The 243,793-nt window shown below is 53.9% G+C and overlaps 1 protein-coding gene across 3 annotated transcripts; it reads right to left on the bottom strand.

Moving 5' to 3' along the window:
- Nucleotides 1–102,671: 102,671 nt before the first annotated feature.
- LOC144945190 (kinase suppressor of Ras 1-like) lies at nt 102,672–235,038 on the bottom strand. Of its 3 annotated transcripts, none has more exons than XM_078873482.1 (21): nt 233,986–235,038; nt 200,707–200,847; nt 192,118–192,289; nt 190,057–190,215; nt 185,616–186,078; nt 178,710–178,894; nt 172,556–172,625; nt 167,398–167,484; nt 165,080–165,141; nt 164,802–164,950; nt 163,119–163,278; nt 154,638–154,707; nt 153,472–153,580; nt 152,317–152,463; nt 151,212–151,459; nt 150,647–150,743; nt 144,909–145,042; nt 142,751–142,882; nt 140,576–140,705; nt 140,064–140,209; nt 102,672–109,750 (listed from the first exon to the last, which is right to left on the bottom strand). In XM_078873482.1, exons 1-20 carry the CDS (start codon nt 234,133–234,135, stop codon nt 140,069–140,071), a joined length of 3,006 nt encoding a protein of 1,001 aa, XP_078729608.1. In that variant the 5' UTR covers nt 234,136–235,038; the 3' UTR covers nt 102,672–109,750; nt 140,064–140,068. The 3 variants fall into 3 exon arrangements, with proteins under 3 accessions (XP_078729608.1, XP_078729607.1, XP_078729606.1); XM_078873481.1 differs by having other exon boundaries at nt 140,073–140,209; nt 233,986–234,732; XM_078873480.1 differs by lacking the exon at nt 102,672–109,750 and adding an exon at nt 128,932–130,087 and having other exon boundaries at nt 140,073–140,209.
- Nucleotides 235,039–243,793: the final 8,755 nt, after the last annotated feature.

The raw sequence follows: 243,793 nt of genomic DNA on the forward strand, positions 1-243,793 counted from the left end.
GGAGGAGGTGGTGAGTGGACAAGGTGAGGAGGTGGTGGTGAGTGGACAGGGTGAGGAGGTGGTGTTGAGTGGACAGGGAGTGGAGGAGGAGGTGAGTAGACAGAGTGAGGAGGAGGTGAGTGGACAAGGTGAGGAGGTGGTGGTGAGTAGACAGGGTGAGGAGGAGGTGGTGAGTGGACAGGGAGTGGAGGAGGAGGTGAGTGGACAGGGTGAGGAGGAGAAGGTGAATGGGCAGGGTGAGGAGGAAGAGGTGAGTGGACAGGGTGAGGAGGAGGTGAGTGGACAGGGTGAGGTGGTGGTGGTGAGTGGACAGGGTGAGGAGGTGGTGGTGAGTGGAAAGGGTGAGGAGGTGGTGATGAGTGGACAGGGAGTGGAGGAGGTGGTGAGTGGACAGGGTGAGGAGGTGGTGAGTGGGCAGGGTGAGGAGGTGGTGGTGAGTGGACAGGGAGTGGAGGAGAAGGTGAATGGACAGGGTGAGGAGGAGGTGGTGAGTGGACAGGGTGAGGAGGAAGTGAGTGGACAGGGTGAGGAGGTGGTGGTGAGTAGACAGGGTGAGGAAGTGGTGATGAGTGGACAGGGAGTGGAGGAGGTGGTGAGTGGACAGGGTGAAGAGGAGGTGAGTGGACAGGGTGAGGAGGTGGTGAGTGGACAGGGTGAGGAGGAGGTGAGTGGACAGGGTGAGGAGGTGGTGAGTGGGCAGGGTGAGGAGGTGGTTGTGAGTGGACAGGGTGAGGAGGAGGTGGTGAGTGGACAGGGTGAGGAGGAGGTGAGTGGAGAGGGTGAGGAGGAGGAGATGAGTGGAGAGGGTGAAGAGGAGATGGTGAGTGGACAGGGTGAGGAGGTGGTGAGTGGACAGGGTGAGGAGGTGGTGAGTGGACAGGGTGAGGAAGTGGTGTTGAGTGGACAGGGAGTGGAGGAGGTGGTGATTAGACAGGGTGAGGGGTGGTAGTGAGTGGACAGGGTGAGGAGGTGGTGGTGAGTGGAGAGGGTGAGGAGGAAGAGGTGAGTGGACAGGGTGAGGAGGAGGTGAGTGGACAGGGTGAGGAGGTGGTGGTGAGTGGACAGGGTGAGGAGGTGGTGGTGAGTGGAAAGGGTGAGGAGGTGGTGATGAGTGGACAGGGAGTGGAGGAGGTGGTGAGTGGACAGGGTGAGGAGGTGGTGAGTGGGCAGAGTGAGGAGGTGGTGGTGAGTGGACAGGGAGTGGAGGAGAAGGTGAATGGACAGGGTGAGGAGGAGGTGGTGAGTGGACAGGGTGAGGAGGAGGTGAGTGGACAGGGTGAGGAGGTGGTGGTGAGTGGACAGGGTGAGGAAGTGGTGATGAGTGGACAGGGAGTGGAGGAGGTGGTGAGTGGACAGGGTGAAGAGGAGGTGAGTGGACAGGGTGAGGAGGTGGTGAGTGGACAGGGTGAGGAGGTGGTGGTGAGTGGACAGGGAGTGGAGGAGGTTGTGAGTGGACAAGATGAGGAGGAGGTTGTGAGTGGACAGGGTGAGTAGGAACTGGTTAGTGGACAGGGTGAGGAGGTGGTGAGTGGACAGGGTGAGGAGGAGGAGGTGAGTGGACAGGGTGAGGAGGAGGTGAGTGGACAGGGTGAGGAGGTGGTGGTGAGTGGACAGGGTGAGGAGGAGGTGAGTGGACAGGGTGAGGAGGAGGAGATGAGTGGAGAGGGTGAGGAGGAGGTGGTGAGTAGACAGGGTGAGGAGGAGGAGGTGAGTGGACAGGGTGAGGAGGAGGAGGTGAGTGGAGAGGGTGAGGAGGAGGTTGTGAGTGGACAGGGTGAGAAGGAGGTGGTGAGTGGACAGGGTGAGGAGGAGGTGGTGAGTGGACAGGGTGAGGAGGAGGTGAGTGGACAGAGTGAGGAGGAGGAGATGGATGAGTGGAGAGGGTGAGGAGGAGGTGGTGAGTAGACAGGGTGAGGAGGAAGTGGTGAGTGGACAGGGTGAGGAGGAGGTGGTGAGTGGACAGGGTGAGGAGGTGGTGAGTGGACAGGGTGAGAAGGTGGTGAGTGGACAGGTTGAGGAGGTGGTGGTGAGTGGACAGGGAGTGGAGGAGGTGGTGAGTGGACAAGGTGAGGAGGTGGTGGTGAGTGGACAGGGTGAGGAGGTGGTGGTGAGTGGACAGGGTGAAAAGGAGGTGAGTGGACAGGGAGAGGAGGAGGAGGTGAGTGGACAGGGTGAGGAGGAGGTGAGTGGACAGGATGAGGAGGTGGTGGTGAGTGGACAGGGTGAGGAGGTGGTGGTGAGTGGAGAGGGTGAGGAGGAGGTGGTGAGTGGACAAGGCGAGGAGGAGGAGGTGAGTGGACAGGGTGAGGAGGGGGTGAGTGGACAGGGTGAGGATGTGGTGGTGAGTGGACAGGGTGAGGAGGTGGTGATGAGTGGACAGGGAGTGGAGGAGGTGGTGAGTGGACAAGGTGAGGAGGTGGTGGTGAGTGGACAGGGTGAGGAGGTGGTGTTGAGTGGACAGGGTGAGGAGGAGGTGGTGAGTGGACAGGGAGTGGAGGAGGAGGTGAGTAGACAGAGTGAGGAGGAGGTGAGTGGACAAGGTGAGGAGGTGGTGGTGAGTGGACAGGGTGAGGAGGAGGTGGTGAATGGACAGGGAGTGGAGGAGGAGGTGAGTGGACAGGGTGAGGAGGAGAAGGTGAATGGACAGGGTGAGGAGGAGGTGGTGAGTGGACAGGGTGAAGAGGAGGTGAGTGGACAGAGTGAGGAGGTGGTGAGTGGACAGGGTCAGGAGGTGGTGGTGAGTGGACAGGGAGTGGAGGAGGTGGTGAGTGGACAAGATGAGGAGGAGGTGGTGAGTGGACAGGGTGAGGAGGAAGTGGTTAGTGGACAGGGTGAGGAGGTGGTGAGTGGACAGGGTTAGGAGGAGAAGGTGAGTGGACAGGGTGAGGAGGTGGTGGTGAGTGGACAGGGTGAGGAGGAGGTGAGTGGACAGGGTGAGGAGGAGGAGATGAGTGGAGAGGGTGAGGAGGAGGTGGTGAGTAGACAGGGTGAGGAGGAGGTGGTGAGTGGACAGGGTGAGGAGGAGGTGGTGAGTAGACAGGGTGAGGAGGAGGAGGTGAGTGGACAGGGAGAGGAGGAGGTGGTGAGTGGACAGGGTGAGGAGGAGGTGAGTGGACAGGGTGAGGAGGAGGAGGTGAGTGGAGAGGGTGAGGAGGAGGTTGTGAGTGGACAGGGTGAGAAGGAGGTGGTGAGTTGACAGGGTGAGGAGGAGGTGGTGAGTGGACAGGGTGAGGAGGAGGTGAGTGGACAGAGTGAGGAGGAGTAGATGGATGAGTGGAGAGGGTGAGGAGGAGGTGGCGAGTAGACAGGGTGAGGAGGAAGTGGTGAGTGGACAGGGTGAGGAGGAGGTGGTGAGTGGACAGGGTGAGGAGGTGGTGAGTGGACAGGGTGAGGAGGTGGTGAGTGGACAGGTTGAGGAGGTGGCGGTGAGTGGACAGGGAGTGGAGGAGGTGGTGAGTGGACAAGGTGAGGAGGTGGTGGTGAGTGGACAGGGTGAGGAGGTGGTGGTGAATTGACAGGGTGAAAAGGAGGTGAGTGGACAGGGAGAGGAGGAGGAGGTGAGTGGACAGGGTGAGGAGGAGGTGAGTGGACAGGATGAGGAGGTGGTGGTGAGTGGACAGGGTGAGGAGGTGGTGGTGAGTGGAGAGGGTGAGGAGGAGGTGGTGAGTGGACAAGGCGAGGAGGAGGAGGTGAGTGGACAGGGTGAGGAGGGGGTGAGTGGACAGGGTGAGGAGGTGGTGATGAGTGGACAGGGAGTGGAGGAGGTGGTGAGTGGACAAGGTGAGGAGGTGGTGGTGAGTGGACAGGGTGAGGAGGTGGTGTTGAGTGGACAGGGAGTGGAGGAGGAGGTGAGTAGACAGAGTGAGGAGGAGGTGAGTGGACAAGGTGAGGAGGTGGTGGTGAGTAGACAGGGTGAGGAGGAGGTGGTGAGTGGACAGGGAGTGGAGGAGGAGGTGAGTGGACAGGGTGAGGAGGAGAAGGTGAATGGGCAGGGTGAGGAGGAGGTGGTGAGTGGACAGGGTGAAAAGGAGGTGAGTGGACAGAGTGAGGAGGTGGTGAGTGGACAGGGTCAGGAGGTGGTGGTGAGTGGACAGGGAGTGGAGGAGGTGGTGAGTGGACAAGATGAGGAGGAGGTGGTGAGTGGACAGGGTGAGGAGGAAGTGGTTAGTGGACAGGGTGAGGAGGTGGTGAGTGGACAGGGTGAGGAGGAGAAGGTGAGTGGACATGGTGAGGAGGAGGTGAGTGGACAGGGTGAGGAGGAGGAGATGAGTGGAGAGGGTGAGGAGGAGGTGGTGAGTAGACAGGGTGAGGAGGAGGTGAGTGGACAGGGTGAGGCGGAGGTGGTGAGTGGACAGGGTGAGGAGGAGGTGAGTGGACAGGGTGAGGAGGAGGAGGTGAGTGGAGAGGGTGAAGAGGAGGTGGTGAGTGGACAGGGTGAGGATGTGGTGGTGAGTGGACAGGGTGAGGAGGTGGTGATGAGTGGACAGGGAGTGGAGGAGGTGGTGAGTGGACAAGGTGAGGAGGTGGTGGTGAGTGGACAGGGTGAGGAGGAGGTGGTGAGTGGACAGGGAGTGGAGGAGGAGGTGAGTGGACAGGGTGAGGAGGAGGTGAGTGGACAAGGTGAGGAGGTGGTGGTGAGTGGACAGGGTGAGGAGGAGGTGGTGAGTGGACAGGGAGTGGAGGAGGAGGTGAGTGGACAGGGTGAAGAGGAGAAGGTGAATGGACAGGGTGAGGAGGAGGTGGTGAGTTGACAGGGTGAAGAGGAGGTAAGTGGACAGAGTGAGGAGGTGGTGAGTGGACAGGGTGAGGAGGTGGTGGTGAGTGGACAGGGAGTGGAGGAGGTGGTGAGTGGACAAGATGAGGAGGAGGTGGTGAGTGGACAGGGTGAGGAGGAAGTGGTTAGTGGACAGGGTGAGGAGGTGGTGAGTGGACAGGGTGAGGAGGAGAAGGTGAGTGGACAGGGTGAGGAGGAGGTGAGTGGACAGGGTGAGGAGGAGGTGGTGAGTAGACAGGGTGAGGAGGGGGTGGTGAGAGGACAGCATGAAGAGGTGGTGGTGAGTGGACAGGGTGAGGAGGAGGTGGTGAGTGGACAGGGTGAGGAGGAGGTGGTGAGTGGACAGGGTGAGGAGGAGGTGGTGAGTGGACAGGGTGAGGAGGAGGTGGTGAGTGGACAGGGTGAGGAGGAGGTGAGTGGACAGGGTGAGGAGGAGGAGGTGAGTGGAGAGGGTGAGGAGGAGGTGGTGAGTGGACAGGGTGAGGAGGAGGTGGTGAGTGGACAGGGTGAGGAGGAGGTGAGTGGACAGGGTGAGGAGGAGGAGATGGATGAGTGGAGAGGGTGAGGAGGAGGTGGTGAGTGGACAGGGTGAGGAGGAAGAGGTGAGTGGACAGTGTGAGGAGGAGGTGAGTGGACAGGGTGAGGAGGTGGTGGTGAGTGGACAGGGTGAGGAGGTGGTGGTGAGTGGAAAGGGTGAGGAGGTGATGATTAGTGAACAGGGAGTGGAGGAGGTGGTGAGTGGACAGGGTGAGGAGGAGGTGAGTGGACAGGGTGAGGAGGTGGTGAGTGGGCAGGGTGAGGAGGTGGTGGTGATTGGACAGGGTGAGGAGGTGGTAGTGAGTGGACAGGGTGAGGGGGAGGTGGTGAGTGGACAGGGTGAGGAGGAGGTGAGTGGACAGGGTGAGGAGGTGGTGGTGAGTGGACAGGATGAGGAGGTGGTGATGAGTGGACAGGGTGAGGAGGAGGTGGTGAGTGGACAGGGTGAGGAGGAGGTGAGTGGACAGGGTGAGGAGGTGGTGGTGAGTGGACAGGGTGAGGAGGTGGTGATGAGTGGACAGGGAGTGGAGGAGGTGGTGAGTGGACAGGGTGAAGAGGAGGTGAGTGGACAGGGTGAGGAGGTGGTAAGTGGACAGGGTGAGGAGGTGGTGGTGAGTGGACAGGGAGTGGAGGAGGTGGTGAGTGGACAAGATGAGGAGGAGGTTGTGAGTAGACAGGGTGAGTAGGAACTGGTTAGTGGACAGGGTGAGGAGGTGGTGAGTGGACAAGGTGAGGAGGAGGAGGTGAGTGGACAGGGTGAGGAGGAGGTGAGTGGACAGGGTGAGGAGGTGGTGGTGAGTGGACAGGGTGAGGAGGTGGTGGTGAGTGGACAGGGTGAGGAGGTGGTGATGAGTGGATAGGGAGTGGAGGAGGTGGTGAGTGGACAGGGTGAGGAGGAGGTGAGTGGACAGGGTGAGGAGGAGGAGATGAGTGGAGAGGGTGAAGATGAGATGGTGAGTGGACAGGGTGAGGAGGTGGTGAGTGGACAGGGTGAGAAGATGGTGAGTGGACAGGGTGAGGAAGTGGTGTTGAGTGGACAGGGAGTGGAGGAGGTGGTGAATGGACAGGGTGAGGGGTGGTAGTGAGTGGACAGGGTGAGGAGGTGGTGGTGAGTGGAGAGGGTGAGGAGGAAGACGTGAGTGGACAGGGTGAGGAGGAGGTGAGTGGACAGGGTGAGGAGGTGGTGGTGAGTGGACAGGGTGAGGAGGTGGTGAGTGGGCAGGGTGAGGAGGTGGTGGTGAGTGGACAGGGAGTGGAGGGGAAGGTGAATGGACAGGGTGAGGAGGAGGTGGTGAGTGGACAGGGTGAGGAGGAGGTGAGTGGACAGGGTGAGGAGGTGGTGGTGAGTGGACAGGGTGAGGAGGTGGTGATGAGTGGACAGGGAGTGGAGGAGGTGGTGAGTGGACAGGGTGAAGAGGAGGTGAGTGGACAGGGTGAGGAGGTGGTGAGTGGATAGGGTGAGGAGGTGGTGGTGAGTGGACAGAGAGTGGAGGAGGTGGTGAGTGGACAAGATGAGGAGGAGGTTGTGAGTGGACAGGGTGAGGAGGTGGTGAGTGAACAGGGTGAGGAGGAAGAGGTGAGTGGACAGGGTGAGGAGGAAGAGGTGAGTGGACAGAGTGAGGAGGTGGTGAGTGGACAGGGTGAGGAGGTGGTGGTGAGTGGACAGGGAGTGGAGGAGGTGGTGAGTGGACAAGATGAGGAGGAGGTGGTGAGTGGACAGGGTGAGGAGGAAGTGGTTAGTGGACAGGGTGAGGAGGTGGTGAGTGGACAGGGTGAGGAGGAGAAGGTGAGTGGACAGGGTGAGGAGGAGGTGAGTGGACAGGGTGAAAAGGAGGTGGTGGTGAGTGGACAGGGTGAGGAGGAGGTGAGTGGACAGGGTGAGGAGGAGGAGATGAGTGGAGAGGGTGAAGAGGAGATGGTGAGTGGACAGGGTGAGGAGGTGGTGAGTGGACAGGGTGAGGAGATGGTGAGTGGACAGGGTGAGGAAGTGGTGTTGAGTGGACAGGGAGTGGAGGAGGTGGTGAATGGACAGGGTGAGGGGTGGTAGTGAGTGGACAGGGTGAGGAGGTGGTGGTGAGTGGAGAGGGTGAGGAGGAAGAGGTGAGAGGACAGGGTGAGGAGGAGGTGAGTGGACAGGGTGAGGAGGTGGTGGTGAGTGGACAGGGTGAGGAGGTGGTGAGTGGGCAAGGTGAGGAGGTGGTGGTGAGTGGACAGGGAGTGGAGGGGAAGGTGAATGGACAGGGTGAGGAGGAGGTGGTGAGTGGACAGGGTGAGGAGGAGGTGAGTGGACAGGGTGAGGAGGTGGTGGTGAGTGGACAGGGTGAGGAGGTGGTGATGAGTGGACAGGGAGTGGAGGAGGTGGTGAGTGGACAGGGTGAAGAGGAGGTGAGTGGACAGGGTGAGGAGGTGGTGAGTGGACAGGGTGAGGAGGTGGTGGTGAGTGGACAGGGAGTGGAGGAGGTGGTGAGTGGACAAGATGAGGAGGAGGTTGTGAGTGGACAGGGTGAGGAGGTGGTGAGTGGACAGGGTGAGGAGGAGGAGGTGAGTGGACAGGGTGAGGAGGAAGAGGTGAGTGGACAGAGTGAGGAGGTGGTGGGTGGACAGGGTGAGGAGGTGGTGGTGAGTGGACAGGGAGTGGAGGAGGTGGTGAGTGGACAAGATGAGGAGGAGGTGGTGAGTGGACAGGGTGAGGAGGAAGTGGTTAGTGGACAGGGTGAGGAGGTGGTGAGTGGACAGGGTGAGGAGGAGAAGGTGAGTGGACAGGGTGAGGAGGAGGTGAGTGGACAGGGTGAAAAGGAGGTGGTGGTGAGTGGACAGGGTGAGGAGGAGGTGAGTGGACAGGGTGAGGAGGAGGAGATGAGTGGAGAGGGTGAAGAGGAGATGGTGAGTGGACAGGGTGAGGAGGTGGTGAGTGGACAGGGTGAGGAGATGGTGAGTGGACAGGGTGAGGAAGTGGTGTTGAGTGGACAGGGAGTGGAGGAGGTGGTGAATGGACAGGGTGAGGGGTGGTAGTGAGTGGACAGGGTGAGGAGGTGGTGGTGAGTGGAGAGGGTGAGGAGGAAGAGGTGAGAGGACAGGGTGAGGAGGAGGTGAGTGGACAGGGTGAGGAGGTGGTGGTGAGTGGACAGGGTGAGGAGGTGGTGAGTGGGCAAGGTGAGGAGGTGGTGGTGAGTGGACAGGGAGTGGAGGGGAAGGTGAATGGACAGGGTGAGGAGGAGGTGGTGAGTGGACAGGGTGAGGAGGAGGTGAGTGGACAGGGTGAGGAGGTGGTGGTGAGTGGACAGGGTGAGGAGGTGGTGATGAGTGGACAGGGAGTGGAGGAGGTGGTGAGTGGACAGGGTGAAGAGGAGGTGAGTGGACAGGGTGAGGAGGTGGTGAGTGGACAGGGTGAGGAGGTGGTGGTGAGTGGACAGGGAGTGGAGGAGGTGGTGAGTGGACAAGATGAGGAGGAGGTTGTGAGTGGACAGGGTGAGGAGGTGGTGAGTGGACAGGGTGAGGAGGAGGAGGTGAGTGGACAGGGTGAGGAGGAAGAGGTGAGTGGACAGAGTGAGGAGGTGGTGGGTGGACAGGGTGAGGAGGTGGTGGTGAGTGGACAGGGAGTGGAGGAGGTGGTGAGTGGACAAGATGAGGAGGAGGTGGTGAGTGGACAGGGTGAGGAGGAAGTGGTTAGTGGACAGGGTGAGGAGGTGGTGAGTGGACAGGGTGAGGAGGAGAAGGTGAGTGGACAGGGTGAGGAGGAGGTGAGTGGACAGGGTGAGGAGGTGGTGGTGAGTGGACAGGGTGAGGAGGAGGTGAGTGGACAGGGTGAGGAGGAGGAGATGATTGGAGAGGGTGAGGAGGAGGTGGTGAGTAGACAGGGTGAGGAGGAGGTGGTGAGTGGACAGGGTTAGGAGGAGGTGGTGAGTAGACAGGGTGAGGAGGAGGAGGTGAGTGGACAGGGTGAGGAGGAGGTGGTGAGTGGACAGGGTGAGGAGGAGGTGAGTGGACAGGGTGAGGAGGAGGAGGTGAGTGGAGAGGGTGAGGAGGAGGTGGTGAGCGGACAGGGTGAGGAGGAGATGGTGAGTGGACAGGGTGAGGAGGAGGTGAGTGGACAGGGTGAGGAGGAGGAGATGGATGAATGGAGAGGGTGAGGAGGAGGTGGTGAGTGGACAGGGTGAGGAGGAAGAGGTGAGTGGACAGTGTGAGGAGGAGGTGAGTGGACAGGGTGAGGAGGTGGTGGTGAGTGGACAGGGTGAGGAGGTGGTGGTGAGTGGAAAGGGTGAGGAGGTGATGATTAGTGAACAGGGAGTGGAGGAGGTGGTGTGTGGACAAGATGAGGAGGAGGTTGTGAGTGGACAGGGTGAGGAGGTGGTGAGTGGACAGGGTGAGGAGGAGGAGGTGAGTGGACAGGGTGAGGAGGAAGAGGTGAGTGGACAGAGTGAGGAGGTGGTGGGTGGACAGGGTGAGGAGGTGGTGGTGAGTGGACAGGGAGTGGAGGAGGTGGTGAGTGGACAAGATGAGGAGGAGGTGGTGAGTGGACAGGTTGAGGAGGAAGTGGTTAGTGGACAGGGTGAGGAGGTGGTGAGTGGACAGGGTGAGGAGGAGAAGGTGAGTGGACAGGGTGAGGAGGAGGTGAGTGGACAGGGTGAGGAGGTGGTGGTGAGTGGACAGGGTGAGGAGGAGGTGAGTGGACAGGGTGAGGAGGAGGAGATGATTGGAGAGGGTGAGGAGGAGGTGGTGAGTAGACAGGGTGAGGAGGAGGTGGTGAGTGGACAGGGTTAGGAGGAGGTGGTGAGTAGACAGGGTGAGGAGGAGGAGGTGAGTGGACAGGGTGAGGAGGAGGTGGTGAGTGGACAGGGTGAGGAGGAGGTGAGTGGACAGGGTGAGGAGGAGGAGGTGAGTGGAGAGGGTGAGGAGGAGGTGGTGAGCGGACAGGGTGAGGAGGAGATGGTGAGTGGACAGGGTGAGGAGGAGGTGAGTGGACAGGGTGAGGAGGAGGAGATGGATGAATGGAGAGGGTGAGGAGGAGGTGGTGAGTGGACAGGGTGAGGAGGAAGAGGTGAGTGGACAGTGTGAGGAGGAGGTGAGTGGACAGGGTGAGGAGGTGGTGGTGAGTGGACAGGGTGAGGAGGTGGTGGTGAGTGGAAAGGGTGAGGAGGTGATGATTAGTGAACAGGGAGTGGAGGAGGTGGTGTGTGGACAGGGTGAGGAGGACGTGAGTGGACAGGGTGAGGAGGTGGTGAGTGGGCAGGGTGAGGAGGTGGTGGTGAGTGGACAGGGTGAGGAGGTGGTAGTGAGTGGACAGGGTGAGGAGGAGGTGGTGAGTGGACAGGGTGAGGAGGAGGTGAGTGGACAGGGTGAGGAGGTGGTGGTGAGTGGACAGGGTGAGGAGGTGGTGATGAGTGGACAGGGTGAGGAGGTGGTGGTGAGTGGACAGGGTGAGGAGGTGGTGATGAGTGGACAGGGAGTGGAGGAGGTGGTGAGTGGACAGGGTGAAGAGGAGGTGAGTGGACAGGGTGAGGAGGTGGTAAGTGGACAGGGTGAGGAGGTGGTGGTGAGTGGACAGGGTGAGGAGGTGGTGGTGAGTGGACAGGGTGAGGAGGTGGTGATGAGTGGATAAGGAGTGGAGGAGTTGGTGAGTGGACAGGGTGAGGAGGAGGTGAGTGGACAGGGTGAGGAGGTGGTGAGTGGGCAGTGTGAGGAGGTGGTTGTGAGTGGACAGGGTGAGGAGGAGGTGGTGAGTGGTCAGGGTGAGGAGGAGGTGAGTGGAGAGGGTGAGGAGGAGGAGATGAGTGGAGAGGGTGAAGAGGAGATGGTGAGTGGACAGGGTGAGGAGGTGATGAGTGGACAGGGTGAGGAGGTGGTGAATGGACAGGGTGAGGAAGTGGTGTTGAGTGGACAGGGAGTGGAGGAGGTGGTGAATGGACAGGGTGAGGGGTGGTAGTGAGTGGACAGGGTGAGGAGGTGGTGGTGAGTGGAGAGGGTGAGGAGGTGGTGGTGAGTGGACAGGGTGAGGAGGTGGTAGTGAGTGGACAGGGTGAGGAGGAGGTGGTGAGTGGACAGGGTGAGGAGGAGGTGAGTGGACAGGGTGAGGAGGTGGTGGTGAGTGGACAGGGTGAGGAGGTGGTGATGAGTGGACAGGGTGAGGAGGTGGTGGTGAGTGGACAGGGTGAGGAGGTGGTGATGAGTGGACAGGGAATGGAGGAGGTGGTGAGTGGACAGGGTGAAGAGGAGGTGAGTGGACAGGGTGAGGAGGTGGTAAGTGGACAGGGTGAGGAGGTGGTGGTGAGTGGACAGGGTGAGGAGGTGGTGGTGAGTGGACAGGGTGAGGAGGTGGTGATGAGTGGATAGGGAGTGGAGTAGGTGGTGAGTGGACAGGGTGAGGAGGAGGTGAGTGGACAGGGTGAGGAGGTAGTGAGTGGGCAGTGTGAGGAGGTGGTTGTGAGTGGACAGGGTGAGGAGGAGGTGGTGAGTGGTCAGGGTGAGGAGGAGGTGAGTGGAGAGGGTGAGGAGGAGGAGATGAGTGGAGAGGGTGAAGAGGAGATGGTGAGTGGACAGGGTGAGGAGGTGGTGAGTGGACAGGGTGAGGAGGTGGTAAGTGGACAGGGTGAGGAAGTGGTGTTGAGTGGACAGGGAGTGGAGGAGGTGGTGAATGGACAGGGTGAGGGGTGGTAGTGAGTAGACAGGGTGAGGAGGTGGTGGTGAGTGGAGAGGGTGAAGAGGAAGAGGTGAGTGGACAGGGTGAGGAGGAGGTGAGTGGACAGGGTGAGGAGGTGGTGGTGAGTGGACAGGGTGAGGAGGTGGTGGTGAGTGGAAAGGGTGAGGAGGTGGTGATGAGTGGACAGGGAGTGGAGGAGGTGGTGAGTGGACAGGGTGAGGAGGAAGTGGTTAGTGGACAGGGTGAGGAGGTGGTGAGTGGACAGGGTGAGGAGGAGAAGGTGAGTGGACAGGGTGAGGAGGAGGTGAGTAGACAGGGTGAGGAGGTGGTTGTGAGTGGACAGGGTGTGGAGGAGGTGAGTGGACAGGGTGAGGAGGAGGAGATGAGTGGACAGGGTGAGGAGGAAGAGGTGAGTGGACAGGGTGAGGAGGAGGTGAGTGGACAGGGTGAGGAGGTGGTGGTGAGTGGACAGGGTGAGGAGGTGGTGATGAGTGGACAGGGAGTGGAGGAGGTGGTGAGTGGACAGGGTGAAGAGGAGGTGAGTGGACAGGGTGAGGAGGTGGTAAGTGGGCAGGGTGAGGAGGTGGTGGTGAGTGGACAGGGAGTGGAGGAGGTGGTGAGTGGACAAGAAGAGGAGGAGGTTGTGAGTGGACAGGGTGAGTAGGAACTGGTTAGTGGACAGGGTGAGGAGGTGGTGAGTGGACAGGGTGAGGAGGAGGAGGTGAGTGGACAGGGTGAGGAGGAGGTGAGTGGACAGGGTGAGGAGGTGGTGGTGAGTGGACAGGGTGAGGAGGTGGTGGTGAGTGGACAGGGTGAGGAGGTGGTGATGAGTGGATAGGGAGTGGAGGAGGTGGTGAGTGGACAGGGTGAGGAGGAGGTGAGTGGACAGGGTGAGGAGGTGGTGAGTGGGCAGGGTGAGGAGGTGGTGGTGAGTGGACAGGGTGAGGAGGAGGTGAGTGGACAGGGTGAGGAGGAGGAGATGATTGGAGAGGGTGAGGAGGAGGTGGTGAGTAGACAGGGTGAGGAGGAGGAGGTGAGTGGACAGGGTGAGGAGGAGGTGGTGAGTGGACAGGGTGAGGAGGAGGTGAGTGGACAGGGTGAGGAGGAGGAGGTGAGTGGAGAGGGTGAGGAGGAGGTGGTGAGCGGACAGGGTGAGGAGGAGATGGTGAGTGGACAGGGTGAGGAGGAGGTGAGTGGACAGGGTGAGGAGGAGGAGATGGATGAATGGAGAGGGTGAGGAGGAGGTGGTGAGTGGACAGGGTGAGGAGGAAGAGGTGAGTGGACAGTGTGAGGAGGAGGTGAGTGGACAGGGTGAGGAGGTGGTGGTGAGTGGACAGGGTGAGGAGGTGGTGGTGAGTGGAAAGGGTGAGGAGGTGATGATTAGTGAACAGGGAGTGGAGGAGGTGGTGTGTGGACAGGGTGAGGAGGACGTGAGTGGACAGGGTGAGGAGGTGGTGAGTGGGCAGGGTGAGGAGGTGGTGGTGAGTGGACAGGGTGAGGAGGTGGTAGTGAGTGGACAGGGTGAGGAGGAGGTGGTGAGTGGACAGGGTGAGGAGGAGGTGAGTGGACAGGGTGAGGAGGTGGTGGTGAGTGGACAGGGTGAGGAGGTGGTGATGAGTGGACAGGGTGAGGAGGTGGTGGTGAGTGGACAGGGTGAGGAGGTGGTGATGAGTGGACAGGGAGTGGAGGAGGTGGTGAGTGGACAGGGTGAAGAGGAGGTGAGTGGACAGGGTGAGGAGGTGGTAAGTGGACAGGGTGAGGAGGTGGTGGTGAGTGGACAGGGTGAGGAGGTGGTGGTGAGTGGACAGGGTGAGGAGGTGGTGATGAGTGGATAAGGAGTGGAGGAGTTGGTGAGTGGACAGGGTGAGGAGGAGGTGAGTGGACAGGGTGAGGAGGTGGTGAGTGGGCAGTGTGAGGAGGTGGTTGTGAGTGGACAGGGTGAGGAGGAGGTGGTGAGTGGTCAGGGTGAGGAGGAGGTGAGTGGAGAGGGTGAGGAGGAGGAGATGAGTGGAGAGGGTGAAGAGGAGATGGTGAGTGGACAGGGTGAGGAGGTGATGAGTGGACAGGGTGAGGAGGTGGTGAATGGACAGGGTGAGGAAGTGGTGTTGAGTGGACAGGGAGTGGAGGAGGTGGTGAATGGACAGGGTGAGGGGTGGTAGTGAGTGGACAGGGTGAGGAGGTTGTGGTGAGTGGAGAGGGTGAGGAGGTGGTGGTGAGTGGACAGGGTGAGGAGGTGGTAGTGAGTGGACAGGGTGAGGAGGAGGTGGTGAGTGGACAGGGTGAGGAGGAGGTGAGTGGACAGGGTGAGGAGGTGGTGGTGAGTGGACAGGGTGAGGAGGTGGTGATGAGTGGACAGGGTGAGGAGGTGGTGGTGAGTGGACAGGGTGAGGAGGTGGTGATGAGTGGACAGGGAGTGGAGGAGGTGGTGAGTGGACAGGGTGAAGAGGAGGTGAGTGGACAGGGTGAGGAGGTGGTAAGTGGACAGGGTGAGGAGGTGGTGGTGAGTGGACAGGGTGAGGAGGTGGTGGTGAGTGGACAGGGTGAGGAGGTGGTGATGAGTGGATAGGGAGTGGAGTAGGTGGTGAGTGGACAGGGTGAGGAGGAGGTGAGTGGACAGGGTGAGGAGGTAGTGAGTGGGCAGTGTGAGGAGGTGGTTGTGAGTGGACAGGGTGAGGAGGAGGTGGTGAGTGGTCAGGGTGAGGAGGAGGTGAGTGGAGAGGGTGAGGAGGAGGAGATGAGTGGAGAGGGTGAAGAGGAGATGGTGAGTGGACAGGGTGAGGAGGTGGTGAGTGGACAGGGTGAGGAGGTGGTGAGTGGACAGGGTGAGGAAGTGGTGTTGAGTCGACAGGGAGTGGAGGAGGTGGTGAATGGACAGGGTGAGGGGTGGTAGTGAGTAGACAGGGTGAGGAGGTGGTGGTGAGTGGAGAGGGTGAAGAGGAAGAGGTGAGTGGACAGGGTGAGGAGGAGGTGAGTGGACAGGGTGAGGAGGTGGTGGTGAGTGGACAGGGTGAGGAGGTGGTGGTGAGTGGAAAGGGTGAGGAGGTGGTGATGAGTGGACAGGGAGTGGAGGAGGTGGTGAGTGGACAGGGTGAGGAGGAAGTGGTTAGTGGACAGGGTGAGGAGGTGGTGAGTGGACAGGGTGAGGAGGAGAAGGTGAGTGGACAGGGTGAGGAGGAGGTGAGTAGACAGGGTGAGGAGGTGGTTGTGAGTGGACAGGGTGTGGAGGAGGTGAGTGGACAGGGTGAGGAGGAGGAGATGAGTGGAGAGGGTGAGGAGGAGGTGGTGAGTAGACAGGGTGAGGAGGAGGTGGTGAGTGGACAGGGTGAGGAGGAGGTGGTGAGTAGACAGTGTGAGGAGGAGGAGGTGAGTGGACAGGGTGAGGAGGAGGTGGTGAGTGGACAGGGTGAGGAGGAGGTGAGTGGACAGGGTGAGGAGGAGGAGGTGAGTAGAGAGGGTGAGGAGGAGGTGGTGAGTGGACAGGGTGAGGAGGAAGTGGTGAGTGGACAGGGTGAGGAGGAGGTGAGTGGACAGGGTGAGGAGGAGGAGAGGGATGAGTGGAGAGGGTGAGGAGGAGGTGGTGAGTGGACAGGGTGAGGAGGAAGAGGTGAGTGGACAGGGTGAGGAGGAGGTGAGTGGACAGGGTGAGGAGGTGGTGGTGAGTGGACAGGGTGAGGAGGTGGTGATGAGTGGACAGGGAGTGGAGGAGGTGGTGAGTGGACAGGGTGAAGAGGAGGTGAGTGGACAGGGTGAGGAGGTGGTAAGTGGGCAGGGTGAGGAGGTGGTGGTGAGTGGACAGGGAGTGGAGGAGGTGGTGAGTGGACAAGATGAGGAGGAGGTTGTGAGTGGACAGGGTGAGTAGGAACTGGTTAGTGGACAGGGTGAGGAGGTGGTGAGTGGACAGGGTGAGGAGGAGGAGGTGAGTGGACAGGGTGAGGAGGAGGTGAGTGGACAGGGTGAGGAGGTGGTGGTGAGTGGACAGGGTGAGGAGGTGGTGGTGAGTGGACAGGGTGAGGAGGTGGTGATGAGTGGATAGGGAGTGGAGGAGGTGGTGAGTGGACAGGGTGAGGAGGAGGTGAGTGGACAGGGTGAGGAGGTGGTGAGTGGGCAGGGTGAGGAGGTGGTTGTGAGTGGACAGGGTGAGGAGGAGGTGGTGAGTGGACAGGGTGAGGAGGAGGTGAGTGGAGAGGGTGAAGAGGAGGAGATGAGTGGAGAGGGTGAAGAGGAGATGGTGAGTGGACAGGGCGAGGAGGTGGTGAGTGGACAGGGTGAGGAGGTGGTGAGTGGACAGGGTGAGGAAGTGGTGTTGAGTGGACAGGGAGTGGAGGAGGTGGTGAATGGACAGGGTGAGGGGTGGTAGTGAGTGGACAGGGTGAGGAGGTGGTGGTGAGTGGAGAGGGTGAGTAGGAAGAGGTGAGTGGACAGGGTGAGGAGGAGGTGAGTGGACAGGGTGAGGAGGTGGTGGTGAGTGGACAGGGTGAGGAGGTGGTGGTGAGTGGAAAGGGTGAGGAGGTGGTGATGAGTGGACAGGGAGTGGAGGAGGTGGTGAGTGGACAGGGTGAGGAGGAAGTGGTTAGTGGACAGGGTGAGGAGGTGGTGAGTGGACAGGGTGAGGAGGAGAAGGTGAGTGGACAGGGTGAGGAGGAGGTGAGTAGACAGGGTGAGGAGGTGGTGGTGAGTGGACAGGGTGAGGAGGAGGTGAGTGGACAGGGTGAGGAGGAGGAGATGAGTGGAGAGGGTGAGGAGGAGGTGGTGAGAAGACAGGGTGAGGAGGAGGTGGTGAGTGGACAGGGTGAGGAGGAGGTGGTGAGTAGACAGGGTGAGGAGGAGGAGGTGAGTGGACAGGGTGAGAAGGAGGTGGTGAGTGGACAGGGTGAGGAGGAGGTGAGTGGACAGGGTGAGGAGGAGGAGGTGAGTAGAGAGGGTGAGGAGGAGGTGGTGAGTGGACAGGGTGAGGAGGAGGTGGTGAGTGGACAGGGTGAGGAGGAGGTGAGTGGACAGGGTGAGGAGGAGGAGATGGATGAGTGGAGAGGGTGAGGAGGAGGTGGTGAGTGGACAGGGTGAGGAGGAAGAGGTGAGTGGACAGTGTGAGGAGGAGGTGAGTGGACAGGGTGAGGAGGTGGTGGTGAGTGGACAGGGTGAGGAGGTGGTGGTGAGTGGAAAGGGTGAGGAGGTGATGATTAGTGAACAGGGAGTGGAGGAGGTGGTGAGTGGACAGGGTGAGGAGGAGGTGAGTGGACAGGGTGAGGAGGTGGTGAGTGGGCAGGGTGAGGAGGTGGTGGTGAGTGGACAGGGTGAGGAGGTGGTAGTGAGTGGACAGGGTGAGGAGGAGGTGGTGATTGGACAGGGTGAGGAGGAGGTGAGTGGACAGGGTGAGGAGGTGGTGGTGAGTGGACAGGGTGAGGAGGTGGTGATGAGTGGACAGGGTGAGGAGGAGGTGGTGAGTGGACAGGGTGAGGAGGAGGTGAGTAGACAGGGTGAGGAGGTGGTGGTGAGTGGACAGGGTGAGGAGGTGGTGATGAGTGGACAGGGAGTGGAGGAGGTGGTGAGTGGACAGGGTGAAGAGGAGGTGAGTGGACAGGGTGAGGAGGTGGTAAGTGGACAGGGTGAGGAGGTGGTGGTGAGTGGACAGGGAGTGGAGGAGGTGGTGAGTGGACAAGATGAGGAGGAGGTTGTGAGTGGACAGGGTGAGTAGGAACTGGTTAGTGGACAGGGTGAGGAGGAGGTGAGTGGACAGGGTGAGGAGGTGGTGGTGAGTGGACAGGGTGAGGAGGTGGTGGTGAGTGGACAGGGTGAGGAGGTGGTGATGAGTGGATAGGGAGTGGAGGAGGTGGTGAGTGGACAGGGTGAGGAGGAGGTGAGTGGATAGGGTGAGGAGGTGGTGAGTGGGCAGGGTGAGGAGGTGGTTGTGAGTGGACAGGGTGAGGAGGAGGTGGTGAGTGGACAGGGTGAGGAGGAGGTGAGTGGAGAGGGTGAGGAGGAGGAGATGAGTGGAGAGGGTGAAGAGGAGATGGTGAGTGGACAGGGTGAGGAGGTGGTGAGTGGACAGGGTGAGGAAGTGGTGTTGAGTGGACAGGGAGTGGAGGAGGTGGTGAATGGACAGGGTGAGGGGTGGTAGTGAGTGGACAGGGTGAGGAGGTGGTGGTGAGTGGAGAGGGAGAGGAGAAAGAGGTGAGTGGACAAGGTGAGGAGGAGGTGAGTGGACAGGGTGAGGAGGTGGTGGTGATTGGACAGGGTGAAGAAGTGGTGGTGAGTGGAAAAGGTGAGGAGGTGGTGATGAGTGGACAGGGAGTGGAGGAGGTGGTGAGTGGACAGGGTGAGGAGGTGGTGAGTGGGCAGGGTGAGGAGGTGGTGGTGAGTGGACAGGGAGTGGAGGGGAAGGTGAATGGACAGGGTGAGGAGGAGGTGGTGAGTGGACAGGGTGAGGAGGTGGTGGTGAGTGGACAGGGTGAGGAGGTGGTGGTGAGTGGAAAGGGTGAGGAGGTGGTGATGAGTGGACAGGGAGTGGAGGAGGTGGTGAGTGGACAGGGTGAGGAGGAAGTGGTTAGTGGACAGGGTGAGGAGGTGGTGAGTGGACAGGGTGAGGAGGAGAAGGTGAGTGGACAGGGTGAGGAGGAGGTGAGTAGACAGGGTGAGGAGGTGGTGGTGAGTGGACAGGGTGAGGAGGAGGTGAGTGGACAGGGTGAGGAGGAGGAGATGAGTGGAGAGGGTGAGGAGGAGGTGGTGAGTAGACAGGGTGAGGAGGAGGTGGTGAGTGGACAGGGTGAGGAGGAGGTGGTGAGTAGACAGGGTGAGGAGGAGGAGGTGAGTGGACAGGGTGAGAAGGAGGTGGTGAGTGGACAGGGTGAGGAGGAGGTGAGTGGACAGGGTGAGGAGGAGGAGGTGAGTAGAGAGGGTGAGGAGGAGGTGGTGAGTGGACAGGGTGAGGAGGAGGTGGTGAGTGGACAGGGTGAGGAGGAGGTGAGTGGACAGGGTGAGGAGGAGGAGATGGATGAGTGGAGAGAGTGAGGAGGAGGTGGTGATTGGACAGGGTGAGGAGGAAGAGGTGAGTGGACAGTGTGAGGAGGAGGTGAGTGGACAGGGTGAGGAGGTGGTGGTGAGTGGACAGGGTGAGGAGGTGGTGGTGAGTGGAAAGGGTGAGGAGGTGATGATTAGTGAACAGGGAGTGGAGGAGGTGGTGAGTGGACAGGGTGAGGAGGAGGTGAGTGGACAGGGTGAGGAGGTGGTGAGTGGGCAGGGTGAGGAGGTGGTGGTGAGTGGACAGGGTGAGGAGGTGGTAGTGAGTGGACAGGGTGAGGAGGAGGTGGTGAGTGGACAGGGTGAGGAGGAGGTGAGTGGACAGGGTGAGGAGGTGGTGGTGAGTGGACAGGGTGAGGAGGTGGTGATGAGTGGACAGGGTGAGGAGGAGGTGGTGAGTGGACAGGGTGAGGAGGAGGTGAGTAGACAGGGTGAGGAGGTGGTGGTGAGTGGACAGGGTGAGGAGGTGGTGATGAGTGGACAGGGAGTGGAGGAGGTGGTGAGTGGACAGGGTGAAGAGGAGGTGAGTGGACAGGGTGAGGAGGTGGTAAGTGGACAGGGTGAGGAGGTGGTGGTGAGTGGACAGGGAGTGGAGGAGGTGGTGAGTGGACAAGATGAGGAGGAGGTTGTGAGTGGACAGGGTGAGTAGGAACTGGTTTGTGGACAGGGTGAGGAGGAGGTGAGTGGACAGGGTGAGGAGGTGGTGGTGAGTGGACAGGGTGAGGAGGTGGTGGTGAGTGGACAGGGTGAGGAGGTGGTGATGAGTGGATAGGGAGTGGAGGAGGTGGTGAGTGGACAGGGTGAGGAGGAGGTGAGTGGACAGGGTGAGGAGGTGGTGAGTGGGCAGGGTGAGGAGGTGGTTGTGAGTGGACAGGGTGAGGAGGAGGTGGTGAGTGGACAGGGTGAGGAGGAGGTGAGTGGAGAGGGTGAGGAGGAGGAGATGAGTGGAGAGGGTGAAGAGGAGATGGTGAGTGGACAGGGTGAGGAGGTGGGGAGTGGACAGGGTGAGAAAGTGGTGTTGAGTGGACAGGGAGTGGAGGAGGTGGTGAATGGACAGGGTGAGGGGTGGTAGTGAGTGGACAGGGTGAGGAGGTGGTGGTGAGTGGAGAGGGTGAGGAGAAAGAGGTGAGTGGACAAGGTGAGGAGGAGGTGAGTGGACAGGGTGAGGAGGTGGTGGTGATTGGACAGGGTGAGGAGGTGGTGGTGAGTGGAAAAGGTGAGGAGGTGGTGATGAGTGGACAGGGAGTGGAGGAGGTGGTGAGTGGACAGGGTGAGGAGGTGGTGAGTGGGCAGGGTAAGGAGGTGGTGGTGAGTGGACAGGGAGTGGAGGGGAAGGTGAATGGACAGGGTGAGGAGGAGGTGGTGAGTGGACAGGGTGAGGAGGAGGTGAGTGGACAGGGTGAGGAGGTGGTGGTGAGTGGACAGGGTGAGGAGGTGGTGATGAGTGGACAGGGAGTGGAGGTGGTGATGAGTGGACAGGGTGAAGAGGAGGTGAGTGGACAGGGTGAGGAGGTGGTGAGTGGACAGGGTGAGGAGGTGGTGGTGAGTGGACAGGGAGTGGAGGAGGTGGTGAGTGGACAAGATGAGGAGGAGGTTGTGAGTGGACAGGGTTAGTAGGAACTGGTTAGTGGACAGGGTGAGGAGGAGGTGAGTGGACAGGGTGAGGAGGTGGTGGTGAGTGGACAGGGTGAGGAGGTGGTGGTGAGTGGACAGGGTGAGGTGGTGGTGATGAGTGGATAGGGAGTGGAGGAGGTGGTGAGTGGACAGGGTGAGGAGGAGGTGAGTGGACAGGGTGAGGAGGAGGTGGTGAGTGGACAGGGTGAGGAGGAGGTGAGTGGACAGGGTGAGGAGGTGGTGGTGAGTGGACAGGGTGAGGAGGTGGTGATGAGTGGACAGGGTGAGGAGGAGGTGGTGAGTGGACAGGGTGAGGAGGAGGTGAGTAGACAGGGTGAGGAGGTGGTGGTGAGTGGACAGGGTGAGGAGGTGGTGATGAGTGGACAGGGAGTGGAGGAGGTGGTGAGTGGACAGGGTGAAGAGGAGGTGAGTGGACAGGGTGAGGAGGTGGTAAGTGGACAGGGTGAGGAGGTGGTGGTGAGTGGACAGGGAGTGGAGGGGAAGGTGAATGGACAGGGTGAGGAGGAGGTGGTGAGTGGACAGGGTGAGGAGGAGGTGAGTGGACAGGGTGAGGAGGTGGTGGTGAGTGGACAGGGTGAGGAGGTGGTGATGAGTGGACAGGGAGTGGAGGTGGTGATGAGTGGACAGGGTGAAGAGGAGGTGAGTGGACAGGGTGAGGAGGTGGTGAGTGGACAGGGTGAGGAGGTGGTGGTGAGTGGACAGGGAGTGGAGGAGGTGGTGAGTGGACAAGATGAGGAGGAGGTTGTGAGTGGACAGGGTTAGTAGGAACTGGTTAGTGGACAGGGTGAGGAGGAGGTGAGTGGACAGGGTGAGGAGGTGGTGGTGAGTGGACAGGGTGAGGAGGTGGTGGTGAGTGGACAGGGTGAGGTGGTGGTGATGAGTGGATAGGGAGTGGAGGAGGTGGTGAGTGGACAGGGTGAGGAGGAGGTGAGTGGACAGGGTGAGGAGGAGGTGGTGAGTGGACAGGGTGAGGAGGAGGTGAGTGGACAGGGTGAGGAGGTGGTGGTGAGTGGACAGGGTGAGGAGGTGGTGATGAGTGGACAGGGTGAGGAGGAGGTGGTGAGTGGACAGGGTGAGGAGGAGGTGAGTAGACAGGGTGAGGAGGTGGTGGTGAGTGGACAGGGTGAGGAGGTGGTGATGAGTGGACAGGGAGTGGAGGAGGTGGTGAGTGGACAGGGTGAAGAGGAGGTGAGTGGACAGGGTGAGGAGGTGGTAAGTGGACAGGGTGAGGAGGTGGTGGTGAGTGGACAGGGAGTGGAGGAGGTGGTGAGTGGACAAGATGAGGAGGAGGTTGTGAGTGGACAGGGTGAGTAGGAACTGGTTAGTGGACAGGGTGAGGAGGAGGTGAGTGGACAGGGTGAGGAGGTGGTGGTGAGTGGACAGGGTGAGGAGGTGGTGGTGAGTGGACAGGGTGAGGAGGTGGTGATGAGTGGATAGGGAGTGGAGGAGGTGGTGAGTGGACAGGGTGAGGAGGAGGTGAGTGGACAGGGTGAGGAGGTGGTGAGGGCGCAGGGTGAGGAGGTGGTTGTGAGTGGACAGGGTGAGGAGGAGGTGGTGAGTGGACAGGGTGAGGAGGAGGTGAGTGGAGAGGGTGAGGAGGAGGAGATGAGTGGAGAGGGTGAAGAGGAGATGGTGAGTGGACAGGGTGAGGAGGTGGTGAGTGGACAGGGTGAGGAGGAGGTGAGTGGACAGGGTGAGGAGGTGGTGAGTGGGCAGGGTGAGGAGGTGGTGGTGAGTGGACAGGGTGAGGAGGTGGTAGTGAGTGGACAGGGTGAGGAGGAGGTGGTGAGTGGACAGGGTGAGGAGGAGGTGAGTGGACAGGGTGAGGAGGTGGTGGTGAGTGGACAGGGTGAGGAGGTGGTGATGAGTGGACAGGGTGAGGAGGAGGTGGTGAGTGGACAGGGTGAGGAGGAGGTGAGTAGACAGGGTGAGGAGGTGGTGGTGAGTGGACAGGGTGAGGAGGTGGTGATGAGTGGACAGGGAGTGGAGGAGGTGGTGAGTGGACAGGGTGAAGAGGAGGTGAGTGGACAGGGTGAGGAGGTGGTAAGTGGACAGGGTGAGGAGGTGGTGGTGAGTGGACAGGGAGTGGAGGAGGTGGTGAGTGGACAAGATGAGGAGGAGGTTGTGAGTGGACAGGGTGAGTAGGAACTGGTTTGTGGACAGGGTGAGGAGGAGGTGAGTGGACAGGGTGAGGAGGTGGTGGTGAGTGGACAGGGTGAGGAGGTGGTGGTGAGTGGACAGGGTGAGGAGGTGGTGATGAGTGGATAGGGAGTGGAGGAGGTGGTGAGTGGACAGGGTGAGGAGGAGGTGAGTGGACAGGGTGAGGAGGTGGTGAGTGGGCAGGGTGAGGAGGTGGTTGTGAGTGGACAGGGTGAGGAGGAGGTGGTGAGTGGACAGGGTGAGGAGGAGGTGAGTGGAGAGGGTGAGGAGGAGGAGATGAGTGGAGAGGGTGAAGAGGAGATGGTGAGTGGACAGGGTGAGGAGGTGGGGAGTGGACAGGGTGAGAAAGTGGTGTTGAGTGGACAGGGAGTGGAGGAGGTGGTGAATGGACAGGGTGAGGGGTGGTAGTGAGTGGACAGGGTGAGGAGGTGGTGGTGAGTGGAGAGGGTGAGGAGAAAGAGGTGAGTGGACAAGGTGAGGAGGAGGTGAGTGGACAGGGTGAGGAGGTGGTGGTGATTGGACAGGGTGAGGAGGTGGTGGTGAGTGGAAAAGGTGAGGAGGTGGTGATGAGTGGACAGGGAGTGGAGGAGGTGGTGAGTGGACAGGGTGAGGAGGTGGTGAGTGGGCAGGGTAAGGAGGTGGTGGTGAGTGGACAGGGAGTGGAGGGGAAGGTGAATGGACAGGGTGAGGAGGAGGTGGCGAGTGGACAGGGTGAGGAGGAGGTGAGTGGACAGGGTGAGGAGGTGGTGGTGAGTGGACAGGGTGAGGAGGTGGTGATGAGTGGACAGGGAGTGGAGGTGGTGATGAGTGGACAGGGTGAAGAGGAGGTGAGTGGACAGGGTGAGGAGGTGGTGAGTGGACAGGGTGAGGAGGTGGTGGTGAGTGGACAGGGAGTGGAGGAGGTGGTGAGTGGACAAGATGAGGAGGAGGTTGTGAGTGGACAGGGTTAGTAGGAACTGGTTAGTGGACAGGGTGAGGAGGAGGTGAGTGGACAGGGTGAGGAGGTGGTGGTGAGTGGACAGGGTGAGGAGGTGGTGGTGAGTGGACAGGGTGAGGAGGTGGTGATGAGTGGATAGGGAGTGGAGGAGGTGGTGAGTGGACAGGGTGAGGAGGAGGTGAGTGGACAGGGTGAGGAGGAGGTGGTGAGTGGACAGGGTGAGGAGGAGGTGAGTGGACAGGGTGAGGAGGTGGTGGTGAGTGGACAGGGTGAGGAGGTGGTGATGAGTGGACAGGGTGAGGAGGAGGTGGTGAGTGGACAGGGTGAGGAGGAGGTGAGTAGACAGGGTGAGGAGGTGGTGGTGAGTGGACAGGGTGAGGAGGTGGTGATGAGTGGACAGGGAGTGGAGGAGGTGGTGAGTGGACAGGGTGAAGAGGAGGTGAGTGGACATGGTGAGGAGGTGGTAAGTGGACAGGGTGAGGAGGTGGTGGTGAGTGGACAGGGAGTGGAGGAGGTGGTGAGTGGACAAGATGAGGAGGAGGTTGTGAGTGGACAGGGTGAGTAGGAACTGGTTAGTGGACAGGGTGAGGAGGAGGTGAGTGGACAGGGTGAGGAGGTGGTGGTGAGTGGACAGGGTGAGGAGGTGGTGGTGAGTGGACAGGGTGAGGAGGTGGTGATGAGTGGATAGGGAGTGGAGGAGGTGGTGAGTGGACAGGGTGAGGAGGAGGTGAGTGGACAGGGTGAGGAGGTGGTGAGGGCGCAGGGTGAGGAGGTGGTTGTGAGTGGACAGGGTGAGGAGGAGGTGGTGAGTGGACAGGGTGAGGAGGAGGTGAGTGGAGAGGGTGAGGAGGAGGAGATGAGTGGAGAGGGTGAAGAGGAGATGGTGAGTGGACAGGGTGAGGAGGTGGTGAGTGGACAGGGTGAGAAAGTGGTGTTGAGTGGACAGGGAGTGGAGGAGGTGGTGAATGGACAGGGTGAGGGGTGGTAGTGAGTGGTCAGGGTGAGGAGGTGGTGGTGAGTGGAGAGGGTGAGGAGAAAGAGGTGAGTGGACAAGGTGAGGAGGAGGTGAGTGGACAGGGTGAGGAGGTGGTGGTGATTGGACAGGGTGAGGAGGTGGTGGTGAGGGGAAAAGGTGAGGAGGTGGTGATGAGTGGACAGGGAGTGGAGGAGATGGTGAGTGGACAGGGTGAGGAGGTGGTGAGTGGGCAGGGTGAGGAGGTGGTGGTGAGTGGACAGGGAGTGGAGGGGAAGGTGAATGGACAGGGTGAGGAGGAGGTGGTGAGTGGACAGGGTGAGGAGGAGGTGAGTGGACAGGGTGAGGAGGTGGTGGTGAGTGGACAGGGTGAGGAGGTGGTGATGAGTGGACAGGGAGTGGAGGTGGTGATGAGTGGACAGGGTGAAGAGGAGGTGAGTGGACAGGGTGAGGAGGTGGTGAGTGGACAGGGTGAGGAGGTGGTGGTGAGTGGACAGGGAGTGGAGGAGGTGGTGAGTGGACAAGATGAGGAGGAGGTTGTGAGTGGACAGGGTGAGTAGGAACTGGTTAGTGGACAGGGTGAGGAGGAGGTGAGTGGACAGGGTAAGGAGGTGGTGGTGAGTGGACAGGGTGAGGAGGTGGTGGTGAGTGGACAGGGTGAGGTGGTGGTGATGAGTGGATAGGGAGTGGAGGAGGTGGTGAGTGGACAGGGTGAGGAGGAGGTGAGTGGACAGGGTGAGGAGGTGGTGAGTGGGCAAGGTGAGGAGGTGGTTGTGAGTGGACAGGGTGAGGAGGAGGTGGTGAGTGGACAGGGTGAGGAGGAGGTGAGTGGAGAGGGTGAGGAGGAGGAGATGAGTGGAGAGGGTGAAGAGGAGATGGGGAGTGGACAGGGTGAGGAGGTGGTGAGTGGACAGGGTGAGGAAGTGGTGTTGAGTGGACAGGGAGTGGAGGAGGTGGTGAATGGACAGGGTGAGGGGTGGTAGTGAGTGGACAGGGTGAGGAGGTGGTGGTGAGTGGAGAGGGTGAGGAGAAAGAGGTGAGTGGACAAGGTGAGGAGGAGGTGAGTGGACACGGTGAGGAGGTGGTGGTGATTGGACAGGGTGAGGAGGTGGTGGTGAGTGGAAAGGGTGAGGAGGTGGTGATGAGTGGACAGGGAGTGGAGGAGGTGGTGAGTGGACAAGGTGAGGAGGTGGTGAGTGGGCAGGGTGAGGAGGTGGTGGTGAGTGGACAGGGAGTGGAGGGGAAGGTGAATGGACAGGGTGAGGAGGAGGTGGTGAGTGGACAGGGTGAGGAGGAGGTGAGTGGACAGGGTGAGGAGGTGGTGGTGAGTGGACAGGGTGAGGAGGTGGTGATGAGTGGACAGGGAGTGGAGGAGGTGGTGAGTGGACAGGGTGAAGAGGAGGTGAGTGGACATGGTGAGGAGGTGGTGAGTGGACTGGGTGAGGAAGTGGTGGTGAGTGGACAGGGAGTGGAGGAGGTGGTGAGTGGACAAGATGAGGAGGAGGTTGTGAGTGGACAGGGTGAGTAGGAACTGGTTAGTGGACAGGGTGAGGAGGTGGTGAGTTGACAGGGTGAGGAGGAGGAGGTGAGTGGACAGGGTGAGGAGGAGGTGAGTGGACAGGGTGAGGAGGTGGTGGTGAGTGGACAGGGTGAGGAGGAAGTGAGTGGACAGGGTGAGGAGGAGGAGATGAGTGGAGAGGGTGAGGAGGAGGAGGTGGTGAGTAGACAGGGTGAGGAGGAGGTTGTGAGTGGACAGGGTGAGGAGGAGGTGGTGAGTAGACAGGGTGAGGAGGATGAGGTGAGTGGACAGGGAGAGGAGGAGGTGGTGAGTGGACAGGTTGAGGTGGAGGTGAGTGGACAGGGTGAGGAGGAGGATGTGAGTGGAGAGGGTGAGGAGGAGGTTGTGAGTGGACAGGGTGAGAAGGAGGTGGTGAGTGGACAGGGTGAGGAGGAGGTGGTGAGAGGACAGGGTGAGGAGGAGGTGAGTGGACAGAGTGAGGAGGAGGAGATGGATGAGTGGAGAGGGTGAGGAGGAGGTGGTGAGTGGACAGTGTGAGGAGGAGGTGAGTGGACAGGGTGAGGAGGTGGTGGTGAGTGGACAGGGTGAGGAGGTGGTGGTGAGTGGAAAGGGTGAGGAGGTGATGATTAGTGAACAGGGAGTGGAGGAGGTGGTGAGTGGACAGGGTGAGGAGGAGGTGAGTGGACAGGGTGAGGAGGTGGTGAGTGGGCAGGGTGAGGAGGTGGTGGTGAGTGGACAGGGTGAGGAGGTGGTAGTGAGTGTACAGGGTGAGGAGGAGGTGGTGAGTGGACAGGGTGAGGAGGAGGTGAGTGGACAGGGTGAGGAGGTGGTGGTGAGTGGACAGGGTGAGGAGGTGGTGATGAGTGGACAGGGTGAGGAGGAGGTGGTGAGTGGACAGGGTGAGGAGAAGGTGAGTAGACAGGGTGAGGAGGTGGTGGTGAGTGGACAGGGTGAGGAGGTGGTGATGAGTGGACAGGGAGTGGAGGAGGTGGTGAGTGGACAGGGTGAAGAGGAGGTGAGTGGACAGGGTGAGGAGGTGGTAAGTGGACAGGGTGAGGAGGTGGTGGTGAGTGGACAGGGAGTGGAGGAGGTGGTGAGTGGACAAATGAGGAGGAGGTTGTGAGTGGACAGGGTGAGTAGGAACTGGTTAGTGGACAGGGTGAGGAGGAGGTGAGTGGACAGGGTGAGGAGGTGGTGGTGAGTGGACAGGGTGAGGAGGTGGTGGTGAGTGGACAGGGTGAGGAGGTGGTGATGAGTGGATAGGGAGTGGAGGAGGTGGTGAGTGGACAGGGTGAGGAGGAGGTGAGTGGACAGGGTGAGGAGGTGGTGAGTGGGCTTGGTGAGGAGGTGGTTGTGAGTGGACAGGGTGAGGAGGAGGTGGTGAGTGGACAGGGTGAGGAGGAGGTGAGTGGAAAGGGTGAGGAGGAGGAGATGAGTGGAGAGGGTGAAGAGGAAATGGTGAGTGGACAGGGTGAGGAGGTGGTGAGTCGACAGGGTGAGAAAGTGGTGTTGAGTGGACAGGGAGTGGAGGAGGTGGTGAATGGACAGGGTGAGGGGTGGTAGTGAGTGGACAGGGTGAGGAGGTGGTGGTGAGTGGAGAGGGTGAGGAGAAAGAGGTGAGTGGACAAGGTGAGGAGGAGGTGAGTGGACAGGGTGAGGAGGTGGTGGTGATTGGACAGGGTGAGGAGGTGGTGGTGAGTGGAAAAGGTGAGGAGGTGGTGATGAGTGGACAGGGAGTGGAGGAGGTGGTGAGTGGACAGGGTGAGGAGGTGGTGAGTGGGCAGGGTGAGGAGGTGGTGGTGAGTGGACAGGGAGTGGAGGGGAAGGTGAATGGACAGGGTGAGGAGGAGGTGGTGAGTGGACAGGGTGAGGAGGAGGTGAGTGGACAGGGTGAGGAGGTGGTGGTGAGTGGACAGGGTGAGGAGGTGGTTGTGAGTGGACAGGGTGAGGAGGAGGTGGTGAGTGGACAGGGTGAGGAGGAGGTGAGTGGAGAGGGTGAGGAGGAGGAGATGAGTGGAGAGGGTGAAGAGGAGATGGTGAGTGGACAGGGTGAGGAGGTGGTGAGTGGACAGGGTGAGAAAGTGGTGTTGAGTGGACAGGGAGTGGAGGAGGTGGTGAATGGACAGGGTGAGGGGTGGTAGTGAGTGGACAGGGTGAGGAGGTGGTGGTGAGTGGAGAGGGTGAGGAGAAAGAGGTGAGTGGACAAGGTGAGGAGGAGGTGAGTGGACAGGGTGAGGAGGTGGTGGTGATTGGACAGGGTGAGGAGGTGGTGGTGAGTGGAAAAGGTGAGGAGGTGGTGATGAGTGGACAGGGAGTGGAGGAGGTGGTGAGTGGACAGGGTGAGGAGGTGGTGAGTGGGCAGGGTGAGGAGGTGGTGGTGAGTGGACAGGGAGTGGAGGGGAAGGTGAATGGACAGGGTGAGGAGGAGGTGGTGAGTGGACAGGGTGAGGAGGAGGTGAGTGGACAGGGTGAGGAGGTGGTGGTGAGTGGACAGGGTGAGGAGGTGATGATGAGTGGACAGGGAGTGGAGGAGGTGGTGAGTGGACAGGGTGAAGAGGAGGTGAGTGGACAGGGTGAGGAGGTGGTGAGTGGACAGGGTGAGGAGGTGGTGGTGAGTGGACAGGGAGTGGAGGAGGTGGTGAGTGGACAAGATGAGGAGGAGGTTGTGAGTGGACAGGGTGAGTAGGAAATGGTTAGTGGACAGGGTGAGGAGGAGGTGAGTGGACAGGGTGAGGAGGTGGTGGTGATGGACAGGGTGAGGAGGTGGTGGTGAGTGGACAGGGAGTGGAGGGGAAGGTGAATGGACAGGGTGAGGAGGAGGTGGTGAGTGGACAGGGTGAGGAGGAGGTGAGTGGACAGGGTGAGGAGGTGGTGGTGAGTGGACAGGGTGAGGAGGTGGTGATGAGTGGACAGGGAGTGGAGGAGGTGGTGAGTGGACAGGGTGAAGAGGAGGTGAGTGGACAGGGTGAGGAGGTGGTGAGTGGACAGGGTGAGGAGGTGGTGGTGAGTGGACAGGGTGAGTAGGAAATGGTTAGTGGACAGGGTGAGGAGGAGGTGAGTGGACAGGGTGAGGAGGTGGTGGTGAGTGGACAGGGTGAGGAGGTGGTGGTGAGTGGACAGGGTGAGGAGGTGGTGATGAGTGGATAGGGAGTGGAGGAGGTGGTGAGTGGACAGGGTGAGGAGGAGGTGAGTGGACAGGGTGAGGAGGTGGTGAGTGGGCAAGGTGAGGAGGTGGTTGTGAGTGGACAGGGTGAGGAGGAGGTGGTGAGTGGACAGGGTGAGGAGGAGGTGAGTGGAGAGGGTGAGGAGGAGGAGATGAGTGGAGAGGGTGAAGAGGAGATGGTGAGTGGACAGGGTGAGGAGGTGGTGAGTGGACAGGGTGAGGAAGTGGTGTTGAGTGGACAGGGAGTGGAGGAGGTGGTGAATGGACAGGGTGAGGGGTGGTAGTGAGTGGACAGGGTGAGGAGGTGGTGGTGAGTGGACAGGGTGAGGAGAAAGAGGTGAGTGGACAAGGTGAGGAGGAGGTGAGTGGACACGGTGAGGAGGTGGTGGTGATTGGACAGGGTGAGGAGGTGGTGGTGAGTGGAAAGGGTGAGGAGGTGGTGATGAGTGGACAGGGAGTGGAGGAGGTGGTGAGTGGACAGGGTGAGGAGGTGGTGAGTGGGCAGGGTGAGGAGGTGGTGGTGAGTGGACAGGGAGTGGAGGGGAAGGTGAATGGACAGGGTGAGGAGGAGGTGGTGAGAGGACAGGGTGAGGAGGAGGTGAGTGGACAGGGTGAGGAGGTGGTGGTGAGTGGACAGGGTGAGGAGGTGGTGATGAGTGGATAGGGAGTGGAGGAGGTGGTGAGTGGACAGGGTGAAGAGGAGGTGAGTGGACAGGGTGAGGAGGTGGTGAGTGGACAGGGTGAGGAAGTGGTGGTGAGTGGACAGGGAGTGGAGGAGGTGGTGAGTGGACAAGATGAGGAGGAGGTTGTGAGTGGACAGGGTGAGTAGGAACTGGTTAGTGGACAGGGTGAGGAGGAGGAGGTGAGTGGACAGGGTGAGGAGGAGGTGAGTGGACAGGGTGAGGAGGTGGTGGTGAGAGGACAGGGTGAGGAGGAGGTGGTGAGTGGACAGGGTGAGGAGGAGGAGGTGAGAGGACAGGGTGAGGAGGAGGTGAGTGGACAGAGTGAGGAGGAGGAGATGGATGAGTGGAGAGGGTGAGGAGGAGGTGGTGAGTAAACAGGGTGAGGAGGAAGTGGTGAGTGGACAGCGTGAGGAGGAGGTGGTGAGTGGACAGGGTGAGGAGGTGGTGAGTGGACAGGGTGAGGAGGTGGTGAGTGGACAGGTTGAGGAGGTGGTGGTGAGTGGACAGGGAGTGGAGAAGGTGGTGAGTGGACACGGTGAGGAGGTGGTGGTAAGTGGACAGGGTGAGGAGGTGGTGGTGAGTGGACAGGGTTAGAAGGAGGTGAGTGGACAGGGTGAGGAGGAGGAGGTGAGTGGACAGGGTGAGGAGGAGGTGAGTGGACAGGATGAGGAGGTGGTGGTGAGTGGACATGGTGAGGAGGTGGTGGTGAGTGGAGAGGGTGAGGAGGAGGTGGTGAGTGGACAGGGTGAGGAGGTGGTGAGTGGACAGGTTGAGGAGGTGGTGGTGAGTGGACAGGGAGTGGAGGAGGTGGTGAGTGGACAAGGTGAGGAGGTGGTGGGGAGTGGACAGGGTGAGGAGGTGGTGGTGAGTGGACAGGGTGAGAAGGAGGTGAGTGGACAGGGTGAGGAGGAGGAGGTGAGTGGACAGGGTGAGGAGGAGGTGAGTGGACAGGATGAGGAGGTGGTGGTGAGTGGACAGGGTGAGGAGGGGGTGAGTGGACAGGGTGAGGATGTGGTGGTGAGTGGACAGGGTGAGGAGGTGGTGATGAGTGGACAGGGAGTGGAGGAGGGGGTGAGTGGACAAGGTGAGGAGGTGGTGGTGAGTGGACAGGGTGAGGAGGTGGTGGTGAGTGGACTGGGTGAGAAGGAGGTGAGTGGTCAGGGTGAGGAGGAGGAGGTGAGTGGACATGGTGAAGAGGAGGTGAGTGACAGGATGAGGAGGTGGTGGTGAGTGGACAGGGTCAGGAGGAGGTGGTGAGTGGACAGGGCAAGGAAGAGGAGGTGAGTGGACAGGGTGAGGAGGAGGTGAGTGGAGAGGATGAGGAGGTGGTGGTGAGTGGACAGGGTGAGGAGGTGGTGGTGAGTGGAGAGGGTGAGGAGGAGGTGGTGAGTGGACAGGGTGAGGAGGAGGAGGTGAGAGGACAGGGTGAGGAGGAGGTGAGTGGACAGAGTGAGGAGGAGGAGATGGATGAGTGGAGAGGGTGAGGAGGAGGTGGTGAGTAAACAGGGTGAGGAGGAAGTGGTGAGTGGACAGCGTGAGGAGGAGGTGGTGAGTGGACAGGGTGAGGAGGTGGTGAGTGGACAGGGTGAGGAGGTGGTGAGTGGACAGGTTGAGGAGGTGGTTGTGAGTGGACAGGGAGTGGAGAAGGTGGTGAGTGGACACGGTGAGGAGGTGGTGGTAAGTGGACAGGGTGAGGAGGTGGTGGTGAGTGGACAGGGTTAGAAGGAGGTGAGTGGACAGGGTGAGGAGGAGGAGGTGAGTGGACAGGGTGGAGAGGAGGTGAGTGGACAGGATGAGGAGGTGGTGGTGAGTGGACATGGTGAGGAGGTGGTGGTGAGTGGAGAGGGTGAGGAGGAGGTGGTGAGTGGACAGGGTGAGGAGGTGGTGAGTGGACAGGTTGAGGAGGTGGTGGTGAGTGGACAGGGAGTGGAGGAGGTGGTGAGTGGACAAGGTGAGGAGGTGGTGGGGAGTGGACAGGGTGAGGAGGTGGTGGTGAGTGGACAGGGTGAGAAGGAGGTGAGTGGACAGGGTGAGGAGGAGGAGGTGAGTGGACAGGGTGAGGAGGAGGTGAGTGGACAGGATGAGGAGGTGGTGGTGAGTGGACAGGGTGAGGAGGGGGTGAGTGGACAGGGTGAGGATGTGGTGGTGAGTGGACAGGGTGAGGAGGTGGTGATGAGTGGACAGGGAGTGGAGGAGGGGGTGAGTGGACAAGGTGAGGAGGTGGTGGTGAGTGGACAGGGTGAGGAGGTGGTGGTGAGTGGACTGGGTGAGAAGGAGGTGAGTGGTCAGGGTGAGGAGGAGGAGGTGAGTGGACATGGTGAAGAGGAGGTGAGTGACAGGATGAGGAGGTGGTGGTGAGTGGACAGGGTCAGGAGGAGGTGGTGAGTGGACAGGGCGAGGAAGAGGAGGTGAGTGGACAGGGTGAGGAGGAGGTGAGTGGAGAGGATGAGGAGGTGGTGGTGAGTGGACAGGGTGAGGAGGTGGTGGTGAGTGGAGAGGGTGAGGAGGAGGTGGTGAGTGGACATGGCAAGGAGGAGGAGGTGAGTGGACAGGGTGAGGAGGAGGTGAGTGGACAGGGTGAGGATGTGGTGGTGAGTGGACAGGGTGAGGAGGTGGTGGTGAGTGGACAGGGTGAGGAGGTGGTGATGAGTGGATAGGGAGTGGAGGAGGTGGTGAGTGGACAGGGTGAGGAGGAGGTGAGTGGACAGGGTGAGGAGGTGGTGAGTGGGCAGGGTGAGGAGGTGGTTGTGAGTGGACAGGGTGAGGAGGAGGTGGTGAGTGGTCAGGGTGAGGAGGAGGTGAGTGGAGAGGGTGAGGAGGAGGAGATGAGTGGAGAGGGTGAAGAGGAGATGGTGAGTGGACAGGGTGAGGAGGTGGTGAGTGGACAGGGTGAGGAGGTGGTGAGTGGACAGGGTGAGGAAGTGGTGTTGAGTGGACAGGGAGTGGAGGAGGTGGTGAATAGACAGGGTGAGGGGTGGTAGTGAGTGGACAGGGTGAGGAGGTGGTGGTGAGTGGAGAGGGTGAGGAGGAAGAGGTGAGTGGACAGGGTGAGGAGGAGGTGAGTGGACAGGGTGAGGAGGTGGTGGTGAGTGGACAGGGTGAGGAGGTGGTGGTGAGTGGAAAGGGTGAGGAGGTGGTGATGAGTGGACAGGGAGTGGAGGAGGTGGTGAGTGAACAGGGTGAGGAGGAAGTGGTTAGTGGACAGGGTGAGGAGGTGGTGAGTGGACAGGGTGAGGAGGAGAAGGTGAGTAGACAGGGTGAGGAGGAGGTGAGTAGACAGGGTGAGGAGGAGGAGGTGAGTGGACAGGGTGAGGAGGAGGTGAGTGGACAGGATGAGGAGGTGGTGGTGAGTGGACAGGGTGAGGAGGGGGTGAGTGGACAGGGTGAGGATGTGGTGGTGAGTGGACAGGGTGAGGAGGTGGTGATGAGTGGACAGGGAGTGGAGGAGGGGGTGAGTGGACAAGGTGAAGAGGTGGTGGTGAGTGGACAGGGTGAGGAGGTGGTGGTGAGTGGACTGGGTGAGAAGGAGGTGAGTGGTCAGGGTGAGGAGGAGGAGGTGAGTGGACATGGTGAAGAGGAGGTGAGTGACAGGATGAGGAGGTGGTGGTGAGTGGACAGGGTCAGGAGGAGGTGGTGAGTGGACAGGGCGAGGAAGAGGAGGTGAGTGGACAGGGTGAGGAGGAGGTGAGTGGAGAGGATGAGGAGGTGGTGGTGAGTGGACAGGGTGAGGAGGTGGTGGTGAGTGGAGAGGGTGAGGAGGAGGTGGTGAGTGGACAGGGCGAGGAGGAGGAGGTGAGTGGACAGGGTGAGGAGGAGGTGAGTGGACAGGGTGAGGATGTGGTAGTGAGTGGACAGGGTGAGGAGGTGGTGGTGAGTGGACAGGGTGAGGAGGTGGTGATGAGTGGATAGGGAGTGGAGGAGGTGGTGAGTGGACAGGGTGAGGAGGAGGTGAGTGGACAGGGTGAGGAGGTGGTGAGTGGGCAGGGTGAGGAGGTGGTTGTGAGTGGACAGGGTGAGGAGGAGGTGGTGAGTGGTCAGGGTGAGGAGGAGGTGAGTGGAGAGGGTGAGGAGGAGGAGATGAGTGGAGAGGGTGAAGAGGAGATGGTGAGTGGACAGGGTGAGGAGGTGGTGAGTGGACAGGGTGAGGAGGTGGTGAGTGGACAGGGTGAGGAAGTGGTGTTGAGTGGACAGGGAGTGGAGGAGGTGGTGAATGGACAGGGTGAGGGGTGGTAGTGAGTGGACAGGGTGAGGAGGTGGTGGTGAGTGGAGAGGGTGAGGAGGAAGAGGTGAGTGGACAGGGTGAGGAGGAGGTGAGTGGACAGGGTGAGGAGGTGGTGGTGAGTGGACAGGGTGAGGAGGTGGTGGTGAGTGGAAAGGGTGAGGAGGTGGTGATGAGTGGACAGGGAGTGGAGGAGGTGGTGAGTGAACAGGGTGAGGAGGAAGTGGTTAGTGGACAGGGTGAGGAGGTGGTGAGTGGACAGGGTGAGGAGGAGAAGGTGAGTAGACAGGGTGAGGAGGAGGTGAGTAGACAGGGTGATGAGGTGGTGGTGAGTGGACAGGGTGAGGAGGAGGTGAGTGGACAGGGTGAGGAGGAGGAGATGAGTGGAGAGGGTGAGGAGGAGGTGGTGAGTAGACAGGGTGAGGAGGAGGTGGTGAGTGGACAGGGTGAGGAGGAGGTGGTGAGTAGACAGGGTGAGGAGGAGGAGGTGAGTGGACAGGGTGAGGAGGAGGTGGTGAGTGGACAGGGTGAGGAGGAGGTGAGTGGACAGGCTGAGGAGGAGGAGGTGAGTAGAGAGGGTGAGGAGGAGGTGGTGAGTGGACAGGGTGAGGAGGAGGTGGTGAGTGGACAGGGTGAGGAGGAGGTGAGTGGACAGGGTGAGGAGGAGGAGATGGATGAGTGGAGAGGGTGAGGAGGAGGTGGTGAGTGGACAGGGTGAGGAGGAAGAGGTGAGTGGACAGGGTGAGGAGGAGGTGAGTGGACAGGGTGAGGAGGTGGTGGTGAGTGGACAGGGTGAGGAGGTGGTGATGAGTGGACAGGGAGTGGAGGAGGTGGTGAGTGGACAGGGTGAAGAGGAGGTGAGTGGACCGGGTGAGGAGGTGGTAAGTGGACAGGGTGAGGAGGTGGTGGTGAGTGGACAGGGAGTGGAGGAGGTGGTGAGTGGACAAGATGAGGAGGAGGTTGTGAGTGGACAGGGTGAGGAGGTGGTGAGTGGACAGGGTGAGGAGGAGGAGGTGAGTCGACAGGGTGAGGAGGAGGTGAGTGGACAGGGTGAGGAGGTGGTGGTGAGTGGACAGGGTGAGCAGGTGGTGGTGAGTGGACAGGGTGAGGAGGTGGTGATGAGTGGATAGGGAGTGGAGGAGGTGGTGAGTGGACAGGGTGAGGAGGAGGTGAGTGGACAGGGTGAGGAGGTGGTGAGTGGGCAGGGTGAGGAGGTGGTTGTGAGTGGACAGGGTGAGGAGGAGGTGGTGAGTGGACAGGGTGAGGAGGAGGTGAGTGGAGAGGGTGAGGAGGAGGAGATGAGTGGAGAGGGTGAAGAGGAGATGGTGAGTGGACAGGGTGAGGAGGTGGTGAGTGGACAGGGTGAGGAGGTGGTGAGTGGACAGGGTGAGGAAGTGGTGTTGAGTGGACAGGGAGTGGAGGAGGTGGTGAATGGACAGGGTGAGGGGTGGTAGTGAGTAGACAGGGTGAGGAGGTGGTGGTGAGTGGAGAGGGTGAGGAGGAAGAGGTGAGTGGACAGGGTGAGGAGGTGGTGGTGAGTGGACAGGGTGAGGAAGAGGAGGTGAGTGGACTGGGTGAGGAGGAGGTGAGTGGACAGGATGAGGAGGTGGTGGTGAGTGGACAGGGCGAGGAAGAGGAGGTGAGTGGACTGGGTGAGGAGGAGGTGAGTGGACAGGATGAGGAGGTGGTGGTGAGTGGACAGGGTGAGGAGGTGGTGGTGAGTGGAGAGGGTGAGGAGGAGGTGGTGAGTGGACAGGGCGAGGAGGAGGAGGTGAGTAGACAGGGTGAGGAGGAGGTGAGTGGACAGGGTGAGGATGTGGTGGTGAGTGGACAGGGTGAGGAGGTGGTGGTGAGTGGACAGGGTGAGGAGGTGGTGATGAGTGGATAGGGAGTGGAGGAGGTGGTGAGTGGACAGGGTGAGGAGGAGGTGAGTGGACAGGGTGAGGAGGTGGTGAGTGGGCAGGGTGAGGAGGTGGTTGTGAGTGGACAGGGTGAGGAGGAGGTGGTGAGTGGTCAGGGTGAGGAGGAGGTGAGTTGAGAGGGTGAGGAGGAGGAGATGAGTGGAGAGGGTGAAGAGGAGATGGTGAGTGGACAGGGTGAGGAGGTGGTGAGTGGACAGGGTGAGGAGGTGGTGAGTGGACAGGGTGAGGAAGTGGTGTTGAGTGGACAGGGAGTGTAGGAGGTGGTGAATGGACAGGGTGAGGGGTGGTAGTGAGTGGACAGGGTGAGGAGGTGGTGGTGAGTGGAGAGGGTGAGGAGGAATAGGTGAGTGGACAGGGTGAGGAGGAGGTGAGTGGACAGGGTGAGGAGGTGGTGGTGAGTGGACAGGGTGAGGAGGTGGTGGTGAGTGGAAAGGGTGAGGAGGTGGTGATGAGTGGACAGGGAGTGGAGGAGGTGGTGAGTGGACAGGCTGAGGAGGAAGTGGTTAGTGGACAGGGTGAGGAGGTGGTGAGTGGACAGGGTGAGGAGGAGAAGGTGAGTGGACAGGGTGAGGAGGAGGTGAGTAGACAGGGTGAGGAGGTGGTGGTGAGTGGACAGGGTGAGGAGGAGGTGAGTGGACAGGGTGAGGAGGAGGAGATGAGTGGAGAGGGTGAGGAGGAGGTGGTGAGTAGACAGAATGAGGAGGAGGTGGTGAGTGGACAAGGTGAGGAGGAGGTGGTGAGTAGACAGGGTGAGGAGGAGGAGGTGAGTGGACAGGGTGAGGAGGAGGTGGTGAGTGGACAGGGTGAGGAGGAGGTGAGTGGACATGGTGAGGAGGAGGAGGTGAGTAGAGAGGGTGAGGAGGAGGTGGTGAGTGGACAGGGTGAGGAGGAGGTGGTGAGTGGACAGGGTGAGGAGGAGGTGAGTGGACAGGGTGAGGAGGAGGAGATGGATGAGTGGAGAGGGTGAAGAGGAGGTGGTGAGTGGACAGGGTGAGGAGGAAGAGGTGAGTGGACAGGGTGAGGAGGAGGTGAGTGGACAGGGTGAGGAGGTGGTGGTGAGTGGACAGGGTGAGGAGGTGGTGATGAGTGGACAGGGAGTGGAGGAGGTGGTGAGTGGACAGGGTGAAGAGGAGGTGAGTGGACAAGGGGAGGAGGTGGTAAGTGGGCAGGGTGAGGAGGTGGTGGTTAGTGGACAGGGAGTGGAGGAGGTGGTGAGTGGACAAGATGAGGAGGAGGTTGTGAGTGGACAGGGTGAGTAGGAACTGGTTAGTGGACAGGGTGAGGAGGTGGTGAGTGGACAGGGTGAGGAGGAGGAGGTGAGTGGACAGGGTGAGGAGGGGGTGAGTGGACATGGTGAGGAGGTGGTGGTGAGTGGACAGGGTGAGCAGGTGGTGGTGAGTGGACAGGGTGAGGAGGTGGTGATGAGTGGATAGGGAGTGGAGGAGGTGGTGAGTGGACAGGGTGAGGAGGAGGTGAGTGGACAGGGTGAGGAGGTGGTGAGTGGGCAGGGTGAGGAGGTGGTTGTGAGTGGACAGGATGAGGAGGAGGTGGTGAGTGGACAGGGTGAGGAGGAGGTGAGTGGAGAGGGTGAGGAGGAGGAGATGAGTGGAGAGGGTGAAGAGGAGATGGTGAGTGGACAGGGTGAGGAGGTGGTGAGTGGACAGGGTGAGGAGGTGGTGAGTGGACAGGGTGAGGAAGTGGTGTTGAGTGGACAGGGAGTGGAGGAGGTGGTGAATGGACAGGGTGAGGGGTGGCAGTGAGTGGACAGGGTGAGGAGGTGGTGGTGAGTGGAGAGGGTGAGGAGGAATAGGTGAGTGGACAGGGTGAGGAGGAGGTGAGTGGACAGGGTGAGGAGGTGGTGGTGAGTGGACAGGGTGAGGAGGAGGTGGTGAGTGGACAGGGCGAGGAAGAGGAGGTGAGTGGACAGGGTGAGGAGGAGGTGAGTGGACAGGATGAGGAGGTGGTGGTGAGTGGACAGGGTGAGGAGGTGGTGAGTGGAGAGGGTGAGGAGGAGGTGGTGAGTGGACAGGGCGAGGAGGAGGAGGTGAGTGGACAGGGTGAGGAGGAGGTGAGTGGACAGGGTGAGGATGTGGTGGTGAGTGGACAGGGTGAGGAGGTGGTGGTGAGTGGACAGGGTGAGGAGGTGGTGATGAGTGGATAGGGAGTGGAGGAGCTGGTAAGTGGACAGGGTGAGGAGGAGGTGAGTGGACAGGGTGAGGAGGTGGTGAGTGGGCAGGGTGAGGAGGTGGTTGTGAGTGGACAGGGTGAGGAGGAGGTGGTGAGTGGTCAGGGTGAGGAGGAGGTGAGTTGAGAGGGTGAGGAGGAGGAGATGAGTGGAGAGGGTGAAGAGGAGATGGTGAGTGGACAGGGTGAGGAGGTGGTGAGTGGACAGGGTGAGGAGGTGGTGAGTGGACAGGGTGAGGAAGTGGTGTTGAGTGGACAGGGAGTGGAGGAGGTGGTGAATGGACAGGGTGAGGGGTGGCAGTGAGTGGACAGGGTGAGGAGGTGGTGGTGAGTGGAGAGGGTGAGGAGGAAGAGGTGAGTGGACAGGGTGAGGAGGAGGTGAGTGGACAGGGTGAGGAGGTGGTGGTGAGTGGACAGGGTGAGGAGGAGGTGGTGAGTGGACAGGGCGAGGAAGAGGAGGTGAGTGGACAGGGTGAGGAGGAGGTGAGTGGACAGGATGAGGAGGTGGTGGTGAGTGGACAGGGTGAGGAGGTGGTGAGTGGAGAGGGTGAGGAGGAGGTGGTGAGTGGACAGGGCGAGGAGGAGGAGGTGAGTGGACAGGGTGAGGAGGAGGTGAGTGGACAGGGTGAGGATGTGGTGGTGAGTGGACAGGGTGAGGAGGTGGTGGTGAGTGGACAGAGTGAGGAGGTGGTGATGAGTGGATAGGGAGTGGAGGAGGTGGTGAGTGGACAGGGTGAGGAGGAGGTGAGTGGACAGGGTGAGGAGGTGGTGAGTGGGCAGGGTGAGGAGGTGGTTGTGAGTGGACAGGGTGAGGAGGAGGTGGTGAGTGGTCAGGGTGAGGAGGAGGTGAGTTGAGAGGGTGAGGAGGAGGAGATGAGTGGAGAGGGTGAAGAGGAGATGGTGAGTGGACAGGGTGAGGAGGTGGTGAGTGGACAGGGTGAGAAGGTGGTGAGTGGACAGGGTGAGGAAGTGGTGTTGAGTGGACAGGGAGTGGAGGAGGTGGTGAATGGACAGGGTGAGGGGTGGTAGTGAGTGGAAAGGGTGAGGAGGTGGTGGTGAGTGTAGAGGGTGAGGAGGAAGAGGTGAGTGGACAGGGTGAGGAGGAGGTGAGTGGACAGGGTGAGGAGGTGGTGGTGAGTGGACAGGGTGAGGAGGTGGTGGTGAGTGGAAAGGGTGAGGAGGTGGTGATGAGTGGACAGGGAGTGGAGGAGGTGGTGAGTGGACAGGGTGAGGAGGAAGTGGTTAGTGGACAGGGTGAGGAGGTGGTGAGTGGACAGGGTGAGGAGGAGAAGGTGAGTGGACAGGGTGAGGAGGAGGTGAGTAGACAGGGTGAGGAGGTGGTGGTGAGTGGACAGGGTGAGGAGGAGGTGAGTGGATAGGGTGAGGAGGAGGAGATGAGTGGAGAGGGTGAGGAGGAGGTGGTGAGTAGACAGGGTGAGGAGGAGGTGGTGAGTGGACAGGGTGAGGAGGAGGTGGTGAGTAGACAGGGTGAGGAGGAGGAGGTGAGTGGACAGGGTGAGGAGGAGGTGGTGAGTAGACAGGGTGAGGAGGAGGAGGTGAGTGGACAGGGTGACGAGGAGGTGAGTGGACAGGATGAGGAGGTGGTGGTGAGTGGACAGGGTGAGGAGGTGGTGAGTGGAGAGGGTGAGGAGGAGGTGGTGAGTGGACAGGGCGAGGAGGAGGAGGTGAGTGGACAGGGTGAGGAGGAGGTGAGTGGACAGGGTGAGGATGTGGTGGTGAGTGGACAGGTTGAGGAGGTGGTGGTGAGTGGACAGGGTGAGGAGGTGGTGATGAGTGGATAGGGAGTGGAGGAGGTGGTGAGTGGACAGGGTGAGGAGGAGGTGAGTGGACAGGGTGAGGAGGTGGTGAGTGGGCAGGGTGAGGAGGTGGTTGTGAGTGGACAGGGTGAGGAGGAGGTGGTGAGTGGTCAGGGTGAGGAGGAGGTGAGTTGAGAGGGTGAGGAGGAGGAGATGAGTGGAGAGGGTGAAGAGGAGATGGTGAGTGGACAGGGTGAGGAGGTGGTGAGTGGACAGGGTGAGGAGGTGGTGAGTGGACAGGGTGAGGAAGTGGTGTTGAGTGGACAGGGAGTGGAGGAGGTGGTGAATGGACAGGGTGAGGGGTGGTAGTGAGTGGAAAGGGTGAGGAGGTGGTGGTGAGTGTAGAGGGTGAGGAGGAAGAGGTGAGTGGACAGGGTGAGGAGGAGGTGAGTGGACAGGGTGAGGAGGTGGTGGTGAGTGGACAGGGTGAGGAGGTGGTGGTGAGTGGAAAGGGTGAGGAGGTGGTGATGAGTGGACAGGGAGTGGAGGAGGTGGTGAGTGGACAGGGTGAGGAGGAAGTGGTTAGTGGACAGGGTGAGGAGGTGGTGAGTGGACAGGGTGAGGAGGAGAAGGTGAGTGGACAGGGTGAGGAGGAGGTGAGTAGACAGGGTGAGGAGGTGGTGGTGAGTGGACAGGGTGAGGAGGAGGTGAGTGGATAGGGTGAGGAGGAGGAGATGAGTGGAGAGGGTGAGGAGGAGGTGGTGAGTAGACAGGGTGAGGAGGTGGTGGTGAGTGGACAGGGTGAGGAGGAGGTGATGAGTAGACAGGGTGAGGAGGAGGAGGTGAGTGGACAGGGTGAGGAGGAGGTGGTGAGTAGACAGGGTGAGGAGGAGGAGGTGAGTGGACAGGGTGAGGAGGTGGTGAGTGGGCAGGGTGAGGAGGTGGTTGTGAGTGGACAGGGTGAGGAGGAGGTGGTGAGTGGACAGGGTGAGGAGGAGGTGAGTGGAGAGGGTGAGGAGGAGGAGATGAGTGGAGAGGGTGAAGAGGAGATGGTGAGTGGACAGGGTGAGGAGGTGGTGAGTGGACAGGGTGAGGAAGTGGTGTTGAGTGGACAGGGAGTGGAGGAGGTGGTGAATGGACAGGGTGAGGGGTGGTAGTGAGTGGACAGGGTGAGGAGGTGGTGGTGAGTGGAGAGGGAGAGGAGAAAGAGGTGAGTGGACAAGGTGAGGAGGAGGTGAGTGGACAGGGTGAGGAGGTGGTGGTGATTGGACAGGGTGAGGAGGTGGTGGTGAGTGGAAAAGGTGAGGAGGTGGTGATGAGTGGACAGGGAGTGGAGGAGGTGGTGAGTGGACAGGGTGAGGAGGTGGTGAGTGGGCAGGGTGAGGAGGTGGTGGTGAGTGGACAGGGAGTGGAGGGGAAGGTGAATGGACAGGGTGAGGAGGAGGTGGTGAGTGGACAGGGTGAGGAGGTGGTGGTGAGTGGACAGGGTGAGGAGGTGGTGGTGAGTGGAAAGGGTGAGGAGGTGGTGATGAGTGGACAGGGAGTGGAGGAGGTGGTGAGTGGACAGGGTGAGGAGGAAGTGGTTAGTGGACAGGGTGAGGAGGTGGTGAGTGGACAGGGTGAGGAGGAGAAGGTGAGTGGACAGGGTGAGGAGGAGGTGAGTAGACAGGGTGAGGAGGTGGTGGTGAGTGGACAGGGTGAGGAGGAGGTGAGTGGACAGGGTGAGGAGGAGGAGATGAGTGGAGAGGGTGAGGAGGAGGTGGTGAGTAGACAGGGTGAGGAGGAGGTGGTGAGTGGACAGGGTGAGGAGGAGGTGGTGAGTAGACAGGGTGAGGAGGAGGAGGTGAGTGGACAGGGTGAGAAGGAGGTGGTGAGTGGACAGGGTGAGGAGGAGGTGAGTGGACAGGGTGAGGAGGAGGAGGTGAGTAGAGAGGGTGAGGAGGAGGTGGTGAGTGGACAGGGTGAGGAGGAGGTGGTGAGTGGACAGGGTGAGGAGGAGGTGAGTGGACAGGGTGAGGAGGAGGAGATGGATGAGTGGAGAGAGTGAGGAGGAGGTGGTGATTGGACAGGGTGAGGAGGAAGAGGTGAGTGGACAGTGTGAGGAGGAGGTGAGTGGACAGGGTGAGGAGGTGGTGGTGAGTGGACAGGGTGAGGAGGTGGTGGTGAGTGGAAGGGTGAGGAGGTGATGATTAGTGAACAGGGAGTGGAGGAGGTGGTGAGTGGACAGGGTGAGGAGGAGGTGAGTGGACAGGGTGAGGAGGTGGTGAGTGGGCAGGGTGAGGAGGTGGTGGTGAGTGGACAGGGTGAGGAGGTGGTAGTGAGTGGACAGGGTGAGGAGCAGGTGGTGAGTGGACAGGGTGAGGAGGAGGTGAGTGGACAGGGTGAGGAGGTGGTGGTGAGTGGACAGGGTGAGGAGGTGGTGATGAGTGGACAGGGTGAGGAGGAGGTGGTGAGTGGACAGGGTGAGGAGGAGGTGAGTAGACAGGGTGAGGAGGTGGTGGTGAGTGGACAGGGTGAGGAGGTGGTGATGAGTGGACAGGGAGTGGAGGAGGTGGTGAGTGGACAGGGTGAAGAGGAGGTGAGTGGACAGGGTGAGGAGGTGGTAAGTGGACAGGGTGAGGAAGTGGTGGTGAGTGGACAGGGAGTGGAGGAGTTGGTGAGTGGACAAGATGAGGAGGAGGTTGTGAGTGGACAGGGTGAGTAGGAACTGGTTAGTGGACAGGGTGAGGAGGAGGTGAGTGGACAGGGTGAGGAGGTGGTGGTGAGTGGACAGGGTGAGGAGGTGGTGGTGAGTGGACAGGGTGAGGAGGTGGTGATGAGTGGATAGGGAGTGGAGGAGGTGGTGAGTGGACAGGGTGAGGAGGAGGTGAGTGGACAGGGTGAGGAGGTGGTGAGTGGGCAGGGTGAGGAGGTGGTTGTGAGTGGACAGGGTGAGGAGGAGGTGGTGAGTGGACAGGGTGAGGAGGAGGTGAGTGGAGAGGGTGAGGAGGAAGAGATGAGTGGAGAGGGTGAAGAGGAGATGGTGAGTGGACAGGGTGAGGAGGTGGTGAGTGGACAGGGTGAGAAAGTGGTGTTGAGTGGACAGGGAGTGGAGGAGGTGGTGAATGGACAGGGTGAGGGGTGGTAGTGAGTGGACAGGGTGAGGAGGTGGTGGTGAGTGGAGAGGGTGAGGAGAAAGAGGTGAGTGGACAAGGTGAGGAGGAGGTGAGTGGACAGGGTGAGGAGGTGGTGGTGATTGGACAGGGTGAGGAGGTGGTGGTGAGTGGAAAAGGTGAGGAGGTGGTGATGAGTGGACAGGGAGTGGAGGAGGTGGTGAGTGGACAGGGTGAGGAGGTGGTGAGTGGGCAGGGTGAGGAGGTGGTGGTGAGTGGACAGGGAGTGGAGGGGAAGGTGAATGGACAGGGTGAGGAGGAGGTGATGAGTGGACAGGGTGAGGAGGAGGTGAGTGGACAGGGTGAGGAGGTGGTGGTGAGTGGACAGGGTGAGGAGGTGGTGATGAGTGGACAGGGAGTGGAGGTGGTGATGAGTGGACAGGGTGAAGAGGAGGTGAGTGGACAGGGTGAGGAGGTGGTGAGTGGACAGGGTGAGGAGGTGGTGGTGAGTGGACAGGGAGTGGAGGAGGTGGTGAGTGGACAAGATGAGGAGGAGGTTGTGTGGACAGGGTTAGTAGGAACTGGTTAGTGGACAGGGTGAGGAGGAGGTGAGTGGACAGGGTGAGGAGGTGGTGGTGAGTGGACAGGGTGAGGAGGTGGTGGTGAGTGGACAGGGTGAGGTGGTGGTGATGAGTGGATAGGGAGTGGAGGAGGTGGTGAGTGGACAGGGTGAGGAGGAGGTGAGTGGACAGGGTGAGGAGGAGGTGGTGAGTGGACAGGGTGAGGAGGAGGTGAGTGGACAGGGTGAGGAGGTGGTGGTGAGTGGACAGGGTGAGGAGGTGGTGATGAGTGGACAGGGTGAGGAGGAGGTTGTGAGTGGACAGGGTGAGGAGGAGGTGAGTAGACAGGGTGAGGAGGTGGTGATGAGTGGACAGGGAGTGGAGGAGGTGGTGAGTGGACAGGGTGAAGAGGAGGTGAGTAGACAGGGTGAGGAGGTGGTAAGTGGACAGGGTGAGGAGGTGGTGGTGAGTGGACAGGGAGTGGAGGAGGTGGTGAGTGGACAAGATGATGAGGAGGTTGTGAGTGGACAGGGTGAGTAGGAACTGGTTAGTGGACAGGGTGAGGAGGAGGTGAGTGGACAGGGTGAGGAGGTGGTGGTGAGTGGACAGGGTGAGGAGGTGGTGGTGAGTGGACAGGGTGAGGAGGTGGTGATGAGTGGATAGGGAGTGGAGGAGGTGGTGAGTGGACAGGGTGAGGAGGAGGTGGTGAGTGGACAGGGTGAGGAGGAGGAGGTGAGTGGACAGGGTGAGGAGGAGGTGGTGAGTGGACAGGGTGAGGAGGTTGTGGTGAGTGGACAGGGTGAGGAGGAGGTGGTGAGTGGACAGGGTGAGGAGGAGGTGAGTGGACAGGGTGAGGAGGAGGTATTGAGTTGACAGGGTGAGGAGATGGTGAGTGGGCGGGTGAGGAGGTGGTGGTGAGTGGACAGGGTGAGAAGGTGGTGGTGGTGAGTGTACAGGGTGAGGAGGAGGTGGTGAGTGGACAGAGTGAGGAAGTGGTGGTGAGTGGACAGGGTGAGGAGGAGGTGGTGAGTGGACAGGGTGAGGAGGAGGTGGTGAGTGGACAGGGTGAGGAGGAGGAGTTGAGTGGACAGGGTGAGGAGGAGGTGGTGAGTGGACAGGGTGAGGAGGTGGTGGTGAGTGGACAGGGTGAGGAGGAGGTGGTGAGTGGACAGGGTGAGGAGGAGGTGGTGAGTGGACAAGGTGAGGAGGAGGTGGTGAGTGGACAGGGTGAGGAGGAGCTGGTGAGTGGACAGGGTGAGGAGGAGGTGGTGAGTGGACAGGGTGAGGAGGAGGTGGTGAGTGGACAGGGTGAGGAGGAGCTTGTGAGTGGACAGGGTGAGGAGGAGGTGGTGAGTGGACAGGGTGAGGAGGAGGTGGTGAGTGGACAGGGTGAGGAGGAGGTGGTGAGTGGACAGGGTGAGGAGGTGGTGGTGAGTGGACAGGGTGAGGAGGAGGTGGTGAGTGGACAGAGTGAAAAGGTGGTGGTGAGTGGACAGGGTGAGGAGGAGGTGGTGAGTGGACAGGGTGAGGAGGAGGTGGTGAGTGGACAGGGTGAGGAGGAGGTGGTGTGTGGACAGGGTGAGGAGGAGGAGGTGAGTGGACAGGTGAGGAGGAGGAGGTGAGTGGACAGAGTGAGGAGGTGGTGGTGAGTGGACAGGGTGAGGAGGAGGTGGTGAGTGGACAGGGTGAGGAGGAGGTGGTGAGTGGACAGGGTGAGGAGGAGGAGGTGAGTGGACAGGGTGAGGAAGAGGTATTGAGTTGACAGGGTGAGGAGATGGTGAGTGGGCGGGGTGAGGAGGTGGTGGTGAGTGGACAGGGTGAGGAGGAGTTGGTGAGTGGACAGGGTGAGGAGGTGGTGGTGAGTGGACAGGATGAGGAGGAGGTATTGAGTTGACAGGGTGAGGAGATGGTGAGTGGGCGGGGTGAGGAGGAGGTGGTGTGTGGACAGGGTGATTAGGAGGAGGTGAGTGGACAGGGTGAGGAGGAGGAGGTGAGTGGACAGGGTGAGGAGGAGGTGGTGAGTGGACAGGGTAAGGAGGAGTTGGTGAGTGGACAGGGTGATTAGGAGGAGGTGAGTGGACAGGGTGAGGAGGAGGTGGTGAGTGGACAGGGTGAGGAGGAGGTGGTGAGTGGACAGGGTGAGGAGGTGGTGGTGAGTGAACAGGGTGAGGAGGAGGTGGTGAGTGGACAGGGTGAGGAGGAGGAGGTGAGTGGACAGGGTGAGGAGGTGGTGGTGAGTAGACAGGGTGAGGAGGAGGTGGTGAGTGGACAGGGTGAGGAGGAGGTGAGTAGACAGGGTGAGGAGGAGGTGAGTGAACAGGGTCAGGAGGAGGTGTTGAGTGGACAGGGTGAGGAGGAGGTGGTGAGTGGACAGGGTGAGGAGGAGGTGGTGAGTGGACAGGGTGAGGAGATGGTGAGTGGTCGGGGTGAGGAGGTGGTGGTGAGTGGACAGGGTGAGGAGGAGTTGGTGAGTGGACAGGGTGAGGAGGAGGAGGTGAGTTGACAGGATGAAGAGGAGTTGGTGAGTGGACAGGGTGAGGAGGTGGTGGTGAGTGGACAGGGTGAGGAGGAGGTGGTGAGTGGACAGGGTGATGAGGAGGAGGTGAGTGGACAGGGTGAGGAGGTGGTATTGAGTTGAAAGGGTGAGGAGATGGTGAGTGGGCGGAGTGAGGAGGTGGTGGTGAGTGGACAGGGTGAGGAGGTGGTGGTGGTGAGTGTACAGGGTGAGGAGGAGGTGGTTAGTGGACAGAGTGAGGAAGTGGTGGTGAGTGGACAGGGTGAGGAGGAGGTGGTGAGTGGTCAGGGTGAGGAGGAGGTGGTGAGTGGACAGGGTGAGGAGGAGGAGGAGGTGAGTGGACAGGGTGAGGAAGAGGTTGTGAGTGGACAGGGTGAGGAGGTGGTGGTGAGTGGACAGGGTGAGGAGGAGGTGGGGAGTGGACAGGGTGAGGAAGAGGAGGTGAGTGGACAGGGTGACGAGGAGGTATTGAGTTGACAGGGTGAGGAGATGGTGAGTGGGCGGGGTGAGGAGGTGGTGGTGAGTGGACAGGGTGAGGAGGTGGTGGTGGTGGTGAGTGGACAGGGTGAGGAGGAGCTGGTAAGTGGACAGGGTGAGGAGGAGGTGGTGAGTGGACAGGGTGAGGAGGAGGTGGTGAGTGGACAGGGTGAGGAGGTGGTGGTGAGTGGACAGGGTGAGGAGGAGATGGTGAGTGGACAGTGTGAAGAGGTGGTGGTGAGTGGACAGGGTGAGGAGGAGGTGGTGAGTGGACAGGGTGAGGAGGAGGTGGTGAGTGGACAGGGTGAGGAGGTGGTGGTGAGTGGACAGGGTGAGGAGGAGGTGGTGAGTGGACAGAGTGAAGAGGTGGTGGTGAGTGGACAGGGTGAGGAGGAGGTGGTGAGTGGACAGGGTGAGGAGGAGGTGGTGAGTGGACAGGGTGAGGAGGAGGTGGTGAGTGGACAGGGTGAGGAGGAGGAGGTGAGTGGACAGGGTGAGGAGGAGGTGGTGAGTGGACAGGGTGAGGAGGTTGTGGTGAGTGGACAGTGTGAGGAGGAGGTGGTGAGTGGACAGGGTGAGGAGGAGATGAGTGGACAGGGTGAGGAGGAGGTATTGAGTTGACAGGGTGAGGAGATGGTGAGTGGGCGGGTGAGGAGGTGGTGGTGAGTGGACAGGGTGAGAAGGTGGTGGTGGTGAGTGTACAGGGTGAGGAGGAGGTGGTGAGTGGACAGAGTGAGGAAGTGGTGGTGAGTGGACAGGGTGAGGAGGGAGGTGGTGAGTGGACAGGGTGAGGAGGAGGTGGTGAGTGGACAGGGTGAGGAGGAGGAGTTGAGTGGACAGGGTGAGGAGGAGGTGGTGAGTGGACAGGGTGAGGAGGTGGTGGTGAGTGGACAGGGTGAGGAGGAGGTGGTGAGTGGACAGGGTGAGGAGGAGGTGGTGAGTGGACAAGGTGAGGAGGAGGTGGTGAGTGGACAGGGTGAGGAGGAGCTGGTGAGTGGACAGGGTGAGGAGGAGGTGGTGAGTGGACAGGGTGAGGAGGAGGTGGTGAGTGGACAGGGTGAGGAGGAGCTGGTGAGTGGACAGGGTGAGGAGGAGGTGGTGAGTGGACAGGGTGAGGAGGAGGTGGTGAGTGGACAGGGTGAGGAGGAGGTGGTGAGTGGACAGGGTGAGGAGGTGGTGGTGAGTGGACAGGGTGAGGAGGAGGTGGTGAGTGGACAGAGTGAAAAGGTGGTGGTGAGTGGACAGGGTGAGGAGGAGGTGGTGAGTGGACAGGGTGAGGAGGAGGTGGTGAGTGGACAGGGTGAGGAGGAGGTGGTGTGTGGACAGGGTGAGGAGGAGGAGGTGAGTGGACAGGTGAGGAGGAGGAGGTGAGTGGACAGAGTGAGGAGGTGGTGGTGAGTGGACAGGGTGAGGAGGAGGTGGTGAGTGGACAGGGTGAGGAGGAGGTGGTGAGTGGACAGGGTGAGGAGGAGGAGGTGAGTGGACAGGGTGAGGAAGAGGTATTGAGTTGACAGGGTGAGGAGATGGTGAGTGGGCGGGGTGAGGAGGTGGTGGTGAGTGGACAGGGTGAGGAGGAGTTGGTGAGTGGACAGGGTGAGGAGGTGGTGGTGAGTGGACAGGATGAGGAGGAGGTATTGAGTTGACAGGGTGAGGAGATGGTGAGTGGGCGGGGTGAGGAGGAGGTGGTGTGTGGACAGGGTGATTAGGAGGAGGTGAGTGGACAGGGTGAGGAGGAGGAGGTGAGTGGACAGGGTGAGGAGGAGGTGGTGAGTGGACAGGGTAAGGAGGAGTTGGTGAGTGGACAGGGTGATTAGGAGGAGGTGAGTGGACAGGGTGAGGAGGAGGTGGTGAGTGGACAGGGTGAGGAGGAGGTGGTGAGTGGACAGGGTGAGGAGGTGGTGGTGAGTGAACAGGGTGAGGAGGAGGTGGTGAGTGGACAGGGTGAGGAGGAGGAGGTGAGTGGACAGGGTGAGGAGGTGGTGGTGAGTAGACAGGGTGAGGAGAAGGTGGTGAGTGGACAGGGTGAGGAGGAGGTGAGTAGACAGGGTGAGGAGGAGGTGAGTGAACAGGGTCAGGAGGAGGTGTTGAGTGGACAGGGTGAGGAGGAGGTGGTGAGTGGACAGGGTGAGGAGGAGGTGGTGAGTGGACAGGGTGAGGAGATGGTGAGTGGTCGGGGTGAGGAGGTGGTGGTGAGTGGACAGGGTGAGGAGGAGTTGGTGAGTGGACAGGGTGAGGAGGAGGAGGTGAGTTGACAGGATGAAGAGGAGTTGGTGAGTGGACAGGGTGAGGAGGTGGTGGTGAGTGGACAGGGTGAGGAGGAGGTGGTGAGTGGACAGGGTGAGGAGGAGGAGGTGAGTGGACAGGGTGAGGAGGTGGTGGTGAGTAGACAGGGTGAGGAGGAGGTGGTGAGTGGACAGGGTGAGGAGGAGGTGAATGGACAGGGTGAGGAGGAGGTGAGTGAACAGGGTCAGGAGGAGGTGTTGAGTGGACAGGGTGAGGAGGAGGTGGTGAGTGGACAGGGTGAGGAGGAGGTGGTGAGTGGACAGGGTAAGGAGGAGGTGGTGAGTTGACAGGGTGAGGAGGAGGAGGTGAGTGGACAGGGTGAGGAGGAGGTGGTGAGTGGACAGGGTGAGGAGGAGGAGGTGAGTGGACAGGGTGAGGAGGAGGTTGTGAGTGGACAGGGTGAGGAGGAGGTGGTGAGTGGACAGGGTGAGGAGGAGGTGGTGAGTGGACAGGGTGAGGAGGAGGAGGTTAGTGGACAGGGTGAGGAGGAGGTTGTGAGTGGACAGGGTGAGGAGGAGGTTGTGAGTGGACAGGGTGAGGAGGAGGTGGTGAGTGGACAGGGTGAGGAGGAGGTTGTGAGTGGACAGGGTGAGGAGGAGGAGGTGAGTGGACAGGGTGAGGAGGAGGTTGTGAATGGACAGGGTGAGGAGGAGGTGGTGAGTGGACAGGGTGAGGAGGAGGAGGTGAGTGGACAGGGTGAGGAGGAGGTTGTGAGTGGACAGGGTGAGGAGGAGGTGGTGAGTGGACAGGGTGAGGAGGAGGAGGTGAGTGGACAGGGTGAGGAGGAGGTTGTGAGTGGACAGGGTGAGGAGGAGGAGGTTAGTGGACAGGGTGAAGAGGAGGTTGTGAGTGGACAGGGTGAGGAGGAGGTGGTGAGTGGACAGGGTGAGGAGGAGGTGGTGAGTGGACAGGGTGAGGAGGAGGAGGTGAGTGGACAGAGTGAGGAGGAGGTGGTGAGTGGACAGGGTGAGGAGGAGGTGGTGAGTGGACAGGGTGTGGAGGAGCTGGTGAGTGGACAGGGTGAGGAGGAGATGGTGAGTGGACAGGGTGAGGAGGAGGTGGTGAGTGGACATGGTGAGGAGGAGGTGGTGAGTGGACAGGGTGAGGAGGTGGTGGTGAGTGGACAGGGTGAGGAGGAGGTGGTGAGTGGACAGAGTGAAGAGGTGGTGGTGAGTGGACAGGGTGAGGAGGAGGTGGTGAGTGGACAGGGTGAGGAGGAGGTGGTGAGTGGACAGGGTGAGGAGGAGGTGGTGAGTGGACAGGGTGAGGAGGAGGAGGTGAGTGGACAGGTGAGGAGGAGGAGGTGAGTGGACAGAGTGAGGAGGTGGTGGTGAGTGGACAGGGTGAGGAGGAGGTGGTGAGTGGACAGGGTGAGGAGGAGGATGTGAGTGGACTGGGTGAAGAGGAGGTTGTGAGTGGACAGGGTGAGGAGGAGGTGGTGAGTGGACAGGGTGAGGAGGAGGTGGTGAGTGGACAGGGTGAGGAGGAGGAGGTGAGTGGACAGAGTGAGGAGGAGGTGGTGAGTGGACAGGGTGAGGAGCAGGATGTGAGTGGACAGGGTGAGGAGGAGGAGGTGAGTTGACAGGATGAGGAGGAGTTGGTGAGTGGACAGGGTGAGGAGGTGGTGGTGAGTGGACAGGATGAGGAGGAGGTATTGAGTTGACAGGGTGAGGAGATGGTGAGTGGGCGGGGTGAGGAGGAGGTGGTGTGTGGACAGGGTGATTAGGATGAGGTGAGTGGACAGGGTGCGGAGGAGGAGGTGAGTGGACAGGGTGAGGAGGAGGTGGTGAGTGGACAGGGTAAGGAGGAGTTGGTGAGTGGACAGGGTGATTAGGAGGAGGTGAGTGGACAGGGTGAGGAGGAGGTGGTGAGTGGACAGGGTGAGGAGGAGGTGGTGAGTGGACAGGGTGAGGAGGTGGTGGTGAGTGAACAGGGTGAGGAGGAGGTGGTGAGTGGACAGGGTGAGGAGGAGGAGGTGAGTGGACAGGGTGAGGAGGTGGTGGTGAGTAGACAGGGTGAGGAGGAGGTGGTGAGTGGACAGGGTGAGGAGGAGGTGAGTGGACAGGGTGAGGAGGAGGTGAGTGAACAGGGTCAGGAGGAGGTGTTGAGTGGACAGGGTGAGGAGGAGGTGGTGAGTGGACAGGGTGAGGAGGAGGTGGTGAGTGGACAGGGTGAGGAGATGGTGAGTGGTCGGGGTGAGGAGGTGGTGGTGAGTGGACAGGGTGAGGAGGAGTTGGTGAGTGGACAGGGTGAGGAGGAGGAGGTGAGTTGACAGGATGAGGAGGAGTTGGTGAGTGGACAGGGTGAGGAGGTGGTGGTGAGTGGACAGGGTGAGGAGGAGGTGGTGAGTGGACAGGGTGAGGAGGAGGAGGTGAGTGGACAGGGTGAGGAGGTGGTGGTGAGTAGACAGGGTGAGGAGGAGGTGGTGAGTGGACAGGGTGAGGAGGAGGTGAGTGGACAGGGTGAGGAGGAGGTGAGTGAACAGGGTCAGGAGGAGGTGTTGAGTGGACAGGGTGAGGAGGAGGTGGTGAGTGGACAGGGTGAGGAGGAGGTGGTGAGTTGACAGGGTGAGGAGGAGGAGGTGAGTGGACAGGGTGAGGAGGAGGTGGTGAGTGGACAGGGTGAGGAGGAGGAGGTGAGTGGACAGGGTGAGGAGGAGGTTGTGAGTGGACAGGGTGAGGAGGAGGTGGTGAGTGGACAGGGTGAGGAGGAGGTGGTGTGTGGACAGGGTGAGGAGGAGGAGGTTAGTGGACAGGGTGAGGAGGAGGTTGTGAGTGGACAGGGTGAGGAGGAGGTTGTGAGTGGACAGGGTGAGGAGGAGGTGGTGAGTGGACAGGGTGAGGAGGAGGAGGTGAGTGGACAGGGTGAGGAGGAGGTTGTGAGTGGACAGGGTGAGGAGGAGGTGGTGAGTGGACAGGGTGAGGAGGAGGTGGTGAGTGGACATGGTGAGGAGGAGGTTGTGAGTGGACAGGGTGAGGAGGAGGAGGTGAGTGGACAGGGTGAGGAGGAGGTGGTGAGTGGACAGAGTGAAGAGGTGGTGGTGAGTGGACAGGGTGAGGAGGAGGTGGTGAGTGGACAGGGTGAGGAGGAGGTGGTGAGTGGACAGGGTGAGGAGGAGGTGGTGAGTGGACAGGGTGAGGAGGAGGAGGTGAGTGGACAGGTGAGGAGGAGGAGGTGAGTGGACAGAGTGAGGAGGTGGTGGTGAGTGGACAGGGTGAGGAGGAGGTGGTGAGTGGACAGGGTGAGGATGAGGATGTGAGTGGACAGGGTGAGGAGGAGGTGGTGAGTGGACAGGGTGAGGAGGAGGAGGTGAGTGGACAGAGTGAGGAGGAGGTGGTGAGTGGACAGGGTGAGGAGGAGGTGGTGAGTGGACAGGGTGTGGAGGAGCTGGTGAGTGGACAGGGTGAGGAGGAGGTGGTGAGTGGACAGGGTGAGGAGGAGGTGGTGAGTGGACATGGTGAGGAGGAGGTGGTGAGTGGACAGGGTGAGGAGGTGGTGGTGAGTGGACAGGGTGAGGAGGAGGTGGTGAGTGGACAGAGTGAAGAGGTGGTGGTGAGTGGACAGGGTGAGGAGGAGGTGGTGAGTCGACAGGGTGAGGAGGAGGTGGTGAGTGGACAGGGTGAGGAGGAGGTGGTGAGTGGACAGGGTGAGGAGGAGGAGGTGAGTGGACAGATGAGGAGGAGGAGGTGAGTGGACAGAGTGAGGAGGTGGTGGTGAGTGGACAGGGTGAGGAGGAGGTGGTGAGTGGACAGGGTGAGGAGGAGGATGTGAGTGGGCGGGGTGAGGAGGTGGTGGTGAGTGGACAGGGTGAGGAGGAGTTGGTGAGTGGACAGGGTGAGGAGGAGGATGTGAGTGGACAGGGTGAGGAGGAGGAGGTGAGTTGACAGGATGAGGAGGAGTTGGCGAGTGGACAGGGTGAGGAGTAGGAGGTTAGTGGACTGGGTGAAGAGGAGGTTGTGAGTGGACAGGGTGAGGAGGAGGTGGTGAGTGGACAGGGTGAGGAGGAGGTGGTGAGTGGACAGGGTGAGGAGGAGGAGGTGAGTGGACAGAGTGAGGAGGAGGTGGTGAGTGGACAGGGTGAGGAGGAGGATGTGAGTGGACAGGGTGAGGAGGAGGAGGTGAGTTGACAGGATGAGGAGGAGTTGGTGAGTGGACAGGGTGAGGAGTAGCAGGTGAGTGGACTGGGTGAAGAGGAGGTTGTGAGTGGACAGGGTGAGGAGGAGGTGGTGAGTGGACAGGGTGAGGAGGAGGTGGTGAGTGGACAGGGTGAGGAGGAGGAGGTGAGTGGACAGAGTGAGGAGGAGGTGGTGAGTGGACAGGGTGAGGAGGAGGTGGTGAGTGGACAGGGTGTGGAGGAGCTGGTGAGTGGACAGGGTGAGGAGGAGGTGGTGAGTGGACAGGGTGAGGAGGAGGTGGTGAGTGGACATGGTGAGGAGGAGGTGGTGAGTGGACAGGGTGAGGAGGTGGTGGTGAGTGGACAGGGTGAGGAGGGGGTGGTGAGAGGACAGCATGAAGAGGTGGTGGTGAGTGGACAGGGTGAGGAGGAGGTGGTGAGTGGACAGGGTGAGGAGGAGGTGGTGAGTGGACAGGGTGAGGAGGAGGTGGTGAGTGGACAGGGTGAGGAGGAGGTGGTGAGTGGACAGGGTGAGGAGGAGGAGGTTAGTGGACAGGGTGAGGAGGAGGAGGAAAGTGGACAGAGTGAGGAGGTGGTGGTGAGTGGACAGGATGAGGAGGAGGTGGTGAGTGGACAGGGTGAGGAGGAGGAGGTGAGTGGACAGGGTGAGGAGGTGGTGGTGAGTGGACAGGGTGAGGAGGAGGAGGTGAGTGGACAGGTGAGGAGGAGGAGGTAAGTGGACAGAGTGAGGAGGAGGTGGTGAGTGGACAGGGTGAGGAGGAGGTGGTGAGTGGACGGGGTGAGGAGGAGGAGGTGAGTGGACAGGTGAGGAGGAGGAGGTAAGTGGACAGAGTGAGGAGGTGGTGGTGAGTGGACAGGGTGAGGAGGAGGTGGTGAGTTGACAGGGTGAGGAGGAGGAGGTTAGTGGACAGGGTGAGGAGGAGGTTGTGAGTGGACAGGGTGAGGAGGTGGTGGTGAGTGGACAGGGTGAGGAGGAGGTGGTGAGTGGACAGGGTGAGGAGGAGGAGGTGAGTGGACAGGGTGAGGAGGAGGTATTGAGTTGACAGGGTGAGGAGATGGTGAGTGGGCGGGGTGAGGAGGTGGTGGTGAGTGGACAGGGTGAGGAAAAGGAGGTGAGTTGACAGGGTGAGGAGGAGTTGGTGAGTGGACAGGGTGAGGAGGAGGAGGTGAGTTGACAGGATGAGGAGGAGTTGGTGAGTGGACAGGGTGAGGAGGAGGATGTGAGTGGACAGGGTGAGGAGGAGGAGGTGAGTTGACAGGATGAGGAGGAGTTGGTGAGTGGACAGGGTGAGGAGTAGGAGGTTATTGGACTGGGTGAAGAGGAGGTTGTGAGTGGACAGGGTGAGGAGGAGGTGGTGAGTGGACAGGGTGAGGAGGAGGTGGTGAGTGGACAGGGTGAGGAGGTGAGTGGACAGAGTGAGGAGGAGGTGGTGAGTGGACAGGGTGAGGAGGAGGTGGTGAGTGGACAGGGTGTGGAGGAGCTGGTGAGTGGACAGGGTGAGGAGGAGGTGGTGAGTGGACAGGGTGAGGAGGAGGTGGTGAGTGGACATGGTGAGGAGGAGGTGGTGAGTGGACAGGGTGAGGAGGTGGTGGTGAGTGGACAGGGTTAGGAGGGGGTGGTGAGAGGACAGCATGAAGAGGTGGTGGTGAGTGGACAGGGTGAGGAGGAGGTGGTGAGTGGACAGGGTGAGGAGGAGGAGGTGAGTGGACAGGTGAGGAGGAGGAGGTAAGTGGACAGAGTGAGGAGGTGGTGGTGAGTGGACAGGGTGAGGAGGAGGTGGTGAGTGGACAGGGTGAGGAGGAGGTGGTGAGTGGACAGGGTGAGGAGGAGGAGGTTAGTGGACAGGGTGAGGAGGAGGTGGTGAGTGGACAGGGTGAGGAGGAGGAGGTTAGTGGACAGGGTGAGGAGGAGGTGGTGAGTGGACAGGGTGAGGAGGAGGAGGTGAGTGGACAGGGTGAGGAGGAGGTATTGAGTTGACAGGGTGAGGAGATGGTGAGTGGGCGGGGTGAGGAGGTGGTGGTGAGTGGACAGGGTGAGGAGGAGTTGGTGAGTGGACAGGGTGAGGAGGAGGAGGTGAGTTGACAGGATGAGGAGGAGTCGGTGAGTGGACAGGGTGAGGAGGAGGATGTGAGTGGACAGGGTGAGGAGGAGGAGGTGAGTTGACAGGATGAGGAGGAGGAGGTTAGTGGACAGGGTCAAGAGGAGGTTGTGAGTGGACAGGGTGAGGAGGAGGAGGTTAGTGGACAGGGTGAAAAGGAGGTTGTGAGTGGACAGGGTGAGGAGGAGGAGGTTAGTGGACAGGGTGAAGAGGAGGTTGTGAGTGGACAGGGTGAGGAGGAGGTGGTGAGTGGACAGGGTGAGGAGGAGGTGGTGAGTGGACATGGTGAGGAGGAGGTGGTGAGTGGACAGGGTGTGGAGGAGCTGGTGAGTGGACAGGGTGAGGAGGAGGTGGTGAGTGGACAGGGTGAGGAGGAGGTGGTGAGTGGACATGGTGAGGAGGAGGTGGTGAGTGGACAGGGTGAGGAGGTGGTGGTGAGTGGACAGGGTGAGGAGGAGGTGGTGAGTGGACAGAGTGAAGAGGTGGTGGTGAGTGGACAGGGTGAGGAGGAGGTGGTGAGTGGACAGGGTGAGGAGGAGGAGGTGAGTGGACAGGTGAGGAGGAGGAGGTGAGTGGACAGAGTGAGGAGGTGGTGGTGAGTGGACAGGGTGATGAGGAGGTGGTGAGTGGACAGGGTGAGGAGGAGGTGGTGAGTGGACAGGGTGAGGAGGAGGAGGTTAGTGGACAGGGTGAGGAGGAGGTTGTGAGTGGACAGGGTGAGGAGGTGGTGGTGAGTGGACAGGGTGAGGAGGAGGTGGTGAGTGGACAGGGTGAGGAGGAGGAGGTGAGTGGACAGGGTGAGGAGGAGGTATTGAGTTGACAGGGTGAGGAAATGGTGAGTGGGCGGGTGAGGAGGTGGTGGTGAGTGGACAGGGTGAGGAGGAGTTGGTGAGTGGACAGGGTGAGGAGGAGGAGGTGAGTTGACAGGATGAGGAGGAGTTGGTGAGTGGACAGGGTGAGGAGGAGGATGTGAGTGGACAGGGTGAGGAGGAGGAGGTGAGTTGACAGGATGAGGAGGAGTTGGTGAGTGGACAGGGTGAGGAGGAGGATGTGAGTGGACAGGGTGAGGAGGAGGAGGTGAGTTGACAGGATGAGGAGGAGTTGGTGAGTGGACAGGGTAAGGAGGAGTTGGTGAGTGGACAGGGTGAGGAGGAGGTGGTGAGTGGACAGGGTGAGGAGGAGGTGGTGAGTGGACAGGGTGAGGAGGTGGTGGTGAGTGGACAGGGTGAGGAGGAGGTGGTGAGTGGACAGAGTGAAGAGGTGGTGGTGAGTGGACAGGGTGAGGAGGAGGTGGTGAGTGGACAGGGTGAGGAGGATGTGGTGAGTGGACAGGGTGAGGAGGAGGTGGTGAGTGGACAGGGTGAGGAGGAGGAGGTGAGTGGTCAGGGTGAGGAGGAGGTGGTGAGTGGACAGGGTGAGGAGGAGGTGGTGAGTGGACAGGGTGAGGAGGAGGTGGTGAGTGGACAGGGTGAGGGTGAGGAGGAGGTGGTGAGTGGACAGGGTGAGGAGGAGGTGGTGAGTGGACAGGGTGAGGAGGAGGTGGTGAGTGGACAGGGTGAGGAGGTGGTGGTGAGTGGACAGGGTGAGGAGGAGGTGGTGAGTGGACAGGGTGAGGAGGAGGAGGTGAGTGGACAGGGTGACGAGGAGGTATTGAGTTGACAGGGTGAGGAGATGGTGAGTGGGCGGGGTGAGGAGGTGGTGGTGAGTGGACAGGGTGAGGAGGTGGTGGTGGTGAGTGTACAGGGTGAGGAGGAGGTGGTGAGTGGACAGGGTGAGGAGGAGGTGGTGAGTGGACAGGGTGAGGAGGAGGTGGTGAGTGGACAGGGTGAGGAGGAGGTGGTGAGTGGACAGGGTGAGGAGGTGGTGGTGAGTGTACAGGGTGAGGAGGAGGTGGTGAGTGGACAGGGTGAGGAGGAGGTGGTGAGTGGACAGGGTGAGGAGGAGGTGGTGAGTGGACAGGGTGAGGAGGTGGTGAGTGAACAGGGTGAGGAGGAGCTGGTGAGTGGACAGGGTGAGGAGAAGGTGGTGAGTGGACAGGGTGAGGAGGAGGTGGTGAGTGGACAGGGTGAGGAGGAGGTGGTGAGTGGACAGGGTGAGGAGGTGGTGGTGAGTGGACAGGGTGAGGAAGAGGTGGTGAGTGGACAGGGTGAAGAGGTGGTGGTGAGTGGACAGGGTGAGGAGGAGGTGGTGAGTGGACAGGGTGAGGAGGAGGTGGTGAGTGGACAGGGTGAGGAGGAGGTGGTGAGTGGACAGGGTGAAGAGGAGGAGGTGAGTGGTCAGGGTGAGGAGGAGGTGGTGAGTGGACAGGGTGAGGAGGAGGTGGTGAGTGGACAGGGTGAGGAGGAGGTGGTGAGTGGACAGGGTGAGGAGGAGGTGGTGAGTGGTCAGGGTGAGGAGGAGATAAGTGGACAGAGTGAGGAGGTGGTGGTGAGTGGACAGGGTGAGGAGGAGGTGGTGAGTGGACAGGGTGAGGAGGAGAAGGTGAGTGGACAGGGTGAGGAGGAGGTGGTGAGTAGAAGGAGTGGAGGAGATGGTGGTGAGTGGACAGGGTGAGGAGGAGGTGGTGAGTGGACAGGATGAGGAGGTGGTGGTGAGTGGACAGGGTGAGGAGGTGGTGGTGAGTGGACAGGGTGAGGAGGAGGTGGTGAGTGGACAGGGTGAGGAGGAGGTGAGTTTCCAGGGTGAGGAGGTGGTGGTGAGTGGGCAGGGTGAGGAGGAGGTGGTGAGTAGAAGGAGTGGAGGAGGTGGTGGTGTGTGGACAGGGTGAGGAGCAGGTGGTGAGTGGACAGGATGAGGAGGTGGTGGTGAGTGGACAGGGTGAGGAGGTGGTGGTGAGTGGACAGGGTGAGGAGGAGGTGGTGAGTGGACAGGGTGAGGAGGAGGTGGTGAGTTTCCAGGGTGAGGAGGTGGTGGTGAGTGGACAGGGTGAGGAGGAGGTGGTGAGTGGACAGGGTGAGGAGGTGGTGGTGTTGAGTGGACAGGGTGAGGAGGTGGTGGTGAGTGGACAGGGTGAGGAGGTGGTGGTGTTGAGTGGACAGGGTGAGGAGGTGGTGGTGTTGAGTGGACAGGGTGAGGAGGAGGAGGTGAGTGGACAGAGTGAGGAGGAGGTGGTGAGTAGACGGAGTGGAGGAGGTGGAAAGTGTTTCGGTAGTTTTGGCTCCGTCCCATCTGGAGCCAATCATCGATTGGGCGCAGCGCCCCAAGGCCCGCAGGAACCACAGGCGCGGAGCTCTCCTAGTCGACGCCTGTGCCTGGGGCAGCCCCAACAAAGCAAAGAGCGGCAGCATCCCCGGGGGGCACGGAGGGTGGCGATGGGGGATGGGGGGGGGGTGAATCGGGGGTCACCTCCCCCCTCGCCAGGGGCAGCTTCTCGATCCACCTTTCAACAAAATCAGATAAGATGCCTCATTAGCATATTGGCAGCGCAGCAGCATTAGTTCCAGCTAATTGTATACGCAGCCTCTCACGACCAATGTGATTCGCAATGGGTTTCTTTTGGTTACGTCGTGTGATAATGTTCAATGTTGATTTGTCATTTCATTGAGGGGCTGTGCGTTCTCCTGGTGTGGTCTGGAACTGTTCTATTATTTTTGCTGCCATGCCCAAACCGGATTAATCAGATTTACATAATATTTAACACGTTGGCTTTCGATACCAATATCATCCATAAGTTTTTGGATTAGATCGCGTAAATATATAAATGTGTCGTTAAAACCCGCCACTACAGCCAACTAGTAAGGGTTGTCACGTAAACAGAACGTGGTCAATTCGTCACTAGTACAGCAACACCAGTGTGTTGGAGAACCAAGCCACAACATTTACAATCTGTATTCTTGGTTCTTTCGGTAAAGTCACGTAGATAGAAAATACAATTAAAATAACCCACGACGTTTCGATCGCAACACAAGCGGTCTTCTCCGCCTGATGAAGACCGCTTGTGTTGCGATCGAAACGTCGTGGGTTTTTAGCTTTTATTTTTTTTATTTTACTTTTCTATCTACTTGACTTTAGCAAAAGAATCAAGAACATGAATTCCTTCAGTCACGAAAGTTTTAAGTCAAAATTTACAATCTGATGAAGCTAGTTGTAATTACTGGCGAAACGTCGTACTCAGACTGTAAATGTTGTGGCGTGGCTCTCCATCACACCGGTGTGCTGTGCAAGTGACGAATTGGCATCTTCTGTTTACGTGACAACCCTTACTAGTTCATTGTCGGGTGGTGGCGGGTTTTAACGACACATTTATATATTTACGCGATCTAACCCAAAAACCTCTATTATGGATTACAATTTTTTTTTTTCATCGCTTGCTTACCTATTGTATATTTTGCACTCGTATCGTGTTTTTCTATTGCTTGCTGTTGTAACTTGCTGACCCGCCCAAACTGGACATCTGTGAAAAAGAGGTCCATAGCTCATCGGATTCCTCCTGCAGTCTAAATCAAGATTCGGATTCAGAATACATTTTGTGGCACACTGAATTAATAAAATTGTCACGTGATAAAAGTGTCACGTGTCAAATGTTTTCCTGCTGGAAGCGCACTACCAGTTTTGTTGCAGATTAATCTCACAACATTTACATGTGTCAAGAAGATTCTTGGAAACATGATTTTTTAAGGGAGTTGAGCTTTATTTCTTCGAAGTATATACAGTTTGAGCATAACGACTGCTACACTGATTATGGCTATGGCTATCTTAAGCACCGGTGGTTTCCACTATATTGAGTCTCGAACAATCAACCCCGTTGGTTTCCACGATGTTGAGTCTTGAACAGTCCACCCCGTTGGTTTCCACGATGTCGATTTAGAACAGTTGGCCCCAATGTCATCCACCTCTGGTCGTCGATTAGACCCCGAGCAAGCGCGCCGAGCGCGAGCCTCGCTCCCCCTTATATACTCGCTCGGCCCCGCCCCCCATCAGACAGTGAGCCCCCCACTTAATTATAACGTGACAGTTCCTTCCAGCCATCTGTTTTCAACCATCTCAACTCGCCCTTCCTGAACCTTCTCTTGTACAGCTCCCTACATCACCCACCCCCCACCCCAGTCGAAAAACATAACTGTTCTGGCTACAACTTAATTTTTGCAATAGGGAACTGAACACAAGTGAACTATGGGATCTCACAAGGGAATTTTTCCTCGGGAGGAGGAGGTGGTGAGTGGACAGGGTGAGGAGAAGGTGAGTGGACAGGGTGAGGAGGAGGAGATGAGTGGAGAGGGCGAGGAGGAGGTGGTGAGTAGACAGGGTGAGGAGGAGGTGGTGAGTGGACAGGGTGAGGAGGAGGTGGTGAGTGGACAGGCTGAGGAGGTGAGCGGACAGGGTGAGGAGGTGGTGAGTTGGCAGGGTGAGGAGATGGTGGTGAGTGGACAGGGTGAGGAGGTGGTAAGTGGACAGGGTGAGGAGGTGGTGAGTGGACAGGGTGAGGAGGTGGTGGTGAGTGGACCTGGAGTGGAGGAGGTGGTGAGTGGACAGGGTGAGGAGGTGGTGGTGAGTGGACAGGGTGAGGAGGTGGTGGTGAGTGGACAGGGTGAGGAGGAGGTGAGTGGACAGGGTGAGGAGGAGGAGGTGAGTGGACAGGGTGAGGAGGAGGTGAGTAGATAGGGTGAGGAGGTGGTGGTGAGTGGACAGGGTGACGAGGTGGTGGTGAGTGGACAGGGAGTGGAGGAGGTGGTGAGTGGACAGGGTGAGGAGGAGGTAGTGAGTGGACAGGGTGAGGAGGAGGTGAGTGGACAGGGTGAGGAAGAGGTGGTGAGTGGACAGAGTGAGGAGGAGGAGGAGGTGAGTGGACAGGGTGAGGAGATGGTGAGTGGACAGGGTGAGGAGGTGGTGAGTGGACAGGGAGTGGAGTTGGTGGTGAGTGGACAGGGTGAGGAGGAGATGAGTAGACAGGGTGAGGAGGAGGAGGTTAATGGACAAGGTGAGGAGTAGGTGGTGAGTGGACAGGGTGAGGAGGAGGAGGTGAGTGGACAGGGTGAGGAGGAGGTGAGTGGACAGGGTGAGGAGGTGGTGAGTGGGCAGGGTGAGGAGGTGGTGGTGAGTGGACAGGGAGTGGAGGAGGTGGTGAGTGGACAGGGTGAGGAGGAGGTAGTGAGTGGACAGGGTGAGGAGGAGGAGGTGAGTGGACAGGGTGAGGAGGAGGTGAGTGGACAGGGTGAGGAGGTGGTGAGTGGGCAGGGTGAGGAGGTGGTGGTGAGTGGACAGGGAGTGGAGGAGGTGGTGAGTGGACAGGGTGAGGAGGAGGTAGTGAGTGGACAGGGTGAGGAGGAGGTGAGTGGACAGGGTGAGGAAGAGGTGGTGAGTGGACAGAGTGAGGAGGAGGAGGAGGTGAGTGGACAGGGTGAGGAGATGGTGAGTGGACAGGGTGAGGAGGTGGTGAGTGGACAGGGAGTGGAGTTGGTGGTGAGTGGACAGGGTGAGGAGGAGATGAGTAGACAGGGTGAGGAGGAGGAGGTTAATGGACAGGGTGAGGAGTAGGTGGTGAGTGGACAGGGTGAGGAGGTGGTGAGTGGACAGGGAGTGAAGGAGGTGGTGAGTGGATAGGGTGAGGAGGTGGTGAGTGGACAGGGTGAGGAGGAGGAGGTGAGTGGACAGGGTGAGGAAGAGGTGGTGAGTGGACAGGGTGAGGAGGAGGAAGTGAGTGGACAGGGTGAGGAGGAGGTGGTGAGTGGACAGGGTGAGGAGGTGGTGAGTGGACAGGGTGAGGAGGAGTAGGTGAATGGACAGAATGAGGAGGAGGAGGTTAATGGACAGGGTGAGGAGTAGGTGGTGAGTGGGCAGGGTGAGGAGGTGGTGAGTGGACAGGGAGTGAAGGAGGTGGTGAGTGGATAGGGTGAGGAGGTGGTGAGTGGACAGGGTGAGGAGGAGGAGGTGAGTGGACAGGGTGAGGAGGTGATGAGTGGACAGGGTAAGGAGGTGGTGTTGAGTAGACAGGGTGAGGAGGTGGTGAGTGGACAGGGTGAGGAGGAGGTGAGTGGACAGGGTGAGGAGGTGGTGAGTGGGCAGGGTGAGGAGGTGGTGGTGAGTGGACAGGGAGTGGAGGAGGTGGTGAGTGGACAGGGTGAGGAGGAGGTAGTGAGTGGACAGGGTGAGGAGGAGGTGAGTGGACAGGGTGAGGAAGAGGTGGTGAGTGGACAGGGTGAGGAGGAGGAGGAGGTGAGTGGACAGGGTGAGGAGATGGTGAGTGGACAGGGTGAGGAGGTGGTGAGTGGACAGGGAGTGGAGTTGGTGGTGAGTGGACAGGGTGAGGAGGAGATGAGTAGACAGGGTGAGGAGGAGGAGGTTAATGGACAGGGTGAGGAGTAGGTGGTGAGTGGACAGGGTGAGGAGGTGGTGAGTGGACAGGGAGTGAAGAAGGTGGTGAGTGGATAGGGTGAGGAGGTGGTGATTGGACAGGGTGAGGAGGAGGAGGTGAGTGGACAGGGTGAGGAAGAGGTGGTGAGTGGACAGGGTGAGGAGGAGGAGGTGAGTGGACAGGGTGAGGAGGTGGTGAGTGGACAGGGTGAGGAGGTGGTGAGTGGACAGGGTGAGGAGGAGTAGGTGAATGGACAGGATGAGGAGGAGGAGGTTAATGGACAGGGTGAGGAGTAGGTGGTGAGTGGGCAGGGTGAGGAGGTGGTGAGTGGACAGGGAGTGAAGGAGGTGGTGAGTGGATAGGGTGAGGAGGTGGTGAGTGGACAGGGTGAGGAGGAGGAGGTGAGTGGACAGGGTGAGGAGGTGATGAGTGGACAGGGTAAGGAGGTGGTGTTGAGTAGACAGGGTGAGGAGGTGGTGAGTGGACAGGGTGAGGAGGTGGTGAGTGGATAGGGTGAGGAGGAGGAGGTGAGTGGACAGGGTGAGGAGGGGGTGGTGAGTAGACAGGGTGAGGAGGTGGTGAGTGGACAGGGAGTGGAGGAGGTGGTGAGTGGACAGGGTGAGGAGGAGATGAGTGGACAGGGTGAGGAGGAGGAGGTGAATGGACAGGGTGAGGAGTAGGTGGTGAGTGGACAGGGTGAGGAGGTGGTGAGTGGACAGGGAGTGAAGGAGGTGGTGAGTGGATAGGGTGAGGAGGTGGTGAGTGGACAGGGTGAGGAGGAGGAGGTGAGTGGACAGGGTGAGGAAGAGGTGGTGAGTGGACAGGGTGAGGAGGTGGTGAGTGGACAGGGTGAGGAGGACGAGGTGAGTGGACAGGGTGAGGAGGTGATGAGTGGACAGGGTAAGGAGGTGGTGTTGAGTAGACAGGGTGAGGAGGTGGTGAGTGGACAGGGTGAGGAGGAGGTGAGTGGACAGGGTGAGGAGGTGGTGAGTGGGCAGGGTGAGGAGGTGGTGGTGAGTGGACAGGGAGTGGAGGAGGTGGTGAGTGGACAGGGTGAGGAGGAGGTTGTGAGTGGACAGGGTGAGGAGGAGGTGAGTGGACAGGGTGAGGAAGAGGTGGTGAGTGGACAGGGTGAGGAGGAGGAGGAGGTGAGTGGACAGGGTGAGGAGATGGTGAGTGGACAGGGTGAGGAGGTGGTGAGTGGACAGGGAGTGGAGTTGGTGGTGAGTGGACAGGGTGAGGAGGAGATGAGTAGACAGGGTGAGGAGGAGGAGGTTAATGGACAGGGTGAGGAGTAGGTGGTGAGTGGACAGGGTGAGGAGGTGGTGAGTGGACAGGGAGTGAAGGAGGTGGTGAGTGGATAGGGTGAGGAGGTGGTGAGTGGACAGGGTGAGGAGGAGGAGGTGAGTGGACAGGGTGAGGAAGAGGTGGTGAGTGGACAGGGTGAGGAGGAGGAGGTGAGTGGACAGGGTGAGGAGGAGGTGGTGAGTGGACAGGGTGAGGAGGTGGTGAGTGGACAGGGTGAGGAGGAGTAGGTGAATGGACAGGATGAGGAGGAGGAGGTTAATGGACAGGGTGAGGAGTAGGTGGTGAGTGGGCAGGGTGAGGAGGTGGTGAGTGGACAGGGAGTGAAGGAGGTGGTGAGTGGATAGGGTGAGGAGGTGGTGAGTGGACAGGGTGAGGAGGAGGAGGTGAGTGGACAGGGTGAGGAGGTGATGAGTGGACAGGGTAAGGAGGTGGTGTTGAGTAGACAGGGTGAGGAGGTGGTGAGTGGACAGGGTGAGGAGGTGGTGAGTGGATAGGGTGAGGAGGAGGAGGTGAGTGGACAGGGTGAGGAGGGGGTGCTGAGTAGACAGGGTGAGGAGGTGGTGAGTGGACAGGGAGTGGAGGAGGTGGTGAGTGGACAGGGTGAGGAGGAGGAGGTGAATGGACAGGGTGAGGAGTATGTGGTGAGTGGACAGGGTGAGGAGGTGGTGAGTGGACAGGGAGTGAAGGAGGTGGTGAGTGGATAGGGTGAGGAGGTGGTGAGTGGACAGGGTGAGGAGGAGGAGGTGAGTGGACAGGGTGAGGAAGAGGTGGTGAGTGGACAGGGTGAGGAGGTGGTGAGTGGACAGGGTGAGGAGGACGAGGTGAGTGGACAGGGTGAGGAGGTGATGAGTGGACAGGGTAAGGAGGTGGTGTTGAGTGGACAGGGTGAGGAGGAGGTGGTGAGTGGACAGGGTGAGGAGGAGGTGGTGAGTGGACAGGGTGAGGAGGAAGAGGTGAGTGGACAGGGTGAGGAGGAGGTGGTGAGTGGACAGGGCGAGGAGGAGGTGATGAGTGGACAGGGTGAGGAGGAGGTGGTGAGTGGACAGGGTGAGGAGGTGGTGAGTGGACAGTGTGAGGAGGTGGTGGTGAGTGGACAGGGTGAGGAGGTGGTGGTGAGTGGACAGGGTGACGAGGAGGTGGTGAGTGGACAGGGTGAGGAGGAGGAGGTGAGTGGACAGGGTGAGGAGGAGGTGGTGAGTAGAAGGAGTGGAGGAGGTGGTGGTGAGTGGACAGGGTGAGGAGGAGGTGGTGAGTGGACAGGATGAGGAGGTGGTGGTGAGTGGACAGGGTGAGCAGGTGGTGGTGAGTGGACAGGGTGAGGAGGAGGTGGTGAGTGGACAGGGTGAGGAGGAGGTGGTCAGTTTCCAGGGTGAGGAGGTGGTGGTGAGTGGGCAGGGTGAGGAGGAGGTGGTGAGTAGAAGGAGTGGAGGAGGTGGTGGTGTGTGGACAGGGTGAGGAGCAGGTGGTGAGTGGACAGGATGAGGAGGTGGTGGTGAGTGGACAGGGTGAGGAGGAGGTGGTGAGTGGACAGGGTGAGGAGGAGGTGGTGAGTGGACAGGGTGAGGAGGAGGTGGTGAGTAGAAGGAGTGTAGGAGGTGGTGGTGAGTGGACAGGGTGAGGAGGTGGTGGTGAGTGGACAGGGTGAGGAGGTGGTGGTGTTGAGTGGACAGGGTGAGGAGGTGGTGGTGTTGAGTGGACAGGGTGAGGAGGAGGAGGTGAGTGGACAGAGTGAGGAGGAGGTGGTGAGTAGACGGAGTGGAGGAGGTGGAAAGTGTTTCGGTAGTTTTGGCTCCGTCCCATCTGGAGCCAATCATAAATCATCGATTGGGCGCAGCGCCCCAAGGCCCGCAGGAACCACAGGCGCGGAGCTCTCCTAGTCGACGCCTGTGCCTTGGGCAGCCCCAACAAAGCAAAGAGCGGCAGCATCCCCGGGGGGCACGGAGGGTGGCGATGGGGGATGGGGGGGGGGTGAATCGGGGGTCACCTCCCCACTCGCCAGGGGCAGCTTCTCGATCCACCTTTCAACAAAATCAGATAAGATGCCTCATTAGCATATTGGCAGCGCAGCAGCATTCGTTCCAGCTAATTGTATACGCAGCCTCTCACGACCAATGTGATTCGCAATGGGTTTCTTTTGGTTACGTCGTGTGATGTTCAATGTTGATTTGTCATTTCATTGAGGGGCTGTGCGTTCTCCTGGTGTGGTCTGGAACTGTTCTATTATTTTTGCTGCCATGCCCAAACCGGATTAATCAGATTTACATAATATTTAACACGTTGGCTTTCGATACCAATATCATCCATAATAGAAGTTTTTGGATTAGATCGCGTAAATATATAAATGTGTCGTTAAAACCCGCCACTACAGCCAACTAGTAAGGGTTGTTACGTAAACAGAACGTGGTCAATTCGTCACTAGTACAGCAACACCAGTGTGTTGGAGAACCAAGTCACAACATTTACAATCTGTATTCTTGGTTCTTTCGGTAAAGTCATGTAGATAGAAAATACAATTAAAATAACCCACGACGTTTCGATCGCAACACAAGCGGTCTTCTCCGCCTGATGAAGACCGCTTGTGTTGCGATCGAAACGTCGTGGGTTTTTAGCTTTTATTTTTTTATTTTACTTTTCTATCTACGTGACTTTAGCAAAAGAATCAAGAACATGAATTCCTTCAGTCACGAAAGTTTTAAGTCAAAATTTACAATCTGATGAAGCTAGTTGTAATTACTGGCGAAACGTCGTACTCAGACTGTAAATGTTGTGGCGTGGCTCTCCATCACACCGGTGTGCTGTACAAGTGACGAATTGGCATCTTCTGTTTACGTGACAACCCTTACTAGTTCATTGTCGGGTGGTGGCGGGTTTTAACGACACATTTATATATTTACGCGATCTAACCCAAAAACCTCTATTATGGATTACAATTTTTTTTTTCATCGCTTGCTTACCTATTGTATATTTTGCACTCGTATCGTGTTTTTCTATTGCTTGCTGTTGTAACTTGCTGACCCGCCCAAACTGGACATCTGTGAAAAAGAGGTCCATAGCTCATCGGATTCCTCCTGCAGTCTAAATCAAGATTCGGATTCAGAATACATTTTGTGGCACACTGAATTAATACAATTGTCACGTGATAAAAGTGTCACGTGTCAAATGTTTTCCTGCTGGAAGCGCACTACCAGTTTTGTTGCAGATTAATCTCACAACATTTACATGTGTCAAGAAGATTCTTGGAAACATGATTTTTTAAGGGAGTTGAACTTTATTTCTTCGAAGTATATACAGTTTGAGCATAACGACTGCTACACTGATTATGGCTATGGCTATCTTAAGCACCGGTGGTTTCCACTATATTGAGTCTCGAACAATCAACCCCGTTGGTTTCCACGATGTTGAGTCTTGAACAGTCCACCCCGTTGGTTTCCACGATGTCGATTTAGAACAGTTGGCCCCAATGTCATCCACCTCTGGTCGTCGATTAGACCCCGAGCAAGCGCGCCGAGCGCGAGCCTCGCTCCCCCTTATATACTCGCTCGGCCCCGCCCCCCATCAGACAGTGAGCCCCCCACTTAATTATAACGTGACAGTTCCTTCCGGCCATCTGTTTTCAACCATCTCAACTCGCCCTTCCTGAACCTTCTCTTGTACAGCCCCCTACATCACCCACCCCCCACCCCAGTCGAAAAACATAACTGTTCTGGCTACAACTTAATTTTTGCAATAGGGAACTGAACACAAGTGAACTATTGGATCTCACAAGGGAATTTTTCCTGGGGAGGAGGAGGTGGTGAGTGGACAGGGTGAGGAAAAGGTGAGTGGACAGGGTGAGGAGGAGGAGATGAGTGGAGAGGGCGAGGAGGAGGTGGTGAGTAGACAGGGTGAGGAGGAGGTGGTGAGTGGACAGGGTGAGGAGGAGGTGGTGAGTGGACAGGCTGAGGAGGAGGTGAGTGGACAGGGTGAGGAGGTGGTGAGTTGGCAGGGTGAGGAGATGGTGGTGAGTGGACAGGGTGAGGAGGTGGTAAGTAGACAGGGTGAGGAGGTGGTGAGTGGACAGGGTGAGGAGGTGGTGGTGAGTGGACCTGGAGTGGAGGAGGTGGTGAGTGGACAGGGTGAGGAGGTGGTGGTGAGTGGACAGGGTGAGGAGGTGGTGGTGAGTGGACAGGGTGATGAGGTGGTGGTGAGTGGAGAGGGTGAGGAGGAGGTGGTGAGTGGACAGGGTGAGGAGGAGGAGGTGAGTGGACAGGGTGAGGAGGAGGTGAGTGGACAGGGTGAGGAGGTGGTGAGTGGGCAGGGTGAGGAGGTGGTGGTGAGTGGACAGGGAGTGGAGGAGGTGGTGAGTGGACAGGGTGAGGAGGAGGTAGTGAGTGGACAGGGTGAGGAGGAGGTGAGTGGACAGGGTGAGGAAGAGGTGGTGAGTGGACAGGGTGAGGAGATGGTGAGTGGACAGGGTGAGGAGAGGTTAATGGACAGGGTGAGGAGTAGGTGGTGAGTGGACAGGGTGAGGAGGTGGTGAGTGGACAGGGAGTGAAGGAGGTGGTGAGTGGACAGGGTGAGGAGGAGGTGAGTGGACAGGGTGAGGAGGAGGAGGTGAGTGGACAGGGTGAGGAAGAGGTGGTGAGTGGACAGGGTGAGGAGGAGGAGGTGAGTGGACAGGGTGAGGAGGTGGTGAGTGGACAGGGTGAGGAGGAGGTGGTGAGTGGACAGGGTGAGGAGGAGGAGGTGAATGGACAGGGTGAGGAGGAGGTGGTGAGTGGACAGGGTGAGGAGGAGGAGGTGAGTGGACAGGGTGAGGAGGTGGTGAGTGGACAGGGTGAGGAGGAGGTGGTGAGTGGACAGGGTGAGGAGGAGGAGGTGAGTGGACAGGGTGAGGAGGAGGTGGTGAGTGGACAGGGTGAGGAGGAAGAGGTGAGTGGACAGGGTGAGGAGGAGGTGGTGAGTTGACAGGGTGAGGAGGTGGTGAGTGGACAGGGTGAGGAGGAGGAGGTGAGTGGACAGGGTGAGGAGGAGGAGGTTAATGGACAGGGTGAGGAGTAGGTGGTGAGTGGGCAGGGTGAGGAGGTGGTGAGTGGACAGGGAGTGAAGGAGGTGGTGAGTGGATAGGGTGAGGAGGTGGTGAGTGGACAGGGTGAGGAGGAGGAGGTGAGTGGACAGGGTGAGGAGGTGGTGAGTGGACAGGGTAAGGAGGTGGTGTTGAGTAGACAGGGTGAGGAGGTGGTGAGTGGACAGGGTGAGGAGGTGGTGAGTGGACAGGGTGAGGAGGAGGAGGTGAGTGGACAGGGTGAGGAGGGGGTGGTGAGTAGACAGGGTGAGGAGGTGGTGAGTGGACAGGGAGTGGAGGAGGTGGTGAGTGGACAGGGTGAGGAGGAGATGAGTGGACTGGGTGAGGAGGAGGAGGTGAATGGACAGGGTGAGGAGTAGGTGGTGAGTGGACAGGGTGAGGAGGTGGTGAGTGGACAGGGAGTGAAGGAGGTGGTGAGTGGATAGGGTGAGGAGGTGGTGAGTGGACAGGGTGAGGAGGAGGAGGTGAGTGGACAGGGTGAGGAAGAGGTGGTGAGTGGACAGGGTGAGGAGGTGGTGAGTGGACAGGGTGAGGAGGACGAGGTGAGTGGACAGGGTGAGGAGGTGATGAGTGGACAGGGTAAGGAGGTGGTGTTGAGTGGACAGGGTGAGGAGGAGGTGGTGAGTGGACAGGGTGAGGAGGAGGTGGTGAGTGGACAGGGTGAGGAGGAGGAGGTGAGTGGACAGGGTGAGGAGGAGGTGGTGAGTGGACAGGGTGAGGAGGAGGAGGTGAGTGGACAGGGTGAGGAGGAGGAGGTGAGTGGACAGGGTGAGGAGGAGGTGGTGAGTGGACAGGGTGAGGAGGTGGTGGTGAGTGGACAGGGTGAGGAGGAGGAGGTGAGTGGACAGGGTGAGGAGGAGGAGGTGAGTGGACAGGGTGAGGAGGAGGAGGTGAGTGGACAGGGTGAGGAGGAGGAGGTGAGTGGACAGGGTGAGGAGGAGGTGGTGAGTGGACAGGGTGAGGAGGTGGTGGTGAGTGGACAGGGTGAGGAGGAGGAGGTGAGTGGACAGGGTGAGGAGGAGGAGATGAGTGGACAGGGTGAGGAGGAGGAGGTGAGTGGACAGGGTGAGGAGGAGGTGGTGAGTGGACAGGGTGAGGAGGAGGTGGTGAGTGGACAGGGTGAGGAGGTGGTGGTGAGTGGACAGGGTGAGGAGGAGGAGGTGAGTGGACAGGGTGAGGAGGAGGAGGTGAGTGGACAGGGTGAGGAGGAGGAGGTGAGTGGACAGGGTGAGGAGGAGGTGGTGAGTGGACAGGGTGAGGAGGAGGTGGTGAGTGGACAGGGTGAGGAGGAGGAGGTGAGTGGACAGGGTGAGGAGGAGGAGATGAGTGGACAGGGTGAGGAGGAGGTGGTGAGTGGACAGGGTGAGGAGGAGGTGGTGAGTGGACAGGGTGAGGAGGAGGAGGTGAGTGGACAGGGTGAGGAGGAGGAGGTGAGTGGACAGGGTGAGGAGGAGGTGGTGAGTGGACAGGGTGAGGAGGTGGTGAGTGGACAGGGTGAGGAGGAGGAGGTGAGTGGACAGAGTGAGGAGGAGGAGGTTAATGGACAGGGTGAGGAGTAGGTGGTGAGTGGGCAGGGTGAGGAGGTGGTGAGTGGACAGGGAGTGAAGGAGGTGGTGAGTGGATAGGGTGAGGAGGTGGTGAGTGGACAGGGTGAGGAGGAGGAGGTGAGTGGACAGGGTGAGGAGGTGGTGAGTGGACAGGGTAAGGAGGTGGTGTTGAGTAGACAGGGTGAGGAGGTGGTGAGTGGACAGGGTGAGGAGGTGGTGAGTGGACAGGGTAAGGAGGTGGTGTTGAGTAGACAGGGTGAGGAGGTGGTGAGTGGACAGGGTGAGGAGGTGGTGAGTGGACAGGGAGTGGAGGAGGAGGTGAGTGGACAGGGTGAGGAGGGGGTGGTGAGTAGACAGGGTGAGGAGGTGGTGAGTGGACAGGGAGTGGAGGAGGTGGTGAGTGGACAGGGTGAGGAGGAGATGAGTGGACAGGGTGAGGAGGAGGAGGTGAATGGACAGGGTGAGGAGTAGGTGGTGAGTGGACAGGGTGAGGAGGTGGTGAGTGGTCAGGGAGTGAAGGAGGTGGTGAGTGGATAGGGTGAGGAGGTGGTGAGTGGACAGGGTGAGGAGGAGGAGGTGAGTGGACAGGGTGAGGAGGTGGTGAGTGGACAGGGAGTGAAGGAGGTGGTGAGTGGATAGGGTGAGGAGGTGGTGAGTGGACAGGGTGAGGAAGAGGTGGTGAGTGGACAGGGTGAGGAGGTGGTGAGTGGACAGGGTGAGGAGGACGAGGTGAGTGGACAGGGTGAGGAGGTGATGAGTGGACAGGGTAAGGAGGTGGTGTTGAGTGGACAGGGTGAGGAGGAGGTGGTGAGTGGACAGGGTGAGGAGGAGGTGGTGAGTGGACAGGGTGAGGAGGAGGAGGTGAGTGGACAGGGTGAGGAGGAGGTGGTGAGTGGACAGGGTGAGGAGGAGGTGGTGAGTGGACAGGGTGAGGAGGAGGTGGTGAGTGGACAGGGTGAGGAGGAGGTGAGTGGACAGGGTGAGGAGGAGGAGGTGAGTGGACAGGGTGAGGAGGAGGTGGTGAGTGGACAGGGTGAGGAGGTGGTGAGTGGACAGGGTGAGGAGGAGGAGGTGAGTGGACAGGGTGAGGAGGAGGAGGTTAATGGACAGGGTGAGGAGTAGGTGGTGAGTGGGCAGGGTGAGGAGGTGGTGAGTGGACAGGGAGTGAAGGAGGTGGTGAGTGGATAGGGTGAGGAGGTGGTGAGTGGACAGGGTGAGGAGGAGGAGGTGAGTGGACAGGCTGAGGAGGTGGTGAGTGGACAGGGTAAGGAGGTGGTGTTGAGTAGACAGGGTGAGGAGGTGGTGAGTGGACAGGGTGAGGAGGTGGTGAGTGGACAGGGTGAGGAGGAGGAGGTGAGTGGACAGGGTGAGGAGGGGGTGGTGAGTAGACAGGGTGAGGAGGTGGTGAGTGGACAGGGAGTGGAGGAGGTGGTGAGTGGACAGGGTGAGGAGGAGATGAGTGGACAGGGTGAGGAGGAGGAGGTGAATGGACAGGGTGAGGAGTAGGTGGTGAGTGGACAGGGTGAGGAGGTGGTGAGTGGACAGCGAGTGAAGGAGGTGGTGAGTGGTTAGGGTGAGGAGGTGGTGAGTGGACAGGGTGAGGAGGAGGAGGTGAGTGGACAGGGTGAGGAAGAGGTGGTGAGTGGACAGGGTGAGGAGGTGGTGAGTGGACAGGGTGAGGAGGACGAGGTGAGTGGACAGGGTGAGGAGGTGATGAGTGGACAGGGTAAGGAGGTTGTGTTGAGTGGACAGGGTGAGGAGGAGGTGGTGAGTGGACAGGGTGAGGAGGAGGTGGTGAGTGGACAGGGTGAGGAGGAGGAGGTGAGTGGACAGGGTGAGGAGGAGGTGGTGAGTGGACAGGGTGAGGAGGAGGTGGTGAGTGGACAGGGTGAGGAGGAGGTGGTGAGTGGACAGGGTGAGGAGGTGGTGAGTGGACAGTGTGAGGAGGTGGTGGTGAGTGGACAGGGTGAGGAGGTGGTGGTGAGTGGACAGGGTGACGAGGAGGTGGTGAGTGGACAGGGTGAGGAGGAGGAGGTGAGTGGACAGGGTGAGGAGGAGGTGGTGAGTAGAAGGAGTGGAGGAGGTGGTGGTGAGTGGACAGGGTGAGGAGGAGGTGGTGAGTGGACAGGATGAGGTGGTGGTGAGTGGACAGGGTGAGGAGGTGGTGGTGAGTGGACAGGGTGAGGAGGAGGTGGTGAGTGGACAGGGTGAGGAGGAGGTGGTGAGTTTCCAGGGTGAGGAGGTGGTGGTGAGTGGGCAGGGTGAGGAGGTGGTGAGTAGAAGGAGTGGAGGAGGTGGTGGTGTGTGGACAGGGTGAGGAGCAGGTGGTGAGTGGACAGGATGAGGAGGTGGTGGTGAGTGGACAGGGAGTGAAGGAGGTGGTGAGTGGATAGGGTGAGGAGGTGGTGAGTGGACAGGGTGAGGAGGAGGAGGTGAGTGGACAGGGTGAGGAGGTGGTGAGTGGACAGGGAGTGAAGGAGGTGGTGAGTGGATAGGGTGAGGAGGTGGTGAGTGGACAGGGTGAGGAAGAGGTGGTGAGTGGACAGGGTGAGGAGGTGGTGAGTGGACAGGGTGAGGAGGACGAGGTGAGTGGACAGGGTGAGGAGGTGATGAGTGGACAGGGTAAGGAGGTGGTGTTGAGTGGACAGGGTGAGGAGGAGGTGGTGAGTGGACAGGGTGAGGAGGAGGTGGTGAGTGGACAGGGTGAGGAGGAGGAGGTGAGTGGACAGGGTGAGGAGGAGGTGGTGAGTGGACAGGGTGAGGAGGAGGTGGTGAGTGGACAGGGTGAGGAGGAGGTGGTGAGTGGACAGGGTGAGGAGGAGGTGAGTGGACAGGGTGAGGAGGAGGAGGTGAGTGGACAGGGTGAGGAGGAGGTGGTGAGTGGACAGGGTGAGGAGGTGGTGAGTGGACAGGGTGAGGAGGAGGAGGTGAGTGGACAGGGTGAGGAGGAGGAGGTTAATGGACAGGGTGAGGAGTAGGTGGTGAGTGGGCAGGGTGAGGAGGTGGTGAGTGGACAGGGAGTGAAGGAGGTGGTGAGTGGATAGGGTGAGGAGGTGGTGAGTGGACAGGGTGAGGAGGAGGAGGTGAGTGGACAGGGTGAGGAGGTGGTGAGTGGACAGGGTAAGGAGGTGGTGTTGAGTAGACAGGGTGAGGAGGTGGTGAGTGGACAGGGTGAGGAGGTGGTGAGTGGACAGGGTGAGGAGGGGTTGGTGAGTAGACAGGGTGAGGAGGTGGTGAGTGGACAGGGAGTGGAGGAGGTGGTGAGTGGACAGGGTGAGGAGGAGATGAGTGGACAGGGTGAGGAGGTGAATGGACAGGGTGAGGAGTAGGTGGTGAGTGGACAGGGTGAGGAGGTGGTGAGTGGACAGGGAGTGAAGGAGGTGGTGAGTGGATAGGGTGAGGAGGTGGTGAGTGGACAGGGTGAGGAGGAGGAGGTGAGTGGACAGGGTGAGGAAGAGGTGGTGAGTGGACAGGGTGAGGAGGTGGTGAGTGGACAGGGTGAGGAGGACGAGGTGAGTGGACAGGGTGAGGAGGTGATGAGTGGACAGGGTAAGGAGGTGGTGTTGAGTGGACAGGGTGAGGAGGAGGTGGTGAGTGGACAGGGTGAGGAGGAGGTGGTGAGTGGACAGGGTGAGGAGGAGGAGGTGAGTGGACAGGGTGAGGAGGAGGTGGTGAGTGGACAGGGTGAGGAGAAGGTGGTGAGTGGACAGGGTGAGGAGGAGGTGGTGAGTGGACAGGGTGAGGAGGTGGTGAGTGGACAGTGTGAGGAGGTGGTGGTGAGTGGACAGGGTGAGGAGGTGGTGGTGAGTGGACAGGGTGACGAGGAGGTGGTGAGTGGACAGGGTGAGGAGGAGGAGGTGAGTGGACAGGGTGAGGAGGAGGTGGTGAGTAGAAGGAGTGGAGGAGGTGGTGGTGAGTGGACAGGGTGAGGAGGAGGTGGTGAGTGGACAGGATGAGGTGGTGGTGAGTGGACAGGGTGAGGAGGTGGTGGTGAGTGGACAGGGTGAGGAGGAGGTGGTGAGTGGACAGGGTGAGGAGGAAGTGGTGAGTTTCCAGGGTGAGGAGGTGGTGGTGAGTGGGCAGGGTGAGGAGGAGGTGGTGAGTAGAAGGAGTGGAGGAGGTGGTGGTGTGTGGACAGGGTGAGGAGCAGGTGGTGAGTGGACAGGATGAGGAGGTGGTGGTGAGTGGACAGGGAGTGAAGGAGGTGGTGAGTGGATAGGGTGAGGAGGTGGTGAGTGGACAGGGTGAGGAGGAGGAGGTGAGTGGACAGGGTGAGGAGGTGGTGAGTGGACAGGGAGTGAAGGAGGTGGTGAGTGGATAGGGTGAGGAGGTGGTGAGTGGACAGGGTGAGGAAGAGGTGGTGAGTGGACAGGGTGAGGAGGTGGTGAGTGGACAGGGTGAGGAGGACGAGGTGAGTGGACAGGGTGAGGAGGTGATGAGTGGACAGGGTAAGGAGGTGGTGTTGAGTGGACAGGGTGAGGAGGAGGTGGTGAGTGGACAGGGTGAGGAGGAGGTGGTGAGTGGACAGGGTGAGCAGGAGGAGGTGAGTGGACAGGGTGAGGAGGAGGTGGTGAGTGGACAGGGTGAGGAGGAGGTGGTGAGTGGACAGGGTGAGGAGGAGGTGGTGAGTGGACAGGGTGAGGAGGAGGTGAGTGGACAGGGTGAGGAGGAGGAGGTGAGTGGACAGGGTGAGGAGGAGGTGGTGAGTGGACAGGGTGAGGAGGTGGTGAGTGGACAGGGTGAGGAGGAGGAGGTGAGTGGACAGGGTGAGGAGGAGGAGGTTAATGGACAGGGTGAGGAGTAGGTGGTGAGTGGGCAGGGTGAGGAGGTGGTGAGTGGACAGGGAGTGAAGGAGGTGGTGAGTGGATAGGGTGAGGAGGTGGTGAGTGGACAGGGTGAGGAGGAGGAGGTGAGTGGACAGGGTGAGGAGGTGGTGAGTGGACAGGGTAAGGAGGTGGTGTTGAGTAGACAGGGTGAGGAGGTGGTGAGTGGACAGGGAGTGGAGGAGGTGGTGAGTGGACAGGGGAGGAGGAGATGAGTGGACAGGGTGAGGAGGAGGAGGTGAATGGACAGGGTGAGGAGTAGGTGGTGAGTGGACAGGGTGAGGAGGTGGTGAGTGGACAGGGAGTGAAGGAGGTGGTGAGTGGATAGGGTGAGGAGGTGGTGAGTGGACAGGGTGAGGAGGAGGAGGTGAGTGGACAGGGTGAGGAAGAGGTGGTGAGTGGACAGGGTGAGGAGGTGGTGAGTGGACAGGGTGAGGAGGACGAGGTGAGTGGACAGGGTGAGGAGGTGATGAGTGGACAGGGTAAGGAGGTGGTGTTGAGTGGACAGGGTGAGGAGGAGGTGGTGAGTGGACAGGGTGAGGAGGAGGTGGTGAGTGAACAGGGTGAGGAGGAGGAGGTGAGTGGACAGGGTGAGGAGGAGGTGGTGAGTGGACAGGGTGAGGAGGAGGTGGTGAGTGGACAGGGTGAGGAGGAGGTGGTGAGTGGACAGGGTGAGGAGGTGGTGAGTGGACAGTGTGAGGAGGTGGTGGTGAGTGGACAGGGTGAGGAGGTGGTGGTGAGTGGACAGGGTGACGAGGAGGTGGTGAGTGGACAGGGTGAGGAGGAGGAGGTGAGTGGACAGGGTGAGGAGGAGGTGGTGAGTAGAAGGAGTGGAGGAGGTGGTGGTGAGTGGACAGGGTGAGGAGGAGGTGGTGAGTGGACAGGATGAGGTGGTGGTGAGTGGACAGGGTGAGGAGGTGGTGGTGAGTGGACAGGGTGAGGAGGAGGTGGTGAGTGGACAGGGTGAGGAGGAGGTGGTGAGTTTCCAGGGTGAGGAGGTGGTGGTGAGTGGGCAGGGTGAGGAGGAGGTGGTGAGTAGAAGGAGTGGAGGAGGTGGTGGTGTGTGGACAGGGTGAGGAGCAGGTGGTGAGTGGACAGGATGAGGAGGTGGTGGTGAGTGGACAGGGTGAGGAGGTGGTGGTGAGTGGACAGGGTGAGGAGGAGGTGGTGAGTGGACAGGGTGAGGAGGAGGTGGTGAGTTTCCAGGGTGAGGAGGTGGTGGTGAGTGGACAGGGTGAGGAGGAGGTGGTGAGTAGAAGGAGTGTAGGAGGTGGTGGTGAGTGGACAGGGTGAGGAGGTGGTGGTGTTGAGTGGACAGGGTGAGGAGGTGGTGGTGTTGAGTGGACAGGGTGAGGAGGAGGAGGTGAGTGGACAGAGTGAGGAGGAGGTGGTGAGTAGACGGAGTGGAGGAGGTGGAAAGTGTTTCGGTAGTTTTGGCTCCGTCCCATCTGGAGCCAATCATAAATCATCGATTGGGCGCAGCGCCCCAAGGCCCGCAGGAACCACAGGCGCGGAGCTCTCCTAGTCGACGCCTGTGCCTGGGGCAGCCCCAACAAAGCAAAGAGCGGCAGCATCCCCGGGGGGCACGGAGGGTGGCGATGGGGGATGGGGTGAGGAATCGGGGGTCACCTCCCCCCTCGCCAGGGGCAGCTTCTCGATCCACCTTTCAACAAAATCAGATAAGATGCCTCATTAGCATATTGGCAGCGCAGCAGCATTCGTTCCAGCTAATTGTATACGCAGCCTCTCACGACCAATGTGATTCGCAATGGGTTTCTTTTGGTTACGTCGTGTGATGTTCAATGTTGATTTGTCATTTCATTGAGGGGCTGTGCGTTCTCCTGGTGTGGTCTGGAACTGTTCTATTATTTTTGCTGCCATGTCCAAACCGGATTAATCAGATTTACATAATATTTAACACGTTGGCTTTCGATACCAATATCATCCATAATAGAAGTTTTTGGATTAGATCGCGTAAATATATAAATGTGTCGTTAAAACCCGCCACTACAGCCAACTAGTAAGGGTTGTCACGTAAACAGAACGTGGTCAATTCGTCACTAGTACAGCAACACCAGTGTGTTGGAGAACCAAGCCACAACATTTACAATCTGTATTCTTGGTTCTTTCGGTAAAGTCACGTAGATAGAAAATACAAATAAAATAACCCACGACGTTTCGATCGCAACACAAGCGGTCTTCTCCGCCTGATGAAGACCGCTTGTGTTGCGATCGAAACGTCGTGGGTTTTTAGCTTTTATTTTTTTATTTTACTTTTCTATCTACGTGACTTTAGCAAAAGAATCAAGAACATGAATTCCTTCAGTCACGAAAGTTTTAAGTCAAAATTTACAATCTGATGAAGCTAGTTGTAATTACTGGCGAAACGTCGTACTCAGACTGTAAATGTTGTGGCGTGGCTCTCCATCACACCGGTGTGCTGTACAAGTGACGAATTGGCATCTTCTGTTTACGTGACAACCCTTACTAGTTCATTGTCGGGTGGTGGCGGGTTTTAACGACACATTTATATATTTACGCGATCTAACCCAAAAACCTCTATTATGGATTACAATTTTTTTTTTCATCGCTTGCTTACCTATTGTATATTTTGCACTCGTATCGTGTTTTTCTATTGCTTGCTGTTGTAACTTGCTGACCCGCCCAAACTGGACATCTGTGAAAAAGAGGTCCATAGCTCATCGGATTCCTCCTGCAGTCTAAATCAAGATTCGGATTCAGAATACATTTTGTGGCACACTGAATTAATAAAATTGTCACGTGATAAAAGTGTCACGTGTCAAATGTTTTCCTGCTGGAAGCGCACTACCAGTTTTGTTGCAGATTAATCTCACAACATTTACATGTGTCAAGAAGATTCTTGGAAACATGATTTTTTAAGGGAATTGAGCTTTATTTCTTCGAAGTATATACAGTTTGAGCATAACGACTGCTACACTGATTATGGCTATGGCTATCTTAAGCACCAGTGGTTTCCACTATATTGAGTCTCGAACAATCAACCCCGTTGGTTTCCACGATGTTGAGTCTTGAACAGTCCACCCCGTTGGTTTCCACGATGTCGATTTAGAACAGTTGGCCCCAATGTCATCCACCTCTGGTCGTCGATTAGACCCCGAGCAAGCGCGCCGAGCGCGAGCCTCGCTCCCCCTTATATACTCGCTCGGCCCCGCCCCCCATCAGACAGTGAGCCCCCCACTTAATTATAACGTGACAGTTCCTTCCGGCCATCTGTTTTCAACCATCTCAACTCGCCCTTCCTGAACCTTCTCTTGTACAGCCCCCTACATCACCCAATCCCCACCCCTGTCGAAAAACATAACTGTTCTATCTACAACTTAATTTTTGCAATAGGGAACTGAACACAAGTGAACTATGGGATCTCACAAGGGAATTTTGCCTGGGGACATGGGGTGCTTAACATTTAACCTTGAGGTCAACGCATAACATAGGCCCTTGAAGCAAGGGAGGGAATGCGTTATGACCCTCTTACGGGTAAACATTACCACACGAAGCAATACACAACCATCTACTGCAACACGTCAATGTGTGTGTGTGCGATAGAATAACACGTTGGTCCCGGCGACGAAGCTCCCCGGCACTATCTCGGATGACTCCGTCGGCCTTCCCCATCCTGCCGATTCTCCTTGTGGTCGTGCCTGAGAAGAGGGAAAGAGAGTGCGGAGCAGCATTTTCCCGAGGATGCCTTTTTTCCCCGGATTTTGTCACGACATCCCTGGACCCGGCCCTTCTGAACTTGAATGACACCTGGTGTCAGTGGTTCCTTATAACGTTTCAGACAGCTCGGATGAACCCACTCATCGCCGTCGTCCCATCTGGATGCATACACCTTGTGGCCGAGGAATTTAGACAATCTCTACCGGGCCCTGCCAGGGATGGTGCAGCTTAGCCGACGTGCCCACCCGGACCTGGGGACAGTGTAACCAGGCCCAATCTCCCTGCCCGAAAGACATTGGCGTTTCTGTCCTCTTTCGCAAGCGTTCGTTCCCTGATTGCGATCTGCCAGACTCCACTATCGCTGCCTTGCGAGCTTCTCGCAGCCTTTCTAGTGGCAGCCTGAGGGAGGCCGGCCACAAAACCGATTTAGCAGGAAAAGCCACTAGTTGGTCCTCAATAGGTGGATCAGGGTCCCTCCCGTACATCAAAAAGAAGGGGGAGAGCGCGGTCGATACATGTGGTGCTCTACAGTATGCCCCTAGGACTCATGGGATGTGTAAGTCCCAGTCTGTGTGATCATCCGTGATCACTGAGGGTGGTACGGTGAAGTTCAAATTTCCTTAGTGCCCATGATATCACAGACATTATACAAAATTTAGACCCTGGTCTGTGAGCAGTTTCTCAGGGGGGCTTTTGTCCAATACATAGCCATGGAGAAAGGTATATGTTATAGTCACAGCCGTCTGGTCTGGTTGTGGCCATGCGACGGGCCAACGAGTGCAATACTCGGTCAGTTTAACAAAAATTTGGCTGTCACCTGATGAAGCTCGTTGTAATTACTGGCAAAAACATCATACTCAGATTGTAAATGTCGTGGATTTGCCCTCCAACACAGCGGTGTGCTGTACTAGTAACGAATTGGCATGTTCTGTTTTACGTGACAAACCTTACAAATTGGCTGTCGGGTGGTGGCTGGTTTAACACCACATTTATATTTACGTGATCTAACCCAAAAAAACTATTTTATGGGCAATACTCCGTCCTAACAAGCAAATATTTATTTCCCCTTGATGTTTTAGGGAATGGACCCAGGATATCCAACGCCGCCAGCTTGTTTACCCGTGACACTGTGATCGACTGCAGGGGGGGGTGTATAAGGCTGGCAAGGTTTCCTTCTTGCACACTCTTGACAACAATTAACCCACTCTCACACATCCTTAGATATACCCGGCCAAAATATTGAGATTGCAGCGTGAGCAATGTTTTACGGTGGCCCAAGTGCATAAGTTGTTCGGCGTGCACTTCTAATAACAACTGTTATTGGAGGGAGGTGGGTACCACCACCAGGCAACGACGCTGCATCTTAGCGTCCCACCTCATCAAAAGGCCTCGCCATTTAACAAACAGTGCCCCCGCTTGACAATTTTTAGCGGATTCGGCTGCTTGTGCAGCAAAGCACTGCAGTGAGCCATCATCTTTCTGTAGTTAAATCCATTCGGCCCTTATCGACCCGAGATCACAATCTATGGGCGGCAGAGGTGGGACAAAGTCATTGTTATGCAAGTCACAAGTAAGTCTCAAGTCTTTGCTCTCGAGTCCCGAGTCAAGTCGAGTCAAAGATGAGGCAAGTCCCAAGTCGAGTCAGAAGTCAAAGCCTGCAAGTCTCAAGTCGAGTCCAAAGTCCTACCATTTTAGTTTCGAGTCATTTCAAGTCCTCTTACCACAGAAAGAAAATTTATACAAATCATGTATGTCTGTAAGATTTGTATTTATTTAAACCTCTTTTTATACAATGACATTAATCAAACACAGTAAAAAACAGAAAATTTAATTTTCACAAAAAAAATGCTCTTATTTCAACAGCATATTGCACTAGAACAATGCACAGCAGCTTCAGTCCTGTATTGCATTGACCTCATATTGCAAAACAGTTTAACTTTCAAATAGACATGGGTTCTTTTAGCCTAAACTTTTTTAAACATGTCATCAATAAAATCCTCACTCCTCAAAATTATCACTTCTGAAAAACTGGACCAACCTAATAATATAATTGGAATGCCTCCATATAGACTGGTGTGTATGAGAGAGAGAGAGCTGTGTGGACAGGTGATGAGCAGAGAATGAGTGTGTGTGCGCATGCGTGCTGTGGACAGGTGGAGGGAGGCCCCTACACTGCATTGCATTTGCAAAAGATCAAATTGGCCAAAAGTCTGTCAGTCATTTGTGCACGATGGGGACGCAGAATGATGCCACCATGGCTGAAAACTCGCTCCACTGGAGCACTAGAAGCAGGCACTGCCAAGACTCGGATGGCTACTTGAAAGAGTGAAGGAAGAGTCTTACTGTTCAGTGCCCAGAACAAAAGGGCATTATGTCCTTCTGCCATGTCAATGTAGTGACTTAGCTGTACTGCTGGTGGGGTCCCAACATCCCTTTTCTGCCTCTTATGGTATGCAGCAAACAGCCCTTCTCCTTCCATGTCCTCTAGTTCTTCTTCAGCAGGCACCGGCACAGGCACAGGTTGCTCCGTCTCTGCAGCATCTTTCAGGATCAATTCTAAAAAAACGTGTCACAACAGCAGAAATAAAAGAGCTCTTATTACCATTACTGATGTTGATGATACTGTGCAAGACTGAAAATTGTTATTATTGTTAAAGTCAGATTAATATCACATTAGATCCTAGATCAGATTAAGATCAAATTATTTTACGTTGCATTTAAGTTGCATTGCAAGTCAATAAGATTTACCTTTAACTCGTTGTGCCACATCTGCCTTGATGTCACGGTTGACCAGCACATGGGGCTCAATCCACAGCAGACAAAAGGCTGGATCCAAGGCAGCTGCTTTCAGGTAGACTGTCTGAAAAGGGGGCAGTGATCCCTTCTTGAGACTGGGCCATTTTCACATTAATGAAGATCCCAAGAAATATTTTTTTCCAGGGATGCCTGCAGACCTCTGCCCAGGCCGCTCAGGAAACGAACTTGAGGCTTCAGCTTCTCAAGATGGTGATTGAGGGACAAGACGGATGGAACAACTGCACTGATTGTAATGACTTTCTCCCCCTGTGTCAAATCAGTTGCTTCTCCGAACGGTTTCAAGATGTCCACCAACTCCTTCAGCAGATTCCACTCTCGTAGTGTGAATGACAGTTCTTTATGCCCGGCCTTCTCAAGAACTGCGCAGAGCTTTTGCTGATCACAATGAAGGACTGCTTTCACCTGCCGCAGTGTAGAATTCCACCTCGTGCTCACTGCAGCAGGGATGCCTCTGTGCTCCCCAAATTCACCATCGAATATGTCTTTAAACGTTGTGCTTGTGTGGAGCAGGGAGCTAAGTTTTGATAACTTGGAGAGAGAAGGACATGCCGCTTTTGTTTCTTTCAAACCGTCTCCCACCACCAGCTGCAATGTGTGTGCAAAACACTGCAGGCGCTGTTTCTTTGCCATAGCAGCATCGACGGTTTGCTGGTCTTCTAGGGTTAAGTCATGCCATAGCTCAGGATCATCAAGATTATCTCCAGCATCATCATCTTCCTCCTGTTCGCTGGGGAAGCAGACCGTAAATACCTTGCGCATGTTAGCAGCATTGTCACTAATGATATAGTCCAATTTAGCTTTGATGTTGTATTCATCACATATTGCCTCAAATTGGTCACAGATGCGCTCCGCTGTGTGAGAGCCTTTGAAGCGGTTGCAGGCCAAGAGATTTGTCTTTAGCTGTACCCTCTCTCCATCCAGTGCACAGTGACACCAAGGAATCCCCTCATCTTTCGATCAGACCAAATGTCCACAGTGACTGAAACATGGTCAGTGTTGCTCAATTGAGTTTTTAACTTTGAACGTCTCTCCTCAGCAAGGCTCTCTATTTTTGTGGTCAGCGTTCGGCGACAGACTGGGGTATACTTGCTGTCCAGCACAGCCAGAAAGTGACGAAAGCTCTTATTTTCCACAATAGATAGAGGAAAATTGCAATCAATAATCAAGTCAGAGAGTATCGCATTGGAGATGGCCTTCTGCTGTGGGTGGCTCATGCTGTAACGCCCTACACGAGTGTCCAGGAAGTGTGAGATTGAAGGCTGTTGTGGTTCATCTACGATGCTTTTGTTCTTCATACCTGTAACAGAAAAGAATATGAAACAGATGTCAGAAAATCCCTTATAGCCACACATGTTGTATTTGAAACTACTCTTTACTCATATCAATGTTGTTGTGTTAATATTCATTGTCTATTGTACACTACGGTATACGATAATACATTTCAGTTTCAGTGTATGCAATATTAAGAATATTTTCACTGCTTCAAAAGTCATAAGAAAGCCCTTTCCCTCAAGAAACTGAAGTCATATGCTTTATAGAAGTGGTTTTCAAAGTGGGGACGGGGACCCCTGGGTGCCGCGAGGGGGTGCTAGGGGGGCCATGGCAAGTTGGCATGAAAAGTATAGCAAAACAAAATAATTGAATAAATTAAATAAGTAAAATAAACCAAATTAAACCAAAAATAAGCTAAACAATATCCCCATTAGTTAAGAACTGCACTATAATAATCTATTGCATCTCTGAACATTACTACTATAATCGTTATTATTTTATTATATACTGTATATATCCCAGTGGTGCGCTGCCTCACAGACCTAGACTACGGTAGCACGCTATGTCCATGCGCTGCCTGCTGTTTGGGCATGATATGAAAAGGGAAGGCTAATGGTGGATCTTCTGTGACTGTGTCATCATTTTCCTCTTTACAGTGTATATGTCTTACTATGTTTCCTGTTGTACTTGGATGGGTTTAGGGATGCACCAACTCCATCGAGTTGTGAAAGGAGGTGCACAGAAAAAAGAGTGTGGCACGGCCCATGTCAGGGGGGCCTTGGCTGGAATCTACTGGTATATGGGGGGCCTTGTCATGGTAAAGTTTGGGAACCCCTGCTTTATAGTTCACTCTCTCCTGCACACCAGATTCCATGGTGCCTTGCTGCATCACACAGCAATTGCAGGTCTACTGCTGCCTCATTCATTGTTTAATTGTGATAGTTTATGTCTTCAGCGACAGTTCAGCTTAGTTGTGATTAACCAAAATTACATAAACGACCTCAATGAGGCAGCACACCAGCCACTCTGAAACTGAACGATTGAAAGAGTAAAACTGGAAGGCCTGTTTTTGTCTCATGTGTGTTGGAGAGACTGAGATATACATTTGTGTTTATCCGTCTAGCAGCAAGGTAGAAATGATACTTTAAAACGGACGTTGACATGATGTTGAAGAGGTTTTCCATCTGAGTGTGCTACACTCATGTACCTCATATAATCGGGGTTCAAAAATCCCTATTTTTGTAAGCATTAACCAGCAAGGGAGACGTGCGTTTACTGTCTCGTTGATACAGTAAATATGCAGCAGCTAGTAAGTTACGGTACATCCGATAAGGTGCTTAGCATTCGTTCAAAACTTACCTTTCTTTGTGCAACTTCAGGTGTCGAACAAAGTTAGACGTTGTGGCAGCACCGTCTGTAATCTTCGACCCGCATGTTTTGCAAATTGCAACTCGTTTTTTGTCGACTACATCGTAATTTTTATAGCCAAACGAAACTATCTTCGGTATCATTTTGCCAACTGGCGCGTTGTTGCTTGTTGCGCTTCATTGGTTGTCTTGCAATGTGCCTGCTTAGATGCTGTCCAATCAAAACAACGTGGGACTACAGTGATTGGATGTCGTGCAGGCAGCGCGCGTGCTCTCTGCATGCATACAGGTGGTGCACATTTTTTTCACAGATGCAGATAAACTGAGAGCGGCGCGGCCGTGTGAACATTTTTTCCCCCAGTTTTCATGGGAAGTAGCAAGTCTTCTCGAGTCAAAAGGCGCAAGTCCAAGTGAAGTCACGAGTCATTGATGTTAAAGTCCAAGTCGAGTTGCAAGTCTTTGTACATTTTGTCGAGTCGAGTCTGAAGTCATCAAATTCATGACTCGAGTCTGACTCGAGTCCAAGTCACATGACTCGAGTCCACACCTCTGATGGGCGGTACATAATTTTCCCGCACTGTTGCATTTATTGACGTCGCCTGTCCTGGCGAAGTTAGAGAGGGTCGGTTTACACAGGGCCACCATTGTACATGCACATGGGTCTTTGCACGGTAATCTTGATAACGCGTCAGCATTACGACGGATACCCTTCCTGTTTGTGACATCGTAAGAGTACTCCTAGATTTTCGATGTAAAGCTTTCGTGACTGCAGGGATTCATCTTCTTGGTTATTTCGGTAAAGTCACGTAGAAGGAAAATAATAAAATAATAAAAATAAAACATAATAAAATAATTCTCACGACGTTTCTGCCTTCTCGACAGACCTGTTCTCCACCTGAAGACGGCTGCTTGCGTTGTGGCCGAAACGTCGTGAGAGTTATTTTATTATGTTTTATTTTTATTATTTTATTATTTTCCTTCTACGTGACTTTTCCAAAAGAACCAAGAAGAAGTACTCCTAGAGTTTTTCAATCCACCTCGCCATCTGCCCCGACGATTGATCCATTCTGAGCGAGAATTGCAATGCCGCATAATCGGTCCACGCGATAAACCGGTGGCCGTCTCGGTCGGGCCGAAACAACGTGGCAAATTTTACCACTGCCAGAAGTTATCCACGAGTCACACGGGAGCGCTGTTCAGCGGTGGAAAGCACACGACTCCCATACACAATCACTTCTGTTTTCCCTTATATTCGTGACACCACAGCACCTATACCGACATCACTAGCATCAGTATCCAAAATGAACGGTGGTAAGAAAATGGATATGCTAGTGGGGGAGCATTAGTCAACCTTGAATGAAGCGCTTGGAATGCCGACTCATCTTCCTTCCCCCACCGGAATCGCACCCGTTTTGGTGATGATGGCGTGCAAGGGTTTCACCACTGTAGCGAATCGGGGTACAAATCTTCGATAGTAGGAAACAAATCCTAGGAATCGTCGCACTTCCTGTACCGAAGTGGGTGTCGACCAATAATTAACCGTGGATGTTTTCTCAGGGTCTGTTGCTACCCCCTTCCCGCTGACCACATGACCAAAATATTAATGGAACCCTGCACAAAATGGCATGTTGAGGGTTTCAATTTTAGTCTGGCAGCTTGCACTTTCAATAAAACTTCAGTCCCTCCAGAAAAACGCGGAGTTTTTTGGTGATTGTTGCGGGCAAAAATCGTTGATTATGCGGCACGTTTTCTTAAAAAATGCGATGGAATATGCGGGATATTTATGCAATTTTATGCGATTAAATTGCGGGAACTTGCAAAAATTGCGGGAACTTGCAAAAATTGCGGGAACTTGCAAAAACTGCGGTTTGATGAAAAAGAGAAAAAAAAAGTGATTCCCCCAACACCCTATTCACTAGGCTACTACTTTAATGTAAAGAGTCATTTCTTATTACTTCATATGATAAGCAAGCATACTACATCACAGAAAGTGCTGGGAATATTTAAGTTCCCATCTTGTTTTATTTCAGACCTTAACAAACAGATGGCTCAAACTTACAAAACATTGAGTCGAACAAGTTCTGTAGCTTTACAAAATGAATATGCTACAACTTCTGTAAAAATGAATAAATAAAATATAAAAAAAATAAAATGCGTGCTTCCTGTTTTACAGAGGTAGCTATACAAAACAGACATCTTCTGTTAAAATAAGTGTTTTCAGTGCACAGTAACGTAAGCAATACAGTAACAGTACAGTCTTACAGTAATGTGAATTTACATACTACTAACAAAAAAGCGCAATCTTACAACTGTAAAGTTGCATAAACTCTTCATCATGGTTTCATTGACATCGCGGGGTTTGCAGCTTTTCAATGATGTCGCGTAATGAGTGACGTCACTTCATAACGTTCCCATGGCAACAGGGGAAATGGCTGCGCTTGTGTGAAGTAAACGCAACATTTTTCAACTTTCTGCTAAGATATATGTGACTTTTTGCAACGAAAATGCGGGGATTATGAAATCATGCAAGCCCGCATATTTTGCGCGCGGAAATCTGCAATTTATGCGGCGAAAGTGCGGCGTATTTGAAAAAACGCGCCCCCCGCATAAATATGTGGACTTTGGCTGATTTTGCGTGGAATCTTGCGATCGCATAATCGCGTTTTTCTGGAGGGACTGAAACTTGATGCAACCTCAGAAGGTGCTCCTCAAACGACCTACGAAAAACAATGACGTCTAACTAAATCAAACATATCTGCCATTGCAGGCCCGACAGTACAAGTTCCATGAGGCGTTGAAAGGTTGCAAGCACAGTGAGTACCAATACAAGGGAAGTTGCCACAATCCTCATGAAAGATCCAATGTATAATATTTTTCTCCCACTAATGCATCTAGTGAGTCGTCAATACGTGGCAGGTGATACGCGTCCGCTATCGTAACTTTATTTTAGTCATCGGAAATACACGCAAAACCTCATGGACCCATCTGGCTTTTTAACCAGTGCTACTGGTGCTCCCCGAGGGCTGGTTGATGGCGAAAGTATTTCTGCTTTTACCATCTCGTCTGTAGTTCGACGGATCTGCTCCTTTTCTGCCGGTCCCACTCTATACAAGTTCTGTTTCACTGGTTGAGCATTCCCCATTCCAATGTGGTGCTTCATCAAGTCAGTGCAGCCCAGATAATATGGGCACATAATGAAAATATCGAATTCATGAAGAAGACTTTTAAGCAAGTCTCTTTGACCTTGAGTCAACTCACGGTTCCGCTGAACGATTTCCTCCACCCAGGGAGACCCTACCCCACCCTTCACTTCCTGTATCCCTCTTCTTGGTTCTTTCGGTAAAGTCACGTAGAAGGGAAGTAATAAAATAATAAAATAATAAAACATAATTAAATAATTCTCACGTTTCGGCCACAACGCAAGCAGCCGTCCTCAGGTGAAGAATGAAACACATGTATCCCTGCTACTACATCTTCTTGAATTTCTTTTGATGGGGAAATATGTGCAATTACTGTCCTTTCTCGCAGTGTAATCGCCTGCTCTGATGTGTTCAACACTTGCATACACAATCGATGGTTCTGTTTTAAAATGGTGTCCGCCGCCGTGAGTTAATGTCGACTGATCGTTGGTCCCAATGGTGACAGTATGATTGGCGTGATTGATATCGCTAGCGGCGGAATCGTCATCGACTTTCTCACCAGGGCATGTACTCTGGCGGCCTTTTCTGTCTCCGTGTCATGCCGCAAATAATATATCCCTCTTCCCGACAGCGTCTCAATACAACCCTAGTATATTAGTATCTTAATGGGTAGCCGACTTAATCAGTTCCCAATAAATATGGTACTGCTAGGGACGAAGAGACCAATATGGGGCCTAAAAAACACATTTCCCCTATGCGGATTTCTGTTTTTACTTTATCAACAATTCCTAGGCTACTGCCGTTTGCCACAACAAATTTACTATAAACCTGTTCAAGGCGACGCTTATTCGCAGGTAACATATCGAACACGAGTGCAAAAATAATGGTGACTGATGCTCCCGTCTCCACCAACACCCGAACGGGATTTTCCCCCGATTGCTCTCACCAAAACCGATGTCCCCACAGCTGCTGCTACAATCCGTCTTGCAAATGTTTTCCATTTAGCCTTTGATGTTAGCCAAATTTGCCCTGCTGTGTCGCCCTGGGTCGCCGCAAACGAGTGATGTGCCGGTGATAATGGTGATGAACGGTTTGATGATGATGTCTTGAGTGTGGTCTGGCCGGGTGTCCGGGGTGTTGCGACTAGCCTTATTCTTTCTTTAGAAGTCCCGCGATGTTGCCCAGAGCTGGCTTGGTTGTCTCGGGTCGACCTGCCCTCGGCATCCTCTTTCGATATGTCCCGGCCCCCCGCAGCGGTAGCAGCGGATCTCCACGTGGTCCTTGGTTCGTCCGCGGGTCTGCAATGATCGCTGCTGTTGTAGTTCGCGCCTTGGGTTGTTGAATCCCCGGATGGCCGCTGCCATCTCCTCAAAGGTCGCCTGAAGATCAGCCTCCCCGTGCTGGGTCCGGCGGCGGCCCCCCTTGTCGCTACTCCTGTCGGCTCTGCTGGTCCTCTGGCTCCTCCATTCTGCGTCGCCCTTGACACCTAAGCCGCTATCTCAGATGGCGCTCTTGCTTTTTCGTGTGCCCTGAAAATTTTTGGGAACCACGTTGAAGTCTGGTCGCTCTCCGGCAGAATTGGTAATACGAGGCCACTCCGATCGATGAGGCTTCGCAGTCCCTCCGTCACCAATGCGTCCCGGGCCACCTCGTCCATCTGCAGGAATGCCAAAATTGCGAGCGCCAACAAGGCACTATGGTAGGCCATCAGCGACTCATTCTCTCCTCCCCGCTGGGCTAAAAATCGCTGCCTTGCGCTAGACGGAGGGAAGAAAATCTCTGCCATCCCCTCACAGGCCTGTCGTAGCGTGGTGCGTTGATTCTGCGGCGTCATGTAGAAGGCCGTCAACGTTCCGTCATCCAGCAACGTGGGCAGTGCTTGAAGGGACTCTTCATCGCTCCATCGGCTGACTTTGATGGCTGCTTCAAATCTCCAGTTGCTGTAAACTCTTTCACTGGATCCAACCATCGTGTATGTTCCTGCATGGCCAAGGGGGTCAAAGACTGCGATGCAGTCAACCGCTCTCGCTGGATCCCGGGGCACTTCGGATCGATGGTTCTTCCTCTAAAGGAGGTCCTCGGAGGTCTTATTTCTCTATCATAGACGTGATCCCACTGCTGCCACCAGTGTAAAGCTCCTTGGAGACATCCATTTTCAAGGGAGTTGAGCTTTACTTCTCCGAAGTATATACAGGTTGAACATAATGATTGCTACACTGATTATGGCTCTGGCTATCTTCAGCCCTGGTGGTTTCCACTATGGTGAATCTTTAACAGTCGGCCCCAATATCATCACCTCTGGTCGTCAAATTAGTCTCCAAGCAAGCGCGCCGACCGCGAGCCTCGCTCCTCCTTATATACTCGCTCGGCCCCGCCCCCATTGGACAATGAGTCCCCCACATAATTATAACACGTGTGACAGTGCCTTCTGGCCACCTGTTTTCAACCATCTCAACTTGCTCTTCCAGAACCTTCCCTTGTACAATCCCCTACACGTAACGACGTTTCACTGGAGAATACATCTAGCATCATCAGGTCGTTAACAAGAGCTCACATCTCGACATTGACTGCTGATGAGAGACACTGTTCGTCGGAAACCGGTCCAGAGTTTTGCTTGTGTTGCACTGGATGCTGCTGAAATTATGCAGTCCCATGGTCCAGCCATGTGGCTGATTGGATGTGGAAAAGATATGTCAAGGGTGCTCATTATTTTATGGCAACATTCTGCTGGCTTTACCAGATGTTGGAAGGTTCCCTCCCTCCACACCCTGCGCCTTGAGCCATCAGCACAAACACACAAGACTGTTATTTGGGATTCTAAATCAGCCTATGTGTGAATTTTAGTTAATCACAAACGTAATCAAGTGTGTTCAATTGGATTATGCTGTGCTGAAAATACAAAGTTTTAAATTATAGTTAATGGCTTACAGATAAATGGAATCCAATTAAACAAAGTGCGTTGCTGCTTTGAATAGACAACTAGCCAAGAGGCCCCTCCCCTTCAACACCCGAATGGACCAGCGTAGTGAAGTATGGTCAAACTACCCCCATGACCGACACGGCGTGGGGAGGCTGTTGGGGCCGCTGGTCCCCGAAGTCCCTCCCTGCTCCGTGCCTATGGCAGGGGCTCCGTCGTGCGCCGACCCCTCGCTGCTCTGCGAGCAGCTGCTGCCGTCGCTGGGCTCATCGCCCGACGGCTCCCCTCCCTGGTCCGTCCCTCCGCGAGCTCGTGTGAGAGGCATAGCTCGCCGCACGCCCTCGTTCACCTGCAGACGCTGCGTTGCCTCTCCACGGATCACGCGCTATTAAACGGGGGTCAGGGGTCGGAGGGCGAACGACGCTGCCCTCACACTGCGCGAGTCCCGGCGGCGACAGACGGAGCGGGGACCTGCGGGCGCACCGACCCCTCCCCCCACACTACGAGCGCACACACCTGCACACACGCGACACCCGCTCTCGCGCCGCTCTGCGCAGCGCTCCCCCGAGGGGAGCCGCAGCACTACACTCACCCCTGACTACTCGCGTTATGATCGCGCACCTGTATCGCGCACGGGGTGGACGCACGCACACACACGCAGCTCCCCACGCGACACACTGCTCAACAAGATCACGCGAGACCACGCTTCGCTATTAATGATTTATTGTCCGCTACCTGGAACTAGGTGTTAAATCAGTGAGTCGACGAGGCTGGCCTACGCTGATACTTTTATACCTATTCCCGATTTATCTGCTATGATTCTAATTCACCTTCTTACTCACTGTTAAGTGTCCACGGCGGTCCGCTGATCCTTGTGCTAACAGCGTACCTCGGTGCGTCGCACGGACGTCCGGGTCGCTGGCTGGAGCTGCGTCTGGTCGCGTGGCGCTGGAGTAAGAGACGATTTCCCCTTTGCGCCCCCTATTTATCCTCCCTACCTCAAAGGCTCCGAGCGGGATGGTGGCCCACAGCTTTTCCTTAACAATGGGCTCGCGTCCTCTAGCACGCGCACCGCGGTTCCGGACGCCTGTGATATGCTAATCAATGTGCGGCGTTGCACGGCGTAAATTCGAATTAATCCCTTTCCCTCCCTAACAATGGTGCCTGCGCGCTCAAGCGTAATTATCCCAACCATCCGTGACTATGCGCAAGAGCCCCTGCGGTCCCGCTACTCATGCTGTCCCGTCCCTCCCCTGCTTGCCCCGTCGACACATGGGTGGTGTGTGTGGGGGATGCGCTTCAACCGCGGTGGCCGAATGCCCCTCGCCGTGGCCATGCCATCTTAAGGCAGGTCGCAGCGCCGCGGTGCAACGTAGCGTCGGGGGAGGCGGTCCAATTCCCTGATCGCCGGAAACCGTGAGAGTTAATCCCGATAAGGGTTTCTCGGATAAAAACCGGTCGATCAGGTGACCTTCCCTTCCAGCTCTATGGGGGGGGGGGGGGAAATGCGTGCAGGTGTGTTCATGTGAGGTGAGGTGAGGGGGACGAGGGGTTGGCTCCGTTGCTTGGTGGTGGCGAGGTCGGGGATGGGGCGCCTGCTGAACGGCTTCGTGGTGGCGGCATCACAAGGCCTTAATCTAGGAGTGGATTGATAAAGGGCTGTAAATTATGATCTACATTAGTATTGTTGTTATGCTATGAGTCAAAGGGGACCATGATTTGGCTCCGAAAATTAATACAGGCATGTCTCGCTTAACGAGCGAAATACAGGTACTCATTTTAGGCTGAGTCGACCTAGGCACCAGCTCAGATAATCATCACTGGTGTTGGCCGTGAGCGGGAAACCAACTGTGGGGGTCGCTAGCCCCCGAGATCCCTCCCTCGATAATGCTAACGGCCGGGCTAACATCATCAATCGCCCCCCCGCTGCTAAGCGAACCGCCGCTAGGCTCCTCACCCATGGTGTGGGAGCCGTCGCCCGAGGATTCCCCTCCCCCGCGGGTCCGCGTAGCAGGCATGGTTAACCACGTACGCGCACACCCACACCCAGCTCTGCACGGCACTCACTCAACGCTGACCACTCACGTTAGGATCGCGCACCTGTGTTACACACGTCGTGAACGTGCGCGCACACACATACAGCTCCACACGCGATACCCACTCTTGCGCCGCTCTGCGCCGCGCTGGCCGCTCACGTTACGATCGCGCACCTGGGGTACGCCGATTACGCACGCCGAGAGCTTACGCAAGTAACGAGCACACGCAAGCGGGGCACACGCCGACACAACGACTCAAGCCGCCGCCGCCGTGCGCGCGAGACAAACCGTACAACAATGCGCAGCCGATTACGCGCTCGAGCCGCGGGGTCGGGGGTCAGGGGTCCACCACCGCGCCGCACTTTACGCAAGTAACGAGCACACGCAAGCGGGGCACACGCCGACACGACGACTCGTCCCCTCCCCCACTCGCGCGTGCACGTCAACCCAAATATCGTACAAGGACGATTCTCCTCTCACACGGCTGCGTAGTCACGCCAACACACAAAAGTGCTCTCCCCGGGCGTTAACGCACACACCTCCGTACCCGCACAATCGTACAGAGACCACGGCCTTTATGCATACAACGACCACACACTCGCGAATGCAGTGCACGCTAATACCACGTTCCAAAAACACCCAACAACACGGTTTTGTTACTACGCTCGAGATTTTATTAGCCCTTGCTAACCAACCGAGCCACCCGTGTGTGTGTGCGGGCCAGCAAGGCGCTTCTAACCCACACTCTGGTGCCGTGTAGCCCTATTCTATGCTGCGCTCTCTGCTAAACCGCTTTCCTACTCGTCCTTACCCCGAACTAACCCTCTCCTACGGATCCTACTCTCCGCTCTGAGGTGTTGTAAGGCGCGCAACACGATACCGTCTGTAGTCCTTGGTGACCGTGCGGCGCTCAGATCGTCCTGCAGACAATCTAGCGGCTCGCCCGATGACTCCTTCGTCGCTGACCCCGTGTCCAAACTCCAGAAGAAGAGACTTCCCTACTGCCCCTGCGTTTTCTTTTAAACTATTCACATCAAAGGCTAGGCGCCCCCGTCCCGACCGCCTTGGTCTCTCGACCAATCCTGAGCCTAGGATTTCCCGCTCTTTTGCGATCCCGCCGGCCTTTGAACTTTCGACCAATCAGTCGTCCCGGGTCCTGATCCCAGCTATCTGCCTTGCTGACCCGTGTTTGTGTTTGTATGCGTTTCTAACTGCGGGGCTCTCTGAGCTCGCCGTGGTCGTGCGATCTCAAATCCGCCCACGGCGCCGCAGTGTTACTTGGCCTGGGAAGGGTCCTGTCCAATTCCCTGGCCCTGAGAAACCGTGGGGTAACCCCCCTAGGGGGCCCTCGGGTGAAAACTCAGGGTAGGTGACCCGACCACGAGGCCCTACGTGGGTGCGGGTGCGTGTTTATGTGGGGGGGGTGATGGGGGGCAGTGCGGCGGTGGAAGCCGGGCGGCTCCCTGGCTCGGCCGAGCGGCCCCGTCGCTGTGGCACCACATAGCCCCCCGGGGTGCCAGTCCCCGTCCCGGGTTGACTGGAGCACCTCGCCTGGGTTGCCCCCACGAGGTATCGCCGCGGGGTCCGCGGGATTCGCCCGGCCCTTGTGGCTGGCCTCGGGGGTGGCGGCTCCGTCTCCTGGGGCTCCGGCGGTGGTCTCCTCCTCCATTCCAACGGCTCCCCTCGGTCTCTGGCACCTGCGGGCTGGGGAACAAACTCAGAGGCGGTGGGGTTTAAGGGTCGCCGTCCTCGTCGCCCCCGGCCCCGCCCGGGGCCCCTCGGAGCCCGGGGCTCCGTGGGGCCCATATACTGCGCGAGGCCCCCGGGCACGGGGGGTGGGGGGACCCCGGGGTTTCGGGGTACTTGGACGGCGGGGCTCCCCCCCTCGGGGGCTGCTCGCCACGGCTTCAGTCGGCGGATGTTGACCACCATCTCCCGGCCCCTCTCCCCTCCCTGAATCAGCACCGTCCATGGTGAGATCTGCCGTCTCACAATCCAGGGTCCTCGCCAGTAGGTGGTCAGCTTCCCCACCTGTCCGGCACCGACGCGGGGAGTGTACAGCCACACCTCGGAGCCCGCAGTGTAGAAGGGGGGCTCCATACGGGGTCGGGCGCCCTGCTCTTGCCGCTGGTGCGCGGCCTCTCCGTGCGGGTAGGCTCGGCCCCTGGCCCCTCGCAGGGTCTCCAGCAAGTGCTCCACGGGGTGGCTCCCTTCCTCCCGTTGCGGCGGAGGGACACCGAACAGCAGATCTGCGGGCAGGCGAGACTCGCGACCAAACATCATTAGGAACGGGGTCTGTCCTGTAGATGTGTGAACGGCGGTGGTGTAGGCGAACAGGGCATAGGGGAGGTGTTCGTCCCAGTCCTGTTGATTCGCGGCCGCCATGCGTTTAAGCTTCCCGGCCAGAGTCTGTTCATCCTCTCTACCATCCCGTTCGCCTGGGGGTGATATGCCGTGGTTCGGTCCTTCTGGATCCCGGACTCTCGGCACAGCGCCTGGAATAGTTCGGCCTCGAATTCACTACCCTGGTCGGTAATGACTCGTTCGGGGATCCCGCACTTAAGTACGTAGTTTTCCACGAAGGCCCGGGCCACTACGAGGGCTGTTTTATCCGGGATAGCCACCGCCACGGGGTAGCGGGTGAAGTACTCCACCGCTACAAGAATATATCGGTTGCCCCGGTGGGATCGTGGAAAGGGCCCCTGCAGGTCGATTCCGACCAACTGATTCGTCCGACTGACTCGGAACGGCCTCAGGGGTACCTGGTACCTCGCCGGCTTTTGCCCACACTGCTGACAGGCCCGGCAGCCCTGCACCCAGGCGGCCACATCTTGCGCCAATTTAGGCCAGAGATACTGGCGACGCAGAGTCTCCCGGGTGCGCCGTTCCCCATCATGGCCCCCGAGCGGGTGGTCGTGTACCAGTCGTAGTAGTTGGGGTCGCACATGGGCGGGAACGCAGATGCACCCAGGCTGCCCAGCGTCGGCCAGTTCCCTCACCACCCCGTTTTCCACACACAACCGGGCATACAAACCGCTCCAGGGCCCTGGTAGTGCATCCTCCTTCTCTCGCAGTGCCGCCTCCACCGCCGCCAGATCCGGATCTCGCTGTTGGGTCTGTCTCAGCTGCTCGTCGTTCAGGCCCGGGAAGGCGCAGCCGACGTCCTCCTGGATCCGTCCGATCGGGTCCCGAGCTGCGGGTCCCGCGCTTGCCGGGCGGTCGACGGGATCCTCGGTGCCACCTGCGAGGGTCTCTGTGGCGCACACTGCACTCTCTCTCGCTGGGGGGGGGTCAGTGGCCGCGGCCTCTCGGGGGTCCGTTGCCTGCCGGCAGCGTCCCCCCGTGAAACACGGGCAGGCCTCCTCCGCCCTCGTCTCGGCGAACACCGTGGGTCGCCTCGACAAGGCGTCCGCGTTTGCATGCGTCCGGCCAGCCCGATACTCGATTTGCAGGTTGTACTCCTGCAACTGCGCCAACCACCGGGCCATCTGCCCCCGCGGCTCCTTGAATGTAAGAAGGAACTGCAGAGCATAATGGTCAGTGCGTACGCGACATCTCCTGCCGTACAAATACGGCCGGAACTGTTTGCATGCGAAAATTACGGCGTACAACTCTTGGCGGGTCACGCAATAGTTCAGCTCGGCCCCACTCAAAGTCCGGCTGGCGTACGCGATGACTCGTTCCGTCCCATCCTGTACCTGTGACAACACCGCGCCCAGCCCGCTGCTGCAGGCGTCGGTGTCCAAAATAAAATCGGTGGTAAAATCGGGGAAAGCGAGGGTGGGGGCGTGGGTGAGGTGATCTTTGAGAGTGGTGAAGGCCGTCTGGCAGGCCCCCGTCCACTGGTAGGGGTGCTTAGGGGAGGTGAGTTGGGTGAGAGGGCGTGCAATCTCACTGAATCCCTTTACAAAGCGACGATAATAGGTGGCGAGCCCCAAAAATGATCTGATCTCCGTCAGATTCCTTGGCCGTGGCCACTCCACTACGGCGCGTACCTTCTCCGGATCGGTGTGCATGCCTGCCTCGCTGACGCGATGCCCGAGGTACCCCACCTCGCGTTGTGCGATGTAACACTTACGTGGCTTGAGCTTGAGATGAGCCGCTCGCAGTCGCTGGAACACCTCTCGAAGCCTGGACCAATGCTCAGACAAAGATCTACTGAACACTATCACATCGTCCAAGTAAATCAGGCACTGTTCCCATTGCAAGCCCCGCATCACCAACTCCATCAGCCGCTGGAACGTCGCAGGCGCATTGGTGAGTCCGAACGGGAGTACTCGAAACTCGAATAGTCCCATCGGGGTGGTGAATGCGGTTTTCGGCCGATCCTCCTCCGCCATCTCCACCTGCCAGTACCCGGACGCGAGATCGAGGGTGGAAAAATATCGCGCTCCGGCGAGGCTGTCGAAGGTGTCGTCGATGCGGGGTATGGGGAAGGCATCGCCGAGCGTGACTGCATTTAGTTTACGGTAATCGACGCAGAACCGAGTTGACCCATCCTTTTTCGTTACTAGTACCACTGGGGCTGACCAGGGGCTCGCCGAGGGCTGAATTATGTTATCGCGAAGCATGTCCCCAACTGCCTCTTTGATTTGGGCGCGTTCGGGTGCGCCCACTCGGTACGCAGGGAGTTTGATGGGTCGGGCTGCACCGGTGTCAATTTGGTGCTTAACAAGTTCGGTCCGACCCACGTCCGAGTCGTGTTCACTGAATACGTCGGCATACTCCCGCAGTAACTCGCGCAGCCGATCGGCCTCTCCCTTAGGTAAATCCGCCCATGGTACATGTAACGCGTCGAGCAGGGGAACGACCTCGGCTTGGGGAGTCGGGCCGACTCGCCATGCCAGGTCCTGGTCACCCTCAGGACGCCCGGGGTCCTCAGCCTAGAGTGCGAACACCGAGTCGTCAGAGTGGCGTGCGTGCAGGGGGTGTACGGTGGCTATCGGGGTGCGCCGCCGCAGTATCGCTGGGGTACTGTGGGGGTTAAACATCCGCATAAACAATCGGTCCCCATCTGCGTTTACCAACGTGGCGGATCCCACTATCCCATACCGTTTTGCCAACTCCGGGTGAGGAGTTAGCATTACCTCTCCTGATGGTCGGAGCGCGGGGTCGGTGGGGGATGTTGCCACCGGCACCAGCATCTCGGTGAGCGGGCCGATGGTGACTGCCGTCGCCAGGATAGCGGCCACAGGTGCGAAGCGGGGGCGCGTTGGTTCTCGTCCCAGGAACGGTATCCGCTCGCCATTGCTCTCCATGGTGGCGCATCGCTGGCGGGGTTGCACGTTGAGTCCCAGCCGTTCTAAGAGGTCGGTACCTGCGATACACTCGTGACACAACGCACTCGACACGTAGAACTCCTGGGTGCACACCTGACTGCCTATGCGGACCTCTAGGGTGGCTCTCCCCAGCAGCCCCATTCCGGCTCCGCTCGCCGTGTGCAGCGCGCGGTCCGGTGCCTGCAGGTGACGCACGTCGACCCCGATCGCGCTGCAGTGCGCTGCGCTCACGAGCGAGGCCACCGCCCCCGTGTCCAGCAGAATTCGGGTACGCACTCCGTTTACCTCCCCTTCCACCAGCGACGTGGCCCCCGTGATCCCCGCCACCAGCTCCCGTAGCCAGTCGCCAGGAGTCACCGTTTCCGTGGGCGTTGTTGTTGGAACCTGTGTGGAGATCACTCGCTCGCCATTATTACCGTCTTTTTGCATCGGGACCGCTTCGAATGCACCCCCAGATGGTCCACTCTCTAGGGGGCGTTGGGGTTTTAACCCCGGCGCGTTTCTAGCGCGGGCGATCTGCGGACAGTCTCTCACGAGATGCCCTCGCCGGTCACACAGGTAACACGCACGGGGGGCCGTCCCGTAGGAGCCCCCCCGTCCGTTCCCTATCCCCCCTCCGGCACGCCGCTGCCCCGACTCTGCCTCCAGTCGAGCCACCCTCCCAGATAACCCTCCCACCGTGGCGCGTAGGTCCCCCATTTCGGATCGGATGGTCTCAACGGAGGATTGCACCTGGGTTACCTGGCCGGCTATATCTCCCATGCCGGTCTGTAACCCAGCTACCCAACCCGGGGTTGTCTCGCGGGACACTGGAGGTTCTCTTTCCCGGCCCCTTACCGTCCTCGCGAGCTCCTGTTCCTCCTCCTCGTCTTCCGAGAGCAGGCTCGCAATGGCGCGCTCTCGTCCCAGCCCCCGGAGCTGCGCGCGTTCGCTGTGAATTCTTTCACACTTACGTGCGCGCTCGACAAGGGTGTTAAAGGAAAGACGTGGGCAGCTCATGTCTGGCTGCCACCACGCCGTGCGAGACAGGTACCGCTGGATTTTCTCGGCAGCCAGTTCCTCAATAACCTCAGTTGCGTACCCCGGGCGTGCGATCTTTGTTAACTCGCGCACATCCTCGGCGTAATCACGGAGATCTTCGCCAGGTTGGCGACGGCGCGCCTCTAAGGCCGATTTTGCTTCCTCCTCGTCACGTGTGCCAAAACGCTGATCGAGTCGGCGCATCAGCTCCTCTAGCTGTGTCTGTGCGCTCGCGGGTAACGCTTCTACAAAATCGGCTGCCCGCCCATCAAGATTCATATTAAGTTGACGTACTGCCTGCGCGTCCGTCCATCCATTAATTTCCTTGGCCCCTAAGAGATTGCGGGCGAATGCCTTCCACGAAGGGGCCCCCCGGCCGGTAAATATTAGTCTTATTTTAGCGTGAGGTAACGCGGGGGTCCGTACCGCTTCTGACACCAATTTGTGGGGGTCGCTAGCCCCCGAGATCCCTCCCTCGATAATGCTAACGGCCGGGCTAACATCATCAATCGCCCCCCCGCTGCTAAGCGAACCGCCGCTAGGCTCCTCACCCATGGTGTGGGAGCCGTCGCCCGAGGATTCCCCTCCCCCGCGGGTCCGCGTAGCAGGCATGGTTAACCACGTACGCGCACACCCACACCCAGCTCTGCACGGCACTCACTCAACGCTGACCACTCACGTTAGGATCGCGCACCTGTGTTACACACGTCGTGAACGTGCGCGCACACACATACAGCTCCACACGCGATACCCACTCTTGCGCCGCTCTGCGCCGCGCTGGCCGCTCACGTTACGATCGCGCACCTGGGGTACGCCGATTACGCACGCCGAGAGCTTACGCAAGTAACGAGCACACGCAAGCGGGGCACACGCCGACACAACGACTCAAGCCGCCGCCGCCGTGCGGGCGAGACAAACCGTACAACAATGCGCAGCCGATTACGCGCTCGAGCCGCGGGGTCGGGGGTCAGGGGTCCACCACCGCGCCGCACTTTACGCAAGTAACGAGCACACGCAAGCGGGGCACACGCCGACACGACGACTCGTCCCCTCCCCCACTCGCGCGTGCACGTCAACCCAAATATCGTACAAGGACGATTCTCCTCTCACACGGCTGCGTAGTCACGCCAACACACAAAAGTGCTCTCCCCGGGCGTTAACGCACACACCTCCGTACCCGCACAATCGTACAGAGACCACGGCCTTTATGCATACAACGACCACACACTCGCGAATGCAGTGCACGCTAATACCACGTTCCAAAAACACCCAACAACACGGTTTTGTTACTACGCTCGAGATTTTATTAGCCCTTGCTAACCAACTGAGCCACCCGTGTGTGTGTGCGGGCCAGCAAGGCGCTTCTAACCCACACTCTGGTGCCGTGTAGCCCTATTCTATGCTGCGCTCTCTGCTAAACCGCTTTCCTACTCGTCCTTACCCGGAACTAACCCTCTCCTACGGATCCTACTCTCCGCTCTGAGGTGTTGTAAGGCGCGCAACACGATACCGTCTGTAGTCCTTGGTGACCTTGCGGCACTCAGATCGTCCTGCAGACAATCTAGCGGCTCGCCCGATGACTCCTTCGTCGCTGACCCCGTGTCCAAACTCCAGAAGAAGAGACTTCCCTACTGCCCCTGCGTTTTCTTTTAAACTATTCACATCAAAGGCTAGGCGCCCCCGTCCCGACCGCCTTGGTCTCTCGACCAATCCTGAGCCTAGGATTTCCCGCTCTTTTGCGATCCCGCCGGCCTTTGAACTTTCGACCAATCAGTCGTCCCGGGTCCTGATCCCAGCTATCTGCCTTGCTGACCCGTGTTTGTGTTTGTATGCGTTTCTAACTGCGGGGCTCTCTGAGCTCGCCGTGGTCGTGCGATCTCAAATCCGCCCACGGCGCCGCAGTGTTACTTGGCCTGGGAAGGGTCCTGTCCAATTCCCTGGCCCTGAGAAACCGTGGGGTAACCCCCCTAGGGGGCCCTCGGGTGAAAACTCAGGGTAGGTGACCCGACCACGAGGCCCTACGTGGGTGCGGGTGCGTGTTTATGTGGGGGGGGTGATGGGGGGCAGTGCGGCGGTGGAAGCCGGGTGGCTCCCTGGCTCGGCCGAGCGGCCCCGTCGCTGTGGCACCACACAACTCGGATCGCCGGGTTTGTAGCATCGCACGCTATCCGTTACACCACCGCTCTCCTCCCGCCACCCTCCCATTACAGGGCCACCACGAGGCACCCCTCACCACAAAGAACGCAGCACAGCTGGCAAACAAAGAGCTGCGGGCCATCGTCCGCCACCTTCCGCCACGGGACGCATGCGTATCGATCGGTCTCCGCTCAACAAGCGAAACATTTTCTCGTTTTTAAAAGAAATGGGTTTAATTCAAATTGCTCGTGATAGCGAATTATAGTAGAAATAACGCTCGTTAAGCCAGACACGCCTGTATATTCGTTTGACTGTCGTGCAACAAACCTCACTCTCATATGCAGAACGAGTGAGAGGTGTTGCCCTCTGCTGTGTGTGGACCAGAGGTCTGTGATATCCCCGATCCGTGAGCCATTTCTCAAACACGACGGGTTGCGCTCCCCAGCGAGAGTGCTGAAAGGATACCTCCTCTCGTGATATGGAAATCCAGTGGGAACACGTCCACCGAGACCCCATTTTCACTGGCACATCCAATCCGTGCTCACATGGGGCCCCCTCCCAATACGAGTGGTTTTCTCACGGGTTTTTCGCTAAGCTAGGCCATAACCAAACTGTGACATCTGAATATGAATTAGAGGAAAACAGGGCCAGGGATAGGATGAATATTTTTTTGTCAGTGTGACGACGTTAGTGGCACAATCGAGATAAAAATTGCTGATGACAACACGTTAAAATAATAATGACTCCAAGAATTCACTCATGGAGTCATCACTAATTTAAATCTGTAAATGTGCCTGCATTGAACATCCTTGTGTGTTGTTCGATCCAAGAGCCCTCAACTCTCAGATTGTGGCATCGCAAGCGGTGGTCGCTGTAAAGTGGTGCGCGACGCGCAGTCGAGTAAGTCGACTGCCCGCACGCGTCACGGCGACCCCCACGTTTCCCTGCAGTTCCTTTGCGGCGCTGATGAGACACGAATTCCCAGGAGTACAGAGCGCGTTGAGAGCCTCATGTCGCCTCTCAGCCCCTAAGACTCGAGAGCAAATGACGGCCACTCCAACACGGCTCGCGGCGCACCCAGCCAGAAGAGCCAGAGCCCCCATTATCGCCGGTGTCGCTGTTCGTGTTTGCGTGATTAAGTATTAATTACCAACCGTGCAAATCATTCTCGTTTTGGTTCAATTAAGATGCGATTCCGTGCGTGTTCAGCGACGTGCCGTGGGAATTAAGTTAGCAGCTTGGGTGTGTTGTGTTACTTCTGCAGGAGCAGCCGCAATATCAGTTTGTCTTTTTAAAATATACAACGTATTTTCTCTTGACTGGGCAAAAATTAGTAAGTGTCTCCCTGATCAAACAACTTGTGACAAATCCACATTGCCTTGTCGGGGCTTGTGATATCCATCGGGCAGTCACTGTTGTCTTTCCACAAAGTGGTACCGATTTCATTGACAGGGGGATGATGAGTCAACCACTGCGCCTGCATTACACAACCTCACTCACCACCACTATAATCCTCACCACCACAATCACCATCACCCTCAGGACTACCAACCACTACCACAAGAACAGTATCTATTAAATATCCCTCACTTCATAATCACCATCACCACAATCTTCACCACCAGCATACTGTATCACTCACTGCATATATACCCCAATAACCATCTCAGCTCCCTCACTGCCATCCCACTGCCACCATCACTTTCACCATCCACATGATCATCATTTTCATTATTCTCACCATAATCTCCATCATCCTCGCCATTACTCACCATCCCTGTCATCCTCACCATCAACCATCATCAGCACTATCCTCAACACGGCCACCACCAATGTCTCACTCCCCCCCAAGCGCCGCACAAGCGAACACAGTGGCTCAGTGAAGCGGCACCACAGTATTTATATGTACACGCACATGAACACATTTCACCTCTAACCCTGAACGCAGGCTCAATTCAAGCACAATCAGAACATTAAAGGGAGGAGCGAATCCGTGCAAATCATTGCATTGCAATTTTTTCCATATCAGCACAATAATAAAAAATAAAATAAAATAAGAATTACTCCACGTGTCCAGGAAGCCTCGCCCAGTCTAAAGACTAATTTTCAGGAAGATAGAGGTGCAGCCCTACAAGTGCTTACTCACGCCATTGCTGGCAGAAGGGCCTTCACTCGGGGGAGCTCTGGTCGGTACTCATTTAGGCTCAGTCATTCTAGGAGAGGCTCAGGACAAGTTTAGAAAGCACCAGCCACTGATGATGCACACCACTGTGCTAACCACTGCACCACTTATCCTTACATGCACACAGACTACACACAGGCGTACGTACGCACACGCGTGCAGTGAACACAATCCGATGATTGTGTACAATGGTAAAACACCACGATTTCAAACGGCGCGCGTTTATGCTTTTAATATACTTGTTATTGTTATCCTGAATATTTAATCGGTTAAAATACGGAGGAAGAAAAAAAATCGGTCGTTTCAGCCGACGAGCCTTACTCAGGTGCAAAGAGTTTCGATGAGTTCCGGACGAATTAAATATTCATTGAATTCATGTATTTTAAATATTAAAGTATATTAAAATTACAGTTACCCACTGTGTCACTATTCAGGATAACAGAGGCAAAACGCAAAGGCCTAACATTTCGTGAAACATCGGAACATATGTAGTGACAGAGAAAGGTCACTACCGTGTCGGCCCGTACGAAGGCTGGGGGCCCCAAGGGGGTGCCTGGGGGGTCGCGTGGTGGAGGGATCCGGACCCTCCCAGAGGTGGGGGAAGTGAGGCGTGTCCTGGGAAGGGAGGCGTGGCCTGAAGAGAGCCAGCCACGCCGGGGCGGAGCCAGCCACGCCAAACCAAATATAAGCGTGGTGTGAACGCAGAGCGAGGCGGCTGTTGTACTGTACTCCAAGGTGAAGACATCTTCGGTCGTCAAGTCCCGAGTCGTCGTCCTGGGCCAGGCAGGCCCTTGCCTGCCTGGTCCAGTCTGTGTCGTGTTCCAGAGTGTTAGTGAGTTGAGGAAGGTGGTCACCACCTTATGTACAGTGTTATATTACTTACCGTTTAATAAATAGTGTTGCCTCCAAGCTGCGTGTGTGTGCACCTAATTTGAACCTACTACACATACATCCCAATAGCGACACCGATGCAGCACAAACACTCAGCAGTAGCGAGCGCAGGGAACACGATCCCAGTGGTAATGATCAGTGGCACGTCGGTGAAGGGTCGCCGAGTGTAACTCCGCACGGAGACCGAGGCTGACCACATCACTCTTACAGTGTTACCCATTCACACACAACACGGGAGTGATTCCACTCAAAGATCAACGAGTGCAAGTGTATTTCTTCTAACACGAGCAATGGGTTAGCGGTCTCATAACTTGCCGAAAGGTCGTGAGCACGCTGTGCTGTGAACCCGGGGACCCGAGTTGAATTCCGTCACAGAAAAGCGAGCGATATCTGAACTGGTCCTGGGCTCCCCACTTCACCAGTCCGCATTGTCCAGCATGGTGAAGTATGGTCAAGCCGCTCCTGTGACCAACACGATGTGTGGACACCTTCATCAAGCGGTGGATTGACACAGGGCAGTATCAGTCAATTGACCCCATTGGATTGTTTAAGTTGTACAGTGAGGTGGCCATCACGGTATATGATGCACCGTCACCGGTAGGTGACTCCCCGTCATGGTACACGACGCGCCGTCATGTCACACTGAAGAATTGTGGGACAGCAGCATTGTTGACTTTCACATTCCTTTGACAGGGACCAATAGTATCCAGAGGAGAGCCATAGTTGACTGCCCAGCAATTTGTACAATTTTTCTTGGATAGACTGCGTCGAGCCTCAGCTGGGAAATGAACTGCCAAATTTTGTTTATGCCAGCCGGACTTCTTGATTTAGTGACATAGAACTGCAGTGACAGGAAATCTATCGACAACCGCTGTCTATCTCAGCAATTCATTCTTCCCCTTATCCAATTTTGGAGAGTAAGTGTGTTTCATTTTAAATCAAAGTGATTTCCTGCTCAAATAAGCATTGAGGCAGTGTTCATGTCCTGTTCACAGCACTGTGTCAGTGGCATGAATTCCACCTTCCCATGGCAGGGGCCAGTACATCCATAGGAAATCACTGTTGACTTCCCTACAAAGTGGAACTCGTTGTACTGACCCTAACGGGAGGGACGAATCGGCCGAGTCAACCCCCAAGCAGGGATTTTAACTAAAAAATCTTCCGATTGTGAGTCACCCACTCTGCCACTGAGCAACCAGATGGCCCGGACCAAAGTCTTCAGGGACTCCTCCGCCAGAGCAGGGAGGCGCGTGGCCACTCCCAGTGACCCGCTCGCTTCAAGCGTCCTCTAGCCAACAGCGCAGCCTCACATTTAATCCGGAGACGGCGACGCACGGCATTGATGATTAACCGGCACACCGCAACGGCTTCAAACGCACGCGCTTCCCTCTATATATATAGCCGTGCCGCTGCGTTAGTGCATGGGCACTTTCGTGTACGGGTCACAGAGCTGGACTCTTAATAAGGCCATGAGAAAATGAGCGCCTGAGTAGAGTTGCACTTGGAATTCTACAGGGTGTTTAAAATAGATGGACCCAATTTCAAAGCAGTATATTTCAGGATGGCAACATGTTACAATTACACAAAAAGTTACAAACGGTTTAATGAGTTATAAAGTTTTACTAACCATTATATTAATGCTCTATGTGCCCTCCACCTGCTGTACGGACAACATCGAGACGATAGTTGAATTTGTCCCAAACGCCTCTTTTCTCACATTTTCCTGAGGTGCGTGGTCGCCCCGTGCTCTTCCCCTTACATAAACAGCCTGTTTCCTCAAATTGTCGGTACCAACGACGAATGCTCTTTGACATTGGCGGATCAATGCCAAAACGCAGTTGAAACGCACGCTGCACCGCAACTACGGATTCAGTCTTGCTGAACTGCAGAACGCAAAACGCCCCTTGTGTTGTGGGGTCACCATCTTGCGAATGACTGAGGCTAGGGGCTGTTTGTGCGCTGGGAGAGGCATCTAGCGGTAATCATTGGAAACTCTATGTCCCACCCTTTCAAGTGGTAAGAGTTTCATTCATGGGCGTTTCGTGGTTGCAGAGATATAGCGATTTCAAATCGGGTCCATCTTTTTCAAACACCCTGTATTGCATGATAGGGTAACCTACTTGGGAGATTCGGTTTATAACGTGGTACACAAGTGCTGTATGTGCCATCGAGAGGAGGTAATGATGGGCAGGACACGTGTGCTGGGTGGAGGAGCAGTCACCGAGACGGGCATTGGAGTGGCACTCAGATGCCGGCGACCTCGGGGATGGCTCACAAGCACATGATGGTGTTGATGGTGATGTGTATATGTTGTGGGGAACGGTAGTGTAGCGGTTAGTGCACTGCGCTTTGAACCCGGTGGCACGAGTTTGATTCCCGCTCACGGACAACACCAGTGACAATGATCTGAACCAGTCCTGGGCCTCCCCTAGGACGACTCAACCTCAAATTAGTACCTAGTGTGGTGTGTAAAAATCGCCACTAGGGAGACAAAGGTGGCCGGGCGTGGTGTTGGCCACCCACCCCCTCGTGTACCGTTACGGCCTTCATAGGTGCTTGCTAACAGCACTTGCCCCAACAGTCTGTTAAGGCTATACGGGGGATCTTTGTCTTTTTGTATATATGTTGAACTTCTTTTGCACCGTGCGTAGCCAACCGTGTGGGGGAAGGACAACAAACGCAACTGCTTGTGTTTAGTTTGTTTTCCTTCCCCCGCACCACCAAAGAACACGGTTGACTACGTACGGTGCGAAAGCAGCTCAACATATATACATCCAGACCAGTGCAGATGTTCCTTCAGAAGGGTCCACGTTTTGCAAGCATAGAGAAGGGAGGGCATAATTGTGGCCACGAAGACTTAGATCTTCGTATGTAACGACAGTTGAGGTAGGACAACTAAACACTGATGAGACTGTAAGAGCGGTCTTTGGAAGGCAGCAACAACAACTATGGGATATGGCAGAAGCATTGGCAAAGTGTGGTGGTGGCAACAGCAGCACTGCCGGATATCACCTCGCAATCTCGCATTCTGGTTGTTTCTTTTTTTATCACGCTCGTTATCCCAGGAAAGCCTCACGGAGTCTCAAGGCTCTTTTCAGGAGGGTCCTGTCAGGTTTTTGTAGTAAAGGGTGGTACTGCTGTGTATAATATATATTGTTTAATTTCCGGGTAAGTTTTCCACATTGGGATGTTTTGGCCAATACCAGTTACATTTTATGTTTTTTCTCGCTATGGGAGGAAACAGAGAATTCTGGAGGACCCATGCAGAACAGGGGGAGATCGTAAAAACTCTACATTCAACTAAAACATATTTTTTATTTTTCCAGCTCAGGCCCATTGAGCTATATAGGTTTTTCAGAAGCGACCTGGCCACAAATGATCACTCAACGAAGTGGCTTATCACGTGGAAATTTATAGCAGGCCAAATACTCTAAACAGCAAGATGCCCGAGTCGGTAAGTGAACGCAGGGGCCTTCTCGCTGCAGCTACCCTGCTCAGCTCTGGGATCCAGTGGACTGGACAGACTCGCCGCTCTCGCCGAGCTTCTCTCAACCTCGGAGCCAGCGACGGCGACGTCTGGTGGCATCAACAAACATTCGTCACGATGACCTCTTGAACTTAAACGACTACAACAGAAGTGTGCGCGCTCCGGGACCCATTGATTTGAAAGCGCGCCGCACGCCACATGGTGACGCGCTTGATGCCTGACGCATGTTCATTCCTGATCTCTGGGCCACGAGGAAATTGAAGTGCAAGTCAGTGTTGGTGCGAGCGTCGACACGGTGTTACGACTCGGCTCAAAACACAAAATCAATGTAACTCGAGTGCACGCCGCAGTCCTTCGCTCACGCCTACGTAAAAATAATAGTTGGCGGGGAGGGGGGGGATCCATTTACCACACTCAAATCCGAGCGAGAAATTACGACGAGGCACCGGCGTTACCAACCGCGCCGCCCGAGGCAGGTGGCTATAAATAAGTACCTGCTGCGGCATATGGGCAAGCGCTGACCAGTGTTCAACTAATCCCCATGACACAAACGGCGTGGGGAGGCCCCTCATCCAGCAGCGTGTTAAGAAGGGCCACTCTGCTTGTGCGTGCCTCCTATAGGAGCTACCATTCGCGGTGTTGGCCACACCGCCACCTCATCACACCGTATCAGCCTTATTAGGTGCTCACCAACTGCATTTTCCCATACAGTCTGTATGACTATGTATGTATGTCGAACTTCTTTCGCACCGTACGTAGCCAACCGTGCTAATCAAAGGTGCGGGGGAAAGACAACAAACTAAACACAAAAAACTGTTTTAAATAAATTCGTTTTCAATCTAGATCATTTAAAAGTGCATAGCTCAATCTTTGTTTTGCATGCATACAACTGTTGAATGTTTCTGTAACTTAGTTGCACTGTGAATGAATTACAATTACTTTGTCTGCAATATTTTGTTTCTTATGTCATGTGGTTTATTTTGCATTCCCGTCTATTTGCTTCACTGCTGTACTTGAATGCACGTGGTTGCTTTTGTCATGATGGTGACCCAGGTTACTCTTGCAAATTCTGGTCTCTTCAATGTCTCACCTGCAGGTTAAATAAATAAACTCAAAATAAAGTCAAAAATGACTTCCTGCTCAAATGAGCACTGAGGTGGTGTTCCGCCCTAATTACAAATTACAGCCCTATCGTCACAACTTCATAGTCCTATGGTGGGGGCGAGTCTATCCATAGGACGACCACAGTTGCTTGCCCTATAAATAAACGATGGGCCGAGGCGGCCACCAACCAGGATTTGAATTTGCGACGTTCCAATTGCGAGCCGCCTGCTCTGCTGCTAAGCCACCTGCCTCAACTGGATGAAACGAGGAAGAGGTTCCGCAATGGTTCGTGGTGGCGAAGGGGTGAGGAGGCGTGCGGGGTTTGGCGTTGGCGTCGGGGATCGCAGCGCGTGGGTGTTCGAGGCTCGGCGACGAGAGAGAACGTGGAGTCAGATACCGGTGGAGCATTTGGCTCAGGGATTATTGTGCAGGGTCAGCAGGGATATAGACTGGGATCTGATTTCCACACCAACAAGCGAAATGAAACCTTCACGTAAATAAAAAAAGGGAACAACATAAAAATAAGAGTGACGTAAATTTCGACAACCGAACGTACCGGCTGCGGCGCTTTAGTGCCGACAGTGGCAGCGGCAACAGTGAAACACGCAGCACAGGCCATGTGTCCGCCCGACACGCACACAAACACCGCACGTGGCACCGCGGCTCCTACGCAGCTGCGGCGCGGACTGGCGGCGGCAGTTCGCTTGGCGACGCGTCGGGGAGCCAGCGCGGCCAAAACAAAGCAGGCCGAGAGGATGGCCGCCGTGGAGATAGAGTCACGAGTTCAGCTGCTGCGCGGGAGCGCGGCGCAATTGCGGCATCGTGAGCTTTAGGGATGGTGACGGCTTGGGTGAGGTCTGCATCCAGCAGTAGATCGTGGCTGACGACGATGATGATGATAACGACGATGAGGCCGTGTGTAGAACAAGATGAGCGGTGGATAGGTGTGGTTAATGGATTGGCTTGGTGGCACTGGAGGCAGAAGACGAGCATTTGGTTCCAGATTGGAGTCCGAGTCTGGGTCGCTTGGGGGCGAGGATCGGCTCGGTCCTGGCGAGGAGGAGGAGGCGACGAGGCAGCTCCAGCGTCAAACCCTGCACGAAGACACGGAGAGCGGGAGGAACACAACACAAGTGAGAAGCACTCAGTGCGAGGGCTGACAACTAGGAGGCCAAGATGGTCAGACTCCCAGGATTGCCGCCTAGCCTTGGCAGCTTTTACAATCAATTCAACATCATCATCATTAGCCATGGTCAATCCACTGCAATATGAACGCTTGCCCAAGCCATGGCCATCTCACGCGCTTCTGCGCTGTAACACTCCACCCAGCACCTGCACACAAACTGTTTTCGTCGTTCCATCTCCGCGGTGTAAGTCCTCTCGCACGCGTTCAATTCCTTGGCTGCTTCTCCGTCATTATTCTTGAACATCGGCCACGTCCCTTCTAGTGACGACGTGCCCTGTGCCTAGGCCCACTCACTTTTTCTTCATGGATTGGACGCTGCCTCTACCCTGCGTGTGTTCTCTAATCCAGGTGCTGCTTCTTTCCTTCTCTCAATGTAATTCCCAGCATGCGCCTCTCCGTACTTCTCTGTGCACTTCTCAGTTTTTTGTTCAATATTTTTCGTTCATGACCACGGTGTTTCTGAACCGTGTGTGACAAGCAGGCAACACCAAGCACTGATTGAAAACTCTCTCTCCTTTAGGCCACATCGCAGTTTTAATTTAAAATGTGGAGTTCGGTTTTCCAAAAGCACTCCACCCTGCTCTCGTCCACCTCTTTATTTCGTCGTTTTGATTTCGGTCTTCAAGTCCGAAAAACAAAACAGTGATGTCGAAATGCAATGACACCTCATGCCGCTGCTCAGACGCAGTGCGCAGAGCCACATTAAACAGACACGCGGTCAGTCATGGACAGAGTAAAAAAAGGTTTAGAGCATGGGTTTCAACAGGGGTAGGGAGTCACCAGCATGGATGTCTGGGGGAATGGAGTCCCAGGCTATGAGAGGGCAACAGAGGCAAATACGCGACCCCTCGCACTGAGAGAAAGTTGACTTGCGGCTTCAACGGAAGCCCGGCCTGCTAGAGTGTGCAATGCCCCTTTGAGAAATCCACACAACTGTATTGGGGCTCGGTTGGGACTGTGAGCAGCCAGGCAAAGGAGTGCGGGCACCCACGGCTGCTCCGAGCCACGCGGTGCAGCCAGCGCAGAAGCGAGCAGGAGACGTGGGAGAGCTGTACGCAAGAGTAGGGAGATGAGATGGGAGAGATTTTGTGAAATACAAAAGGTGTAGCCAAAAGACAACTACTCAGTTGGATGTGGTAGGAGAGATGTAGATTAGAGAGACATGACAAGGATTAAAATATTGACTTGAGCTGATCTTTGATGCGCCCATATTTCCTCATGAGTCTGGGTCGCCTGAGGCTGCTTGGGACCACAACCATTTGCTGAGTTTGCTTACGCCTAGCACCGCCACAATCATCACGAAACGCGGGATGCAAATGAATAGAGACTGCTAACCGCGCTTCGCGATACACAAACGGGTCCGTGTATTGTTATTATTATTCCGGCTGGGTGGCTCTGTGGCACAGCGCTTGGAAGGTTGCAGCTTCAAATCGTGGGGCTGACTAAGCCCATCATCATCGTCATCATCATCAAATTCATCATCGTCATCTTTATTATATTCATCATCGTCATCATATTCATCATCGTCGTCATCATCATATTCATCGTCGTCATCATCATCATATTCATCATCGTCATCATCGTCATCATCCCCCCTCCAGGGGCTTCAAACCGCGTGCCACTTTGTGGAGTGTCAACAGTAGTTGTCCCATGGATAGTCTGCACCCTGCCATCGGAACGTGGCTTTTTCCACCACAGGTTCAGGGCTGCCAATGGCACTACGATGACTACACACGTACACCGTACGCTCGGCATGAGGACATTCTGTGTTGTGTTTGAAAAAAAAAACTTCCCGTGAATCCTGCTGCTGCAGCCTCCCCACCCACCCAATTGTGTACATACAGTCTGGTCTCCAATAATGCCGCGTGGTATTTTCCAAACGCGAATTAGATTAATGTATGAGGCAAAATGTTTGTATAACGCGGATGCGAACTGGATATAACGGGATTGAGTGAACGGAACTACGTCGTGCAAGTCGGAATAAGCAGTCGTACGGCTGGCGTGGCGTAGCATCACACAAGGCGGGACGCTGCTGGATGCTTCTAGATGCTATCCAAACGCATCAGTGTTTGTTCATCCTGCATACACATCTTACGTGTTATTGCGGACTTTGCTTTAGCCTATATTATACGCGATTTTTCAAGAACGCAACTACCACCGTGTTATCGGAGACGATTTGCGCCAGCAAGTCAACCAATACTCAACGTTTTAAAACGATATTCGAGCCACGAGTAAGGGACGCCCCCCATGCCACCTCCTGCTTCTCATGGCCAGTCGGCATGTCCAGCATCATCCGTGCACTCACGACAATTTGAGGACATTTCTTACCAAATTGTCGTCTGTTATATATGACCTGCTACCACAGCCACACTACACTCACACCCCCACTACATGCACACACTCACTACACACTCACTACAGGCACACTCACTGCACTCCGCTCACATCAGGGGCATCACCTGTGCACTAAATCTCATCACCCGTGCACTGTATCTCATCACCTGTGCACTAAATCTCATCACCTGTGCACTATAGCTCATCACCTGTGCACTATATCTCATCACCTGTGCACTATATCTCATCACCTGTGCACTATATCTCATCACCTGTGCACTATATCTCATCACCTGTGCACTATATCTCATCACCTGTGCACTATATCTCATCACCTGTGCACTATATCTCATCACCTGTGCACTATATCTCATCACCTGTGCACTATATCTCATCACCTGTGCACTGTATCACATCAACTGAGCACTATATCTCATCACCTGTGCTCTATATCTCATCACATGTGCATTATATCTTATCATCTATGCAGTATATATATTAAGAAGACCTCCGTTTAGCACAGTTGGCTACGTATGGTGCGAAAGAATTTCAACGCACATACAAGTCACAGTAAAATAACCGTTCCATGAATTTGCTGCATCACACTCAGCAGTGCGCATGGAGGGGCGCCGTGCGCCCCTTGGCCACTCCACAGGCACGTGGTGGGCTCGGGAGGTTCACAAATCTCGACGTGATCCACCAACCCTTGCGTCCAAAGCTCTGGATGACAGGCGTGTGCCACCCACGACCTTCCTTGACCAATGGTGTCCCTAAACCCTGTGGTGGAAATTCCACATTCCCATGCAAGTATCAGTCCTTGCCGTGTGACGACCGCTGTCCACTTCCCACACACGGCCCAGGTACGCGCACCTGGGCTGGATGAAAGTCTCCCTGCCTGCGACATGCAGACGAGTCACTGCTTCACAACACTTCACCATGCCAGTCAGTGAGGGTTGGCGAATGTGGGGGTGAGTGCAGAACAACAGTTGGGTTTGCGGCACTGCCCTCTGCTGCACATGACGCCGACTGCACCCATTTTACGCGGTTTGGTCACCCATCTGAGCATTATAATCGAGGCTCAACCCAGCTTAAATTCCGAAAAACAACAAGGAGACACTGCGATAAAAGCCTCCACTCGGCCGATGTGAACGCGGTGCGAACGACTTGAACGCAGCGACATTATTCACGCGTCAAATATCGCGCGTGCAAGCCGAGCATACGTCTGCATTCATCCTAATTGGAAAACACAAAAAACTCAATCTATTTATAGCGAGCGGTCGTCGCAAACGAAGTGATCCGTCTCGACGCCTTCCCACGACGTTGTGCAGAATTTACATCAACGGTAATGCCACCCGCAACTCTGTGTGTCGAGGGAGGCTGTCCTGTGGGAATGAGGAATTTCTACCGCCGGCTCCAGACTGTCAGAAGCAATGAGAACTTCCCAATGTTTGTTTGAGCGTAGTCACTGTAAAATCAATACACGTATCCGCCTGCACATACGCGCGCCGCGTGATAAATGGTTCAGATTGGTTTTACACTGAGCACTCATCGAGAAGTCAAAACTAGTTCCACAATTACGTAACGTGACACAGGAGATGCTCTTGGTACTCGGTAAGCCAGAATGGAGTATAGGATTGTGTTATAACCATGCTAGCCTTGGCCGGAAAGCGAATGTTGGTCAATCGATTTATAGCGCAGTGCGTAAACCGCAGACGGATACATTCGCAGAACCTCCACGTGTAAAGATCATCTGGATAGCCTACAAAGGTTGCTGGGACAAGTGCTGTTAGCAAGCACCTATGAAGGCTGGCTTGGCGCCCAAAGGGGTGACGTAGCCACCACTATGCCTGGCTGCCTCTGTATACGTGCACACACGCACGCCATTACTCTCTCCACAGAAGTTAGTAATTGAAGCCAGAGTCGTATCCTACCCTCCTCTGCACATGAATCATGCTGGCACAGTCTTAAATGTCCACGAGTGCCGGCACACGCGGGGCACTTCATTTCCACGTCTGACTGTGCGCCAATTTAATTTGCCGCTGCCCAATTCCCCCCCCTCCCATCACGATTGTTATTGTTGTTGTGGCTTATATTGTCCGCGCGTAGCCTGCTTTCCGTGCACCACTCCTAAATGAGTCGAGCTGTGGCCGCAGCGAGGGTTCGTCTGCAATCACGGCATCTCCCTGTCGGGAGTGCTCTTCACGCGGGGCCTGTCAAAAAGTTTTGGGACGGTTTGCGCCGTGACTTTACGCACACATTCCTGCTCCGCCCGTCATCGATTCCGTCTCTCGGTTCAAAGAGGTTTTCATTCTGCCGTCATATCGAGGGAGAAGCACCCAGTTCCTACCGCACGTCCATGGCGCTTGGGTGAGAACAAAAAATTAAGCTAAAGTTTTGGAGCTCAGTGGAATGAGCAACTTGTGTTTAAAATCAGGTGCGATGAGATCCCATGCGGAGAGCTCGTCCCTCCCGAAAGGGAGGCCCATGGCAGGGAACCAGACCGATGAAACCACACAGTGTGTGCTCGACTTGCGCCGGGAACGAGCAGTGCTCCCCTCTGTCGACAGCTCTTAGTCAATGGTGGAAAGTCCACATTTACATTTACAAAACTAAACTATACACTCACACCACATACACACGTGTTGCTATGCCACGTTCGTGTGACTACGTTAAGGCCCACTGAGCTATATAGCTAATTTTCAGAAGCGACCTGCCACAAATTGTAGCTCAACAAAGTGGCTTATCATGTAGAAATTTATAGCAGCCAAATACTCGAAATGCATGTTTGGCTCCAAACGCATATATGCTTATGTTGAACTCTTTTCGCACCATACGTAGCCAATCGTGCTAATCAGAGGTGTGGGGGAAGGACAACAAACTAAACACAAAAACTAACTGAACACAAAACCATTATTGGCCTACCACAAACTGGTACCAAATTTACTGACTGTGGAGGGAAGATAAATCAACCCCCTTCATGAGATTGTATTATTATTACTGTGCTTGTTTACCCAGGAAAGCCTCACAGAGTATAAAGATTCCTTTTTCGGAGGGTCCTGAAAAGCTTGTATGTAATGTTTCAACAATAGGATATATTTTCGCCAATACCATTTACGTTGTGTGTAGCTTTTTAGAGCTATGGCAGGAAACCGTAAAAACGGGAGACCAATGCAGAACAGGGGGAGAACACACAAACTCCACGCAGAGAGGAACCCAAGTCGGGAATCGAACCAGGAGCTTCTTGTTGTAAGGTGAGTAGCGCCGCCACAGCGCCGCGCTGCCACCCTACGCCCTCCCGACCCCAACAGCAAGTCAATCGCTTCAACTGCAGCGCCACCCCGGCCGCAGATTCCCTGACGAGGAGCGGCTGAGTAACCAAGTCACGTGAGGTCCGGGTGTCGAACCCGTGGCCTTGTCCCCCTGGGTCACGCTGCTGCTGGGCACGCCCCACGGAGTGCGCTCCACCTGGCCACCGCGCCTGCCAGCCCCCAATACCGTTTCACAATCGATAAAGAACACGCAAATACATCAATACCAATTTACCCCTCGGAAAATTATTAAGCGTGCAACGGATCCATTATGAGAAATTATCTAAGCTAAGCGCTGTAATGGAGTCGGAGACTCGTGATAAATCACGGAGCCCTGTGCAAGCTATATAACGTATATATACACACACATACTGGCTTTATAAATTACACACACACTAGCTATATGAATTACATATAACGGCTATATAAATGACACACACACTGACTCTATACATTACACACACACCGGCTAAATGAATTACATACATTATAGGCGCTCACTCGTAGCGGCACGTGATTTATATGCTCACCACATAAACGATAAAGCCACTGTGAGTGCTGTCGGTGAGCACCCATCACGAGCACCCGTGGCTATCTCGACCTGGCCTCAGCCTCCCCCACGTTGACTCAGCACAACGTCAGCAGTTCGTGGTGTGAAGGTGTTGGTCGTGAGCATCAGAATGGAAGACGAAGGCGGTTGGGCATGCACTGTGCTGGCCACATGAATCACCACCACCTGTGTGTGTCACGGCCGGCCTTAACGGGCGCTCGCCAACAGCACGTCTTAACTATCTCTGCGTGTGCTTCAGAACACCGCACGCACGCAGCCGAGTGCCGAGTGGATTGCCTCTGCTCCAGTGATCAGACACGGGATTGATTAAAGAAAAATAATAAAAGATCAAAGAAAATAATGAAGTGAAATAAATGTTTTGTTGTTTGAGAGAGAACAGGGCTGACATTTTAAACCATCTGGCCTTCTGCAGGATAAAGGTTTTGGGTTTTTTCCCCGCAGACAAAGAATCCCTGTGCAATTGTAATAACAGCCACAAAGGGTTCACGTGGGGATTGGCTTGCCGGTCCTGCTTGTAGCCAATAGGGGTTGAGATAGGGACCATGGCCCATGCGTCATCATGACAGGCCGTCAGGGGGATGGGCTTAGCCATTCGGGGCCCCAGCTAATGGGGAGCCGGATGAGGGGCGTGGTCCCGGGATTGACAGGGAACCATCGAGAATGGTCGGAGCTGTCCATGGATGATTGGCTGGGGGAACCACGTGACGAAGGTGTTAAGAGCAAGGGGAGGAGAACGATCGAGAGCAGACTGGAGCAGGAAGAGAGCAGGGTCACGCGCAGGACGGGGCCGGGGGTTGCCACGTGCGCGGCGGGGACTTGGTGGGTGGTCTGTCCTCTCTCCGTTGTCTGCCAGCAACGGAGAGTGAGTGAGCAAGGTGTATCGTGAAGTGGAAATAAAAAGGACCGATTCCGAAGCCGTCTCCTGAAGAATTATTACATTGGTGTCAGAAGTGATTCTGTGACTGTTTGGACGATCGTCAAGATGTCTAAACACCTCAGAAAAAAGAACCTGCCCGTGCTCTGTCGGAGGAAGAGGCGGAGACGGACGAAGATGAGCTGTTGGGAGCTACAGCCCTGGTGCCGCCGGCCGACGATGCTCGCCTCGACGCCTCTCAGCGCCGACTGGGAGAAGATGCGGCTACTGCGGGATCGGGAGATGAATGGCGGCTGATGGCGGAGCAGATTGAGTCGCTGCGCGCAATTCTGCTCAGTTTGGTGACCGCGGTGGCGTCCTCACCAGCCGTTGGTCGCCAGATCGCCGATCAACTGGACGCCGCGGGAAAGGGTCCTACTAAGGAGTCGGGCCCCGCCATTGCTCCTGCCACGCGGGAGGACACCGTCGTCTTGGGTGGGGCGGCTGCGTCGGAGTCGTCAGCCGCCATTTTAGGCGCGCCTGCTACCCACGCGGCCGCCGGACGCCATTTTGCCTGCACCGAGCGGAGAGCGGGAACGGCGGCCGGAGACACCCGCGGCGCGCGCCTGCCACCGTGGGACATCGCCTTCCACACATAAAAGAATTCACCGCCGGAGGTGATTGGAGTGCTTTTACGTGGCGCTTCGAGTCGGCATTTAGATCTGTCAACTGGACGGAGGAAGAAGCGCTGGCAGCGCTACCTACGCTGCTCGATGATGTGTCTCTGGGGGTCTTCCGCGCCATCCCGGCGTCCAAGAAGAAGACACTGTGGGATGCGTTCACAGAGATGGCAGAATTTTACGACCCGCCGACATCGGCCACCAGGAAAATTCATGTCGCGTCGCCGGGCACCGGAGGAATCGCCGTTGGCCTATCGGGGGGCGTTGATGGCGATGGCCATGGCCGCCTACCCCGACGCAACGGCCGAGCATTTGGATCCACTCATTCTTTCCCGCATGCTGGAGTTGTCTCAGGAGCTCAACATCTCGCTACCAGTGTGCGGCCACGAACCGCTTTCATCGCGGTGGGTGGCGCGCTGCCTGGACGCTAAGTTTAATATCAAGCGATGGGACCAGATGGCGGCGTGGACGGGGGAAACCCGAGATCGACGGGCCGCCGCTGGGGTGGTCTCCGCGACTGGTGGTCCACTGCTCCGACGACTCGGGCGATGACGACATGTTGGCAGCGGCTGTTCCGCGTAGGATTCCAGGCCGCCGGCTGCGCGACCAGCGGGACGACTACACGGGGCCGACCGCGTGCGAGGGCCGGGTCGTCCGACCGCCGGCCGACGTCGGCCGCGTGTTTCAAGTGCGGTAGACGGGGCCACTTCGCCCGTGATTGCCGCTGCCGACCTCTGCTATCGCCTCCTCTGCCAAGGGGACCTCCATCTCCTCTACCTGCCGCGGAGCTGCAACAACCTCGGGCGAGTCGGCACAATACGGACACCCGGCAGGTCGTGTCACATCATTCATCCACTTGCACTCATTCGAACACTCCTAGAGCCAATTTTACTTCTGCTCCATTGACACGCTCCGCGACACAGTGGAAGAAATTGGGCTCGCAGGATTGTGGCTGCGGCGTCGGGCTCGTCGACGGTACGTGGTACCATCGACGGCGTTGACGTCCATATCTTGGTGGACACTGGCGTGTCGGCTACCATCATTTCAGATGTGATTTTCCATTTGTTGTCCATTCCTGCGTCGAGAATACGCCAAGGGTAATGATGCGTGTGTTGCCGCCAATGGTGGGTATCTGCGGACAGGTGGATGTGAGCATAGCTATTGGAAATATCACCGCCGCAGGACGTGTATTGATTTCTCGCTCGCTAGCTGTTCCATGCTTGTTGGGGACAGATTTCCTGCGCCGGATGCCGTTGCGAATACGGGTCGACCAGGACTGTTTGGAAATGCCGGGGGGGTCGTAGGATGGCGTTCCTGCCTTCCCTTGCTGGCCGAGGCGCCTACAGGTAACGCAGTTACTGCTGTAGTTGCGGCTACCGTGGAAGTTCCATCGGGAGCGCAAATGCTCATTCCGCTACGTTACCGAAAACCGCTTCAAATGGGAAGGGGTGCGAAAGGCGTGCTGCTATCCCCATCGAATTCCGTATCGAAATCTTTTTCTTTGGCGGCGGCACAAACGATTGTGCGCCTGGGTCAGGCACCTTTCATGCAAGTCTTGAATGGGGGACCTGATCGCGTGGTTGTTCCGGAGGGATCGGTGCTGGCTCACGCCACTACCGATTTCGCCTCTTGTGAGAAACCGCCCGCGCAATGCGGATGCCTGCTCATGGATCTTCGCATGATCGTTCACAAGAACGCTGGATCGCGGATTTATGCGGAGAGAATTCGTCCCTTGTCTAATGAACAGAGGAACGCCTTGCGTTCGCTGTTGCTGCAGTACGCTGATGTGGTTCAGCAGAATGATTTGGACCTCGGACGCACATCGCTTTTGTCGCACCATATTGAAACCGGTGCATCGCCACCCGTCTGTATGCACCCTCACCGCATGAGCCCCGCGGAAAGGGAACACGTGCGTGGGGCGGTAGATGAATTACTGGCGGCGGATATTATCTCGCCATCCAATAGCCCTTGGGGCGCGCCTGTCGTCTTGGTTAAGAAGAAAGATGGTAGTACGAGGGTTTTGCGTTGATTTCCGCTGGTTGAATAAAATCTCGGTGGCAGACGCATACCCCTTACCGAGGATGGATGACTCATTGGATGCGTTATCGGGTGCTAAATTCTTTTCCACCCTTGACCTGTCCTCGTGCTTTTGGCAGCTTCCCCTCGATGACGAGTCAAAACCCAAAACGGCATTCCGCACACCGCAAGGCCTCTTTGAATTTAATCGGCTGCCGATGGGCCTGAACGCGGCCCCCGGCCACGTTTCAGCGGCTAATGGAACTGGTGTTGGCGGGACTGCAGTGGGAAACGTGCCTCATATATCTGGACGATATAATTGTCTTTAGCCGCACGTTCGAGGAACATCTCCAAAGACTTGAGACAGTTTTTCAAAGGATGCGTGCGGCTGACCTTAAGTTTAAACCGAGGAAGTGCCACCTCTTGCAACACTCCGTCCGTTACCTGGGTCATATTGTCAGCTCGGACGGTGTATCTACTGACCCTCTGAAAACAAAGTGTGTACGTGAGTGGCCCACACCCACTTCAGTGGGTGATGTTCGGCGGTTTATTGGATTCGCTTCCTATTATCGCCGCTTCGTTAAGAACTTTGCGACGTTGGCAAAACCATTACACGTTCTGACTGGTAAAAATCAAAGGTTTAAATGGGGGGCGGAGGAAGAAAATTCCTTTAAGGCACTTCGGGAACACCTCGCCACGGCACCTACGTTAGATTACCCTGATTTTTCACAGCCGTTCATCCTTGATACGGATGCTAGTGATATCGGCATAGGGGCCGTTTTGTCGCAGCGCAAAGACGGGGTTGAGAGGGTGGTGGCGTATGGCAGCAGGGTTCTGTCCCCTGCGGAAACGCGATATTGCGTGACAAGGCGGGAACTTTTGGCAATTGTTCATTTTGTTCGATTGTACCGACCGTACCTGTATGGACGGAAATTCTTAGTCCGCACTGATCATGCGGCTTTGCAATATTCCCTCAAATTAGATCAGCCGTCAGGCCAATTGGCCCGGTGGTTGGAATCGTTACAGGAATTCTCCTTCAATATAACGTACCGAAAGGGAGCCCGTCATGCGAATGCTGATGCGCTCTCAAGGCTGCCGCCCGCTCCTCCTTGCACTTGCCTGACGGGCACGCACCGCTGCGCCATACCGCCCACATCGCCCTGCCCGGTTATGGGGGCGATAGCGAATGAGGACGACGCAGGGGCGAAAGCGAAAGAGAAGGACCAGCAGGTGTCGGTGGACACCGATGACACCTTACGGTTGCCGCACGCGGTCTGGTTGCGCGAGCAGGAGGCCGACGCCTCGCTGTCTCCACTACGTAAATTCGTTGGGAAACAGAAATCGCGATTGGGAGGCTGGAAGTGGCAGATGTTTCGGGGTAAGTCGGGATTGCTAATGTGCACCGACGGGGTGTCTGACCGACCACGCTTGGTGGTGCCTACTTCGCTTCGCTACGACCTGCTCCGTGCTCTGCACGCTGACAAATTGATGCACCTCGGTGTCCAAAAGACTGTGGCCGCGATGCAAATGGATTTTTTCTGGGCCGGTATGACGGCGGACATCAATGATTTTGTCCGCTCGTGCCATGACTGTGCGAAAAGGAAACCGCCTCGGAACCACTATGTACCACCGTTGCGTTCCATTGAAGTGTCCCGTATTAACGAATTAGTGGCTCTCGACATTCTGGGGCCGTTTCCCCCGTCGGCTAGGGGCAATAAGTACCTTCTGGTCGGGGTGGAATATTTTTCTCGATGGCCGATGGCCTGGCCTCTGCCCGACCAAACGGCGGCGTCCATCACCGACGCTTTCTTGAACGGGTATGTCATGGACAAGGGGGCACCTGAAAGGCTGCTCACAGATCAAGGCCGGAACTTCTCCTCTAAATTGCTTAGGGAAGTCTGTGACGCGCTGGGTACAAAGAAGGTTCGCACTTCCCCATACCATCCACAAACAGATGGTATGGTGGAACGATTCAACCGTACCCTTTCCGCTATGCTTTGTCACACGGTCAGTGAAAAGCAAACTGATTGGGACTTGCACATACCAGGCGTCTTGGCGGCATACCGCATGGTTCCGCACACGTCCACGGGATACTCACCGTTTTTTTTGATGTATGGCCGTGAAAATGTTCCACCCATCGATGTGCAACTGGGTACGCCGGCTAAGCAACCGTCCCGCTCCCTGCCTGACCACGTGCGTGACTCGCTTGAACGAGTAACGGCGGCGCGAGAGGCCGCCCGGTGTGCGACGGGCCGTGCTCAGGCAAGGAACGAACGGTATGTGCGTCGATCGCACACTCGCATGCCTTGGTCGGTGGGAGACCTGGCATGGCTCCACTGCCCCCAAGTACCGGCGGGCACGTCCCCTAAACTGCACAGGCCATGGCGGGGGCCTGTGACGCTCGTAGATATTCGGAACTCGCAAAGTATCCGTGTTCAATACGGCAAACGTCGGTGGTACGTTCATTCTTTGCGACTTAAACCCTATGTTGATGCGCGCGCCGGTCCTTCATCCCCAATAGCTGACCTGCCGGGTTCTGCTGGGCCGACTACGCCGCGTGATGCGCCCGTTGATTCCAGGGGGGATTGTGTTGTGCCTCCTGCAGATGAACAGGTTCTGAGGGCTGAGGAAGCCCCCGCTGCCCCCCCTCCAACGGGGCCCGCCCTGGACGCGACCGAGCACCAACAACCGACTTCTTCTTTGAGCCTGCCACCTCCTGTCCATCCGGAGGCAAAGCGACCTTGCGCTGGGAGCGGAGAGGGTCCCGCGTCGCGTACGCGGTCGAGATCTCTTCCGTTTCGTTAACGTCTGATCGTTTTGCTAATTCCCTGTCGTTACCGCGCTGCAGGGGCGCCCTAATGTATGTTGTGATTTTTTTTTATTATTATGGGTGACTGTTGAATGTTGTTAGACGCGGAAACGCTGGTTCACCCTCAAATTGTTAAATGCACCTTGGTGCCCTAATAAGATTTTGCGGAATTGGTTCTTCACCCCTTTTCCAGCCGAGACGGCTAAATTTTTTTTCACCGGGGGGGGGGGGGTGATGTAATAACAGCCACAAAGGGTTCACGTGGGGATTGGCTTGCCGGTCCTGCTTGTAGCCAATAGGGGTTGAGATAGGGACCATGGCCCATGCGTCATCATGACAGGCCGTCAGGGGGATGGGCTTAGCCATTCGGGGCCCCAGCTAATGGGGAGCCGGATGAGGGGCGTGGTCCCGGGATTGACAGGGAACCATCGAGAATGGTCGGAGCTGTCCATGGATGATTGGCTGGGGGAACCACGTGACGAAGGTGTTAAGAGCAAGGGGAGGAGAACGATCGAGAGCAGACTGGAGCAGGAAGAGAGCAGGGTCACGCGCGGACGGGGCCGGGGGTTGCCACGTGCGCGGCGGGGACTTGGTGGGTGGTCTGTCCTCTCTCCGTTGTCTGCCAGCAACGGAGAGTGAGTGAGCAAGGTGTATCGTGAAGTGGAAATAAAAAGGACCGATTCCGAAGCCGTCTCCTGAAGAATTATTACACAATGATACGACTCCTCGGCACAGGTGCAGAGCCGCAGGTGCCTGCTCAGGCCACTGCTGGCAGAAGGGCCTCCGCTGGAGGGAGTTCGACATAGCTCCTTCAAAGGGCATTGTTTTGGCCTACTCTGCCGCGTTGGCCCGACGGCTTGGAGAAGGTACCCACGCATTACCCCACCACATATCCATTAATAGCGCTGAGTTGGAGTCAACACAGATGTGCCGTCGTTTCCGACTGCCGCGTCGGAAGATCGAACCGACAACCTCTGGGTTGCAAATCCAGCGTGTTCACCTTTAATAATAATAATACTTACACTTTGTAACACAGTATTTGCTTGAACACGTAGGCTTTCGCGACCAATATTATTCACAATATAGGTTTTTGGGTCAGATCGCGTTATTTATAAATGTGCCGTAACCCTGCACCACCCGACACGGCCAAACAGTAAAAAATGTGTCACGTTTTCAAAGCACAAATTAATTGACTTCTTTAGCCCACCGGTGTGCTGAAGAGAGAATCAACAGCATTTTAAAATTTGAGTACGATGTTTCGCTGATAATTACAATCAGCTTCATCGGGCAAGAATGGTGAAGCTCTCCTGTTGCTTCCGGTCTTAAATAGGGAAACAAATACCAATGTAATGATTACCAATCTATATAATTACAATACCCTCCCCCTCCTTGCCTCGAATCACTGCACCAGATTGAATTGAATTAAATGATGACGTCACCCTGATGCTGCTCTATTTAAGACCGGAAGCAATAGGATAGCTTCACCATTCTTGCCCAATGAAGCTGATTGTAATTATCAGCGAAACGTCGTACTCAAATTTTAAAATGCTGTTGATTCTCTCTTCAGCACACCGGTGGGCTAAAGAAGTCAATTAATTTGTGCTTTGAAAACGTGACACATTTTTTACTGTTTGGCCGTGTCGGGTGGTGGAGGGTTACGACACATTTATAAATAACGCGATCTGACCCAAAAACCTATATTATGAACCAGAGGTGTGGACTCGAGTCATGTGACTTGGACTCGAGTCAGACTCGAGTCATGAATTTGATGACTTGCGACTCGACTTGGACTTGCATAACAATGACTTTGTCCCACCTATGAGATGTGGACTCGAGTCATGTGACTTGGACTCGAGTCAGACTCGAGTCATGAATTTGATGACTTGCGACTCGACTTGGACTTGCATAACAATGACTTTGTCCCACCTCTGTTATGAACAGTATTTGCTCACTCCCATATAGAGAAAGAACGGCTGGGAGTCGTGAGGAGGAACCAGAGACGAGCGGGAAGGCAGCAGCCACGCAATGAGGCGCTGCCAACAATTGCCCAAGCTCTGTGGTTCTCTATATATTAAGGTGTTAGGGGGAGGGATCCTGAGCACCCTGAGGAAACCCACGTGCACGAGGGGGAAACGCTATATCGCATACAGATGGAACAGGCGGAGTCCACATTTTTGCGGTACCGTCTTCTCCTAGCGAGCCAGGGTACGGCTCCTCGACGCGATTAACCGATCCTGAATGCTGCCTCCACAGCGCTGGATCACAGGCAGCCACGTGCAAGCAGCGCAGACAGCACCGTGTGGCCCCTTGCTGAACGTACATACATCATATACAGAGCCAGTGACACCCCGTTTGGAGAGAGACTGTTGGGGGGAAATGCTGTTGAGGCCCGTACGTCGCTCCAGGCGATGACGTGGCCAGCACCTGGCACGGCCACCTTTGTCCCCACATTGCTGATGTTTAGACACCGAACGGTACTCGCTGAGACGATGACTGAATGATGTTTTGTTCGCGCATAAACATGTAATGTGTAGCCCTCTTGGGAATCCACTGCTGGACGAAGGCCTCCCCATGCCGCCTTAGTCACCGGAGTTCTTTGACCATGCTTCAACCACGCCAGTCAGTGCAGGTTTACAAAGGCGGAAGTAGGACCGTTGTAGATGATCGCCACTGACATTAGCTGTGGCCGAATATCAAACTCAGGTCTCCGGGTTGGTGCACGAACCACCACACTACCACCGCACCAGCCTCCTACTACTCCACGAAGGCACGCGCACGCACCGTACAATGTACACAAATGCACACAAAAGTCAGTAACGTAATTACCCAGGTCTGCGTTGGGATGACGGATCGCCTGCATCACGTCATTAGAACAGTCATAAAGTAATGATGTTGCGCATTGAAACAATATGCACTTATCATCATAATCAGCAGCAGGGGCAAACACGAGAGCAGCACGGCCGCTCGTGATAAATAACGCAATTCCCGCTTGAAACAGCCCCACGGCCACGTGGTATTTCAAATGAGCTGCGAGCTGTGTGATTGTATCGCGCATGACAAGATCATTCCCACAGTCAGCTGTGTGTGGCCGTAGTCCATGCTTCACAGCAGTCTGATTTGGGAGCGTGTCTGTGTGTCTTCCTCGATTGTGGGAACAGTGGCGCAGTGATTAGCGTCACGTCTCTACGTATTGTGTTGTGTATGTCTGTGGTGTGAGTGTCCACTGTGTGTGTGTGTACGGTGTGTGTGTATGTGTACACTGTGTGTATGATGTATGTGTGTAGGGTTTTACCATCAGTCCCACCAAAACTAAGCACCTGCCTGGGTATTTTGTGCCACCAAACACTCCACCCCTCAGCTCCCCCATTGGTGATGGAGCAGTTGTGGAGATAGTGGAGAGTTTCCCACACGTGGGCAGTGTGCTTATGACCAGCTCCGGTTTTACAGCAGAGGTCTCACTCCGAATCGATCCGGCGGCATCATCTTTTCATCGGCTGCGTAATGCTGTGTGAAAGCTACCTGGTCTGTCGCTCTGCACGAAGATTTGGGTCTTCTCGGCCACAGTCATGCCCTCCCTTCTCTATGCTTGTGAAACGTGGACCCCTTTAATGGAAAAGCTGCGCCAGTTAGAAACATTCAGGCTGGCCTGCCTACGATTGATCCTGGGTTTAACCAGGCTGAATTGTGTTAGGAGCTCACAAATCCTTGAAAGATCTGGACACATTCCGATCAGTGAGCTTCCCCGTTGGCTGGGTCATGTAGCCTGCATGCCCAGCCACCGCATGCACAAGCAGCTTCTGATTGGCTGCATAGAGGGGGCTAAACAGGCACAACATGGGCTGGAGAAGAGATGGACTGATGCGGTACAGAAGGATGTGGAGCTGAGTGGACTTGCCGACGACTGCTACCAGCGGTCTCAAAATCAGCCTTCATGGAGGAGCATCATGAAGGACGCTACTGGGCAATTGGGGGCAGTCGCCCTTCAGCAACAACGGAGGGCGGAGGAGCGACGCTCACAACAACGAGTGGAGCGCCGGGTTGCTAAATACAGCAAGTTGGCACAATAGGAGCTACAGCTGGTGCATCTATCAGTCATCTCAGTCAGCCAACTCATGGCACATGGGTCTATCCCGAGACCTCCTGTCAGTGAGCCTTCGACACTTCAAGTGGCCGCAAAGTGCACCTGGCCTGGGACAGGCGCCACAGTGACGTCACCGTCACTTAGTGAATGGCGGGTATTGTGCGTATATGTACGCTATGTGTGTGTGTGTACGCTGTGTGTGTATGTGTACGATGTGTGTGTGTGTACGCTGTGTATACTGTGTATGTGTACGCTGCGTGTGTTGAGGGAATTTTTGTCATTATCTTTGCATAATCGCGAGTCGAATAAATTACGAGCAAGTTCCTCCACCTCTCTGCACTCAGTAGCAGTATCGATGTGTAACACCACTGTTGCAAGTGGTGGTGTAAAGACCTCTGGCCGAGCGTGGAAGAGTGGCTCATGAACACCCTCTCTAGAGGGGCTCTCGAGAGCTTCCCACTCGTGGAGGCCCTTCTCGACAGCAGCGGAGCGAGCGAGCGGTAGCAGGGCAGTGCCTCCACGATGGGGCTAAGCGAGGATCTCTGTCGCCGTGCGTGCGAGTGCGTGCGTTGCTACTCTCTCTCGCCGTGCGTGCGTGCGAGTGAGAGCGTCGCCACCCGGTGTGCTCACTCCCAGGATTAGGGCACGCGTGTGCGTAAAAGCGGGAAAGGGCAGTTAGGCCATGTCGCGCTAATAAGACTCTCCCGCTGTCCTCTGGATAGCCTCCACTGTCATTACTGCCTCTACGAATTATGGCCGGTTTGGGTTCTGGGTGTGACGAGCGACGTTAAACGTCGGACGTCACATGGAAGAAGACGTGGCACGCATAGCAGAGTTAAACAGCACGTCATTAATTTGTAATGCCCCGTTTCGTCATCAGAGATGGAATAACCACAAAACTTTAGAACGCGGGATTACAATCTCGGGTGGCTGACATGCGCATGTGACCCCTCGCACTCAGCGATGCCGGCTCCGCGTCTCCGCATGACGCAGCAGCGACTCGCCCCTAGATCCACCGATACCACACGGCGCCTACGCTGCTTTCTCAAAATCATCTTGGAAGTGGGGCGGCGGGGGGGGGTCCTTCTCCCAACCACTTATAGGGGGCTCCATCCCGGCAGGACGCGGTGGCGACGCGCGCCCCTAGTCAGGCAACTTGGGAGGCTTTGCGGATCACGCTGAGACACCATCACGCGTGCAGGGTATTTCACCTGCATAGCAAGACAGGGCGTAGACCTGGGAGGCAGCACTGAGAGGAGATTTTACGACCCCTTGAATACCGTGGGTTTCCCCCGGGGCATCTAGATTCCTGCATAAATAAAGGCCGAGAATGATAAACATGGCGAGCGATGACGGTGATTGTGCAGCGGTTCGCACAGCACACTAACCATTTAACATCCGGCCATAGCATAGTGAAGTATGGTCAAACAGTCCACAAACAATCCACATGAGTGACGTAGTGCGGGAAGCCTTTTGTCCAGCAGTGAATTGATGGAGGGCAGTAAGAGACAGTGAGGGATTATAAAAAGGGGTTAAACGTGAGATGCAGAGCCAGGGCTATGTTTATTACATTAACCGCACAAGGGGAAGTCTGCACAATGCCCCTGCAGCAACATTTGAACTATGTGAACTGATGACTACTGGATGAACCTAACCAGGTCTAATAATACAAAATTAATGTGATGTCCTTTCATATTCCAGAAAAATATCGACAAGTCCCAAGACCGTTTTAAAGAGGTTATTGCATTGGGCTGCTTTGGGAGTTGTTTTTAACACTTTCCAAGCAAGGCTCAAAGCGTTTCTGCATTCACTGTACATCCGTCTGTAACGGGTGTCACGATAATTCTCGTGAACATGATCCAGCCTGAACCAAACTGCCATGTACAGCACAGCTGTGTTGCTATTAGAGACTTACTCTCGAGAAAACCGGCCACATTGATCAAAGCTTCTCATAAAAACCCAGACACAAACCAGCGCAAAACAAACTCTGCTGAGACTCATCCTCACTTGCATCCTCGGCCACATTCTGCATATCATTGACTCTGGTTCCATAGTCGCCGTCATTACCCTTGACATCTACTCTGCTTTCGTCGGCATAAACCACAACAACACCCTCGTCCACCTCCTTTTCTACGATTTCGGCATCACTGGTACAGTACTCGGCAGGATAAAATCTTGAATCTCCGACAGGAGTATTTGGCAACTTTTCATCACCTTATTTCACAACAGGCTGTGGCAACCCTCAGGGATCCATTCTCGGACCACTACTATTCTTTGCATTCACATCACCCATTGGACGACTCATCCACAGCTTAGGAATTCACCATCACTTATACGCCGACGACACTCTTCTTTTTTCCGCCTTCACCCCCCCCCCCCCACCCATATGACACCTCTGGGCTTGCACACCTTTCTGACGGCTTTTTCGCACTCCAGCGCTGGTTCTGGTCTCACGGTCTCTCTCACTCAACCCTCTCTCACTCAACCCTTCCAAATCTAAAGCCATCCTCATCAGTACCAGACAAAAGCTAGCATCATTTTCAACACCTACAACCATCCTAATCGCTCGGTTCGCTGTTACATTTACTGACCATTTAAAATTTCTAGGTGTCACCATGGACCCCACCTTGTCGTTCAATACTCACACCAACCTGGTCATCAGAAACTGTAACTATCACCTTAGAGCCCTTCGTCATCTTATATCGCAAACACATTCGCATGCAGCATCATCAGTTCACGCTTCGACTACTGCAAATCGGTATTCACACAGTCCTCCCAAAACAACCTAACGAAACTTCAACGTCTACAAAACCACCTCGCATGCACTGTCCTCACCTCCCACTAACCGCGACCTGACCTCCGACTTCACTCTCCGGGCTCTCCACTGACTCCCAATCTCCATCAGAATCACCTCCAAAATCGCCTGCCTCTGTTACGGGACCGGTTGCCCCCCCATGCCTCTCGGGCCTCCTGACGCCCTGCTCCCAAACCACCACAAGAACTCTCCGCAGCTCTAGGAATTACTCTCAACGCCGAGATTCGGGACCACGATCGCCATACATCGTTTCTCCATTGTCGGCCCCTCCACCTAGAGAACGACGCCATCCCCCTCCACATTTGCAGCGCTGACTTTACCTACCTTTTAGCGCCTACTCGAAAACACATTTCTATTTCACTTTAACTGAGCTGATCTCTGAGCTGGGCTCTGCGCCTCAGGGTTGCGGCCTTCGTGCAAGTGAAAATTGTGCGTGTTACAAATGTAATGAGAGAGCACCACCCAGGGGGTGCCAGAGGGTAACGGGTACAGCATCCAATCCTACGGGGGGATAATATTTGGGCCAAAAAGGACGGGGGCGAGGCTAGAGGCGGAACTTAGCTCCGCCGGGAGGGATATAAGGCAGATCGGGGGAAGACTCGGGGTCGGTGTTGGAATCCTGGAGTCCAGAACGCGTCGCTGCTCATCCCCTCCTCGCCGCGGGCCACGTGGCGGATCCTCCAACGGAGCTCGCCTCTCCTTCCGGAATGCCGTCAGTCAGCGGCGAGGCCGGGAGAGCGGAGTGAGCATCGTGGGTGCTCGGAGGGGGACGCCTCGTCTACGGCGGTGTGAAGAGGGAAATCACCCGGAGGGGGAAGGAGCGGAGCTGTGTGGAAGTCATTTATTACACAAATTAACATTATTATTATTATTAAAAGGACCACGCCTTGGCATCCTAACCCTGCCACCTGACGCATGCCCTCACGGGCACAGCCGAAAATGCGAGCCCCGTGGTCTCACTGTGGCCTACGGAGGCACTGCTTCATGGCGACAGCGTGACTGTTATCTCAATTTAACGACTTCCTTTGACACACGCACGATGGAAAGTGTTCCAGGATCCATGCGCAAGCGTTATTTTTAAAAATCTTTTTGTCGATGCAGGGAGTGTTTTCTATATGGGAGGAAAGCGAAACATCTGGAAAAAACCCCGACTCAAAGGCCCGCACAAAACATCACAATCCCACTAACTGTACTGTCAACCTCCTGGTCACTTCATAATCACGTCCGATGCAAGGTGAACATAATGGTATAATCCATCACCACCTATTCATGAAATAATGATAATTTGACAGCAGTTTGAGCAGGTGGGTTACCCTACACAGACCCAGCTTTGTTCATAACTGAGCTTTCGGTAATGCCCACTTAATGATCTGATCAAATCTGTGTCGTCTAGACCCTCTACCACCCGACACAGCCACACCAATGAGTCGTGCCGTGTGCAGGCGTGTATCAGCACGCTGTTGGTCATCGTTCAGTTCGCTCAATGGTGAACTGCCAAACTCAGCAACTGGCTACACAGCAATTCGTCTGGAATTACGTCAAGCGTCAACCAGATCCTGGAAGTTAGAATCACAATCTAGGAAGTCTGAAGACGGAATGAGAGCGTCACACTTGACCGTGCGAGGGTTGTGCCATGCGAGCTTCATGCCTCTTCGCCTGCAAGTGCCCTTCGTGGCGTTAGCGACACCCCATGTGTCACATTGGGAGAGTGCCACGCGTCTGCTGGCTTCTCACGGCTGCTGACACGTGCTGCGGAGGCTCACTTAAGCGCTCCAGTTTTGAAAAACATAAATAAATCATGAGTTCATATATACAATTCTGCTCTTTTGTGTTGAACAATTGTTTAGATGAATGCTCTCACCAATATCTGGCAACCCAGCAGCTTTAACAAGCTGACTGCTGATGAGACCCAGAAAATTGAAATTTGTCCAGTTTGTTTGCTTAAAGAAATACTGCCGCTGGATATCATTGGTCTGGAAAGCCAAGAGGCTGATGAAGTAAATATATACAATGAAGGAAAAAAGTATTTGATCCCCTGCTGATTTTGTACGTTTGCCCATTGACGAAGAAATGATCAGTCTATAATTTTAATGGTAGGTTTATTTGAACAGTGAGAGACAGAATAACAACAAAAAAATCCAGAAAAACGCATGTCAAAAATGTTATAAATTGATTGGCATTTTAATGAGGGAAATAAGTATTTGACCCCTCTGCAAAACATGACTTAGTACTTGGTGGCAAAACCCTTGTTGGCAATCACAGAGGTCAGACGTTTCTTGTAGTTGGCCACCAGGTTTGCACACACCTCAGGAGGGATTTTGTCCTACTCCTCTTTGCAGATCTTCTCCAAGTCATTAAGGTTTCGAGGCTGACGTTTGGCAACTCGAACCTTAAGCTCCCTCCACAGATTTTCTATGGGATTAAGGTCTGGAGACTGGCTAGGCCACTCCAGGACCTTAATGTGCTTCTTCTTGAGCCACTCCTTTGTTGCCTTGGCCGTGTGTTTTTTGTCATTGTCATGCTGGAATACCCATCCACGACCCATTTTCAATGCCCTGGCTGAGGGAAGGAGGTTCTCACCCAAGATTTGACGGTACATGGCCCCGTCCATGGTCCCTTTGATGCGGTGAAGTTGTCCTGTCCCCTTAGCAGAAAAACACCACCAAAGCATAATGTTTCCACCTCCATGTTTGACGGTGGGGATGGTGTTCTTGGGGTCATAGGCAGCATTCCTCCTCCTCCAAACACGGCGAGTTGAGTTGATGCCAAAGAGCTCCATTTTGGTCTCATCTGACCACAACACTTTCACCCAGTTGTCCTCTGAATCATTCAGATGTTCATTGGCAAACTTCAGACGGGCATGTATATGTGCTTTATTGAGCAGGGGGGGGGCTTGTGGGCGCTGCAGGATTTCAGTCCTTCACGGCGTAGTGTGTTACCAACTGTTTTCTTGGTGACTATGGTCCCAGCTGCCTTGAGATCATTGACAAGATCCTCCCGTGTAGTTCTGGGCTGATTCCTCACCGTTCTCATGATCATTGGAACTCCACGAGGTGAGATCTTGCATGGAACCCCAGGCCGAGGGAGATTGACAGTTATTTTGTATTTCTTCCATTTGCGAATATTCACACCAACTGTTGTCACCTTCTCACCAAGCTGCTTGGCGATGGTCTTGTAGCCCATTCCAGCCTTGTGTAAGTCTATAATCTTGTCCCTGACATCCTTGGAGAGCTCTTTGGTCTTGGCCATGGTGGAGAATTTGAAATATGATTGATTGATTACTTCTGTAAACAGGTGTCTTTTATACAAGTAACAAGCTGAGATTATGAGCACTCCCTTTAAGAGTGTGCTCCTAATTTTGGCTCGTTACCTGTATAAAAGACACCTGGGAACCAGAAATCTTTCGGATTGAGAGGGGGTCAAATACTTATTTCCCTCATTAAAATGCCAATCAATTTTTGACATGCGTTTTTCTGGATTATTTTGTTGTTATTCTGTCTCTCACTGTTCAAATAAACCTACCATTAAAATTATAGATTGATCATTTCTTTGTCAGTGGGCAAACGTACAAAATCAGCAGGGGATCAAATACTTTTTTCCCTCACTGTATCTTAGTGGAGACAGAATGGAGTTTTGCTTACATTGCTTTACTATGAGGATGACGCTGCCAACATTTCAACCTTGCTGTTCAAACTGCTATCTAATTTCAATTGTTTGATGATGGATAGCACCTCTGTGCACACTGTATATTTGCTGTATTATAAGTGACCGCTCCAGGTCACTAACTCGGACCCTAAAGTCACGGGCTCAAGAGTATTGCTGTTGACTGGAAGCTCAAGAGTTATTGTGTTTTTAAGGAAAAATATCAGCATCTTCCTTATCACAGTAAGAGGCAATTTCCAACCAATTCACAATGTCGGCGTTATTTTTGTTCTCGGAATGTGTTGCGACGCATTGGGTTATCAGTGACATTTTCAATGAGTCTTTGTACATTGCACCTGCCAGCGCCGTCTTTGGAACCTTCGCCATCAAAATGAAGGCCAATAAGTTAACGCATATCCTTGTTTTAACCCTGAGCTGGTGGAAAATCCACATTTTGATGGCAGGGCCTGGCTATCCAAAGAACAATGATGACTTCCCACAAAGCGGTACTAATTTTATGAACCGTATGAGGACGATGGGTGACCCAGTCGAGCAATCTCCCACTGGGCCGGATGTGATACATGTTTCAGGAGGTCATCTCGATCAACATCAATGCACCTCACCATCACTTCCTTCCTTCTGCTAGAGCCCTCAGCCGTTGCAGAGATGACAGCAGGACCTCCTACGTCCACTCTCACAGACTCCCAGCATCTGGGTCTTCCCCTTGGAGCCGGGCCTCTGGGTGCCATTCCAATGCCAGTCTCGGTGACTGGTACTCCTCCTCCATCCACCCTGCACACGTGTCCCGCCCATCACAACCTCCTCCTCCTGATTGCATCTTCAACGCTTGTGCACCACGTCCTATTCTCAACCTCCCAAGTTGCTCACCCTATCCTCCTGCCACCCTCTTTCTACCCTGCACAAGTGTCCCACCCATCACAAAACTCCTCCTCCTCATTCCATCTAAAACCAGAGATGGATGTAGAAACCTCCCAAGGGGGGATGGCAGTCCCAAAATGTCAAGATTTGTAAATAGAGCCCTATTTAACATTTGGTGTATTTTCTCTGGTGAATATCAATAAAACACCAATATCCAGGGTCTCGCGGAGGGGGTGATCGGCCCCATCGCCCCCTCCCCTTGCGTCCCCCACTGTCTACAGCGCGTCCGTGCCACGATCCATTCTAAACATTAAAAGTTTGGTGTTGCACTCTCTGTAACACAACCATTCATATTAATAATATTGATGTATGTAGTAAATTTTTTGTGCATTTTGTACACGCACAGCGTTTCATCAATCCACTGCTGGATGAGGGCTTCCCCGCGCCATGCGAGTCGTAGGGGATATTCGACCATACTTCACGGTGGTCAATGCAGATTGGTAAAGGATGGTGAGCACAGATTCCAGAGCATAGAAGTCCTCTACAATAATGGATTATATTGCACTGTTTCCTGTTGCCCGCAACGTAGCCGCACGCCCTATAGCACCTGTTACACACGGTGGCAGCACACACAAAACTCTACAGGCTTGGCCCGGCTTAGCTTCCGAGATGTGAGAGAAAAAGCCACTTTGCGGGTGAAATGGTCATTGGGGCACATTTTGTATGTGGTACGAAATCATCAATCACCGCAAACCGATCTGGGCCTCACCCCCCCAGTGAGGTCATGTGGTGTTGTCAATGCTGCCCTATGACAGGTCAAAGGGCAGATTCAAATGACTTCAGGTAGAGTCAAAAATGGCCACAATTGGTACCGTATAATGAGGATTATCGAAATATTTGAATGACGTTTTTTAAGCTATGGGAAGAAATTGGATAACCTGGAGAAAACCCATGCATAACAGAACGTACACACAGAGAAAGTGCCGTCGCATTGAACGACTTTCACTTGGAAGCGATGCGGTTCCTTGGCGCAGTGGTTAGCGCACTGTGCTATGAGCCTAGCGTCCCGAGTTCCATCGCCAGCTACGGCTAAGATCAGCGGTGAGCGATAACTGAACCAGTCCTGACCCAGCGCCTTCGCCAACCCACACTCACCATCGTGGTGAAGTATGGCCAAACAATCCCCACACCTGACACGGCATGGGGAGGCCTTCATCCAGCAGCACATGGAGATTACGATTTCACAAGGGCTGTAAATAAGGATGTATTATGAATAGTTATATATTCTGTGAGACTGCTGAGTTGCACTGTAGGGGATGGGAGAGTGGTGCTGTGGTGCTGTCGAATGCTGCTCACTGCGGTGTCAGTCGCTCCGACACTGCTCACAAATGCGCATCAGCTGGCAATGCGGCCGCTGCGAACGGATTTCCCTGCAAATGCCAACATTGCCACTCCGCTCCGCACTCCGACCAATTCGTGTCATCTCAGAAATGGGTTGTCTGATTTTACTTCCATCAAGTCGAACAAATGAGTGAACAGAAACGTGAGTTTCGTTTTAGATACAGGCAGACCTCGCCGAACACGGAGGGGAGCGAGGGGGGTTACGTTCCGTGCCGTGTTGGGAAAAACCGTGTTCAACAAATAATATACTTCATGGGAACACTGGGGTTGTGTTCTTGGGTCTGAAATTATCACCCCCTGCCTCTTTGTTAAACGATTTCTACACGATTCCCCATCCTTGTTATTGTACTAAAGGATGCTGAGTCGTTCTCCATTTCTTGTGTGTGTATAGACGATTTACTTTTCAATGTCACCTCAACACAAAACCCCGGTCTCCATCACTCTTTCCGCACCACGGCATTCAATCTCAACGCTCGCCCCTAACATTGACACTTGAACGTTAACGATTCACCGTCCGGGCGTCCGTACGACTGACGTCCTCAACGAGTGGTCGGCTAGATCCATGCGGCAAAGTGTGAAAATTTGAGTTGTATTACACCCAAAAAAAACATTCACAAAGAGCACACGTGGTAAATAAATCGTTCTCACAGTCGATTCATTCACACCAGAGTATCTTCCAACGGATGCAGCGCTCCCACATCTCGCGAGCCTCTCTAACAAGACACGCGAAATCACACACTCCTTTTCGACGTGGAGATGAGAATCTAAGCGGCGGCAAACCACGTACAGTAATTCACCAGTTTACGTCGGGGATGCGTTCCTGAAAGGTGCGACGACGAATATCGAAACGACGTAAATCAAAGCAATTTGCAGGGTAGGTGGTGGTGGTGGTGGTGAAGGCTGAGAGGCAATGGATACGAGAAAGTGGCGTAAGTATGGGTTGAAGTGACGCAAATTGGGTAGCGGTATTAATAAATCGGTGACATATTTGCAAAATTAAGTAAAAGGGGGAGATGTAAATCAGGGTATTACTGTAACGTCAAAACTTCACCCCTGTGTTTGGCGAGATTTTCCTGATTTAATGTTCACTTTGGCGGAGGAATTTATGTTTCCAAACAAAGTAATTCAGATGTCATGTAATCTCTACAGCACAGTGGTGTGTTGGAGAGCCAAGCCACAACATTTACAAGCTGAGCACGACGTTTCACCAGTAATTACAACTAGCTTCATCAGGCGACAGCCAGATTTGTGGAGAAGTCTTACTGTTTCGTTCCTTATCTAGAGGCGTAGATGTGTTGACCACCCTTCTGTGCTCTTGCACAATGTGGGGGGGGGGGGAATTACTGAGGCAACGCACATTATGCATGTGCATTATGCGAGCCCTTTGAACTTGTCCTTCCTGTCTATTGTGTTTATTAAAATAGCCCTACCAACCGTAATCCCTATTGAAGTACGCTGCCCTTTGTAGGCATGCATTTAAATAATGTATTATTTGATGATTCGTCAAAAACTTTGAACTCTGAACATCTCGTAAATATAATTAAAGATATTAAGCTTAATCCTAATGAACGGCACATGAGCAGGTGGGTGGCCAACACCACACCCGGCCGCCTTTGTCCCCGAAGTGGCGATGTTTACACACCACACCAGGTACTCATTTGAGACTGAGTCGACCTAGGGGAGGGCCAGGGCTGATTCAAATAATAGTCACTGGTGTTGGCTGTGAACGGGAACCGAACTCGGGTTTCTGGGTTTGTAGAGCAGCGTGCTTTCCACTACACTACCGTATACGCACACATAGCTGCGTGTGTGTGTGTAGACACCGTGCGCTACACAATAGTATTCCGATTCAGAATGCACGTGCATTCAGTCAGCCGACGCATGAACTTGCACCCTAAGCTGCTGCGGAGTGAATAGAAGACACAACGGCTGCGGGGAGGGGGTGCCGGTCTTGAAAGGTGAGCAGTGATGGAGCGTAAACGCATTCGCCACTTGTTGCAGGGGTTCGCGGTTTGAATCCGGCAGGCTGCCCTGGTTATTAATGCAGCATGTATTAATCATAAATACTACGGGGCAATCTGCTTCAAAGTGGATGTTACAGATCGCATGACGTTATTCAAGAAGAGTCGTAGGCCCCTGTGTGCCGGAGTCACGGTCCAAGTTGCTAAATTTCAAAAGTACCTAAAGTTGTTGAGTTGGAATCGCACACAGCAGCAACATCGCCCCCTCCTGTGAAACTAGTTTGTGAAACACAGCGGCGCCTTCCTTCAATGAAACAATGCAGAATTGATGCGTATAACATGCACGTAAGTTTCACGCATGCACGCTGTGCTGCACGCGAGATCTAGACCGCAAACCGGCACGAATTTAACTTTTTTATTTTACCAGGCATGGCCTACTGGGCTATATAGCTCTTTTTCAGAAGCGACCTGGCCACAAATAATAGCTCAACCAAGTCGCTTATCATGTGGAAATTTATAGCAGCCAAATATTCTAAATACATGTTTCTAAATGTGGAGGAAAAAATCGGAACACCCGGAGAAAAATCCATACGACCACGGGGAGAGAGACATGCAAACTCCAAATATAGAGTCAGGGTCAGGATCGAACCCACGACCTCCTGTATACGATGCATTGTAGTTAACATCTCCTAGCCACCGTGGAGCCCTATGACCAGGCACGAAGACAGTCACAGCTCACGATGCTCCGAGCGCACAGAGATCTGGAGCTTCTCCTTGATTTAACTTGACTGGCGCTGGGCAAGACAGCGTGGCTAGCACCGCATTTCCCCGTGTCAATGAGAGTGCGCGTGTGTGCGAGTACGTGTGCGCATGTGTGCGGGGAGCGGTGGCGCAGTGGTTATTGCAGTGAGCTAAAAACCCGGCGCCCTGAGTTTGATTCCGCTCAGTCAACATCGGTAACAAATATCTAAACCGGTTCTGGGCATCTCCTAGATTGACTCAGCCTTAAACGGGTACCCAGGGCAGTATGTAAACATCAGCACTGGGAAGACAAATATGGCCGGGCGTGGTGCTGGCCACCCGCCCCCTAATGTGCCGTGCCAGCCTTAATAGTTGCTCGCTAACAGCACTTGCCCCAAACGGTCTGTTAAAAGTTATATGAGGGATATTTTAGTGTGTGCGCGAGTGAGTACAGGCAGATCTCACTTAGTGCGACCCCGTAGAACGCCGATTCGTTATTGTGCTCTTAATCCCAGGGAAAACTTTTACTCCAAAAAATTATGAAAATCCAAAAATCGCTAACGAGTAAGAACACGAAAGCAGCGAGGAAACACACCAGCCGCCATATTTATTTACATTCGTTCAACCAATCAGAGAGACCCACGCTCTGAGCCAACCAGCACCCCACCCCCCGCGTTTCGATTTCACCGTTATTACGGTACGGTTGTTTGTTATTAGATGTTATTCAAGTTCTCTCCAAGTCACGCAGCGCTCACCAGTTTAACAAAAACACACACACTGCCCCGCCGACGTGTGTTTTCTCCGCCTTGGTCTCTCTCTCTCCATCGTATCTCTGTGCATCTTTGTGAGCATTTTAGACCCATAATGTCTGGAAAAAGTCCAACAAGTGTTAGTGCTGCAAATTTGACCAAAGTGTCAAAGAAAAGTATCGCTTTGGATGTTTTGGATGTTACAATGCACGTGATGAGGCGGGTCACGGCGGTGTGCGTCAGGTGGATGCACTGGCGAGTACAGTACATAATACTTACAGATGATGCACTGGACAGAAATAATGCTGTCGGGAACGAATCCCCATACGTACAATTGTATCATGGCCCCTTTTAGCGCTGATTCGGTTTGCGCTCATTTCTCCAGGAATGCATCTTGAGCTAAGCCAGGTCTGCCTGTACAGTCAAACCTCTTCATTTCCCGATTTTTCTTGAGCGAAGTCCAATTATATTTAATCACAATTTTATATTTGTACATCAGTTTAACTTTCGCACCTTTTTCCTTCGTAAGGATTACTGTACTTGCTCAGTACGACAGTGGATTGTGGCCCATGTCCCGTGATTCACATGCTGAAGTTTTTACTCTTCAGGTGCCTTTTTCACAATTTTTGCCTAATTTGTGGTGTTTTTTTACTTGAATCATGGCTCCTGTACATCAAGTGAGTGGAGGAAGTGAGAGCAAGCGTAAAAGGCAGCTCAAAAAGCAGAGTTGGATAGACTTGCTCATGGTGACTTTGCATTTCCCATTGGCCGCCATTACATGGTAAACGAGTCAGCAGTTGGATTTAAAATGAAAAACAAGAAGACAATCAAGGACAGTGTGGCGGCAAGTGCACCTATGCCAGGCAAAGTAGAATCATCATCATCAGCACCGCACTCCCATCATCATCCAAGGTAAATAAAACTTTAAAAACTTCCAGTATCATTTATTCATGTGTTTTGTATTATTTGTGTTATTACCTATTCGTATTATTGTCGAATTCAATACGTATATGGGTGTTATTCATGTGTACAGTACAATAGGAATGTTATGAAACAATTTAATGTTCTCCTGTATGTTCAGTTGATCTCGGAATCCTCACCCCTTTTCTCCCATATAAATATCGTATCTACATTCGCGAGTTCTCCTTTCGCGCAGATTTTCAAGAACCTAACCCTCATGGATGTCGAGGCCTGACTGTAAGCGCGCGAGTGAGGGTGAAAGTTTGGCAGTGAGTGTGCAAATGAGTGAGTGTGTGAGCGAATGACTATGTAAGTGAGTGAGCATCTATGCGAGTTTGTTAGCGTGCAAAGTCGCGAGTGGATGAGCATATGAGTGAGCGTGGGCAGAGCGAGCGTGTGACTGAGGAGGGAGCGAGCGTACAAGCCTTACTCTCCCGCACGCCAGAAGTTTCCCCCAGGCTGCGAGTGGCGCCGGTTCAGCTTTGGCAGCTTCTCGATTTGGCCCATGAGCTGCGGGAACGTGGGCCGAGCGATGGTCTCAAACGCCCAGCAGCTTGTCAGGATTTCCTGTCCACGAAATGGGAAAGAGAAAAATCACGTGTGCACCCTCGGAGGTAGTCAGCTAACCGTACGCAAGCCGACGGACGGGTGGCTGTCGGGGCAAAAACGTACTTACATTTGTGTCTTGCCAAGTTTTGCTTGCAACCCTCTGAACAATGTGGCCGGTTTTAGCCCCAAATGGCTTCACAACTTGATGCTAAAGTCTAGTTCATATTGGACCATGTTTACACAAGTTATTGTGCCCCCCCCCCCCCCCGTTATAGACAATTATACAGTCTGACAGAGATAATGCATAACACATTTTAACCTCAACTAGAAATCCATTAAATATGAATCGCACCGCTAATTAGAACGCATGGAGCCTCCACTCACCAGGGCCTCCCTCCCCATGCCAGTGCTGTCAAGGTGCGGCTTCAACCCACGGCCCCCCTGCCAGATAATGGACTCTGCCGGCTGCTGCTTGTACGGCCATTCACGGCAGTGCAGCTCGTACCATATGGTCCTGCAAGACGGGGGGGGGGGGAGAAGGGTAAGGTATGGGGGCACAGGAAGTCACGTTATTATTCGAGCTCTATCAAAGAGAATGGGAATCGCTCTACTTAAGCAATTTTTAGAATGGTAATTGCAGTGGCTGTTGATAATCATCACTAAAAGTGGATTGCGTTAATTGACAGAACTCTACGAGAGCAAATGGCATTGGCCTTAATTGATTTCTAGCTAAGTGTCTGCCATTTAAATAGCTGCCTCTTGAGGAAGACAACAATCACTTTAAATAACGTTTCAATGAACGTGCATCGCTTTAACAGGCATCTGTCACGACAGATGTTAGTTTTTATTATTACTACCATCATCATTACCCAGGAAAACTTCACTGAGTCTCAAGACTCTTTTTTCAGGACGGTCCCGCCAAGTTTTCAGTCGGGGGTGATCTTGCTGCTGCTGCTGTGAGATCCCTGTTGAGTAATTTGCAGGTGGCCAATACCGGCCACATTGCATGACGGTTTTTTTTAGCTATGGGAGGAAAGGGGACAACCCGGAGAAAACCCTTGAGGAACAGGGGGAGAACATACGAACTCCACTCAGAAAGGCGCCCGAGTCAGGAATCAAACGCAGGTGCTGCTTGTTGTGAGGCACAAGCTGTTACTACGGCACCACTGCTATGATGTGGTTGGTACTATTTAACATTGTTGTAGGATTGCTGTTGTTGTTGTAGTCATTGTAGACATTGTTAATGATGGTGGTGTTATCATTGTTGTAGGTGTTGTCAATGTTTTTATTGTTGTTGCAGGCTATGTCGATATTCTTGTTTTGGGTGTTGTTGTGAGTGTTGTGGGTGTTGTTGTGGGAGCAGTGGCACAGCGGTTAGCGCACTGTGCAACAAACCCGGTGACCCGGATTCGACCAATGACAGTGGCGAATATTTGAACCGGTCCTGGGCCTCCACTAGGTCGACTCAGCTTCAAATGAGTAACTGGTGCAATGTATAAACATGGCCACTGGGGAGACAAAGGTGGCCTGGCATGGTGCTGGCCACCTACCCCCTCCTGTGCCGTGTCAGCCTTCATATGTGCATGCTAACAGCATTTGCCCCAAAAGTCTATTTAGGCTATATGGGGGATTGTGTCTTTGTTGTTAATGGTGTTGTTGTGGGTGTTGTTAATGGTTTTGTTGTTGGAATTGATGGTGTTGTTCATGATGTTGTTGATGGTGTTGCTGTGGGTGTTGTTAATGGTGTTGTTGTTGGTTTGTGAGTTTTGTTGATGGTGGTATTCATCTTCTTGGTTATTTCGGTAAAGTCACGTAGAAGGGAAGTAATAAAATAATAAAAATAAAACATAATAAAATAATTCTCACGACGTTTCGGCCACAATGCAAGCAGCCGTCCTCAGGTGAAAACCAGGTCTGTCGAGGCGACAGCGTCTGAATGAAACAGCACACGTGCTTGGAGCCTTCTTATCACGGAGCTTGTTGAAGGATCTCAAAGTTATGTGAAATCCCTCCCCGTAGAGGTGGTTAAATTTCGATTTAAAGCTTTCGTGACTGCAGGGATTCATCTTCTTGGTTCTTTCGGTAAAGTCACGTAGAAGGGAAGTAATAAAATAATAAAAATAAAACATAATAAAATCATTCTCACGACGTTTCGGCCACAACGCAAGCAGCCGTCCTCAGGTGAAAACCAGGTCTGTCGAGAAGGCAGACTCTGCCTTCTCGACAGACCACAACGCAAGCAGCCGTCTTCAGGTGGAGAACAGGTCTGTCGAGAAGGCAGACTCTGCCTCTTCAGGTGGAGAACAGGTCTGTCGAGACGGCAGAGTCTGCCTTCTGGACAGACCTGTTCTCCACCTGAAGACGGCTGCTTGCGTTGTGGCCGAAACGTCGTGAGAATTATTTTATGTTTTATTTTTATTATTTTATTACTTCCCTTCTACGTGACTTTACCGAAAGAACCAAGAAGATGAATCCCTGCAGTCACGAAAGCTTTAAATCGAGATGGTGGTATTGTTGTGGTGGATGCGATGGCATGGGCAGGGACACGGCGCCACTCACCCGAAGGCAAACACGTCGGTGTTGTTGGAGAACGGCAGGAGGTCCTGGTCGGTGCCCGGCGCCAGCTGGCGAATGATCTCGGGCGCCAGGTAACACAGCCACCCCCGGGGCAGCTTCAGCTCCTGATGGCTCCTGCCCGGGAGGGTGAAGGGGCGGTCACGAGAAGATGGCGGCACGGCGCCGAGAAGCGACGGCTCATCAACACGTTGCGTGGGAAACTCAACGCGGCACGGATCGGAACGGCTACACAAGGGGTGAAGAATAGTGAAGTCGCGACACAGAGGTTGAGGGCCTCCCCACACCGCATCAGGCTGTGGCGGTTTTTGGGTCATACTTCACCATGCTGGTCAGTGCGGGTCGGTGAAGACAGGGTGCATAGATATGCCAGAATAGTACAGTTCGGGTCCAGTTCAATGTATTCTACATTGCCCTCTGCTGCCCACCGCTCACAGTGAAGCCAGTCCCCGATATTGGTATCGAGCATCGGTATTGGATCAACGCCCGGCCGGCCAGCATTAACGTCGGATGAATTCCGCGAATCGCTGGCCTCGGTGACATGCCACCGGAATTTATATATGGAGCTGTCGGTGTCGTTAAATCTTGCCTTGGCGTTCATCACGGGACTCCCGGCGGATATTGGCAGCGGCGTAAATTATGAACGTGGCATGACAAAAGATGCGCGGTGGCGGAACAAACGATGTGCGAAGAGCCTCATGCAGCAGTGGATTGACAAGGCACCTTACAGTACACGTGGCTACACGGAGGCAGCGCTGTTGTGTTCTCTGGTTAGTGTGAAGATGCAACTTTAGATAACAATCCCCCCCCCCATAGAGGCCCTATTGAGCTTCTTCTCGTGACGACCCTTCTGCCAGCAGTGGTGTGAGCGATCAATTGCGGCACTGCGCCTTTACAGTTTTACACACACGACCATCGGCGCACGTGGCGGCCGTTACACGGTTTAATACGAGAGCGGCGGGCGTCAAGTGGAGGGCCGTGCGCCGCCGTGTAGCGGGCCGTCACCATGTATGCCGTTAATTAGATTCGAGTGACGCGGTGACCTGCGCCCGCTGCCCCCCCGACCCCCGCGATCCCCGCACACGGCCGTAACGTCGTAACATGGCCGCGCCGTAACTTCAACGACGCCGAGCGTGAAATAGATTCGCAGCCACCGTAACGGGGCGGCGGGATCATCGCCGTGGCGGCGGCACGGCGGTGGTGGAGCAGGGGGTGGCGGATGCGGGTGGGGGGTCAGTGGAGGACGGTGAGAAGCGAAACGCAGTGTCTGGATCACGGTGGGGCGGGGGGGGAATTTCGAGGCAGTGCCGGATCAATACTGCGGCTATGGGGGAACAGGCGGTTTGGACGACCCAAAGTCAATGATAAGAAGTGAACAAATCTTGCTTCACTGAAAGTGGTTTGGCCATCATTTATATTTTGTATTTTCCTCTAGTGCACCCACGGCATCGCTTCCCGAGATACTGAACCTGCCTGGCTTTGTGTCAGAGAACGGCCCGCAGAAGTGCATGTCACAGGGTCACTTCTAAGAGTCACCTCTGCCATATGCATGGAACTAAAATAAAAAGTCATGGTGTCTCCGTTGTCATAAGAATATTGGCGGTTGCCGCTCATCTCACTTGATAGCTCTAAGCCAGCGATGAAAAGCTCCACATTTCATGTATGGCCACTGTTCACGCTGCACAAAATTGTACTTGCTTTAAATACCCGGTAGGGATGATGGGCTGAGTGAAACCCCAACCAAGATTTGAACTCACAACCGTCTGATTACGAGTCAAGCACTCTGACCGCAGTGCTGCACAGACACAGCCGCTAATCTCGAACGATAACTGCATTTTCGCCGAGTAACATAATTACCGTTACTCACCATGCACCCGGCTGATGGTACTGCACGATGAGTTCAATGATTCAAGGATCATTTGAAAAACAATGATTGGTGAGAAATGATCGCTTCGGCAGCTCGGGTTAACAGTAACCGCCAATTCATAGATATCACAAAACAACGATCACGCATTTACAGCACGATTATAACGCTCGTTTGTGCAAAAATTCCAGTAAAAAAACTGCGCCAAATCGATGTCCGAGGGCTCCCGGGATATAAGCATGAATTCGGCACACATTGGCCCGTGTGCGATGCTCGCACCTGCCATCTTGAACGACGCCAGAAATGCTGAAGAGTCCAAAGTCAGTGATGATGACCTTGCCATTGTCATAGAAGACGTTCTTGGACTTGAGATCCTTGTGCACGATGCCCTTGTGGTGAAGGTAGCCCATACCCTGTGAGAACGCACGCATGTGCACGCACATACACGCACACACACGCATGCACAAACACGCACATACACGGAACACACAAACATGCACGCACAGACATACACGTACAAATGCGCACGGGTAAACACACACACCCCCGCATGCACAAACACGCACCCACAAATACATGCATACACATGCCCACAGACACGCACACACACACATGCGCAAACACGCACACACACAAACAAAGACAAAGATCCCTCGTATAGCCTTAACAGACTGTAGGGGCAAGTGCTGTTAGCGAGCACCTATGAAGGCCAGAACGGCACACGTGGGGGTGAGTGGCCAGCAACACGCCCGACCGCCTTTGTCTCCCCAGTGGCGATGTTTACACACCGCACCAGGTACTCATTTGAGGCTGAGTCGACCTAGGGGAGGCCCAGGACCTGTTCAGATAATCGTCGCTGTGGTGTTGGCCTTGAGCGGGAATCGAACCCGTGTCACTGGGTTCATAGCGCAGCACGCTAACCGCTACACTACCGCTCCCCACACAAACGCACACGCTTGCACAAACACGCACAAACAAGCATGCGCCATTCGCTATAGAAGTTCCCTGCTTGTTTGTTGCCTGTGTATTTCAGGAGCGAGTGATATCTGAACCCTGGGCCCCCATTCACCAACCCACGCTGACCTGTGTGATTATTGCGATGTAACCTACAGATTATCTTTCACTCTCCAATAAACGAAATCCTCTTTATCATTCGGCTCTAACATTCACCTTGGAACTCATCATTGTGAGCTTTTTCTCAAGCTTTAAACTTATCTCACCTCGCCAAAGTTGAGCAGAGACCTGCACTACATCTAAATCAGGTCAGTATCTCAACGGATGTTCTCTCTTCACCCATTACACAATCCAAGAAACCGTAGGTGGACCTCTGATTGCCTGGTGACCGTGCTAGATTGAGAACTCTGCTTCCAGGGCATTGTCTGGCACTGCACCCACATTGTGGATGTCCTCATGACCAACCTCAATATTCCACATGTGCCTTATCCAGCTGCGTGTGTTAACGTCTGCCTGCAGGACTCACCACAGCTATACACATCACATAAAGTTTTCTAAAGCTAGCAAAATACTACACAAAGCTAGCGAATTATTATTAATAGAGAGAATACAACACAACAGGAGTGAATTATCCAGCATTTCTGAATCGCTAAAGCATTTACATTTAAATATAAGCAATAGTGTGTCCATGCATGATTGGAATATAATCGATACTATAACACAACAATCGGCTGATAATGTGTTTAATCTAACAAATGCTAACCAAATTAACAAATTTTCTAGACTTTACAATAAACAAATCCCTATTAAAAACGAACAATTTAAAAACAAAACCGTAATGAACTTGACTAACACTAATTTAACCACTGACATGATTTCTGTCCTTTCTAAAGGCCTTAACTTTGCCGTTACCCCACGCACAATTCCAGTGGATGAGATAATTGCTGAGGTAGAATCAGCAGTAAGACTTCTTCCACATAATGAGGCAGAGATGACTAGACACGAGGTTGCCAAAATAATTGAGAATAGTAAAATACCGAAAGTAAATATTAGCTCGAACGAGGCAAAAGCCTTAAGAGAGCTTCGTCTAAATAAAGATATTCAAATCCTAGCAGCTGATAAGGGCCGCACTACTGTAGTGATGTCACGAGCCGATTGTGATAATAAAATTAAAGATTTATTAGAGGAAAGTACCTACATTAAAATTAAACGAGATCCAACTAATACTCTGGAACGTAAGACTACTGCAATCATTGCAAATTCATTAATCCCAAAAAATGAGCAATTCCTAATTAAGCCAAGGGCTTCAAAACCACCTAGACTGTATGGGCTACCAAAGATCCATAAAATCGGCATCCCTTTACGACCCATAGTCAGTACAATTGGCTCTGCCACATATAAATTAGCAAAATATGTAACTAAACAAATACAGCCCTACATCGGTAGGACATCATCATTCATAAGAAATTCAGAACATCTTGTGAATATGATCAAAGATATTAAGCTTAACCCTAATGATATTTTGGTGAGTTTTGATGTGATTTCGCTATTCACTAAGGTTCCAGTGAGCGAGTCGCTTAAATTACTTGATACACTGGTAAAGAATACAGATTTACCAAAAGATATTCCGAAACTCGCTGACCATTGTTTAAATAACACTTACTTCTTATGGAGAGGTGAATTCTTTAAACAAAGGGAGGGAGCAGCAATGGGCTCTCCTTTATCTCCTGCTATAGCAAATTTGTACATGGAAAACTTTGAAACCAGAGCACTTGCCTCGAGCACATTAAAACCATCCTTTTGGTTTAGATATGTGGATGACACTTTGGTTGTCTGGCCACATGGTAAAGATACACTTAACGATTTTCTAAATCATCTCAATGCACAAAACCCGGCCATTCAGTTCACCATGGAAATGGAGGTGAATAACACACTCCCGTTCCTGGATATTTTACTTGGGCATGGCCTAAATGGTAAAATAACACACAGCGTTTACAGAAAGCAAACGCACACTGATGCCTATCTGAATGCGAAATCGCATCATCACCCAGCTCAGAAATCCTCTCTAATCAAGACGCTCATACATCGGGCTAAAACAGTGTCAGATGATGAAAGTCTAGTGAGAGAGATTAAACATGTTAAAGAAGCACTAAGACAGAATGGCTACAATAATGCTCAAATTAACAGAGCACTAAATGCCAAATCACGATCGCAAAGCAACACTGCTGAAAGCGATCAGATTATTAAAACAATAAAAATACCATTTATCTCAGGAGTAACTGACAAATTAGCCCGTGTTTTGCAAAAGCAAAACATTACAGTAAGATTTGGTACAGTACACAAAATTCAACAACTAGTAACGTGCACTAAAGACGAATTACCTAAATTATCAACAGAAGGTGTATATCGGATTAATTGTGTATGTGGCAGATGCTATATTGGACAGACAGGGCGTAACGTTAGTGTAAGACTAAAAGAACACCAGAGAAATATTAAACTATCGCAAACACAACTGTCGGCAGTGGCAGAACATGCTTGTCAACAGGGACACTCAATTGATTTTGACAACGTTGAAGTGTTGTGTAAAACTAGTTACTACTGGCAAAGACTAATTAGAGAATCCATTGAGATTGAGAGAAACAGAAATAACTTTAATCGCTCAGACAGCTACAGGCTTAGTGCGGCCTGGAAGCGTATTATTAAATAAGATGCATTACAATTCCTTATAAGGGAAACAAGCACTAACTGATTATTAATGTAGCATAATCACAATAGAACACATTCCAAATGATTACTAATCTACAACTCGCATCGTAACAATAGCCTTATTACTAATCAAGTATATAATTACAATAACCCCCCCCCCCTCAAATCTTTGCACCTGATGAGTTAATGAGTTAATGATGACGTCACCCTGCTGCTCTATATAAGAACGGGAGACACAGCAGAGCCTCACCATTCTGGCGAATTGCCCGATGATGCTGGATGCAATTACCAGCGAAACGTCGTACTCAAATTGTAAATGTTGTGGTTTCACGCTTCAACACACCGGTGGGCTAAAGCAGTGAACTATTTGTCTTTTGTCAACGTGACACTTTTTTTACTGATTGGCCGTGTCGGGTGGTGGAGGGTTACGACACATTTATAAATAACGCGATCTAAACCCAAAAATCGTTGATTATCACCACAGCTACTTTTGCTTTGAACGCTGGAGCCCAGCTCCGTTACGTCTGAGGCTGTGCACACGGTTTGTTTATGCAAACGTCTGTGATACGAATTTTTTACACTATTGTTCATTAATGTGTGTAAGCATTATCTGTAGTGAGCAGTGCAGGCAGTGGGTTTCGTGTAAATAATCTGCTGTTGTTGTTGCTGCTGCTCTGGTTGGTTGCAGATTTCCTCCACCCTGCGATGATGTCCGGTAACCGCAGCCACTGCCACACGGTCTTGGGGCCGTGGTCATTGTGGCAACAGAGCTGCTTGACTATACGGGGCCTTAGCAGCTGAAATAATAAAGTCTGAGTCCATGAGTCCCGAAGTGACTATGGATCTCTGCAACTCTAAGAAACTCTATGTATCTCTGTGGCTCTGAATGTAACTCTGGATCTCTATGTAACTCTATTGATCTCTATGTAACTCCATGGATGTCGCTGTGCCGTTTCTGTGCTGGGGAAATGGGTTCCTCCCTTTGGGTTGAATTTATTTCCTCTATTTTGAATTTCATTTTCAACTGGACATTTCTCATTGCATTATTTTCATTGTGCTCTTTAATGTTCTTTATTTTCAGTTTAATGTATCGATTTCACAGCTTAGATTCAGACTGCTCCATTTATCCTCTGATTTTCTCAGTCTCAACATCGTTTATCATTATTTGTATATTTTCAATTTTGCCTTGGAAATATACAAACAATTCATATTTTAAGTGACATCTAAACTATCAACTATTCCTGCTGCGCAATCAAACATAGCCAAATGTAAATACAGTAAAAGTGAAACCTCTTCATTCATGGATGTTTTTTTACCATATTGAGAATTGGTTACTGATTCCAAAGTTCAGGAACCCGGTAAGCCCCTCCTGTGAAATGCGAACAATTAATAAGACCAAATGGCACGCATAAGCCAACAAGTGGCACAGCGGCTTGTGCCATGGCATGATACATTTGCCCTCTTTTCCCAGTTGCCCTCATTTCCCACGGTGGCGAGATGTTAACTACATCGCCCGGTATACAGGAGGTCGTGAGTTCGATCCCGAACCTGACGCCTGCTGTATGTTTGGAGTTTGTATGCTCTCCCCCTGGTCGTCTGGATTTTTCTCCAGGTCCTCTGGTTTTTCCCTCCACATTTAAAAACGTGCATTGTATTTGGCTGCTATAAATTTCCACGTGATAAGCCACTTCGTTGAGCTATCATTTGTCCCCAGGTCGTTTCTGAAAAAGAGCTACAGAGCTCAATGAGCTTTACCTGGTGAAATTAAAATAGATAGAATACATAGAAAAGATAAAGGTGCAGCCCTGCTATTGTTTGGTTAATCCGATGAGCACAGTTGGCTACGTATGGTGTGAAAGAAGTTCAACATACAATACGTACATAAGCCACTGCTGGCAGAAGGATCTTTCCACGAGAGCCCCCCTAGGGGGTATTTGGTCGACTCTTGTGGGAGTTCCCACACTTTACCCCACCACACGCGAGCTGCCGATCGACTGTACTGCTGAGTGAGCCGAGGCGTTGGGGGGGGAGGGTGGAATTTAATAAGTTTTACTCATTGGTTCAATGGCCGGGCCGGGAGATGGAATAAAACCAGGGTTCTCTGGATTGCCAGTCAAACGTGCTGCGAACTGTTACTCTATGAAACAACACGATGACTAACTTTTCTTGTTAACAAATTCTATTTTATTTACCAGGTCAAGCCCACTGAGCTATGTAGCTCTTTTTAAGAAGCGACCTGGCTAAAATAAATGATAGCTCAACGAAGTGGCTTATCGTGTGGAAATTGATAGCAGCAGCCAAACAATCCAAAGACCCCGCGCGTCCCGTTAACGGCGAGCGGCGGTGTAGGTTGGCACCTTGAGGATCTCGCGAGCGATCTGGTTCGTCTTGTTGATGTCGAGCGGAACTTTTGGATCCCGCACGACCGCGTACAACGTCCGGCCTTTGCAGAAGCTGCAGGGTGTGGTGGGGGTGGGGGACAGCGGTGGATTGACAAAAAACCGTGGATTATCATCGTTATGATGATTATTTACTGGCCCACCAACAGGGATTGTGCAAGAAGGGGTGACGATTGTCAATCTACCAGCATCCTAGGCACATAACCTAGGTGACATGAAACTAGTCACGAGCATGATCGCTGTGCTTGGTGACAGGAAGTCAGTCAAGCTAAACACATGCACATACAACATAACCAGTATTGGCCAAATATCCTTCTCCTGCAAATGGCTCAACTGCTACTGAACGCGGCAACATCGCCCCCGTCCTGCAAAAACCCGAGACTCGGTGAGGCTTTCCTGTGAAAATGAGCACAATTAATTTAAAGTAAATCTACCGCAGGCAGCATCACTAGCACTGGGTCTACGGGTGGTTGGCATCGCGGCTCCGGCGGGACGGGGGGGGGGGGTGGGGGCGCGGCGTCACCTAGTCACGATGGCCAGGTGCGGCGGGTTCATGCAGGCGCCCATGAACAGCACGACGTTCTCGTGCCGCGTCTGCCGGTAGGTGAGCACCTCCTGCTTGAAGAGGCGCAGCCGCTGCTGCTCATGGCCCTCCACCGTGACCAGGCGCACCGCCACCTCCCCGTACCAGCGGCCGCGGTGGACCGCCCCAAACCGCCCGCGCCCAATGAGCTCCCCCAGCTCCACACGTTCGAACGGGATGTTCCACTCCTGCTCGATGCCACGGGGGCCCACGGGGGGGAGGTTGTTAAAATCGTGTGTTTGCATGAGCTGTAACCGCGTGGAAAAAAGTATAAAAAACTGTTACCGGTGTGTGGCAAATATAGAAATGTTTACAGCAATAAACACAACACGTTCAACTTCTTAACTGAGAGACTAAGGAAGCTGCCACATTGGTGATGTAACAGCAGCTCACTGGTCTTGCAATCTAGAGGTCGCTGATTCGATTCCATCTCTCGGCACGGCAGTTAAGAACAATGGGGTTCAGTCTGTGAGTTCATCACTAGAATTCCACTGAAATCATTTACCGGTTCTGCAAGTCAGCAACCGGTACCTGATTCTGAAAACATTGACCGTTTTTAGCAGTTATCGTTGAACAAGCATAGTTAGTGGCTATAATATCACTACGGTGTAGGCTTTCAATATGCTTGGGGTGTACCGCGTGTAGTATGGCGCAATGATTTGAAGTGGATGCCCTAGGGACATCATCACCGGTTCATTTTGAAGAGTGAGAAAGTGCTCAGGGAGATCGCAGTGTCCAGCTGAGCTGCAGGGAATGTTCACGAGCACCAATTAATGCTGGCATGGAACACCAGGGGGTGGGTGGCCAGCACCACATCTGACCACTTTTGTCTCCCCAGTGGCAAAGTTTACAAACGCACTAGGAACTCATTTGAGACTGAGTCAACCTAGGAGAGGCCCAGGACTGGTTCAGATAATTGAATCATCACTGTTGTTGACCGTGAGCGGGAATCAAACTCTGGTCGCCAGGTTCGTAGCGCAGCACGCTAATCAACGGACCAACGCTCCCCACACACTCAGGCACACGCGCGCGTGCATGCACGCACCTTGAGCAGGATGCTAGTTTGCGTGCGTCCCCCTCGCGCCGCGTAGTTCAGCTCCCCCACCGTCTCGGAGCTCTCGGCGGAGTCCGGTATGTCCCCTGGCTTTGGCGACGTCGCCACCTCCACCACCGGCTGCTCCTCCTCCACGCCCTGCCAGGCGAGGCACAACAACAATGATAACCACGGTTCAACACACTAACTAATAACGACTAAACAATTTTTTATTTTACCAGGTAAGGCCCACTGAGCTATATAGCTCTTTTTTGGAAGCAACCTGGCCACAAATGATGGCTCAACAAAGTGGTTTACCATGTGTAAATGTATAACAGCCAAATACTCTAAAGGCATGTTTTTAAATGTGGAGCTAAAAACCGTAGGACCCGAAGAAAAGTCCACGCGACCACGGGGAAAACATGCAGCCTCCAAATATACAGGCATTGTCAGGGTCGAGATCGAACCCACGACCTCCTATACACCAGGTTAAGTAGTCAACATCTCGCCACCATGACACCCATCACTGGTGTAAAGACGAGATGATTGTTATAACAGTAACTATCACCTCATACGAGTGATATTCGCGCGGTTCCTATAGCCCAAGGCTAATCCAAAGACGCTGCTGTGCGTCACAGACACGGGCATGCAGTGTGTAATCCCAACTGAGAAATTTTGTGATGTCATTTTGTAGAATTTTATACATTTGGACCATGACGCCGGCACACAATGCCTTAACGATTGCGAATGACGTCACGGGTATGTTAACGTTCACTTCGGCTATTTTCTGGCCAATACATAGTAATAACCAGGGCAGCCAGTCAGATTCAAACCGTGAACCTCTGCCGCAAGTGGCGAACGCGCTCCTGCTGGGCCGCTTCACCGTCCCAATAATTGCTACGAGGCAGCAGCCTCGTAGCAATTGGTGTTTTAACTGAACCCTAACAATGTTGGATGTTTAACTCTGAGACCAAGATGGAAGCTTTCATGGAACCCTAGAGAATGAAAATATATCACCTCGGATATTTGACCACCGAGTGTTGTAAGTGAATCCTAAAAATCCTAAATCACTCTATATGCCTTAACCTAGACCTTGGTAGAGCCGCCACCCTCCACACCTGGACATTGATGTCCCAGCATGCATCGCGGGTGGTGGCCACCACTTACCTCGCTCGCTGACAGCCCACCATGCGGTTTCTCTGATGAGTCGCCTTCATCAGCGGTTGGCGTGCGTGGAGAGACACCGTCACCACCGCTACCGCCGCTGCCACCGCCGCTGAACGAATGAGAGCGAGTGACACATTAAACAACCCGGCACGGGACGGCGCAGCAGTGTGCAATGTGGCGTAGGTCATGGCGGTTCACATTTTCAAGTTGTATCTGCAATTGAGGCTGCGCGGTCAGTAGCGGACAGCAGTGCAGCACAATCCATTGGGGCACAGGACTCTACATCTGTGCTCCCACCTTCATCAACCCCCACTTACCAGCGTGGTGAAGTATGGTCAAACAACCCCATGACCGACACGGCATTTGAAGGAGACCTCCTTACAGAATTGCATTTGCACTACTATGTCGGGACTATACGAGCGTAGGGACATATGAGGTCATTACTGTGTTGACTCGGTATGGGGGCTGTAGGCGGGTGTCCCGGGGGTCGTGTCAGGCCGTGGCACTCCACGTGAACCCAACAGGACATGTGACCGGATAAGGGGGAAGATTGGGGGTCACGTGGTTGGGGGCCCGGACCTTCCCGAAGGATCGAGAAGGGGGGCGTGGCCTGGGGTGGAGCCGGTTATAAGCGGGGTGTGAACGGGGAGCTGGGCTGTTCTACTCCGGGATGAAGACGCCATGAGAAGTCATCAAGTCTCCGATCGTCATTCATGACCAGGCAGCCGTCACATGCCCGGGGTCACGCTGTGTCGTGTTGCCCGAGTGTTAGTTGGTGTTATGTGTTAATAAATCATGTTGCCTCCAAGTCGAGTGTGCACCTCAATCGAACCCATAACACATTGACAATAGGCTGTTTATTCAATGTTTTACACTCTATTGGGAGGGTCTTACCCAGTTTTGCATAAGAGGTTTGCAATGCATCGTCCCAATTGAGTAATTTGCTGATAATATATCACCATTGGGATGATTGGGCAATACCAGTTCCACTGTGTGTGTGTTTAGCTACGGGAGAAAACCGGAGGACCTGGAAGAAGCCCATGTGGAGCAGAACACAGGCACCAAAACTGGGAATCGAACCCAGGCGCTTCTTGCTGTGAGGCGCGAGTGTCACCACTGCGCCGCCACCCTGCTACCCAAACTGGCTCGTAGTCACCATGACGTACGTCCGCGGGTTGGGGGAGAGAGCCACGGAGAAATCCGAGGATGTCGTGTTGTCCGCTCCCGAGGGGATGTCTGTGTGGTACAGATGGACACACAGAGGTAGACACACAAGCACACACACACGCACTGGTGAGCATGCTAGAATCATGTAAAAGGTAACGGCACAGCCCTGCAATTGCCTGCTGATGCCAACGTTAGCAGAAAAGCCTCCTACATGAGGAAGCCCTTGAGAGCCCCTCTAGAGGGTATTTGGCCTACTCTTCCACACTGGCCAGACGTCTTGGAAGAGGTCTGTGTAACCACACTTTATCCCACCTGCCCGTCGACTCTGGTGAACCCATTTCTACTGTTGAGTGGACGGGGTGGGGGGTGGGAGGGAATGTAATAAACTGGTCCCATTGTTTCAGCTGCCACACCAGGAGATCAAATAAGCGATATTTGGATTGCAGGTCCAGTGCGCTAACCATTATACCACGGCAGCAAACACATAGATACGCAAAAAATGTATCAACCCTTTAGACCTCACCGGCTGATGGGACAAGTGCTGTTAGTTAACACATACCAAGCATACACATGGCCCCCGAGAGCGCATGCAAACATTCCAGCGGTCTCGCTTGAACATTTGATTTACTTCATCATCAAAAACAACAAAGCAAGACAACACAAACATTAAGAACATCGGAGAATAGAACGGTATAAATATGCAATATTCACCGCGCAGGTCTTCACAGCAGCAGCCGTGCTGCTGTGAAGACCTGCGGGGCCCCGCCCAGTGCGAGGAGTGACATTTCGCTCCTGAACAAGCTTTCAGAACGTGGAGCGAAACTTCAGACATCGTGGGGCCCACAAGGCGGGCTACAACTCCCAAACACGCGGGAGAGCCGCGCAACACTCGGCACCCACAATCCGTAAATCAGGTCAATGTTTTTTGTGGCCGGATTTACGAGTCGCGGCTCCCTCTCTAACATGCTTGGCTCAGGCTCGAGCCACTCAGTGGCTTGCACAGACCACACGAGCAGCTCAGCCGTGGCTCGGCTCAGGCTCTACTCAGGTAAGTCCTGAGCACGGCAGGTGGGATCCAGCTAAAGTTGAGCGTGGTTTTGAGCCATGGCCGACTTGAGCCAGAGCTGAACCGGAGCCGAGCCGGAGCCGAGCGACGATGTCTATTCTTTATTTAAGAGTCGGCCCGAGTGAGAATCCGCGCCACGCGCTGGATTTCCGGTGATGGATGACAACCGAAGATCGATCACGAACCGCCGCATCGCTGATACGATGGCGCCGTGGAACACCACAGCAGACGACGAATCACCGCGTTCGCAAACGCGTCTCGTCACCGGTAACGGGAACGCTTCTCACAATCCGCCGCTTTGGAGCGTCGGGGGTGACTTGGCCAGGCACTCATCACTGCCAGAAGGAAACATTGGCCGGGTGGAGCGGTAGTCAAAGGAGGAAAATGCGCCAGAGAGGATGTCCACAGCGGAGGAGGAACGATCAAATCGGCTTGCGTGCAGCGGGAGCTCGTCGGATTGTTGGACTGGGGAGGCGTTCATCCAGCAGCAGACAGATCATGGCTGATGATAGAAGTAGCATGAAAAACAAAATGCACCTAACCCGAGATTGCTTAACTGCATTCATGGGAGGTGGTGGCACGTGTTCCAGTTTGTGCTTAACAACCACTTCAATCCGAGTCCTCTCATTTGCATCTGTTCTTTAAATGCATTTGAACGGAGCTATCTTCAGTTTAACACGTAGGCTATCTTCTCCCCCCCTCCATCCCCGCTTAAAGGCGTCGCATCATCGTCCCATCATCCCGAGTATGGCTCAGGCCAGACAACAGGGACGGCAACCGTGACCCCGCCCGCAACACGCGCAGGTGGGCAACCATTTAGAGAGGGGAGTCAGTCTTTTCAATTTGGAAAAGCAAACATGAGCCGGACGTATCTGAGGCCGCGATCAGTCTGCTCGCTAAACAGGCGCGATAACCTCAATCATCACTCAAGGACTTCCGTAAAATCGCGTGTCCTCCACGAGCGTGCGCGTGTATTACTGGGAGCGGTGGGGCTGCAGTTAACGCCATGCGGCGCTGCGAACCCGGGACACTCGAGTTCGATTCGACTCAGCCTTGTGTGTTTACGTGTGTAGGAATATGTCCACATATATGCATGATGACTTGTGTGTAGACGTGTTAACGTGTATTGACGTCAGTGTGTTATTATGTATGTGCATCGTTGTGACTAGCTGTACTTATGTGGGTGTGTTCGTTATGTCTGCTCGCTAACAGCACTTACCCAAAAAGTGTTGAGGCTATATGGGGGATCTTGCCTTTGTTGTTTTGTGCATGTATGGGGAGTGGTGGCACAGTGGTTCCCCCACTCTCCCGTGAATGTGGTCACCTGAGTTTGATTTCTGACCATGACTAACATCATTGGCAAGTGATGTATGAAGAGGTCAGCACCGGGGAGAGATAAGTAGCCGGCTGGGGTTCTGGCCACACCAGCCACTCGGGTACGGTGCCAGTATAATTAGGCACTCGCTAACAGTATTTGCCCCATTCGTTTGGTAAAGGCTATGTGGAGGATCGTTGTCTCTGAGTATAGATCGCTAACATCTCGGCCAAAAGTGTTGTCTCTCTGTTGTCAAATTCTGCTAAACTTCTCTCTTAGAACTCAACACCGGCGCAGCTCAGCACCGGTACCGTTCTATGTGGAGACAGCACACTATTAATTCCCACCACTAGCTCTTGCAAGAGCTGGGAGTACCCACACTTTACCCCAACTGTGGTTGAACCCATTTATCCTGCTCGGTGGACAGAGGCGGCAGGGATGGGGGCCGATTTAAAACTATAAACTACTATAAACAAAAAGAGCTACATAGCTCTCAAAAAGAGCTATGTAGCTATGTAGCTCTTTTTGAGAAGCGACCTGGCCACAAATGAGAGCTCAATGAAGTGGCTTATCATGTGTAAATGTCTAGCAGCCAAATACTCTAAATGCACGTTAATTATAAATGTGGAGGGAAAAACCAGAGGACCTGGAGAAAAATCCACACGACCATGGGAAGAGAGAACACGAATCCTCCAAATATACAGGTATCATCAGGGTCGGGATCGGGATCGAACCCACGACCTCCTGTATACCGGGCAAGGTAGTTCACATCTGGCCACCGTGGCACCCCTTAAGAAACTTGCCCCCATTGTTTGAACTGCCACACCGGGAGGTAGAATAGAAGCTGTGGCCTCTGGACCACGACTCCAGTGCGCGCTCACTGCCACACCGCTGCGACAGCATCCTGGGGCTGCTAATGGAGACAAACGCGGCACCCCACGTTCATCTGAGCACCACTCAACTTTGACTCCCATTTGTTATCGTTACCTCCCTCCATGCACCCCCCCCCCTCACCCACCCGCAGACGTGCACCACACAGCCGGCTTGCCTTCGGAAATTCGCAAACATTTCATTTATGTGCAAATGTAAAGTACCCCGACGGAAAAAAATTACCGACGATAAGCGCGTGAAAAAAAACGGCAGGAAAATTACTTTCAGAGATGCACTTTGAGAGATACATGCAGTGTACAAGCACCGTACTTGCAGTGTACAAGCACCGTACTTGCAGTGTACAAGCACCGAGATGGTTATCCCCCCCCCCGCGACTCATTGGCTCCTCCCTGCCCAGCACCCTATAAAAAAAACACGTGTCTTGAATAGCTTTCTTCACACGCTACAGTAATTTTACTGGAGCAGTTACACCTGATGATGGAGGCTTGTGTTGCTTCCGAAACGTCGTGATATAATTTAGTTATTTTCATTTATTTTTATTTTACTTTATTATTATTATTTTACCTACGTGACTTTACCAAAAGAACCTAAGAGTATGAATCCTTGCAGTCACGAAAGCTTCAAATCTAGAGATAAATAGAAATGGGCAGATACAGGCCACTCGGCAGCTCTCGGCACAGGTGCCAGAGGTGGCCGGGTGGCCCGGGGGGAATTCATCCTGGCTGTGTCGGTGCACTGAGCCTGGCCGGCACTGCTGCGATGCTAGCTTAGGGCTCAGGCTTGTTAAAGAGTAACCACGGGAAGAATCGGTTACAGGTTGCAAAGTTCAGGAACCCAGTAACCGTTTCCAGTGAAATGTGAGCAATGAATGGCGCCGAGTGGCACGCGTGAGCCAACGAATGGCCTGTGCCATGGTACATTTGCCCAAATTTCCCAGTTAAAAGTTAAAGGTGCAGCCCTGCAATTGCCTGGTTGAGCCACTGCTGGAAGAAAGGATCTCTACAAGACAGCCCGCCCACGCCCAGAGGTATTGTTCTGTTTAACACGTCGGCTTTCGCGACCAATTTCATCCATAAGAGGTTTTTTGAGGTTAGATCGCGTAAATATCATCAAATAATGCATTGTTTAAATGCATGCCTATACAGGCCACCATACTTCAATAGGGATTACCTTTGATACGGTTATTTTAATACACACAACGGACAGGAATGACAAGATCAAAGGGCTCGCATAATGCACATGCATAATGTACGTTGACTTATTAATCCCGCCCCCCCCCCCCCCCCACTTTGCGCAAGGAGCTCAGAAGCGTGGTCACCACATCTACGCCTCTATATAAGGAACGAAACAGGTGGACTTCTCCACAAATCTGGCTGTCACCTGATGAGGCTAGTTGTAATTACTGGTGAAACGTCGTACTCTGATTGTAAATGTTGTGGCTTGGCTCTCCAACACACCGATGTCCTGTACTAGTGACGAATGGGCACGTTCTGTTTAGATGACAACCCTTACTCGTTGGTTGTGTCAGGTTTTAACGACCTAGACTTGACCCCACCACACGCGATTGCTTGCCATGCTCGCTCCACCACCGCTGACGGAAGGGCCTGCATTGGAGGGGGGCGCGAGAGGGTATTTGGCCTGACTATTCCAGACGTATTGGAAGAGGTGGGCGTACCCACACTTTACCCCACCACACGTGACCTGCCGACCGACAAGTTCAGCGTTGTTGCCGCGACGCTGTTGCGGCAGCTCCCTCCGTGACTCAGTGAACAAGCTACGACTGTCAGGAGACGTTTCACCGTGCGCGGCACCGGTAACGCAAACCAAAGACTATTTTAACCGCTCTGGTTAATCTCCACGTGCTGGCCGCCTCCAATGAAACTGTATTCCCAGGTGCAGCAAGCTGATGGCGTCATCTCGCTCATCAGGAACCGCATAACGTATGTGTATGTATAGTGACATCGCGGGATATCACTGTGTGGTGCCGGCCCGAGAGGCACGGCGTGCGATATAACGACATCGTGGACACCATGTCTGTTGTGTGGGTTGTTTGTCCATAATGGACTGTTTTGGGGATTGTGTTTGCTGTTGTTTACCTCTCTTGCCCAAGCTTCGGCATTGATGTACTTATGCAATTTGAATGTAAAAACGTTATTTATGGATAGTGATTCGTTTACCTTTCCTATTCTTTACACTCCTACCGTGTTTTTGCATTGTTTGTTGTTGTAACTTTATGACCTGCCCCGACTGGACATCTGTGAAAAAGAGCTCCATAGCCCATCGGATTCCTCCAGGATGAATAAAGATTCTGATTCTGAATGGACGATACTGGTCAGTGGGTGGCCACGCAGAGCCCTTGCGCTGTGACCACCCTGACTATCCACCAGGCCTGCCGACACCGCCGTTCCGAACCCCCACTTGGCAGTGATCCCTCCATTCTAGAGAACGGCACCCTCTGAAGCGTTCACCTCCTGTGTAGACTCCCTTGCCGTGAGAGTTCTGACTCATACAGCTACGAGTTGACGAGGAGTAGTAGAGGTAGTACAGAAAGTAGCTTCCTGAGCCATCTGCATGGGCTCGAGTGTTATCTGCATGGATGCGTGGATTTTTTTAAATTCCAGTTTGCATTTAATAACACGCAGGTGTGCAACGTTGCACGTAAGCTCCTGACCTTTTCCAAAACACCAGTTAAAAAAAACTGAACGCGTGTGCCCATGTTGTCGTTTACAGCCACCGACCCTGAGAGTGTAAGAAACACATGGCCGTCCCAACAACAACAGGCGGCAGTGAGACAAAGTCAACTGTGGACCAGATACCATTCTCATATTAGGACTCCTCAATACAGTAGAGTCTGTTCTCCTATAACATGGCGGTAGTTGCGTTCCTGAAGAACGCAGCGTAATGGAAAAATCGCGTTATAAAAATAATATATAATGTAGGCTAAAGCACAGTATACGATAACACGTGAGATGCATACGCAGGCTGAACAAAGACTGAGGCGCGTGGGTAGCATCGAGAAGCATCCAGCAGTATCCCGCCTTGTGTGATGATGCTACGCCGAGGCAGCCCGTATCACTGCTTATTCCCACTCGCGCGACGTTATTCTGTTCACTCGGTCACGTTATATCCAATTCGCATCCGCGTTATAAAAAATGCGTTCCCTAATACATTCATCACGTTGTATTCCATTTGCGTTATGAAAACACCACACGTTAAAGTAGAACAGGCTGTACAGTCATCAATGTTCGCTGCAGCCCGATGCCTCTGGGAGCAGAATTCAAAATCCCTCACTAAGCAAGAATTGGACAAAGATCCCAAGGCAGGGCCTCTCTCATGCAGAACCCTTGGGGCTCGGTGAGGGGTTGAAGTTGACGGCCCTGACCGTGACCACAGACTTATCTCCTTCAGTCTGCGTTTGGGCACAACTACCACTGCGGCCAATTTGCGTGCAGTCCGGCTTTGAACCAGCACATGGTGAGGGAGGTGCGGGTGGGCAGTGAAGGCGAGGGGCGAGGGGTGAGGGGTAATGGCGGGCAGTGAGGGAGGGGTGGCGAACTTTGGTCATAAGCGGCCGACACGGTGACATCCCGAGTATGCATGAGCACCATACGGCGCGGCAAAGCAAACACCGTTTAAAAACGAACGTGGAATTGCACGTCTGCATTTTTGATGATGATGATGATCTTCTTATTCTTGATGTTGTTTGTCACAATCTCCTGTTTTCACGAGGCCCAGCCTTCGCTCCTTCTAGTGGCCACTCAAATATGAATCACATCGCGGACGCCCGCTGTGGTTAACCCGGCTACGAGCAGCAACAGTAGCAGCAGTAACAGCAGAAGTAGCAACAGTAGCAGCAGCAGTAGCAGCAGTAGTAGTAGCAGCAGTAGTAATAGCAGCAGCAGTATGAGCAGTTGTAGCAGCAGCAGTAGTAGCGGCAGTAGTAGCAGCAGTAGGAACAGCAGCAGAAGCAGTAGTAATAGCAGCAGTATGAGCAGCAGTAGTAGTAGCAGGAACAGCAGTAGTAGTTGTAACAGCAGTAGCGTAAGTAGCAGCAAGCAGTAGTAGTAACAGCAGTAGTAGTAACAGCAGTAGTAGTAGCAGGAGCAGCAGTAGTAATAACAGCAGTAGTAGTAGCAGGAGCAGCAGTAGTAGTAACAGCAGCAGTAGTAGCAGGAGCAGCAGCCATAGTAACAGCAGTAGTAGTAGCAGGAGCAGCAGCAGTAGTAGTAACAGCAGCAGTAGTAGTAGCAGCAGCAGCACCATCAGAACCTTAATTTCCCCACCAAAGCAGTAGCTAAGTAATCATATCACCATCATTCATGACCTATCCACTGTTGGATGAAAGCCTCCCCAAGCCACCGCCATCTCTCGCGGTTCTACAATGCAACAATCCACCTAGCGCCTGCACACAAGTTGATGTAATTGCTCTATCTCTACGCTGGACGTGCCCTTATTTGGCTGCCGCGCTGACGTCAGTCTAGAGCGCCGATCGCCGCCCCATCTCGTCAAAGCCCACTTACTTTTTCCAGCAGTCAGCGTGATGTCTCTCACGTACACTCCCAAGTTGTCCATCTGTCTCACAATGCAATCCTAATGCTGCGTCTCTGCACGCTACTTTGCGCCCTTTGCAGCTGCTGCTGCGTTTCCTCTGCCAGTGTCCGTGCTTCTGATCGGTACGTCGCGGCAGGTTTTGCGCGATGGTTAAATTACTTTCTTCCTCAGGGCTCGCTGACAACACAGAGGTCGCGCGCAATACACTCGCTCAACAACTGCAGACATTCGGGACTGCGAGTGCCTCAGGCAGGTGTTGAAGGCGGTCCCGGCATCGAACCGGACCAACGACGAGAAGCGATGGAGCGATGTTGCCGACCGCCTCTCCGCGAAAAATCAAGCGCGGCTCAGTGATGAACGCGAGAGAGCAAAGCAATCCGGCAACAATGGGATCTGAATCCAGGTCACAACCGAGGATGGTTTAACCACGCGATTAAACCTTGCACAATGGTGTACATTGTTGCTGGCGTAGCATTGTGTGTAGATAAATATATAAATATATTCGGGTCCTCCGGAGGTACACTGGACGTGGTATGAGCGGGAGATTAATTTGTCGCCGAACGTTTTCCAGCTCACCGGAGCGGGCGACATGTGGGGCCATGGCAGCCACGGGCGTAGCGAGAGGTAGAGTGGACGTGGTGGGAGCAGGGCGCCTACCGGGGAAGCTGAAGGAGCCGCTGGTGGGGCCCGTGCGCGGGGAGTTGCATGGCGTGGAGCTGGGGGTACAGGAGCCGGCGGACGACGGGGGTGATGAGGCGCATGACGACGCGGCGCTGCCGCCCGCCACCGGCTGCTGGTAGGGAATGGGCGCCCGCTCCTGCACAGGCAAAAGGTCCCCCGTATAAAATTTGACAGACTGTCGGGGGTGAGTGCGTTGGCGAGTATCTATCGTTAATATTGCCACGCTCGTTTGCCCATGAAAGTCTGGATAAGTTTCAAGACTCATTGAGAGGGTCTTCGCAGGATTTCGCAGTACAGGGCGATGTTGCTGTGTTGTGAATCCAATTGAGCAATTCGTGGTTTTCAGCATTTGGATGTTTGGCCAAGACCAGTTATGTTGTGTGGGTTTTGGCTATGGCAGGAAATCGGAAAACCCAGAGAAAACCCATGCAAAACAGGGAGAGAACATACAAACTCCACACACTCTCATTCCCACAGACTCGCACACACATACGCAAAGACAATGACCCACCGTATAGGCCTAAGCAGACTGTTGGGGCAAGTGCTGTTAACGCGCATCTATGAAGGCCCGCACGGCACATGAGGGGTTGGGTGTTCAGCACCACGCCTGGCCGCCTTTATCCCCGAGTAGCGATGCTTACACACTGCACCAGGTATGCATTTGAGGCTGAGTCGACCTAAGGGAGGTCCAGGACCGGTTAAGATAATCGTCACAGGTGTTGGCCGTGAGCAGGAATCGAACTCGGGTGACAGCGCGCTAATCGCTACGCTACCGCTCGCTCTCCCTCCGCCCAACAATGGGAGGCCTAAATTTCGATTTAAAGCTTTCGTGACTGCAGGGATTCATCTTCTTGGTTATTTCGGTAAAGTCACGTAGAATGGAAATAATAAAATAATACAAATAAAACATAATAAAATAATTCTCACGACGTTTCTGCCACAACGCAAGCAGCCGTCCTCAGGTGAAGACCAGGTCTGTCGGGGAGACAGCGTCTGAATGAAACAGCACCACGCTTGGAGAGTATATTTAAGCTGGGTTGGAAGGGGGGGACGGGCGCCTTGACAAAATAATTTGCATATCAACATGAATTTAGCATATTTATGGAAAATACAGGTATGTGATTAGTACTACTTATGCCCGTGCATTATGCAGGATTAGCAGCATCAAAGGGAGGGGATATGGGAAATGCAGGTATGTGATGCTGCTAATCCTGCATAATGCACGGGCATAAGTAGTACTAATCACATACCTGCATTTCCCATAAATATGCTAAATTCCTGTTGATATGCAAATTATTTTATCAAGGCGCCCTTCCAACCCAGCTTAAATATACGCTCCAAGCATGGTGCTGTTTCATTCAGACGCTGTCTCCCCGACAGACCTGGTCTTCACCTGAGGACGGCTGCTTGCGTTGTGGCCGAAACGTCGTGAGAATAATTTTATTATGTTTTATTTTTATTATTTTATTATTTCCATTCTACGTGACTTTACCGAAAGAACCAAGAAAATGGGAGGCCTAGTCAGGAATCGAACTCGGGCATCCTCGCCATGAGTCACGAGCGCTACCGCCACGCCACCGCCACCCGGGAGCCCACGCAGGGCAGCCCGGCGCAGCCAGGAGGCGGCGGTAGTGGCGGCGGTGGTGGTGCGGCGCACACCTTGACTCGCGAGGGAAAGTTGATGGTGCGCATGCCCGAGAGGCCGGTCCCCGACGGTGGGGGGGTCTCCCCGCCGCCGGGGTCCACGCCATTGCCGGACGCCTTGATCCGCGCCGGCAGCGAGTTGTGTTCGTACGCCAGCGTGTTCGCTGCACACACACAAAGACAAATCACCACACACACACGCGCATGCATGAGTGTGGGCGTGCATGCGTGAATGTGTGTATGTTAATGTGCGCATGTGTGTGCATGCGTGAGTGTGCGTGTGTGCCTCTCACGTGGGAAAATGAGGATCTGGCACGAGGGAGCATTTTTCATGCACTTGTTGTGACACTGCAGCCTGCCCACACATGCACAGAAACAAAGACAATCACACACACACCCGTACGTACACACATATATGCACACAAACACGACAGACGATTCAATCCCCCGTATAGTCTTAACAGACTGTTGGGGTAAGTGCTGTTAGCGAGCACCTATGAAGGCTAGAACGGTACACGAGGGGGTGGGTGGCCAGCACCACGCCCGACCGCCTTTGTCTCCCCAGTGGTGATGTTTACACACCGCATCCAGGTACTCATTTGAGACTGTCTACCTAGGGGATGCCCACGACTGGTTCAGATCATCGTCACTGGTGTAGGCCATGAGCGGGAATCGAATACTGGTTGCCAGGTTCGTAGCACAGCGCGCTAACCGCTAAACTCTCCACAAGCGTAAACACACACGCACACACATACACAACAACAAATATACAAATATGCCCTGTAAAGCCTCGAACGGACTTTTGGGGCAAGTGCTGTTGTCGAAGACCTACGAAGGTACATGAGGGAGGGCGGGTGGCCAACACACACAGATTCCCATTCGACAAGGACGTCTAGAGGCTGCTGCAGATTTTGTGGGGGCCACGAACAGCTGTGGGGAGGACCAGGCTGGCGGCCCGGGCACACCGCCCACGTATCGTGCCGGCCTTGACGGGCGCTCTGAGTCAAACTGCAAGTCAAAGCTCTCCTGGAGTTGGAATGTGCAGAGGGATAAATTCCACATTCCGATGATGGGGAGCATGAATGTCGACTTTCCTCAAACTGGTCCTCATTATACGAATCCCTTAGCGGACGATACGGTTCGAAACACCAGCACCAGAATGCACACAGACAGCCTGCGTGTCACGAGGAGGTGAAACGGACGCAAAGATTCGTCTGCGACAAAAAAGCTCGTGGAGGCGCTTGTCAACCCAACAAAAGCACGACGGCTATTGTTGAATGCAATAGCCGATGATCGGACGCCGCGCCGTGTGGGCCGGCATTTAAACCCATGTCGCTGGAAATGTAGCGCACGTGTGAGAGTGTAGGAGCGTACGCTCACGCGACGGGGCGGGTGGCGTGCCTGTGTGTTTTTTAAACAATATTCGAATGACAGCGAACGTCCCATTGAGATGATTGTTTTCGCTGACAATTTTAAAAATGACTTGAACATCCAGCAGCAGATGTGACATTAGCTCCCTGACGGGACTCCACAGATTGCAAATAAATATAATTACAAAGCAGCCACATCACTCGTGGCTTAATTGGGTTGTTAGCAATATGCGACTCATTTTTGCTGCCAAACAAATTAAGGCAACGAGCGCAAATTTGACGGCGCGCTCTGCATTACGCTCGTCTAATGAAGCGCTCTTGACGAGTGAGAAATCCACAAAGGGTGGAAATGGCCAAAAAAATGTAACAAAGATTAAGAAGGGAAAGAAATAACGAGGACATTCTGCAGAGCGCTGCCACCACCACCGCCGGCGTCTCCGCCGCAACAAGGAAGTTAGCTGGCGGCAGCAGCGCCGGCACGCCGCACCTGCCGCCCGGTTTGTTTCCGATGCCGTGGGTTCACCTTTGCTGCTCTCCCTCTCAACTCCTGCAACGGCTCGATATGCCCCTCTTTAATCGAGTTCGGATTCACAATAAAACCAAGACAGCCCTGGGGTTGATATAAATCATACTACTTTCATTTTATATCGCCTCATTCACGATTATAGCATCCCATAACGCTGTACATTAATTATATATAAGGACCAAATCCCACATACAGCCACTCCGATTATCACGGTTGGGTATGTACAGTGCGAAAGAAGTTCAACATACAAGCAAATAAAAACCTTACTACTACCAAGCATTCACATCAACAAGTGCTCATTTATGGCTGGGTCTACCTAAAGGGCCGAATGTTATGGTAAATCATCCCACCAGTCTCACTAGTACCAAGGGAAGTACAAACTCGTGCTGGGGAGGGATCGTCACTGCTGGTGGCTGAGAACGAATGACGGCAATTCCACATGTCTACGGCAGTATCGCTCTTTCGAATGTTAGCGACGTCAGAGGGACGACGGTAATGGTAATGAGCGGGCATTTAACGACTCGCCCCCTCCCCCCAGTGCAGCTTGAAACTTAACGCTATTACCGCTAATTAAGCACCTCCGAGCAAACGCCCGCACTGGGAAATAGCGGCGGGACGCGTGCGTATGCGTAGTTTTTTTTCCCTCGTTCAGGGTGCGCCTCGCCGCGTCAACACGCCGAATCGCTGCCACTGCCCGCGGTGCGCGTCCACTCACTGGCAGTTCTTGCAGCGAACTCCGAACATGATGCCACGCTCGCACACGCTGCAAACCTCCGAGCGCCACCACGTCTTGGTGGTGAACCTGGTGGAGGCACGGGAGAGGTCGGGGCGGCAACAGCAGCAGCGACAGCAGCAACGGCAGCGTGAGCAGGGTGCAAGCTCGCGTGGCCAGCGCTTGCCAGTGGGTGAACGTCGGCCAGATCGAGGTCGCGACCTGGCGGTCACCGATGGCGCAACCGCACGGCAGTCGCCCCTGAAGGGCTGCTCGCCATCACAGTTCCTCCACCAGGGTTTCAAGCCTCCCCTCTGGCTTTCATCCTTCAGGAACAGCTCTGTCTCAGGCCGGCATCTTCCATCAAGTCTTGCCCCTCATCTCACGATAAACGTATGCATCGCACGCTCCCAGTAGACTTGCAGTGAACAGGAGTGGCACTAAGTTTAACTCTGCTGGGCAGGGCTAAGGCGAGATAGGAACGAACTGAGAATTAAAAAAAGAAAAGAGTGTATAAATGTTATCGAAAATGGCAAAATAAAATAAAATAAAACAATGCTGCAGGAACAACAATTATGTTTGCAGGAGAGGCAGTCAGAAGTCGTTATGGAAAATCGAACCATCCCATGACTTGAAGATACATTTTATGCAACACAAGTCGCATTCGCCATGGTCAAGCAGCGGGCACAGCCACGAGCGGCACATCCTTACGCTCGTTACCCAGCAAAGCCTCACCGAGTCTTTGTGAGAAGAGCCCCGCCAGGATTTACGCAGTTGGAGGGAGGTGTTGCTTATAATTGAGTACTACGCACATCATATTTTATATAGCCATAACTACAAATTCTCTATGGACAAATGACACTTGCAAATTCACAGTGGCAAATATGGCTGTAGCCGACATCAAGCACAGCCGACACCGGCCTACGCCGTGACTAGAAAGCAATGTCGAATGTGTGTGGCTTGTGACATTGCATCTTGTCTTTTTCCCCAATTCTCTTCGGACCGTGATATCGGGTGGTGCGCCCTGGTAATTCATTTGGAGGGCTCCTTCGCACACCTCTTGAAGTGGCCTCTTCATCTGCACAGTAGGGGGCGGCGTTTCCAAAAATGTTCTCTCCTCGTCTTCATCTCTCCCACCTCAACTCGCTTTCACCTCATCGCAAATGTTCTTCCTCTCCTCTAGAAAACTCCGGATCGCTCTTCTACGTCCCCTCACTATCGTCCTCGCTTATGTTACTCTCATTATCTCCCTTGCTCACTCTCTCCTGCTGTCTCTCTCTCTCCATGCGACTACTCACAGCTGCAAGCGAAGACACCAAACGAGGCTGATCCGAGTCGTGACTCTGACGCTGCTGCCAATGTGTGCGCTGACCTGCACAGTGATCACGCAACACTCACGCAACACTCACACGCAACACTCAACACTCACACACAACACTCAACACTCACACGCAACACTCACATGCAACACTCACACGCAACACTCACACTCAACACTCACACGCAACACTCAACACTCACACGCAACACTCAACACTAACAGGCAACACTCACACTCAACACACAACACTCACACTCAACACACAACACTCACACCCAACACTCACACACAACACTCACGCAACACTCAACACTAACACACAACACTCACGCAACACTCACACGCAACACTCAACACTTACATGCAACACTCACATGCAACACTCACACTCAACACACAACACAAACACTCACACTCAACACTCACATGCAACACAAACACTCCCACTCAACACACAACACTAACACGCAGCACTGACACTCAACACTAACAGGCAACACACAACACTAACAGGCAACACTCACACTCAACACTCAACACTAACAGGCAACACTCAACACTCACACTCAACACTCACACTCAACACTCACACGCAACACTCACACACAACACTAACAGGCAACACTCACACACAACACTCACACTCAACACACAACACTCACACGTAACACTCACACTCAACACTCACACTCAACACTCACACTCAATGCTCACACGCAACACTCACACACAACACTAACAGGCAACACTCACACACAACACTCACACTCAACACACAACACTCACATGTAACACTCACACTCAACACTCAGACTCAACACTCTCACACAACACTAACAGGCAACACTCACACACAACACTCAACACTAACAGGCAACACTCACACACAACACTCAACATAACACGCAACACTCAACACTCACACACAACACTCAACACACAACACTAACACGCAACACTCAACACTCACACACAACACTCAACACACAACACTAACAGGCAACACTCACACTCAACACTCTCACTCAAAAGTCACACCCAACACTAAGACTCAAAACACAACACTGATACACAACACTCACAATCAACACTCACACAACATAGTAATGGGTTTTTACGCTTTCAACTGGTACAAAAACTGACACCTTTATACAAGGGATCATGTTTGCAATAACCACAACACAAGCAGTCAAAAATTAACCCGTAAAAACAAAGTTTTTCACTCTAAATCCTTTATATGCGTGGCGACTAGAGTCCTCTCGTCCTCTGGCTTGAGATGGCTGCCACCTATGGGTCAGATGATTGTCTGCCAGCATTAAGCAATTGGTAATTAAATATTTTTTAAAAATTCCCTAAACAGTGTAAAATTTTGGAAAAAAATTTTCACGAAAATTAATTGTCACGCACAACGAGTCTGTGTGGAACATGTCAGCTCGATTGGATCACGGGAAGTGGGTTAAAAAACGACCGAAAGATTTGCACGGTCGTAAGCAAGCAAGCAAGCACGCAAGCACGCAAGCACGCAAGCAAGCAAGCGAACTTAATATAAAGGATTTAAAAATGCAAACAAAAAAAAACAACTCTGATAATGATAATGTCCTTGAAGTTGATTGGTCCACACCCAAGACAGCTTTTCTTAGAGCCTAGTCTCCATTGGTGTTGGACCAGATGACGCCAAAAGGCGTACCAGTTGAAAGGGTAAAAACCCATTACTATATTTTGCACTGGTAAAGGAGGTCTCATAGTGTAAATACTCACACAACACTCAAGCAACACTCAACACTAACACCCACGCAAAACTGAACACTCACCACTCACGCAACAGTCACACTCATCAATCACTCAACACGCACGTGACACGCCACTGCCCCTCCCCTACCACCCGACCACACACACACAAGGCCATCCCGGTGCCTTAACGCGACCCCTGACCCTGTCCGCTGCAGCCCCTGACAGCCTGGCGAGGGACACAGGGAGACAGAGAGACGGAGCAAGGTGACATCGCCACTCGCTAATGAGCCGGCGCGAGTGACGATCCATCCACGCCCCGTGACCTCCCGTCCCGTAGGCACTGACACAGCAGCCCCCCCCCACACCCGCCAGCTCCCAGCGGCCTTCACTGGGCACCGAGATGTCGCGTTTCGCCGACGGTGACAAGGATGCTGCCGATGGCTCAGGCCCTTCCCACCCACTTAGAGCTGCATATCAGGTAAAGGCGCAGCCCTTGCAATTGCTGGCTCAGGTCACTCTAGAGAGCCCCTATGGAGAGTGTTTGGTCTACTCTTCCACACCGACCAGATGTTTTGGAAGAGGTTGGAGTAGCCACAATTTACCCCGCGTGACCCACCGATCGACTTTACCGTAGTGAACTAAATTACGTTGCTGGGCGGGACAAAGGTGGTGGGGAGGATTTCAGAAACCCCCACGCCCCGCCCCCATTGCTTTGACTGCCGTTCCTGGAGATGAAACTGAATCGGTGACCTCGGAATTGCCAGTCCGGTGCGCCGCTCCCCACCACGCCACGGTGAGCAGCGTCTCAAACTGCGGGTGCCATCGTGTTTAACACGAGTGCCGGAGGGGAGGGAGGGAGGGGAAGGAGGGGAGGGAGGGAGGGGAGGGAGGGGAGGGAGGGGAGGGAGGGAAGGGAGGGGAGGGAGGGCCCCCCCCGTGACTCTGCGCATAAATGATCATCATGATTGAGCACTGGGGTCGAAGCCGTTGCACGCAGATACCCGGCGTGAGAGCCGGGGCGGAACGCGCCGTGCACTGGCGTTGGTTTAACCGCGACCGCGTCACGCCCCGCGGGGGCTCTCGCCGACGGAGCCGTCATGAAGACGCTGGGAGAGTTGCCCACCGCGGGGGGGGGGGGCTCCCAGGGTGCGGACGAGGGGCGAGGGGAGCAGTGCCGCTGCGGGCGAGTTGGCGGGTGAAGCTTGGGGAGGGGGGGGTGGCGGTCGAGTGAGGGTGGAGATGGACGCACACAGGGAGAGTGAGAGAGAGAGGGAAAGGGAGGGAGTGAAAGGGAGAGAGATAGAGGGAGAGGGAGAAGGCTAATGAGGCGAGAAAGGTCACAGAGGCCCTGGCAGGGAGCCGCACAAGCAGTGATGATGAAGGAGTTGAGGTCGAGCTGATGGATACGTGAGCGAGCAAGCTCAAATCAAACTGGCAGGATGGCAGTGGCACCATAGTGGTAAATCTCATGCCTCACAGCAACAAGTGACTGGTTTTCGTACATCCCTCTCCCTGTGTGAGAGTGAGTGTTTGGAGGTTGTATTCCCTCCCCCTGTTCTGCCTGCAGTTCCCAGGGGGTCTCCGGTTTCCTCCCATTGCTAAAAAACGATACAATGGATTTGGTGTCACAACATGGCCCACTACTCCAAACACTCGGCAGGATCATCATGAATAAGAGTCTTGGGACTCGGGTCAGGTACCTAGGTGAATAATATAATAATACATTATCGTGCAAGTTAATTACATGAATTAGATCATGCATCTGTAACTTGGCAATTATAAGTGAGTGGCTTGCTGTGTAATTATCATCAATATGTGAATGAGTGAGGTAATAAAGAAGTTAACTGAATGATCAATTATGAATCAGTGATCACATGAATGATAGAATGAATGAGTGAACTGAATGAGTGAAGAAATTAGAAAAATAATGAGACTGAATGCATGAAGGATAGAGAGATTAAGTAAATAAATTAGTGATTTGCATGATAAATTGGTAATTACGTGAATGAACACAAGAATGAATGAAACGCAACTGAATAGGTGATTGAATGAATTACTATGCGAATGAATGAGTGAGTGAATGAGTGATTGAAAGAGAGGTGCGGCCACCTGTGCTTGATGGAGTTGACGAGGTCACGGCGATGGTTCTGTGGGGACCAGCGCGGCACGCCCAGCGAGTCTGTGGTGTAGAGGTTAGGGGGGCAACACACGCACGTAACAAGACAAAGGTCCACCTATGAACGCCGGCACAGCAACGAGGGGATGGGTGGCAAGCACCATGCCCGGTTGCTTTTGTCTCCGCAGTGCCGATGTTTAAACACCACACACGACATAGACAAACGCACACTACACAAAGACACACACATACTGCACACTACACAGAGACACACACATGCTACACACTACACAGAGACATGCTACATAAAAACAACAACCGCCATTGGCCACTAAGTGGTGGCGATGTCACCACGGCGGTTGTGCCAGGCTATGTGCACTTTAAGGCCACGTGAGGTGTAGAACGCCCACTGGCAGGAGATCACGGGACAGACCGAGGTGCCATGCGTTGACTGACTGAGATGACTGGCAGATGAACCACCTGTGCCCCCTACAGTGAAAACTTGCTGTGTTTTAGCGGCCCGGCCCTCCGCTCATTGTTGTGACACACCCGTACTATCCAGCCAAATAAAAGCTGTTTGAGCATGCGGTAGCTGGGCATGTGGGCTACATTATCCAGCCAATGCAGCCTTGCCTGCTGCTGGAGCTCACTGATGGGAATGCTTCCAGAGCTTTCAAGGATTGATGAGCTCTTCACACAATCCAGTCTGGTTAAACCCAAGATGGATCGTAGGCAGGCCAGGCCGAATGTTTCTAACGGGTGAATATGTTCCATTAAAGGGGTCCATGTTTCACGTTTCACACATACAAAGAGACACACTCATGCTACAAGACAAAGATCTCCCATATGGCCTCAGCAGACAGCAGGAGCAAGTGCTATTAGCGAGCACCTATAAAGGCCGGCATGACACACGAGGGGGTGGGTGGCCAGCACCATGCCCGACCACCTTTGTCTCCCTAGTGGCAATGTTTACACACCGCACCAGGTACTCATTTGAGGCTGAGTCCACTTAGGGGGGGAGGCCCAAGACCAGTTCAGATAATCGTCACCGATGTTGGCCATGAACGTCAATCAAATTTGGGTCCCTGGGTTCGTAGCGCAGCGCGATAACCACTACACTTCTGCTCCCCATGCTACACAACATCAACCGCCATTTGCGACTAAGTGACGTCACCACGGCGCTTGTGCCAGGCTATCTGCATGTTGAGGCCATTGAAGTGTCGAACGTCCGCTGGCAGGAGGTTACAGGACAGACCCAGGTGCCACGGGTCGACTGACTGAGATGACTGGCCGATCCACCACCTGTGCCCCCTACTGTGCCAACTTGCTGTGCTCTAGCCACCTGGCACTCCGCTCGTTGTTGTGAGCGTCGCTCCTCCGCCCTCCGTTGTTGTTGGAGGGCGAATGCCTCCAACTGCCCGGTAGTATACTTTACGAGGCTCCTCTACAGAGGCCGATCTTGACACCACTGGTACCAGTCAACGGCAAGTCCAATCAGCTCCACATCCTCCTGTACCACATCACTCCATCTCTTCTCTAGCCGGTGCCGCGCCCGTTTAGCCCCCTCGATCCAGCCGAACAAAAGCTATTTAGGCATTCGGTAGCTGGGCATGCGGGCTACATGACCCAGCCAACGCAGCCTTGCCTGCCGGAGGAGCTCACTGATGGGACTATGTCCAGATCTTTCAAGGATTTGTGAGCTCCTCACACAATCCAGCCTGGTTAAAACCAGGATGGATCGTAGGCAGGCCAGCCTAAATATTTCTTACCGGCGAAGATGTTCCATTAGGGGGGTCCACGTTTCGCAAGCGTAGAGAAGGGAGGGCATGACTGTGGCCGAGAAGACCTGAAGCTGCGCGTGGAGCGACAGACCAGGTATCTTCCATGCAGCGTTATGCAACCGATGAAAAGATAGTGCCGCTCCACTGATTCAGAGTGAGACGTCTGCTGTAAACCGGAGCCACTCATGAGCACTCTCTCCACAACTGCCCCATCACCAATTGGGAGTTGTGGGGGTGAAGTGTCCGATAGTACAAAATACACAGGCAGATGCTTAGTTTTGGTGGGGCTGATGGTAAGGCCCCACCTCTTAGTGGCACGCTCCAGGTTCAGCAGCAGCGCCTCCAACTCCTCCTCTGAGTGAGCAGCAATTATCAGACAATCAGAATAGGTAACATGGTTGACCAATAGGGAGCCATCCCTTGACCGCACCGGGCATCAATCAGCCTCCTATTGTATCTGTACCAGCAATCGAAGACTTCACGAACTAAGTGGTTGAAATAGATGTTAAATAATGTGGAAGCCAGGGGACATCCCAGTCGCACCCCAAGGTGAACAGGGAATAGCTCCGACTCCCCGCCATGTAGTTTTACCCAGGCCCGCTCACCATCATGAAGATCCTTAATGATCGTGAGCAGAGAGTCAGGGACTCTGAAAGCACTAAGAACAACCCAGAGTCCAGGTCTACTGATAGTATCATAGGCCTTGACCAGGTCAATAAAGCAGAGATGTAGGTCTTGTTGGAATTCCCTACACCTCTACTGTAGCAGACGGACAGAAATATGGCATCTGTGCAAGACCACCCTTTTCTGAAACTACATTGGGGCTCCGCAAGCCTCTCCTCAGCGTGCCTGGCAAGGCGATGTTGAATAATCCTTGCCAGGACCTTTCCCGGCACACTAAGGACTGAGATGCCCCTGTAGTTGTTACAGTCGGTGTGGTCCCCCTTCTTAAAGAAGGGGACCAATAGGGCATCCTTCCAATCCTGTGGAACCCGTCCAGTCGTTCAGACTGTTGTTATGATGCCGTGTAGAGCACTCTGTGCACAAACGCCACCCACCCTCTGCATTTCTCTTGGGAGATCATCTCTGCCCGGTGCTTTTCCTGGTCTCAGACTCTGGATCGCCTTCAGTTCTTCCTCAACGGATGGTACCTCAGCCAACCACTCATAGGGGCTGAATTCTTCCTCCAATATTTGAGGCACCACAGCCTCAGCAGGGTCATCCCCACTTTGCCCCATTATGTTTTCCACGATGAGGGATTTCCCCTCCCCCAGGACCTTAAAGAAATGCTCAGCAAATCTGAAAACCTGTTCCTGGGGGTCGGAGATTAGATCACCGTTCTTTCCCCTAATGGTGTAAATAGGCGTGGCGCTGCAAGTTACTTTTTTTATGGAATTAAAGAGCGATTTGTGATCACGGGCCAGAGGCAGATTCCATCTCCTCAGCAACCCGCGACCACCACCCATCCTTGCAGCGCCTCACAGCTCTCCGAACCTCCAAGCAAAGGCTGCGGTAAGCATCCTCATTCTCTGAAGTGGGATGCTGTAGACGATGAGAGTGGGCATGTTGTTTTTTTTCAGCCAGCCTGAACACCTCCTCTGTCAGCCAGGGTCTCTGGGGAGGTCTGGACCGTGTACCCAATGCAGCCATTGCAGCTGCATGAGCCACAGTCCTAAACCTCGCCCATTTCCCCTAGACATCAGGAGGAGTGGGGGACGATGCCAACCCCAGCCGCAAGCAATGATGAAATTCTCACTTGCAACTTTCATCAGCTAGCTGAAACCAGGCCACTATGGGTTTGAATGGGGTCCTGGGTGTACACCCACCACCGGAGTGGAAGGATGGCAGGCACATCTTACAGATGACAAGTCGAAGGTCAGTGGGCAGATCAGCTCCACGGGAGGTCCTGGTGTCAAGAACATGGGCTCGCATCCGCTGTTCCGTCACTATGTCGTCCAGCAGATGTTCTTGCTTGGACCCGGCATACATCCATGATGTTGTGTGGATGCGTCAATGCCGGAACAGCGTGTTGGTAATTACAAGCCCATGGGCTGCACAAAAATCTAGCAGCCTCCTACCGTTGTTATTGAGCTGATCTGGCCCATGCCTTCCAATTACTCCAGACCAGATGCCAGCATCATGACCAACTCGGGCATTAAATTCACCCAACAGGATGACTCTATCCCGAGGGGCCACTTTAGCTAGCACCTGTGACAGGAGGTCATAGAAGGCATCTGACTCATCGGATGTTCGTCTTCGGTGGGGGCTTAAGTAACCATGACCACCATTCCCCGCCTCTAGTTGATGGGAAGGTGAGACCAAAGTAGCCTGGGGATTACAGCTTCCCACACCTCATCGTCATGCTCCCACGCCCCCTTCATTATTTTGTTCAGAAGAAGAGTCACTCCCTGTTGTTTGGCAGTCTCCTGCCCTGAGTCGAGGACTATCCACTCCTCATGGTGGCAAGAGCCAGTTCACCGGACCTCCTGAAAACCACAGAGATCCAGGCGGTACCGGTCTAGCTCCCGACAGAGGAGTGGCAGCCTCTCCTCTGCAGTGAGCATTCCACATGGCTACCCGCAGTGGTTTTTTGCTGTTACTGGAGGAACCCCGAGGGTAAGGATTCAATCTCCTGGCTCCGCCAAATGGTGTTTGGCCAGGAAACGTCAGGGCACCTGTCCCCCTGGGGCCTCCGGCACAAGCTTTGTTCCATATTTTTTGCGTGGTTTAATGGTAAACAATTGAAGGTGGAGGGGTTACCAGCCCCTCGCAACCATCCAGAGCCCCCATTTGGCCGCTGTGGTGGCTACAAACGCCATGAGGGGAATAGCCAATCTAAATTGGCCCTCCCCTCATGGCACTGCTCACCACAGCGTTGCCGTCTGGCACCAACGAGGAGGTAAGGGGTTGTTTTTTCCGGACCCACGCTACACACACAGACACACACTACACACACACAGAGACAGGCACACACTAGACACACACAGTAGACACACGCACAATGCAAAGACAAAGACATGCATGCGTAACAGGGTGTAAGAGGGCAGCAGCAGGTCGAGCAGCCAGGCGGCGCCAAGGCCACGGGGCGACCGTTTCCTCCCTCAAGCTTTCAGACTCCGCTGCCAATAATGCGTGGGGAGAGCATAAGGGAATAGGACGCTGGATGCACGGCCAGAACCCAGGGGCCCTCGTATGGCCGACAGATGACTGCGACCACAACCCGCGCCAGCCTTGGTCCATTTCAAACCTCCAAGTTGCTTACCCTATCCCGGCCTCAATTTCCAAACGTCTTCTGCGAGCACCGCCATTCAAACACCGGGAGTTAACTTTGGGACAATACCGGATTAAAACAAAACATTGTCGAAGCTGGAAATAATGGGCCAAACGTTGCAGCGCTTCCACAAGCCCGAGTTTGCCAAGTCAATCACAACCCCGGCTGTGACCTATTCGTGTTCATTATCGCTTCCCTTGATGCGGTGTGGATTTAATTTAATCGCATTGCTCCCCTCCACGGCTTGTTTATCAAAAGCCGCCCAAGCGAGGCCCCTTCAATCTATGTGGAGATGGCGATGAGTGCCGGCGGTGCCCTGGCAGAGCTGAAATGTTAATTAACAATTAACCCAGCACCCCCCTCCTGTCAATCAGTGAGGGGCGGCCATGCGGGTGGGTGGGTGAGTGGGTTGGTTGGTGAGTGGGTAAGTGAGTGAGTGAACTATTGATTGGGAAAGCATGTAAGAAAGTGGTGATGAGTAACTGGGTGGGTAGAAGTGTGAGTGCATGGGTGGGTGAGACAGTGGGTGGGTAGGGATGTGAGTGGGTGAGTGGGTAGGTGTGTGAGTGGGTGGGTAGGTGTGGGAGTGGGTGGGTAGCCAAGGCAGTGGGTGGGTAGGTGTACAAGTGGGTGGGTAGGTGTGTGAGTGGGTGGATTGGTGAGGCAGTGGGTGGGTAGGTGTGTGAGTGGGTGGGTGGGTAGATGAGGCAGTGAGTGGATAGGTGTGTGAGTGCGTGGGTAGGTGTGTAAGTGGGAGTGTTGGTGTGCGAGTGCGTGGGTAGGGTGAGGCAGTTAGTGAATAGGTGTGCGAGTGCATGGGTAGGTGTGCAAGTGGGTGTGTAGGTGTGCGAGTGGGTGTGTGGATATGTGAGGCAGTGAGTGGATAGGTGTGTGAGTGCATGGGTAGGTGTGTAAGTGGGTAAGTGAGGCAGTGGGTGGGTGCGTAAGGCAGTGAGTGGTAGGTGTGTGAGTGGGTAGACAGACAAGGAAGTGAATGATGGTGCAAGTCGGTGGTGGGTGGATCAGTGAGTGAACAAGGAGTACGAGCGAGTGAGTGAACGAGTGAGTGAATAAGCGAGTGGGGTGCACTCTGACCCGCGGAGGAGGTATGAGTGTGAGCGCCGGGTGGTGAGGCTGTGGCCAGGGCTGGGTCGGATGCCCGGTGACCCCCGGAGAGGGGTGACCGCTGCTGCTGCTGCTGCTGCTGGGGGAGACTCTCGCAGCTCACGGCACCGCCGCCCAGCAGCAGGTTCAGTAACGGAGGGCGCTTCTTGGGCGACCTAATTGAGCAAGGGGGTAAAGTGGGGGGGGGGGGGGGGGGGTCGGCACAGATGGAGGGAACGGCACGGGTGAGACGGACGCGAGCAGCTTCCGAGATAAGAATACCAAGTGTAGTGATAATGTAGAACATTTGGAACTGTATTCTCATGGCTCTCATTATCATGGCTCAGGGCTATCCCTGATGTGTGTCACATGGTCTGCTGTAGCATCACAGTAGGGGCTAACGTGGCTGTGTCAACCTATTTGAGTATAAACTGCGAGTGAAATTTTTTGCACTTGGCAATTCTGGACCATGCCGCCGGGACACACGAGGGCCTAACGTTTGTGAATGACGTCAAGGGTATCCCTAACATCCACCGACTGTGAAGTAGGCGGCTGCGAGAGTACAATTCTTACGGAGCCTGAATCTCCACGCAGGGTCGAGATCCTGCACGGTACCGTAGTTTCCATCGCTCGCTGGTGGCAGTGCTCCAGATGTTCACCGAGCTCCTCCTGAAGCTGTCCGCTGGCTCACTCGGCGGCCTCGAGACGAACGTCTGAACACTCAACTAAAACTATAAACCAAACTATTTTTTTATTTTACCAGGTGTAAGGGTAACTGAGCTATATATAGCTGCTTTTCAGAAGCGACCTGGCCACAAATGATTGCTCAACGAAGTAGCTTGTCATGTGGAATGTATATATAGCAGCAGCCAAATAAACGCATGATGTTGATTCTAATGTGGAGGGAAAAACCGGAGGACCTGGACAAAATCCACGCGACCACGGTGAGAGTCGCAAACTCCAAATATACAACAGGCGTCATGGTTAGGATCGAACCCACGATCTCCTGTATACCAGGCGAGGTAGTTAACATCTCTATGAAGGCTACAAGGGGATGCCACGGTGGCGAGCGGCCGGTGCGTCACGGTGGGACAAAACACAACTCGCAGAGGAGAGCTCAACAGGGCCCTCGTCGAGTGGAGAGGCGGGGAGTGAGAGGCCGACAGAGGAGCTCCTGCAAAGACGGCGCGGAGGAGAGGGTGCGGTTTTTCCCCAAGAGGGCCGCTCTGAGTCAGCGCTCTTCACTGTCTGACTGCGCTTGACTCGTCCGGTCCTTCACGCGGAGTTGGAGCCGTCTACGAGCCCATGAGCTGGAGCCGTCCCAACGTTCCATCCACGCTGTCGATAATTTACTACAGCACCCAGAGTCAATTCATGATTAAACACAGCCATCGATTAGTTAACAGCTACTGGACAACAGTGAAAAAGAGCTTCAGAGCTCACCGGATTTCTCCATGATAAGTAAAGATTGTGATTATGAACAATTCTTGGCTGTTTACCAGAAGGCAATGTAGCAAAATCCATTGATCTACTGTACTTCGACGATCCTTCACCACAGTAGTCACACTGACTACCATGGTGAAGCAAGGTCATATAAATCCCAATCGAGTAATTTGCAAGTTATTGAGATGTATGGCCAATGCCAGTTACGTTGTCTATGTTTTTTCACTATCGGAATAAACCAGAGAACCTGGAGGAAACCCATGCAGAACAGGGGGACAACATAGAAACTCGATGCAGAGTCAGGAATTACAACCCAAGTCCTTGTTGTTGTAAGGCGCGAGTGTCCCCACTGCGCCTCCCGGCTACCACTCTGCCAGCCTCGCCTCTCTGCCATCATGGATACAGAACCCGGCTCAATGAGTGACAGGGTTGTCCAAGCGCATCCCTTTTTGTCAATCCACCGCTGAGTGATGGCCTTCTCGCTCCGTGCGGGACGTAGGGGCCGTTTGGCCGTACTTTAACACACCGGTCAGTCCGGGTCGCTGAAGGTGGGGGATCATGGACGTGGCAGAGTGCATCGTGCTGCACTGCGCTCTTCTGCCCCCGCAACGTAGCGCAGAAGCAGCGGCACCAGCAGCAGCATATAGCAACCGGCTGTGGCGGAAGCCCGTCTAATTTATTATCCAGGCCCAAGTTCTGCTTAGCTTCTGAGATCTGATCTGAGATTTGTGCATTTGACGAGGTAAAAGTTTACGAGAGCCTAAGCTCACCGCCGATCCAGCACTCTGGCCGAGCGTCTAGCGGAAGAGGTGGAGGAGTGGGGGGGGGGAGGAGGTGGCAGACGAGGAGCTGCCTCCACAACGTCTTCTTCATTTAATGATCATCACGGCTGCAAATCAGGAGTGGCTCTGAGCATCGCACCTGTGGTCACCAACTCACGTTGAATTACAACAAAAGTAAACTACCCCACACTGAACCACCGACACCCACACCTACACACCGACACCTACACACCCACACACCAGGTCCTCATGTGAGGCTGAGTCGACCTAGGGGAGGGTCAGGACTGGTTCAGATAATCGTCACTGATGATGGCCGTGAGCGGGAATCTAACTCGGGTCGCCAGGTTCGTAGCGCAGCACACTAACCAGTACCCTACCACTCCCACCACACCCACCCACACACCGACATGTACACACCCACACATCCACACCGAACCACTCACACCCACAGGCACCCGCAACCACCTATCCTCACACACTCACGCGCACAAACCCACCCACACCTAACAGCATGGACCAACCCGTACACACTAACGTACACGGACCCATCCGTTGACCAAAATGCCCATCCACTCGCCTGTAACTCCGTGCCTTGCGGAACACTAATAATTAATCACTAATAACGCACACTCCGAGCACGCCCAGCGCTCTCCATCGGGCAGCGAGTGACTGCCCGGTGGGGAGCGTCTCACGGGAAAGGTCGCAATCACGAATGCTGCTCGTGGATGCTTACACTCGAGTTTGGGACCAAACAAAACAAGCGCTGAGTGTCTCTCTCCGCCGGCCCATCACAAGTACCTCGCTTCTGCCTTCGAGTGCTCTACGGAAATTGCTGAGTTTTCCAAAACCGATGGCGGTGAATTGTCTGTCACGTTGCGTGCGTGTCCTGCGCGCTGTATTTTTCGAAGCGGAATTCTCTTGTGTGTTGCGAGGTTTAGTCACCGCAAAATCTGTAGTCAATGTCACAAGTTGCGCATGAATGTAATCGTGCATTCATTGAGGTGGCTCAGAGGTGGCAGAACCCGGGTTCGATTCCCAATTTGGGTGCCTCTATTCTGCACGGGTTTCCTCCCGGGTTCTCATGTTTCCTCCCATTGCAAGAATAAAATAAACAATGTAACCGGTATTGGCCCAATGCTGAAATATCCCCTGCAAATGACTCAACCGGGATTAAAGGCACAGCATCGTCGCTCCCCGACTGCGAAAACACAGCAGACTTAATGAATCACAGCGCCACCTTTCTTCGCGATAGCAAATACCAAATATGCTACATAATTGATATGTCTTGACTTAAAGCTTACGTTACTGCAGTAATTCAAATTATTTGGGTCTTTCGGTATCTACGTGACTTTACCGAAAGACCCAAAGAATATAATTTCTATGATTATTATTATGCAGTTTAAGACGCCAAAACACCAACAGGGGTCGTGTAGCGGGGCAGCGGTCGGGTCGATGATATTGCAATGCAGGGCGTGACCCCGACATGACCCTGCCACCTCAACACCGGCACAAATATCAGAAACGCGCACGCGTGCACATCCACTCACGTGCATCCCCTGTTTATGCAGCGTCAAGAGATTATCCTGCAGGGTAAATATTCCCCCCCAAGACATTTCTCTCTCTCCACACTGTTTCTGGTGAGTCTCAGACGAAGCCAAGTTGCCAGCAGCAGCGTGGAGGAGGCTCTGACTCAGCAATCGACTCGCAATCGCAAAGTTCTGAGTTTGCATCTCCTCATCAGAAAGGAGTGGCGGCGTGAGCGGTCAGGCAGCTGGGGACCGATAGAGGAAGGAGGCAGGGACTAAAGAAGAATAGTGCGGGGCCTGCCTAGATTGCTTGGCTGCTATATATCGCCACATGTTGAGCCACTTCGTTGGGCTATCATTTGTAGACACGTTGCTCCAAGAAAAGAAGCTAATAGCTCAGTGGGCTTTACCTGGTAAAATACAAAGAATTAATATTTTACTTGAGTGATTTGTTTACCTTTCCGATACTTTGCACTGCTAGCTGTTTTTGGTTTGTGTGTTGCTGTAACTTTATAGCTCATCGGATTCCTCCAGTATGAATAAATATTCTGATTCTGATAACAGAAGCACAGAATCAAACACATGCAGCAGCAGAGCTCTAGTGGCGCAAGATGCGGCGACAGGCCGACTCGTCGTTGATCAACCACCGTTGCTAAGGTCAGGCCCAGAAGAAAATTTGAAGTGGACGGCAACCAACGGCACTTTTGAAGGCTTGAGAGATAATAATGAATGTCTCCTGACGTTATGACAAGGAACTTGGGGAGACAGAGGGAGAAGGGAGGAATTCCAGACCAGTGGGAGGTAAGAAGCAGAATGAGAATGCTGCAAGCTGCAGGGTGGTGGTGGTGGTTGTTGCACGCAGGATGGATGCCAGGGACGCGTCTGACAGTCCCCAGCATGGGTGGAGGAATCAAGAAGTGAAGTTCACGGCAATGGTAGCCATGGCAGCAGCGATTGTTGTTGTTGAAAAAAAAGCCCTGAATTATTTGTTAAAATCCCGAGCAGATGCACATCAATTAATGTGCCCTCGCAGTGAGAACAGCCTTGTACAGCACGACACATTTATTTCTGCTTTCATCACATTTAATGTCTCCCCCTCCCGCCCCATTTAAAGGTCGCTCATCACGCTCCGCGCTCCAATTACTCGCAGGATGGCAGAGGGGGCCGAGGGGGCGAAGGGGACCAAGGGGGCAGAGGGGGCGGAGGGGGCCGAGGGGGCCGAGGGAGCCGAGGTGGTGGAGGGGGCGGGGGGGAAAGGGGGGGCCGAGGGTGCTCCACTACCCAATGGCCGCCCCTCAACACCAACAGCGTGGACGTCGAGGTGACGATACCACCACTCGCCGCTTCCGCTCACAGCTCGGCGTGCGCGACACGCCACCAGATCCCCCGTGTAGCCCACACGGGCTGTTCGGGCAAGTGCTGTTACCAAGCATCTATGAAGGCCAGAATGGCACAGGGTGGGTGGCCAGCATCACGCCAGGGCACCTTTGTTTGCCAATTGCTGACGTTTTTACACTATGCCAGCTACTTATTTTGAGGCTGCGTCGACCTAGGAGAGGCCCAGATATTTGCCAGTGGTGTTAGTCATGAGCTCAAGTCACTGAGTTGGTAGCGTGTTGTAGTGGTGGTGGTGGGGGGGGAGGTAACGGGGCGGAACGGCGCGGCGTTGGCGCCGCTAATGAGCGCGCTGGGTCATGGAGCACCATGGGCCCTCCGTGCCCCTCGCTCCGCCTAATGAGACGCTCCTAAATTCAATTACCGATTCAAAGCAGAGATCAAACGGCCGCCATTTAGCCCCGTGGCAGTTGCCCATGGGCACGCGCCGTTAACAAGCGCTCACTCGCCAACGGGGGCGCACTCGGGAGGAGTACGGTGCGCCCAGCCGCCTTTGTCTCTCTACAGTGCCGACGTCAGCGACCCCAATCGTGCTCGCCGTAGCTCACGACGTAGCTCCGCAGCAGCCGATAATACCTGTCACGCATTGGTGGTCGCCCCATCCAAGCATTATCTAGGCTCAAGCCTGCTGAGTCCTCAGGTTTTTCCCTCCACATTTAGAAACACTTCTTTCGCACCGTACATAGCCAACCGTGCTAATCGGATGTGCAGAGGAAGGACAACAAACTAAACACAAAATGCAGTTCTAAAGAAATGAGTTTTCAATCTGTCGCCAGGTCGCTTCTGAATTATTTGGCCAATAAAAAAATGAACGTAATAAGCCACTTCGTTAAGCTATCATTTGCGGCCAGGTCGCTTAAAAAAAAAGAATTAAGAGCTCAATAGGCCTTACCTGATCAAATTAATAGTTTAGTTTTGAATAGTTGTTTAGTTTCAGCATCTGAGTCCTGACGACTTCGGGTGCACTGCGGTCGATTTGGTAAAAGGCGAGGCCCGTGTGTGCACCAGGAACCGAGTATGCGTCCCAGGTGGTTATGGGTACGGTTGCAGCCCAGGTTGCCCATTCCAGTTTAGCGGAACCGAGACAACGGGCCTGGGCCCTGGTGGCTGCACTGGACTGCGGCGTCGTTCAACGTGAAATGGCTCCCGCGCTCAAACGACCATCAACAGGGGCGGACGTCTCCATTGGCCACGGCGCTACCTGGATTGCTTCTGATTTACACATTCCCCTAGCAGAGGTCATGGGGCAACCAATGCCCAAGCAAATAACCCGAATGGCCACTGGGCAGGCATCCCAGTCACCAGTCCCATGTGGGTCCACCCCGGAGAGGTGCACGAAGCACCCAGGGCAGGGTTCCTCAACTCTTGTCCCATCCCCCCGCGGTGCAGATTCCCACGATCACTAATCATCAGGTGCGTGCAGTGTACATTGGACACTGTGGGGTGGCGAGAACCAAAAATTGAGATTCCTGCCCGAGAGGATTCCCCTCCAACAACCCGGAGTAACCCCCCCCCCACCTCCTGTGCCCTCCTAGGGGCAAGGCTCGGGCTGGAGGCTCGTACCTCAAGCGGGCAACGAGTCCCAGGGTCACAGAGTTCAAATAAATATCTTAAAGTGGCACTGAGCAAGCGACAATGCAATGCACTACATGTCCAACACACCAGCTGACACATCCGGCGGGAGGCAGGGGAAGGGTGGGGGGCGAGGAGTGCGGGGGGTAGGAGGTGGGGGGGTTGTGGCCGGCGCTCACTTGGGTGTAACAGGAGGCTCGTCCACGCGGTTGTGAAGCTGCGACTCGTGCGACTTGCTGCGGCTGATGGTGGGCAGGCTGGGCAAAAGCGCCAGCGCGCCCAGGCCCAGCCCCGAGCCCGAGCCGGAGCCCAGCCTCCGCTGGTGCTTTGACATGGCGGCGGGCAGCGCCGCCCTGCGGGAGGCCGGGGGCGTGACGGCCGATTGGACCTTGGGGTTGCTGCTGCCGCTGATGCTGCCGGCCACGCTCATGCTGCTGGTGCCAGAGTTTACACCGCCGACGTTGCTGCCGCTCGTGCTGCCGGTGGATGGGCGGGGGCCACGTCGGGTGGCCGCTCCGGCGGCGCCTGCGTTGCCGGTGCCACGCCGGCCCAGGTCCGGGGAGGAGGGCAGTGAGCGCGAGCCTTTCGCGGCGTCGCCGGCAGCCTTGGCCAGGCCCAGCATCCGCACGGCGTCGCACGACTCTGGGGGGTGGCGGCCGGGATTTCGGAAACTGATCACGGGCTGCGTGAGTAGGACGTCCGGACTCAATACCTCAAGGTCAGGGGCGGCGGGGCAGCAGCACACGTCGTCTTTCCGCGAGGACGGAGGATTTGCAGCAGAGGTCACTCGCTTACTAAGCCTCAGCGACTCAAATCGCCTTGCACCTCATAGCTTCTCAACCCTCCCAATGCCCTGCTGCGATCTAGCCGAGGGGACACCCAGTGGCAGCTGTCCTTGCATGGAACACGGTACACACAGCACCAGCTCGCATGTTGGCATTAGCCTGCCAGTAGGCCGACCACGGTCTCCTTCTAACGAAGTGGTTCTCAATACCAGCCAGTGGCAAGATGTTAACTACCTCGCCTGGTATATAGGGGTCGTGGGTTCGATCCCCACACTGGTGCCTGTATATTTGGAGTTTGCGTGTCTCTCTCCCTGTGGTCACATGGAATTTTCTCTGGGTCCTCTGGTTTTTCCCTCCACATTTAGAAACATGCGTTTAGAGTATTTGGCTGCTATAAATTTCACACGATAAGCCACTTCATTGAGGTAACATTTGTGGTCAGGTCGCTTCTGACAAAGATCTACATAGCTCAGTGGGCCTTACCTTGTAAAATTAAAAGAAGTTTATAGATTAGTAGTTTACATACATCCAATTATAGTTCAAAACAGCAATCTAAATTAGTCGAATTCAATCACATTAAATTAATGCAAGGAACAAGTGAATTAAGAGGTAGGTTGATGTGCACATTCTCTGGACGACAGTCGACTACTTTCATGATTTGATTTCTAAACGACTGAAAATCGTCACCTGCTGCTTGATCATTCACAAGCTGCCAAGTCGTTGACTGCGAGTGACCGATTCAATGATTTAGGGTCCGTTCCTTCAAAGTGGATGAGGCCAGCGTGAGGCTGAGTGGGATCAAAGTTGATTTCTCAGCCGAGTGTACAATTTAACATTCGTCGCACTGGTCACACGGGCTGATTTCATCGCTCCATCTCCATGCTAGACGTGCTCTATGGACAGGACTATACTCGACCGCAGTCGGAGTAAGCGGCGGCACAGCCGTAATGTTGCAAGTTCAGATCGCGGTGAGGGAACCCATTCCGCCTATCACCATTCGGGATTTTAAGCACTGGCTCAGGGCAATCAATGGAGATAAGTTATTATTATTATTATTGTGATGCTCATTTACCTCTCTTTCTTTTTAAGGGGGGTCCTGCCAAGTGTTCACAGCAGGGGGGCGATGTTGCTGCTGATGTGTGTGATCCCTATTGAGTAATGTGCAGGAAAACGTTCAGCATCGGAATGCTTTGGGCAAATCCAGCTACATTGAGGATGTTTTATTTAATTATTGAAGGAAACCAGAGAACCCGGAGGAAACCCACATGGAACAGGGGGAGAACATACAAACTCCACAGAGAAAGGCGTCGAGGTTAAGAATCAAACCCAGGATCTTAACGCTGTGAGGTAAGGGTATCACCTCTGCGCTGCCACCCTCTTCCCCTAGTTTGTCGCGTTCGCGGCCCCTATTCGTGTCTCTGTGTCTCAGCCACACTCGCACGGGAGACGTGGCTGCGACACGGCCAGGCAAATATCCCATCCCCCGCTGCGGTTAATGGCTCATTCTCTGTGCAAATGAGCCATGGGGTGGCACCCGCGTCCCGTGGCAGGCCCGAGCGGGCGCCGGGGACGGCCTCCCCGTCGACTCAAGCGTCGCTCACTGCGCTCCGCTGGGACGCGGCGGCGTGTCCCAGATACGTCACCGTCAGCGCGAGTGACGGGTCACGGCCGGTTCAAGTGCTCTTCGCAGAGCCGCACTTAACGATGGAAGCAGTGAGTAGTACCAATTTGCCTGAAGACGTTTTCACGTTGGCAGGTGACTCAATCGTGAAATACCGCACGTCGTGCAGTCCACAGTGGACGTTAAAGATCCCGTGATGTTATCCGAAGAGAACAGGCCACTTTTTGCTGGTGTCAAGGTCTAAATTTGTTTTTGTTTTTTATTGCACCACAGAGTTCTCAAGTTGGTTGACACACAGCAACATCGCCCTCGACTATGAAACGACTGTGTTAAACACAGCAGTGCATTCGTGATGATATCCTGGTGCTGTAGGAATGGCGCGAATACCAATTGTGCTAAATCGTTGCTGTTTTTACCTCCCATGACAGTCGGATCAGAAACATGCACCAGAAGAGAAACATGCACCAGAAGAGAAACATGCACCAGAAGAGAAACATGCACCAGAAGAGAAACATGCACCAGAACAAGCAAATCAACAATGGTGGAAAGTGTGCAAAGAGGACTGTCGAGGTGCATGCCTGGAATTAAAGGGATGTTTAAATAAAGTAATTTAAACTATTCTTATTTCATCAGGCAAGGCCCCACTGAGCTGTATAGCTCTTTTTCAGAAGCAAACTGGTCACAAACGATGGCTCAATGAAGTGGCGCATCACATGGAAATTTGTAGCAGCAGCCAAATGACTCTAAATGCCGTTTCAATGCCGACGGAGCGCTTTAGAAGCGTCTAAACGCACAGCACACCGACCACCCACGGAGGCCGTGCGCCATGGCGAGCACAGCGGGCGACTGGGGCCGTTCGTGATGGAGGGTCCCCCAGAGCTCCCCCTGGCGGCGGCTCTTCCGCCAGCAGTGGCGCGTGACTGCCATTGCGGGTGCTGCGCCTTTGCCTCCACGCCGGACCGCACACCAAAAGGGAGGAATCAAAATTCCAGGATTCGTTCCTTTCTATTGGCCGCCACCAAATCAGTCACCCGTCGGGCAACACCGCAGCACTCCACTGCGGCGCCATGGGTCGTGAGCCAAACCGCGGGGGAAGTCATCCGCACCGTGACAGACGACGTCACCGAGCCGTCAAGGCCCGCGACAACGCGCCCATTAAACCGGCCGACAAAGCCGGCGGCGCCATGGTGTCCGGGCCACTGACCTTGCAGAGAGAGGGGGGGAGCATGCGGACATCCGCATGATGCCTGTCCCTGCCGCGAGGTTCACCATGACCTCACGGCAAGACACTGACACACCGTGGGGGGACGGTTTTACCGTCACTTAAAACTAAAAACTATTCTGTTATTTTACCAGGTAAGGCCCCACTGAGCTATGTAGCTCTTTTTCAGAAGCTACCTGGCTATCACAAATGTTAGCTCTACGAAGTGGCTTTTCACGTGGAAATTTACGGCAGCCAAAAAACTCTAAATGTGGAGGGAAAAACCGGAGGACCAAGAGAAAAATTAATGTGACCACGGAGAGAGAGAAACGCAAACTCCAAATACACAGGCGTCAGGGTCAGGATCGAACCCATAACCTCCTGTATACCAAGTGAGGTAGTTAACATAACGCCACCGCGACGCCACCCCTGACTTAACAGTCTTATCAGTCGGGGGTGGTGCTGCTTTACCTGAGACTTCACTACCAGACCCCTTGGGCACTGCCTGTCCCTCCCCTACCCAACTAAGATCCACAGAGCATCCTGGCCTGTGTGCGAGGACAACACAGTGTCTGTGCACCACCAACCCATATCCAACAGGCGCAGCTCGGTAAGTGCTTGCTCACACTGCTACTGGCCGAAGGGCTTCCACTCGAGGAAGTTCTTGAGAGCCCTTCTCAAGGGTATTTGGGCTACTCTTCCATGCTGGGTAGAAATCTTGGAAAACGTGGGAATACCCACACTTTACCGCAGCACACATGACCTGACAATTGAATAACTCGGAACCACTGGATTGCAGGACCAATGTGCTAACCAATGGCCTGGCGTGCTGGCCTGAACAGAGGGCGAGTGAGTGAATGTGAGACATCCAGCGGGTCAGTGAATGAATGAGCAAGCAAGCGAGTGAGTGAATTTATCCGTGATTGAGCCAACAAAATAAACGAGTGAGCGAGCGAGTAAGCAAGCGGTTGAGCGGGCGGGTGAGCGAGCGAGTAAACGAGCGCATTTCTGACCGGGAGAGAGCTGCACGGTGCCGTTGCTGTGCGCGTGGCGGGAGCGTGATGGGGGCGACGGCGATGGCGGCGGGGGGGTCACGGTGACGCCCATGGGGGACTCGGCGTGCCCCTCGTCCGGCCACCGGATCACCACCTCGTCGGCCGGTACCTCGCCATCTGCGTAACGAGACGGCCGTCGTGGTGCTCAGAGCACCCCTCCGAGCTCGCGACGAGCAGCGACGTCCCCTCCCAGCTCGCCGGGATTACGCGGAGCGACGTCACACCCTGTCACCACCAAAAACTCGGCAGGACCCTCTTGAAAAGAGTCTTGAGACTCAGCGAGGCTTAAGTGGGTGAACAAACGTGATGATATTAAATAAAGTACAACACTCTTGTGCATGTGCGTGGCCACCCCAGCCCCAACCCCTGAAGGCGAGGGTTACAATCTTGGCCGTGTAGGTCACCCAAGTGCTTGACTGAGTGTGTCTGAGTGACGCGGGCGGCTGCCTGGGCAGAGGCAACGAACGACGCCGGACGCGGAGCACCAACGGAAAGCTGAGATTACATCCCGAGGCAGCGGTCCACCGCGCCCTCTGGTGGCCAAGGCTATAACGACAGTCAAGACCCAATTCTCAAAACACCAGAAGTAGATGCCACCACCGCCATCTGTTGCGCAGCGGTTGAACTTACGACTCCGAACAGGCAACTGGACATTTGGACAGGTTTGTTCGTATCCCTGAAATTTTGTAAGTAGAATGTTTGTAAGTTGAGGAGTCCCTGTACAGTAGATCATCGATTATCTGGCGCACGATTATTCGGCTTCCAACATTATCCGGCGGTCTTGGGCCAATCTGGTGAAACTGGCATAACTGCTCCAAAGGCTGTACCAATCCGGCGATCGGCACCATGTGCGTGACAAAAAGAGTAGCTATTCTTGATTTCTGTGTCAAATATTCTAGACAGTACATTGTACACTACATACAACTTAAACAATGAAAATACTGCACGTGTATACGTTTTGCATGACTAATAACTACAGTAATAAAAACAGAAAATATACGCGGTGCGATCTGGCAAAAAGTGCGTGTAATTCGGCATTCGCTGGAGCACCGGTCTAAAGGCTGCATCAGTCCGACGATCGTCAAACACGTGGTCGTCCAACAGATGGTTCATGAAACAAGAGCGTAGTAGTACGTACATCACCCCATGTAGTCCTCGAGATTGGAGTGGTAAGTACGGTAAAGTAAATACGGTAACTTTTTACAGGATATTTATTTTTGTCTATATGTATGTTTATTTATGATCATTTCATATAGTAAACATTTTAACACTAAAAAACATATAACACCTAAAACATGTCATATAAGAATGCCGAAAAATTATCTATTTTAAATAATGATGAGTGATAATTATCTGGCGTTTTTTTTATTCCTGGCGCCCCCTCCCTCCGAAGCAGTCAGATAATTATAATCGATGATCGACTGTATTCATCATCCCACGCTTGATTACCCAGTAAAGTGTCCCTGAGACTTAAGCATATTTTCGGGAGGGTCCTGCCAAGTTTTAGAAGTGGGAGGGGAGGCGACGTTGCTGATGTGTGTAATCCTGATGAGTAATTTTAGAAGTTTTCAGAATTGGGATGCTTTAGCCAATACGATTTGCATTGCATATGTTTTTTTGTGATTGGAGCAAACCAGAGAGCCTGGAGGAAACCCACGCAGAACAGGAGGGACAGAATACAAACTCCACACAGAAAGGCGCCCGGGTCGGGAATTGAACCCAGAGGGCTTAGCGCTGTGAGGCGAGAGTGCCAGAGCCTTGACCGGGTTTTCTTGGAGAAGTGCTGTGGGAAACCCCTCCCTCGGTCGTTCTCCAACTCACGCAGCGTGCCGCTCGGCCACGTTTACAAACTGGTCCGTTGCCTCATGACGCGACGCCAATGGCACAATTGGAGCAAATCTTTTTTATTCATTCCATAAAGATTGACCGATCCTCGCACAAGTGCTGTCGGGACATCGCTGCCACTGTGGTGGTACATGGCAGTAGTTGTGGATGTGTGTCGTTGCTGCTGTTGTGTACCTGTGTAGCTCTGCACGAGACGTAAGGAGGCCAGGGCTGCATTCAGGCGAGCGCACCCTTTATACTCGGCTCCCATGGCCGCCATGGCGTCGCTCACCTCCGCGTCGCTCATCGCCAGCAGCACCTCGAGCGACGCAACAACGGTGGCGCCACCCACCGCGCCCGCTCCTCCCTGCAGCACAATCGCACTGTCAACATCAACAACACCAATACCAACACCACCATCACGTCAACCCCTCCACCCTGCGACATCTCCACCATGTGTTTGTTTTGCAAAAAAATTCGTCATTTTGCCTGCGTGAGGCAAGAGGTTGTCACATTCACAAAGATGTTATATATGAAGAAATATATAGTAATACATTACAATTATTAAGCGACTTTCTGGAAAAGAAACTCAGAGGTACGGACGGTTATTGGGAGAAGCGCGAGCAAGAGAGAGAAAGTGACAATGTCACAAACAGAGCTGTGTTTAAATACTGCCACCCTCTGAAATCACGAACGGAGCGGGGTTTAAACACCGCCACCATCTCTAAATCACGAACAGAGCGGGGTTGAAACACTGCCACCCTCTGAAATCACGAACAGAGCGGGGTTTAAACACCACCACCAACTCTGAAATCACAAACATAGCGGGGTTTAAACACCACCACCATCTCTGAATCACGAACAGAGCGGGGTTTAAACACCGCCACCATCTCTGAATCACGAACAGAGCGGGGTTTAAACACCGCCACCCTCTCTGAATCACGAACAGAGCAGGGTTTAAACACCAACACCATCTCTGAATCACGAAAAGAGCGGAGTTTAAACACCGCCACCCTCTCTGAATCACGAACAGAGCGGAGTTTCAACACCACCACCAACTCTGAATCACGAATAGAGCGGAGTTTAAACACCGCCAACATCTCTGAATCACGAACAGAGCGGGGTTTAAACACCACCACCAACTGTGAATCACGAACAGAGCGGGATTTAAACACCGCCAACATCTCTGAATCACGAACAGAGCGGGGTTTAAACACCGCCAGCATCTCTGAATCACGAACAGAGTGGAGTTTAAACACCGCCAACATCTCTGAATCACGAACAGAGCGGAGTTTAAACACCGCCACCATCTCTGAATCATGAACAGAGCAGGGTTTAAACACCACCACCATCTCTGAATCACGAACAGAGTGGGGTTTAAACACCGCCAACATCTCTGAATCACGAACAGAGTGGAGTTTAAACACCGCCAACATCTCTGAATCACGAACAGAGCGGGGTTTAAACACCACCACCATCTCTGAATCACGAACAGAGCGGGGTTTAAACGCCGCCAACATCTCTGAATCACGAACAGAGCGGGGTTTAAACACCGCCAACATCTCTGAATCACGAACAGAGTGGAGTTTAAACACCGCCAACATCTCTGAATCACGAACAGAGCGGAGTTTAAACACCGCCACCATCTCTGAATCATGAACAGAGCGGGGTTTAAACACCACCACCATCTCTGAATCACGAACAGAGCGGAGTTTCAACACCACCACCATCTCTGAATCACGAACAGAGCGGAGTTTCAACACCACCACCAACTCTGAATCACGAACAGAGCGGGGTTTAAACACTGCCAACATCTCTGAATCACGAACAGAGCGGGGGTTTAAACACCACCACCATCTCTGAATCACGAACAGAGCAGGGTTTAAACACCGCCAGCATCTCTGAATCACGAACAGAGTGGAGTTTAACCACCGCCAACATCTCTGAATCACGAACAGAGCGGAGTTTAAACACCGCCACCATCACTGAATCATGAACAGATCGGGGTTTAAACACCACCACCATCTCTGAATCACGAACAGAGCGGGGTTTAAACACCACCACCATCTCTGAATCATGAACAGAGCGGGGTTTAAACACCACCACCATCTCTGAATCATGAACAGAGCGGGGTTTAAACACCACCACCATCTCAGAATCACGAACAGAGCGGAGTTTCAACACCACCACCATCTCTGAATCACGAACAGAGCGGAGTTTCAACACCACCACCAACTCTGAATCATGAACAGAGCGGGGTTTAAACACCACCACCATCTCTGAATCACGAACAGAGCGGGGTTTAAACACCACCACCAACTCTGAATCACGAATAGAGCGGGGTTTAAACACCACCACCATCTCTGAATCACGAACAGAGCGGGGTTTAAACACCACCACCATCTCTGAATCACGAATAGAGCGGGGTTTAAACACCACCACCAACTCTGAATCACGATCAGAGCAGGGTTTAAACACCACCACCATCTCTGAATCACGAACAGAGTGGGGTTTAAACACCACCACCATCTCTGAATCACGAACAGAGCGGGGTTTAAACACCACCAGCACCATCTCTGAATCACGAACAGAGCGGGGTTTAAACACCGCCAACATCTCTGAATCACGAATAGAGCGGAGATTAAACACCACCAACATCTCTGAATCACGAACAAAGCGGGGTTTAAACACCACCACCATCTCTGAATCACGAACAGAGCGGGGTTTAAACACCACCACCACCATCTCTGAATCACGAACAGAGCGGGGTTTAAACACCGCCAACATCTCTGAATCACGAACAGAGCGGGGTTTAAACACCACCAGCACCATCTCTGAATCACGAACAGAGCGGGGTTTAAACACCGCCAACATCTCTGAATCACGAATAGAGCAGAGATTAAACACCACCAACATCTCTGAATCACGAACAAAGCGGGGTTTAAACACCACCACCATCTCTGAATCACGAACAGAGCGGGGTTTAAACACCACCACCACCATCTCTGAATCACGAACAGAGCGGGGTTTAAACACCGCCAACATCTCTGAATCACGAACAGAGCGGGGTTTAAACACCACCACCATCTCTGAATCACGAACAGAGCGGGGGTTTAAACACCGCCAACATCTCTGAATCACGAACAGAGCGGGGTTTAAACACCACCACCATCTCTGAATCATGAACAGAGCGGAGTTTCAACACCACCACCATCTCTGAATCACGAACAGAGCGGAGTTTCAACACCACCACCAACTCTGAATCAAGAACAGAGCGTGGTTTAAACACCACCACCATCTCTGAATCACGAACGGAGCGGGGTTTAAACACCACCACCATCTCTGAATCACGAACAGAGCGGGGTTTAAACACCACCACCATCTCTGAATCACGAACAGAGCGGGGGTTTAAACACTGCCAACATCTCTGAATCACGAACAGAGCGGGGTTTAAACACCACCACCAACTCTGAATCACGAAAAGAGCGGAGTTTCAACACCGCCAACATCTCTGAATCACGAACAGAGCGGGGTTTAAACACCAACACCATCTCTGAATCATGAACAGAGCGGGGTTTAAACACCACCACCATCTCTGAATCACGAACAGAGCGGGGTTTAAACACCGCCACCCTCTCTGAATCACGAACAGAGCGGGGTTTAAACACCACCACCATCTCTGAATCACGAACGGAGTGGGGTTTAAACACCACCACCATCTCTGAATCACGAACAGAGTGGGGTTTAAACACCACCACCCTCTCTGAATCATGAATAGAGCGGAGTTTAAACACCACCACCATCTCTGAATCATGAACAGAGCGGGGTTTAAACACCGCCACCATCTCTGAAATCACGAACAGAGCGGGGTTTGAACACCGCCACCATCTCTGAATCATGAACAGAGTGGGGTTTAAACACCACCACCATCTCTGAAATCACAAACGGAGCGGGGTTTAAACACCACCAACATCTCTGAATCACGAACAGAGCGGGGTTTAAACACCGCCACCATCTCTGAATCACGAACAGAGCGGGGTTTAAACACCACCATGATCTCTGAATCACAAGCGGAGTGGGGTACCTGGGCGCTCTGTCCCACGGCCGGGGAGCAGCACACCAGAGGGCGCGGCGCGGGCACCCACCGTGCAGGGGAGCAGCCGCGTCCGTGCTCATGCACGGATCTGTCCTGACCAAGATCTCCTCAGCGGTGGCTTAATAATTCTCACGACTGGATTGAACATCGACGCAAGGTGCCGGTGACGTTTCGCATCAAACGGCTTCGGATAAAGCCACCCCGGGGCCGAACCACCAAACAAACGCCGGCTCACTGCGAGTAACCCGCAGGGTGGACGACGGCGGTTATCGAATTCAGAAACAAACATCAGCCCTCGGGTAGTTAGCTGAAAATACAATCTGAATTTCAAGCATTGCTCACTTGAAATAATTATGAACTACTTTCCAGGGAACAAGAGTGATTCGCCAGCATCTCGATTTATTTTCATTAAACTTTTTTTATCTGAAAAACTCAGGAAATGAAGAAATGTAAATATCACTCCTGAATCAAATATGTCCTATATTTTTATAACACCCCTACCTACCTACCTACCCACTTATCCACTCACCTACCCACACACTTACCCACCTATCCAGCTACCTATCCACCCACCTACCTTGCAACCTACCTACCTAGCCACAGACCTACCCAGCCACCTGCCTAACCACCTACCCACTTATCTACCGGCCTACCTACTGACCCACCTACTGACCCAGCTACCTACCCAACTACTTACCCACCCACCTACCCACCCACCCACCTACCTACCCACCCACATACCCACCCATCCACCTACCTACCCACCCACCTACCTACTTATCAACCTAGTCACCACAAGAATCAGCTGCATGTGTGCTTACCCATGCAACTACCATCCTACTTCCCTTGCTAACTTGATATCCACCTACCTACCTGCCCATCCATTTACCCAAAGGGCTGACAAAGATTTTACAGAACCCTACCGACGTCATCGCCTGCAGTGGTAGACGTCACAGGCTGTCGCCTGGGAAAGAAAATGCAGGTGGTGCAAAATTACATTTCAGATGTTTCCCCCCCAGGAGGCAAGGGTGGGGGGTCTCAGAAAGTGCCACCAACAGCACCAAGTGGCACGGGTGGCAGTGACGACGGTGCTGATTCTCGCGCCTCAGAAAGAAGGGGCCTGGGTTCGATTACCGACTCGGGCGCCTTGCCCTGTGGAGTGTGTACGTGTGGAATGTGTACGCGTGGAGTGTGTACGTGTGGAGTGTGTACGCATGGAGTGTGTAGAGTGTGGAGTGTACAGTGTGGAGTGTGTAAGTGTGGAGTGTGTACGCGTGGAGTGTGTACGCGTGGAGTGTGTAAGTGTGGAGTGTGTACGCGTGGAGTGTGTACGCGTGGAGTGTGTACGTGTGGAGTGTGTACGTGTGGAGTTTGTACGTGTGGAGTATGTAAGTGTGGAGTGTGTAAGTGTGGAGTGTGTACGCGTGGAGTGTGTAAGTGTGGAGTGTGCAAGTGTGGAGTGTGTAAGTGTGGAGTGTGTACGTGTGGAGTGTGTACGTGTGGAGTGTGTAAGTGTGGAGTGTGGAAGTGTAGAGTGTGGAAGTGTGTAATGTGGAGTGTGTAAGTGTGTACGTGTGGAGTGTGTAAGTGTGGAGTGTGTAAGTGTGTAAGTGTGGAGTGTGTACGCGTGGAGTGTGTACGCGTGGAGTGTGTACGCGTGGAGTATGTACGCGTGGAATGTGTACGCATGGAGTGTGTAAGTGTGGAGTGTGTAAGTGTGGAGTGTGTACGTGTGGAGTTTGTACGCGTGGAGTGTGTACGCGTGGAGTGTGTAAGTGTGGAGTGTGTACGCGTGGAGTGTGTAAGTGTGGAGTGTGCAAGTGTGGAGTGTGTAAGTGTGGAGTGTGTACGTGTGGAGTGTGTACGTGTGGAGTGTGTAAGTGTGGAGTGTGGAAGTGTAGAGTGTGGAAGTGTGTAATGTGGAGTGTGTAAGTGTGTACGTGTGGAGTGTGTAAGTGTGGAGTGTGTAAGTGTGTAAGTGTGGAGTGTGTACGCGTGGAGTGTGTACGCGTGGAGTGTGTACGCGTGGAGTATGTACGCGTGGAATGTGTACGCATGGAGTGTGTAAGTGTGGAGTGTGTAAGTGTGGAGTGTGTACGCGTGGAGTATGTACGCGTGGAGTGTGTACGCGTGGAGTGTGTACGCGTGGAGTATGTACGCGTGGAATGTGTACGCATGGAGTGTGTAAGTGTGGAGTGTGTAAGTGTGGAGTGTGTACGCGTGGAGTATGTACGCGTGGAGTGTGTACGCGTGGAGTGTGTAAGTGTGGAGTGTGTAAGTGTGGAGTGTGTAAGCGTGGAGTGTGTAAGCGTGGAGTGTGTAAGTGTGGAGTGTGTACGCGTGGAGTGTGTAAGTGTGGAGTGTGTAAGTGTGGAGTGTGTACGCGTGGAGTGTATAAGCGTGGAGTGTGTACGCGTGGAGTGTGTACGCGTGGAGTGTGTACGCGTGGAGTGTGTACGCGTGGAGTGTGTACGCGTGGAGTGTGTACGTTCACCCCCTGTTCTGCATGGGTTTCCTTTCAGGTTCTCTGGGTTTCTCTCCATTGCTGACGACATAATGGGTGTTGGCTTCTTTGCACTTGGTGTGGATTTCCTGGGTGAATAATTACTTGATTAGTTCATTTTAAAATATCGTGATCCTAGCCCCGAAGATAACCCATTGGTGGCCGATTGCATGGCAGCCAGGGGAAAGAACTCGAATAAAGTTGTATTATTATAATTGCAATAGTGTACCCAGGAAAGCCTTTCTGACCCTCAAGTCTTTTGAAGGAGGGCCCAGTTGCTGCTATGTGTAATCCAAATTGAATAATTTACAGGTATTTTTTTCAATGTTGGGATATTTGGCCAATATCAGTGACATTGTGTGTGGTCACCAGCCATGGCAGAACACTGGAAAACTCAAGAGGAAACCCATGGCAGAAAAAGGCACTTAGAACCGAACCCGGTGTAACAGGCTAAAATAACCCCTGCCCCGATTAAACCGGGTATAGTTTAGCCCTGGTCAGAGTATACTCGGGGGGATAAAGTGTCCTAGGCTAAACTATACCCGGGGGTTTAAACTAGACTGGGCCATTCTAGATTTGAAGCTTTCGTGACTGCAAGGATTCATATTCTTAGGTTTTTTCGGTAAAGTCACGAAGGTAAAAAATTACTTTTATTAATTTAAAATTTTTTACCTACGTGACTTTACCGAAAAAACCTAAGAATATAGACTGGGCCAGACCATACCCCTCCAAGCCAGAATATGCCCCATGTGAAAGTTCAAACAAACTTCAATCGATATCTAAAAAACGTATAAATGGAAGTAAGAATATAAATTTGATCAATTGAAGCATTTTTAGGGTTAGGGAAAGGGTTAAGGTTATTATTAAAGTTTTTTCTGGTTGAAGCAATCAAAGTCTGTGTTTACAATTTTAAAAAATGTGTAAATCGCTCAACACTATTACAGTACTATCATGGGGGTATGATTTGGCCTAGAGGGCTATAAATTTGCCTAGGCCATAATATACCCGGGTATAATCTAGCCTAGGCCGTTTAAACCCCGGGTATACTATGGCCTGGTGGTATACTACGGCCTGTTACACCGGGTCCTTCTTGCTGTGAAGCGTGAGAGTCAGCACTGCCGCCACTGCCACCCGTGCCACCTGGTGCTGTTGGTGGCATTTTTAGAATGCCCCCCACCCTTGCCCCTGGGGGGGAAATATCTGAAATGCAATTTTGCACGGTCTGCATTTTATTTCCCAGGCGACAGCCTGCAGGCGATGACGTCAGTACGGTTCTGTATAATAATTTGTCAGCTCTCTGCCAATCCCCATGCTGGCTGGATTAACAAACAAACGCACAATTAACACCAACGCTGTCATTCGTGAGGCAATCGGGCAATCGTGACTCACCAGCGTCACCACTAGAGGGCACTCTGGCAGCTATCTGGTGTCGCGACGACACAGGGAGAATTCACCCTGTGATGCAGATTCAAACACCACGGCTACAGCGGGTGCCCACTGCAACCGCCAGCATCGCTTCCACGACACGCCGGCTGACGGGCGGCTGAACGTACGGAACACGCCAAAGAACAACGGCCCCTCTAGGGTACGTCCGCCACGAAGACGGAGCGATGAGATCGGTTCGCGTGTAGGAGCGAGACACGTTGTGGCATCGCGAGGCCGTGAGAGATGCAGACAACTGGGAAAGACCTTCATCCAGCGGTGGATAGATCACGGCCAACGATCTTTTGGCATGGTGGCGAGATGTTGACTACATCGCCTGGTATGGCAGAGGTCGTGGGTTCAATCCCGAAACCTGACGCCTGTTGTATATTTGGAGTTTGCATGTTCTCCCTGTGGTCGTGTTGATTTTTCTCTGGGTCCTCTGGTTTTTCCCTGCACAGTTAAAATCAACACGCATCTAGAGTATTTGGCAGCTGCTATAAATTTCCACGTGATAAGCCACTTCGTTGGGCTATCATTTGTCGCTTCTGAAAAAGAGCTACATAGCTCTGTGGGCGTTACCTGGTAAAGCAAAACAATTGTTTAGTTGAGTTTTTTTGTTGGATCCTTCCGTCAATCACCACACCTGGTTATGTGAAAGCGGCAGCATGGGCTCCAGAAAACCTCCTGGAGAAAGCGGACGACACGTGGAGGGGCGGCGGGCGGGGGAGCGAGGCCCTCCACCCACGCAAGAGTCAGTCACCTGTGCCATGGGAAGCTGTAGGCCGACGAGCCGCAGCCAGTGTCCGAGCCGTGGGTAGCCTTGCGGGCTGGAGCAGCGCTCCTCGCGAGGCACGCGGCTCGCGTAGGTCAGCTGCTGGCTGAAGTAGCACACCAGCTTTCCCTGCACACGGACGGATGCCACACACACGCACGCACAAAGACAGAGATATAGCCTCGACAGACTTTTGGGACGGGTGCCGTTAGCGAGTAGCATCTATGAAGGCTGGCACGGCACGCGAGGGGGTGGGTGGCCAGCACTGTGCCCGGCCGCCTTTGTCTCCCTAGTGGCGATGTGTACACATCGCACCAGGTACTCATTTGAGGCTCATTCGACCTAGGGGAGGCCCAGGACCGGTTCAGATAATCGTCACTGGTGTTGGCCATGAAAGGGAATTGAACTCGGGTTACTGGGTTCATAGCGCGGTGCGCTAACCGCTACACTACCGCTCCCACACACACACACGTGCACACACACACCACCGCACACAGCACGTGCGGGGCCTGCGTGCCCGGGCACGTGCAGCGGGGAGGGTAAAGGTGGCTCTGTGGCTGTGCGAGTGGGGACTTGAGACCTGGGCGGAGTGGGGCAGGGCAGGGCTGTGCAGGGAGTGAGGGCAGGCCCGAGGTGTGTGTGGGTTGCTTGCATGGCTGTGTTTGCTCAGAGGAGTGCGAATGAGCGTGTGAGTGTGCGCGCGATGAAGAGAGGCCCAGCCTTGTTGCGCACACTTGAGGAGTCAAATGAAACACGCACGTCACCGGCTGCGTCGCCAGCAGTGGATAAACGACAGACAAAAACACCGTGGCCCTGAAATAATGACACATTGGCGATGTTTCAGGTAGCGGCCCTTCTTCATAGCGCATCGATGTAGGATGAACGGCCACTGCTCGAAATGTCACGTTTCAATAAATGTCCTCTCAGGGCCATATCGGTCTCGGTTAATACGTTGAGTTCTTGTGACGAGGAGCTCAGGGAGATCACGACGACCGCACGGGCAGCGCTGGCTTGGCACCGCTGAGGCCCTGGGTTTGAGTTCGGGATTGGCGCCCTCCCCACCATGCTGTGATAGCGAGTTAATGATCTCAGCCCAGTCACTAACTGTATAAGAATTTACCGCGGCTTACTGCATTTGCTTTGTGCCTTCATTCGTGACAGATACAATTTGCGGGGCATTTAAAATCTGTGCCCCGAACGTGCATTGGAAGCCGTATAGAATTGACCTCCGAAGTAGTTCTATAAGAGGATCTTCAGCAACCGTTCTGATTTGATGTCACAGTACAGAGTTAACAATGGATATGAATCGTCACGTGACCTGATGCCAATAAATGCGGTGTGGATTTATAAAACGGAGTCTAAAAGCAACTTAATCTCAAGAAGGGGCACATAAACAGTGGCCATGCTTACTGGGCAGAGAGAAAGAGGCAGGTCAGAGGCTGAGGAAAACAGTAAGGCCTCGAGCCCAGACTTGAACAGGGGCAGGGAGTTGACAGCACAAAGGGCTGGGGGGAGGGCGATCCAGACCGTAGGTGACCTCCCGCTGAGCAAAGGTTTAAATTACACCCATTAGCGTACAGGACAAACGACGAGATGGAAAAACAAGGATTTGCTCCAAAGTTGAAGCTGCCGGCAGCCCGAAGGTGGCCCTGCTGGGTTTTTGTAAGTGTGTGTGTGGCGAGTGGTTTGGGGCTATAAGGGGGATCTTTATTATTTGATCTTTGTGGTGAGCGGTAGTGTGTTTAGTTGGTTGTCCTTCCCCCGCACTTCCAATTAGCATGGTTGGCTACGTGCGAAAAGAAGTTCAACATACAGACACGGTATAGTGGTCAGTGCGCTGCGCTACGAACCTGGCGACCCAAGTTCGATTCCCACTCATGGCCAACACCAATGACGATTATCTGGGCCTTCCATAGGTCAACTCAGCTTCAAATCAGTGCCTGGTGCGGTGTGTAAACATCGCCACTGGGGAGACAAAGGCGGCCGGGCGTGGTCCTGTGCCAGCCTTCATAGGTGCTCGCTAACAGCACTTGCCCCAACAATCCGTTAAAGGCTGTACAGGGGATATTTGTCTTTTGTGGGGAGCGGTGGCACAGTGGTTAGCTCAATGCAGCAAGAGGGGTGTGGTGCTCATCTTTGTTGGCAGCACTGAGCCAATGGTGCCGATTATAGATTACTATGGCAAGGGCAGTCCCTCCATAAAACAGCTACTGACGACTTCCCACAATGCAGTACTAATTTTATTGACCCCAGAGGCATGATGGGCAGGGTTGATCCCGGACCAAGATTTGAACTTCTTCTGATGGTGGGTTGCGTGTTTTACCCACAGTGTCATCTACCCGTATGCAGAGCACATGCACGGAACAGAAAGGCACACTGGGTCTCTGATAATGAATGAGATAAATCCCTTAAGGTTGTACCGTACTAAGTCAAGGCATCCCAAATGTATTTGCCTCCGACCGAATCACCCCAAACCCCGCCCGTGTCGCCACGGAGTGATGTTGGCGAAGCCTACTCGGTGCTCCTCCAACACGGCCATTATGGACCGCCCTGAGTTGCGTACTCAATGAGATGTGAATGTGAAGTAATGGTCACAACCTCCACAAGGACGCCACACACTTCAGAGTCGGATTGTTGCATTATTTCCCACTTCCCCAGTTTGACTCCACGGTGGCGAGATGTTAACTACTTCGCTTGGTATACAGGAGGTCGTGGCTTCGATCCCAATCTTGACGCCTGTATATTTGGAGTTTGCATGTTCTCCCCATGGTTGCATGGTTTTGTTGTCCTTTCCCCGCACCTCCGATTAGCGCGGTTGGGTATGTACAGTGAGAAAGAAGTTCAACATATATACATACTTCAATCTGACTTTATTTATAATTATCACTCGTAGTTTAGCACGTTCAGTGTTCTCGCCACTCTCATAGCGCAAGGCCTTCACCACAAAGGTGCTGCTGCTGTGTTTCACAGTGACGGTGTGCCATAGTTTCAGAGTTGGGGCGAGGATTGCTGCGTGTAGTCACAACTCGTTTCAAATTACTTTCCCACAACACGCTCTGCTAAGCTAGGGTGGTGTTGTTCGCCTAGCAGTCAAACCTATATTTTAATTATCAGAGTTGTAATTTTGCCCAATTCATTGGAGACCAACATTATTTTAATAGGTTTTTTTTTTCGCCGTGCGCAGTCATTGGTGACCGGGCAGAGACCAACAAACCCGATGCTTGAGAACCCCAGTTTTAATCACGGGAGGCCGATATCCGGATTCAAACCCAGGATCTCAGCAGTGCAAACTCAGCGCCCCAGTGCCCTCGGAGCCGCCCCGGTCACCTCAAGCGAGAGTTATTTCTTGCACCCACACAGCGGCAAAAAGTCATCAGACCCACAGGCGTGGTTCTCCGCATCTGCGTGGTTACGCAACGACAGCAGCAGTAGCAGTAAGTAACCGCCGGTGTTTTTCCAGTCAGGCCGGGCCACGCCGACACCGGCAACATCAGTGAAAGCCACCGAAACTTTCCCGTCTGTTCATAACGAAAGTCTCCGAGGGAGCAATTGTTTTGATTTTAGTTTAGACCCACAGCCCCTGCGTGAAACCGTTGACGGATGCAGACCCTTTCTGGCAATAAAACAGGTGTTAAGATGTTCACAAACCAAACAGAAACCTTTTGCAAGGCATCAAGTCTGCATTAACCACACATACTTGTGGCAAAACATTGAAACATGCTCTGATAATATATGCATTGTCTTGGAAACTGACAAAGGCATATATGATGCATTCTCTTGTGTTAGACCAGTTATCTGTGTAATACCAGTTCTCAGGTCAATTAGTTTCAAAGACAACGCGTATATTATCAAAAGCATGCTTGTTTCCATGTTTTGTCACAAGTATGTGTGGTTTATGCAGACTTGATGCCTTGCAAAATGTTTCTATTTGGTGTTTCATTTCCAGAATGGGTAAAACATATTCTTATTTGTCATAATTTTGGATGCTGATTAAAAGGTCAAATAGATAAATGGGAGGTTGTTTGACCGTGCTTCACCAACTGGTCGGTGTAGGTTTGTAAAGGGGTTGGGGGTTTGGCCCCGTACCGTTTCATGTCGCTTGGCGCTGACACAGCACGAGCTGGGTACGAGCACACCGCTTGGGAGCAGGGGCAGCTGTGCGTATATCAGAAGTAGTGTTTCATTGTATCTGATGCCCTATATCTTCCCCCACCAGTGTAATGTCAGCACGTGTTGTTTATACCAGAACTGTTCTTATATAAGATGTAGCTTCTGCTGTACGAGCCACGGCCGGAACTGAACTTGGGCCGCCGACGTCGTAGCTTAGCTCACTAACCGCCGCTCTGCTTGTCAGAACGGCTGGTCCAACAGCAGCTCACGAACCACCGGTCCGCTTATCAGAATGGGTGGCCTACCAGCAGCTCACTAACCACCACTCCGCTTGTCAGAACGCGGCGACGCGGCGGCCCAATGGCGGCGCGCTCATCGCTTGTTGCAGAAGTTCACAGTTCGAATCGAGCGGCCACCCTGATTAATATTGCGGTGTGTGCATTGACCGTAACAATACAATGCTCCGTCTGCTTCACGGGGGATGTTAAAGATAATACGACGGCATTCATGGGCCACGGTGTGCAGGAGTCATGGTCTAAATTTGGCAAATAATAAAAAATACCCAAAAATGTCTGAATCACCTCCTACTGTGAAACCTGGCAGGACCCTCCTAAAATAAGATTCATGGTCCTCGCTGAGACTTTCTTCTACAGAGACTGCAGATGTAAATGGTTTATTTTGCACGGTGCAGTAGTCAGGACGCGTGGTTCGCAATCTGAAGCGGGTGCAAGTTCAAATCCCAGTCTGTGATCAATTCATCCCTCCGGGGTGGAGGGATGGAAGTGTAGCAGTTCTTTGTAAAGATTCATCCGCAACAGAAACCATTTAGAACTTTTCTGGCCATTGTTACAGGCTGATAATTACATAAAAAGCTGCTGTGCTGTTGGTGTTCATAAAAAAAAACACATTTACATATCGGCCAGCTAACCAAGATTTAAACTTTTCCTTTTCGTGAGAGTCGCAACTATTTTATCTTTTTATTATTTTGCAGGATCTACTCTTGTACGGTGTAAAGCAGCCCAGGCAGGAACAAACGGATTCCCAATTATTGGGGGTGCAGGATCACGTTACGCTGCCTCCACTAGATCTTGTAACAGTTGTAAGCGTTCGTGAAATATCTCAGCACATCTAATATTATCTCATGATCAATCCCGTGGATCAACATAAACTTGCATGGCCTACCGAGTATATTGGATCAGATTGCGGAAATATATAAATGTGTCGTTAAACCCGCCACCACCCGACACAGCCAACTAGTAAGGGTTGTCACGTAAACAGAACGTGCCAATTCGTCACTAGTACAGCACACCGGTTGTGTGTTGGAAAGCCAAGCCACAACATTTACAATCTAAGTACGACTAGTCGGCTGTGTCGGGTGGTGGCGGGTGTAACAACACATTTATATATTTACGTGATCTAACCCAATAAACCTCTTTTATGGTTGATATTGGTCGCGAAAGCCTACAACGTGCTAAACTATATATTGGAGCAGTGACGCAGCGGCCAGCGCGGTGCGCTATAAACCTGGCAACCCGAGTTTGATTCCTGGTCACGGGCATCACCAACCGGCACTAACCAGATTGTTGAAGCATGATCAAACAAACCTCACATCTGACATGGCGTGTGGAGGCCTTCATCCAGCAGTGGACTGATCAAGGGCTGTTAAAGAGATAAACGTTAATACAAATGAAACCGCAATGACTCAAGCCGTTGTGAAAGATTATTTTTTTAATATTCAGATTTTTCTTTTGGGGCTGCCAAGGCCCTTGTGCATCAGACCATGAATATCGCCCCTTGTATCTCTCGGTATGTACATTATGTAAATATCTGGCTGTGGTATATGTTTGTGCAGTCTGGTTTACCCTGAATATCCAAGTCTTCCGTGGCTGCCACCGCTTTCCCATCCCGTTACTGGGCCTTGTAAGATGAATGTTTCGTTTGCCAGATCTACTGATGTACTCCAGCTCTCCTTGTTTGACAGTTGGCTCAGAGTCGGCTGTCTCCGTTTCCGTTTAGGTCGTGATTTTGTTCGCTACAAGTCCGTTAGTCACAGAAATTCCAATCTCGAGAAAAATGCAACAGAATCCTCGACGGCGACGGCGTGAGTCAGCGGCGACGCGTGTGGGTGGCGTGGTCGTGCTTTTCAAGGAGCGAGCAAAGACCTGCCCCATCTATCCTCTTAAGACTCCATCCCTTGCCCCTCCTGTGGGTCCATTTCCTGGGTACACTTTAATATAAATGCACAAGTAGGAACTGAAGGTCCATTTTGGGGTGTACTATGAAAATGTGCCAGTGGCATTATTCATTAATTCGCTGAACCCCATGACAACGTGCGACGGGTGGTGCCCACGTTTCTACTTTGCGGAGACTACGTACACCCATTGGCATTGACTCGAGGTGCACATAGAAAATGTGCTGGCAGCTGAGAATGAATATTCATTTTGAGGTAAAAAAAATACCAGGGGTTTTCATTGGAAAGTCGTGGTGGAATTTCCATATTCTTATGGCATGAGCCAACCCCCCCCCCCACATAGGCTATCACTGCTGTCATGCGAAAGAGCGGTACTAATTTTATCGACCACAGTGAGATGATATTGATCCCAGTCGGCTCTGTGCTAGAATTTGAACTCACGACCTTCCGACCGTGACTCACGAGCCCTGCCACCGTGGCCAATCAGCCGGGTGATTAAGCACACGTTTAAAGTGGGTACGTGGGCCACTGAGCTGGCACCGCTAAGATCCTGGGTTGGAACCCAGGCGACCTCCCGTAATTAAAAGCGGGTTCTTAAGCGCAGTGAGTTGATGGTCTCAGGCCAGTTACCAATGACTGCACACAAAAAATCCATCACATTACATTTTTGTTTCTACACATAATTAGTAATGGTTACACTGTAACGTGGTAAACATCACTCTGAAGTGGCAGAGTGAGTGGGGAAACTCCCGCCTCTTATTGTGTGGACCAGTGGTCACTCAAAAGTAGCTTTGTGGTATCCGCTTCTGTGGGCCATTCTATAACTTCATCTAATAGCGTGACACCAAGACCGCAATCAGGACATTTTATAAATATTTTTTTAACTTTTTTAAAAATTAGTACACGGACATGGTTTGGTCTGGCACTGATACAACGACTTGGGTGCGTTTTGAAAACCTTCGAGCCAACACGTATTAGGCACGCTTTGATGCGGACACAGAGAGTATGGGTGGAGATTGAGGGGGGTGGGGGAGTGAGACTGTGGCTCTGAGAGCGTGAGTCAAACAGGCAACCCGCTGCTGCATTGTCCAAACTCTAAGTATAGCCGCAGCCGCCTGGATGAGCAGGCACGGCAGCCTTGTCGTGCCAGGCCCCCTCGCCCTACCACGCAACCCCAGATCCCGAGCCGACCCTGGCTCTTGAGCCCTGTGTGCATAATCCACCCTTTGACAGCATCAGCGGTTCACTGTCCACTTTTTGTGCGCGTTAATCTGCCCAGATTATCACCACCATCACGAGCTTTGCGTGCCGCTAATGCGAGCTGCTGTGTGAGTGGCCACCGGTTCTCTGTCTTTGTTCATCAGTTCCAAGTGCCTTCGTTCCTCGTTAGTGTCTCACAAGTTAATGTCCTCGTTTAACTGGCTCGCTAGCCACAGCCATTCCACAACACAAGCTGGCTTCTCCTGGGACTTCGGTGATCCCAAAGAAATCTGAAGGTGCCTCAGTTTGGCTCTTTTGAGCAGAGTGCAATAACACCAAATCCTGGATCTATTAGCCTTGGGCTAATATCTGCTTGGCAGTGATGCGCAACTCCAATTTCCAAAAAGACTCAACACATTTGTCAATCAAAACAATGTGGGCTTAAAAGAACATTTACAATGGCCCTTATTCATATATTTGTTACTTTAAAAGCCACGGTATTATTCTTGACGAATGTGTGAGTTTTTGTTTTCTTCCATGAAAAATAATAATGGCTCAGTGTGGCTCTACGGAACCTTTGCATTTTTAACACCGTACCATGGCATTGCTCCAAATAGCTTGGCCTGGCTCCGAGTTTCGCACGTTAACAAAAACCCTAAGAATCTGAAACGTGCCTCGTCTGGTTTTGTTGAGCCTCGGGCATGAACACGGAACGCTAAGGACCCAAACATTGCAACAATCCCACTTGCTGCACCGCTGAGTTGCTTAATATCAACGTACAGGCTCTACCCGGTCGCTGTGCAGGCCACTTGCTCATTTCTACACAGACTATGGCAATGAAACTCGCATTATAGGTAGTCATCTTGTCAGCTGTCCCCCCGCGATGTTTGTTGACTCACTGGTGACACGACCACCCCGAGTGTTTCATATTCACAGGCACGGTCCGCTCGCGGCCTGTGACCTACACCTACTGCAATGCGCCCCGATCTCATCAGATCTCGTCAGATCTCGGAAGCTAAGCAGAATGGAGCCTGTATATGCTCGCATGGGCAAACCACCAAAGGTGTTATGAGCTGCGAGGCTACGAAGTGGGTAGCCGAGGGAAGTTCAGCAAGGTCCATTGTTGTCCTCTACCCACCCCACGTCTATGCTGCCCCACCTGACCAGGGTGTTGAGGTGTGGTCAAAAAACTGCCCACGAGTCACGCAGCATTGGCAGGCCATCATCCAGCAGTGGATTGACACGTACCCTGTGTAACCCACTGGATGGGAGGCCAGAGCACGTGAACCACTCATTTACTCCTGGATGGGGGGCTGGTCAACACCATGCCCAGCCACCTTTGTCTCCCTCGTGCTCTTTACACACAGCACCAGGTGCTCCATTAAAGCTGAGTCGACCTAGGGGAGGCCCAGACAGGCTAAGGTATCCCTGGTAGCCGGACTGTATAGTGCTGGGCTCTGCACCACACACATGTACTCCTCACAAAGACAAAGATCCCCCTCTTTTTTCTTACAGAATGTTGGGGCAAGTGCTATTAGTGAGCACCAACCAAGGCCTGAACTGCGAACCAAGGGGGTGGTATGATCAGCACCGCAGTCGGCCACTCGGTCACCCCATCGCCGATGTTTACACACCGCATCAGGAACTCACCAGCGGCCCAGAACTATCCCAGATATCCCTCTCCACTGGTGTTAAGACGTGGCCGGGAATCATTGAACTCGGGTTGCTGGGTTTCATAGCACAGTTGGCGAACTAATGCGCCACCAACTCTTGCCCCGCACTTCCCCCACACTCTCGCACACACAAGTAGAAATGCACCAGCATGCGGAGACACGCACACGGGACTGGTTAGAGGCCTGGGGGAATCTCTCCTCCTACGATTCTGCCACAGTAAACTCACTCACCTGCATGCGTCACAATCACCAAGTGTGAGCGTCTCCACATGCACGCGGGTGTGGGCGGCGCTCATCCCCCAGTGCTGACCCCGCGCCACCGGTGATGGAAATTTCCCTTCTCCTGCCGCTGGGAGGTTTTCTGCCTGGGATATACGATTTTTTTTGGTTTGGAACTAAGAGTGCAGCCCTTAAAATCGCTGCTAATGCCATCACTGGCAGAAGGGGCTACCGTTGAGAGAGATCTCCAGAAAGCACGACAAAGCCTTCTGGAGGGTATTTGGCCTTCTCTACCTTGCTGGCCAGGTGCTTTGGAAGAAGCTGGAGCACTCACACTTTACCCCACCGCATGCGGACCTGCTAATCGACGAACCGTGGTGAACAGATTTAAACTACTGGGTGGACTGAGATGGTGAGGTATAAGAAACCTGCACCATTGTTTCAAGTCTTTCAATTGCACGCCAGGAGATGGAACTGACCTCTGGATTGTGTCATCCATTACACCACGGCACCATCCTTTGCATAGAATCCCTCCACTAACTTTCACGGTGGTGCGAAAGAAGGTCAACATATATACGTACATGGTTGTATCTCTCTCCCAAAGCGCTACAATTTGTGAATGGTCAATCACGTTGCTAATTTCAAACTCCCATTGCTTGCTGTGACGTCTTCAATCAGTGCTTGTGTCGTGTTCTCCAATTTCATTTCTCATTCTCTTCCCAATTCCTCAGCAGAGTTATGTATATTCACTCTTTGTTCACTGAGGGTGACAGGGCAGCAGTGGGAACACTCGTGCCTCACAGCAGGAAGGGCCTGAGTTGGATTCCCTACTCTGTGTGTAGTTTGTATGTTCTCCCCTAAGAATAAAAAAAACTAAGAGTATGTTCTCCCCCTGTTCTGCTCTGCATGGGTTTCCTCCAGGCTGTCGGGTTTCCCTCTTTCATTTTAAAAACCATACAATGTAAATGGCATCCCAATGCTGAAAAAAGGCCCTGCAAAATACTCACTTGGGATCATACACAGCAGCAGCAACATCGCCCCAAGGCTGCGAAAACTTGGCAGGACCCTCCTGAAAAATATTATTGAGACTCAGTGAAGCTTTCCTGGGTAAATTAGCTTAATAATGATAACAGTAATGATAGTGACGGCTTGGGATGTCCTCTGTCCCACAGTATATTGAGCATGGCTATTGATAATTACGATGATTGGCAGAAGCCAATCTCCCAATCGGATGACGAGCCTGAACTTCCCACCTGTTTTATCGACCCAAGAGAGACAGACGATGGGCTGATTGGACCCCCAACAGCGGTTTCAACTTTCCGAGAGTGAGACTTGAGCGCCTGGCCTTCACATTTCAAGCGGAGTGCTCTGCCGTGGCGCCACCTCACCAGAGAAGTGATTATTGCGAAGCAAAACGCTAAATTCATTACATGATATAAGCTCAAAGTAAAACCATAACATTTTGCAGCCTTCTGTCAACCTACTGCTGGACGAAAGCCTCCGAAAGCGTAGTTGAGGGTAAACCAGATAAATGTGAGCCCCCTCACTTTCAATGCGAGGAAACCCGACTCTTACCAGAGGGCAAGTTTACCCACTTTTATCCCGACTACTGCACCACAGATAGGCCTCTTACACACCGTGTCAGTAATAGGGGGTTGTTTTTAAACATACTTCACCACGCTGGTCAGCGCGGGTTGGTGAAGTGTGGTTGTGGTGGGGCCAGGAGTGGTTCGGATATCGCTCACCACTGACGACAGCCATGACCGGGAATCCATCTCAGGTTGCCAGGTTCACAGTGCAGCGAGGCCTATATTTGTCCAGGATGGCCTCCCCGACTCCCAAGACTTTGTTTCGGGAAGGCCGTGCATTGGCTTAGGGTTAAGCATGGGGCACCGCGACTTTATTTGGCTGCACGCGGTATGTACTGTATGCGTGCGCACGCACGCACAACTCCGCGTTAAAAGCCACGGCAAGCGCTCCAGGTATTTGTGCATCGGCTGCTCATGCACGGCCCCAGCTGCTTGTCCGTGCATCGGCAGGGCTCCCGCTCATCGTTATTTATTCATTTCGTGTCGTACATCACACAAACTTGGTAAGATCACCGATGACCATTTGATCAGTTGCGGGTGCAGCTCCACGCGGGGTCAGTAATGGTGTTTAAACCATCAGCTGCGCTCGCCGTTATGCAACCGAAAACTCTACTTCCATCTGCACACTCTCAACAGTGGTGACTTTTCCTAATTGCAATGAACAAATCTTAAGATGTAGCAACTTGTGGCCCACACCTGCTGTTTGTGTGTGTGAGCTGCCACAGCACCCATCCCATAATCTGAACCTTCTGAGTGAACTCGACTCGCCATCTCCCGGGGGAGTTAAAATGAGAACCACTTTCTGAGAAGTCAACAAGGATTGTCCTATGGAGAAAGTTGTATGAGCCAAAGGAACGTGGACTCTCCAGCACTCATTTATAAAATCTAAGTGTGCAAAGAAGCATGGAAGTATGCATGTTGCACTTCTTTCACACCATACGTAGCCAACTATGCTAATCGGAGGTGTGTGGAGTTACGCTGACAAGCAGCACAAGCTAGGTTCATATTGCACCGGCGATGCACACTGGCGAGGAATCGAGCCTGGGTCGTCGTGCACTAGCCACTGCACCATCACTACCTAATTCAATCGAAACCCACAGGAGAATTGTTGTGACATCATAAATTACAGTGCACATTGTAACAGCCACGCGGTTTGAGTGTGTCATGTGAGAGCAGCTGTGTTTAAGTGAGGTGACCACAGAGCGCCGTAATTGAAGTTGATAGGTGCCGAGTTAAAAAAGCATCATGCCAACACAAGCAGTAATTAAATGGTTATCTCGCAGTACTGCCACACTTAGCACGTAACAACTTGATTTGACCGTCTGTTTATAGCTCAGCATTAGCGACGCTAATAGGATGTGAGGCTTTCTCCCATTACCCTGCTGCAATGAATGTGTCACTCAGGTCCGCGTGCTTAAAGTGGGGTGGTCAAAAGGGCACCATCCTCCTTAAATCGCAATTCGAGTGGCGCAGTGATAATTAATGTGCCGCACGGCAAGTGTTTCCTGGATTCAATTCCCTACTCGGGCACTTTTCTGCATGGAGTTTGCATGCCCCCCCCCCCCCTGTTCTGCATGGGTTTCACCTGGTTTCTTTCCATAGCGTTTTTTTTTATGTAACTGGTATTGGTCAAACATCCCAAATCTGAACAATTACCTGCAAATTACTCCGATGTGGATTACACACAGCAACATCGCCCCTCTACTGTGCAAACTTGGCAGGACCCTCCTGAAAAAGAGTCTTGAGATTCAATTAAGCTTTCCTGTGTATACAAACGCTGTACAAACTTGCTATCCGTAATTTTGGCATTTGGAACTCTACACAACTGCATCCAGAGAGAGAGAAAGAAAGTGGTGATGAGATAAAGTGATGAGATCAAGTGATGATGCTCAGCATCATCATAATTTAAGGTAAATTCAAATATTACTATGATTTCATACTTTAATATTTATTTTTATTTACATCATGTTAATTGTAACCAATTTTATATCTTTGATAATGTTCATGTATTTAAAAGCTTATTTACATGGTTTTTAAAGGTAATTCCTTTAAAATGTCGATTTTCGTAGGCCAAAGTTATTATCAGCGAAATTTGTTATTCACGAGCATCTCTTGAACGTATCCCTCGAATAACGAGGCAAAACTGTATATATAAATTAATAAAACACGCAAAAACAGATAATGGTATTTTCGAGTAAAAGGAAGGTAAGATTACCCATAATGTTTTAGGCGGCGTTTTAACACTTTACGTTCAGACAGTAACAGAATCAGGCACATGCAGGACTCCCAGGGTGAAGTGTTAAATGCCTCGGGCTCAGACAATGTTAAGATTCTTAGAGTCACGTGTGAATGCCCTGAGCTCAGACAGTGTTAACACTGGCAATGGGGTAGTTTACCAGTGAGCTAAACTACATAAACTATTGTGATATTAATGTACATACACACGTGGAGTCCGACACAAAGACCCCCTGTATAGCCGTAACAGACTGTCGGGGCAAGTGCTGTTAGCGAGCACCTAATGAAGGCCGGCACGGTACACGAAGGGGTGGGTGACCAGCACCACGCCCGACCTTCTTTGTCTCCCCAGTAGCGATGTTTTTATGCACCCAACCAGATACTAATTTCAGGCTGAGTCAACCTAGGAGGCGGTCCAGGACTGGTTCACATAATCGTCTCTGGTGTTGGCCGTGAGCGGGATTCGAACCCGGATAGCCAGGTTTGTATCGCAAGCGCATTAACCGCTACACTACCACACGCGTGTGGTGGACCCAGGTGGGACACGTCACCTATGTGTACGGTGCACATTGTACGGGTGCACCTTACACACTCACAGTGTGCGAGGGGACAGCAGTTATCACACTTCTCTGTGAACACGGCCGCCTCGGTTCAACACCCGGCCACGGCCAAATGTCGGTGGTCAGCAAATATCTGGGTTGCCCGACACCCACGGCAACCATCACCTACCTACCCACACTGACTAACGTGGTAAAGTATGGTCAAACAACCCCCATGATTGAGACTTCCGTCGGAGACCTTCATACAGCAGTGGATTGACACAGGACTGTCCATTTATATGTCACACACGTTTTGTAATGTCTACATGGAAAATGCACGAATACCATCCTGCATACCGGGTGGCATGTGTGTCCATGTGCAGCTCATCTGTCAATCCGCTGCTGGATGATAGCCTCCCCACCTTGTGCGGTTCGTGAGCAGTATTTGACGATACTTCGCCAGATTGGTCAGTGCGGGATGAAGGTGTGGAGCATCGATGTGGGGGTACACAAGTACAGCACCACAATGCATGTTTCTGCATTGCCGTCTGCTGCCCACTACATCGCCCCATGAGCCCGATGACAACCTGTTTGTGCATTGTGGTTACCCATCCAAACTTGTCCAGGCTCAAGCTTAGCTTCAATTTTTGTATTAGATCAGCTTCTCTCTGGGTGAATTGGTCTTCAGAATGATATATAAACATACAGAGTAAAGGTCAAAGGTACAGCCCTGCAATTACCGGATCACACCACTGCTGGTGGCAGGGCTTCCACTAAAGGGAGATCTAGAGAGCCTCTCTTACGAGAATATGTTTTGCCTACTCTTCCAGGACAGCCATACTTCTTTGAAGAGATGGAAGTACCCACACTTTACCCCACCAAATGTGGCCTGTAACCGCAGTGGTTACATTAATACTCCTGGGTGACCAGAGGAAGTGGGATTTAACAAAAACCTGCCAATTGTTCCAACTGCCGTGCCTGGAGATCGAACTGGCGACCTCTGGATTGTAAGTCAAGTGTACTGACCATTCACACTACGGCAGCATCCAGTATACAAAGTGATTATCATGTCCGCTCGGTGCTCGCTGATATGCATTGGCTCTCAGTTGCTGAACGAATACATTATAGGGTCGCACTCATTACATACAAAGTTCTTGCCATAAATTTACTACAATACCTTGCTGATTTCGTCAAGGAGAATAGACCATCACGCGATCTCAGCTCATCCTCGCAGCGGATTTTGGCTACCCGTCGAACAAAGACGGTCACTGCATCGCGCACTTTCAGATATGCGTCTGGAACGCACTTCCTTCCAATCTTAGGAGCTACTCGAGCTACGCACTTGTAATCATCTAGTTTGAAAACTCATTACTTTAGAACTGCTTTTTGTGTTTAGTTTGTTGTCCTTCCCCTGCAACTCTGATTAGCACGGTTGGCTATGTACGGTGCGAAAGAAGTTCAACATACATCGATACAATGCACACAAACATTTGATAACTGCAGGTGATGGTATCTCCACTTCACAAGCTTTGCAGTGTTTTTTTTTCCAAATACCCAGTCATTGTCCCTTTTAAATTATCAGCTGACGGCAAAAGTGGTATATCTACCATATGCGGTTAATCCAGACTTGATGCCTTGCAATAGGTGTATTTTTGGTGTTTGAACATCTTAACACCTCCTGTATTATTGCCGGAAAGGCTCAGGCCTATTCTTTTTTTCAGCAAAAATGGTGTAAAGTGCAAGGCTCTTTGCAAATACAAATATACGTCGGTGTTTACAGTACACACATAGTTGACGGCTTCGTGTAGAGCTATTCAGCACATATGAATAGACAGACTGTATCTGTCAGCATTCCTTCCAATGGGGCCCTTTTGCGTGTGGTCCAGGGTTCAACGCCTGACACGGGCATCCTGTAATGTCCGTGTGGTGCATGAAACACCCACACGCACAAAGACAAAGATCCCCCGTGTCACCGTAACAGACTGTTGGGGCAAGTGCTCTTAACGAGCACATATGAAGGCCGGCATGGCACACGAGGCACTGGGTGGCTAGCACCATGCCCGGCCACCTTTGTATCCCTAGTGAAGATGTTTTTTTATGCACCCAACCAGATACTCCTCTTTCTAATTCCCAGCATATACCTTTCCATGCTACTGTGTATACTTTCCAGCTTTTCTGCCCAAAACCTGTGGCACGGCAGGTAATAAGCATCGAGTGCATACTGTCTTCTTGAGAGAAATTCCTCTGTTGCTGTTCATTTCAAATGTACCCTCCCTAGAGCACTCTTCCGTTCTGCTCTCACTGACCTATTTAATAATTTCGATCCCCGTCTGCCATCAATATATTCCCGACGTATATACAGTACCCGATTAAGTTTTCCAGTTGTGTCCCTCCAGAAAATTTTCATTGCGTTGCACCTTTGTTAGGTTCTTCAACATGTTCCTATCATTAACTACCATAGGTTATTTATAGTTAATCTGAGACGTCTAATACTTTTTCAATGTATTTTTACGTCTTTATTTCATGTCTCCCAGTGTCACTGTGAATGGCTTCGGTGAGTTTTCTCCAAAATCCTATTCTGATTTATAATTGGTTACCTTCTTTATACAACCTTAATGTAGCTTGTTCCATTTTTTAACCGAGTTTAACAATCCACATGTATTTTTCATTGCTGCGAGAGCTTGAATGACTGTATCCGTTTTCACTGAATCAAATGCCATTTCATAGCTAGTATAAAGCCGCGTACAATGGCATTTGTAACGTGTGAAAGTGTTTTAACTCACCAATTCTTATTATTGTTTCAGCTCACCGGTAGATTCAAGAGCTATCCTCACAACCAAATGCAGTGTTTAATCGTTGAGCTGAAATATTAAGAATCGGCACTCTGTTAAACACCTGCACACGTGACAATTTAATTGTGTGGCTGTTTTGGGTGGTGGAGGGTCTGAACGACACAGATGTGGTCAGATCATTAGGTGGCCTGACTCAAACAAATCTGATTAATCGCAATATTGTTTGCAAAACCCCACGTGTTAAAACCATGGTCTTTTGATATGTATTCGTCTTTTCAAGAATTAGATTGCTAGCACTATATATACGTATTCAATTGTAATATAAAGCACCTACTCTAAATCAAGCTTGAACCTTTGTGGTTGGTTGGATTCTACATGGCCATATGGTGCCCTGTGATATTCGTGAACAGTTTACACGCATGCGATAAGAGGCTAATGGTTCTGTAATTCTGTAATGTAATGGGTGTGTCATTCTGTAATTGTCCAAATTAGAATAATCATGCATTTAACCCGGGAAAACCTCACTAGAATCTCGAAAGCTATTTTCGGGAGGTTCCTGCAATGCACTGTTTGGCGAAATCTGCACCCAACAAATGGCTTGCTTCCCTGGTCTCCATTGCAAAATAATATAATGGATCCCCATGCCCCGCTCACCTGGCTAAACGAAGCTCATCCATCACAGTGTGCTACTACTGCTGACTGCATGCCTGCCTAGGCTTGCCATCACGCACACCAGCACAGCACTCAGAATTCAAGCGCGCGCACGCGGTCAACGTGCGGTCGCCCATTGTGATGACCACGTGCGATTGCGTGGTTTTTCTCTGTCGTACAGTCAGCAAGCAAAAAAACACGCACGATTTACAAATCATTTCCTTGTTTAGTTGCCAACTTGAAATGCATGTGGTAATACTGTATGTCCCTGACCATGGATTACCCGCAACTCACATTTGCCTTCGACCAAATCACCCAACCTTGTTGTCTGCTATCAGAAGATAAGTAGAGCCTGGATAGTAATTGGATGTCAACTAGGGGCTTGCCAGGTGTTGTAAGGTTGGGGCTTCGTGGTGTGGCCAGGAGATGGCGGTGCTGACCGTCACGCCGTCATATACAGCGCGCTCCTGGGTCTTCTGCGAATTCTCCGGTTTTCCTCCCACATGCGGCCAATCTCACATTCATGGACGTGCCCAAACATTCCAGTGCAGGACGCGCCTACAAAAAGTACATTGAGGACTCAATGAGGCTCTCCTGGAGAAATAATTGGCACCTTGACACATTAGTGAAAGGCGCCTTATAAATAAGTGTATATTATTATTGAATCTCCGATGCTTCTTGGAGATGCACGTCTTGACGTTACGCGTGCTACAATTCAGAAACAGCAGTGTGAATAACACAAGGCTTATGGGGTGGGTGACAGGATATGTTGTACTGCACTTCTATGCTTCTACGGCTATGCTTCCCACTTTCACCATCCCACACTGACCAGCGCGGTGAAGTGTGGGTCACGGCAGTGGACTGGCAAAGAGCTCTACCGTACAGTACATGTACAACACACAGTCCACCAAAACACGTAAGACCGTGATTCTAACAATAACATCGTTGCCCACCGCACAGCACAGAGCGTGGTTTGCCAACCGCACATTTTGTTGTCATTCTTATGTCACGCTGTACAGTATTCTCTTATATCCCACGTGTGCGTTTCACTTTGTACTCTCTTATCAAAGTCCTCCGCAAAGCATACCCCCTCGCTCTACCCGTTGCTAAAGCGATAAATCTTGACAGGTCCTCCTCGCCCACTGCTAAATAAAGGGCCGCAGTGTTCATTCGCCAGTGCGCGGGGAGGACTGCGACCTGCGAAGTTGTGTGGCACACCCAATGCCTTCTTCACCTGTTCATCCACTCCAGCCCCACGCCTATGGCACACACCCCTCACACTCAGCAAGTGAGCCTGGCTAACAATAATAATTCAATATATCGCTATATATTTGTGAATAATCCCGATGCTCCACGTATGTGTGTTGAACTTCTTTTTGCGCCGGATGTTGCCAAAATACATTCCACGCCAATGCTCAATCCAGCAGTGGATGAAGGCCTCTCTCCCCACGACATGTTGGTGTCATGGGAATTGACGGTATCATACTCCACGAAAGGTAATGGGGGTATGATCCCTGGCGTATCCGTAACCTTCCCACTGTTACTGTACGGAATGAGCACTAACCCTACACCACTACCCTTGATCCCGCATATTAAAACCTACCACAAACATAAACTTGCGAAAAGCACGAACATTATCACTTGTACAGTGTAACTCGAGTATACTACACCGTGTACCCATAACACCAACCCGATACTGTATTGTACTTAACCCTATCCGTTAACACTAACCCTAACCACAACACCAACTCTATCCCGAACACCAACCCTAATCGTACGCTCAACACTAACTCGATCCCCAACACCAACCCCCACCCAAAAACCGACCATATCCCCCAACCCTACCCCCAACACCAACCTTGTCCCTAACACTAGAACCCGATCACCAGCACCACCACCTCCTACACTACCCCCTACCTCTATCCCTAACGCGGCTAACCCCTAACACCGACCAACATGAAACCCTTGAGATGCTCCTGGGTGATACTGATGATTTTTACGCTGAAAGTCTGAATGTGATAATCGTGACTCTCCTGTATTTATCTGGCACACACACACACGACTCGAGTTCATGTATTAGTGGAATTATTAGGGTTACAGCACTGGCCCTATGCACGTTCATGGCGGGTGGTGGTGTAGATTACACGCAGGGCTAATGGCTCCATTCTGTGTACCCTAATGACACAACACACACACATAATACTTGCTTAGCAACCTCCAGCAGCGTATGCTTTCAAATATGAAAATGACGAAAAATAACCCATGGTGACAGAATAAAAGTGCAGGCCAGAAAACCACGAGTTTTAAACGAGACGCGAAAATGTGTCAAAAGCATACGGCCATTGGTGCATGGTGCCAAAAAAATCCCCATCAGAATTTTCTGCAGAAGGGCATTGCGGCTCCCATGGCTCAGGCCACCAACAACACACATTTGGTGTACTGTAACAATTAATTTAACTTCATTTACAGTCCTTTTGTTAGTACACTGCTGGATGAATGGCCTTCCCACCACGTGTCGGGTTTCGTGAGATGCGTTTGGCCATACTTCACCACGATTGTTTTGGACGGTGAAAGGGGGTGGCCAAGGATTCGGTTGGAGTGGCACTTGCCACACAGCACTGTGCTTCTTGAGTAGGGTACAGACTTGGTGAGAGGTCATGATAGTACTATTGAACCTACACCAGAACAGCAACGGGTTAAGTGAGCGTCAGCCGAGTGTAAAGGTCAGATGTCACGTCACCCTGTTTACGGGACGGGCTGCCCTTTAGTTGTCCACAGTGTGACAGGGTTGTACAACATGCAGCAGCATAGCCTGCATGTAGTACAGTATAACACACAACACAGTACATAGTCAATAATGTGCATTTGGCTGCCTCTATTAAGGATGATGGAGTGTAGAACTGTCTTGGTCCTCTGTATGCAAAGTACACAAACTAGTTTGTTAAACATTATTTAGACCTGTGCTCGGCAATGGTGAGATCTGCATTAGATCCGGCCAGTTCTCAGAGGCTAAACAGGGCTGAACCTGGATATTGCTTGGATGGGTAACAACCATGTTCAGGGCATGTAGTACAGGTGTTTAACACGTAGGACATCGCGCACAGTATTATTAATTTGAGTACGACGTTTCGCTGGAAATTACATCCAGCATCTTCAGGCGATTTGCCAGAATAGTGAAGCCATCCTGCTTCCGGTCTTAAATAGTGCAAAACCACGTCATCGTTGTTGGACCCCATCAGGATTCGAGATCAGGGGTGGGGGTGTGTGGAATTATGTAATAGATCAGTAATCAGCCACTGAGCATGTGACTCACCTGTAAGGAATTGCAATGTGTTGTGTATTACTTAAAATACGCTTCCAGGCTGCGCTGAGTCTCTAACTATCGCAGCGATTGAAATTATTTAAATTGTTCTCAATTTAAATTGATTCTCTAACTAATCTTGGCCAGTAATAATTCGTTTTGCATAACACTTCAACGTTATCAAAATCAATTGAATGTCCTTGTTGGCAAGCATTCTCTGCCACTGTTGACAGCTGTGTTTGGGATAATTTAATGTTCCTTTGGTGTTCTTACGCTAATGTTAAGTCCCGTCTGATCAATATCGCACCGCATAAGCAATTGATCCGATATACACCTTCTGTTGATAACTTCGGTAATTCATCTTTAGTACAAGACACTAGTTTTTGAATTTTGTGTACCGGACCAAATCGCACTTTAATGTTTTGCTTTTGCAAAACACGGGATAATTTGTCAGTAACTCCCGCGATATATGGTATTTTAATTGTTTTGATAATCTGATCACTTTCAGCAGTATTGTTGTTCGATCTTGATTTGGCATTCGATGCTCTGTTAATTTGAGCATTATTGTAGCCATTCAGTCAGTCTTCGTGCTTCTTTAACATGTTTAATCTCTTTCCTTAAACTTTCACCATCTGACACTGTCTTTGTCCGATGTATGAGCGTCTTGATGAGAGAGGATTTCTGTGGTGGGTGATGATGCGAATCAGCATTCAGATAGGCATCCGTGTGCGTGTTCCCTTTCGGTGGACGCTGTGTTCTTTTGCCATTTTGACCGCGTCCAAGCAAAATATCCAGGAACGTCGTATTCAAATTTTTAATGTTGTGGTCTAAAGTAGTGAACTATTTTCCTTTTGTCAACGTGACACATTTTTTACTGATTGGCCGTGTCGGGTGGTGGAGGGTTGTGACACATTTACACATAACGCGTTCTAACCCAAAAACCTTTATTATGAGTACAGGTGTTGTTCTAGCACGGTTGACTACGTTGGCTATGTACGGTGCGAAAGAAGTCCAACATACATAGGCATCAGTAGATGGTAGTGCAGCAAAAGTCATTGCTGCTTTCTGCCAACCAGCCCACACTAACCGGCGTGGTGAAGTATGGTCAAACTCCCACAACCCGCAACGGCGTGGGGAGACCTTCATCCAGCAGTGGATTAACACGACAGCTGCATGTGTACACCGTGTAACACTCTGCGCCACGCAACCCTGTACCCAGCACACATTACACAGCACGGTACTACTGTAACATTTTACACAAAGCAGTCATGAGTGGTACTCATTCGAGTACAGCATCAGACTGTGCACACACACGCACACACTATACTGACCTGAAGGGCTAGCAAGGTACATTGTGTACATGTAGACCCCATTCTCAATCCACTGCTGGACAAAGGCCTCCCCACGCCCTATAATGCAAGACAGAGTGCGATATCATACTACACACAGTACGACACGTAGCTAATCGGAGGAATCCGATGAGCTCTGAAGGTCTTTTTTAAATCCTTTATATTAAGTTCACTTGCTTGCTTGCTTGCACGCTTACGACCGTGCAAATCTTTCGGTCGTTTTTTAACCCACTTCCCGTGATCCAATCGAGCTGACATTTTGCACACAAACTCGTTGTGCGTGAAAAAAAAATTCCCAAATTTTACACTTTTTAGGAATTTTTTTTATATTTAATTACCAATTGCTTAATGGTGGCAGGCAATCATCTGACCCATAGGTGGCAGCCATCTCAAGCCAGAGGGCGAGAGGACTCTAGCCGCCACGCATATAAAGGATTTATAGTGAAAAACTTTGTTTTTACGGGTTAATTTTTTTTCAGATGGCCAGGACATGAATGTATACACAATCAGGACATGAATGTGTAAGCTACATACACACGACTGTATGAAAACTCTAAACACAACACTAAGCAAGATGGCACATACAGTATGTGTGTACTGTGTACAATACACATGCCAGAATACACCCAACTTTACACTATATTCACAAACAGTGTGTGTGTGAATGCGTACATTTCCTTGCATTGTGCAATGCGCACAATTATTGCATTACTGTACAGTATATGCATTTATAACAGCAGTGCACTGGACACATAATACACAGTGCGCTGTGCTGTGTGTTTGCAGTGACAGCACACAGTGCATCAGTCACTAGAGGCAGCTGCACTCAGCACACATGCAGTACATGACACGTGGATCACCACTCATGCACGTGCAGCATTAGCAACCTTATATTAGGCACACAGTGCAATGTTTACACGCACGAGTTCCATATGCTACAGGTTAGACTGTGTACAGAGTCTCGTGTGTATGATCATCTATCTCCATTACAATGTCAAACGAATATCAAACGTCCAAGCAACTTATTTTCTTCAGTACTTTCAGTGCAGTGTGAGAGTTCGTCCCACATTGTATACCAATTCATCATCATTGTATACATTATGTAGGGGTGTCAGGGGAAGGATTCCCACCAATAGATGGGTTAGTGGGAGGGGTGATCGAGGAGATATAAGGAGAGAACGGGCGGGAAGAAGAGGCCTTTGGCGGGAACGAGATTGGGACGGCTGGGGACAGGTGTGAACGGAAGAAAAGGAATAAAGGACGAGACCCCTGCAATCTCGTGTCGGCTCCCCTTTACATTTGGTGGCAGCGGTGGGATCTTAATGGCTACAAAGAAGAATCTCCGCGGGAAAGAGCCGAGGGAAGAGGAAGCAGGGGCCGGGGATCCTTCCCATCCTGGGCAACAAGGGGGCCTGCTATCAGAAGCAGCAGAAAGGGGCCTGGATCGCCTGGAGGACCCCATGGAGGACCGCATGGCCCGCGTGGAGAGGGCACTCCAGGAGCTATTGCAGAGGCTCCCTATGGGGGGCCCGCCGGCACCTGGACCCCCACCCCCACGCGTACTACGGGAGGAGAGGCCACGGGACCCGGAGGCCGACCAGCCGGCCGGGCAGGAGCCGCAACCAACCTCGTCACGCCAGCCGCCGCCGCTCCCGCCAAAACCCCCAGGGCTAAACACCCAACACGGAGAGCAGGTGGCCGGACGGCTGCGTCGGCTGGGGCCCGTCGACAAGTTTGTGGCTGAGGAAGAAGATTGGGAGGGGTTTGTCCGCCGATTCGAGGCTGCCTTCCACGCTCTCGAGTGGACAGACGAAGAGGCACTACGAGCGCTGCCATCCGTTCTGGGCAAAGAAGCACTCTCCTCTTACACCTCCCTTCCCTCGCACAGCAAGTCCACACTACAGGCGGCCTACGAGGCTTTGAGAGAGATCTATTGCCCGGCGGAAGGAGCCTTTAAACGGTTCCAGGATCGCCAGCGAGGGGCTAAAGAATCCCCTTTAGCCTACAGGGGTGCGCTGCTCGTGTTGGCGAGGAGAGCTTTCCCTCGCCTGGCTGAAGAAGCGCTCGAGGACCTCGTGGTCGAGCACCTCATCGCCTACGCTTGCCGCGCCGGCGTTGTAATGCCCGTGGTGACGCCGGAGGAACGCACCTCGCTGTGGGCTGCCCGGACCATCCAAGCCCACGAGCAGGTCATGGGCCGGGCGCCACCCGTGGGCCCGGTGGCTGGCGCGGCGGGGGGGAACAGCCGAGCCGTTGCCGCGGCGCTACTGGGTCCAGCGACACCAACCGCCGAACCTGCACCGTCGCCACAGGCTGCCTGTGGGGCAGCTGGGAACGGACCGCCGACGTCTGAGACGGAGCCATCGCTGCGGGAGGTGTACGCGGCGATCCGGGGACTGGCGGAGCAGAGGGACCAGGGGCGCGACCAGCCGCCGCGTCGCTGGCAGCCGCCTCTACAACATCACGCCGAGCCCCCCCGACGGAACGCCCCGTGGGTCTGCCACCGTTGTGGTCGAGAGGGGCATGTGGTGAGGGGTGCCGCACGGAGCCGGAGGCCGCCAACGTCACCTGGAACCCGCCGGGGCCGAACGCCGACAGGATCCAGGCGAGTGACGCCGTCCCACCCGGCCTCTCGGTCGGGCCGAGTAATTACAATTCCGACGCCGCGAACTCACCTGGAGTCTCCTCGGGGTGGGCGCCGGTGGTGTCGTTTCCCGGTCCCCACTGTCCTGGTCGGGGGAAGGGGATAGCGCCGGGGCCTGTGATTGCATCGCGACCAGAAGTGGTGTCGCGACCCGGAGTGGCGTCGCGAACGGACGTGACGTTGTATCCGGAAGTGACGTCGCGGCCGAAAGTGGTGTCGCGGATCGCGCCGGGAATTGCGCCGGGGCCGTGGACCGCGCCGGGAATCGCGCCGGGGCTGGGGACCGCGTCGGGGATCGCGCCGAGGCCGGGGACCGCGCCGGGAGTCGCGCCGAGGCCGGGAGGGACGTCGCGGGCGGAGGTGACGTCGCGGGCGGAGGTGACTTCGCGGGCGGAGGTGACGTCGCGGGCGGAGGTGACGTCACGGGCGGAGGTGACGTCGCGGGCGGACGTGACGTCGCGGGCGGAGGTGACGTCGCGGGCGGAGGTGACGTCACGGGCGGAGGTGACGTCGCGGGCGGACGTGACGTCGCGGGCGGAGGTGACGTCGCGGGCGGAAGTGACGTCGATGCCGGGCGTGGCGTCGCGGGCGGGCGTGACGTCGCGGGCGGGGTTTCGCGGGCGGGCGTGACGTCGCGGGCGGGCATGGTTTCGCGGGCGGGCGTGACGTCACCAGTTACCTGCGACGCCGGGGCGGAGGCAGCCCATACGATTGACATTGCGCCCTGGAGCAGTTCCACGGCCCGCCTCGCCACCGCTTTGCGGCAGAGCGAGACGGAACCAGGGGGACCACGCCCCCGTGACAAAGAAAAGGGAGGGGAGAAGGGAGGGGCTCACGGGAAGGCCCACCCCCCAGTCCCCACCGCCCCCACAAGGGGGGCCCATCCTACGTCACCAAGGGGGGGCAATTTGCACCACATAGAGAGCCCAGCCCGCAACCCAGGGGTAAGCCCACACTATGTAACAAGGGCGCGTTCACCCTGCTGCGACGCACTCCAAAGGGAGGAACCCCATCTTCAGTCCATTCACATCCATCCCCCATCATTTCACCATGCACCACAGTATAACGAGACGCCGCCTGGTCAGTGGCCGGACTCAGCCACACAATGGAGGAAGCTGGCAAGGCGGGTGGTAGCGGCCACGTCAGGAACCTCGGTCCTGGTCGGTGAAATTGCGGGAGTGTCGGCACGTATCTTGGTGGATACGGGGGCATCAGCCACGATCATCTCGAGCACCATGCACGAGATGCTGCCGGATAAAATCCGACCTTTAGTCCCCGTCAAGACAACGTTCATTGCAGCAAATGGAGGCAGCATGGGCTTCCTGGGCCAGGTTGAAGCCCCGATACAGATTGGGCAGCTTTCGGTAGCAGGACCCATCCTTGTCTCCGCAACGTTGCCCGTACCCTGCCTGTTGGGGACGGACTTTCTGAGGCGGATGCCAATGAAAATCGATCTGGCCAATGGGCGGGTGGAAGTCCAGGGAACGCATCTCCATTTCCTAAAGGCGGAGGGGGCCAGCCGGGGTGTACCCTACGTGCAGGCTCTGGTCAGTAAGTCTGTCTCCATTCCCCCGGCAACCTAGATGCTGGTTCCGCTGCAATATCGGTCCCCCCTCGTGACAGCCCGACCAGACTCACCCATCCTGGTGTCTCCGGCGTCAGCGGCCATGGATCGCCATGCGCTGGTGGGAGCCGAAACTATTGTACAGAGAAATCAGCATCTGTTCATTCAGGTGCTGAACACCTCCGATAGAACAGCGACGGTGCAGGAGGGAACAGTTCTGGCCCACGTTAGTCCCTTGTCACTAGGAGCCCCAGGGACAGAGCCCGAGCTTGTAGGCAGCATCAGCCAGTCCGAGGACAGAGGGGCCAAATCGTGGATGGACCAGCTGGCGGGGCCTGAGCCGGGATTGCCGCCCGACCAGAAACAGCAGCTGCACTCGTTATTGCAGGAGTTCTCGGACGTGTTCAGCCGGGGACCGTTCGACCTAGGGCGCACAAATCTGTCACAGCACCACATCAACACGGGAGATGCCGCACCCCTGCGCCAAAACACATATAGAATGAGCCCAATGGAAAAAGGGCACATTCAACAAGCGGTGCAGGAGATGCTGCGGGCCGACATAATTTCTCCATCCTCGAGTCCCTGGGGGGCACCGGTGGTCCTAGTCAAGAAGTCAGATGGGTCACTGAGATTCTGTGTGGACTTCCGACGCCTCAATGCCATCACGCTGGCCGACGCATATCCCCTACCACGTATCGACGACTCATTGGATGCACTGGCGGGAGCAAAATTTTTCAGTACGCTGGATTTATTGTCCGGGTTCTGGCAAGTCCCACTAGATGCGGACTCCCGGCCTAAAACAGCGTTCCGGACACCACAGGGCCTGTTCGAGTTCAACTGCCTGCCTATGGGCCTCCAGACTGCGCCGGCAACGTTCCAACGCATAATGGAGTTGGCCGTAGCAGGCCTCCAATGGGAAACGTGCCTCATCTACCTGGATGACGTCATTGTTTTCAGCCGATCATTCGAGGAACACATTGACCGATTACGTCAGGTGTTCCTGCGGTTCCGGAACGCGAACTTGAAGCTCAAGCCGTCGAAGTGCCACCTTATGCAGTCGTCGGTACGCTACTTCGGCCACGTCGTCAGTGAGTCTGGAGTGGCTACAGACCCGGAATAGACGGCCTGCGTGAGGGCCTGGGCTGTTCCCACAACGGTTCCGGAGGTACGCCGGTTTGTGGGTTTCGTTTCTTACTACCGCCGGTTTGTGCCCAACTTCGCAACCATTGCCAAGCCCTTGCACGTGTTGACGGCGAAGAACCAGAGGTTTCATTGGGGCCCTCTGGAGGAAGAGGCATTCCAGCAGCTGCGCTCACGTCTGACAGATGCACCACCATTGGCCTTTCCGGATTTTGGCCTCCCCTTTATCCTGGACACGGACGCCAGCGAAGTGGGCATCGGCAGTGTTTTGTCGCAAGTCCAGCAGGGTCGGGAGGTGGTTATCGCCTATGGTAGTCGCGTGCTTTCATCAGCGGAGCAGCGCTACTGCGTCACACGTAGGGAACTCCTGGCAGTCGTTCACTTCGTGCAGCAATTCCGACCCTACCTGTATGGTCGCAAATTTACGGTCCGCACTGACCACGCGGCCTTGCAGTATTCGCTCCGCATCGACCAGCCTTCGGGCCAGCTGGCCAGATGGATAGAGCGCCTGCAGGAGTACAGGTACCAAGTAGTGCATCGCACAGGGACCAGACATGCCAACGCAGACGCATTGTCCCGACTGGCGCCCCAGGGCCCTTGTGCATGCACCACAGGCGGGGCACGCTGCAAGGAGGCGAGGCCGGAGGGGACGGTCATCGCTCCCGTACGCACGGCGGAGGGCGCACAGGGTGAGGTCCAGCTGACCAACCACGACCTGGGGCTGACCTTGGACGATTGGAGACGGCTACAGCTGGAGGAAGCCCCACTGCGAATGCTACACGCCTCAGCAGAGGCAGGGGGGGAGGAGTACATCGTATGGGAGGACCTCCTCATGCGATGGGACCCGACAGGGCGCCGGCGATGCCTGGTAGTTCCGGAGTCGCTGCGTCAACAATTGGTTATGGACGTACACGGCCGCCAGCTGCTGCACCTGGCGGGGCGGAAGACACTGTACACATTACAGGGTCGGTACTTTTGGCCAGGTATGACCGCTGACGTGCATCGATGGGTCGCTACCTGCGTCGAATGTGCGCGGCGAAAGCCGCCACCCCGGGTAAGCCGGGCGCCCCTACAGCCTATCACGGTGACCAGGGTCAACGAATTGGTTGCGTTGGACATCCTGGGACCGCTGGCGGTCACGCCACGGGGAAATAAATACCTGTTGGTCGGAGTCGAGTACTGCACGAGGTGGCCGATGGCGTGGGCCCTCCCGGACCAAACGGCACAGACCATCGCCGATGCCTTCGTGGGAGGCTATGTCCTTGATAAGGGGGCACCGGAGCGGTTGCTCACGGATCAGGGCAGGAATTTCTCCTCACAGCTATTGAAGGACGTCTGCTCTATCCTGGGCACCAAAAAGGTCCGAACATCTCCATATCATCCCCAGACCGATGGGATGGTAGAGCGGCTTAACCGCACCATAGCGGCCATGCTGTCCCAAGTGGTGGACGAAAACCATTCCGACTGGGACCTCCACATTCCATCGGTCTTAGCGGCGTACAGGGTGGCCCCACACGCGGCGACGGGGTTCTCGCCGTTTTTCCTGATGTACGGACGGGATCCTGTTCCGCCTATTGAGGTGCAGCTGACGGACATTCCTGCAAGAGCCGACGCATGGCCGAAGGCACTAAAGACCTCCCTCATTTATTTGAGAGAGGCCCGCCAAGCAGCCGAGGCCGCATCGGCCACGAGCCAAAAGAGTAATGTACGGATACGGGAGAGGACAGTGACAGCCAAGCCCTTTAAAGTCGGGGACCAGGCATGGCTACACTGTCCTCAGGTGCCGGTTGGCCTCTCACCAAAGCTGCACCGACCCTGGAAAGGGCCGGTCGAGGTCATTAAAGCACTCCGACCGCAGTGCGTCCAGGTCCAACTGGGTAAGTGACGATGGTTTGTACACCCCACCCGCCTTAAGCCATACATCTCTCCACCGTCATCTTCACCAACATCACCACCAACATCACTGCCAACATCATCATCATCCCTACCCAGGCCAAGGTCGCCGACCACCACGCGCCGACCGGCAGGGGGTTCGGTGCCCTGTGTTCCCTTGTCACCTACAGCACCCCATGTGAGGCCTGACGGAGCGGCGGCACGAGCGGGGGCCGGAGAGACAGCGGCGCCAGGCAAGGCGACACCGGCACCACCGAACCAGGGACCGCGACGAGAGGGCCTTCGAAGGAGGGGGCCGCCACGGTCATCTGCTGCCTGTGGATGTCCGGGCTGTTACGGGATGCTGGCTGGAGACCTGGGCAGGCCGCGCAATTGATTTCGTTGTGTTATATTGCATTGTATGGTTGTGGGGGGGGTAAGGGCTGTCGTCACTGTCAGTGGTGGGAGGCATGGGGAGACTTAAATGGTCCATGGGGGAGGCAGAACCGAGGACGGTTATTTTTTCTCCGGGGGGGGGGGGTGATGTAGGGGTGTCAGGGGAAGGATTCCCACCAATAGATGGGTTAGTGGGAGGGGTGATCGAGGATATATAAGGAGAGAACGGGCGGGAAGAAGAGGCCTTTGGCGGGAACGAGATTGGGACGGCTGGGGACAGGTGTGGACGGAAGAAAAGGAATAAAGGACGAGACCCCTGCAATCTCGTGTCGGCTCCCCTTTACAATTACATGCATTGCTTCGCAACACTTTGTATATTTAAAAAATGCATGCGTTGTGCTTTTACATAATCTAAGCTACATTACTATTTTGCTTGTTTACCCGTGGTAGCTTCACTGAGTCTCAAGACTCGTTTCGAAGAGTGCCAAGACTCATGCCAAAGGACGTTTATTGTTACGTTGTACTTTGCAAGTACGGTATTATTTAAACATTGCGATGTTTTTCCAATAAAGGTTACATTGGGATGGTTTAAGCTATGATATATTGTTCACTAGTGTAACGTTAATACGGCCATGTAGGCACTACGCTCAAGAGATATTCTCAGCATACCACCACCACCAGCAGTACTTGTTGTGTGGTGTGTGACGCTCCTGTTACCAGTGAACTACAGGGCTCAGTAAACACGGGTGCACAATACACTGCACTATAAACAAAAAAATAAAATATGCATCGTAAAGGTATGACGTTACCTCTAGACTAAAATATACACACACTCTGCTCTATAAATACGTACACTCAGGCATATTAAAGAGTATAACGACATGAGTGCGTCACGGCAGTGAGATGTTGACTACCTCGCCTGGTATGCAGGGAATCGTTGGTTCGATCCCGAGCCTTAAGCGGGTTTCTATTGTAGTTTGCGTGTCTCCCTCTCTCTCTCTCCCCCCGTGATCCACGTTTAGAATCATCAACATCGCGTGTTTAGAGTGTTCGGCTGCTAGACATTTCCACTTGATGATGGGTCACTTGGATGAAGCTATCATTTGTGGTCGGGTCGCTACTGAATAAGAGATGCGTTGCACAGTGGGTCTTTACCTGGTAAAATGAGAATGCAGTAGTTTCTCAGTTTGATAAATATATTTCTTACAAACTCATCGATTACTAGAATAGTCGAGGTCACGGCACACGCGTTGAATCACACGGGGTGTGTCGTAATCGATGTGTTTCGAGTCGGTTGTGGCAGGTTTAATGGTCTCTGCGTGACACTTCAAGAACTCATCGGATTCCCGCAGTCTATAAATAAAGAAGATTCTGATTCTCAAGATCCCGACTCGCTGCAGCCACGAGAAGCCGCTACATTCACCACACCGTGAATAGAAATGATCGAGGTTTGAATCGATTTCTCGGCTCCGCATATCAACACCGGATCGGAGTCGTCACAGCCCCAGCACGTGGCGAGCAGCAGCAACACGCTCCGTGCTGCCCTTGCGTGGCAGACGACACAACATTCGCTAATGTTCCTGTATACAGATACTCTGCAACACACCTGTTCATACACGCACTCCATGACATGCCGACATCGTATTGTAGCTGTGTGCGGCGCTGTCGTGGTGTTATTACGCACGACATTTAATCGAGATACGTGCACAGTTGCGAATTGCAGAGAACTTGTGCCGTATGCTGTAACTGCATGGCCGAATAATCTGTAAACTTACGAAAAAACCCCATCAACAAAAATAATATCGGAAATACGGTTTATTAAGATAACTGAATGCACAATTAGATATAGCATAGACTTGTTTCAAACAGTATACACAGCATTCCATGTGCAATGCGATCTACAAATACAGTACAGGCGACAGACTGTTGGGCACACGGACACATACAGAGAGCCACAGTCCGCAGCATGCCCAGTCATTTAACCCGAGTTGGATCCCAGAAGCACGTGTGTGTGTGTACGTTTAACACTTGTACTTTTAGACCGCACGTGTGCTGTCAGTGAACACCTATTAAGGCAGGCGCGACAAACCATATGGTGGGGTGGAGTTATATGATGTTGCATGTGGTTGTGATGGGGCAGAGTGTGACGAGGGCGACGTAGGCTGAGATTTGATGCGGCTCCAAGTGGGATGTTGTGGAAGGCACAGACGGAACGGCGTTATGCGATGTGACTTAATGGCAGTGTCCCATGTGATTCCAACCACATGCCGACGTTGGGTCAGCGTCGGCATGTGGTTGGAACTGTTGGACCAACGTTCCATGTTTACTGGGGTGGTGTTACGGAACGTGGAAGTGTGTTGCGATCCCCTGTGAAGCGCCGTGGCGTCGTGATGATGTGCCGTGTGGGGTGATGTCACGTGTGGTGTGATGTGCCGTGTGGTGTGATGTGACGTGTGGTGTGATGTACCGTGTGGTGTGATGTGACGTGTGGTGTGATGTGACGTGTGGTGTGATGTGCAGTGTGGTGTGATGTGACGTGTGGTGTGATGTGCCGTGTGGTGTGATGTGCCGTGTGGTGTGATGTCACGTGTGGTGTGATGTGCCGTGTGGTGTGATGTGCTGTGTGGTGTGATGTGCCGTGTGGTGTGATGTGCCGTGTGGTGTGATGTGCCGTGTGGTGTGATGTGACGTGTGGTGTGATGTGACGTGTGGTGTGATGTGACGTGTGGTGTGATGTCACGTGTGGTGTGATGTGACGTGTGGTGTGATGTGCTGTGTGGTGTGATGTGCCGTGTGGTGTGATGTGCCGTGTGGTGTGATGTGCCGTGTGGTGTGATGTGACGTGTGGTGTGATGTGACGTGTGGTGTGATGTGACGTGTGGTGTGATGTGCCGTGTGGTGTGATGTGACGTGTGGTGTGATGTGACGTGTGGTGTGATGTGACGTGTGGTGTGATGTCACGTGTGGTGTGATGTGCCGTGTGGTGTGATGTGACGTGTGGTGTGATGTACCGTGTGGTGTGATGTGCCGTGTGGTGTGATGTGACGTGTGGTGTGATGTACCGTGTGGTGTGATGTGACGTGTGGTGTGATGTGCCGTGTGGTGTGATGTGACGTGTGGTGTGATGTTACGTGTGGTGTGATGTGACGTGTGGTGTGATGTGACGTGTGGTGTGATGTGACGTGTGGTGTGATGTGCCGTGTGGTGTGATGTCACGTGTGGTGTGATGTGACGTGTGGTGTGATGTGACGTGACGTGTGGTGTGATGTGACGTGTGGTGTGATGTGCCGTGTGGTGTGATGTGACGTGTGGTGTGATGTGACGTGTGGTGTGATGTGACGTGTGGTGTGATGTGACGTGTGGTGTGATGTGCCGTGTGGTGTGATGTGACGTGTGGTGTGATGTGACGTGTGGTGTGATGTGCCGTGTGGTGTGATGTGACGTGTGGTGTGATGTACCGTGTGGTGTGATGTGACGTGTGGTGTGATGTGACGTGTGGTGTGATGTGCCGTGTGGTGTGATGTGACGTGTGGTGTGATGTGCCGTGTGGTGTGATGTGACGTGTGGTGTGAAGTGACGTGTGGTGTGATGTGACGTGTGGTGTGATGTGATGTGTGATGTGACGTGTGGTGTGATGTGACGTGTGGTGTGATGTGACGTGTGGTGTGATGTGCCGTGTGGTGTGATGTGACGTGTGGTGTGATGTGACGTGTGGTGTGATGTGACGTGTGGTGTGATGTGGCTTCACATGGAGCAGCAGCAATGTGATGTCGAGGTGCACGAGACTGATGGTGCTCGTTACCTCCAGGGTCTCGATCTCCTGGCGTGCCAGGTCGCTGGAGGAGGCGCACTTTGTCCTGAGTCCCTCCAGGCTGGCGAGGCTGATGTCGATCATGGACTGCAGCTGCTCGCACTTGTCTGCCGCCTGCTTCACGCTGACCACCTGAGCCATCGTCACCAACACCACTCACCCTACTCACCCACTAACTCACCCGCTCACCCACTAACTCACCCTACTCACCCACTAACTCATCCACTAACTCACCCACTAACTCACCCTACTCACCCACTAACTCACCCACTTACTCACCCACTAACTCACCCACTGACTCACCCACTAGCTCAACCTACTCACCCACTAACTCACCTACTAACTCACCCTATTCACCCACTAACTCACCCTATTCACCCACTAACTCACCCTACTCACCCACTAACTCACCCGCTCACCCACTAACTCATCCACTAACTCACCCGCTCACCCACTAACTCACCCTACTCACCCACTAACTCACCCACTAACTCACCCTACTCACCCACTAACTCATCCACTAACTCACCCACTAACTCACCCACTGACTCACCCACTAGCTCAACCTACTCACCCACTAACTCACCTACTAACTCACCCTATTCACCCACTAACTCACCCTATTCACCCACTAACTCACCCTACTCACCCACTAACTCACCCGCTCACCCACTAACTCACCCACTAACTCACCCTACTCACCCACTAACTCACCCTACTCACCCACTAACTCACCCTACCCACCCACTAACTCACCCTACTCACCCACTAACTCACCCTACTCACCCACTAACTCACCCGCTCACCCACTAACTCACCCACTAACTCACCCTACTCACCCACTAACTCACCCACTAACTCACCCACTAACCCTACTCACCCACTAACTCACCCGCTCACCCACTAACCCACCCTACTCACCCTACTCACTCGGCCCTTAAGGGGCTCCCACCCCCGGCGAGATGTCGCCCCAAACCGGTGACAGTCGCATGCGACGTCTTAGTCAGCTGGGTTCAATCCCCGGTGCTGACTTTCCCCTGCCCCTATCCCCTCTATCCCCTCTCCTCCCCCCCTGCCCCCCCCTGCCCCCTATCCCCTCTATCCCCTCTCCTCCCCCCCTGCCCCCCTGCTCCCGGGAGGCCGCTGGAGAGTCGTGACAGCAGTCGGGCCACCCTCGCTACCTTCCTCCCCCCCGCGTCTCTCTGCTCCTCGCTCCGTCGCTGTTTCTCTCCACGTCTCCTGCCCCGCGTCTCCTGCCCCGGTTCTTCTCTCTCCGCTCCGCGTGTCTCTTGCTGTCACTCGCCGATAATCGCCGCCGATGTCTCTCCCCGTTCTCTTCCTCACTGCATCTCTCCCTCTCACACTTCCTGTCTGTGTGAAACTTCCTATGTGTGTGTGCGAGTTGCAGGTCGCGGTAACTTGATAAACACTGCGGCTCTCATTGGCCGCTCGCACTTAGCACACAACAGGCGCGACAAATATATAATTAACTGTGTAAATACATTATTAAACGCACAAAGGCAAAGATCCCCCGCGTAGCCTTTAGCAGGCTGTAGGACGCGAGTGCTGTTGGCGAGGCCGACACGACATATTGAAGGGGGTGGTCGGTGGCCAACACCACGCCCGGCCGCCTTTATCTCCCCAGTGCCGATGTATACACACCGCGCCAGGTACTCATTTGAGGTTATGGGAGGCCCAGGACCGGTTCAGATAATCGTCACTGTTGTTAGTGGTCGAACTCGGGTTTATGCCGGGTTTGTAGCGCAGTGCGTTAACCGTTGCGCCACCGCTCCCCACTCTGGGTCACACACACACACTCGGGGCCTCACACACTTTCTGGGCCTCACACACACACTCTGGGTCCCACACACACACACTCTGGGTCCCACACACACACACTCTGGGTCACACACACACACTCTGGGTCACACACACACTCTGGGCCTCACACACACACACTCTGGGTCACACACACACACTCTGGGTCACACACACACACTCTGGGCCTCACACACACACACTCTCTGGGTCCCACTCACACACACTCTGGGCCTCACACACACACTCTGGGTCCCACACACACACACTCTCTGGGTCCCACACACACACACTCTGGGTCACACACACACACTCTGGGTCCCACACACACACTCTGGGCCTCACACACACACTCTGGGTCCCACACACACACACACACTCTGGGTCCCACACACACACACACTCTGGGTCCCACACACACACACTCTGGGTCACACACACACACTCTGGGTCCCACACACACACACTTTGGGCCTCACACACACACTCTGGGTCCCACACACACACACTCTGGGTCCCACACACACACACTCTGGGTCACACACACACACTCTGGGTCCCACACACACTCTGGGCCTCACACACACACTCTGGGTCCCACACACACACACTCTGGGCCTCACACACACACACTCTGGGTCACACACACACACTCTGGGTCACACACACACACACTTTGGGCCTCACACACACACACTCTGGATCACACACACACACTCTGGGCCTCACACACACACACTCTGGGTCCCACACACACACTCTCTGGGTCCCACACTCTCTCTGGGTCCCACACACACACACTCTGGGTCCCACACACACACTCTCTCTGGGCCTCACACACACACACTCTCTGGGCCTCACACACACACACACTCTGGGCCTCACACACACACACTCTCTGGGTCGCACACACACACTCTCTGGGTCCCACACACACACATTCTGGGCCACACACACACACACTCTCTGGGTCTCCCACACACACACACACTCTGGGCCTCACACACACACACTCTGGGTCACACACACTCTCTGCGTCACACACTCTCTGGATCCCACACACACACTCTGGGCCTCACACACACACACTCTCTGGGTCTCACACACACACACTCTCTGGGTCTCCCACACACACACACTGGGTCTCCCACACACATACACTCTGGGCCTCACACTCTCTCTGGGTCACACACACACACTCTGGGCCTCACACACACTCTCTGGGCCTCACACGCACTGTCTGGGTCCCACACACACTCTGGGTCCCACACACACACACACTCTGGGTCACACACACACACTCTGGGTCCCACACACACACTCTGGGTCCCACACGCACACTCTGGGCACACACACACACTCTGGGTCCCACACACACACTCTGGGTCCCACACACACACTCTGGGTCCCACACACACACTCTGGGTCCCACACACACACTCTGGGTCCCACACACACACACACACTCTGGGTCCAACACACACACACTCTTGGTCACACACACACACTCTTGGTCACACACACACACTCTGGGTCACACACACACACTCTGGGCCTCACACACACACTCTCTGGGTCCCACACACACACACTCTGGGTCACACACACACACTCTGGGTCCCACACACACACTCTGGGCCTCACACACACACTCTGGGTCCCACACACACACACTCTGGGCCTCACACACACACACTCTGGGTCCCACACACACACACACACACTCTGGGTCACACACACACACTTTGGGCCTCACACACACACACTCTGGATCACACACACACACACTCTGGGCCTCACACACACACACTCTGGGTCCCACACACACACTCTCTGGGTCCCACACTCTCTCTGGGTCCCACACACACACACTCTGGGTCCCACACACACACTCTCTCTGGGCCTCACACACACACTCTCTGGGCCTCACACACACACACTCTCTGGGCCTCACACACACACACACTCTCTGGGTCGCACACACACACTCTCTGGGTCCCACACACACACATTCTCGGCCACACACACACACACTCTCTGGGTCTCCCACACACACACACTCTGGGCCTCACACACACTCTCTGTGTCTCACACACACACACTCTCTGGGTCTCCCACACACACACACTGGGTCTCCCACACACACACACTCTGGGCCTCACACTCTCTCTGCGTCACACACACACACTCTGGGCCTCACACACACTCTCTGGGCCTCACACACACTGTCTGGGTCCCACACACACTCTGGGTCCCACACACACACACACACTCTCTGGGTCACACACACACACTCTGGGTCCCACACACACACTCTGGGTCCCACACACACACTCTGGGTCACACACACACACTCTGGGTCCCACACACACACTCTGGTCCCACACACACACTCTGGGTCCCACACACACACTCTGGGTCCCACATACACACACTCTGGGTCCCACACACACACACACACTCTGGGTCCAACACACACACACTCTGGGTCACACACACATACTCTGGGCCTCACACACACACTCTCTGGGTCCCACACACACACACTCTGGGCCTCACACACACCCTCTGGGTCCCACACACACACACTCTGGGTCACACACACACACACTGTGGGTCCCACACACACACTCTGGACCTCACACACACACTCTGGGTCCCACACACACACACTCTGGGCCTCACACACACACACTCTGGGTCCCACACACACACACACTCTGGGTCACACACACACACTCTGGGCCTCACACACACACTCTGGATCACACACACTCTGGGCCTCACACACACACACTCTCTGGGTCCCACACACACACTCTCTGGGTCCCACACTCTCTCTGGGTCCCACACACACACACTCTGGGTCCCACACACACACACTCTGGGTCCCACACACACACTCTCTCTGGGCCTCACACACACACACTCTCTGGGCCTCACACACACACACTCTCTGGGTCGCACACACACACTCTCTGGGTCCCACACACACACATTCTGGGCCACACACACACTCTCTGGGTCTCCCACACACACACAATCTGGGCCTCACACACACACACTCTGGGTCCCACACACACACACTCTGGGTCCCACACACACACTCTGGGTCCAACACACACACACTCTGGGTCACACACACTCTGGGTCACACACACACACTCTGGGCCTCACACACACACTCTCTGGGTCCCACACACACACACTCTGGGCCTCACACACACACTCTGGGTCCCACACACACACACACACTCTGGGTCCCACACACACACACTCTGGGTCACACACACACACTCTGGGTCCCACACACACACTCTGGGCCTCACACACACACTCTGGGTCCCACACACACACACACACTCTGGGCCTCTCACACACACACTCTGGGTCCCACACACACACACACACACTCTGGGTCCCACACACACACACACACTTTGGGCCTCACACACACACACTCTGGATCACACACACACACTCTGGGCCTCACACACACACACTCTGGGTCCCACACACACACTCTATGGGTCCCACACTCTCTCTGGCTCGCACACACACACACTCTGGGTCCCACACACACACTCTCTCTCTGGGCCTCACACACACACACTCTCTGGGCCTCACACACACTCTCTGGGCCTCACGCACACACTCTCTGGGCCTCACACACACACACTCTGGGCCACACACACACTCTGGGTCACACACACACACACTCTGGGTCACACACACACACACTCTGGGTCACACACACACTCTCTGGGTCTCCCACACACACGCGGGCCTCACACACACTCTCTGGGCCTCACACACACTGTCTGGGTCCCACACACACACACTCTGGGTCCCACACACACACTCTGGGTCCCACACACACACTCTGGGTCACACACACACACTCTGGGTCACACACACACTCTGGGTCCCACACACACACACTCTGGGCCTCACACACACTACACAATACAAACTACGCGTGCAACACGAAACGTAAACACGGCAAAGAGTGGCGGCGCGGACCCAGAGTGGCCGCTAGGGACAGACGCAATCAGATTTTGGCTTATGATAAAACTTCAGCGTTTACTTCACAAACCCTGTGGTAGGTCGACTTAGCCTTAAATGAGTATCTGGTGCAGTGTGTGTACACATCAGCACTGGGGAGACAAAGGCGGCCGGGCGTTGTGTTGGCCACCTCCTGCGCCGTGCCCGACATCATACGTGCTCGCTAACAGGACTCTACCAACATTATAATCAGAATCTTTATTAGACTGGAGGAATCCGATGAGATGTGAAGCTCTCTCCCGCAGATATCCAGTACGGGTGGGTCAGAAAGTTAGGCCAATACAAAATATCGATAGGAGTGCAACATAGAGAAAAGGTAAGCAAGTCACTAAACATGAATAAAAATTTATAAAGTATATAAGTACAAACTGCATAAGTATATAAATTCCTTCCGATGTTTCAACACTAAATGCAAGCTAGGGCAAGACATCAAAACAACGGCAGTCCCGGACCACACCAAGACAACACGGTCCCTCTACAAATGGACATGAAAATTGAACTTTAGATACACTTGGCGTGGGGAGTCCTTCATTAAGCAGTGGATTGTGAAAGAGCTGTATTTTATTATTGTTAACTATACCTGCAAACTAATGAAATGAGGATCCTCTCTGAGCCATGACATTTCTCCAGGAACTAAATATGCTAAGCAGACACGAAGGAACCGGCCAAACATTGCATCCAGGACCTTCCTGAAAACGCGTCTGAAGAATCAGTGACATAGTGGAAATGATAAAGGCATAGGTAGTGCTTTAAAAAAAAAATATCAAAGTGTCTATCTCTGTTGATGGCCCGGAGGTTATAGTGGGGGGCTGGTTAAAAGCAATTAATGTATTATTTATAAACATGCATTGGCAGCAGTGTATAAATACAACATAACAATAATATAACTCATCTTACCCGCCACCGCAATCGCTATAATCGGCGGCAGAGTGATGCCTCTACCGTGCGGCCGCCTGTGGAGACGCAGCCCACTGCACCCCAAAATGATTAAAATAAAAAAAATTATTCCAGGTAAGGCCCACTTAGCTATATGGCTCTTTTTCAGAAGCGACCTGGCCACAAATGATCACTCAACGAAGTGGTTTATCATGTGGAAATGTATAGCAGTCAAATACTATAAACGCATGTTTCTCAATGTGGAGGGGAAAACCGGAAGAACCGGAGAAAAATCCACGCAACCACGAGGGAGAACATGCAAACTCCAAATATACAGCAGGCGCCAGGGTCGAGATCGAACCCACGGATCCTGTATACCAGGCGAGATAACAACTCACATAGAGGGGGTATGCATGTTGAACTTCTTTCGCACCGTGCATAGCCAACCGTGCTCATCGGAGGTGTGGGGAAGGACAACACACAACACAAAAATTAGTTCTACAGAAAGAGTTTTCAATAAAGATGTAAAAGTGCATAGATCCAGTGGCTTCCTAATATCGGACGAGCATTCCAGAAAGCTGCAGAAGCGCATCTGAAAGCGAGCGATGCAGCATAGCGTAGCCCTGGCATCAGACCTCTCCACGTGAGGGTTTTCTCCAGAGACAGCCGAAGGTCCACATCAGAGTGGGGGTGATTGGCAAAGTGTTATGTATTCAAGCTACACATTGTAGGAGTACGTGGGGTGAGCCCGGTACGGGGCCACCCCCGGGGAGCCACTCGTGTATTGTGTAATGCAGTAGGGGGTTAGCGTCGGTACAAACGAGGAAAGGAACCAGGACCTGGTCGCCTAATAACAGTTTTTAAAAAAAGGGCGCCATCGATTCCAGGGATCGGAGAAGCCCTGAAATCAAAAGTGTCGGGTATCTTCAAATATGGGCATAAACCTTTACCAAGTGCTGATTGACAGACAGGTGAGGTCTACCAATAGCAGGGATACTGCTATTTTTACGGTATTGGGTCCTCTAATTCAGATATAAATGGTGGGGCAGGATAGGAGATAGAGTGAATAGAGGCCCCCAGAAGGGAAAGCGATGATACCGCTTGTCCCACTCCGCCTTTAATGTGAGAACAGATGGTGGCGGTGCAGAGCTGTGACAGAAAAAGAGTTGAGTCTTGCGAGCCAACGCATGAACATTGCCCCCAAGAAAAAGATGTGGTTTGAGCAAAGCCAAGTGTGTGGCTCCGACTCGCTTGGACTCCGACTCGTTGACTTGCATCCCACTGGGATTTTGCACACAGTGTTGGTGTACGGTGCTTTTCTGCAATATTTTGCTGTCTTTTCTTGGATTTTCTGTTTGCACATAGTCACTTTAAGATGTTTTCTTGTTCATGTTTTTGTTTTCTGTTTGTTGCGGTTGCACCCGATTCAAGAGCCGAATGGCTCACAGGGCTATACGTAATAAATTAACTTGAAACTTGAACTTGACTCGCCCGAGAGATCGACTCGGAGCGGAGAACAGTGGCGATTCCGGCACAGCGATGAGAGTTGTACACGTGTAGAGACCCCGAGAATCGCTCGTCTCGACATGGTCACAGTCCTCCAAATCTCGAGGCCAGGTAAACAGTAAGTGTTGTAATAATCGTTGTTGGTTAACTTTAGCGAGCTGTGTGTGGTAGCCCGTGTGTGAGAGTGTATGTTCGAGCCGGATGGGTGGACTCGGGGCACAAGCCGGGCATCCATCCTTCGACGGTCATCGTGACCCGAGGGAGTCCTTGGGACAGCGGGTGTGAGCGGCAGCAGAGTGCGGTGTGCGTCAACTTCGCGGCTGGAGCTCCTCCTGTCCACTGTGGTGGCGCAGCACCACCTCGGGGATCGAGGAGAAGGAGACTGGCACTATTTGGACACGTGTCGCATGGAAAACAGGAACATTTAAAGTGTGTTCTTCTGAAAAAATGGAAGAAACGGGGAAAGAGAGGAGGACCTAACAGAGAATGGTTTGATGACGACATAAGAGATTGGTGCAAGAAATATGTGGCACTACTTCAGCATATTGGCACAAGACAACGTGGAAACGAATGACGAAGCGTGCAGTGGACACCTCAGGGTTATTTGCCCATAGATCGTGGTAATGATGAGGGCCGCATGGGTTTCTCTGCGTGTGGCGACAGCGCCACCTCGTGGGCCACTTCCCACAGAGCCACTTTTTGGGGTTTAGTTTTTCACAAGTGTTTCTTTAATTCCGTCTCAACTTCTTGGAGTTTCTTTAGCTTATTAGGTTTCTGTCGCAGCTCCTGGTGTTTCGCTTCAAGTTCTTGGGGTGCTTTAGTGCAGAAGCCCGTGGGGCCACAGAGACAAGTGAACCGAGTGAGCTTCGGTGCCATCTGTCAGAAGCAGGTGCATCACTCAACAGGAGTTGTGGCTTATGAAAAACTCCTATTGGCTAATATTTTCCTATTATCTATGGGTTTTCCCCCCTGTAGATAAATGGGAGTAAATTTGCGAATAAACTCCCAGATAATATGATCCGCGACATTCGCCCCCCATGTTACCGCGGATAAGAGTTCACTACATTGGTTTGTCATTTGTTAACCTACGCTACCCTTTTTCAGAGACGTGAAGTCTCAATGGGTGCTCACTTGGTTAAATTAAGCCAGCCAATCAATATAAACATTCTGACATAAGTAGAGCTTTGCTGGAATACCATTGCCACTCATCTACAGCTAGACTCCCTCCATTCACTTCCCCTCTTTATTTCCATATTAAACCAAAACACTGGACTCTACATAACTTGTTCTCGCGCCTCTTGCTCTATTATTTGCGCTGGTTTTTTATTCGCGTGTGTTTTGTTTACGAAACTCGCATGTTAGTTGTGCAATGTTCTTTAATGATCCTGTATTCTCTGCAATGCTGACGTTTTTTGTCTTTTGTATATTGTTGCTGTGCTCACCCACCACGGACCCCCGCCCCCCTTGTAAAAGAGCCTTTGGATGGATACTTAAAGTTATCACTGTAATTACCTGAGGCTCCGAGAGCCAATTT

Source organism: Lampetra fluviatilis, chromosome 37, assembly GCF_964198595.1.
Source record: "Lampetra fluviatilis chromosome 37, kcLamFluv1.1, whole genome shotgun sequence".
NCBI lineage: Eukaryota > Metazoa > Chordata > Hyperoartia > Petromyzontiformes > Petromyzontidae > Lampetra > Lampetra fluviatilis.

Excerpts from the sequence above, each read along its gene's own strand:
- LOC144945190 (XM_078873480.1), bottom strand. The coding sequence starts at position 234,135 with ATGGCTCAGGTGGTCAGCGTGAAGCAGGCGGCAGACAAGTGCGAGCAG. Across the intron at positions 172,626-178,709 it reads CACTCATACCTCCTCCGCGG|ACTCGCTGGGCGTGCCGCGC; the intron begins GTCAGAGTGCAC and ends TCTACACCACAG. Across the intron at positions 130,088-140,072 it reads AACTTCTGGCGTGCGGGAGA|ACGAGGCGTCCCCCTCCGAG; the intron begins GTAAGGCTTGTA and ends ACACCGCCGTAG.